This window comes from Rhinichthys klamathensis, unplaced genomic scaffold (assembly GCF_029890125.1).
Source record: "Rhinichthys klamathensis goyatoka isolate OS25496 unplaced genomic scaffold, OSU_Roscu_1.1 h1tg000561l_1, whole genome shotgun sequence".
NCBI classification, from domain to species: domain Eukaryota; kingdom Metazoa; phylum Chordata; class Actinopteri; order Cypriniformes; family Leuciscidae; genus Rhinichthys; species Rhinichthys klamathensis.
This window is the reverse complement of record NW_026607027.1, coordinates 760,915-984,899: the sequence shown is the minus strand read 5'-3', so window position 1 is coordinate 984,899 and position 223,985 is coordinate 760,915. Positions and strand designations below refer to the sequence as shown.

Genomic DNA, 223,985 nt, shown 5'->3' with positions numbered 1-223,985 from the left:
ACATTTGACGTAATTGTCAGCGTAAAGCTGTCAGCAGAGATAACGGACAAGAGGATATATTGTGAAATTGGGCGGTGATGCTTTCATGGGCTCAACATTCAGCAACATCAGCCAAGAGGTTTTACAAGCCTTGGCAAAGATCAACCGCATTATTGTCAGTGATAAGTAGCGTCCATTAGCATAACTGAGACTATCACAACTGGGTAACAACAGTGTAAAACATGCTAACTTATTCAAAGTGCAAAGACCAATGTGGTAAACCAATCTGTTTAGAAGTGCAGCATCTGTGAATTGATCATATTGAAAATATATGGCAACAAATTTAGCAACTTGTTTCATGAAAACTGAGTGCTATATGGGCCTTATTGATTCCATCCTTCACCCAGAAGGTGCCAACTTCACTGTTTTATTCATGTTTTTATCTTGTTTGGTTTTACAACTAAACCTAACACATACAGTGACAGATCAGTAGTTGGGCCAGTCTGCTGTGGATACCATGAAAATATGACCATCACTTAACAAGTGCTTTTAAATTTGCAGACATTAAAAATGTTCTATTTTCATGAAAAAGGGATCTGTAAAATCATACATAACAGATAGACTTGTGCGATTTATCATTGAAAAGGTTTCAGAATACAACAAGAATATTTATTTCAGTTAGAGACCAAACTATACGAATTAGTATTTGTATGAAAAAGCGGCGCCGGCGAAGTGTAAACAGTTAACACATTATGCTTTTGCGGCACGTTTTGGTTTGTAACTTCGCGAAACATTAGTAAACTATAGTAGATCGCAAGAATGAAAGCACTCTCACACTAGTCCACATTAATCAAACCTAGACCAGTGGTTCCCAACTGATTTTGCTATTAGTATTCGCCATATTACTTGTTTGATTAACACACAACCTTTAATCATGTTTGCAAAACTATGGTAAGTTGCATTGTATTGTTTGCATTTAGCGGAGGGTTTTTTTTCGGAAGCTGAGTAGTATTTAAATTAATACATGCACAACATAAATTGCAAGCATCCCTATAGAAATTCCCATTCACAAAAGCTAACTCCCATGCATAAAATACATTCACAAAATACATTTCTGTGAACACCAGCTCTGAATCAACATGCACCATTGCCACATTTACTATATATTGTAATCATTAGGATCACAACTTGTAATAACGTACTCGGTTACTAACGTAACCTCGGTTCTCTCTAGAGAGGGAACGAGTACTGCGTAATAGCTTTACGCTAGGGGAAAAACTCTTTTCCACGAGATATTGAAGCCAAAAATTATCCTTAATTTTTTATTAATGTAAAACGCTTTGCAGCAGCAAGCAGACATAGGCGAAACAGCTCGCGCGCCTATTGGTTGCTCTTGCGGCAAATGCAGCAGCCTATCGAGAGAGACTCTGCGTGACGTAATGACCAATGGGGGCAATTCGCGCCCATATCGTCACGTCCCGCCAGAAAGGGCGTGGTCTCACCCTATAAATATGCTCGTTAGGCTGGTACAAGCTGGTTTTTATCGCTGAAGCGAACCAGAGCGTATTCCAAGCACGGCAAGATACGCAGTACTCGTTCCCTCTCTAGAGAGAACCGAGGTTACGTTAGTAACCGAGCACGTTCTCTTACGAGAGTATCTCTCGTACTGCGTAATAGCTTTACGCTAGGGGAACACAATGCAACATGCCGTGCGTACAGGGATCCAACACCAAAGTCCCAAGGGCCGAAGCCCAGGGCTCATGTAGTGCATAATCACCATAAACTCACATAGAGTGGAGGAAGAGAGGCTGGAAGCGTCATTCCCTATAAAAAAGCACCCAGCGGGGCTATCATATGACAATAAAACGCGCAGCCAGGGTGAAAGCTTTCAGCCTGATCTGGGTTGCCATACGTGTGTCAACACTCATGGGGCTGCAGTAAACTCAGCATCTGGGCCGCACAGCGGGGCAGATAGCACTGAATTTTAGACCGCCAAAAGCTTAGCTTGTAAGGCGGGTACCTCCAGGTTATAGTATTTTATTAATGTAGACGGCGAGGCCCAGCCCGCGGCCGTACAGATATCTTGCAGGGAAACCCCGCTCGACCAAGCCCACGAAGAGGCCACGCCTCTCTTGGAGTGCGCTCTGACACCCAAGGGGCACTGTAGGCCCTTTGCAGAGTAAGCGAGCGCAATGGCATCCACTATCCATCTGGATAGGCTCTGTTTTGAGGCGGCGAGTCCCTTGGAACGCCCGCCAAACAAAACAAAAAGCTGCTCCGTCTGTCTGAAAACAGACGAGCGTGACACATAAGCTCTCAATGCCCTGACGGGGCAAAGGAGACTCGCGTCCTCCTCCTCACTGAGAACCGGAAGGGCGGACAGGGAAATTACCTGGGCCCTGAACGGTGTATTGAGGGATTTCGGGACATACCCGTGCTTAGGTTTGAGAATGACCTTCGAGTCATTAGGCCCAAACTCCATACACAACGCGCTTACTGAAAGCGCCTGCAAGTCCCCTATGCGCTTCACTGAACCGAGAGCCATGAGAAACACTGTTTTGAACGACAGGTGTTTCATGTCCACCAGCTGGATTGGCTCGAACGGGGCGCCTTTCATGGCCTCCAGGACCGTGGAAAGGTCCCACGTCGGGACTGAAGGGGGCCTGGGAGGGTTCAGCCTCCGAGCTCCCCTAAGGAAACACACGACTAAGTCGTTTTTCCCCAGCGACTGGCCAGACACCGGTTTTGCAAACGTTGCTATGGCCGCCACACATACTTTGAGCGTGGATGGGGTACTGCCCTTATCCAGTAGCTCTTGAAGGAAGGAAAGCACTTCCGAAACCCCGCATTCCACAGGTGAAAAGCTCTGGGCTTGACACCATGCAGAGAAAACAGACCATTTCGAGGAGTAGAGCCGCCTGGTAGACGAAGCTCTAGCCTGCGCGATCGTGTTTAACACTCCTTCTGGGAGGCTAGCGGGTACCCGTTGATGGCCCATGCGTGCAGGGACCACAACTCCGGGCGAGGGTGCCAAATCGAGCCCTCCGCCTGAGAGAGGAGGTCTCTCCTCAATGGTACAGGCCATGGGGCAGTGCTGGTCAGCTGCATCAGGGCAGGGAACCACGTCTGGTTTGTCCAGAGCGGAGCTACGAGCAGCACTGGGCATCCGTTCTCCCTGATTCGTTCCAACACCTGAGGCAGGAGCGAGACAGGAGGAAAAGCATATAGGGGGCAGTGGGGCCAAACATGAGCCAGCGCGTCCTTGCTTTTCGAGAAAAACTCCGGGCAATGAGCGTTTTCGTGGGACGCGAATAGGTCCACCTGTGCTCTGCCGAACGTTTTCCACAGCAGCTGGACCGTCTGCGGGTGCAGCGACCATTCCCCTGCTGGAACATTGTTCCTGGACAGTCTGTCTGGTCCCACATTCAGGTGACCAGGCACGTGCGCTGCTCTCAGTGAGAGCAGGCTGTGCTGAGCCCAGACCAGGAGGCGTTCCGTCAGCCTGTGAAGGTTTCGTGACCTGACGCCGCCCTGGCGATTTATGTATGCCACCACTGACATGTTGTCCGACCGGACCAAGACGTGGTGGCCTGTTACCTGGGGACAAAAACGCCGTAGCGCTTTGTCGACTGCTATCATCTCCAAGCAGTTTATGTGAAGGAGCTTTTCCCGTTCTGACCACAGGCCAGCTAGCGGTCTGCCCTCGAGCAGCGCTCCCCACCCCGAGGTGGAGGCGTCCGTAGACACCACCTTCACACTCGAAGCGGTCCCCAGACTCACACCTGACTGATACCAGTCGGTTATTTTCCAAGGTTCCAGAGCTGAAACACACTGTAGGTTGACCCTGAGGCGAAACAGACCCGCTGTCCATGCCCTGGGTGGAACCCGCGCTTTCAGCCACATCTGCAGTGGGCGCATGCGAAGCAAGCCCCACTGGAGTACAGAGGCCGCTGAGGCCATCAGCCCCAGCATTTTCTGAAACCTTTTGAGCGGAACTATCGAGCCGTGGCGGAAGGATTTCGCGACGCGCTGAATATTTAGTCCGGGCTCTGGTGACAGGCGTGCCGTCATGGATAGCGAGTCTAACACTGTTCCCAGAAAGGAAATTTTCTGACTGATTTTCTGGGAGACAGTGAGCTCTTCGCCCAATTGACTGTGAGGCCCAGCTCCTCGAGGTGCTCGAGTAATGCGGCCCTGTGTTCTATGAGCTCCGATCGTGATCGAGCTAGAATCAGCCAATCGTCCAAGTAGTTCAGGACTCGCATGCCCTGAAGTCTCAGGGGTGCGAGCGCCGCGTCCATGCACTTCGTGAATGTACGAGGTGCTAGGGACAGGCCGAACGGCAGGACTGTGTATTGATATGCCTGGCCCTCGAAAGCGAATCTCAAGAATCGCCTGTGATGGGACGCTATTTGTATTTGGAAATAGGCGTCTTTCAGATCTATTGACATAAACCAGTCCCCGTGGCGCACTTGCGCGAGGATTTTCCTGGTCGTAAGCATTCTGAACTGGCGCTTCACAAGCGCTCTGTTCAGCTGTCGCAGATCTAAAATGGGTCTGAGACCTCCATCTTTTTTCGGTACCAGAAAATATCTGCTGTGTAGGCCCCCTTTGCTCTGAGCTTGAGATAAAGGTTCTATAGCACCTTTGCTCAGTAGTTTCGCTATCTCGGCTCGAAGTAGATGAGATACTTCGTTTTCCACCGTCGTCTCGACGCGTGCCGTATAACGGCGGGGACGTCGAGCGAACTGTAGCGAATAGCCTCTTTTTATAGTGTTCAGCATCCATTCTGATACCCCAGGAAGCTGTGCCCACACTTTCGCGTGAATAGCTAGGGGTAGAATGAGATCTGGGCTCTGGCCGAGACATAGTGACGGCAAGAGAGCTCCGGCGTGCTGTAACGCAGACACTGTGTTTACAGTGTGTGAGGCGGGGGGCGCGCCGATCGCGGCGGGCAGCCTGGCCGCGCTCAAAACCCTTATAGCAGTTTGCTGAGGGAGAGAGAGCGGGGCGAGCCCCGTGGGGCTTAACATGTCTGTGAGTGAATGTGGGCGCAGGACAGCGGGCACATTTACTGCACTGAAAAACACCGTCGGCCTGAGCTGACTGAATGCGTGTTGGTTTCGTTTTCACAGAACCCGTGGGACATGTGGTGTGTAGTGTTTGTGGGCACTGAGACGTAGGCACATTCACATTTAGTGCACAATCGACATGAGGCGATTTTGTTTGTGCGAGCCCTGCATTTTTGCGGGCTGTGTTTGTGTGTAGAAATGAGCCCTGGGTTGTAGGCATTTTCAATACACTCATAACACCATCGGCTGTGGCCGGAATACCAGAAAATACACCATTTATGTGATTTATCTGGGTCGCCGTGGGAACAGCATTTGTGTGCAGGCAAGCGGGCATGGTACTGGCTTGCTTACTGCAAAATACACTGGAACAGTCACATTTTCTGGAACTGAACGAGCGAAAATTTCAGTGGAAGTCTGGCCACGGCGAGACTGAAACACCGTCGATTTCCTAGGAGGCTAGGAAGACTTGTGTTGGTTTCGTTTTACAGAAACCGTGGTAGTGTTTGTGGGCACTGGGTTGTGGGCACATTCACTACATTTAATGCACAATTGACATGCGTCGATTTCATTTGTGCGAGCCCTGTACCGTGGCGGACTGTGTTTGTGTGTAGAAATAAACACTGGGCTGTGAGCATTTTATTACACTTATAACACCATCCAACAATGATTACATGATTTTTCTGGGTCGCCGTGGAAACGGCCTTTTATGTGCAGGCAAGCGGGCCGTGGTACCAGCTTGTTTACTGCAAAATACACTGGAACAGTCGCATTTTCTGGAACTGAACGAGCGAAAAGTTTCGGTGGAAGTCTGGCCGCGGCGAGACTAAACTTTTATCTGCTGCGAGAGCCGGGATCGAACACGGGTTCTTTCGCGTGAAAGCTTCGGGTTCCGCCACTGGGCCACAGGGAGAACTACACTAGCGCAAGCAGATAAGAGAGCGTCATCACAGTTTTGTGTGTGTCGGCGTTTGTTTGCAGGTGTGCGTGTTATACAACAGGCTCATTGCTGCAATAATGACATTTTCAGCCGCTCAAACCAGGAGCTGAGAAATGTTTAAGAAATGGAGATTAGTCCGGCCTCGGCGGGGACTAAAACACACTCTTTTCTCATTTGCCGGTGACGCACGCCCATGGGGGGCGGGGTAGATTTCTTATAACGTAAAGAAAGCTAGCCGCGGTTTTAGGGCTCGCGGTCTTGATGCTGGCCCGTTTCCTTGACGACTCGCGGACAGAAGGCGGAGGTCCACAGAGCTCGCCTGTTGCGCGGCGGTTGCGCGGGCGCCTCCCAATCGAGGCCGATGCTTTCCACGGCCTGAGAGAGCAGACGCATCAGCTCAGTCTCAATGCCGGTTCTCTTACCAGTGGTCTGGCGGGAAACGCTAGCGGAGGGGAGGTCCACGGAGCTCGCCCAATCCTCGCTATCGGATGCCAGAAGAGAACACGCCTCGGTGGGTTCGTCGAACTCGTGGACGGACGCGGCGGCAGGCGACGGCCGTTGTCCGTCAGTGAGCGACTCGAGCGAAGCCGGCGAAGCTGGGGGGCGAACCGGCGAGCTTTGGCGGGCTGGAGAAAGCTCGGGTGCGCGCTGGGCGCGGCGCTTCTTGCGGCGGGCTGTGGTGAAGGCTCAGAGAATGATGCCAGGCGAGTCCTCAGAGTCACCATAGGCAAAAACTCGCAATGAGGGCATCAGCCGTCAGCGAGCGCGAGAGCCGCGTGATCCTCACCCAGGCAGGAAACACAGATGACGTGCCGGTCTCCGTCGCTGAGCGGGGCACGGCACGAGCCACAGGATGGCATCTTTAAAAAGACGCAGCTCTTTTGTGAAGAGAAGTGTGAGTCGCGTCAAGTAAGCGAGCAAACACTCTCAGCAGAGTAAAGATACACAGAGTATAAAAGGATATAGAAGGCCGGAAAGCGCTGCAGGTACGGCAGTTGAAGGCGGCGAGGCCAGCGACTCCAGAGCTCGTCCCGCTGAAAGGCTTGCTTCGACGGCGCGGCTTCTCACTCCGGATCCAGCGATGCGTGTGCGTCGCTGAAGAGATAAAAATCAGCTTGTACCAGCCTAACGAGCATATTTATAGGGTGAGACCACGCCCTTTCTGGCGGGACGTGACGATATGGGCGCGAATTGCCCCCATTGGTCATTACGTCACGCAGAGTCTCTCTCGATAGGCTGCTGCATTTGCCGCAAGAGCAACCAATAGGCGCGCGAGCTGTTTCGCCTATGTCTGCTTGCTGCTGCAAAGCGTTTTACATTAATAAAAAATTAAGGATAATTTTTGGCTTCAATATCTCGTGGAAAAGAGTTTTTCCCCTAGCGTAAAGCTATTACGCAGTACGAGAGATACTCTCGTAAGAGAACTGCTTTAATAAAATTATTGTTTCTGCTTAAAGATTGTGAAAAGCGCTATATAAATAAATGTATATTTGAATTGAACTGAATATCAAATGCAAAACACTATTCACAAATAAGTTCAGGCAAAGTTTTGAATGGTTTAATATCTCGAATACATTTGCTTTTGCAAATCGTATTGTGTGAATCGTCTTGTGTTTGTCTCTTGAAACTTTCCTGGCATGCTTTTTATTCACATATGATTTCGTCAAACTCTTTGGCCAATCAGATATGAGCTTATCGATCATAACCCGCTGAGCGCATTACCTGACGTATCCAATTAAGCAATGTGGACGCCCTGTGGCTGTTTACTCAGGACTCTTCAAAGAGAACATTCACAAAAACATAAATCACCTAAACACACACACACACACTTATGCTAATCAATTTGTACATTTAAAACATGTATTAATTTGTTTTTGTTTTTTTATACTATTCTGTCTGTGACCTTATCACAACAAAGCTGCAACTCCATTGTGGGTCATGACCCAGCATGTTTTCATGCAGACCTGGGTGTGGATGTTCTTAAGTACAGTATCATTCTGTTTGAACTGCAACAGACGATGAGCTACAATGACTTGCATTTGCATAAATCTTTAATTGCTCCTTTGAGCCACTGCCTTTGTCTAGTGTGACTTCTCATGTCAATAATAAATAAAGGCCTTTGCTAAGTTTTCTGTCCCTCTGTTAAACACCTGCCCTTGAGACACAGTCGTCTTGTCGTCACTTCTAGGTCTGGTTGTATACAACCAACGGGTGCTCAACTAGAGTTGAGAAAGAGAGATTAAAAAAAGACAAATGCAGGTGATTTACTGACTAAAAAGCACTTTCATACATGTCCAAAGAGTGATAGTAGGCCTATTATATCTCTGAAGAACACTGAAAGCAGTTAAGTCAGAGTTTACTATGGCGTCACTTGATTGATGTAAAGAACATTAGGTGGGGGTGTCTGCAATTTAGTTATTAACACCATAATCAATCTGGTTTGCCCCTCCATGAAAAGCTCTGTGTCAGAAAACAACCATATGCACTCTGTGTACTTGAGTGTCCAATGATTACTTCAAACTGCTCTCCATGTGGTTAACCCCCTACTGAGGTCTTTACCAGGTCTCTGAGGACATATCGTTTTGAAGATAAATGGCCAGTGAAATGGCTAAGGGACTTTTAATGGCAAAGGGACAACATAATCCACACTTGCGCTTTTCGTATGGTGCAGCGGGAGGTATTTAGCACTCCTTTCCTGTTTAGCTTAGCATAAAACCAGTTAGAAAGCTTACCAAAAACATCAATGCAATTACAATAAAGTTCATCTTTCAATCCAAAACATAGCTTTGGAGGAACAAAGAACTTTCAGAATGTTCAGTGATTCCAGTAATGTAAAATCTTTTAGTCAAACATTTATATCAAACATATTTATTCTGTCTCTTTTGGGCAAAACTGTGTGCATGAACAAAAATCAGCAGCCTACAAAAAAACAGCAGCCTAAAGAACACTAACATTTTCCTATGATTTTAATAAAAATACCACAGCAAAAACAACTGGACTAACTAATACAAATTTCAAACATTATTAAAGACAAGTAAACAGTATTACTGTAAAATAAGAACAAATTAGCAATAGCACGAATGTACAACTGATAATTATATAACTGATAATTATATAACACTGCATACATTTCTTTTTATAAATAAAATATAGATTAATCCTTATTAAAGTTACAAAAGTTATTCAGTGAGTGATTCTTTTTCTTTTGTTCTTTGATTGACGTTAATGACAGACGACAGCAGGTTTATTAGGCTGCTCTCACTTTAATGCTACGTTCACACCGGACGCGAATAGCGCGTCAGGCGCGAGTGATTTCAATGTTAAGTCAATGCAAAGACGCGTTACGCGCGTAAAAAATTCCTGCGGCGTGAATGAGGCGTAGAGCGCGGCGCGGTAGACGCGAATACGCCTCATTCGCGCGTCAAGTTCGTGCGAATGGCGCGAATTGAGCGCCTGGCGCGTTACGCGCGAATGGTGCATTTTGTGCATTCACGCGTTTGACGCGAATTCGCGTCTGCCGCCCGAGTTGAAAAATGTGAACTTCTGCGTCAATTCGCGCCGCGTTAACCAATCAGGAGCCTAGCTGCTTGCTGCTGTCACGTGGTGAAGTATCTGGATGCTTCAATAAATTATTTTGTAATTTGACGGTGGTTCTAATGTAGTTCTAATGCACAACAAAGCAAATATTTTATCACATAAAACTTGATTTCAATATAGGCCTATGAGACATGTTCATTTTGTATTGAATGCTATTTATTCCATATCTAGATTAGGCCTATATGAAATATTATTATAATGTAAAGACAACCAACATTCGTGTCTGGACAGTGATGTGTGTGAGAGAGAAAAAACTCACAGGACAGATGAATCACTTTTGGAGGCTGGCTCCATTTATCATCAAAACAAAAATAAATGACAGATTAGGTGGATGAGGGCGAGGGTGATCCTCGCTCCGATGCGGGACAACAGGTCATCAAGCTGGGCGCGGGACAGGCGGAAATACCACTGACAGCGGCCGTCATCCAGGCGCAGCTCCTGGAGCGAGCAAATGGTGAAACTCGCCACACTGGGTTCGCCTTTGAAGGGTCTGGTGGACACAAATACGGCGACGATGACCCCTACGCCGCCGTTCTGCTCTCGTATTCAGAATATATGCTATTCAGAGCAAATACAGAGCGGTGACTCTCTCGATGAATGCTCGATCAACATAAAAAAAGATGGCCGCCAACGGGTTTCGATTCAGACACGCGTAAATTTCGCTTCAAAGTTTTGTTTTTTACGCGCGTCAATTTCGCTCTTGACGCGCGAATGGATTCAAAGTGGTCAAGCGTATAACTAGACGCGGTAGGCGCGAATTTGACGCGCTATTCGCGTCCGGTGTGAACGTAGCATAAGACCTTACGCAAGATCCAATATAAAGTTTGTTACTGTATATGCGTTTCCTTTCTCAACTGTGCTCGAAAATGGTTTGAAATCACATTCAAATGTGCACACAGGAATTGATAAGCAGTATTAAAAAATATATATATTTTAGTACAAGTGTCAGATTCCTAACCTTAAGATTTTCGATTTCTAACCCTACCAGTTGGTGGTGTCAAGACTTTCAGAGTGAGTCATTGAATCATTCATTCAACTGATTCAAAAACAATGACTTTGCATACTTCCCTACGACATAGTAGGTCAAAAACATTATGAGATAAGAGTAGTATGCCCAAATTCACAGTACTAAAAGATTAAGCAAAAAGTACCCAGATGAATTAATACTTACAGTGAGATTCCGAAGTGTGCATATAATGGACACTTTACTATCCCATGAGGCCACATGAGAGAATTTATAAATGAAAGTGAAGCGACGCAACTGGCGCTGGTAGGTCACATGATAATGACAAAATGGCAAATGTAGTACGTCCAAATTTCATTCATGCTACACACATGCATACTATATAGAGCATATATATTTTAGGAGTCGCAAAGTATTGACTCATTCTACTCAAGAGATTATGCGATTTCGGCAGCAGCCAATGAATCATTTAGCAACAAAAAAGCATGGGAGTTGCTCTGAGGGCAATAACCCTTCTGAAAAAGAAGTACACTTTGTTCTGCTGTGGCTTTCTAGGAACTAAATTTTGTTGGTGAAACAAAATACACAAAGCAACTGTCAAAATTGTGTATTTACGTAATAATAACTTCTTGTTTATTGAACTGTTCTATGAACGCAATACTCACACATGTGCTGCGGTTTTGTGCAAATGGTCATGGTCAGTTAGACAACAATGGGCTGAGTCAGTACTTGGTACTATTAATAGTGTACAAAGACTGGTTTTGTTGTTTTTATTGTTTTGTATCGTCTGCTGGTACTTTTGGCGTCTGTAGAATGAGTTCTCTCGCAGCAAATACTTCCAAGTCTGTTGGAAGTGCCAAGTGTAACCTGTTCCCATTTGATGAGGGTAATTTTTGCTTTTTGAAAACAGAATAAAAGATTTTTTTTTTGTCCAGTTTGATGAAAGAAAAGCTGTCTGTGATTCACTTTCAGTATCTTAAAATTTGGTAAGCTAACAAAGACTCCATCTGTCAAGACAGCATGCAATTTTGTGTGTGTGTGTCTGTTTTTAAGAACATTCAGAGGGATACATTATTTTCCTGTTCAAATGACTCTCTAAAAAAGCTCTCTGTACAACAACGATGTTTTTAAAATGGAAAAAGTTTTCTTTTTCTTTGTACAGATGACAACATTATAAAAACGATCCCCCGTTCACACAGATTCGCGAAAACTACTAATAAGTAGTATTAACACTGTATTATGCATACCAGACAAGTAGTTGGCGATGTCACTTTGTAAAGAAAGACGCATTATTTTACTACAGTGCACTCGAGCCGAAAGCACATGCATATAGACACAAATTATTATTATTATTTTTTTTCATTCTAAGGATGTTAATATTAATAATAATACTGTATTATTACTTTGTCTTCTAGGTAAATTTCATCTTCACAAAGCCAGAAACATTCACTGTAATCCCAATTTTAGAATCTTCTCCTCTGATATAAAGTCACTTTTTACTTTAAGAAAATGTCAAAACCTTTTAACACAAAGTCTTATCATCATATATCATCCTTGAGTCTGTTATAAGGAACCTTTCATTTTTCATGATGACATTTTTTTATATTGTGTTGATTGGTGTAGTTCTTCCACTTTTAATGATGTCCATATGCCCCCCTTATTTCTTACTGTTAATATCTGTAACCTTTCATTTGGAAAAAAGAGACTAAACTATAGACTAAGCATAATAAGTGCATTACGTCACTGGTTTTACAGTTTCGCGTTTTTATAGTTTACAAGGAGATGATAAGGGCATCGTTTTCAAAAACTTGCACTTTGAAACCCATTTTCACAAGTTTGTGTTTTCAGGCCACCAAAACGCCATTGTCGTGTAAATGAACGGCCAAAACGTATAAAAAGTATTCCGTTTTTTAGTTGAAAACGGTGTCATATAAGCGGCCCCTCAGTCTAACCATTAGGATTCTTTTTCCAAACATACCACTTCAATTGAATGTGTTCAATGGGTTGTTAAATCATTATGAGATGATGTATGGAAAACTTTAGGTTAATCTCAATGAAAAGGCAAATGCCACATTTACAACGTTAGAAAGAGCAATGTTTTTGAAACACTGAAATATTTGAATATATTCAAGAGCACTTATTTAGGGTTCTTGTAATGCAAAACAATAACCCCATTTTTGGTTCTTACAGTATATAACCTTGCCTTAAAATATGCATTTAAACCAAAAAAAATGAACATACTGTGGCAAAAAAAATTGCAGGAATTGCAAACATGTGCGAACGGCCAGTGCTTCATGCCATTTCCATACACAGAGAAAAGTAGGTCTGACTACACATTGAATGGGAAAAATCAACCATAGACCATTCAAAATGCCAAACCTGTGTGGAATCACCTTTTGTAAAAACAAAGAAACCGTGGTAAGTAACACTTTATTTCGATAGTCAACTGTATACATTCTACTAACCATAAGTAACTTTGCAACTACATGTCAACTACCAATCTTTAGAATATTAGTAGACTGTCTGCTTGTACTTTATTTTGATGGTCCCCCATCAGACATTAAATGACTAAGTAACTTTGCAAGTACATGGCAACTTATTCTATAAACCCTATAACCTATAGTTAGTAGAATATCTAAAGTAGACTATCAACATAAAATGTAAAAATGTAATTCATTTGTCCAAATAATGTTCTTCGGCAAGATGCATACAGTTGTATTTTTTAGCTAGAGGGCCAAAAGTTACATATTAGTGAAGCTTTAACAGATGACAGGAAGCAGATCATTTTTTCACCTTGAAATTTCAACTTAATTTCACCTTGAAATGTTCTCATTCTGTTTGTAAACTCTCACTTACAGGGGAGAAATTTGAAAAACGGCACATTTGCATGTTGTTTTTCAGTACAAAAACCTGTAAATGAACAAATCTCGAACAGCACTCAAACTTTCTGAATCACTTAATAGCTTTAACAACAACAAACAAAAAAGCTTCACAATTTTTTTTTCCAGATAAACAATAATGGTTTACATTGTATGTTTAATCGACTCGGCTGCTACAGATTCGGGTGCGTGAGGTACTATATATTTTTGACGGTAAACAGATTTTTATTTCAAAAAGATGATTGTGTACAATTTTTACGGACATGGCAACTTTAGTGGGAGTGATTAACCTAACCCTAACCCAAGACACTACCTGATTTGCATCATTCCTTTAGTAAATCGAGTGCTAAAACAATGCAGACAGCATGCACTATCAGAAAGGGATCTCTCTGTGACATCAGAATATCTTCTCAGGAATTGTTTACGCGTTGTTGCCACTAAGGGTTTAATTTCTCCATCTCACCTCAGTGCGCTTGAGATTAAATACGCTTTACTGACAGGGTGCTAGACAGGACAGTAAACTAATGACTTATAAATCTGACCATGAGGAAAAGTCATGATTAAAAAAGTTTGCAGAAGCCTCAACGCTTCAGAATTCCAAGAAAGTGGCCTACGGGGAGCGAGGAGAAGGGGCTAAAGGCGCCTTGTGTAATTCTGCCGCTGATGAAAACTCTTAATGCCATTTCTATCTTATCAAGGTCCCCTCCTCAGCCCCGGCAATAGAGCCATCATCTGAATACTAATGCGTCAGTAAGGGCACGCTAGAGCTCCATTAAAGAGAAAAAAAATTCATCTCACACCTGAGCTGAGGCAAACTCCTCATCAATTACAGCTCTGAATAGCCAAACTCTCTTCATTTTTTTTTCTTACTTGTAGGTTGAGAGATTGACAGTAAATTGAGTGTTTGACTGCTAAGAAAGAGATATAACATAATGTAAAAACATTGAGCATTGTCAGTGTTGTCAAGGTCTTCTTTATTAGCAATCATATACAACTCTATACAGTATTTGTCACATGCAACTCAGAAGGTCTTCGCAAGCCGATAAGCATTTCCAAGTAAAACAGGGTATGGACCCTGTTAGAGTAGATGCAATATTTAAGTTGGTGAGGGATAGATGTACATCAACAATAGATTGTGCAGTCTTCAATTATTAGATCACATTTAATTTTTATAATCAATGCCTTTTTGAGTTTTTTGTCAACAATGTACAGTATGTACAAACTACACCCCATTAACCCTTAAATGCATGAATGTTTCGCCAATCATTGTTACTTATTCGGATCTTTAGCAACTCTATTCTATATTCATATATAGATCAGAAATATTCTATCTATATTCATATACAGATCAGATGGTGGACCTGAATCATAATCATACACTGTTCGTTCGTTGGCCAGAGGAGAACTGTCCCCCCGACTGAGCCTGGTTTCTCCCAAGGTTTTTTTCTGCCAGAGTAGTATAAAACTCTCTTGTTATTTTAATAACAATAACAAACTAAAAAAAATAAAGCCTATTTCGTTACCTTTTGGTTTTAAAGGATTTCATTTGAGCAGATGCTTTTTATCATCATCACTGTCATCCTCAGAGCTCATTTCCTGGTACATTCAGCATCTGGCTCATATTCACGACGTCAAGCAAATGATCAAAAATATCCTTTTCATATACTTCAAAATTCATGTATTGATCACTGACAGCTTCTTCACTACATCCACCAGCATCAAGTGACAGTGACACTAGTAATATTTGATTGCGTACAGAACGTTTTATGTTATAAGTGATCAGGAGCATGTATATGCTGATGTGTATGGTGGCGACACGTAGGCTAACTTGAGAGTATTTGGAGGTACAGAAAAAAAGTCTTTTTGCGGGTGGGAGCGGGACAAAACATAAATGTTGCGGGCGGGAGAAAGTAATATAGAAAGTAGTTGAGAACGTCAGTTATAACGACCCACGTATTAAAAAATAGTCGGGTTTAAACCGGGCTCGGGCTCATAATTGCAGTTAATGTGTCGGGCAGGGCCGGACCGGGCTCGGACACAGCGGGCTCGGGTAGGGTCTTGCTTGATTTTTTTGGGCCCGATCTAAGCTCTACCTCGGGTAAGTTATGCTAACACTTACAGGCACGAATCAGCCGTTTGTCCTTGGGGAACTTGTGGAGCCTCTCCCCCGTTTTTGATGTATTCGTACATCCCGCACAGACACAATAGTTAACCATTTTTGCTAGCTAGGTCTCCAATATAACGTAACTCCAGGCCTGGAGCAGACAGTAAAAGCTTGGAGTACCTTTTATGACGTCACGCCCAGCCTAGTGGAAGGGAGGAGGCGTGCTTAAAACCACTGTAAAACGCACCAACTTTTCATATTATATTCAGCATTTTGGGATAAAAACATTAAAAAAAACAATGGTGGGCGGTTCTTATCTTTATGTTTAGTAAGCACATTGCATTATCTTCGTGAAAAATTTTACCTGCAATTTACACTTTAAGAACAAATTCACGTGCGTACACACCTGCTGTGGGAAAAAATAAACTAATATTTTGGTAACGCCACACTTTTTAGGGAAGTGGCTTATTTATTGCTGTCTTTGCAATAGCAGAAAGTATTTTTAACAAACAAAAGTTACACTCATCAGCTTTAATATTTGATATGATAAGTGACATTGACGTCTGTGATATGGAAAATATGCATAAATCAGTCATTGGCGCGCCTCTGTATGCCAGGGGAAGATGACAGCTTCTTCACCCTATACTAGCCTCTGTTAATAATATACTTTAAGTGATAATTCTTACAAAAACATAGCAAGGCATAACAACTTCTGTGCCTTTCAAATCTTGCCTTACATCTGCCTGCATGTCAAGAAATAGCTGCCTGCTGCTACATGCTGCTCTTTTCTCTAGATTATACACTTTATTAAATCTAAAGCCTCGACCAGTCAACATCAGAGCGCAGACTATGAGGTCAAGATGGCTCTGAATTACGAACATCGATGTAGCTCACACAGTAAACATGTTTCGGGTGTAGAATATGGAATTATAACTGCATGGTGTCTTCAGCAAACTTTCCCATCTCTCACAAAAAAAAAATCAATCACACTGAATTTAAAACGGGATGAAAATCGAGAAAGTGAGGAGGAAGAGCGATTCAAGACTGCAGATGCTCGCTTTTGAAAGTCAGATCAAGGCAGCTACTTAGTGGCTTAAACACAACATTTTTTGTGGTGTAACAGGCGCTAAGGGATGTTGGAGAGAAGCTGTAACACTCTGAGCCCGCGGCACAGCGGAGGTTTCATCTCAATGGATCTCCAGATGGAGGAAAAAAGAAATAGAAAGAAGGACATTTGAAATGCAGCATCTGTCAATGGGTGGTATTGGGGTCGATATTTTTCAGTCTTAGATCAATATCCATATTTATTTTATTTGCTCTGAAATGCAAGTAAAATACAGTAAAATATATTTAGAGGGCACTTTCCATGCATGGAGTACAAAATAGGGCATGGACCCCTTTAAAAGGGTTTTTTTTTATTCACCAAACTATCTGTAAATAAGCTGCTTAACCCCAAGCCTACTGTATCATATTTGATATGCACAGTTCTGAGGCCTCTAAATTATCAGCAATTAAAATACCATTTAGTACAATTCTAAATCAGTCAACATTTCGACTTTAGACTTCAACTTTAAGAAATATTAATATTGAAATATTAAAATCAAATATTTCAAGATGAACATGTACTGGATTGAAGCAACTTCAGGAGTTTACTTAGTACTTTTAACAAATAGCATGTTAAACTGCAAGTATCAAATATGATACATCAGGATTTTGAGAAATATGTATTTGTTCATCTCTCAATCATCATTGTTTTGTATTGCATTATATATTTTGTCACCCACATTAAAAACTGCAAAGCTCTGATCATAAAACTAAGCATTTAAATATATCATCTTTAAAACACACATCATTGGGAGATATAGAGTGACACCAGGTAGGTTGTCTGCTATTGATCTCATTAGAATTTACATTACAAGCTATCAGAATTTCATTTTATTTGTGGCCTGCACCAAATTGCATAATTTTGCTCAGTTTAGGCCTCTGAATAAAATAACCTACTGCTCATAAAACATTGTCATTTAGTACTAGGCTTAAAGGGATAGTTCACTTTTGGCGCTTTTCCATTACCAGTACCAGCTCGACTCGACTCGACTCGCCTTGGCTCGCCTCGACTCGGCTCGCTTTTCGCTCCGTTTTCCATTGCAGAAAGTACCGCCACAAATAGTACCCGGTCGTCATAGCGACGCCTTTCGTTCCTCGTTGCCCCATCAAGCTCTCGCTGGATCCTCTCTTCGGCAACCAAACAAAGGAATGTCTGCACCTCCTCGTTTGACCACGGCGTATTCTTCCAAGTTGCCATAATAATAGTAGTAAGTTTAGTAACTATCTCTGGCCAAACTATTTAAAAATGGCGGGGTTATTCTGGATACTCCAACTGGCGCGTGCAATGATGACGCAGTGAATAGTGACGATTCTCTCTGACCAATCAGCAGTCGGCATTGTTTTCACGTCACATTTTAGTATCGCCTTAGCTCGCCTCAGCTCACTTAGAACCTCGCCGGAGGTGGTACGAAAAAAAGTACCCGAAAGCAGGTACAGGTACAACTTTTACACAGTGGAAAACCAAACAAAGGCGAGTCGAGTCGAGTCGAGTCGAGTCGAGCCGAGCCGAGCCGAGGCGAGCTGGTACTGTGTAGTGAAAAAGCGCCATTTGAAGTTAATTTTTGGTATGTTTTAGCTTAGCTCAAGGGCATCCAAGATGTAGGTGTCTTTGTTTCCACAGTAGTTTCAATTTTGATATTTTTAGGTCAAACCGTTCTTGTCTGTCAGTCATATAATGCAGGTCTATGGTCACCACCTCAAAGAGCATGCACAGAGAAGTCGAAAATTAAACATGATTTAATGACTCGTAAATGTAAGTACACAATGATGGCCTAAGACACGAAACGAGCGGTTTGTGTGAGAAAACAAACAGTATTTATATCGCTTTTACCTCTTGTAACCACAGCCACGTCCAAGTGATCTGAGGGCGCGGGCGCTTCAGTCTGCGCAAACGCCGGAAAGCGCCGGAAGTGATCTCTCGCGTGTGTACGTCACTCATTGTTTACACAGAGATTTACAAGTCATTAAATCATGTTTAATTTGGACTTCTCTGTGCATGCTCTTTGAGGTGGTGACCATAGACCTGCATTATATGACTGACAGACAACAACGGTTTGACCTAAAAATATCAAAATTTAAACTTCTGCGGAAACAAAGACACCTACATCTTGGATGCCCTTGAGGTAAGCTAAAACATACCAAAAATTAATTTCAAAGTGAACTATCCCTTTAATAAATATAACCAGATTATTTGGAAAGTATCTGAAATTGTTACTGTAACTATTCCCATTGATAGACACGTAAATAATTCCAGCACAGCGCTACAACAATGGATAATGAAATGACCCTTCACAATAGATACTTTTTACAATGAACTCTGTGAGAGAGATACAAAAGACAATATCTGTTCAATAAAATACCTTACTTGTTGAGTCATAAATACGCCATCTCTGCGTCCTCCTTTTAACAACATTTAAAATCTACGGTGACCTGGAGGGGACATGTTCGGTTCATGTTTTGTCATGGCCACGAGACATCTATTTGTGGGAACGTCATATTAACTCGTGGGAACGCGATTTAAAGTCGTGTCCAGGATTTCTTTATGTTGAGGGAACGACATCTACTTCTCATGGCCACGAGATAAATGCGTAAACAACCTGTTTCATATCAACGATCATATCAACCTGGAATTGTCAGAAATGGATCCTATAATATTTATTTTTAATTAAGAAATTATTATTGACATATTGCCTAATGTATTGAAACCAAATGAAGTTATCAATAAATGTTAAAAGAATAGTAGGCGTATCTATCCCATCCAACAGTCTTTTAAATCCATTCACTGATCGTTTATTTTTTTCTTTAATATTTTTTTTATTGTTATTAATATTAGTGGTTACATGTTATTCATTGTTATGTATTTGCTTTATTTTTTTTCTTTATTTATCCGTTTTACCTTTTTGTATATTACCAGTAGGCCTATATATTTTGTAAATACTGTAAATGCCCGCATTATGTCAATAAAGTTTTGACTTCATGACTGTATTTTTGTAGATAGAAATAGTCTGTATACTGTACACCAGTTGCCTGAGACGATAAGCGTCTGTTTTCATTTGTAGCCCCTCGTGCCCGTGACAGCATTCGTGTGTGTATGTACCATATGTTTTGTAAATACTGTAAATGCTGTCAGTCATGCCATTAAAGCTTTATAGCTATGACTTTATTTCTATAGGCGCACAGGAATTTTAATTTAATTTAGGTTTAATAGGCATAATAATAAAAATAATAAAGACACGGTCAGTGAATGGATTTAAAAGGCTGTGAGATGGGATGAATAAAAATGTCTTGTAGGCCTAGCCTATATTATTTTATGTTCTTGCATATTCTTTTATCATTTATTGATAATGACAAACTTCATTTGAATGCCGTCTATCACGCCCAATATAATAGCCTATAGTATAGCCTGTTAATATAATAATTAATTCCACCCTTATTTGGTCATTTCTTCAAATTAGCCTATATTACAGGCCTATCCATTTGTGATAATTGCAGGTTGCTCTGGTTTTTACGTATTTAACTCGTGGCCATGAGAAATATGTCATTCCATCAACATAAAGAAATCGTGCCCACAAGAAAAATATATTGTTACCTTAACATGGGATCTCGAGGCCACGACTTTACATCGCGTGGCCATGAAATATTACCACGTTCCAACAAGTTAATATGACGTTCCCACTAATTAATATCTCATGGCCACGACATATCACATTCCCACGGGTTAACATGTCGTCGCCACAACAAAACTAGGTGAACCGAACATGTGCCCTCCGAGTCACCGTACAAATCCCTTATTTACGGATATGACGTGACACTCACGGTCGGCGAGTGACATATGCAATTTCACGCGAGGTCTAAAATATAAACACTTATAAACACAAACATGGAAGAAGAATTGATGATGTATTGATTGATTTTGAACACAAAAAGTTATGCACCTTTAAAATGATATTTTATTCAGACTATTATTTCATGTCAGGCTTTGCAGAGTTAACCTTCAGAAAATGATTATCATCCACCTCAGGAGGTCGAACTAAATATAATGTTGTGTAAATGTTGTATTGTATATTGTATGTTTAGCAGTTTTACTTTCTGTTCGTTTTCTATAAGGATTGCTATTTTGGCAACCGTGTTAACATTTTCAGCATACATAAATACAATTTAATAAAACCATTGTCATGTATTTTCTATTGATACACATTTAAAAAACTGAAATAAGCTTTTTCATTCACACAATTTATAAAATAAAAAAACATATTTCCAGCAGAATAATCGCAAATACCTGTATATTGTGAATATTCAATATAGGCTATCTACCACGATGTGGCTTAATATCTCATATCTCAGGAGCTTTTGAATGTATTGCATATTTTTCTCATATTGCCTATATTGAAGGGTGAAAGGACAGTTTCAAAAGAGAGATTTGTTTGCATTTGAATAGATGAACATGTCTCAGATACCTCCATTATTTAAAGTGTGATTATGCAGAGATTCAGTATTGGTCAGAAGGATATTAAAAAATCTGAAATCTGTTTGCTCTCTGATAATTGGAAATATCTAGATGGCCTTTTTGACTTCGAAGGAATGTAGCAAGAAAACCTGAGCTTATGTTGCGAAGGTATGTCACAGCATCTGTGCGAGTCAGCTGAGAAGAGGAAACATCGCCCCCTAGAGGTTCATAAGCAAGCACTGATTAACAAGCATTAGCATTGTAAGTAGCATAAATGTCTCAGCATGGCAAGCTTAAAATGTCTTCTCTCCAGAGAGTGTAAAATCCACACCACTTTTTTTTTTTGTAGAAATTAATATCAAATACCCTAATATAAAATTTAATTTTCCTTGTTTTTTTCATCCTAAAAGCCTCTATTGTGTGTCTGCACTGCAACGTGACACAGGATTTGTCTGTAATGATTTCTAATGTGCTCAAATGCCTGCCCGCAGAGGAGACATTACCCGGGTGGCATGGCTGGGTGCAGTGAAGCCATTTATCGGGCGGAGGAAGAGGGAGCGGTGGAGGAGAAAACCCCACGAGCGCTCGCCACTTAAAAGTGGAACAAAAATGCATGTGCAGACATGCTACACGGACTCACAAATCATGTGAAAGGGGAACTTAGCTATTTATCATCCCAGCCTCAGATTTGCTCTGGGGGCCCTAACCAGACAAGCCCCTCCATGTGAGTCATCGGGGTATAAAGGTATATATATATATATATTTAAAAAAAGTCTTATAGGTGAACCTCTACTTGAGCAGCATCTAAAGGCATGCTAATTGCAATCTTTATAGCCTGGGATGCATTGCGTAGAGAACAGTGCATTTGCTTTAAAAGCCAATGGGGAAAAGAGAGCAAGGAAGAAGGTAGTCTTAGAGTCATTTCCGCTCTTCTTAATGTCCTTTTAGGTGATAGATCAGACTGTGAAAGTTTACTGCTGAAAGGAAGGCAAGCAGCATATAATGTATTTCACTGGCCACTCTTTCAAAGTGAAAAGCAATAAACCCATTAACTCAGTACCAAAAACCTTGTGAGCGCCGACATTTTAAGGCATCAGAGCTACACTTCCGATAGAGTGTTTTCAAGAAGAAGCAACATTATCCTGCCTTATAAGAAAATAATTGATCTAATTCTAAGACAGGATTATGTACACAAAAAAAAAAAAAAAAAAAAAATCAGTTAAATTTATATATATATATATATATATACACACACATACATACATACACAGATATTTAGATTCGAATCAAGTCACAAACCCCCTGTAGTTCCCTAGTTCAAGAAGCCCTGCCTTAGGGGGCATTTACACGACACCGTTTTCAACTTAAAATGGGAAACTTTTTATGCGTTTTGGCCGTTCATTTACATGACAATGGGCCAATGGCATTTTAGGGAACTGGCTGAAAATGTAAACAGGTTTCAAAGTGCAAGTTACAAAAATGCACATATGTGAAAACGTTGACGTCTGAATGCCAAAGTGTTTCTTTACAAAGTGACATCACCAGCTACTGGCCTGGCATGCATACAGCGGTTTTAGTCATTTTCGCAGATCTTGGTGAACAACGTTGGTTTGACAACGTCGTTGCACATTGTTGTCGTCGTCGTCGTGTAAACATACCCTTAGAAGGACGCTGCCTATATAGGCACCCATGCTAACAGGGAATGTTCTCATAATGTTGGGTAGCATTCTGGCAAAGCTCTCTCAAAGTTATGAACAAACATTCTTCCGGTAACATTAACAGAAGTTATCTGGTCTTTAATAATGTTCTCAAAACATTATTTATACATCATTCATGGAACGTTTTTTTCTTTCTTCCTTGAAACGTAGTTCTCTAAAGATTTTTTTTAAGAGTTATAATGTTCTCTGAAAATTGTGAAATGTTCCACATTTTGCAAACATTATTATGAGAACGTTTGCATTACCAAGAAAAAACATTTTTAAAAAACGGGACATTTTAAATGTTCAGAGAACGTTCAAAAATAAAAATGTTATAATTGAATGGGAACATTAGCAAAACATTCTTAGAACATATTTTTGTTAGCTATATGCATCAGACAGCAAGGCAGTTCACTAGGTTTTCAAAGACACTGAATTCACCCCTGACCTCCTCCTCTTTTAAAGATCTTCTCTTCCTCTTCTCTTTTCCAATTATATTCCCTCTCACTTCTCTGTCTGCCCACCCTAACCCATTGTTCTCTCTTTATCTCTGTGCTTACCACTTTGTCTCATGAAAAAGTCATCAGGCCTAACCTTTCTACTTACACGTGGGCAAGGGTGTCACCAACAATAGACTCTGTTTCTGTGGGTAAAAAGACCTTGCTTTGTGTCAAGACACAAATAAATGCGGGAGGGGGACTTGTCCGGCAGTAAATGCCACACTCTAATTGATAAGAAATGAATCTCAATTAGGGTCATTAATCATGAGGAGAGGGAATCTGTGACAGGCTGAGAGCTCCACATGCTGCCGCCTGCAGACGAGCCGGGCGGCGGAAATTATGAAATTACCTCAAACGTCAAACTGTGGAAGAAAATGCAACGCTGTCATCGCAGTCAATGTCAGGCGCTGAGACGATACATCCTAGCTGTAGGATCACGCAACGTTACAACAAATCTGCAGGGACTGTCGAGTTCCGCCTATGAGTTGTTTGTTTGTTAATCATCAGGGCCTTTGACGTACAGATATTTGTGCAGCGCTCGAAGAACAATGCGCTACAACTAAAGCGACATTGTGGGCACTAATTTGCATAGTTTTCTTTACAGTTTTGACTGTTCGGTGTCCGGCCATTACACTGTAAAATCGAATTAGTTCTAATTAGTAAAATCTAAAAAGTTTGAATTACTGTACTGCCTAAAAAAGGCATACCCAAAATAAATTGCATGCTGTTCTTGAACCATTTGGAGTATACGCATGGTTGTGGTCTCTTTTGAAACACTTTGAGGTTTGTTCCTAAACAGTCAGAATCACTGTAAGTATTACTGGTATTGAGTAATAGAACTTTGAACACACTGAAAAAGGGGGGAAAAAACTTTCCTCATTTTTTTTTTTTTTGTAAACAGATGCCTGCAGATAACTATAGCTGGGAGCTATTATCTGGATAACAGCATGAAGACTTAGCAAACCCAATTTAAAATTTGATAACAATACCTTAGAAAATGAGTGTTTTACACATGTTTATCTAAGTTTATGTCTTCCCAAAAAAAGGCCACTCGGAGACTCCAAATGACCCTTTGTAACCATAGACACTTAAAATGCTGCTATTCTTGAATGCTTTACTGCACAGTCATAATATTGGGCTCTAATAAAAGGTTACACTTAGTGCTATTCTATTCCTTATCCAGATTCACTGTCAATAATTGCTGACACATAGTAACTGAAGCATTAACACATTATAGCGTGTTTTTTTTTCCAATTCTTGAAACTAAAATTTGTGCAAATAACGATACAAAACAAGTGCTATGGTATTCAAATATTTTTTTTAATATTAGTCTGTTATACACTATATTTATATGTGTTTATATATCAAACTTTGTACAGATTTTATGATTATGCTTTTCTTTGGTTATTGAACCTCTCTAGATGAGGTGCTGTCATCATGTCCTTCAGTATATGGCTTTCTGCTGACTAACTCCTAGTCTTCATCCAGTTCAATGTCAGATGATTGTCTGTGATATAAAAAAAAACAAAGAAAGAAATAATTTACAAAACATTTACATATTTTATGTATTCTACTATTTTATACATGGTCACATGCATGTAAACAGAAACACATGCACACAAACAACCATGCATAATACACCATTGCGTGAGAGCACACACACACACACACACACACACACAAACCCGTGCATGAACACACACACACACACACACACACACACACACACACAAACATAAACCCGTGCATGAACACACACACACACACACACACACACTCTCACACACACACACACACACACACGTATATAAATCTGTGCATAAACACACATACAGCAAAAACACAACAGAAGTTAGCAGGAAAATCTCAAAACACAAATGCATACCTCAGTATACAAAGTAAAATATGTTATATAATATAATAAACCACTTACTTGTCGAGATTGATGTCTCCCCATCCAAAAACATCTCTCCAAGAGTTACATATGCAATGTATGTACACTTCACGCACGACGCACGGGTCATCATAAAACTTTGCGCTAGCACTTCGGCTAACTTGAAATGCTACTACTACATTCCGTGGATGTTTATTGATATTTACTTGTGTTATGGACTAAATATTTCATCGAATTGGATTGTCTGGACCCTTTACAGTGTAACTTAACCATTTTTGTTGTAATGTTATGGACCAGTGGACTAACAGGATGCTTTATAGGTGACTTCCTTCATATTTGTAGTAGATTATTTGGTTGTTGATGGTCTGAAAAAAACTATGATTGTACCTGCTGTGTTGAGTGTATTTTAAAATCGTTCAAATCACAAGAGTCTCAGCTTTCCAAAGATATGTGACATGTTTAGCTTTGCAGCTACATGTCATCTTATTCTAACCCTAACCCAGTGAACTAATACTCTACTAACACACTAATGAGAGTTAGTTGGCATGTAGGTGCAACGTTATTTATAGTCAACAGAATGTGTTAAAAGGTCCATCAAATAAAGTGAAATCAAAGTTTCACAAGTTATGATGACATAAGTGTTAGCAATAAAATTGTAAAAGATCATTATTCGATATGAAAAAAAAGACTAATGATTTAGTCAGAGGTTAGGTCACCTTTTACTTCCCTTTCTTTGAAAACAAAATAACTGTGATTTATTGTTGCATTGCTGCATCAATAGGAAGATAATTACAATATTATAAATTAAGTTCCAAGTGCCCAACCAACGGGAACACTAATCACCATAATGGCGAGTTCAAACAAAAACATTTTAGGAAAATCAACATCAATTTATGAAGTCAGCTTATGTGATGTTCTCTCAAATATTTCAGTTGTATTGACAATTCAACATTCAAGATGACTTTGGAAAATGAGTGAATGCAACTAGAAAGATAACTGCAGAAGTGGAAGAAATTAGTGAAAAGTCTATTAAGAATTGACCCGCCTCAAAAACAATTTTTTTTTTTTTTTTTTTTTTTTTTTTTTTTACAATTAAGACATTAAATAAAGTTAACTAAAAAGTGTTAGTCAGAACAACTGTTGGATTTTACAATGTAGAATAAGGACTAATGTTATGCCTGGCTATTACTATAAAAAAACATCCATATACAATTGATGAGCACTGCGTTAGTTGGCCGTGTGTGGCATTCCCAGTTGTATCTCCATGAACTGCATCCTCTGAAATCTTTCATTTATCTCTTCTCAATCATATCCTAGCTCATCATAATCCACACCACAGACATTATAAGAGTCTGCACCTGCACAATTCTGCTGAAGGCTGCAAATTTACACAGAATAGACCTTTATCACAAGGCTTTAGTAGTAGAATAAAATACAAATCTTGCTTTAGATTTTATCAACAGCAGTAAACATAAGTTATTTGAAATGTATCATTTATCACAAAGAGTTAATCTAAACAGGCCCAGTTTCCAATGATTTCCCAGGGTTGACCATAAGAAAAATGGCTTTGTGTCATTCAGCTGGATGAAGGCATGTATTTTCCAGTATCAGGGGGAAACATGCATGTAAGCAGCAATTCACAGTGTCTGGCTGTTTTCCCCTCCTGCCATTTGTTTTTTGTTTTGTTTTTTTGACAGAAATGCAACATTACAATACAAACAATAATGCATGCAGCATCATAAACAACATTGAAACAAGACATGGGCATACAAATTGGTACATTGAGGAAAGATTGTACAGAGTAAGCCATAATAATGTTAGCATTGATTTCATGTCCTTTGTATTCCTTCATGTTTGTTAAAACTCATGTTACATTGACCAAATTAAATCATTCTTCTTTCAAAAGATTCTGACAATTCAGAAACCACTGGTTTAAGTGGAACGATTGGGCAAGTTTATATTACGAATTTAAGATAAATGACGGATTTTGAGGTCTGTATGATATCAACTGATAAGATTTTTTTTTTTTTTTTTTACAAATAAAGGTTAAAATGTTTATAAATTGAGTAAAGACAGAAACGTCTCTGTCTGTAATTGAAATCCATTTGTTTTGGTGACTGAACATCCTCACTAATACTGTACTTCACCATGCCTCTATGTCCCTCACCCATAACCAGATTCTTCAAAGTCCTATACAGTAGTTATTTGTTTGCCACTTTCCACAACATAATCGTTCCAACTGCCAAAGCAGTTTCAAGAAACGTTAACTTTTAGGGCCAGATTTACTAACAGCTTACGGCAGTACAAACCCTCTTTTGGTGTTAAAAAACTATACTGTCAGTATTTACAAGACACGCAGAGAAAAACTAGCGCTGAAAAGGCATAGACACGGTTATTTTTGCGGCTGACCTTATTGCATATGCATTTGTAGGAGTTTACCTTTCAGACGAAACATTTATGGGAGGAGAGTTTTTAAATGTATCATGCAATATGATTTACTAAAGTTTGCACTAGTCAATTTACTGGTGTTTGTGCCATATCATTTAGTCATTTAGCAGACGCTTTTATCCAAAGCGACTTACATATATGCCCCCCAAAAAAACAAAAAAACATGTCTTAAACTATATGCTAATTTGCGCTGCTCTTGGTTGATTGTGTTGGTCATTGCATCTGTGTTCATCGTCAGTAGATCACGCGCAGAACTTTCCACTCCCATTCGCACTTTTTTTAAACTGTGCTTTCACGCTAATTTGCCATATACATTAAATATGGCCCTATTTCCCCAATCTGATTCTTCATACTCTCATTGAGCAGTTAAATCTGTACTAAAGTGTTTTGACTGATTCATAATTTCACCGCTCATTACAATGATGAGTCAAACAGGACTCCTGGGACACCCTATTAGTGTGTTCACACAGGAGACTCACGTGGCTGGTGAAGCCAAGGCCTCCAAACACACACCTCAGCCAAGATGCTAAATAATTCATTGACGTCAGCTGAAATCTAATCAGGAGCTTGCAAATAACGAACCCGCGCAGGGAAGCTAATCAATGAGGTTGCCTGCGTATTGATGTCTATTGTGTGTGCAACTACCAGACATAGACATTACTGACTGCACTGGTGCTCCTTTTTAGCCTGCGTGTGTGTAAGTGGGTGGGATTTGATGCATGATGTGGGAGTACGGTACGTGTGATGTCAGTACTAACGCAGTGTGGTCGTAAGGTTTGACTGAGTGTGTGTATTTGTCTATACAGTAGCTGTTTTCTCGCTTGGTATCATCCTAATTAAAGAAAACTGCTTTGAAAGACACCACAGGCGGCCGTGCTACACTGCAATTAGCCTAGCCTCACGCAGCCTGCTATTGTACGATTGCGGTTAAATACATTTTTTTAAAGAACTTTTTTCCCCCACTGAATTCTCCTCTAGGCAACACAATTACATTAAGCCTCACATTCACCGAGCAATCTCTCAGTCATTATCCCATCATAGGAGCATTTCTGAGGCTCAGGCTGTGAGGAGGTCTCTGGTTCATCAACAAGACTGTGAAATAGCTCCAATTCTCCCTGTCACCAGGACTGACATTTGCTGAATCAAATTGAATTGGTTGAATACTGAATTTCCGAAAATGACATCTGTGAATTTACAGCCTGCACACCAAAGGTGTTGCTCTGCAATTTGAGTTTTGCGTATGAAATGCAACATTGCAGGAGTAAAAATCCCATTTATTTTCTCTTTAGAAGAATTGTGATGCAAGAATGTAGAAACATTACCAAGACAGACTTCTCACCGTTAAGAAAAAATAGATGCGTCTGAAGAATTAAGTGTTACCGATATGTATATAGCCTAAATATACTTTTGCTTGGAAACACAGTTTGTAATATTTTGATTAATGGCTTAGAACTCTTATTGAAAAAGGTTTTGAAATGAAGAAAGTAAATGTGAAAAAAACCAAGCAAAACGTCACTAAAAAAAAACAGGTGGTCACTTTTGCGCTATAGTCTTGTCAACTTAAATCACCAAATCTAATTGAAAATAGATGACCTTTTGTCTCGCTACAAATGGTTGTCAGTGTGAACGCCTCTTTATAGGTTGTCTATTATGTTGCACAATTGTTTTGTTTGCTGCTGTGTCTTTCAGTTTTGGGGTAATGGAAAATGTAGCATGGCGTATGCAAATGAGATGGCTAAAGTGTTTTAAATTCTTCCTCCTGCTTTGCGTCGAATGAATGCTCATTTGGAATTTGACATCATTATCGTTCCAGCGTGCCCTGTATTTGTGGCCGATTCTACCGGCTCCAATTAGGCTGAAGTCTAATTACTTTCATTTAGTAAGGTATTAATTCAGAATTCAGTCTCTCCCCACTCTCATTAGTTCTGGCACGATCTATCAGAGAGTATAATTACAGTTGCCTGTTTGGAATAGAAAAGGGGAATACAAGAAAGAACTGATATATAGGCCTAAATGTGATTTCTGTTACTTTATAGTTCATTTCGGTAGTTTTATTTCCTTGGTTGATATTTATGTGAATTTGGCAGTTTTACATCTGGGTTAAAGGTGGGGTGGGAGTTGTTTAAGGGTTTGGTTTATTGTTACCACATATGTCTGGCCCGTTCCATCAGACCTTGAGAAACGCTGCAGGTCATCAGACATCCAGCAGCTTTACTGATGTCACACACAGATAGATGCACACGGGTGTATGGCCCTTCAGGCTGTACAAGCTATTGTCAAAGCCATCTTTCTGATATGTTTCTCTGTCTCTCTCTGAGGATTAAATGAGTCGACCACGTTCGGTTGTGCATTTTCAGTTTTTTTTTAACTATGCAATTAACTCTTTCCCCGTCAGCGTTTTTTTTTTTTTTTAAGTTGCCAGCCACCACCTAGCCTGACTACGTCAGACTTCGTACTTCCGCTCAATTTCAGTTCGCTTCTGTACTCAGTCTGAGATAGCGACCTATCTCTCAGTTTTCCTCCGGCCTGAAAACATCCGGCCAATAAACGAACAGAGGGCGGGCTAAGAGCCGTGGCGTAGACGCTAAGCGCCGAGTTTAAGATTGTGTTAAGTAAATCGAAAACGACCGCGGATATGGAGACACATATGGGATGCAATTCGCTCTGTTGTGGAGAATATTCTCGGCATTTGCAAACTGAAGCTCGAACAAGAAGAGTGTTTGTTAAATATTTCTAATGGAGGTGATGTTTAAGTTGGAGAGAGAGGTGATTGCCTTATGTGATTGGCTTACGGGTAACCAATGATTTTATACTTCAGACAAGCGAAGCCAGTATATTTTTAAATATGTTTTTAAAACAATAATATCTTAGTAAAAACCTTAAGTAATATTGACAAACTATATATCATTTGAAAGCTTACAATCTCTAGTTTCCATATTTCGTGACTGATTTTTTCGTGACAGAGGAGCCGTAATTTATCAATTTGCAATAAGAATATTTTCATACTCCTAAGGCGTGTTCAGACCTTTATTTTGAAATAGCAATAAACATGAAAAATCATTTCATGCCAAGAGTTCAAAAGATTCCATCCATTCAATTATTTTAGAAAAAAAGGTCTGAAAATGTTTTGAATATAAAGAAAAAATAATAAATTAACCATTTGTGATGTGGCAGGAAGCTATAACACAAATGCGTGTTCTTTGTATGTGTTTCTTAGAGTTCAATTCATATCAAAATCTGCCAAACTTCCCATACTACTTCTGAAAAGGATCTCTACTTCATAAATTGTATGAAAATTGTGGAAGTAATGGTTCAGATCACTCAAAACAGATATGGAAATGGAGGCGCCCTTATATGGGCAGTAATGGAGTCTGGTTGTGACCTAGTGAAAAACTGCGCCTAAACAAAATCTTACTGAAAGCTCATTTTTTGAGATATCAACCTAAAATTTTAAACACAACTTGTTCAGATTTTTGGCTTTGATTTTTCTGCAGTTTTAGAGTAGCCCAGGTTTTGAAAATATATATTTTATATAAAATATGAATAATTTTTTTTTTTTACATTGTACATTTCCATAAACTCAAACTTCTATAACTTTTTTTCTGTTTCACTTTCTTAATTTATTTCACTTCTACAAAAATCTGCCAAATGTCTTCTTTAAAACAAGACCAATCTTACGTCTATATTCCAAAGCATTCTTGAATTACAACCATTTAAGTTCGAAATGTGCATTTCCATGTCTATTCAAAAAAAGGGGGGTGACACTTAGGTTAAAAAATAAATAAAAAAACGTTTTATTCTAGCTTAATGCATTTTTGATCGACACATGAATGAGGATAAGTTTCATAAAAAAGCAGCATTTTTGGAGAAAAAACGTATTTTTGTCAAAGACCACAAACAAATGGGATTCAGAATGATAATCAAACCATAGATGGAGTAGATTGAGTCCTGGGTTGACATTTCATTCAGTAACATTAGTCAGATCTATCTGCTGTTCTCTTACGAGAGTATCTCTCGTACTGCGTAATAGCTTACGCTAGGGGAAAACCTCTTTTCCACGAGATATTGAAGCCAAAAATTATCCTTAATTTTTTTATTAATGTAAAACACTTTGCAGCAGCAAGCAGACACAGGCGAGACAGCTCGCGCGCCTATTGGTTGCTCTTGCGGCAAATGCAGCAGCCTATCGAGAGACTCTGCGTGACGTAATGACCAATGGGGGCAACCCGCGCCCATATCGTCACGTCCCGCCAGAAAGGGCGTGGTCACAAAAGAGCTGCGTCTTTTTAAAGATGCCTTCCTGTGGCTCGTGCCGCGCCCCACTCAGCGACGCAGACCGCCATGTCATCTGTGTGTCCTGCCTTGGTGAGGATCACGCGGCCATCGCGCTCGCTGACGGCGGATGCCCTCATTGCGAGCTTTTGCCTATGCTGACTCTGAGGACTCGCCTGGCATCATTCTCCGAGCCTTCACCGCAGCCCGCCGTGGTGCCGCGCCGCAAGAAGCGCCGCGCCCAGCGCGCTCCCGAGCTCTCTCCAGCCCGCCAAAGCTCGCCGGTTCACCCGCCAGCTTCGCCGGCTTCGCTCGAGTCGCTCACCGACGGACAACGGCCGCCGCCTGCCGCCGCGGCCGTCCACGAGTTCGACGAACCCACCGAGGCGTGTTCTCTGTTGGCATCCGATAGCGAGGATTGGGCGAGCTCTGTGGACCTCCCCTCCGCTATCGTTTCCCGCCAAACTACTGGTAAGAGAACCGGCATTGAGACTGAGCTGATGCGTCTGCTCTCTCAGGCCGTAGAAAGCATTGGCCTCGATTGGGAGGCGCCCGCGCAACCGCCGCGCAACAGACTGGACGGACGCTTTCTCGGGAAAGACGAAGCTCCGTCGAAGTCAAGGCCCGCCCCCTTCCTCCCTGAACTACACAAGGAAGTGACTAAGTCGTGGAACGCCCCCTTCTCCGCCAGGCTGCGTACCTCTGCCTCGGCTGCTTTCTCCACGGTGGATGGTGCGAAGGACAGAGGATACCTCTCCGTTCCCCCTGTGGAGCCAGCTGTAGCGTCTCATCTTTGCCCGCCCTCCGCTGGACGGCGCGCTCACACGACGCTCCCCTCTAAAGCCTGCCGGGTGTCAGCTATGCACGGACGCGCTTACACCGCCGCCGGGCAAGCAGTTTCAGCGCTGCACACTATGGCTATTCTGCAGATCTTCCAGGCCGACCTTCTCCTTAAAATGGACGAGGAAGGACCCGAAGCGATCTGCGTGGCGGACCTGAGAAGCGCTACAGACCTCGCTCTTCGCGCTGCTAAAGCCGCTGCACAGGCCATAGGGCGGAATATGGCCTCTCTCACCGTGGCTGAGAGACACTTATGGTTGACGCTGTCCGAGATGACGGAAGCCGAGCGCTCTGTGTTCCTCGACGCGCCCATTTCACCAGCGGGCCTCTTCGGATCTGCCGTCAAAGATTTCGCGGACAGATTCATGGAGGTGCAGAAGACTTCACAGGCTATGAAGCACTTCCTTCCGAAGCGCTCGAGCTCCACTGCAGGCCGCTCTAAACAGCCGTCTGCTCGCAGCTCTCAGCCGCAACCTGCACCACCCGCCGCCGCCGCTTCACAGCGCCGCCACGCCCGAGACCAAAGACCGCGCTCTCGCTCTGCTGGACGCCGCCCCCCTCAGCGCGGGCCCCGGCCGAGGATCGAGATCAAGCCCGAGGCCTCAAAGCCTTCCTAGCCACTCTAGGAAAGCGACAGTGTTCAGATCCCGCTGTGGCCGGTTCTCCACCAAAACTTCTCGTTCGGTCAGTTCCAAGCATCGTGACTGTTCCAGTGTATTTCGCAGTGAGCCAGCCGGTGTCTCAGCCCGTTTGCCTGCGCACAAAAGCCGTTTTTACGGCTACCCAGATAAATCCAATAAAGAGTGCATTTTCTGGTGTTCCGGCCACGGCCGATGGTGTTATGAGTGTTATAAGAATGCCCACGCCCCAGTGCCCATTCCCACACCCAGACACAGCCCGCCACGGTGCAGGGCTAGCACAAATAAAATCGACTCAGGTCGATTGTGCACACAATGTAGTGAACGCGCCCATAACACAATGCCCGCTTACACTACACGCTGCGTGTCCCTTTCCCCACACACATTCAGTCGGCCCTAACCGACAGTGTTTCCAGTGGATTAAATGTGCCCGCTGTCCCGCGCCCACATTTTCACACAAACACGCCGAATCCTACGGGATATGCCCCGCTCACTTTCTCTGCACAATCTGCCATAGAGAAGCTGAGCGCGGCCAGGCCGCCCGCTGTAATCAGCGCGCCCCCCGCCTCGAACGCTGTAAACACGGTGTTGTGTTCCCAGTATACCAGGACTCTCGAGCTGCCGTTTTGCCACGGCCAGAGCCCCGATTTCATTTTACCTCTAGCTATTCACGCAGATGCGTGGTCAAAGCTTCCCGGGGTATCAGAATGGGTGCTGAACACTATAAAGAGAGGCTACTCGCTACAATTCGCTCGACGCCCTCGCCGTTATACGGCGCGTGTCGAAACTAGGGTGAAAAACGAAGTGTCTCATCTACTTCGTGCCGAGATAGCGAAACTACTGAGCAAAGGGGCTATAGAACCTTTATCTCAGGCTCAGAGCGAAGGGGGCCTATACAGCAGATATTTTCTGGTACCGAAAAAAGATGGGGGTCTCAGACCCATTTTAGATCTGCGACAGCTGAACAGAGCGCTTGTGAAACGCCAGTTCAGAATGCTTACGACCAGGAAAATCCTCGCGCAAGTGCGCCACGGGGACTGGTTTATGTCAATAGATCTGAAAGACGCCTATTTCCAAATACAAATAGCGTCCCATCACAGGCGATTCTTGAGATTCGCTTTCGAGGGCCAGGCGTATCAATACACAGTCCTGCCGTTCGGCCTGTCCCTAGCACCCCGTACATTTACGAAGTGCATGGACGCGGCGCTCGCACCCCTGAGACTTCAGGGCATGCGAGTCCTGAACTACTTGGACGATTGGCTGATTCTAGCTCGATCACGATCGGAGCTCATAAAACACAGGGCCGCATTACTCGAGCACCTCGAGGAGCTGGGCCTCACAGTCAATTGGGCGAAAAGCTCACTGTCTCCCAGTCAGAAAATTTCCTTTCTGGGAACAGTGTTAGACTCGCTATCCATGACGGCATGCCTGTCACCGGAGCGCGGACTAAATATTCAGCGCGTCGCGAAATCCTTCCGCCACGGCTCGATAGTTCCGCTCAGAAGGTTTCAGAAAATGCTGGGGCTAATGGCCTCGGCAGCCTCTGTACTCCAGTTGGGCTTGCTTTGCATGCGCCCACTGCAGATGTGGTTGAAAGCGCGGGTTCCGCCCAGGGCATGGACAGCGGGTCTTTTTCGCCTCAAGGTCGACCTACAGTGCGTTTCAGCTCTGAAACCTTGGAAAATAACCGACTGGTATCAGTCAGGTGTAAGCCTGGGGACCGCTTCGAGTGTGAAGGTGGTGTCTACGGACGCCTCCACCTCGGGGTGTGGAGCGCTGCTCGAGGGCAGACCGCTAGCTGGCCTGTGGTCAGAACGGGAAAAGCTCCTTCACATAAACTGCTTGGAGATGATAGCAGTCGACAAAGCGCTACGGCGCTTTTGTCCCCAGGTGACAGGCCACCATGTCTTGGTCCGGTCGGACAACATGTCAGTGGTGGCATACATAAATCGCCAGGGCGGCGTCAGGTCACGAAACCTTCACAGGCTGACGGAACGCCTCCTGGTCTGGGCTCAGCGCAACCTGCTCTCACTAAGAGCAGCGCACGTGCCTGGTCACCTGAATGTGGGACCAGACAGACTGTCCAGGAACAATGTTCCAACAGGGGAGTGGTCGCTGCACCCGCAGACGGTCCAGCTGCTGTGGAGAACGTTCGGCAGAGCACAAGTGGACCTATTCGCGTCCCACGAAAACGCTCATTGCCCGAGGTTTTTCTCGAAAAGCAAGGACGCACTGGCTCATGTTTGGCCCCGCTGTCCCCTATATGCTTTTCCTCCTGTCTCGCTCCTTCCTCAAGTGTTGGAACGAATCAGGGGAAACGGATGCCCAGTGCTGCTCGTAGCTCCGCTCTGAACAAACCAGACGTGGTTTCCTGCCCTGATGCAGCTGACCAGCACTGCCCCATGGCCTGTACCATTGAGGAGAGACCTCCTCTCTCAGGCGGGGGGCTCGATTTGGCATCCTCGCCCGGAGCTGTGGTCCCTGCACGCGTGGGCCATCAACGGGTACCCGCTAGCCTCCCAGAAGGAGTGTTAAACACGATCGCGCAGGCTAGAGCTCCGTCTACCAGGCGGCTCTACTCCTCGAAATGGTCTGTTTTCTCTGCATGGTGTCAAGCCCAGAGCTTTTCACCTGTGGATTGCGGGGTTTCGGAAATGCTTTCCTTCCTTCAAGAGCTACTGGATAAGGGCAGGACCCCATCCACGCTCAAAGTATATGTGGCGGCCATAGCAACGTTTGCAAAACCGGTGTCTGGCCAGTCACTGGGGAAAAACGACTTAGTCGTGCGTTTCCTTAGGGGAGCTCGGAGGCTAAACCCTCCCAGGCCCCCTTCAGTCCCGACGTGGGACCTTTCCACGGTCCTGGAGGCCATGAAAGGCGCCCCGTTCGAGCCAATCCAGCTGGTGGACATGAAACACCTGTCGTTCAAAACAGTGTTTCTCACGGCTCTCGCTTCAGTGAAGCGCATAGGGGACTTGCAAGCGCTTTCAGTAAACGCGTCATGTATGGAGTTTGGGCCTAATGACTCGAAGGTCATCCTCAAACCTAAGCACGGGTATGTGCCGAAATCCCTCAATACACCGTTTAGGGCCCAGGTAATTTCCAGGTAATTTTAAAGTCTGCCCTTCCGGTTCTCAATGAGGAGGAGGACGCGAGTCTCCTTTGCCCCGTCAGGGCACTGAGAGCTTATGGCGGGACCCTTTCTGGCGGGACGTGACGATATAGGCGCGGGTTGCCCCCATTGGTCATTACGTCACGCAGAGTCTCTCGATAGGCTGCTGCATTTGCCGCAAGAGCAACCAATAGGCGCGCGAGCTGTCTCGCCTGTGTCTGCTTGCTGCTGCAAAGCTTTTTACATTAATAAAAAATTAAGGATAATTTTTGGCTTCAATATCTCGTGGAAAAGAGGTTTTCCCCTAGCGTAAGCTATTACGCAGTACTCGTTCCCTCTCTAGAGAGAACCGAGGTTACGTTAGTAACCGAGTACGTTTTCATTCATGATGTATATGCTGATGTTCGCGTTCTTAAGTGGGGGACACACTTGGCGACTGAAGGCCGATAATGAATGTTACTTATCATGCCCAAACGTGTTGAGTCAAAGACAGTTGCGTTCAGTCGGTGTTCACAGTCTGTGTTTACAATCTGCTCCAGTCAATGGAAACAGTCTGTAAGTGTGTTCAGTTCAGTCTTAGAATAGTCGCTAGTCGTTAAGTGTGTCCCTCGTTTCTGCTTCTTCTTCACATGTCTTTTGATCAGGAGATTTAGTAATCTTTCAGAAGATGTGTCATAGCGCCCCCTATCATAACGGTTAAAACACAGAAATCAGGAAATGTCTGTCAATGGCGGGGAAAGAGAAAAGTTCCTTATACAGACAATCATTTATTTGTCAATTTTGATTTCATGGAGTCTTTAATTTTGTCATTTCATCTGAATATCAAAATTTTTGAGATTAAGGGTACGTTTACATGGCAACGATGTACTAAAAACGGAAACGTTTTTCCTTTGAATTTTTAGTGTTCAGACGACAATGTTATCACAGCGGTCCTCGTAAACAAAGATCTGCGAAAACGACTAAAACCGCTGTATTATGCATCCCAGGCCAGTAGGTGGCGATGTCACTTTGTAAAGAAACGCTACGCACCTATAGCGTGGACACGTAATACGCATGAGTATGACGTCACCGTTTTTGTATCATTTAAAAAAATGTGCACTTTGAAACCTGTTTTCAAAAGTTTGTGTTTTCTTGCACCCAAAACGCTGTTGTCGTGTAAATGAACAGCCAAAAGCATACAAATTGTCCATTTTTAGTTAAAAACTGTGTTGTGTAAACAGGCTTTTCTTTTGTGTCTATAGAAAATAGTGATCTGTGACTTTGTGTAATGTTGATTATCAAAGGTTTTTGTGTCTGTTTATTAATGATGGATTTGTGGACACATTAATGTTTTGTTTTTTGTTTTGTTTTTTATTTGTGGACATATTATCTTTATTTTACCTGAAAAAGGTAAAGCCTGAGTGGCATGGTGTTCCTAATAATAATCTTTAATGTAATACTTTTTTTCTCATTTCAGACATCGCTATATTAAAAGCTAATTGAGTGAAATAATTGTTTATGCCTTTACATGAGTTATAGAATAACCTTTCAGATGAATTTCTTTTTCTAGGATTCTGCTTTGTTTGTCAACAGTTTACTGTTACAGTAAACATAAATTACAGTTTATAAATTATTCAACTAAATTTTCATGTATATGACACTTAGTTTTGTGCTATGATAACTAACAAATGTGTGTACAGTCTATTTATTTCCCACACCACCTTGGCTAATGCATCCTCATCCTGCACACTCTAAACATTAGGGGTGTAACAATATGTTGTGTCACAATTTATCGCAATACAAAAATGCATCAATATGTATCGTGGATAGAGACAATATTTATTGTGTATAATTCACCCAAAATGAACATTTCTGTGTGAGAAAAAATTCAAGTTTTAGTATCAGTACTACATTAAACTATTATATATAAAATTTGAATATAATGTATAATAATGCCATGGGGGGATATTTGTGGGTCCTGATAATGCCAAATTTCTACCAGTAAAAAGTGGCCAACATTATTTTAAATATACTGTATCTAGTCAGTGAAAGAGTGCAAGCATATTCGTCTAAAATAATTCTGTATTATCAGCTATACCCACAATGTAATATCAAATTTAGCATTTTAAACAACATTTTTTTTTGTTCATCTTTTATCATATGTCCTGGAGTATCGCATTCACAATAATATTGTATCGTGAGTTTAGTATCGTGATATGTATCGAATCGTGACATGAGGGTATCGTTGCACCCCTACTAAACAGGCTAGGCCTATCTAAATATGTGAAAATGTAAAAGTAAATGTAGTGTACATGGGTGTTTCTGCAACTACGGGCACTTTTGACTATCCCAATTTAAAAAAAATCAACCTCTATGAATTTCAATTTTAACCATCACAGTCTGTAATACATAAAAAAATGTACACAAAATGAAGTCGTTAAGATTTTAATCTGGAACATGTTTATTTTTTATGTTTTTCGGGTCATCTTCTTAAAAAGTGTCCTTACCGCAACTTTACAATAACGTTCATTTTATACATTTTTCTTTAGTAATTTCTATAAAAAAATTATATATTTAAATAGCTTTTTCAAATTTGATACAGTTTTGTAAATACTGATATAATAAAATTATATACAAAATAGGGAATTTCATGTTTTTTTTCTATGCCATGTAAAAAATGTACAGTAGATGTCAATTGTCTCCATACACACAAAAGATGACATATTTAACTTTTTATGACAGATGTTGCAATTTCAATGTGTTAATCATCTCAGCTTAAGTGTAAAAATATTATTTGCAAATGAAAATGTGATAAAAAAATGAAAATAGAGCAGTGCTGCGGTAATGACATCTTGTGTCGGTAAGGACACAATGTTAAACTACCACGAAATCAAAAACAGGCTAGAAAAAAAAAAGAAACATGCTACAGAAAACAAAAGCTAGGCCTATTGCATGTGTAAAAGATAGTAGCAGTTTTGGAGTAAATAACTATTTTAATTAACTCTTACTCTTTTAACTGCTTCAAAAATATTGTCTCCTAAAGTTGATGATTCATGTTTATATATATACTAATATATGCTTTAGTACTAATAATATACTGAATATTAGTAATTTAATATACAGTAAACCTTAAATTTGTCTCTACCGCAACACAAGGTCTTTACCGCAACACCTAAATTTGCTGCGGTAAAGACATGTTGCGGAAATGACATTTTTGCTAATATTTTAGCTAATTGGCAGCCAGCAAGGCCTACCACATTAGTTTTGACTCTTAGCATCTTGATATACATGAATTCAACAGTAATATACATTTATTTTTAAAATGTAGTTCAAAATACACAATTATTAAGCTGAATAGTAAGGACGCACAATAAATACTAGAGCAGAAAAGATGATGTTTACCTTATTTTTTTGGTATCTTGTGAGTGAGGTAGTGTGGTGGCCCAGTCTGTCAGCAATGTGCTCAAGTGATAATTTCTGTTTCCATAGAAACTAGACTTGTTTGGGTTCGATAAAACTTCATAATAAAAGCTTTTTTTCATTGTTGCGGTAAGGACTCAAAAGTGTGGGACAGGCACATTACATTTAGTTAAAAAAATCATACAAATGATCAGTAAATAATACAAAGAATTTTAAGGTGCTGTAAATGAATCTGTATATTAAACAATTCCATTTGAAATAATGTAAAATTGTAATTAAATTAGCTTATTTTATGTATCTCAACATTGAGACCACAGGTGTGGGACATTAACAAAAATGGTGTTTTGAGCTATAAATGCTTCATAATATTATATTTAATCACATTAATCAGTAATTCAATTTTTTGTCAAGGTGTGTAATGGCACTGTGGATTTTATGAAACATCAAATGACAAATTTGAGCATAAATCAAAAATGTCACTGCTGGGACTTAAAAGTGCCCGTAGTTGCAGAAACACCCACATATCGTATTTATCACTGAATGTTGTTGTCCTCTCTACACTGTAAGTGAAGTGAAAATAAGAAATTGTTACCTTAATAAGGAGCTACCTATACTTGTTCTGATCCTTGACATGCCTATCTTGATGGGTTTTTTTTTCTGTGACTTTTTTTTTGTGTTTAAATACCAAATAACTTTTATAAAGTATTAATGAATGTCACATTAACATAAAATGTTGATAAATAGATTGTTTACTAAAATTGTGTTGAAAGCCATTACAAATGGCGTATCTCTGGGTGCTATGTAATGTAACCAGCAGGAGTCTCATGATCTCAGGCTGACTGCAGAAGTTTGACTTGATGAAAGTTCAGAGCGCGGAAGTGAAGAGAAACTTTCGCATGAATCTCTGCAAGAGAGCGAGCGACTCTTCCCGCGTTTGACTGTGGATGATGATGATGATGGTGATGATGACACGGATCCGTTAGTGTGTCTGAGCCTGAGGAAATACTGAGTTGTTTTGTGAGGCTTTATTTCAGGTCTGATAATGGGGTTGCCGACTCTAGAGTTCAGTGACTCTTTTGTGGACAGTCCGGACTTTAGAGAGAGACTTAAATGTCACGAGATCGAGCTGGACCGAACCAACAAGTTCATCAAAGAACTGATTAAAGATGGACACCAGCTTATCTGCGCGCTCAAGAGTGAGTACAATTCAATTCAATTCACAACCGCATCTCTCTAACCGTTCATGTTGGCTGTAACTCAATTCCTAGTTTGCTGTCTACCTAGACAGCATGTGGTCACTATAGACGTGTTCTAACGCGCGCTTGTAATGCCCAACAATGCAGTCTAAGTAGGCGTCTAACTAAGTTTTGACAAATAGCCAACGTGATGAATTAAAAACATCCAAGTTTGCGTAAAAGCCAAAAATCCAGTGATAAAATTACCACAGCTAACAATTAACACAGCATGAAATGTAGCTGGTTTAAACACATCAAACAAAATGATAAATTTTAGCCTCACCTCACTGATCTTTCTCTGTTGTATCCAAGAATTCAATTCACAGACATTTTAATTATTTTAATGACCAAAACATAATATTTACCTTGTCACTGCATGGTGTTCCCTCTATTAAAAAAAGAAAAGAAACTATTACACTCAAATTGATATCATTTGGACTCTTTCTACAGCATGACATGAAGACAAGTAAATAATGTCAGTACATTTGATAAGTGTGTACACTAATTGTAGTGTTGACAGCATTTCTGAAACTATTCGACATGGCTACCAAAGATACAATTATCAAACAATTTTTTAAAGAAATTAATTACTATAATAAAAAAATAATTACTTGATTTAAGCTAAATTGCAGCATTGTTACTTACAACAATGTTACCCAGTCGGGCGTATTGTTGAATATTTAACCTAAGATTTCTTGAATGTTTATTGAAAATGAAACAGTACATCTGACAGTTAGTTCATATCATGAGTCATATCACAAGTCCTTTCACTACCTTGTTGACCATTTAAAGGGATAGTTTGAAAATTGTCATCACTTTCTCACCCTCAAGTTTTTCCAAACCTGTATGAGTTTCTTTCTTCTGTTGAACACAAAAGAAGATATTTTAAAGAATGTTTGTAATAAAACAAACCACGAGGGGTTTTGGTGAAATATACCTTTAAGAGTTTAAAGTCTTAAAAGTTTTTTCAAGGCTTTTTATAGAAAGTGACTATTAACAAGCATTATTTCATCATGAATATGCTTGTCGTTTCATAAATTCATGTAGATTCAGATAAGCCTACTTCATAAACTATTGTGTGAAATCATGTTACTTTATGTGATGAAATATAACCTAACTATAAAATTACCAAGAAATTTTTTTTTTGATGTTCAGGGTAGAGAAACAGAAAAGGAGAACATGAATTTTGAATGTCAACATTTCTATTTCAGTTCATGTTTGAATGTTTGTGTGATAGTATCTATTCAGGGGTTATCTAAAGTTCTAAATGACAAACAGTATACTGACCGAGGTCACAGATACATAGACTGTTGTAATTTCCAGTGAAGTCTTTCACTACAGGTCTTTTGTCTATTAGCGCACACTAGCTGTTTCCATCCAAAGTTGTGACTTGTGAGTTTAAAAAAATTGGAATATCGCATAAAATATTTGCGAATATAAAGCACTGTTTCCATCCTGTGTCCAAGAGAACAAAACTTCCTGAGAAATTGGTGCTAAATATATGTAATAAAAAAGAAAGTTTCTGCAATTGGGGAATCCACTGTTGCTCTTTTTTTTCCATACATTATAAATTACTTGCATCTCAGAGTGTGCAGACAAAATTCAATACACGCTGTCATGTTACTGTATCTTGCCTTCAGAGGCAGAAGCCTGATGTTTGGGAACACAATTGTGTGAGACAGTTCTGGGAGGTGAATATACCCAACCGTTTGACATGCTTTGGCTCGGCCATTTCAGACTAAACCAACATTTCAGATGCTTCCCAATGAAATTGTCAACTAGTTAGTCCACTTTATTAAATCACATAGGCCTACTCTTTTGAGACAAATGCCCCTTTCAGACAGCAATACCGGTAAATTACCGTAAAATTACCAGAATGACTTTTCTGGTAAATACACAAATGTGCTGTTCAAGAAACTGCGTTACGTCTTTTTACTGGTAAGATACCATTCACACATCAGTGCCAAAATACCGGTAAACTTTGTGTGATTGTGATTTCAATTATCCGAAATGACCTTTAAACGCTGGGCCATTTTATTCATCCACTTGAATGAAGAGAAGCACTTTAATTATCCTTATAATTTGTATTAATTTAAAACGCATTTGCTGCAGCGAGCAGACCTAGGCGAGGCAGCTCGTGCGCCTATTGGCGGCAACTGCTGCAACCTATTGAGGGACTGCTCGTGACGTAAGCACCAATAAAGGGCGCTGGCGTCCTCAGTCGTCACGTCCCGCGCGAATGGGTGTGGCTTATGCCTATATAAGCCAGAGCTCGATGCTCCTTGGTTTTCATCAACTGAAGCGAAACCAGATGGTAGCACAAGCTCGGCAGGGTTACGCAACACTCGTTCCCTCTTCTAACCGAGACGTTTTTACGGGACAACCCTAAATTTCATCGGCCGATAAACGTTATTATTCAATTTCACTAATGTATTAAACTCTGCTTTATACATTTATAATATAGTGATAACCACCATAATAATACAGGTGGTAAAAAAGAAAACCACATGATGATTCAAAGTTTATTACCATTCGTTTTCCACAATCTGAGGCACATATTAATATAAAGAAGGTGCACAGTGTCATACACACAAATACAAAACACCATCATGGTGACACGCACATGACTCCAAAATAATGCCATACACATTCATTAAACAATATACACTCACCTAAAGGATTATTAGGAACACCATACTAATACTGTGTTTGACCCCCTTTCGCCTTCAGAACTGCCTTAATTCTACGTGGCATTGATTCAACAAGGTGCTGAAAGCATTCTTTAGAAATGTTGGCCCATATTGATAGGATAGCATCTTGCAGTTGATGGAGATTTGTGGTATGCACATCCAGGGCACGAAGCTCCCATTCCACCACATCACAAAGATGCTCTATTGGGTTGAGATCTGGTGACTGTGGGGGCCATTTTAGTACAGTGAACTCATTGTCATGTTCAAGAAACCAATTTGAAATGATTCGACATGGTGCATTATCCTGCTGGAAGTAGCCATCAGAGGATGGGTACATGGTGGCCATAAAGGGATGGACATGGTCAGAAACAATGCTCCGGTAGGCCGTGGCATTTAAACGATGCCCAATTGGCACTAAGGGGGCTAAAGTGTGCCAAGAAAACATCCCCCACACCATTACACCACCACCACCAGCCTGCACAGTGGTAACAAGGCATGATGGAGCATGTTCTCATTCTGTTTACGCCAAATTCTGACTCTACCATCTGAATGTCTCAACAGAAATCGAGACATTTTTCCAGTCTTCAACTGTCCAATTTTGGTGAGCTCATGCAAATTGTAGCCTCTTTTTCCTATTTGTAGTGGAGATGAGTGGTACCCGGTGGGGTCTTCTGCTGTTGTAGCCCATCCGCCTCAAGGTTGTGTGTGTTGTGGCTTCACAAATGCTTTGCTGCATACCTCGGTTGTAACGAGTGGTTATTTCAGTCAAAGTTGCTCTTCTATCAGCTTGAATCAGTCGGCCCATTCTCCTCTGACCTCTAGCATCAACAAGGCATTTTCGCCCACAGGACTGCCGCATACTGGATGTTTTTCCCTTTTCACACCATTCTTGTAAACCCTAGAAATGGTTGTGCATGAAAATCCCAGTAACTGAGCAGAACTCAGAAACATAAATGTTTTAATGAAATAACATCAAATGTGAAGTGTCACGCAGGGAATTCTGGGAATGTCAATTTAGAGAAACAACAAGAACAGAAAAAAGAGAAGAGATGAGCAGAAACACAAGAACTACAACTGACTTCAGCCACAGCCTTAGATCAACTGAAGATAAAAGAAGACATTAAATCTCTGAAGATCTCAGCAGAGAAGGATTAAACAACTCCACAAACAGCATTACCAGCCTCACTTATTACTAACCAGACTTTATTTCTGTCATACATCTACTTTCTGTTTGAGAATTAACAGAGGTGTAGATGTTGATTTATTTATTGTTTCATTTGAAATTACCATAATGGTGATATTTTTTTGTTTAGTTGGGCTCTTGACCATTTACTTTTTAACATTAGTTTCTCTGGCTGCTGTAACTCTGTGTTTATAAGACACGGTTGCTATGGCAAGACTATCAGAGAGTAAGTGAATCAGGTGATGTTGGTTATGTATTGATGATGATATAATCATCATGAAGTGGGCTTTCACTGAGCTCATGTAGAGTCTTATCTTTGATAATAATTTTACTGATTGTTGTAGACCTATGATTCTACTAGGGGTGCACGATTCAGAAAATGTCACGATTTGATTCGATACCGATTTTTTGTCTCAAGATTCGATTCAAAATCGATTTTCGATTCAAAAACGATTCTCGATTCAAAAAACGATTTGCAGTATATAGATGTAGTTTACTTTTTCCTATGTGATTGATTGCAGTAGATATAATTTAAAAGAAAAGAAACACAACAAATTAAATGTAGTTTGATATTACTTTATATGTCTTCATACAAAAATAAAAACTTTTGCAACTAAAAAGTGCAAAGTGCCAAGCTTTGGCCAGCTTTCAAATACATTTAATTCAAGTTTAAAATAAAACTTAAATAAAAAGCTTTTACATTTAGCTTTAAAGTGCTGTAGTCAGATCAAACAAACAATTATGCTAAATGTGGTTTAAAGAGTACTTCAGCTACCAGGTTGACAGTTGAAATGTGAACTCGACTGGGCACATTGGACTTCCTAAAAATATATACTAATGTCGTAGAACCCTTGCGAAAAATATTTTAAATAGATTTTAAAAAGCCACCGCCACTGGTAACATCTATGGTTAGATTGATTTGTTTAGATCCAGTGAAGTCGTTCATAGGCGTAATTTGAGGGTATCTCCAGTTAACTAGCAGAGCATTCATTTAGTTCGCTATTAAATAAGAGATCTGTTGTTTTTGAAATCAAGCTGCGCGCTCATTGCTGCTGCTATCAGTGTCATGGACACAGTGTTCTCTGTGGCTCGCACAGTCTTCACTCGGACGCGCGCTTCAATCTATCGCCGTTGTGGAGACTCCGGTGCAATCACAAAATAAAATGCACACAAACGTGATGAACATATTCGGTTTTGATGAGAGAGAGAAAAAACTATACGAGCGCGCTTTAGAACCTCTGACACGCTTGGCAAAAGATCTACAGAACTCAAACATAAGATCTGCGGATCGATGCATTTATTTATGGTTTGAGCAGCGGGCGGCAAGAACTTGCAATGTATAACTATTTATCAGACCGGCCCTCGCAGCCTCGAAACACTACCGGACCACCGGTCAAAGTCCCGACTCAGCCGATTGCCACTCCGCCCCTGCACGCCATTAAAAAAAAAAAAAAATTAATTGATTTTTGGAATTCTATGAATCAATTCTGAATCGGTAAAGATTGAATCGCGATTCAAATGTGAATCGATTTTTTTGCACACCCCTAGATTCTACAGCATGTGATCCATCAGTGTTGTGATAATCTGAATACTTTTAAAAACATTGTGCACAATAAAGTTTTGAGCTACTGTATATTTCAGACACAAACTGACATCAGGAATCAGCATATGAATCTCAACAACGGTGATGATAAAGGTGCAGTTCATGATGGGAGCCATTAATCAAAACTCATCAATATCTCCCAGCATGCATTGCAGCATTAATAAATTATGCTAATTGCCTTTGAATTTTCTTTTATTATTATCTGCTTTTATTTTTGCTGTTGTTTTTGTTGCAACTTTTTAATAGCTTGTTTTGTGATGTTCGGAGTTTATCTGATTATTTTGTTAATTGTCACCGTTGTTGAGATTCATACGCTGATTCTTGATGTCTGTGTTGGTCTAAATTGTACAGTAGTTCAAAACCTTTTTTGAACACCATGTGTTTTTAAAGTTCTTCAGATTATCTGTTTGTTACTGCTGGCTCGCAAGTGGTGGGGTCACGGAGCTATTATACTCAAAAACATGAAATATATTAGTATTAAACATTACTCATACAATGAAAGGTAAGACTCTTTATGAGATCAGTGAATCAGGCTACTGCATGATGATTCTGTCATCATCAATAAATAACCAACAACACTTGATCACATTTTCTCTCTGATTTTCATACCATAACGGATGTGTTTCATAAACACACAGTCAAAGCAGTCAGAGACAAGCTAAGGTTAGAAAGTCAAGAGCCCAACTAAAGCAAACACTCATTTCCATAATGGTGACTAGGGTTGGGCGATGTCTACCAATTTAGCATCAGACGATGTCTACAGTGAAATATCGCGATGGACGATGACATCGGGGGAGGGAGGGAGGGAGGGAGGGAGGAAGGGGGGGGGGGGGGGGTATTTTCGTAATATTCTAATTTTCCACTAGATATTTTCCTCTAAGAGCGAATGTACAGTGTCGTGACATAACTGCCAGATTCTGCCGATACCGTCTAAACATCGTGATGTCTGTCAGCCATCACGATGGACGATGATATCGTCCATCGGCCCAACCCTAATGGTGACTACAAATTTTATTATTTTCAATAAAACATAAACGTCTAAACCTCTGGTAATTCTCATTAATAACTTTTATGACAAATTGGATTGTAATACAATATTTTTAAATTACAGGCAACCACAGCTGGCAGGTTTTTTTCTTTTTTTTTACCATAAACTGAAGTTCAATGCCATAAAAACCTAAAATATTACTACCGTATTTTTATACGGTAAAGCACTTGCAACCAGCTGCCAGTTTTTTACCGTAAACTGTAGTTCAGTGCCGTAAAACTAAAATAGTTCTACCATATTTTTTACGGTAAATTACTGGCCACCACAGCTGCCAGTGTTTTTTACCGTAATCTTTAGATCACTGCCGTAAAACCTAAAATATTACTACCATATTTTTTACGGTAAATCGCTTGCATCCAGGTGCCAGTTTTTTAACGTAAACTTTAGTTCAATGCCGTAAAAGGTATATTTTTCTACTCAGTTTTTTACCGTTACAATTACAAACATTTTTTACTGTGAGTAAATGTGATTCCACCATATTTGATGCGCATGTCTTTTTATTGGATAAAAAACTGAAGCGTGTACGTTTTTTTATGCACCTTTTTAGAATTTACGTGTCTTGGCTTTTCCATTTCAAGCTTTTTTTTTTTTTTACACGAAATGCCAAAAAAAAATAAAAAAATAGTTGGATGGAAATATAGCTGCTTTTCCTTAGAAAAAAAATCAAGGCAGATATCTTTTCTTCTTTTTTATAGGTTGATGTATGCACAATTAAAATTACATTTAAAATGTATGTATGTAGTATATGCCAATTGGTGCTTGGCTGGTATATTTCCAGTATATTTTTGTATGCATTTATGAAAGCATTCACACCGTTTCAGCTAGTATTTGACTGCCAAATGCCTTAATGTAGATGTACTGTGTGTGGAATGCTGGAATTGTGATTCTAGAGGATGTGAATAAATTGTGGGTAAATACAATATGCCCCCTGCCCCCTTCAAGGTTCCTAGATTATCTGATTCCCATGCCAAGGCCGTGCAAATGCTGCTGCTTCTTTTTGCATAATAGAGGTTTTACCTAATGATAATATTATGTGGCACCGCTGACCTTCAGACATGGAAACAAAAGATAACTTGTTTTTAGTGAATGCCACATTGGCTCAAAGATAACAATAGACAATAGGATAACTGTTTATTGTTGTTAAAGAAAGAAACAACCCAAAAATTAACACTTTCATAATTTACTCACCCATGTCATTCAAAACTTGTATGACTTTGTTTCTTTTTCCAATTCTGAAGGTTGTGCTGATATTTATTTTATGCTTTTTTATTATGTTACAATGAATATGGACTGAAGGTTTCAAAAGAGTACACACAAAAGCACAATACAAGTGTCATAAATTTGTCCCATATGACTTCAAGTCTTCTGAAGCCATGGAATTGTTGAGTCAGTGTGAATAATTTTTCAAACTGGTTTTATGAACTGGATCAACTGCTTCGTTAAATCTCACATACTCTTAATATTGTGGTAAATACAGCTAGGATTGATGTCAACATTTTCAGAGAATAATGTCTTAAATTTCAGTCTGTTCAACTGGCTTCAGAGGACATTTAGACATCAACTAAATGAAATGGGTTTATTGTACTTAATAGAAAAATAGGATGTTCATTTTACTTGATAGAAAAAAGTTACATGAACTCAATAACTGATTATGTTAAACTGAAATTAAACTGAATGAGTTGCAACAGATTTCTAGTTCCCAGCATACTTTGTGTCAGCCGGAATAAGAAGAATAAATGTTGAAATTAACTGGGTTTTTTTGGTGCACAAATATTAATATAAAGAGAGATGTGTTAGGAGAATAAATGTTGAAATTAACTGGGTTTTTTGGTACACAAATATTAATATAAAGAGAGGTGTTTAAAATTATGTTATGTTGGGATTCATATGGGTTTCTATTATGTTGCAATTTTGCAACAAAATTGTTATTGTGGTGAAGAGTAGAACCTGTGGTTAATTCGACGATGGGCTGTATGTAAATGTTTGAGGTTATATATGCTGGATGTTGCTGAACTATATGCAAGTGTATAGTGATAGTCTTTTTGCTAAATACATTAGCACATGCAAATGTGCTATTGCTTGCAAGCAGTTAACTGCAAAAAAGATTTAGAGTTAATATGATGTTTATGTAATCAAGTTATAAGAGTTAGCTTGGTCAATATTTAAATTAAATTGTCAGAAAAAGTCCACATTTTAAGTTATAATAATCTTTGAGTTTAACTTAAAAAACGTGTAACTGATTACTTAAGTTGTTTTGAGTTCTGCCAACCTATAAGAGTTTACAGTGCATATGAACTACTTTTACATCATTTTTGAAGTTTGAAAGCTATAATTGTATGGAAAAAGCGTAAAGCAGTGTTAAAAACCTGTACTTTTTTGTTCCATTGGAAAAACGAAAGTCATAAGGGTTTGGAACAGCATGAGGGTGAATAAATTATGACATAAGTTTTCATTTCATTTCTTTTTCTTTCTTTTTTTTGCAACTCTGTTCCTTTGCTTACTTCACATGGCACACAGACAAGACTACCATTCAGTCTAATACAGAAAAACTAAATACAATTCCCAAAATCGTACAGAGGACTAATTGTCCTAAAAGCTCTGTTTCAAATAGGTCTTTGATCTTCCTCTGTCCTGTCCATTTTGTGACTTTAACCTTGCTTTAAGCAGAAAACTTTTATAACTAGCATTTCTTTTTATCAACCAAATACACTTTTAATATCCTCCAGTCAAATGAACCCAAATTAATAAAACTGCGTCTTTCAGACTGATGTGTCACTGGGTGGCAGTGCAATTTTGTTCACTTCATTCAATGCTTCAGTGGGGTGCATGTTTTTGTAAAGGTCACATAATCCTGCGTTTAACAGCAGCACATAGTGACTGTCGGTTAGAATCTGGGGTGGTAATTTTCTGTGGTTTTTTCTTAATGTAATATACTACATTCATTGAGCTACTTTACCATATTTCCACCTTCTTTGCAGTGGCTTACAAAACAAAGATCTTACAATGTATGTGAATGTGCAGTTGTTACCATCTATGTGATCTGTACCCCTGTAGTCAATCATTTTATCCCTTAAAACTCATCTTTCATCACCAAAATGACATATTTGACATATTCTTCATGCCTTAAAATAGCTTGAATGTAAGCTCGAGGTAGTTTGTGACGTTAGAACACCTGCAATTTCAAACCACGTTTTTGATTCTGTCTTTGGTTCACTGCAGTTTTAAGGAGAAAATACTCAGCAATGGTGTTGATTTATGAATTTGCACATGGTTTGTCTTAAAGCATATTAAAAACACAACAAAGACAAATAAACAACATTAAAAGCTTGATTTTCACATTAAAAATGTCTTCCATTGGCATACAGCCGGTCTCATTGTTTATACATAACATTTACAGGCACAAAAGCTTCCTTTTTTACATTTGGGTATATGCTGAAACATATAATATGGATGTACTGACAGCATCTGAAACCCAAGTAGTATTATGTATTTACAGATATAGAAATTTAAGATATATTTGAATAATTTATTTCACAAAAATATATAAATAGTCATATTTTTACAGTTTAATAGATGTATTTCAGATTCCTTAACCCCATCTCCAAACCTATAACCAAACTTTAGAAAAACATAACATACAAGTTATTCACAATAAGTTATTGCAAAAATGACAAAAAACATGTAACATGTTGTAACGTGTTGCATTCGAGGTGCTCACTGGTGATGAACAGGAGTTTTGTGTGATGTACAGTGTAGAATTTGAGTTGCTAATCACTGAATAATGCTTCGTAAAGATCCACTTCGTAAAGGGATGCATATCTCATTTTAATTCATACAGTATACCTGAAACATGACGTCACAATAGTGATGAGGCACACGAAAGCCAATAAGCATTTGGTATCACTGATTGAAGACTACAATCTGGTGTATTTTATGCAAACAATTTTATTCACAGCATATTCAGCATATTTATTGTTTTTTTTTCACAACATATTTAGAAAATGAAAATTCTGTCATCATTTACTCACCCTCATGTTGTTCCAAACTTGTATGAATTTCTTTCTTTGCTTCAAAATATCTTTTGTGTTCAGCAGAAGAAAAAAAAATCATACAGGTTTTGAACAACTTGACGGTGAGTAAATGATGACAGAATTTTCATTTCTGGGTGAACTATCCCTTTAATAAATGTGATTTGAAAACAATGTATTTGATCATAAATGCAATAGAATCAACCAATTAATTTCATGAATTAAATATTCATAGTTTAAATAAGGATCCGTAAACTGTAAAGTAAGTTGTTGATAAATGATTTAATATGCTGTCAACACGTTATTCTTGTATGTTTAGTGTCTACGCAAACACAAGTAATTGTAGTAGAACGACATTTTACATAAAATACATATGGATACTTAGGAGTTGCATAGACACCATTCCTGGTTAGTTTTTGGTGTGTGTGTGTGTGTGTGTGTGTGTGTGTGTACCATTTCTAATACTTGACCGAAACATACAATACTTGTATTACTTACATTACATTATATTATTTTGCACTACTTGCATTACATTCAGTCATAATTGTGATTGCTATTTTTAGGGATTAGTCTGTACTGTAGACTCTTAAAAGATGTGTAGGGACATGCCCTTACCGTCCATACCAAAATTTACACCCTTCGGGAATAGTATCACATTCTTGTTAGATTATCGCATGGGACAGTCACAGTGATTTTGCCAAGTAAGACATGTTCCTGGATAAACACATTTTGTTGATTCTGGAACAACATTCCTGTAGTCCTATCCATACCCATAAGTTATCCCTAAAATAAGAGGGAAATGATCGGTGAATAACACTGATGTAGAAGCACCTAACCCTGGTTGTAAGCCTGAACTTGACACAAACTGTAAACTTGTCCTTCAAATCTGATTGTTTTTTTTCCAGAATGTTGTTCCAGGATCAAAAAAGAAGTTGATCCAGGAACATGCTGTACTTGGTGAAATCACATTCACCCTCATGGGACGCTGGGTATCTTCTGCACGCTATGTTTGGCCAGAGGTGTTTATTTTGGATAATATTTTTTGTAAAAATGTGTCTGTTAATTGAGACATTCCCACACAAATCACAATTTGTAAGTTACCTGACAGAACATTTTTTACCATAATTTTTGCTGAAAGTCAACATGAAATCAAAATTGCTGCTACATGTATTTACATGTTCTGCATCTAATTGTGAGTGTTTATTCAGAGCATATGTGAATCTAAACAAAACCATTTCATGTTATGAGCTATACCAAACCCATTTAGTTGAGTGGCATTGTTAACAAAGCCAATCTCTTTCTACTTCAAAGTTGCTCAATGCTCACCCGGCAATGGAAGTTCGAAATGAACCACGGCCCTTCTGAAAACATGATTAGTCCTATCTAATTTTGCAGCAGAGACTCTGTCAAGGTAATTAAGGGGAGCTTCAGCTGAAGCGACTACTTACCGCCCAAATGGTTAAGAGGTGCTGCCTGATCAAAAGACCCTTTGCCTTATGAAGGTGATTAGTGAGCTCTGAATAAGAAGGATGAAGGGGTCGGATTTCTGTCCATGTTAAAATAATGATGTCTGTGTAACTGCTACACAATCGCTCTTCAGCACTGGTTGAAATATTTAGGAAGAAGTATTGTGCATTAGAGCCCGAATTCGTAAGTAATGTACAGGTTGGCGATTTTTGTATGAATGTAATGACTAATGTAAAACGTCACCATTAAAACTTCTTAAAATCATCAAGTTTAACCTGATTACATTTACATTTATTTACATTTATTCATTTAGCTGACGCATTTATCCAAAGCGACTTACAATTGCTATATATGTCAGAGGTCGCACGCCTCTGGAGCAACTAGGGGTTAAGTGTCTTGCTCAGGGACACATTGGTGTCTTAAGCCACGTTTCCAACGCAGGAACTTTCCCCAGGAACTAGGAACTTTGGGGTGGTACTCCGTGTGTTTACACCGCAGGAACCAGGGTCTAAATGAAGTTCCGGGTAAAAATTTCCCCCCCAGAAAGTCCCTGCTGGCGAGGTAGTACTTTTTCAGAGTTCAGGAACTTTCGGGGTGGGACTTGTGCGCTGAACATGCTGATTGGTTCTTTTACCTAGTTCTCTCTGCCGGATGGCGCGCGTTCGTCCCATCCATCTCACGGTCATGTCCGCTATAGCTGATAACAAACGTTGTCTATCTAGCATTACGAGCTTTCTGAAATGAATACGCTTTGGTATTAGTGTTCGTCTCTTTTCTGCCGTTTTGTTAATTACCTCGTTAGTAAACCAATAGATCGCACACAAAAACAGCACAGCTTGAATCTCCTCAATACTTAAAACTCAAAACAAGTACGCGCAGACTGGGAGGAGCAGTCGCACGCAGTTCAACGTCACCAGACTTCTTCCCGGTACTTTAGTCCACGGTGTAAACGCAGTGAGCAACCGTTCTGGGGCAAAAAAAGTTCCTGGGACAAATAGTTCCTGGTAATTGCGGTGGAAACGTGGCTTTACAGTGGATCGAACCCGGGTCTCTCACACCAAAGGCATGTGTCTTATCCACTGCGCCATCACCACCCCATGATTAGACTTTTGAATTACAGATTTCCAATGTGACCCTACTAAACCCCTCAGTACGTGTGTGTGAATGTTGTACTTTTCACCTTATGTCATTGTGATTTGTGTGTGGAATGTGAAGGACTCTGTATACTGAGCTGAAAATCTCTAGTAATGATAGGGTGTGAACCGTCACTGGTCTCACGATTCAATCCTATTACGATTATCATGTCTTCGATTTGAAATCACAATGCATCACGATGCATTGCAATATCACTGCATAAGGCAACATTTCAAATCAATGAATACAAGCAGTCAGATATGAACTCCTTTTTTATTTTATCTGCTCCAAAACCGCACACTTCTTAAATGTATTTAAACAAAACGTAGCCTAAGCCTGAACACAGCAGACGACAGGAGCATTCGGAACTAATAAACACTAGTAAATACTAAAAACGCAGGAAACTGTCAAGGGTTAGTTCACCCAAAAATGAAACTTACCCCATGATTTACTCACCCTCAAGTCATCCTAGGTGTAAATTACATTCTTCTTTCAGACGAATACAATCGGAGTTATATTATAAAATGTCCTGGCTCTTCCAAGCTTTATAATGGCTGTATGTTTTTTAAAGTCCATCAAAGTGCATCCATCCATGATAAAAGTCCTCCACACGGCTCCGGGGGGTTAATAAAGGCCTTCTGAAGTGAAGCGATGCGTTAGTGTAAGAAAAATATCCATATTTAAAACTTTATCGACTAAAATAACTCGCTTCCGGCCGGAATGCTTTTTTGTTTGTTTTTGTTTAAAAAAGGAGAGGTTCTGTTCTTTATATATAACATGCTCAGATATTCGTGCAACAAAGTATTCTGGAGACCATGAAGATTTTGTGAAAATGATAAAAACTGCTGGCACTGGCTGGCTACTTTTTAAATAAAAACAGAAAGAGTTAAAGAACTAAGCACTCATGTTGACATGAGTAAAGATATAAACAAACAGGTTGCGTGCTTTCTGAGCTGCTGCGTTAGCTGAGCAACAGCCATTGAGACAATGCTAGTGGCTAAATGCTAATTATAGATCTTTCCAGGTATTTATAATCTTGTCTTATGTCATTTCGTAAATATTGTAAAGGTTGAATTTTGAATGTTTTTTGTTGTTTTGTAAATTTAGAAGCAGCTTTTAGCAGCAACATTGTAGACATACATCGAGCCCACATTGTGGCATTGATAAGTGACATTTGTGCTTCTCCACTCTTGCAAAGCACAAGCAGTGCATTAAATTTGAAAGCATTTCTCTTCCTCTATCTCCACATTAGTAAGGTCTCTGTTTGGATTTCACTACTCTTCTGGGAGTGTTGTGTGTTTATGTGAGTAAGTGCAATGCTCCAGGGGTTTTGCCACAGGAAATGCGCTCTAAACAATGTTGTGTAGCCTTGTCCTTTCCTCCCACTGATAACTTTCCTCACTGACAGTACTCTAAGTGTGTGTCTGACTGTGTTTGTGCTAGTTTGTATCTGTAAGACTCAGGATGCTGAGAGACTAATTAATCTGAACAAAGATTGGATTTTCGGGAGTTATTTTCACAGTGAAATGTTCTAATTCTTCAAGGCTCTAAGAAACAAGCTACACAGTTCCACTGTGTTAGAAAATGTTACACTATAGCCAATTCTATCTACAACAATGTCAGTGTGAATACGGCTCTGACCTTTACAAATTCACTCCCAAGAGCTATTGCCTGATTTTACCTGATGTCCTTGTTTAAAGAAACACTCTTCATTGACTAATACATCATTTAACATATCAAGTGTTGCTAGATGAACATAACTGTACGGTACAATTTTCTAAACCAGTGTTTCACTATTTGCTTTTGTTATGCTCTGTACAGATAATTTGATACAGTATATTAGTTTTCTGTATGGTTATCATTGGTAACTAGAACAAATACTAAATGTATAAAGAATTTTTTCGTTACTTGAAATAAAATCTATATATAAAACAGCAAACAATCTTTTTTTTTTCATCTACTTGCCAAGGGAACATTTCTCATTTTCGCTTAGATAAAATAAACTAAAAATAAATTTAAATAAACAAACTCATTTTGTTTATATAAACTAAAAATAAGTCAAACAAAAACTACATAGTCATATAAAAAAAAAAAAACTAATAAAAATGACATTTTGATTTTAACTCAAATTAAAACAGAAAATCAAATTATAATAGTGTATCAATGATACTAAAATAACACTGGTTTGCAACATAAATCCCATACCAGCCATCTTGACCAGTTCCAGAACTACATTGTTGCTTAATGGAATGTGACTTATCATTCTGTATCATACCTCCTTGCAGCAGACAAAGAAATAGACGTATGTCTCACTATTTTACACCATAAACAATGTTTAGCTGTTTGTACAGGTCCTTCTAAAAAAATTAGCATATTGTGATAAAGTTCATTATTTTCCATAATGTAATGATAAAAATTAAACTTTCATATATTTTAGATTCATTGCACACCAACTGAAATATTTCAGGTCTTTTATTGTTTTAATACTGATGATTTTGGCATACAGCTCATGAAAACCCAAAATTCCTGTCTCAAAAAATTAGCATATTTCATCCGACCAATAAAATAAGTTTTTTAATACAAAAAAAGAAGTCAAATAATAACCTTCAAATAATTATGTTCAGTTATGCACTCAATAGTCAATACTTGGTCAGGAATCCTTTTGCAGAAATGACTGCTTCAATGCGGCTTGGCATGGAGGCAATCAGCCTGTGGCACTGCTGAGGTGTTATGGAGGCCCAGGATGCTTCGATAGCGGCCTTAAGCTCATCCAGAGTGTTGGGTCTTGCGTCTCTCAACTTTCTCTTCACAATATCCCACAGATTCTCTATGGGGTTCAGGTCAGGAGAGTTGGCAGGCCAATTGAGCACAGTAATACCATGGTCAGTAAACCATTTACCAGTGGTTTTGGCACTGTGAGCAGGTGCCAGGTCGTGCTGAAAAATGAAATCTTCATTTCCATAAAGCTTTTCAGCAGATGGAAGCATGAAGTGCTCCAAAATCTCCTGAAAGCTAGCTGCATTGACCCTGCCCTTGATAAAACACAGTGGACCAACACCAGCAGCTGACATGGCACCCCAGACCATCACTGACTGTGGGTACTTGACACTGGACTTCAGGCATTTTGGCATTTCCTTCTCCCCAGTCTTCCTCCAGACTCTGGCACCTTGATTTCCGAATGACATGCAAAACTGAGCAACAGTCCAGTGCTGCTTCTCTGTAGCCCAGGTAAGGCGCTTCTGCCGCTGTTTCTGGTTCAAAAGTGGCTTGACCTGGGGAATGCGGCACCTGTAGCCCATTTCCTGCACACGCCTGTGCACGGTGGCTCTGGATGTTTCTACTCCAGACTCAGTCCACTGCTTCCGCAGGTCCCCCAAGGTCTGGAATCGGTCCTTCTCCACAATCTTCCTCAGGGTCCGGTCACCTCTTCTCATTGTGCAACGTTTTTTGCCACACTTTTTCCTTCCCACAGACTTCCCACTGAGGTGCCTTGATACAGCACTCTGGGAACAGCCTATTTGTTCAGAAATGTCTTTCTGTCTTACCCTCTTGCTTGAGGGTGTCAATGATGGCCTTCTGGACAGCAGTCAGGTCGGCAGTCTCACCCATGATTGCGGTTTTGAGTAATGAAACAGGCTGGGAGTTTTTAAAAGCCTCAGGAATCTTTTGCAGGTGTTTAGAGTTAATTAGTTGATTAAGATGATTAGGTTAATAGCTTGTTTAGAGACCCTTTTCATGATATGCTAATTTTTTGAGACAGGAATTTTGGGTTTTCATGAGCTGTATGCCAAAATCATTAGTATTAAAACAATAAAAGACCTGAAATATTTCAGTTGGTGTGCAATGAATCTAAAATATATGAAAGTTTAATTTTTATCATTACATTATGGAAAATAATGAACTTTATCACAATATGCTAATTTTTTGAGAAGGACCTGTATATTGTTTGCAGAAATATTTTCACAAAAATAGTTCACAGTACAACAGATTTTTGGCTTCCTGGTTTGACAACCTTGATCAAAGCCTGTTTTATCCTTTGAGGTTTCATAACATAAAAAAACAAAATCTAAATTGGGCCTATTTACATTTTTTTGATGCATGTTCCTAGTGTTAATTGTGCATTATTCATCAGTTGAATTTTATCAAATGTTATTACGTGCTATCCCTTTTAAACAACTTCTCAAATGACCAGGAATCACTTTTACTTTTCAATCTTTTCTCATCCAATCGCTCCATTCTGGTATACAGTACAACGGCCACAAATTGTTTGTTTTTTTTATCCTGGTTCCTTTAGAAGTATGTGACATCATGGAAGTAAACTTTCATGTACTATGTAAAGATACAGAACTGAAAACTTCCTTCTCAGGCCAAACAAGCCATTTACTGAAACTCTAAACTTTCTGAACTATGGCTTTACCAATACAATTATATTATTGATATATTATGATTTTTTTTCCTCCTAGAGCATTGTTTTCTTCAGGTCCTTCTATCAATATGTTTATTTACTGTATGCATGCGTTTCGTTTCTATCAAGCAGCACATTCATGTCTAAGTAAGTGAATGTAGTACTCCGAAACCGCTGTTTCTCAGTGCAGTCAGAGCCGTTTCTGGGTGAAGTGAATTGATTGATACTGATACTGCAGATTTACCCACTCCAGAGTTTCAATGGCGATCTTATTACGAGATTGTGATTATTGATCTGTATTGTGATGTGCATTGTATTGTGACATAGTTGGCAAAACCCGGCTATTGTATTAACCAACTGATCTTTCAACGTTAACAAGACTTTTTAGTATTCATTAATATGGTCCGCCCATTCAAAGGGAAGTAATAAGGAAGGAGAATGGATACTATTATTCCATATGGCATATAATTAACAGTAAGAGCGATATAAGAGATGCTCGCCACATGCTGTGCTGTTTCTAACTGATATTTATTGTTTTCCAAGGTCACTGATCAATAATGTTTTGTGAGACACAATTCAGGGCTCTATGATTTCCACAATGCGGAAAACGCAGACTGAATCATGTCATAAAAATGGAATTTGGCTAAATTTTATATAAAGAAATCAAAAGTAGAGTTATACAATTAATCAAATTGTGATATATTGTGACTAGTGTTTGTGAATATTAAACCGCAAAAAAATACTGCTAATCGAAATATATAAATTCGAAGTCTGCATATTTTGTGTGTCTTTGTGTGAATGGTACAGTTTCGTCTGCTACAGATATTCAAGCACGCGTCAGACCAATGGAGGCCTATTTTAACGATCTAAGCACATGGTCTAAAGCGCACGGCACAAGTGCACTTAGGGTGTGTCTGAATCCACAATGTCTAAAAGTGTTGTCCCTATTCTCTTAATGAGTAATGGGGGTGTTTTGGGCGCAACGTGCAATAAACCAATCAGTCTCATCTCCCATCCCCTTTAAAAGCGAGTTGCGCTAGCACCATGGCGGATTTGCTATTTACATGACAAAAAATATTGTGCCATTGATCAACTGAAACCTGGTCTAAAGTCAATGGCGCAATATTTTTTGTTATTTAAAGAGCGCGCTAGTAATATGAGCCGCGGTCCACAATGTGTGTACACTTTGTCCCGTAGATGGTCTGCTTGCACACTTTAACCTCGAGCAAGCGTTCAGTTTCAATGTAAACGAGAAAAGAAACGTTTAGCGTTTTTTTTTTTATATTAGACATACGAATAAGAGTAAATGTGTGTATATTTTAAAATAAAATATTATTTGCAAATTTATTAAATTCATCATAACTACAATAAGATAACTTTTTTACCACTCTTGTTTCTTTCTCTTTATTCCCTTAAAAACGCAGCCTTGATCACAAAATTCTTATGAATTCAGAAAAATTAAAACAGACAACATATCAAACATTTATGAATTAAATTGATTAGACAGGCTTTTGATCTATTAAAATTTAACTAAATCATTAAAACTCAATCCAGAAAGATTACAAAAAAAAAAAAAAAAAAAATTTGGGGGGAATTTTTTTTTACAGGATCCTAAATTCAGTGCGGAATCTTTTGTGAATCCATCAAAATGTGATGCAGATTTTACAAAGAAGCTGTTGTTGAATGATTGCTAAGTATTTTGGACCAGATAGCAAAATAACCACTGATTCTCACATAATGGAATAAACATAGAAGCCTTTAAGGCATAATGGTAAGTACAAAATAGAATTTAAAAAAAAAAGCCTTCTAAGGGTAAGTGAGAGGGTGGAAGATGGTTATGAAAAACTAAATTATATTATTTGTTGCCAGAAAAAAAATTGCCTAGTAGCATTATTAGTGGAACATGACCTGCAATATCACTGAATGGCCTGTCTTTCATGTTACACTTCTTTCTGTCTTATGTTGTGACACGTGCCAAGATCTGAAGATATACAGTACTGTATAATTGACAATTTCATTTATTATTTTTTATTAATTTATTTAATATAATGCGTATAGCAACGATCTTTAAATAATCCCTTAGTATACGTGATGTGTTGTGCTAAATGGAAACATTTCCCTTTGCTCAGCAGAAAGGAGCAGTTTGTACTAAACGATGTGCTCTTTGCTGCTAATTGAGAGTGACACTGTTTGATGGAATCTGAATGAGATGCAGTTTTTTGTTCTGCTGGATGGCTGTTTGGCTTTTGCTTATGCAATTTATTTCAGGCATTGTTTTTGCTTTTTATGCTTCTAGTGCATTAAAGCCAACAGCGAGAAAGCTGGTTTTGTCATTCCGTCTTTCTCGGTTCCGACACGTTGTTATTACAGTCTGAGATGCATATTCCACTTTGCTTTTGCTGTAAGAGGCTTGTTTGTAAGACTTGTGAGAGTGATTCTGTAACCGTGAACAAAGTTGTTCTTGATTTGTGGTTCTCATGTCTAGTATTTCCATCTGGACGAGGCCGATAAGTCTTGCAACCCATCTGATTGGGCGATATGTTTGTACATCTTATTGGCTGGGTGTGTTTGTTGTGGTACCTTGACTTCTTTTTAATGATGGAACTGTTTCATAAGTTGGTAACAGATAGTCAAAATTTGATATACTTTTTTGACAGGGTGTGTTGAAGAATTTTGTCAGCACGTTGACACATCACATCAGGTTGCCTGGAACGTCTAATTAAGCCGCCTCTGGAAATACTGACAGACTTTAGGTACTCGCTCACCCTTGAGCACAGAAAATACAACCTCAAAAGAACAAAGAATAAGACAAAATGTGAGTATGTATTAGCTTGATGTTCAGCTGGAAATTAGATAGTTTTCCCAGAATATATAGGCCAGACACTATGGCAAATGCAATATATTAGCAAAAGTTTGCCAAAAAATAATTGGCTTTGTTTGAATGACTATCAATTGAGGAAGTCACATGAAGTGCACTTAACATATTGTTAAGCTAACTACCTTATACTGTAAGCGTAAAAAATACATACTGTAAATAGTTAAATAAAACCTTTTTATCATTATTATTTTTTGTTATTGAATTTGAATAAATTAAAATCATTCTTTCAACATTTCTCTCGCTCCATCCATCATGTTGCATGTTTTTTTTCCCACTCTGCTTGTCAAAATGTATTCTAGGATTAGCCTTCTCTGTGATTGAAACATGCACTGCCTTAGGCCTATATTTTAGCCAAAAGAAGGTGTCTTAGAAGGCAGCATGTTGTCATTTAACAAAATTACACAACATTTGTACTTTGTGGTCTATCCATTTGAATGCGGCTGGGCTGAATCTGTTGAATCTTGCCCAATCGGTCAATTATGTATTCAATTAATCGGATTAAAAAGTTAACTGCAAAATGTATTTGTTGTCTATATAAAGAATAAATGTAGACGTTCACTTATTTTGACATGTAATTATGTAATATAAAAGCAGGGGCTCTGTTCTTTCTTTTGATATATTGCATGTTCAGTTCAAAATATTTTGGTGGCCATGAAAATCTTGTGAAAATTATCAAAAATGCTGGCAACTTAAAAAAAAAATGCTGGCAGGGAAAGAGTTAAATGCATGAATGTTTCACCATTCATTATTACACATTCGGGTCTTGAGCAACCCAGATCTATATCTAACACGGATGGCCCTCTAACTGCCGCAGTAGTGTACAACTCTCCTAATATTTTAATAACAATTACAAAAGAATAAAATAAAGCATATTTCGTTACCTTTTGGAATTTGGAAGGTTTCAATATGAGCAGATGTTTTATACCATCATCACTGTCATCATCAGAGCTCATTTCCCAGTACATACAGCATCTGGCTCTTATTTGCGAGTTCAACCATATTCTCAAAGCTGTCATATTCAACATCTTCAAAATCAATATTTTAATCGCTGACAGCTTCTTCACCAGATCCACCATCAAGTGACAGTAATGTATGATTGCGTACAGTAATTGCATTGAGTGAACTGAGGCGCTAATAGAGTCTCACGAATATGCATATCGTGTAGCCGTGTGCTGAAGCCCAACGGCCAAGGTCAGGATTTTTATTTATTAATACATACATTTTTGGTCGTATACCCAATCGTATACCCCCAGAACACTTGGAATATACGGCACGTGCAGATAGAATTATACTGTAATCGCCTTTTTTAAAAAGCTTGATGCTGGTCGCTATTCACTGCCATTTCAATGAACGAACACGAGCGATACATTTGAAAAAAAGAAATTCTCCTTTTGTGGCATACAGCATTAGAACAACAACAGGGTGAGTAAATTATGACTCAATTTTCATTTTACGGTGAACTATCCCTTTAAGTAGTCGTTTAGGTAGAGATACAGCAGGCCTGACTGGGGGATTGGTGTTCAGAGAAGTGCTGACTGGAGGAGTGCCAGGCCTGATTTCCTCCGGCTGACACATGGGCATCCCCGCTGAGAGGCTGATGAACGATTGTCATCGTTACCTGGAGCAAGACTCTTCCTCTTTCGATCCCCTCTGAGTGGAATCAAAGGACAGGGAACTCCTAAGGTTCGATCAGAGAACAATCCCATGCTTCTTGTTAAGCTGGAAGAGGGTCTCTTTGATGGGCCGCTCTCGTGGCAAATCAGTATGGTCTTCCTGTCAAGAGCATCTGATTGGGTATCAGAGGAATACAAGTTCTCTCTGAGACGTTCCCTAATACATTACCTGTCAGTCCTCAAAAGAACATCGTAATTTAGCAGTTCTGTTCCATGACTTTTACATGAACCTCGAACAAATGAAATGTTAACGTCCCCTTCACGTGTCTGACAGTCAGTAATGGATAAATAAATGATGTTGTATGCGGGCCTGCTGGTGTCCACATTTATGAAAATATACAGGTCTACTCCGAATGCTGTGCAGTTTGTTAGATAAATGGATACTGCAACATTTTAGACAAGGCTACACTTTTATTATCTACATTTTTATTGGTATTATTGCTTTCTTTACTTCGCAAATACTTTGACACATACTTTCAGAAAAGCTTTCCAAAGCATTTATGAATGCAACACAAATATTATTTTATGAAGGTGATCATGATAATTGTCAGAAATGCAAATATTTTTTTTTAGTTTTTAATTAATTTTGTTACATAAAATGGTTTGTATTTTTTCCATAAAATCAGTTATTATTTTAAAATATGCTACAGTTGGTGGCTGTGATAGTACAAGTAGACATTCTCATTCTACCGATCATTTTATAAAATATTGAAGATTACATTTATTTTCAAGCTCCATTTTACTGAGAGTGAAAAACCACAATGTTGTATAAACGTGTATAGGCCTATCTGCTTTCTTTTTTCTTTTTTAGGAATGCGCCAGCATACACTGTAGGTGAACATGAGAGATTGGACATGAGCTACAATTGACAAAGCTCCCATTTTTAGTGTCACTAATTTGGACAAGCAGTTTTTGAAATTTCAATGTTTCCACATTCAATCAGGTAGTAGCTGTACTTGTTCCAAAGATGGCCACAGAGTGAACTGACTTGCTTTAATAGGGACTTTGGTTAAATTAAATTTGAATACATTGTTTTCTATGAGTGTACACACACTGGTTGCACCACTCTGCATTTGTTCAACTGTGACTCTGGAGGCTGTTCATCAATCCTGCCATGCCATAGACCAACATTTACATAGTTTTCCATTAAATTATAACAACAATTTGGGATGTACAGTATATACGAATGTACTGACTTCAGTACATACATATACAACTTGTATCTGCACAAAAGGACGAAAATGCAAGTGAACTTGAACTAAGTTACATGCTAGCCAGAAAGTGTTACTCCCATGGATACGCTCTTCCCATCAGAGCGCGCTGAAACACTGGCAACTAAAGCACAAAGAGTTCACAACATTCTATAGACCTAGTGTTCGCATTATAATGTTATGTATATGGCTGACGGGCGCTGCAAATCTTGCACTTAAATGTACGCAAAATATTTTGCGAGAGAATGCAAAATCATTTCACGATGTAAGTGTTTCCAGGCATCACTGAGTGTTTTTTAAATCCATAGTTTCACTTCCTTTCACCTATCTGGATTCTGCATGCTGTCCTATGCTAACCAATCAGACCTCAGGTACCACCCAAAATGGCGCAATAAGCAATACAAAAAGGGAAATATATTTTTTAAAAGTCAAAGCAATCATCATTTTCGTCCGAGTACTAAAAAATGTGTAGCCAAATTGGCTGGTGAATGAAAAAGTTAATTTCAAACTGATTACAGAAGTAAAATGGGATTTGATTGTCATTTTATGTTGACTTCTAAGCATTCTTTACACTGTCACTGATGATTAAATTTAGGGGCTATTTCACGACACCGTTTTCAACTAAAAACGTAAAACTTTTTACCGTTTTGGCCGTTCGTTTACATGACAACGGCGTTTTGGGTGCCTGAATACGCGAACTTTTGAAAACGGGTTTCAAAGTGCAAGTTTTTGAAAACGGTCTCCGTGTAAACAACAAAAACGCAAATGTCTGAAAATGATGACGTCATGCACTTGCGTATTACATGTTCAATCTGTAGTGTTTCATCGCCATCTAATGGCCTGGCAGCAGAATACAGGGTTTTTAGTTGTTTTCGTGGATCGGTGTGAATGGGGATCTTTCTGACAATAGTGTCGTCTGTACGTCAGAGACTTGCGTGTTAGATGGTATTGTTAACAAAAATAAAAAGGTATAAAAGGTGTCATTTGCCACATTGACTAACTGATGAAACATTTTGGAATGTAAAGACAGGACTGAAATTCCTTTTCGCTACACACCCACACTTATATATATATATAAAAAAAAAATCAATCAATAAAAAAAAACAGATACACGCAGCCACCCACTATCTGCAGTACACATTTAGACACAAGCACAGTCACTCTCTCTTTGGCTTGTCATTTGTAGCAGGGCCTGGAGGAAATGTCCTTTCCCTAACAGGCAGTGAGCTATGAAGGCACTCTTCCATGGCAGGCTGTGTGGAGGTGTGACATCAGATAAAACCTGTGATAAAAGCAGGCTGGAAGCCCTTCATATGTGCACACTGCCTCTGCCAGGTTCCACAGCATGCCCTGTAATTACACTCGCAGCAAAATTACCCAGCAGATGCATCGTGCTTGTTAATGTCATAACAGGAATGTTGATAAGTGCCGACATGCATGTTCTGTGCACATTGGATCGTGTTTAAAGGGGTAGTTCAGCCAAAAATAGAAATTCTGTCATTGTTTACTCACCCTCATGTCAGTACAAACATAAATTCAGTTTTTTTTTTGTAGAATACAAAAGATTTCCCACATGCCAGTTTAGAGTGACCAGTCTATCAAGCTCCAAAAAAGACAGAAAAGCATCATAAAGTAGTCCATAATCCTATTTTCCAAGTCTTCTGTGTGAGGCCATATGGTGGTCTCGCGTCACAACCATGATATATTTTTGTGACAATCACTAAATGAAAAGAAAAATAAGTAAATAAATCTAGGAAGGTCCGAGAGGCAGCAGGGGTGATGTATGTGACCTTTTGAGAACATGCTCATGTTCTGCTATCATGGTTTTGCCCTTTGAGATCTTATTGTCTTGTAAGAGGGTGTTTTTCTTTTCTACCCCTGAAACTGGGTAGGTAATGACACATACTGTCTTTTAGTGTGTGTGTGTGTGTATTGGGATTGGTTCCAGGTGGTTTTATGTTCACTTGCAGCTTTTGTAAGTCAGTTTGAGTGTGAAATGCTTTGTGACAGCTCACACTGCTCTGTCATCTTTTTTGAATCCAGTATTCCATCTTATTCTCACTCATTAATTATTAAAACCCAGCGTGAGCATATGCAAATATGCAAAATCATAATACTCATTCTTACTGGTGTATGTCCTATCATGCAGTGGTGTGAACAACTAGTGTTACTCATTACTCATTGTTCATTAAACCAACTGTCTGAATCAAGAGCTGTAAAACTACTGAGATGCCTTCCTTCCTAGGCAACATCTTTAGGCATCATAGCAGGTGTGCTTCTGATGCACAGGCTGTGGCCTTAAAACATATAGTCTGGCCCAAAATCTCTCTTTGAGAGAATGCAATCCCAGACTGCAGTGCAGAAATGTTGATTATGAATATGTATTTTATTTATTACCAGAAAGCATCTATAAAAATTGCTCTCTCTAATAATTGTGTTTTGAAGTTATCTTAGCCACATGTTAATGTCAGATTATTGGAATCAGCAGTTACATTTCGATTGCTAACTAAAGATTATACTCTTAAAAAAATTCAGTTGAGTATTGTCAGTCTCAAAATGCGAATGCTTTTGCTGCAACATTTTAATGTAGCTGTTTGTTGACCAATGACGATTTCAGAGAGGCTGCCTTTTTGTTTCATGAATTCTGATTCACTGTATTGCTGCATGGTTTCAAACGTATCTGAATCTTTCCACACCCTCAAATCTGATCTTAAATTTGGATCCTTCACATGTTCAGTCAGAGGTTTGTCTAGTACTTTGAGTCTCTTCTGTGGGTCGCAAATAAAACAGTAAATGCATCTTTTATTGTTTAATTAGAGTCTATCTTGAATGACATGTTTTCAAATTAATCCTATTTTAGATTGCTGACAGCTCTATATTTTTAGTGTTTTACAGTGAGAAGCACGTCTGCAGCACATGACATTGTCACCCGATACATTTTTAAACGTGTTTATTGTGTAATGTATCCCCCCCCCCATGAATTTCTGTTATGCTACGCAAAAGTTGTACTGAACGGTATTGCAATAACTCGCAGAGTAGGCTAATTAATTAATTTCCACAGAGCTGTATGTGGATGCCAATTAGTAGTATATAGTAAATGACTTTTTTAATGAGTGTGTCATGCATACAGTGGCCATTCTTTCGGTGCATCAAACAGGTGAATAGGTGAATAGCAGCATTATATGACTAATGAGCATAAGCAACAGAGAGAAAATTAAACGCAACACTTCTTAACACATTGTAAACGTTAAAGGTCCCCTGACATGGGGTTATTTTATTATTGTATAATGTTTCCTGGGTTGCCCTTATAATGTTAGTATGTTTTTTAGATCAAAAATAGTCATAATTTAGAAATAAAAGGCAATTTTCCTAGCCTGATTTTAGCCTCTGATTTGAACGCTCTGTTTGAAGGGGCGTGTCTGCTGTGGGATTCAGTGTAGCCAGCCACTGCTGTGATTGGCTGACATGCTTGCATATGAAATAGCTATGTATTACATGCGAAACTTTCTCGAATACTTTTACTACAGCTATTATACGTTTTTACTATTACAGCTATCGAGATTAACGAATCGTGAGAAGTTTTTTAAGTATTTAGATCTATTCCCATCACATAAAATGTTGCCGTGATGAGCATTGAGCAAGCAGATGACAGTCTGTTGATGGCGAGAATGAAGATCTTATCATTGCAACTCAGTTTCTGCTCTCTAATGCTTTCCCCAATGCAAACACGATGATGTAAATACCTAATACAGTAAAAGCTTCGTTGTGCAGTGTAACGTGCGTCCTTGATTTCATAACTAGTTGTCCAGATAAACTCGCGCTGTGTGGAAAGATTGTTCTTTGATCGCTTTCTGTATAATTTGTTCAGAATTTAAATAAGATTATTTTCATCCTACTAAAAGAAACGGTGTGAAGTTGATATTTTAGTCACTGGCTTGACTTACTGATGCATAAACAGTATTGAACGATTTTGAGAGAAAGATTAACTTACCTGTCTAAACTTGAACTATTAGGCTACACATCAGAAATTGTTACTTGGTAGCTCGATCGATTTATTTTTTAGACGTTCATCGAGTTGAGGAAACAGTCGTCGGTGAAATGTTTGGACCATACACAACTTGTCGGCGCATTTCCAGAGAAAATAAAATTAACCCATTGTTTCTTCAGAGGCTCGGATGAAGGAACTAAAAAATACTTTTGTGTTCATTTGTACATCCGAACACTGATCAACTGCCATGCTTCGCTCGTTTGCAAGCCATGATATCTCTCGAGGATAAACTCAAATCTCAAAGCTATTTCTCTAGGAAAAACTAAAATCGCGCCGGCGCGTTCGTACTTCCTGTTCCTAGCTCGTTTTCTCATGGGTGAGCCAAATTCTCTGGGCGGGCAAAGCAGAGAAGGGGGAGGTAACCTTTCCCCTATATGACGTCATATAGGGGAGGTTCAAGATCAGCCCGTCTGAGATCTAATTTTCTCACAGGCAGAGAAAGATAGCCAAAACTCGGTTTACACCGACTGAAATTTCTAGACACGAGGGGACCAAATACTAGCCTGGCTCCGCCATCCTACACACATCCGCTTAATTTTATTTTCCTTCAGTACTACGTCTGGGATTGTGCTGTAGACTTTGGTTTCCAGAAATAATTTTTTTACCGGTCCAATCAGCGAACAGAGGGAGTGGCTGAGAACGATGACATTGATGTAGCGCGTCAGTTTGAGTTGGAGTTCAGTAATGGCAGCGGAGAAAGACGTGAGAAAATCTATTCGGTCCGTTGTTGCAAAACTGCCGAATATCCAGAAGTTAAAGCCGGAGCAAGATCAATGTTTGCTAAGTGTTGTTGGTGGCCATGATGTTGTGGCCCTCCTCCCCACGGGGTTTGGGAAAAGTTTAATTTTCCAGCTCACTCCGCTAGTGGTGAATGAGTTAGCTAAGGCGAACGATAGGATGCAAAGCCGATAGTTGTTGTCGTCTCCTCTTGTTGCACTAATGGAGGACCAAGTGAGGGAGGCAGAAAGGTTAGGAGTTGGTGCTGGGCAGCTCGGCGTGCACGATGATCACTGTACAGCATTTGCGGCAGATCCGAAACGACCGCAGCGGCGTATTGTTAATGATTACACCCAGCTTCGACAGTTGACTGAATACATTACTGTCCTTAGTGTCAAATATACATTTAGAATTTAGAATTGTTCCTTGAACTCTTAAATTCGATGAACAAAACATGCAGCTCTCGTTGACAGACATCTTATTCTAAACATAATCCTCTGATCATTCGGACTTGTTTTTTTTTATTGCTTAAAACAATACACAAGTAATAACAGAAAACATAATACAAAAACAAACAAAAAATAATAATAAAAACAAAACAAAAATAAAACAGTAGGGGGATAATATAAAATAAACATGAACAAGTTAAGAGAATTACATGACACTGAAAAAAGGAAAATAATTACAAACAGATAATGTTTTTAAGGCTTTTTTTGTTCTCAGACAACTTAATTGAAAAGAGGTATTTTTAAAATTATTTCACAAATATAAGAAAGAGAGGTTTAGCATTTAGATATTTAGATTTATGAATATGGAATTCGGACTTGTTGTTTCCAGCAGGTTTCGGCGCATGACATACGTCACGACCACACGTTAGCGATTGGCTATGGCAGATCCTGAGTGACGCTGGGCAGATCCAATAGTTTTGAACTTTAACAGAGAACCCTCCTACAAGGAAGTAAACGTTTCTCAATGGAGCGAGGCCAGACTCTCTGTACAAATGAAATGTACGAGAGTCTGGTAGAACCAGGCTAACCAAATACAGGCTAGGGGAACTAATATTAATGTTAAAAAATTTCATGTCAGGGGACCTTTAACAACTTATTTTTCTAACCCGTAGCCTAACATCTATCCCTAACATAACAATACTAATACTGTTGAGAGTTAGGGGTTGTTAACACGACACCATTTTCGACTAAAAACGTACAACTTTTTGTACATTATATAATTATTTACACGACAACGACGTTTTGGGGCCTGAAAACGCAAACGAGTTTGTCTCTGTTTCTTAGCATCAAGCTTAAACTACATCTCTCATTTGAACATGAATGTCTGTTACGTTGAATAAAGTTTATCGTTTTATCCATGATCTGATAGTATAAAGACAATATCCCCCCTAAAAAAAACGTAAATATTGGGAAAAATATTAGTAAAACAGATTATCTGTATATCTTTACAAATGTGTGACTATTAATGAAGTTGCTTCCTAAGAAGGTAATTTCAATTCAATCACTTACAATATTGATACTCTTAGATGGCAACTGCTTATAGACAGTAGGCAGTGAGGAAGCTCACTAGGGTATGAAACAGAGCCAAGAACTCACCATTTACAATCCTGACTCAGCGATTCCCTAAAGGCATGAAGGCAGAATTTCGTGATGGGCAGCATGTTCTAAACTTAATAGGTGAGGGGAAGAAACGAAAGCAGCACAAAGTGACAGCTCTGTGGAGACATACAGCAGATCTACAAGCTATTACCTATAGAGATAAAGAGACCGTTTGGAGAGCTGAAGTAATGCAGGAAGGAATGGCCACTAGGGAGATTTTCCACGGCTTTGGGGGCAGTTGTGGCCTAATGGTTCGAGTCTGTTTGGTAACCCGAAGGTTGCTGGTTCTATTCTCAATAACGGCAGGAAATGACAGAGGTGCACTCAAGCAAATCACCTAACCCCCAATCGCTCCCCGGGTGGCACAGCAAAACAAAAATGGCTGTCCACTGTTCCTGGTGTGTGTGTCCACGGTTTGCAGTATGTGTGTGTGTGTGTTCACTACTCTTAATGTGTGTGCACTAACTTGGATGGGTTAAAAGCAGAGGACAAATTCTGATTATTGGTTACCATACTTGGCCTTCACGTGTGCACTTTCACTTTTTTTTTCTTTCTTTTGAATCTGAAAGCTGATTGGACAGCAGCATGTGTCCCCCTCATTCTCCCCTCAAGACACCCACTTTCATTTGAACAACCTCTGATCTTGGAAAAAGCCCGGCCTGTTATACGTTAATGCTCTCACGGAAGGCTTGTGGAAAGTACTGTAGTTGTGGATCAGCGCTGCAGTGGTGGTGCTGTCTGGCGGTACGAGAGGTGAAGGGCACTGCATTATTGATGGGGCTCATTCAGCTTGACTGAGCAGACTCACATCTCAAACAGATTATTGACCAGCACCCTGGAGTCTCGGAGCTGGTGCATGCCATGAGATGATATACATGCTCACTCAACACATCAGTGGATAACCTTGTTATGCGCTCTCAGTGCAGTGGGTGACGCATAAGGCCACAGATGAAACCTGATCCTGGAGTAAATTCCTGTGTTTATCTCAGTGAGAAGCCACGACTAGACTCACGCCTTTTCTTTCAGGAAGCAAGACATTTGCAAATAGAAATCTAAGTTAGTTTTAGTCATTTCTTTGAATTTGAATTTTATTTCTTTACATTCAAATTTGAATTGCAATGATACATTCTATTTGCAACCTCAACTCAAATTCATTTCAATTCAAGGATTGATTTAGCATTTAATATTCGTTATTAATCACTTCTAAAGACCAAGAATGGTCTTTACCTTAACTACCCTAAAGGTAATTATAACAATAACTATATTATCGTCCACATCAAAGGATGATAACCCTGTTTATTATAAGCTTGCATTGTTATGTTGTCTGCTGCTTTAAAATTCTTGTGGTTTCTGATTGCCTATCAAAAACTCGTCCTGAAAGTGATCCCAACGATATCATTCCACTGTGTCGTTATCGTTATAGCTGTGGTGTGGACTTTTTTGAATCTGATAATAGATTATTAAAACAGTATAGTTATATTTATCTGCCTTGATGTGAACAGCCCTTAAATGGGGCACAACCCCATTCTGGGTTTTCTGGGCTCTATTTGGGATGTTGCTACTGTGTTTGGGGTGGTGTTAGTGTGTTGTTATGCAGTTTTATGTTCAGTATATTCAGCAGTAATCAGTTTGGTGCATTTTTACTCATTTCCATGCATTTCCAATAATAAGCTAGCCAATCGTATTAAACTTAAAGGAGAACTCCGGCGCAAAATGAACCTTTGGTCTAATAACACATTGGTACCTAGTCAACCGTTCTCTGAGATTTGTTTTCATGATAATCGAATCGACAGTTTAATAAGAAGATATTTTATAAAGACAGTCCACTTCGCATATACAGGCAGGAGCCATCTTTGGAAAACAGTCTCGACAAGTCGAACCACGAATGCTGTGCCAAGTGAGCTGAACTGTATGAAGTTCAGCGAACTTCTGAACTGTATGAACAGCATTCGTGGTTCGACTTGTCGAGACTGTTTTCCAAAGATGGCTTCTGCCTGTATACGCGAAGTGGACTGTCTTTATAAAATATCTTCTTATTAAACTGTCTGTACACTTCTAAAGTTCTCAATGCTTCGGTTTGCATGTAGGGACCCTCATTATGCTACCGTGTTAGTGTGGGGCTATTTTGAGCCTTGTTCGTGGTATTAACTAGCGATCTTTATTTTTCATTACTCTATGCCCTATATACTAGCGTTATACGCTAAACAGTTTTTAGAGATAAAACTCTTTACATTCGATTATCATGAAAACAAATCTCAGAGAACGGTTGACTAGGTACCAATGTGTTATTAGACCAAAGTAGTGTTGTCAAAATATTCGGTACTTCGGTACCAAGTCGGTACTAAAAAAATTTAAACGTCACGGTACCAAGTCCCGGTGGTACCGAATACCCGGTCAAACCCGGTTCTGGACGCGCATGCATGCACGAAGGGCGTGAAGTTGCATCCTCTTCATGAAAGCGCTGAGACATGGCGACCGACGGTGCTGCTGATGTGGTGTCTGTGTATATTAAACCGCAAATAAATAATATGAACCCTGCATGTTCTGCTTGTCTCTGTGTGAATGAACGGTTCAGACGCGCGGTTTCATTTAACGTTACCTCACACACACACACACACACACACTGAAGCACGAGTGACGCTCGCGCTGTTTTCAGTCTCTGCTGCCTCACGATATGATGACATGATTCATGATTCCATTCATCTCCGAGAATCACTTCATGAGCATTTTACCGTTTCATTTGAGAAAAACTATCGTCATATCATACACACACAGAAACTCAAAGTCTTCACGGCAACCCGTCAAAATAATTAAAAATACTACTACTAATAATAATAATCTGTGGTAGAAGGTTGCTTATTTTTCACTTGATTTTTTTATAAGCAATATTTCTCATTATCATCAATATTTTCGTTTAAACAGCATGTAGCCTTCAATGCTTTCATAAATTTACCATCATAAATAATAAAGTGATTGAATTGAATTTAATATATATATTTTTTTTAAATAGTTAAATAAAATAGTTCAAACTGATTTTGCGGTGGTACCGAAATTGGTACCGAGAACCGTGACATTTTAATGGTATCGGTACCGACTACTGGAATTTTGGTACCGTGACATCCCTAGACCAAAGGTTCATTTTGCGCCGGAGTTCTCCTTTAATTTGCATATATGCAACCCCATTTCCAGAAAAGTTGAGAATTTGTGTTAAACATCATAAAAACAAAAATCTGTGATTTTGTTAATTCTCTTTCACCTTTATTATATTTTTGTGAAGATAAACAAATGTTTATTTTGATGGCTGCAATACACTCCAAAAATGTTGGGACAGAGGCATGTTCACCACTGTGTCACATTACCTTTCCTTTTATTTCAACTTTTTAATCATTTGTGAATTGAGGATACTAATTGTTGCAGTTTGCAAGAAGAATTTTTTCCCAATCTCTCCTGATGCTGCTCAAGGGTTCATGGTAATCGTCTGATTCACCTTTTCATGATGGGCTATACATTTTCAATAAAAGACAGATCTGGACTGCAGGCAGACCAGTCAAGCACATCCACTCTACAGTGTAGAGTGTCTAAGAAACCACTCTGTTGAAGAAGATGCAGAATGAGGCCTGACATTGTCTTGCTTCCCAGGAAAGATGTCATCTTGATGGAAGTATATACTGTATGTCTCTGTACAATCCCAATATACACTTCCACATCAATGGTACCCTCACACATTTTCAAGTCACCCATGCCGTTTGCACTGGTGCACCCCATACCATTACAGATGTTTGCTTTTGCACCTGTTGCTGATGAAAATCTGGATGGTCCCTTTCGGCTTTGGGACTGGGAAATTGATTCTGTTTTTCCCCCAAAACTATCTGAAACATGGACTCCTCATGGACTGACCACAGCACACATTTCCACTGTCTTTTGGACCGTCGGAGATGAACTCAGGCCCAGAGAACTCAGCTGCATCTCTACAAAGAATTGATTTATAGCTTTCTCCTTGCAAAAACAGAGATTTAAGTTGCATGATGCAGAGGCAGACTGTTAAGTGACAACGTTTTTTTTTTTTTAAACAGAGTAGCTTGACAGTTTCTTATTCAGTGCCATCTGAGGGCTCAAAGGTCATGCACATTCAACAGAGGTATCCTGCCTTCACCTACACAGGCTGAGATTTATCTTAATTCCCTGAATCTTTTCACAATATTATGTATGGTAGATGGGGAAAGATCTACATTCTTTGCAATCTTGCATAGAGAAAATTTTGAATTGTTAGACAATTCTTTCATGAAATTTGGCACAAAGTGGTGAGCCGTGATGACCCATCTTTGCTTGCAAAGACTGAGCCTTTAAAGGATGCTCATTTATACCCAATCACAATACCATGTTACCAGTTCACCTGTTCATTGTAGACTGTTTCAAAATGTTTAACTTGGATATTCTATATTCTCTCTATATATTTTTTTCGCTTTTATTTTGCCTCTGTCCCAACTTATTTGGAGTGTGCTGCATCAAAATCAAAATTTGTTTATATACAAAATACACTTATGTTGGCCAGTAAAAACATTGGAAATCGTTTCTTCATAGTTTAGTCAGTTAAATAAAGGTGCAAGAGAATAACAAACCACGGATTATACTACAAAATGTGGGGTTAGAAAGGTAGCAGATATAGTACAGCCTTGTTAATTCTTTAGGCCAGATAAAGGAAAGAAAACGGTCATAAAAATCTATATTTCAGTGTATATTTCACTGTAGATTTCTAACCTTTATGACAAACATTGACTAACTATTGTAAGTGAAACTTTAAAGGAGTCATGTTCTACACTTCTGTTGCATTTTTCCCTATAGTTACACGGTTCATGTTATAAGATCTTAGCCTGTAACATTGTACTCTGATGTTGTTTGTATGGAGTGTGGGAAAAATCACATCACATCCTGTTGTCCTTTGCTGCACTGTTTTCTTTAGTTAGGAATCATGGCTAATTTATTCATATATAATCTGTAACCTTTGGAATTGAACTCTGGAAGTGGAATGTTCCAGTGTTTACTAAATGTGGGATCGCAGTGTTCTCTGTGTCCTCCCTATAGTGACCTCTGTATGATCTAAACTGCATTATGTATGTTTGATACGTGAGACTCAAAGAGCCAGACATTACAGAAATGTTATTTCTGTCTACTCTTGACCTTCATGTAAGGTCAAAAATTGGGCAGAAAATGAACAAATTACACTTTGCTGAAACTGTATGATGCACACACAAAAAAGAAAATTATTCAGATAAAAACTAAGCAAATCACAAGGAAAAATGGCCACAAATACAACCTTATGTTCACTTTTCTATCCTCTCAGCTTTTTAAGTGTTCAGTGTCAAATGCTATGGATATATTTTATAAGTGAACAATAATGCCCCAAATTACACTTGCATTGAACCTAAAAGCAAAGTACCCACAGGACTGCGAATTATATGGAATGAACTTTCTGATCTTTCTGGAATTACAAGCCTCCGTTGCAGCAGATCAGTGTCAGTCTGTGTCACGATGTGGGTTTGTGTCTTGTCATGTTTAGTGATTCCCTGTCTTGTCCATTAGTTATCCCAGGTGTTTCTTGTTAACCACGCCCCCTTGTTATCCTGTCTAGCTCGTTTGTCCCGGATTATTTAAGCCCTGTGTTTTTGCCCTGTCCTGGTAAGTTGTTGAATGTTTGAAGTTAACGTTAGTTATTCCTGTTTCTGAGTCCTTGTATCCTGTTCCTGTCTGAGTTCGGCACCTATTTAATAAAGCCACACTGCATTTGGATCCAGCCTCTTCTCAGCTTCATCGCATCCCGTTACAGAACAACTCACCACAATATGGATCCAGTCATTGTCAGCAACCAGGCCCTCAGAAGTTTCCTTGCCTCGATATTTCAGGAAGGCCAGTCCATCGAGAGGTACGTGAGGGACTTTATGTCGTGCTGTCGTCTGGGGGCTTTAGACGACCTCGAGCTCATGGACTTGTTTTGGAGCGGGTTGGACGAGGACGTTGCCCAGTTAATGCCGGATGACTGTACCAGCTGGACCCTGGAGGGGTATGTCAACCTGGCCCTCTTCTGGAGCGGTTCATCATTTACTGTGGGCGTGGAGGAGAAGAAGCGGCGAGAGCCTGCAATTCACGTCTGCCCAGCTGAGACCGCGCTCCTCAAGCCCGCGCCTCACGTCTGCTCAGCCGAACCCGCGCTGCACGTCTGCTCCGCCAAACCCACTCTTCGTGTCGGACCCCTCGAGCCCGTATTCCGCACTGGTTCTGTTGAATTTGCTAATCCAGAGACCGCGGCGGAGGTTTCGCCGGCCGAACCGGAGTTTGAACGCGTGCCAGCCGGCGCGAACGAGTCAAGTGCCGCCGAGTCAAGGGAGTCAAGTGCCGAGTCAAGGGAGTCAAGTCCTGAGTCAAGTCCCGAGTCAAGTCCCGAGTCAAGTGCCGAGCCGAATGAATCAAGTGAGTCAAGTGCCAAGTCAAGTGAGTCAAGTCCCGAGTCAAGTGAATCTAGCCCCGAATCAAGTCCCGAGTCAAGTGCCGAGCCGAATGAATCAAGTGAGTCAAGTGCCAAGTCAAGTGAATCAAGTGCCGTGTCAAGTGAATCGAGTGAGTCAAGTGCCAAGTCAAGTGAGTCAAGAGCCGAGTCAAGTGAGTCCAGTGCCGAGACAAGTGAGTCAAGTGCCGAATCTAACCAAGTGAGTGAATCCAGCCAAGTGAAAGATTCAAGCCCAGTGAAGCGCCGTCGCAGAAGGAAGAGGAGGACTCGTTTGGCTCGCCAGGCTCCGGAGGGCGTTCCCAGATGCCTCGCCCTGCCGGCCCCGCCTCTGCGCCTCGCCCTGCCGGCCCCGCCTCTGCGCCTCGCCCTGCCTGCGCCCTTCAAGCTCCGGGAGGGCTTTCCTGAACCCGTGGATTTCCCCAAGTATTTTTTTGGGGGGGGGCAAGGGTCCGGTGAGGAGACCATGAAGGCTGCGCCGCCATGGTCGTCTGCAGGGGCTTCACCTCCATGGCCGCCATCACGTCCTGCTTCGCCCTGCCCGCCATCGCGTCCTGCTCCGCCCTGGTCACCCTCGCTCTGCGGCCCAGGCCCGTCGTGGCTATGTCCTGGTCCCGTTCCCCTGCACGGGCCTGGCCCTCCATCCCTCCCCCAGGATCGCCTTCGCTTTACCTCCCACCTGGATCGTCTTTTGAGCGTCTGGAAGCCGCTCCTTAAGGGGGGGGGGGGGGGGTTATGTCACGATGTGGGTTTGTGTCTTGTCATGTTTAGTGGTTCCTTGTCTTGTCCATTAGTTATCCCAGGTGTTTCTTGTTAACCACGCCCCCTTGTTATCCTGTCTAGCTCGTTTGTCCCGGATTATTTAAGCCCTGTGTTTTTGCCCTGTCCTGGTGAGTTGTTAAATGTTTGAAGTTAACGTTAGTTATTCCTGTTTCTGAGTCCTTGTATCCTGTTCCTGTCTGAGTTCGTCACCTGTTTAATAAAGCCACACTGCATTTGGATCCAGCCTCTTCTCAGCTTCATCGCATCCCGTTACAGTCTGCGTATTAGCGCTGGTCTATGTAATGAGCCTTGCAATGCATCCTTGTGGCCTCTCTTGATAGATGTCAATGAATAATTTATCAAACCAACAGTCAAAAGTGCAAAGTTAGTATTCCTCCCCGCCCCGTTGTGAATCCCTACGTATTGCTCTTTTGGCAAATCTTATGCTCTTAAGCTTGAAAGAGCCATTTTCCAACCCTACGTTCTTCCAAAAATAAGATTTAAGGAGAAAGTAATGAGAAACCCTTTTCAGAGTTTTCTTCGTCAGATAGCTTTTGTTGGTATTTGGTGGAGCAGTCGGGTCTATCACCTCTTTAAGCCATGATGAAATGGCTTTTCTCTGCAGTCTCATTACCTTTTTTGATTGAGTTGCTTAGCGTTTCCTGATCAAGTCCTTTCCGCCCACTCTTCATGACTGAGATGTGCGTTTAGCACGCCAAATGAGAGCTCATTTACTCTCAGCAGGGAGTGAAGATTTTTTTTTTTTTTTTTTTTTTACAGGCTCATAGCTTCATGTTGGATAGAGGATACACCTTTGACTAAAGTGGATCGATTTTAGTTTGATTTAAGCTCAAAGTTAGCTTTTGTGTGTTTTTAAAGTCTTTGAATGTCATGAATTTTTTTTATGCACCATGATAGTTCTGTCAGGGCTGGTTTTACACAGAATGGGTTTTGCTGTTAAAAACGTGAGATGCAGGTCAGTGGAATGAAAAAAGGGCAATGTCTAGAAACGTGTTTTTTAAAAGTCGCACTTCTTTTAACTTGAGCGCTACAAAAGATGCAAGACGCAAGTCAACAGCTAAAGACGTCTTTCTAGCGTGTTTACATCATAAAACAATGGTAGCATTGGATGGAAAAACATATTTTGTGTGAATGGCCCCTTAAAGGGTTAGTTCACCCAAAAATGAAAATTCTGTCAGTAATTACTCAACCTCATGTTGTTCCAACCCCGTAAGACTTTCATTCATCTTCGGAACACAAATTAATGGTTAGGGTTAGGTTTTTGATTATTTTGATTATTTTTTATTAAATCTGAGAGCTGTCTCACTCCTCCATAGGCTTCTATTGTAATTGAAACCTGCCGGCCAAAAAAGTTAGTAAAAACATCGTTAAAATAGTCCAAGTGATTACAGTGGCTCAAACTTAAGTTTATCAAGCAACGAGAATACTTTTTGTGTGCAAAAAACAAACAAAAATAACGACTTTATTCAACCATTCATCTTCTTCTTTGTGGGCCTCGAGTCAGTTCACGTAGAGTAAAGCGCAGCGCTACGTCAGAACATAGGCTCACTATTGGCTGATGCAGGTCATGAGTGTGATGCTGGCCAATAGTGAGCCTATGTTCTGACGTAGCGCTGCGCTTTTACTCTATGTGAACTCACTCTGAGGCCCACAAAGAAGAAGATGAATGGTTGAATAAAGTCGTTATTTTTGTTAGTTTTTTTGCGCACAAAAAGTATTCTCGTCGCTTGATAAACTTAAGGTTGAGCCACTGTAGTGAGATATGAACACTGTTGAGAGATGCACAGACTAAGTTTAGGTAATTCACATATCTTTCTCTCTCTTTAATAATTGCATTAATAACTCCACTTCGCGTCGTGGCCGCATTACCACCGCGGGTGTGCATTATTTTCTAACAATTCAACGGCCCGTCGACAATTATTCCTTACTTCGTTACACTTGCGGAACATTCATGGTAAATAAATCTCTCTTCCTCTGTTTCAGACCTCTCAGCAGCCGTGCAGAAGTTCTCCCAGTCTTTACAGGAGTTCCAGTTTGAGTGCATTGGTGATGCAGAAACGGATGATGAGGTGAACATTGGTAAGTGTGAGGTCAACTGCTGTTTTGAGGTCTGCTACTGCTGATACAGTTTCAATCTTGTAGATGCATGTAGGAATGACAAGGGATATCTCAGCTATTGGATAAAATGCAGAGCAAGTCTCCTGCTTGGGTTCCCCAGACAACCCTCAACGCACACATTGGCAATAGAATCACCATTTTATTACTCGCCAGCCTATATATATATATATATATATATATATATATATATATATATATTTAGACTATACAAACTTAGAGCTCTTTTTTTTTCATTTGTATGTTTGTTTTATTGTATTTGTCCTATTGTTTGTAATTTGCCTATTTGTTATTATTTTTAACTGCTGATGCGGAGAAAAAACAAACTAATCATCAACCCCTAGTTTCAGGTGTTATTGTTTACCTGGATGTTCTTGATGTCAAGTTCTAGGTTGATACAACTATATATTACCAAGTTGAGCAAAGAGCTGTTGGTATTTAATATTGGTATTAGGTTTATTTTTCTTCGTTTACATTGATGTTCATATTACATTGTCAAATTTGAGACATTACTTTTTATGTAATGCTAAAACACTGCTGTTCCTTTCAGAATTTCAGAATACTTTCTTTTCCCAGAAAAAAATGTGAAACGCATACAGTATATTAGTTATATGATCAGACCAGATGCGTTTTTAAATATGTTTAAATACTATTTAAATAGATTTTACACACTTAAGGCATTATTATATCGCATCTGGAATATCGCATTTAACAAGTTATCACATATTGCATTTATATTGCAAATTAAATCAGTTTATCTCTAGCATAACAGCTAAACAAACGGCAATCTAGCATATTTTTTATAATAGAAGTTCTTTAGTAATTATAACTAAAATGTGGCAACCATGCAAGGAAATGTATAAATACATATGTGTTATATTAAATTGAACGTAAATCATAACCGAAAAGTCCATTAACTCGCCTAAGCTATGAACTCAACATCTGAGCGATAAAATGTTCTTCCAGACCCATTAAAGACAATCTGCTTAACCATTCTGAGATCATTTTAATGGAAAGTTCCCCATATGCTCTGAGGAATAGTTTCCTTCCCAATTCCCAAATGTCCTGCACACTGTCCCAGATGGATGGGATTGTCATCTTAATCAAGACCTATCCCTGGAAATTTCATATGGGTTCATTGGAGCATAAAGGGATTTCAATGCTTTTTTTTCCTTCACTCCGGCCTCTTTTACTTTCGGCTATTGAACACAAACTTTTTAAAGTCTTAAACGTGTGAGCAGTCACTGAAGAACTTAGAATTCATCGTTTTGATTAGTAAATGTATTCTTGTATGAAAGCAAGCGTTGGGCATGCTTGAAATCCTGTCCCAATCCAGATTTAGCTCAAGGCAGGTCTTGGTAAGATTGCCTGCCCAGCATGCATAATGTATTGTATTGATTTGCTTACATTCTAGACGAAAAGCTCTCAGCTCAGCCCTTTAAAAGATCAGAGTAACTAATTGTGATTTGTGTCAGAGATTAAGGAGAATGCAGACCGCTCACCCCACGGTGGGCACTGAGCAGATGTGCTGAGAGTTCGTACACCCTGATGGGTTGATCACTCATTCTGTTCTGTCTCTTTTAGCATCCATTCATCTCTTCCTATGCTTTTCTCGTTCCAGCTTTCTCTCCTTATGTGTCATTACTTTGTTTATTATCTTCCTGCACTGCTCTGTGCATTGTGTGCTGGCTTGACACTCAGACCATCTGCATCTAACAGTTGGCTTCCAGTCTTTCCGTACTCTCGATCTCACAAAGCAACCTGTCATTTAGCCTACTACCTTTTCCCCTTCTTTTCCCAGGGAATCTGATGGGAGAAAAGCTAATTAAATGTGTTGAGGTGGGGCAAATCAAGCCTATAGTGGCGTTCATTTTGGCCCCGTCTGGTCGTCAGATAGGAATGTGGTGAATTTTTGCCATTTTCCCCCTATTTGACTGGTTAAAAAGGATGTTGGGCAAGCTGACCATATTGGGAATGTTTTGTAAGGTACCAACACAAAGACATCTTTATGGCTGTTTAGCTAATGAACAGCTTTAATGGACAGAAACATTGATAGGTAGGAAATAATAGGGCTACAGCTATTGATTTACACTTGTAATGTGGCAGAATGATTTTGGTTTACATTCCATGGACAAGTGAATGTGGACAAATCCTGTGACTGCATGTTAATGCAATCTCTTTGACACGAATCTAGCATTTTGTTCACAGTCCATTCAGTGACACTCTGATGAATGCAATACACAGAAATAGCAGGCCAGGCACTTTGCAATATTGCAAGATCCGATCGAATGTTTTTATGCAACTTCCAGGTGTGAAGCTGTGGATGTTTGCTTAACACTGACACAAAACCAGGCTTCATTCGCCCCAAAGGAAAGTATATTTACACTGTGTGAATTGTTCAGACCCTCTTCAGGTAGAGTTGCACCAGCCATTCCAAGTTCTTTCTTAAATTGGAATGTAAAGTCCACACTAGAGGCTTAGTAACAACCATCTATATTATAACTAACTCTCTACTTTATTCGGTTGCACCATTTTTTTGAAGGCAGAACGTACAGTAGCTAGTAGGTCATAAGCTCTCCATAAAGTAAAGCATAGTCACATAATGTGACGTTTACCCTTAATGTGGCCTTCAAATACGTGAGCAGAAGTTGTGTTGAAATGCCTTAAATTTCAGTTTATCCTTTTTTGCCTCACGTAACTACCGGTTTCCATTAAATACGATGTTATTTAATCATGAATAGCATAAATGTTTTTATATCTAAATAACATTCAGAAACTGAATTTGAAACTAAATTAATAAGGATCAATGTAACAAGGTTACTTGTTCAGAAAAGGAGGAGGCGGGAACAGTTGAACGTTCAACATACTTTAATGATAAATAAACAAACACAAAACGAAAGTAACACTCATTAACACTCGCGCCACCGGCCTCGTTCCGTTCCCATGGCTCTCGGCCTCGCACTGCTTGCCACATTACCCTCAAGACTGCGCTCTAACCCCCACCCTTCCGGGCGGCCAGTCACGGCGGCCACAGTACCTGGGGGTAAGGACAAACGAGGCGAGAGAAAAGGAGATGAAAGGCTTAGGAGAAACCGAGATTAGAGTGGGGAGAGAGGAAAAGAAAAAACATCTCGGGCCGGTTCCCAAAACGCACTACCATTTATCCTCCACCAGCTGGGCGACCTCCTCTGTGATGCCTGGCGGTGGTGCTGGATAGCCTCTTACTCCTCCGACTGATTATAATTAATTCTGTCAATCGGTTAAAAAAATAACTCAATTAATCACACATTTTTTCTGCGATTAATCGCAATTAAACACTTATGTTTTTATAGGTTTATATTTAGTTTATATATTTTATAATGTAATAATTTTACAGTTAATCTCCAAATTAATGTAGAGACAACATAAAGACAGAATATTGTAAATACTTGTTTAATGTCATCTGTATAAAGATCTGATACTAATACAGCTATTGATGTCTGGATAAAAATGATCCCCCCTCCAATTGTAAACATTAATTATAGCCATTCAATATTACAGTGTTTTGAAATCTATCAAGTTTTTTACATTTATTAGACTACAAAAAAATAACAACTTTTAATTTAAGTGAACTTCAAATAATCCTCACATAAATCCATGATAAATGTCATATTAAACTGTACCCTTCCTGTCTAACAGGTAGGACATATACAGAAATTGAATAAAGTTATCAAACAGTCTGCACTGCATAAATTATAAATTAAATATAGACTAATCCTTATTAAAGCTACAAAAGTTATTTAGTCAAGAGTAGTGAGTGATTTTCTCTATTCCCCTTGTTCTATGATTAACTTTACTGACAGAAAGCTTTATTGGCTGCTGTCCCTTTGAAACCAGCAGCTGCTGACTGAGACGTGGATCTCACACGCGCCTCATTCTCTCACAACACTTTACGTTCATTTAAGACTTTATTTAACTCATTTAACCCTTTGATGCGCAAGCTATGGATACCCCTTCTAATGCACAACATGGGTCTAAAAAGACCCGTATTCATTTCCTATGTTATTTCATGTATGGCTCGGCATTTTTTTGTTTCACCTTTTGAAATCACTTTATTTGAGCATTATATATTTCATGATCTATGATTTATGAATATTCAAAATATCTTGTTTTCAATTATCACAAATTCATATTTTAATATTTCCTAGGTTTTGAGCAAATACATCAAGTTTATACACATGGGTCTAAAATGACCCATCTATGCAAGCGTGATAAAACAAAAGAATAAATAACTTTTTGTTAAAATAACCATTGTCACAGTTGTTTAGATCAACACATTTACTGTAACACTTGAAATATGTTTATTGGCCACTTTGTCACGTATAACACACATATAACCGATAACACTGAAATTGAACTGTAGTGTAGTGCAACTGTAGGGGGGGATCTCCCCACCACCAATGTGCAGCATCCACCCGGATGATGCGACAGCAGCCATAGTGCACCAGAACGCCACCACACGGGACGGCTTATGTGACCGATAGCATTGATTTATGACCACAAATAAAAATTAATATGGATGTACTGCCCGGGGTAGGTTTCTGCCCAACAGCGCCAATATATATATATATATATATAACTTTCTATTGCAACTTTTATTTTGTTGACCTATCTAACATTAGATAAAATAAAATATGTCGACTGCAAGCTAGCTAATAGTATTGGACATGTTTCTCTTTTGCACTAGTAATGGATTTCAAGGTCAAGGTAACCTTAGCCTAAACGTTCAAATTTTAGGCTATATCTAGATGTCTTTCACAAAATATCAAATATTTTCTGTGACAAAAAATGTATTAAATAAAACTTACATGCATGAAATATACAAAAGCAGCCGTGTTGAATTGTGAAATGTGTGGCAGGTGAATAGTTTTCTGCAGTAAATATATTTATACTATTTATAAATATCAAAGGTTCCTATATGGGTCATTTTTGACCCATGTGTGTAAAACTGATGTAGAAATACAAAAACCGTGTTTGTTTATAAAGTAAGAAAGGGAAAATAAAAATAATGATTTGTGGAAATCAAAAACAAGATATTTAATGAATACCTGGATTAATAAATGATCAAATATATTTATTTCAAATATTCAGCAAAGAAACATGAATACGGGTCTTTTTAGACCCATGTTGCGCATTAGAAGGGTAGTGAAACAAAAACGATTTTTATTCGAAATGTAAGAAAGGAAAAATTTTAATTAGGATTTGTAATGATCTAAAACAAGTTAATTGAGGAATACCTGGAATACTGAATGATGAAATTAATTTCTTGCAAAGATATAGAAAATGAAAACTCAGTCGGGTCTATTTAGACCCATGTTGTGCATCAAAGGGTTAAGACTGCTCTTACAGTATGTTATAAGGATACTCAAAAAAACTGACATTTTGGCATAATTGTGTGTGTTATTGTTTGTTCAAGCGCGAAAGAGAACTGTATTCTGGCGCGCTGTCTGTGCGCACGATACTGGCACACGTTTTTCTGTGTCGTGTGTGCGTCGGGACATTCACAGACATCGCGGTCTCTTTTGTCTTGTCGTGCTTGAATGGTTTAAAATCATTTGCAGGAATATTAGAGTGGGATTATATAATGTAACGCTAGCCAAAGGATGACAAAATTAACGGATGCTGCGTTCATTGCGTTAAATATTTTAACGCGTTAAACTGGACAAAAATTAAACGCATGCGTTAACGTTGACAGCCATAATTATAACCCATTATAATCCGTGATGCTGTCTACACTAGATGCGGCACTATGCGACATGACAAATTCCCGACATAAAACTGATGCCCCGTTTTATTTATAACATACTTCAAGCACTCGCACTCCTTCTGACTGGATTTGCAATGATCGCTTTGCCGCTGTGTAGACAGCCTCAAACTGTTGCAGAGCAACGCGACAGCCGTCACGTCCGGTGTTGACATGGTGTAACATGAAGCATTTCATTCAACCAAGTTTTGAAGCAAGAATTCCACTTTCACAGTATTCTTTTTTTTAAAGATCATACCCAGTAATATAGCAGACTTTTAGCAGCCATCCGCTATGGCATCGATCATTGAAGACCCCATATCAGTTGACCACTAGAAAGTTCTCATCTATCACTCTTCATGGAAAGTTTTCAAAGTGTCTTGTATTTCTGTTGTGATCCCATAGTGTCCCATCCCTAAAAGGGTAAGATTACTCTTACTGAAGAAAAATGTAATTGTCTTGTGGAATCAATCTGGTCATCGATGAAAGTGAGCTTATGGAGTGACTTGACCGGACCCCTCGTGTGCTGTGGGACCAGAATCTTGATGTAGCTGAGCTGCAATCTACTTTGAAGCTCCAACCAGTCTGCGTTGCATCAGCAGTCTGTCTGGGAGTACAGACAGGGTCACCTGACCTCCTATCGATTTCATTCCATGACTTCCTGCTGTGACATTCACAATCCACACCAGTTATCCTGAAATCAATCTCACTGAAAGATTGATGTAGCTATAGAAATATTAATTGTCCTAAAAGTACAAGACTTTTTCACTTCAACCGCGATGAGCTGATGACTTTTGCCGGCCATACTTTCTTTCTTTCTTTTTTACTTTCCTCTTTTTTATCTTTGATTCTCTCTCTTTCCCATTGTCTCGCATAACAGAGCTGTTAAGCTGTTAAGTAGTGATGTCAATTTGTAGACCAACCCAGAAGGAGATCTAAACCTTTAATAGTGCAACCATCAAGTAGAAATTTTTATTTTTTGAATCATTATTTTTTTTCAACAATGTTTTGAAACATATTTTTCAAGATATGTGTTTTTTTTTTTTTTTTTTTTTTTTTTTTTTTTACAAATTCACAAATATCAATATTAAGCTTTTGGGGAGCCGCACATCACAATGATATTGTATAACCTGAACTAACCATGTCATAAAGTATGCTGTGTGTGTATGTATGTATGTATGTATGTATATATAAATATATATATACTCTCTAAAAAAATGCTGGGTTGTTTTAACCCAATTTTGGGTCAAATATGGACAAACTCAAACATTGGGTTAAAAATGTAACCCAATGGCTGGGTTTGTCCATATTTGACCCAAAATTGGGTTAAAACAACCCACCATTTTTTAGAGTGTATATAGACACAGTCAGATTAGATTGACATCAAACATTTTGATGACTCATCTTGTACTACACAGATTTTTGTCCAATCAAATGCTCTCTGGATTAATGCCCTGCCCCCATTTTCCCCTGACTAGCAAGTAGCCTAGCTTAAAAAAAAAACTAAAAAACAAAACTAAAAATTATATATATATATATATATATATATATATATATATATATATATATATATATATATATATATATATATATCGTTTCGATAGGTCCTGCCTAAACTTCCTGTTTCATAGGAAATATTGCAATAAAGAACAATATCAAGGACTTTTAAAACTTTCTTTTTTTTTAAGCAGTGTGGTGTGCGACTGGTCTTAATTTATGGATAATGCATTTGGGGTTTCTAAATGAGAGGGCGATTCCATGTCTGCCTCTCTCATCAGTCCTTCTCAAATGAATGTATGTCAGATCTCTTTTGTCCTGAGCCAAAAGCCCATTTCACAGAATGACTCATCACTTTTGTCATTCTCCCCATTAACCTGTGAATGATACATATGCTCTAACCCCTTTTAGCTGCTATATTCTGCCTTAAGTACCTCATATAGTTCAATAGAGACATTTATCCACAGCCTCTCCCCTTACCTTCCACATCAAATCTTTCTCACTCTCTCCCACTCATTTTCTGTTCTCTTCTTCCTATCTTTTCACATTCAGTTTCTTACTCTCTCTACTTCTGATAAATAAATGCACAGTCACTTTCGTTTTGCTAAAATGTCTAACATGCACATTTGGTTTTATTTACAGCTAATTATACAACAAATTTATTTGACAAATTGTATGTTTATATAACTTTTTACACTTATTTATTAATCATTAAATCATCCATATATCATCTAATCATCAGTTCATATGTATATAAATATGCACTGATCTATCGGCCAAAAATTGCATGATTATATCCTGTCAATCAAAAGGGGGCAGAAAAACGTGTTCAGGCTGCAACTCATACTGTGTTAAGTTTAGGGCTAGTTGAGTTGAGTTTAACGCGACAATAACACATTCCCCCAGTTTCACAGACAAGGCTTAAGCCTAGCCCCAGGCTAAATGCCATGTTTGAACTGTTTTATCTGAAGGCAACTTGTTTTGTCTCAAGATGCACCCCAGTAATGTTTGTTTTTCTAAGGCATGGTTATAAAAGCTACTTAAATCTCCTAATTAGACTAAGGCCTAATCCTGGCTTAATCTAAGCCTTGTCTGTGAAACCAGGCCATTAATTAACATTAACGGGCAATTAAATAGTGACGTTAAAGCGAGCTTTATTTAACATGATGAATCACCCGTTGTTCAAGCAAGAGTTACCAGGTTTGCAGTTTTTCCCTATACATCAAACATTATTTGCTCGCCTCCCATCCAATAATCGCAAAGAGCTTTTCAAATTACGTACACAATGCACTCAATGAGATCCAAACCCCATCTCTGCCATAATAATTAATAAAGGCTGGTTTCTAAAGTACTTCTTCCTGCATTAATGTTCATGGGTAGCCTAAATGGGTTCCATTCAGACCTTAACATTAAGTCTTTTACTGTTATATGTCAACAAAATTCTACAAGACATTTTCACCTGCTATATACCCAATGTTTAGATCTGTTTGGGTATTTATGCAAATTAGCACATATGTAATTAGATTATGCACCATTTGTCTATGTTAACAAACAATTGCAAAAAAACTTGTAATACATTTTTTGTTTGTCTTGATGCAAGTAATCAACTCAGTGATTTTCATGATGATATCTAAAGGTTAAAATTTTTACCCTTTTTGACGTGAGAAAAAGAATGAATAGGCGTATGAATGGGATATATTTAAGTCTTTTTCTAAACTTTCCCCTACTGGGATTCTTCGGGGCTTTTTTTTCCTTACTCAGGACATATTTAGGCTACAAAATCAGTTGAGTTTGCTTCTGTTGCAATTTGTTCAAGGTTGACCCCCATTATGGTATAAAATGACTGGACTATAACGTTAACCAACTATTTGGCCGGCTCGCAAGGCCAAACAAGTGTGCTTGTTGCCTGTTGTTTTGTTTCCGGTCTAGCTAGATCCACTTGCGCTTTCAAAACGTCCTCGCGTGGCGCAAGCCATTGAAATGAATTGATTTAATAGCGCTGCGCATGGCGCATCCTGTTGCAAAAGCAGGTGAAAAAAAATACAAAGTTTGCTAGGCCAAAAAGACCGTTAATCGCACGATAAAAAAAATGAACGCCGTTAATAACGCGTTTAACTGACAGCCCTAATATATATATATATATATATATATATATATATATATATATACTATTGACCTATATATTGAATTTTAAAAAAAAAACTAGATATACAGTAGCTAGAAAAATTATATTGCCCAGCCCTAATATTGAGTGTGTTGTGTGCATGGCTGGCAGTAATGTGTGTTTTTTTTAGTCTTTTGGGAGATGGTAGTCTTTCGTTCAGCTGTGGCTGCTAAAAGCCAGGAAGCGTGAATGGAAACAAATAGAGTGGACAGGCTATCTGGGCCGATGGTTTGATAATTGTGTTTATAGAGTTGGCAGGCTGAAGTTGACCAAGTGTCCAAGCACAAACGGAGGTAAAATCCATCCAGGGGAGACAGCAGCTGTCTCTCATCCACATCTTGTTTAAATGAAACGATGGAGCCATCAGTGGCACGCAAACGCTGTTCTGAGAATTCACAAGCTGCCGTTGTGCCACAGCAAGAGGCCGAGGGTAGTGCCAACTCTGGATGAGGTGGCGGGTATTATTTTGAAGGATGCGTATGTCTTAGTGAAGCACTACATGCAATGGTCTTGGAATTCAAGCTCAAAAACAGTTCACAAAAAAATACATTTCTATCATATATATTCTCAAGGGGTCAATGTTTTGGCTGTTTATGACGCTACCGGAACAGAAAGCACCATAAAAGGGCTACAACTAATGATTATTTGAATAATTTAAGCATTTAAGATATAGTATAATTATAATATAATATAAAAAAATATTATTTACAAAATTGTTGTTGTATGAATGTATTGAATGTATCTATGTTGGCTATGTGCAATGATGTGCAAAAACGGGTCCTTTTCTATTATGCTTCGTCTGTTTGATGCGCATGCGTGTCACATTCACTGAAGTCAGAACATTGCTGTCAATATGAGCTTTTATTCAAAATGGAAATACTCACTTGACCTTGTAACATTTACAAATGTAAGCTATTCACTAGTGGTCGTTTTTCTCTTTGGCTGATGTGTTGGAAGCAGGATTTTTATTTTGACAGCTCTGAGAACGCCAGCGCCTGACCACACAGGTTCTCCATCTTCATTAGTCTCTGTTTAACACGTTATTAGATAGAACTTTTAAACAAAGTAAGTTGTATACGAAAAATTATTAATTTGTTTACTACTAGTAATACTATAATTAGTAATAGGCAAACACTATAATACTTTCTCATTTACTGTCATTTATAAACTAATTTAGGAATATCTAATAAACACAAACTTTAAACCCATGATTTCAATTTCTGCATATTCAGTTGCCCACTAGTCATATTCATGCCATTTTCACCGTGTGTTGTATGTAAAATTAGTTTCACCTTTGTCTTTATTTAAAAAAATATGATTCCCAGCACACACAAACTTAACAGATTACTGAGTGCACTGTTGGTAGCAGTGTTTACTTCCTCTTTATTCATATATTATTTGATAATTTCAAACAGATAAGGGCTGAGGCAAAGAGAGAAATCCGAGGGGACAGGCAGAGAATCCAGAAAACCAGGATACAAACACACTCAGTCATTCCCTGCGAAGTCTTGTATGTGTCTCACTGCATTTCTGAGCGTGTTTGTATCCTGTTTCACTCGTCTCCTGGTCTTCTTGATTCTCTGCCTGTCCCCTCGGATTTCTCTCTTTGCCTCAGCCCTTATCTGTTATTGTTTGGATTGTTTGTTTGTGTTATGACCCTTGCCTGGATTTGGATTACGATTGTGGATAACCCTTTAAATAAATACTGCATTTGGATCCTCAACCTTTGTGTCTCAGAGCAGTTCTTGATCATTTATAAGCCACATAAATCCTAATGAGCCTTTAATTGCCTATATATAACACACAGCCTAATCAGCGCTCAAGCGTGCGCATTAAGATTGCTGCAGCGCACCGGCAAAAGTAATGATTATGAATGTTTCGTGAAAAAACAGCAAGGAGACTGTCTGAACTTTTTAATGATGTATTAGCTTGATATAAGACCAAAAATGATGGAGTATTTTAAGTTAAAGGGTTAGTTCACCCAAAAATGAAAATTAAGTCATTAATTACTCACCCCCATGCTGTACCAACCCCGTAAGACCTTCGTTCGTCTTCGGAACACAAATGAAGATATTTATGATTAAATCTGAGAGGTTTATCACTGCTACATGGGCTCCCTAAGGGAACGAAACTTGACGGCCCAGAAAGTCATTAAAGAAAATGTTTAAATATTCCATGTCGCAACAGTGGCTCAACTATAAGTTTATCAGGTGACGAGAATACTTTTTGTGCGAAAAAACAAACAAAAATAACGACTTTATTCGACTATTCCTTTTCTTCCTTGTAGGCCTGAAACGAGACTTCAAGAGATTTCCACGACGCTTGCGCGAGAATTGCCATCTCCTTCAACTACTTCAGTTAAGTTCTCGCGCGTGCGCGTCGTGGAAATCTCTTGAAGTCTCGTTTCAGGCCTACAAGGAAGAAAAAGGAATAGTCGAATAAAGTCGTTATTTTTTTAGGGATGCACGATATAGGATTTTGGCCGATATTCGATATGCCGATATTTTCAGACTAATTTTGCCCGATGCCGATACCGATATATTTGTGTGTGTTTTTTAAGTGCAAAAAAAGCTTATTAAAGCTTCTATTAAAGTTCTCAGTCAAGAGCAGTGAGTGATTTCCTCTTTGTGTTTTGTTGTTTTATTAACATTAACGAGATAGTTCTCCCCAAAATTTAAATTGTCATCATTTACTCTCTCAAGTTTCTTTCTTCTGTTGAAATTATAAAAGTTATTTGGAAGAATGTGGCTAACCAAACAGTTGCTGTACTTCAGTGACTTCCATAGTAGATTTAAGCACAAGAAAGAAATGAATACAGGTTTGGAACAACATTACAGTGAGTAAATAATGACAGAATTTTTATTTCTGGGTGCAGTATCTCTTTAAGGACAAGCGGCAGCATATTATTACTGTCTCTTTAAGAACTGCACGCGACGCGTCTAATATACACGCATTTGACAAGCAGATTTTCTCTGTTTGCTTTCACTTTAGACATAACCAACTTTGTTTATGTAAACCGTGTGTGTATTTGACAGTATCAGCGCAATAAGACTCGAAAGATTAGTCCAGTATGCAGACTCTGTGACAGGCTTTTAGTTCCTGTGAGCGTCGTGTGTAACGCGCTCAGAAAAGTGGATGTTAGAACAGCGCATCAGCACGTGAATGATATGTTTACCTAGCAAGACTTTGACGCACATGCAAATAATGAACTTTTGTGAATTGCGGTGTCCCGTGACCGTGAGTGTAACTCTACCTCTGCGTTTACATGTGATGTGATGTGAATGTACGTCGCGTTGTACAGTATGTTGAGATGAAGGCGCCAGAATTGAACTGATAGAATGCACGATACTATGATTTTTCTTCAAAAGCAGATCGTGGAGACATTTTAATCGTCCACGATCAAAAACCGTGAGACGCACACCCCTAGTTGGAAGTTTAAGTTGCTGGCGCTCATGCTTCGTTCGCGTCACGTGCGCATAGGAAACACGCCACCCTATCGGCAAGGCTCATCGGCAGAAATATTCATATCGGCCGATGCCGATGATGGTCATTTTAAGCTTTTATCGGCCGATACCGATGTTGTCCCGATATCATCGTGCATCCCTATTATTTTTGTTTGTTTTTTCGCACAAAAAGTATTCTCGTCGCTTGATAAACTTATAGTTGAGCCACTGTTGCGACATGGAATATTTAAACATTTTCTTTATTGACTCTCTGGGCCGTCAAGTTTCGTTCCCTTAGGGAGCCCATGTAGCAGTGATAAACCTCTCAGATCTTCATTTGTGTTCCGAAGACGAACGAAGGTCTTACGGGGTTGGTACAGCATGGGGGTGAGTAATTCATGACTTAATTTTCATTTTTGGGTGAACTAACCCTTTAAATGCAAGTGATCGCGCCGGCGCCTCCATGTCATGCAGTAAACGTGTTATATGCTACTTCAGCTTCCACACTCCACATAAAAACTTGGATAGCAGCACACATTTATCTAGGTTAGAGCGAGCAGCCATGTAAAGTTGCTACTACTTACATAGGCGAATGTTTGGATTTCTTGCCCGACATACTGTAATTACCACAAGGACCCGCCGTTAAAAATCTGTCCCTCACGACTGCGTGACGACTGTTATTACATGGCTTCGCGTCAAGGTCCTGATCACCCTGTCGGGGTTTATTCTGCGATAACAACCGGTTGGTTGTTTATACCTTCATACACTCATATCTTTTTTTCATGCTAACCAAAAATGCAAACATCCATTGGTTGAACTTTTTCATTTCACTTGAGTGTATGGTACATGTTATGTATGTGCAAATTAAGATCAAGGTTACACAGCGGCTTAGTTATCTATTTAAGAAAAAAAAAAAAAAATCATAATACACTAATTGTAGGCCCAGTATCTCTGGTATAATCTCTCACTTAATGTGGTCGGTTAAGTGCTTGCTTTGCTCAAGCACTTAGTGGGGATTGTGGGAATTAAATTAATTTCCAGGTCACAGGTCACTTCTACCTGGGATTGAACTACCTTCAATGTAGCGGCTCCCCTTGGGTCAAGGTTTTGCTTGTTAGACGCTGCTGGTAGATGCCGGACATCAAATTCTCGATTGACAGCCATTCATTGATAGCGTTATATTCTGATTGAATAAATCTTTTTGAAAGCAACATTCAAATTGTTAATATTTCAGTATATTATAGTAAATATTTTACCAGTCTGATCTTTTTTTTTCTTCTTTTTTTCTTGGAGACACTTAAAGCGTGAAATTGTCATTATGTCATTGTCCCGCAGCTCCAGATTGATTAGTCACGTGGCATTCATCGCTGATGTCAGATGACATGAAATGTAAAATTTTAATTTTAATTTCGCTTTAAGCTTTAGTACCTGAAACCTATCAGCAGCGTCTAAAAGCCTATAAGTGCTCGGTTAGTTGTGGATAAATTAATGAACACTTCTCTTTCATACCTTTTAGGTGACCAGAAGTGGAGGAAGGTCTTTTTTTTAACTGTTCCATAATGATTTAAATTCATAGTAAAATCGTCATTGTTCATTCTGCATTCTTATTAAATGCTAATTCATTTATATAGGCTAAGTAGCTGTGACAATAAACCAATGCTAACAGCATTTACTTAACTCCATTTCTATTGACTCACATGAATCAATAGAAAGTTTTTGAATCATGAAAGTTTTTATTATTATAGAAGTCTGAACTTTAACCAGCGAATGCAAATGGATTAATAACTCTGTTTTTCTCCTGCAGCTCAGTCCTTCAAAGAGTTTTCCCAGCTGCTAAACACCATGGAAGAGGAGAGAAGGCGCCTGGTAAGTAATGAGTATGCATACTATAAATACCTTTATGGTTGAAACCTACTCTCCTGCGGGACTCAACGCAACTGAGTGCAGTGCGGGACAAGAATTGATGGGCAAGTGCGGGTGCTGGCGGTAAGACTGTCGTGTGTGCAGGTTGTGGAAGCATACAATGATTTGCTTAGCCTTCCACTGCCTGCTGCTGCTTTTGATTGCTTTTAGAGGGAAAAGCTACCCATAACTACAGGTCTAGGATCAGTTGTCTCTGTAATAATAGCATAACAGGCGAAACAGATTTGGCAATCGATCCAGTGCATATCTTTGTTTGTGCTCTGGAGAATGTCAAATGTTTCTATTCACAATGTGTTTTTGCAGCGTTGAGTTGACAAAGCCTGAGTTGACAAAGTTGATATACTAACAAAACCTGATTGGGTTTGTTTGGTTTTGTCAAATTGAAAACAATCCTGTAACCCAGAGTTTGTTCATAGCTAGCTTCATGGTACATGCCCCTGGTTTGAGTGAGATCCAGAAGAGACGGTATGGTTAATTTGACGTGTGTGATCACTTGTCACATCTCGCAAGTGACATCCGACGGATATCACTTACTATTCCAGTAATATGATGTACGTTTCTGGGAATTTGAACCCTTATACAGTAGTTTGACACCAAAGGTTCAAGGTCAAGCCCTAGGGCCTTATTGACTTTCTAAATGTTGAAACACTTCCTGCAATATGCAGCCTCATTTATTTATAAAGCCTTATAACATAACCAAAAAAGACGTGAGAATAATCCAAAAGACTTAATAGCTCACTAAAATGCGACCTTAATGATGTGTGTGGTTATCACACAGTTACCAGCTGCTCTTTTAAACCTTTAAATTTTTAACTACATGGCATGAATAATACATCAGGGATGCACACAGTCTGTAACTACATTGGGTTACAGACAAATACTAAATCAAGCCATCCGTTTTTTTTTTTATTAGTCATGATGTCATGATGCCACCTCTCATTTTACACATTATGCTGCCTCTTAGGATACCTAGTTTTGACAATTCTAATGGTGCATTCACATTAGTGACATTTCAGTGGAATTTTGCAGGCAAAAATGTCCATCGTCTACTGTCAGTAGTGTAGCGATGTATGAAGCACAGCTCACACAGAAGTCACTTTCAAACCAAGCAGATTCTTTTTGGTCAATGCAGTGAATATACTGAACCCAATCGAACCAGTTGTGAAATCTGCATCCAGAAATCTTTCGTCCTCATGCAAAATTCACAGTTGTGTGGATTCCTAATGAAATTACCTATTGAAATTTAATGAATTTCACCCACAAAAATTTGCAGGACAATGCTTATGTGACCCTTAAAATTGTCATGAAAAAGAAGTTGAGATCATATTCTTTCCCTGTTGTGATGTATATGGCTTCTTGAGCAAGAATGTAGAGTTGGAGCTGATTGTGTCCATTGGGAATTGATTGGATTGTTGGATCAGTGTCATTTGCTAATTTCTGCAGTGTCATGTGAGAGGTTGCTGGAGGGGAGGCAATATTGCCCAGCCCTCGCGCCAATGCAAACAATCCCAAAATTCATCAGGATGAAAAAAAGTCAAAAAGATAGCAGAGTCGTTTATAAATATACTTTCTTTCAGTGCCAGTATAAAGTCTGACATATAGCTTAGTCTAATTTAAATTGGGCTATTTGGAGCTAACTAGAATATTACATTATCAAACTCCATTGGAATCAAGTTGTGAGTCAAGTCTACCATATGCTTCATAGTCAAAAAAATATGACTTCTTATGTGAACAGTGTTCTAATTGGTCACTTATGAGGTTAGATATCAGTTCGGATGTTTTCTTGGAAGACTGCTGTCAGTGTCAACATGGGCAGTAGACAACATGGAGGCTAACTGTGTTTATGCATTTGTGTTTGTAAGTGATCCCAACAGGGAGCATTTATGTTTGGTTCCTTTAAAATGTTTGAAGTTACAGAAGATAAAGGAAGTGTGATAAAATGACTAATGGTTTGTTTTCGCGACCCATGTTGTTGTTTTTCCAGAAGAACTGCTCCTTAACGTCTTTGTTTCGAGTGAAGCACTAAAGGTTCATTCGTATACTGCGACCCCTGCTCTCTCACTCTGATCTCATACGGGGAAAAGCAAAGTCTGTTTCATTTCTGACAGTGAGTAATGGGCTGAATAGAATAAAAAAGGACCTTTAAAATATAAAATTCCTCTTAAATGCATAACTTATGGATTTATGGCTGGAATAAACTCATTTGTGTGGTCTCACACAGTCAGACACTTTAGTTTTATTGAGAACAAAACACTTTTGAGGCTAGCTGCCTCAGTGGATTTGATTTCATTTTCCTCTCCTTCATCTTAAACATCTAATCTCTTTTTTTTTAGCAGCCGTCATGCATAGTTTGCTGCAACGACACTCTTTGCAAGAAAGAAAGGAAGATTTAGACTGAGAAGAAGACCACAGAACAGATAAAAATCTCAAATGAGATATCTTTATTATCTTTCACCTAGACAGCAATGAGGTTGAATGGAGATCAAATGGAGGTTTAAATGTACAGTTACACAAAAGCATGGGAAATTATTTTGGACCTGGCAAAAACAAATATGGGCAACATGATACAGTATGGCATGCTTTAGGGGTCCTCTTTTTAATCAAAATAAATGATCACAAATAATAATATATTAAGTTTTGAAGTTTGTATTTTGTATTGAGCCAAGAGATTTAGGACAATATTTTCTAAAAGCTATAGACCTTATGCACCAGAGAAACGAGGGCGCCGCCATCTTTAGAATATTGTCTTTGAACTTCCGTTTTTGCGGTTGCTCTGTATATTTCTATGGCATCGCTGTCCAGGAGTAATTAGCTGGTGAAGTTGATTTACTTATTGTAGAGTTAACGAAAGTTATCATGAGCATTGTAATGTTTATGATAAGCATTGTAAAGCATATGTCTTAACAAATGGACCTTGGGAATTTTTTAAACGAGCCGTTCATTCATAACTACGCAAGATCGCTGTGAAAATACAGACCGGAAGTCAAAAGACAACGAGCTCAGCGCGGAAAAGGGGCGTGGCTACATAAGGTCTATAGCACCAGCGCAAACTCTCTTTTGCCGTTAAAGAACTACTGTCAGTCAGGATTTACTTAAGACACGCAGTGAAAAATTAGCGCTGAAAAGGCGTAGACACGGTTATTTTTGCGGCTGACCTTATTGCATATGCATTTGTAGGAGTTTCCCTTTCAGACGCAAAATTTATGGGAGGAGAGTATTTAAATTAATCATGAAAGGTGATTTACTAAGGTTTGCGCTAGTCAATTTACTGGTGTTTGTGCCATTATTTACCACCCAAAAATATCATGTCTTAAACCAGATGCTAATTTGCGCAGCTCTTGGTAGATTGCGTTGGTCATTATGTAAATGAGTCAGCTGCGTCTATGTTTTTTAATTTGCGCGACGTCAGTAGATCACATGCAGAACTGCGCTCTCACGCTTATTTGCCCTGTTTAGTAAATCTGCCCCTCAGATCTTCTGTTGGTCAAATGTCTTTTTTACTTGTTTCATTTTGTGCCAAATGGTGTTAAAAATAGACTATTTTCACTAATGTTTTGTTCTTGGCTCATTATAGAGTATTATTTGAGCAAAATACTTCCTTTGAATCATTTGTGGGTTAAGTGTCCTGTGTAAACTATTTGTGAGTTGCTGCCTTGAGCATTGCAAATCAGTCATTTATGAGGTTACATTTCAGTTAGGATTACGATGTTGAAGACAGCTGTACGTAGGCGGTAGACAGACAGGCTAGGTTTTGAAATGAAGCCATTATCTTTGTTTACGTTGTGTGGCTCGCTGCTCCTGTCCATTCTCCGTTTCAGCGATTGACTTTCCACACCGCTTAATCAGACATCCACTAATCCAGGGCCAGCTTTGGTTAATGAGAAACCACATGGAATGCAGCTGCAAGTCAATGAAACTTTCCACTTTATTTAGTTTATTCACATTCTTTTTTTCATGTTGTCTTCAGCTTAGTGTTTCGTCACTTTGGCCTGTAAGATTGCCTTTTTTAATAGGATATAATGGCTGGTGTGCACTTTTTCAGAAGTGTTCTTTGTGTGATTAAAGCACAACCTGTAAGAAAAAGAGATTTGAAGGGCTCTCGTTGCTCCGTCTAGCAACACCTTGTGTCATACATTTTTGAACAAAGGAATATAAGAAAGGGAGGAAGTAGATTTTCCAAATATTTTCAGTGGTGGAGTTGCTAGTGTATTCTTGATCTCCTGAGCCCAATCAGTCATGGAACGGAACGCTCCGCTGTCAGACTGAATCCGAGGCAGCCGTATATACATGCAAGTCAGTTCTCTTCAGTCGAGTGGGATTGAAGCCGGGCCCTTGTGATGCTGTTATACTGTCAATAATGCTGACCTATTGACATGTGCCAATGAGAGCAGAATTGTGATTATCTGTCCTCGTCTTTCATTAGTATTTCTGTCTTGTGGAGATCCGAATGCTTAGTGACATTTCCGATTTTAAGCATTCTGTCTGCAACTCACAAAATCACAACTGGACCGAACGTCTAAACCTCTGACATGCACAAAGACAGCTTTCCAAACACATAATCTTTATTATTTACATTGAATTTGGGACCAGAAAATCCCTAGAAACCACCTAGCAACACCTTAACAACAACACAGAGCAGCCTAGCAACCACTGTGCAGTGCTTTAGCAACCCCATAGAACACAGTTTTAGTTCAATTAACTATTATATTACAAATGTGACAAGATAAAGGTGTTATAGCGATCACTGAAAGTGAATCAAAAGAAGAAGAAAAAACATATTAGGAGTGTGTTACCTCACTTTTCGAACACACTTTGGGAGTTGATGCTTGAAACGGGCGGTGGAGGAGGTTTAGACGTTCCAGGCTTATAATAATAATAATAATGCAAATGAACAAACAAGCGATGGCACACAAGTATATTCAAGCAAAAGCATGTCTTAGTTCTGTGAAACACAGCAAAACCAATGTTACTCATATCGAGAAGAAATAAAGCAACCTCGGCGTCTGTTTTCAGGCCTTTCCACTTCTTTAAAGGATAGTTCACCCAAAAATTGTAATTCTTTCATGAATTATTCGCCCTCATGTCATTCCAAACCTATAAGACTTTCGTTCATCTTCGGAACACAAATCAAGAACTTTTTGATGAAATCTGAGAGCTTTCTGTCTCTCTATAGACAGCTACGCAACTGACACTTTAACGCTTCAAAAAGTTCATGAAGAGAATGTAAAACTAATCTATATGCAGGGCTCGAGACTAACGGCGTCCTATCGTCCTGGGGACGATAGAAAATGTGTTTAGGACGAACAGAAATATTCTCCAGGACGCCTACAGGACGAAAGATATTTTTGTATGTGTGTTCATTTATTTCTAGCCTATGGGCTAACTTACTTAGAAAATGTCAAAATTAACCGACCAAGTGCTGACTACAACGGAGCGCGTCTTCTCATGCTATATAGCCTAACGTTACTATCACCGGCTACTCACCCAGAGACTTGTTCCGCGGTACATCTATCAAATGGCTTAATGACATCGTAAATATGTTGCGCTGGTTAAACAACAGATATTCAACGAATAAAAACTAGACAAAAATGTTAGATAGTGACGATTTGGGAAGCGATCAGTCATAACTGATGTCCTGCGTGTAGATGCGCACATTTGTACTGTAACGTGCTGATCTACCCAGCGGGACACGGGTTGACATGCGCTGCATGTTTCATAAAACGTTAAAATATGTAAACGTCTGGGAGAATGAGTAGAGCAGATATATATATATATATATATATATATATATATATATATATATATATATATATATATCTGAATAAGAGTGACGACGCAAAAAATACCTCTATTCGGTTTTCTGTGCGCACACACCCGACCGAAACGTGCAGCCATGCACATAGACGCATATACAGCGCGCGAGGACTGATTGAGCTCTCTTTCGTGTCTGAGTGGACAAATACACACAACATTATGTCTAAATGTCCGTTTTGGAGAGAATTCATGTAAACTATGTTGGTTATGTCTTAAACAGTTGTGAGAGAATCGGATGTGCATCAGTGCAATTGTATCCGCATGTCATTAGACATGATCCGACGTCTTAAAGTGACAGTGCGTAATAAACCTAATGCGGTCCGTGTCCTTAATATTGATCAAGCAACAAAAGAAAAAGAGAAAAGCATTCACTGCTCGTTAATAGCTTTAATGTTATATTTAATATAATTAGTTCATACAAATAACTGTCTGCTGCTTGAAAGAATAAAGAATTATGTATGCAAGTAGTTATAAAGAATGCATATATCATTAATTGAAAAGAAGACTGTTCTATTTTAGGAAAAGTGGTTTTATTTAATTTTAAGATATTTTAAGCAGTTAAATCTGTATCTGTATTGCATGTTCAAACTTTAAAATCATTCATATTAACAGGTTAATAGATGTTTTCTCCGGCACGAAGATCTCAGTACAAAGACTGAGATGAAAACAGAATTTCCCCCAAATTCTGTGTTCTAGGGAAGTCATATTACACTTTTTAAAGCCCTTTCTCTTATTAACACGTTTCCAGATGATCAGCTATGACACATTACCACTTTGAGATATTTAGTCACCAGTATTTATTTGTTATTGTTTAATCCAACCAACTCAACCAACTCAAAAACGTTTTGAGCTGTATGTATTTTTCTCTTATTTTTCGTAGCCTATGTAAAAAAAAATAAAAAGGAAAAAAAAACATTTTTATTCTGCATGAATACAAAAAAACGACCAACAACTATAACTATAGATCATAATAACAAAGTACAGAAACAACAGTTTTATTTTGGGACGGTTGACATTCACTTTAGGACGGTTCAAATTGGTTTTCAGGACGGTTCCAGGACGGAGGTGAAAAAAGTTAGTCTGGAGCCCTGCTATATGAATTGAGCGGTTTACTCAAAAATTTTCTAAAGAGACTCAATCGCTTTATATGATGAACCCATTGAATTTAGGCTTTTATTCACATATAATTCATCAGCTCACACATCAGTTGTGGTAAACGGAAGCTCAAGCATGTTCGCTTGACGTGCGAGAACCAATGAGGTTCATTCTCGTGTTACGCAGCAGGTTTGAGCTTCGGCAAGAGGTTTGTTCTCGCGCGTTAAGCAATTTCTTTTTAGCTTCTGTTTATGTTTGCTGATCAATGTTTATATGTGAATAAAAGCCTAAATTTAACCTGTTCATCATACAAAGCTAATTAGTCTTTTCAGAAAATTGAGTAAACTGCTCAATTCTTATGGATTAGTTTTACAATCTCTATGAACTTTCTGAAGCATCAAAGTGTCAGTTGCGTAGCTGTAAATGGAGGGACAGAAAGCTCTCAGATTTCATTAAAAAGATCTTTATTTGTATACTGAAGATGAACGAAAGTTATTATTAATTATAAATTTTTGTGGAAAACTCAGGATTCTTTGATAAATAGAAAGTTAAACATGATTAATGTCTTTACTGTCACTTGAATAAATGTAATGCATCCTTTATGAATAAAAGTATTCATTTCTTTTAAAAAATCTTACTGACCCCAAACTTTTGAACGGTAGTGTTTGTATGAAAACGGAAATGATGTGTGAATGGATGGTTGAGGGAATTAACAAATAAACTCAAAGCAAAACCAGCAGCCCGCATCAAATTTCTTCTGCGGCTTTGAAAGTGTGTGCTTTCACAGACTAGAAATTGAAACAAAACCCCCTGTCCTCCAACCCCCCGCGTCCCCTACTCACACCTGGAGTCAATCAACAACCCAAAATAGAAAAGACATTGAGCGATAAGAAGCTGCTTTTGCTCGCTCCCTCACTGGTACATGTGTCTCATAGTAGTGCCACTTCCTGTTTGAGTGGTTTATTAACTCGAATATATATTTTGGTGCCAGTACTAATTTAAGGAAGTTTCGGAATGGTTTGAATGGTGAAGTTGGGTTATTGCCACTAGACAGGCATGACGGTTTTATTACCGTCATGATGGTTTGTTTGGCTCAAAGCCACAGAAGAAATCGGTATCCGTGTGTGAGTGTGTGCCAGCCACCCAAGTGTGTTATTGCGAAGCACAGACTTATCAAATTCCACCATTTTAAAGCGAAGTCTGGTTTAATTCCCCTGGTGTGAGACAGCAGAAAGAGAGATGGAAAGCTTGTGTGTGTGTGTGTGTGTTTGAAAGAGAGAGAAACTGTTTTGTGCTCTGCATGGTTGGATATTGTTCAAGGCCGCTGAGTTCTGATGGTATTCAGGGGCCAGGGGCCTGATGTTGTGGTGCTCTTTAAAGGTGATCATATCCTTTAGGGAAATCCTCTTTAAGCTTTTCCAGAACAAATCTGTCCTTAGAGCTGATAATGTTGTGAAAGCAGTGAAATTCAGTCCCCTTTTTGTCAGTCTAGCCAGGTGTGGTTATCTTCAACCTGCACCCTGTTTAGTAATTTCCTCACTTGCTTAGCACCGTTCCTCTTAGCTTGTTTTGTGTTTTAGTCAGCTCAAAGCATGCTTTTACATCCCGTCTTACATTAAGGCTATTAGGAAGACAGGCCCTCAGCTGCTCGTTCGTGTAATCTTGAGTTACAGGGAACTCACTAACATTTATGCTTACATTGTGCCCTAAACCACTCACAGCTTATTATACCCTCATATTAAGCTTCGATTTGACATGATTTGCATTCAAAGGTGTTTTTTTTTTCATGAGCTTAGGTTTGACATGCAGTATTGAAGTTCATCTGAGTTCCTGTGAGTGCAGCCAAGTGCTAAAGCTGTGCTGGGGTAAATCTTATGAAATCCAGTGTGTGTGTGTGTATATATATACACTCACCTAAAGGATTATTAGGAACACCTGTTCAATTTCTCATTAATGCAATTATCTAATCAACCAATCACATGGCAGTTGCTTCAATGCATTTAAGGCTGTGGTCCTGGTCAAGACAATCTCCTGAACTCCAAACTGAATGTCAGAATAGGAAAGAAAGGTGATTTAAGCAATTTTGAGCGTGGCATGGTTGTAGTTGCCAGACGGGCCGGTCTGAGTATTTCACAATCTGCTCAGTTACTGGGACTTTCACGCACAACCATTTCTAGGGTTTACAAAGAATGGTGTGAAAAGGGAAAAACATCCAGTATGCGGCAGTCCTGTGGGCGAAAATGCCTTGTTGATGCTAGAGGTCAGAGGAGAATGGGCCGACTGATTCAAGCTGATAGAAGAGCAACTTTGACTGAAATAACCACTCGTTACAACCGAGGTATGCAGTAAAGCATTTGTGAAGCCACAACAGGCACAACCTTGAGGCGGATGGGCTACAACAGCAGAAGACCCCACCGGGTACCACTCATCTCTACTACAAATAGGAAAAAGAGGCTACAATTTGCAAGAGCTCACCAAAATTGGACAGTTGAAGACTGGAAAAATGTTGCCTGGTCTGATGAGTCTCGATTTCTGTTGAGACATTCAGATGGTAGAGTCAGAATTTGGCGTAAACAGAATGAGAACATGGATCCATCATGCCTTGTTACCATTGTGCAGGCTGGTGGTGGTGGTGTAATGGTGTGGGGGATGTTTTCTTGGCACACTTTAGGCCCCTTAGTGCCAATTGGGCATCGTTTAAATGCCACGGCCTACCTGAGCATTGTTTCTGACCATGTCCATCCCTTTATGGCCACCATGTACCCATCCTCTGATTGCTACTTCCTGCAGGATAATGCACCATGTCACAAAGCTCGAATCATTTCAAATTGGTTTCTTGAACATGACAATGAGTTCACTGTACAAAAATGGCCCCCACAGTCACCAGATCTCAACCCAATAGAGCATCTTTGGGATGTGGTGGAACGGGAGCTTCGTGCCCTGGTTATGCATCCCACAAATCTCCATCAACTGCAAGATGCTATCCTATCAATATGGGCCAACATTTCTAAAGAATGCTTTCAGCACCTTGTTGAATCAATGCCACGTAGAATTTAGGCAGTTCTGAAGGCGAAAGGGGGTCAAACACAGTATTAGTATGGTGTTCCTAATAATACTTTAGGTGAGTGTATATACAGTATGTGTATATACAGTATATGTGTGTGTATATATATATATATATATATATATATATATATATATATATATATATATATATATATATATATATATATAATGTGTGTATTTACTGCAGTCTATTGAAAAATATTTTTATTATTTTATTTAAATCAGTTTGAATGAAGGATTCAGACTCGCTCATATAGACTTCAGTTGTTTCATTGCTGGATGAATCAGCTTTTTTGAACAAATGTATTTAATGAATGATTCAATGACACATTTTTTAAAGGCACACTTGGCAGGAATTCCGTTTTTGTCAAACAGCAACCCCTAGAGTCGCTGTGGAGTACTTGTATTTAACGTTACTGTCGTTAATACCACTCACGCAGAGCGTGACGAGGCGTGACGTCTTACATAGTATACAATAGTACATTGTGTTTAATTTGTCGTTTAATGAGATCTAATATATGTTGTTAGTGATGAGACACCCCCTAAACATGTTTATTAGTTAGTTAGATACTATGTTTATTTGAAGCGACTTGAAAAGTGATTTTTATTCCATTTTGATCGCTACCGTAGACAACTTTAAACTTTTATCCCAGAATTTCTGTGATAATTTGAATAATTGTAAGAAAGAAAAAAATTATACTGTGTGCGGTTGAAAAAACTTTGCAAAGCTGTTTTATATCTTGTATAGGCTACATGACAACTGCTCTCTCTCTGGCTCAGCGGCAACGCAGATTTGAATGTTTCGGTGTGATTGTACAGAAGGTTTAATAGACATATAGGCCGCTGTCGGTAGCCTAAAAGAGGCCTAGAAATAGGGTTTCGTTCCACCATGTGGGGCACTACCCAATTTTTTTATATTTAACATCAGAAATATATAGAGATTCCTTAGGAAAAAGTTCTCCGCACACAACCTTGCAGTTTTTGAGAAAAATGATGCTAAAGGTTCCCATTTTGAAAAAAAGGGAAAACATAGGAAATTTTGCACTTTCAAACCTGTTTATCATATAAACCCAAAAATGCTGAATTACCACTTGAGGTACAAAATAAACCAGTTTGAAATGTGTGATATACCTGAAGTTGCTATCTAGGCACAGTAAACATGATAAGATTATCAAGAAAACTTCTACTGTAGCATTAACATCCCAATTACTTCTCATTATGTTGTTCCAATTCAAAGGTAATATTTGAGGTAAAATCTGAATAACAAATAGAATTCAGCCAAAATATAATATATAAAAAAAAACACTTTTCAAAAGAACACATTTAATGGTGAATTGTCAATTCACATACACGAGCAGTAACTGCACTGCATGTACACTGTAAAAAATATTACATGCTATCTACTTAAAAAAAATATGGTAACAATATTACACGTATTATATTTGAGTAGATTAAGGTTTTTTGTGTGTGTGTGAAATCTACCCAAATAAATTAAGTAAAATTTCCTAAATTAGTCTATGGCACATGATTAATTTAATATTATTAGTGGAATGTGCTTTTTTAATTTAAGTTGTCTCACAAATAAATCAAGCAGAATTTACTCGTTTGTATTAATGAAATTTACTTAATTATAACATTTACTGCCTTTTTCAGGTTAAGATAATAATGAATATATAATGCACTTTTTGTTATCAAACATGCTTTTATTCTGTATTTTTTGCACAAATAAAACAAATCTATAGAGGGAATGCATTAACGTCACTTCCCCGCTGGAACACGCCCCCCTCAGCGGGACTGAGTGGCAGAAGAGCTGCTGCGTGACTGGAGTTAATAGGGGAAACTGCGTTAACGCGAGTAAAACAAACTATTATCAGTTTAAACTAAAAGTTGGACTCGATATAGTGTTCCTTACAACTTATCAAAGATCCAGTGATCCATGGATATTGACATGCAGCCAGGAATCGTGTTTCCTGACATTTATATGTGCCTGATTTCGACGCCGGGGAAATAAATGAAGTAAATTTGCCTGTAAACGTTTAATATAAATACAATATAGATAGGTCTAAATCCGAGTGATCACTTACATTAATGTTATACTGTATATCATCATATCGTCCAGCCCTAAAACTTGTATAGTTTTTTGTCAGAGTTTATTTAAAAACATCCAATTATGCAGAATATAGTCTGTTCTGCAGCTTTTTGCAGTCTGTAAAAATATACAGTACCTCAGATTTCTGGTCAAATCTAGTTGTACAGTCAATCGCAAAGCTCTTTCCCGTTTTAGATGTGTTTTGTGTGATTTTCACGGCATTCACGCTGAAAACAAATGCTGCCGCTCAGTCTTTTTGCCACTTGTGGGCGTGACTGCATTCACTCCGGCCGACGGTGACGTCATGCGCATACCCTCTATATAAAATGTAAGACAGCAGTTTTAAGATATGAAAAATAAAAGCAAAAAAATGCTAACATTTTCCATGTCATTGAGAAAGATCATTTTGTTACACAAAAACATGTGCATACAAATTTCTGTTGGAAAAGTCACATTCTTGACTAAAACTTGTGAATAACTTGTAGCAAAACATATCAAATAATTTGTACTTGCTGAAAGCTTGTATGTAGAACAATATTAAACGTTCATCAATCAATGCAGTTTTTTTTCACCAGAACTTGGTCATAATGCATTGTCTCAATCTAAGTCATGTGTTTGTTTTTAAGTGTTAGTAATTTCGGGGAAAACTTGCAAACATCCAGTTCCAAGAAGAGCTTCTGAAAGGCCTCAAAAGTGTGCCTCAGATCTTTCGGGTAGGTGAGGTTTAGTGCATACATGAGTCCAAGAAGAACAGCACAGGCTCTTGCCAGATTTTCCAAGCCAGCCATGACTTGCATCCCCTCCAAGATGATGCTGAAATACTCCTGAGAATCCCTCTTGGAGATGGCAATTTTCATTATGTGCTGCAGGATATCTCCATTGTCACACTGTAAAACAAACATTAAAGAAGTATTTTTATCTCTTCTGTCTCATTATAAGTCTGTCCATAATTATAAACTTGATTTGTGTACGGTTGTAAAAATTTCTTATAACAGCTTAAAATGCTAAGACAACTACAAGTAAACCATTATAGTTTATTTTCTTTGTAATCACTGAAACATAAAAATATTATGTTTCAGTGGACCACAAAGACAAAGACTGTCACAATAACATAAGTACAGTTTCACCAATGACAGAGGGTGTATTAAGGAAGAAAAAATACAATAAATTTAAAATTACATTTGGTGACACTATTGACATTCTACTAACTGTATAGTAACTACATGTCAACTAACTCAGAGTATTAGTAGACTGGTTAGGGTTAATAGAGTAAGTTAGCATGTAGTTGCAGTTAAGTCAGTAGAATGTCTAAAGTGGACCATCAAAATAAATTGTTACCTTTTTTCATATAGTGGCTGCCAAAAATCTATTTTGTGTTAAATATTTTCACATTAGCTTTATATAATTTAATTAGAAAAAAAGATTATTGTTTAAGTTGCATTTCTATTTTTATAAATACAAACAATGTACAAATACATTTCTCAAAACACCATACTCTTGGATGAGGTCATCCTCTTTTTCACCCAGATAACAGATCAAACAACGGAGGACAACGTCTCTCATCATGTCGATGTTTTTATCGGGATTCTGATCGGGAAGTTTGTAAATTAGCATCACCCAAAAATAATGAACAAATATTGATATGTTATGAAAGTAACTTACCTGCAGTATGGGATCAATAGCTAGCTCCGTAGTGTCCGACGTTTTGAGCCATTCCTTCGCACATTGCTTGATTTGTTCCCATCGAACTTCAGTAAAGGGCTGCGGACTTTTCCCAGCATCTTTTCCGACATGAAGAATACACTTTACTGGTGTTAATTGAGCTTAATCCCCGTTGTCAGATGAAGATGCGCTGCTTACGTCCTCCTCCATGTTTACATGTGCGTAGTGATATTAACTTGATTTTGGCTGTGACCTACCTACATTTTCGATGCTGATTGGTTGAAAATCTAGCTAAACAGTTTTATATGTCTCAATACGCAGTCAATATAGTGCGCCAATAAATTACACTTTTCTCATTAACTGCAGGATAATGCGTGGATAACTTTTTGCTTGGATACCTTTTATTAACGTTGAACATATTGAGCAAAAGAAAATGTAGTGCCCCGTTCGTCGGAACGAAACTGAACGATACAGCTCACGTACAGCGGCCTAATAGCCGAATCATTATTGTTTAGGAATAAGTTTGAGTGGGTGTTTGGATGGATGGAGATATTTTAACAATTTTGTGTATATATATATTATAAATAGTGTTAACATTTTTTATTTCCTTTACCTCAGTAACATTGTAACAAATTTAACTTAACTAATTACCTACAGACAAAATAAATTTTAAAGGCATCAAAATACTTTTATAACTGTTCTTTTTTTTCTTTTTTTCTTTTTTATATATGGTAAATCATTTGTGTTAAAATATTTGTCACTACATGAAATGCAGAGATGTATGCATTTACTTTGCATATGCTAAGTAAGTGTAGCTCTTGCTTGTTTGTGGTTGGAAAATAAATGTCTCCCTTATTTTACAGTTGGAATAATATTTATTTATTTTATGTATTTGTTTTATTTTGCAGTGCATTAATGAGAAGTTGGCAAGAAAATGTCCTTAATTGTCATGAAAATGATCTTGAAAATGTTTTATGAAGCAGTACTAACACCAAATAGTTTATGCAAAAACTGTAACCTGGTTTAGGCTGGACGTGGTGAATTGTCCAATCTCCTGGAGCTTTTGTTTATCCTCGCTGTGATTGCGTTCCGCAGTGTGGGCACACTGTGTGCTGAGGCCAGTCTTATGGAATGTCACATCGAGCGTGACTACAGGGAGGGTAGACAGACAGAAAAGAAGCGATTGTTTCCAAGGTTTACTGAGTTTGTTAATGGGACTCAAGAGGGCATTTATAGTGAGACACACATGCACTAAACTATAATGTAACTCCAGGACTCGAGACGAAATCACTGCCCTACAGCTAGAACCAGACAACAGGGAAGTTTATTTGAGGCTACTGTAACTAAGACAAATGTGTCTTTGAATAAAAGACCCTGCATACCTCTCACAGCTGGAACAAAAAACAAACAGAGGCAACACAGATTGATGGATAACATATATGCTACCAGTCAAAAGTTTGGAATAATTAACATTTTTTAAATTGTTTTTAAAATATTATAACTATTTTCTATTAGAATATTTTCCTCTTATAGAAAAAGCTGAATTTTCAGCAGCCATTACTCTAGTCCTTTAAATCATTCTAATATGCTGATTTGGCGCTCAATTATTATTGGCAAATACACTCACCGGCCACCTTGCTAGGATAGGGTTGGACCAACTGCCTTAATTCTTTGTGGCACAGATTCTACAAGGTGCTGGAAACATTCCTTAGAGATTTTGCTCCATATTGACATGAGAGCATCACGCAGTTACTGCAGATTTATCAGCTGCACATCCAAGATGGGAATCTCCCGTTCCACCACATCCTAAAGGTGCTCTATTGGATTGAGGTCTGGTAATGGTGGAGGCCATTTGAGTATAGTGAACTCATTGTCATGTTGAAACATGGAACATTTTTGAGATGATTTGAGCTTTTTGACATGACCCTTTATCCTGCTGGAAGTGACTTGCAGAAGATGGTGGTCTGTGGTTATATAGTGATGGACATGGTCAGCAACAATACTCAGGTAGGCTGTGACATTTAAACGATGCTGAATCGGTACTAAGGGCCCCAAAGTGTGCCAAGAATATATCCCCCACAACATTACACCACCAGCAGTCTGGCCCGTTGATACAAGGCAGGATGGATCCATGCTTTTATGTTGTTTACGCCAAATTCTGACCCTACCATCTGAATATCGGAGCAGAAATTGAGACTCATCCGACCAGGCAACGTTTTTCCAATCTACTATTGTCCAATTTTGATGAGCATTTGCGAACTATAGCCTCAGTTTGCTGTTCTTAGCTGACGGGAGTGACACACGGTGTGTCTTCTGCTGCTGTAGCCCGTCTGCTTGAAGGTTCAATTTCAATGTTCTTTCAGAGATGGTCTTCTGCAGACCTTGGTTGTAACAAATGGTTATTTGAGTGTATGTTGCCTTTTTATCAGCTCGAACCAGTCTTGCCTTTCTCCTCTGACCTCTGACATCTGACATCAACAAGGTATTTTCACCCTCAGAACTGCAGCTCACTGGACATTTTCTCTTTTTTTGGACCATTTAACTCCGTAAACCCTAGATATGGTTGTGCTTGAAAATCCCAGATTAAACAGTTTCTGAAATACTCAGACCAGTCCATCTGGCACCACCAAATATGCCATTTTAAAAGTCACTTAAATTACCTTTCTTCCCCATTCTGATGCTCAGTTTGAACTTCAGCAGATCGTCTTGACCATGTCTATGCCTAAATGCATATGAGTTGCTGCTTGAGATTGGCTGATTAAATATTTGCAAATCAGTTAACAGAATAGATGTACCTAATAAAGTGTCAGGTGAGTGTATATTATTGGTACTATTTTTTAATAATAACCTTATCAATGTTGACAACATGCTTTTTTTGTGTGGAATCATTAGCCTGGTTAAAACCAGACCATTCTCAGTTGTAACTGAGTTATGGTCTGGCAAAGCGTCATAGACAAATCATTTCCAGAGGGGCGTCACCAACAGACGTCACGGATAGACCTAAAACCAATCAGAGCGATGAAGGAGATGACGTATGCAGAGCGGCGGAGAAACATCTCCGAGTGTTGTTCTTTGCTCGGTTTTTAACTAAAAGGAAACGTTCAAATCGCTTAAAACAGACGCGATAGCTGATTCGAACGAGTGATGTTCGACGGCGGCATCCATCTTTGTAATGTAGGCTACAAAATCTGCTTCAAAATCCCAGCGCTGTCGTCATCATGAAAAGCCCGCCCCAACGTTTCTGATTGGTGCCTCGATTTCGACGGATTGGAAATGAGTTTGAATGAGCTTTTTGCCAGACTAACTTTCAGAGCAAATCTAAATTTGCCGGAAGTTGTCTGGGTTTTCCCAGGCTAGGAATCATGACTTTTATTCAGGTTTCTTTGATGAATAGAAAGTTCAAAAGAACAGTATTTATTTTATTACTTCCTTATTTTACTTCTTTTAAAAAACATTGTAAAACAACCTTAATTCCGAACTTTCGACCAGTAGTGGATTTACCATTTAGAACCATTTTTGTGCCGTTTTTTTCTAGATCAAGTAAGAGATCCACCAGGAATTGAATGGAATACCTACATATAGGCCTATTTAGACCAGAGGGAAGCTACCTGCCACAGTTCTCTATTTTAACATCCCTATAAAATCTGATTTGGTCAAAGTAAAGCACTCTTCACCTCATCCTGCTGCCAATGAGAAGTTTGAGTGCAACTTGCATTACCTTGAATGAGGCAGCCCCACAGTCATGAGCAGAAAAAAACACCTCTTATCTGCTCATCTACTCTGTCCGCAGACTGTCGCCTCAAGCCTCGGTGCGTGAAGGATGTGAGGGTCTTTCCAGGAAGCAGGTATTAGGCTGCATCAGCACCTGGGGTGATAGAACGACTCAGTAAGATTTGTGTCCCGGTGTGAGCGCACTTAGCATAATCGCAACTTAATTGATATGTTAGAAAATGCTGTCATGGTAAATCTATACAAGTTCATCATATAAATGAGATGTCCCTTGCTGGTGAAATGCCTAATGGATAAAGCTATAGAAGCCAAATGGATTTCCCTCTTTTTAGGTTTATAGGCAGAATGTGTGCTTCAAGATCTGTTGAACGCCTGAATGAATTCAGCAGACTTTCAGCTTTCAGCTCAAAGCAAATTTTTCCAGTCAACCTCACTGACACCAATTAGAGTCGTATATAGATCACAGCAGACTGCTCTCAAATGCCAGGAATGAACCAGGTGCTTTTGTTCCTTGCGGCATTTACTTTGATCTCTTATGAAAAAGTTTTTTATGAGTAACTTGGAAGAGTTGATGAGTTTGTTATCATATGATTAAATAAAAGTTATGATTACCAACAGCTTAATATATTGTTCAGTTGTGTTGAAGTACTCGAGACCGGTCAAGACCCCAAATGCCAAACTTCCTGCTTCAAATGCAGTCAAAAACTTATTTCTAATCCGATCTCTTTTGTTACTGTTGTGTCGGCTCAGAAATTAATGGGGGAATGTGTAAAATCTTTTTTTATAATTATATTCTCCAAAGATATATTTTTAGAGAGATTTCAGTAGACAAAAAACCCCTGACAATATGAGCTGTGGAAAAGTAGAAGTAATCTGTAGCTTTATACCATGCAAATGTATGTGCTAACAAGTATATTGTTATATAGATTAATCACTTGTTGTATTCCTCAACGGTCCTTCGGATGAGACGTTAAACTGAGATCCTGACTCTCTGTGGTCATTAAAAATCCCATGATGCCTTTTGAAAAAAGAGTAGGGGTTTAACCCCGGCATCCTTGCCAAATTTGCCCAGTGGCCTCTGTCCATCATCATGGCCTCCTAATCATCCCCATACACTGATTGGCTTCATCACTCTGTCACCTCTCCACCAATAAGCTGGTGTGTGGTGGGCGTTCTGGCACAATATGGCTGCCGTCGCATAATTCAGGTGGATGCTGCACAGTGCACATTGGTGGTGGTTGAGGATATTTCCCCCTTCTATGTAAAGCGCTTTGAGTGCTGAGAAAAGTGCTATATAAATGTAATGAATTATTATTATTATTCATTTGTGAGTAGTTTTGGATAAAAGTAGTTACTAGTAGTTATAGTATGAAATAAACATGAATGAACATCAGAAGGTATGGTGAAAGAAACAGTAAAAGTTACTGAAATGTATCATCTCTCATGTAATCATTCAATCTATATATCAAACACAGAAGCAATTCAATGTCCATAGCTCATTAGTCAGCTAGTAAAAAAAAAAAAAAATCTAAAAAGGAGCATTTTTCTAAATGTATGCACTAATATGACATATTCATTTAATGTTTTTTTTATAATATAACCACTGTTTAAATGTTTATATTTTAACAACGAATTGGAGTAGAAACATATTATTATTATTATTTATATCATTAAAAATTTGTTATAAAAACTGCCTTACATGCAATTGTTATGTTTACCTAATTAATTGATTATTAAATAAACTTTATTTTCAGTTTTCACTTAAAAGAAATCTTTTATTTCTGTCTTTTTTAAAATGCATTTATACATTTTAGATACAAAAATTAGATGCATATGCACTTACGGGTTCTTTAACACTTGATAATGTATACACTGAAATAATGATGTATAGGAAAAAAGTAGGAACTGAGTTTGTTCTTGTTCTACTCACATTTGTGTGTATATCTAAAATGTATTTCTATATCTAAAATGAGTTTTACTAAAAAAACTTAGCTTTGCTGTACTTATATGTGCTGTGCTGCTATGCATGGTATTATTGTCTTTTAATTTTGTAGTTCTGTAAAGCACTTTGGTCAGTCGGTGGCTGTTATAAAACGTGCTATATAAATGAAAGGAACTTGAACTTGAACTAAAAAATTATTTTTTGTTAAAGTCCCTGTAAAGGCAATTTTAACAAAACATTCTAAACACATTCTAAAGGTTAGAAATGTATTGCTAAAACATATTACAAAGACTGTGAACTGTGAAGTACTGAATTGTGGAGTTAGACCGTTAAACAGTTTTTCACCCTGGCAATTTCACGGATTTTTTGGGCGGGTCTAAAACAGGGCTCGATGACGCACTGGAGCTCTTGGACACGCCCCTACTCGATGACGCACTGATACTGATCCCTCTAACAATATAAATAGAGCACATTCGCATCAGTTTGGCGCTCATTTGCGAGTTACTGTCAGTACTATTATCAGTTACTACAGCCTACAGTTTGCTATCTAGCCATGCCTTCGTCACGGAAATGCGTACTACTTGGATGCAATCATTTGCAAAACAGATCGGTGTCCTTGTTTAAATTTCCTAAAAACGACGACATCAAGAAGAGGTGGATTAATTTTGTGAAGAGCCACCTTGATGGAGAGCTGAGGATCACCAGCCAAACCCGCCTCTGTAGTGATCATTTTACTCGTGATAGTTTTATAAACTTTCGTCGGAGACAACTGGGATTCACAGATAATCCGTTGTTACTGGTGAAAGGTGCCGCACCGACTATCTCTCGCCTCGGCCTTCATCCTCCCGTCCCGCCGACAACTGGCGCCATCATCGGCAATGCGTGCCCACCAATGAGTGTAAGTTGCCTTGTCTAACTTTATTTGTCTAAGTTAGGTTAAGCTAGTTAACGTTTACTTACATATAACTTAGCTAACTTGCATAAAAGGGAGAGAAAAAATTTACCATTCTGTTGCAGAGCGAGGGGGACGATGTTGACTTCCTTGGTCAATGTCTTCTGAATCGGATTCAGGCTCTGGAGGCTCAAACAAATATGGCTTGGTATAACCTAATAACCTAATAAGCTGCTAGGAGCATCCATTTCGGCTGTAGCGGGTCCCGTCGAGTGCAGCTTTCCCGCGAGTGGGCGTGGTTTCAGCGCAGCCAGCGGACACGCCCCCAGCGTTTGAGAGCAGAGAAAACTGCTCATTTTTTCAAGATTTTGATAGCTTATTTTATGTACTTGCCGGCTTTTTTTATCATTCAAATTTGGCTGGGTGGCTAATAACACATTTTTCTGTGGTGTGACAAACTCAGAACACATACTTAATTTTGACTTTACGGGGACTTTAATAAAATAAGAAATTTTGTGCATAAATTTAATTATGTTTCAAAGTGCCCGTAATATGCTTTTAAAGGTTATGTTTGCCCCTAATATGTTTTAAAGGTTCCTAATTTTGTTTTGGAGTCTCCTAAAATAGATTTACATGGATCCAAGGCCTAAAAACACTTACATTTTCCTCTAATATACATTGCAGTATCACCTCAGACTATTAAAACCATTTGTTCGAAGATTCAGTCTCTCTAAACCCCTCCTTTCCGAGAGTCTACTCTGCACTGATTGGTCAGATGGCTTAGTCTGTTGCGATCTGTCTACCGCTTACAGTGTTTGTCAGAAACTAATCATGTATTATTATTTCAGCTATGGATCTTCCTCAGCGCTTGATACACAGTGATACAAACAGTAACGATGGTGTCGGTTATACCGTATCAATTCAAGTGCGAGTCCTCATCCTTTTGAAGTGCATTCGAAGTGGATTAGCATTGCTGAAAACAGCATCCTCTAGACATGTCGACAACACAAACCAAACTCATCCAGGCCTCAGCTACAACTACAGTGTTTGAGGACATGTCAAATTAGACGTCGTTCACGGGCAGCATAGGCTGGTATTATGCAAATTTAGTCTTTAAAACTTTACAGACCTTTTACATTCACAAACAGCAATATTACACACTGCGTGGAAGATAATATTCGAAAAAGCATATTAGGGGTACTTTAATATTAAATTAATTTGAACACATTTTGTCTTGAAACCAATATATTATCAGTGATGCTTTAATTTACAAATAAATAAAGAAATCTTCCACAACACCTTGCAAGTTCTACAATGGTCACATTTTCTTCAGATTACATAAAAATCTCACTGCACAATACTATGGCTTCCAGCCATAAAGTATCGCCCATCTATTTTTATACACAGATCCACTGTTTTCCTGTGCGCTTTTCCTTTAGATTTTTTTCACATACATTATATTCTTTTAGCATTATATTTAGGCCTTTGTTCATGATGTATCTTGAGACATTAAACACTTCCAATGAGTGGAATGTAAAGTCAAACCACTCCAGCTTTTTGCATGTATGTTTTACATCAACTTGCTGCATGATAAAGCAATTATTTTTAATTTAAGCCCTTTTTTGATGTCTCCAGTGACTTGATCCCTACAGGTGAGACTCTTCAAAGGCCCCGTCAAGACAGGCCATTCCAGATAAGGCTGATTACAGCAGCTCATCCCGAAATGAATTCCAAAGGTCAAGTGTCTTGAGAACTGCCTCTGCAACTACAGAGGAAAAAATGCAATGAAAACCTTCACTGTTGATATCGAGTTATTCATATTCAGATTAGTCACAGTGTCTGAGCACTGCATCGCAGGATGTTTTGGTCTACAGCCAGGGAAGTTAAGACGGTATGAAATCAGCCGTGAGGACGTTCCAGTCCAAACGGGTATTAAATTGCAGCCAAGGTGTCGATTCAGCTCATGCATTAAAATCATATAGATCTGATCCATTTCAGATCTAAGCATTATCCTGGGAAGACACACACACAAACGTAGACCTGTTTGTTCCAGACGAATTATTCAGAGTTCTGAATACACATGCTTTATTCATTGGTCATAAAATAATAATCAAGGAATGAGCTGGAAATTTGAGTATTTATTGAGTTACTTTCCAGTTAGCCACATTTATCCATTATCCTCTCCACTAGCCGCAGGGTTGATGCTCGCATCGCAGTTCTTCCCTTGCGTTGGAATATTAATCCAACCAGTAATTCCTTTGATAAAGTTATGCTTTCAAAATTCTTTGTTCAGGGCTCGGGGGGGCAGTCTTTGAATACCAATGAAGCGATGCTTCCTAAATTGAAATAAAAACAAAGGAATGAAATGAGAAACGGATAGAAATGGTGCAAGGTTTGAGGTTTGCGGCTAATCACAGAGCATTCGGATGTAGATGAGGTTTGTGTGCCTTTGTCAGGCAAAGGTTAGGGTGACCGTGTGTTTCAGGAGGTTTTCGAGACAATGAAAACAATTCTCTTGATTTATGGGTGGAGGGAGACACTCTCCAGAGATGGTGGAGGAGAAAGGTCTCTCTAAAATTAGACCAGGTATTATGTGCTGTGTTACAGCTTTATCACACACCCTCACGGCACAGAATAACTCCGTTAATCAGACCGAGTGTCATGTCACGCCACCACGGCAGGTCTGCTCCACATACGCAGATGTGCATCCTGACCTAATATGTTTGCATGTTTTTGGTAAGGAGGTTTTTAATACCTGGAGAGAGAGCTATCCGTTAGCATATCCATTTATCTCAATGACAGTTGCAATGCGCTGCAAAAAATCGACTGCCAAAAAAAATTACTTGAAGCAAGACTGTGTGAGCAATGTGTGGCATTAAAACGACTTTTTAAAATACGCAGAATATTTGCTGCTTTGAAGCAACTTATATATTCTTGTTTCCTTACCATCTTCTATGTATTTAATTAAACAGTTTAGTGTAAGCAATGGAACAGGGAACAGGTGATAACTCTTCAGAAACCATGACAACTAAGGAATGACTTGGGCTGTGTCTGAAATTGCATCATTCACTATTCCCTACGTTAGTCCAGTAATATACGTAGTTCACTTGAGGGTGTGATGGAAAACGAGTGAGCGAATTCGGACACTGAGTGTACCATAAGGGCTGCCGCTTTTGCATAGTTTGTGCTTGCCGTTTAAACATTATTTGAAACTTAGCAAACTGGCAGCTCCAGTAGTAAGATCAAAATATGTATCTTGAACTCTGTCATGGAAACTATGTATAAACCTTAATTAATCAATTAAAAAGGCATTTATACCTGAAAGATATTACACTGTAGCCATTGGACCAGTGGTTTGGAAAATGGATGGATGGACGATTCATATGATGGAATTAATTAGAGGCACAACTTTCACAGTGCATTATGGGTATTGTTTAGCCGTTGAGTTTACATCGGTTGTTATTGCGGTGGATTGTGGGATTGCATGAGTGCACTCGATAACGTCCACTATGGTTTCGGACGGCACAACAAATGGCTGTCCCTTCAAATAGTGGCCTATTTAAAGGTATGGGGGCAATTCCGGACACAGCCTAGAACTAAGGGAAAATGGAGACCATGAAAACAATGACTAAAACTAAAGACAGAGACACAGAACATAAATGTGAATATAATATAATATAATACCACTTATAGGGTTTGTTTGGATGCTGGAGCCTTCCCAATCATGTCTCAGGCTGTAGTATAATATAATATAATATAATATAATATAATATAATATAATATAATATAATATATGTGATTGATGGTGACAGACTTGAAAGAACACACAACACTGAGACACTTCATCTATAAGAAGGACCAAACCTGAATGTACTTCTTGAGAAAAGTTTTTCAAAGTATGAGGCTACACATGTTCTTTCAGTCTGTTGGCGTGCCTGCCTTGTTCCACACTGTAGTGTGCTGGGACTCTGGGAGTAACAAGATGATGAACAAGCTCATCAAGAGAGCAGGCTTTTTCTTTGGAGAAGGCCGGAACCATCTGGTGGTTGTAGAGAAGAGAATGATGTCCAAGCTGCTGGACAACATCATGGACAGCACTCCCTACCCCCTCCGTATTGCATGCTTGTAGAAATGAGGAGCATGTTTCGAAGTAGGCTGATTCAGTCCTGGTGCAACAGAGAGCACTACAGGAAGACAATCATGCCTACTACCATACGTCATATTTCATCAACTATGTGCAGGCTGAGAACCATTGATCTTTAATGAATTAGACCCTGATCTCAGTTGTTCTTGGTCGTATCATGAAAAAACTTAAAATATATCATATCACCCAAAGAACCACAGCATCCACCTAGCAACATCATATCAAAGCCTGAGTGACTACCCACACAGCACCCTAGCAATTTGCCAGCAACAACCTAGAAGATCCTATCAACTACCTGGCAGAGCCCCTGCAAATACCCAGACACCATAGCAGCATCGTAAATGTAACTGATGTAGTCACCTGTTCTCTGTGTGGCTGGAAAGAGCGTGTCAGTCTGCTGCGAGGGTCTTTTCCGGGGTACACTATGATACCCAGCAAACGCAGATATATAGAGACATATTTCAGCTTTTAAATGCATGCCTATCTGCGCACGTAAAACTCCCTCTCTGGTTGTTGATGGCCATATTTCTCTCAGCTCTGACAATACCGGTGCGTCTCATGGTGCGTTTCATGGCCCGTTTAAAACAAAAGCCATTTTATTATTTCTTTATTGCTCAAATTCACAATGTCTATACTCATTTTCCTCATTTGAATATTCTTCTCTGGAGGTCCCATTAAATGAATACTGAAGAATGAAGCTCTATCACACTAATCATTACTGTTCTTCTGAAGTGTTGGTGTGAATGTTCTCACATGCCTCTAGTGTTGTAGTACTCGAGACCGGTCTTGGTCTCGAGACCGGTCTCGAGACCACTTTTTGATGGTCTCGGTCTCGTCTCGGACTCGACCGCATTTGGTCTCGGTCTTGTCTCGGTCTCGGACACTGAGGACTCGGGATTTTTTTTCAAGACCAGACAAGACCATAACTGTGAAAATATCACTAATCTGCCAGTATATTGACTAATTTTTTTGTTAACATCCTTGCTTTTATTGTATGTAAAACGTACTGATTCAAATCCAAGCAATAACGTGACTCATTGGTCATTGCTTATGTATTTTTGTTACCGTTGCCTGTCACCCATCCCCGCCCCCTTTCACTCGCACGACGCACTCCCAAGAAAGTGATCTGTGGTTGTCTGGGAGCGGGAGAAAATGTCTGCAAAATCTTCAGTAATAAAATTCGGCTACAAAAATCGTAAAGAAAATATTTGCAAAACAACATCCAGAAGAAAGCATACAGCTTCTTGTAAATTCTGCAGTGCTTCGCTTTCAGAGACGGTGGGGACTACGTCAAACTTTTATCACTTAGAAAGGCAGCACAAAGAAAGGTAAGGTATGTGTAAGTGATGTTAGCAAAGCTGGCTAGCTAACGTTAGCAATCTGCCTCGTACCAAATAAAATTACTCCTCACACAAAGAGATTTTGTCAATATTAGCTAACGTTATACTGGTTTTCAATTCCGGTTTTCAATTCGGTTTTCAATTCCCGGTTTTCAATTCCCATCCCTGTAATATGTATAACTTATACATATTACAGGGATGGGAATTGAAAACCGGTTCCACTCGAGAACCGGTTCTAAGTTTTATGAACCATCGATATTGAATGCCCACAACGTTAACGAGTCCTCTTATGCTCCTGCTCCAAAGCGAATTTTTGTCCCGCCATAGTCTTATTTGATAGATGAGTAATGTAGACGAACTGCTGTGCGTGTGACAGGGCGCACCAGAAGAACGAGCAGAGAGAGCGCCCCGGTCGCGCGCGCGCACTCTCTCTCTCTCTGCGGAGCCAGGCGAATGTATAAAGGCTTCACCGTCTCCTAAGCGCTGTCTTGCTCTCTCTCCCTGGCACATAGTAATCAAAATAAATCGACACGATGTATGGTAAAAGGTCGGAAGACCATAGTTTCATGTGTAGCATTCGGATATTTTTTTTTTTCCTGAATTACCGCTGGGTGAATTGAGCTAAAATACCTTATCTGAAAAATCTTGTGAGTATTCACTCTAATTGCTAGTTCAGGTTTGGCTGAAGGCTGCAGTTTGTCCGGTCAGAACAATGATGTCTCACTCAGGTTATATTCCAAATCGTAGGTTTATTAAATGTGCATAGATGTGTGGTTCTGTGAATACAAAATAAAGATATAAATATATATAAATGTATATAAATCACCAACAACTTATTTGGTAAAATACTGACGAATAGCGGTGAAATATAACACAATACAATCTCTATGATGATATACTTGAAAAAGTGGGAATGGATGTGTGTGCGCTAACGCTGTACACGAGCTGTGCACGAGCTGTGCATGAGCTGTGCATGCGAGCATGGCTACTGCTACATGTGCGGTCGAACCGAGATGTAAACAACTGAGCGCATACGCGCGACCTGAGATACAACCGTGCATTGGTGATAAGGAATAAATATAACTAGAATACGTATAACATCAATATACATGGAATGGCAGTAATGTCACAGCAGTAGAATATAATTAAGTAAACAACCTTAAATGTAAACACAGCTACAGGCGGATTAGCATGCGCTGAGAACGTTCAACAATTATGTGATTACTTACAGTGTGATGCACGCACACGCACAATCGATAAATCTCCTTCGATTTGGGCTAATGCACTCTATTTCACTCTACAAACTATATACAGTATTCAGCCGATCTCCATTTCCCTTTATTATCCGTCTACTCTCTTCCCCTTCACTTCGCGAACTCCGGTGGAAAGTTTGGAACAGTCCATTTCTCGCTGAATGACAGGGGTGACTGGGAGAGTCCATGTGCCCAAGGGGAGCACTTTCTACAGCCGCCCCCAAATTCACAGTGTGAATTTGCCAACTTTAAGTGACTTTGCTACATTAAATCTAAAGCTAGTCGGGAAGAGAGGGCAGACAAATAATTTTGGCTACAGGTCGGGTGTAAGTTTTGCCGTTAACCTGTATTTCCGCAGATCTGACTCTCTTGTCCAACCCAGGAAAGACCTGAACAATTATCCCTACGGGCCAAAGAGCGCGGGGCAGTTGTTGGTCCACGATCATGACTGTGTCACCGACTTGCAGGTCAGCTTCTTCAGTCCTCCATTTCTGTCTGATTTGGAGGTTGGGTAGGTAGTGCTGAATAAAGTGCCTCCAAAAGTGGTCAGCCAAGAGCTGGCTATGTCTCCATCTCTTACGGCTCAGGAGTTCAGAGTTTTGGTATACCACTTGCGGTAATGAGGCATCTCGCCGCCCCATCAACAAGATGTTTGGAGTAACTGGATCTGGATCCGCGATGTCCGGAGAAGTGTAGCCAATGGGTTTGGAGTTGAGGATTCCTTCTATTTCTATGAAGACAGTTCTCAGCACTTCTTCTGTGACTGTCTGGCTGCCAATGGTGACGTGAAGTGCAGCCTTTAAAGAACGAATTTCTCTCTCCCAACATCCACCGAAATGGGGTGAACTGGGTGGATTAAAGATGAATCTTATTTGTTGGCTGGCGAGCTGGGCTTGAAGCTCAGGGTGAAGGGCGATGAATGACTCTTTCAGTTCCCTTTCTCCTCCTTTAAAGTTGGTGCCTTGGTCAGACAGGAGCTCAAATGGTTTACCACGCCTGGAGATGAATCGTCGTAAAGCCATCAAGAAGGAATCTGTGTCAATGCTGGTGAGTATGTCAATGTGGACTGCACGGGAAGTCATGCATTTGAAGATGATTCCCCATCTTTTCTCATTCCTGCGTCCCACCTTTATAGTGTAAGGTCCAAAGCAGTCCACACCTGTTGAATAGAAGACAGGTTGATGGATCCTCAATCTGGCAGGTGGGAGGTCCGCCATTCTTGGTGGATGTGGTTGACCCCGCCATCTCTGACACTCTGCACATTGTCGTTGATGGTTTCTGACTGCAGCCCGTCCCCGTATCACCCAGTATTTCCTCCGAAGTTCAGCAAACACCCTATCTGGTCCTGGGTGATGTAGCCGATCATCATAGTCCTTGATTACCAGTTTGGTAGTTGGATGAGACGAGTCGAGGACAATAGGATGTATTGTATCTTCCTCTAGCTGGCTGATCTGACGGAGACGACCGCCAACGCGCATGAGTTTGGTGTCCTCATCAAATTCCGGGGCTAAGCACAGCAAGCGACTATTTTTTGGCAAGGATTTACCTGCTCTGAGGAAGGACAGTTCGTCTGGAAATGAGTCAGTTTGGCTCTGATGGAGTACTGCAATTTCTGCCTCTTTGTAGTCATCTGCTGTTGGGATATCGGTGGCCGCCCCGTTGGCATGCTGGATGTAAGCCTTCAGTAACTCTGGAAGTGTATGGTATTTCTGTGGATCGGGAGTAGGTGGAGTCGAGATTGATAGGCCAATGAAGATTGGCTTTCTCAGTTCACTGTCCTGATCAATGGTCGTAAATGGTGGCAGCTCCGGCCAGTGGTCAGTTGTCTGTCTGAGGAATTTTGGCCCCTTATTCCATCTGCTTTCCTGGCCTATGTCACACAGCAGTTTTCCCTTTGTGATGTCATCGGCAGGGTTCTCCTTTGATGGCACGTATCTCCAGTTATCAGACTCCGTGAGTTCTTGGATTTCTGCCACTCTGGTGCCTACGAACACTTTAAAACGACATGAGTGTGACAGCAGCCAGGTAAGGACAGTTGTGGAGTCAGACCACAGAGTAACACTGTGGATGGGCAAAGTTAGCTCTGTCTTCAGAACTTTTGCGAGTTGTGCACCTGTGAGTGCTGCACATAACTCCAACCGTGGAATGGTTTGCTGCTTTTTTGGGGCTACCCGAGATCTACTGGTTACAAAGGCTACTTCCACTCTACCTTCCAGGTTTTCAGTTCGTAAGTAGGCCACGGAACCGTAGGCTCGCTCTGAGGCGTCACAGAAAATGTGGATCTGCCTCATGCTGGTAAGCTGATCCAGTTCTTTACTGCAGTAAGCCCTCGGCAAAACAACGTGCTGTAAGCCATCCAGCTCACTCTCCCATGCTTTCCACAAGTTCAACAGATTCTCAGGCAGACGGGGATCGTCCCACTCTCTTTTCTTGTCCCATAAATTCTGTACGATCACCTTGGCCCGTGTTGTGAATGGCACAATATAGCCTATGGGGTCATACTGGCTAGCGAGGATATGATATATGCTCCGCATAGTTGGAAGTGGGTGGTCTGTCCGCCGCTGCTTATAGGAGAGTGTGTCTGATGAGCAATGCCAGTGTAACCCAAGAGTTGACTCTTGTGCATCTTGGTGACCTTCGCTGAGCCACTGGATGCTGCTTTGAGATCGAGCCTCAACTGGCAGGTGGCTGATGACCGATGGATCATTGCTCGCCCACTGTCTTAGGTCAAAGCCTCCGGAAGATAAGAGACTGCGGAGTCTGTCTACAAGACCTTTCGCTGTCTCACTTGAGGTGAAGCTCTGAAGGCAGTTGTCAACGTAGAAAGATTTCTCTACTGAGAACTGTGTGTCTTCAGACTCACTGTGATCCAGGACGTGCTTCTGTAACGCGTATGTTGCGCAGCAAGGACTGCACGTTGTTCCGAATGGAAGTACTTGCCATTCATACACGTCTGGGGCCTTGTCTCTCTGAAGATTTCTCCAAATAAATCTCAGTAGTGGTTTGTCCTCAGGCAAAAGGCGCACCTGGTGGAACATCCCACGAATGTCACTACTAATGGCGATGGAATGTTCTCTGAATCGCAGAAGAACTGACAGAAGAGAAGGACTGAGTGGTGGACCAGGGAGCAAGTACTCGTTCAGGTTGTGGCCTTGGTAAGCAAACGAACAGTTGAAGACAACCCTTTTCTTTCCATTATGCTCCACCAAATGATGTGGAATGTACCAGCTCTCTTTGGAACAGTCCACCTGCTCAGGAGTGAGTTTTGTAATGTAGCCAGCTTGCTGTAACCTGACTATCTCCTCTTGGTAGGCCGCCGCTTGATCAGGATTCTTGTTCAGCCGATTCTCTATTCCCCTTAATTGTGGCAGGACAGCTTCTTTGGGTGCATGTAGACATGGCATATCTTTGGCACGTAGAAGAGGGGTCGCATAGCGCTGGATTCTGTTAACATCCACCCTCACGGTTTTGTCCTGGAGAAGTTGGATGGACTCTTTGTCTTGTCTAGACCTTGTCAGTACCTTCTCATTTTGATATGGAAGAATGTCCATTTTCCACAGTTTCTCCACATTCGCATAAAGGTCGTTAGTGGGCCGTAAGCTGGTGAAAAGACATTGCTGTGGGGAAAGTCTGCTGGTTAGTTCTTGTGCTGGTCCCTGTAGTGTCCATCCTAGGCGTGTTCTCACAGCAGCAGGGCCACCAGGTGGACCCAGTCTGACTGGTTCTATGGGTGTGATGAGGTGAGGGCAGTCAGAACCGATGAGAACTACTGGTTTCACTTTGTGAAGGTGCTGTAGTGGCAGGCCTGCAAGATGCTTGTACTTCTTCTGGAGTACCTTGACGGGATGCGTGTGCTCTGCTAAACCCAGGCTGTTGGCTGTGAATGCGCTCCGTATCATGAAAGCCTTACGAGGATTAGCCACTGAAGACACAGTAAAGGTCACAGCCGCCCCGTGAAGGGTCTGTGTATCTTGCCTGACTGTACGGAGAACTAAGTCCTCTGGCTGACCCTTCAGATTCAACTTCTGCACAGCTTCATGTAGGATGATGGTCCGCTCTGACCCATCATCGAGGATTGCATATGCCTCCATTGATTTGTTGCCGTTTCGGAGCAGAACTTTAGCCACCTTCAGCAGAATTTTATTGTCACAGGTTGGACGATCCACATACAAGACTGCACTGGCTGGAACCGATTCTTCTGTGGCTCTGCTCTGGTCATTTACATCATGTAAGGCCAGCAAGTGCTTTCTGTTACAAGATGGACAGAGGGCTTTAAGTGTGCAATTGGCAGCATGATGACCACGCCCACAGCGCCAGCATCTATTTTGGCCTTTAATCCAATTCACCTTCTGCTCTTTGTTGAGTAACTTAAAGTTCTCACAGCTGCTCAGGAAATGTCTGTTGTTGTCGCAGTATGGACAGTAAACATTCACCCCCTCTCTCTTAGCAGCAATTGGTTTGGGTGGATAAACTGGTGATGCTGGGCTGGCCTTTGGTTTCTCTGTACCAAGGAGGATGGTAGTGGGTTTGCGGGGCTGTCTAGAGTCTCTCCTCATCTCCCTCCTCGGCACTGTCGAAACTCTAGACTGACTGGTATAGTCAGTGTGGTCATCCTGAACTTGTAGCTCGTACTCAAGCCAGTCCGCAAAGTCCAATAATGTGGGGATAGTGACATGAAGAGGATGAGTGTACCTCTTGAAACTGGACCTGAGATCATGTGGCAGTTTGCTCATCAGTCTGGACACATGTGATCCACACTCCAACTCGACATTGCCTTTCTGACCCAGCTGTTCCAACATACTGACCAGGGAACGCACTTGGAGTCCGAACATGCGAAACGTTTTCACATCTCCACTTCGAATGTTTGGTCCATCCATCAGTTCTGCAATGCGTTGTAAGGCTAGCTGATGTGGCTGGCCATACATTTTATTGAGGGCTCTCATGGTGTTTGTGAAAGGAAAGTTTGAGTTACTGTATGAGTCTGCCACAAGTAGGGCTTCCTCCAACTTAAGATGGTCAGTGAGGATCTGATATTTGAATCGCTCTGTTGCATCCTCAGGCAAAATGTTCTCCAATGCTATTCTCAGTCGAGAGAACTCCCTAGAATCAGGGGATGTTAGGAAGGGAATGGTTGGAGCAGGGCCTCGGTACATTTTCTCCTGCATTGATGAAGGCTGATAAAACTCTTGTCTGTGGCCTGGATGCGGAGGTGGTATACTGTTATATGCTGTGGTCTTGAACTCTGACTGATAAGCTGGAATGTGTTGGGAGGAACGAGCGTACCTGGGTTGAGGTGGGTCGCTGTAACGCACTTGTGATGGTACTCTATCAGGTATTGAGGAGGAAATGTCCATGTTTCTGAAATCCTCAGCTAATCCAAGGCGCTCATCTATTGTAGCTGGGCACAGCTCCCTAATGGCCGTAGGCGGCGTTGGGGGGGTTTTCCGTGGGGCTGGAGTAGGACGGAACCGTTGTGGAGTCTCAGGGCTCACCACAGGAGGAAAGGGACCTGGAGATAGCACTGGTAAAGTCACTGGCCTGGAGGGGGCTCCCCTTTCTGCCTTAAGACTTTGAAGTTCGTGATGTAACATGGCATTCTGTTGTCGCATCTCCTGTAATGCTGAAATAATCTCCGGAAGCTGGCTGGTTTGTAGCCGCAAGTCAGCGTTCTCGCGTTTCATCACCTTCAGCATGGCTGTAAGCTCTACTTCCTCTTCTCCTCGCCCATCGGATCTTTCACTTTGCCATTCATCTCTCAGTGTCCACTTATCCTGATCTAACTCTTGACTGACGGGAGAAGACGATCGGGTCTGTGCTACCATACTTGGTGACTGGAATCTGCTATGGCTGAAGTCTGGGAATGGCTGTCGATGTGGCAATGGCTCACCAAGCTCATAATCCACTAAATGAGTCGGTGGGTTGATCTGTCTTCGTGGACGCACGACAGGCGCTTCTCTCTCGGGTTGAGACATCTCTGTAGCAATTCACCAATCCGGCTCGAAGGACCATGAAAAATCTTGTGAGTATTCACTCTAATTGCTAGTTCAGGTTTGGCTGAAGGCTGCAGTTTGTCCGGTCAGAACAATGATGTCTCACTCAGGTTATATTCCAAATCGTAGGTTTATTAAATGTGCATAGATGTGTGGTTCTGTGAATACAAAATAAAGATATAAATATATATAAATGTATATAAATCACCAACAACTTATTTGGTAAAATACTGACGAATAGCGGTGAAATATAACACAATACAATCTCTATGATGATATACTTGAAAAAGTGGGAATGGATGTGTGTGCGCTAACGCTGTACACGAGCTGTGCACGAGCTGTGCATGAGCTGTGCATGCGAGCATGGCTACTGCTACATGTGCGGTCGAACCGAGATGTAAACAACTGAGCGCATACGCGCGACCTGAGATACAACCGTGCATTGGTGATAAGGAATAAATATAACTAGAATACGTATAACATCAATATACATGGAATGGCAGTAATGTCACAGCAGTAGAATATAATTAAGTAAACAACCTTAAATGTAAACACAGCTACAGGCGGATTAGCATGCGCTGAGAACGTTCAACAATTATGTGATTACTTACAGTGTGATGCACGCACACGCACAATCGATAAATCTCCTTCGATTTGGGCTAATGCACTCTATTTCACTCTACAAACTATATACAGTATTCAGCCGATCTCCATTTCCCTTTATTATCCGTCTACTCTCTTCCCCTTCACTTCGCGAACTCCGGTGGAAAGTTTGGAACAGTCCATTTCTCGCTGAATGACAGGGGTGACTGGGAGAGTCCATGTGCCCAAGGGGAGCACTTTCTACATTATCTTCTCTGAAAAGCGTTCCGCACATTCAGCTGACATAAACCACACTTTAAATAAACGAAAAAAAAAACCTATCCAGTGATTAAATGTTTTCTGTGTTGACACAAATCTTGTGGGATGTCACGAGACACAAAGTTGAGTAGCTAATTTTAAGTAAGAAAAGTGAAGACTTGTTTTACATTCTGTACTAAATGATGGAAGTCACCCAGGAGTATTGAATAAAGATGGTTACGTTTATTTCAGCTTTGAGTGTTAAATATCAGTTTTTAATGGGAATGTGGATCTTTCAGATCAATTTGAGAAGCTCTTTTGATCATGTTTCACATTTTATTGTGTCATGTAGTGTGGGGCGCTGGTCTTGGTCTTGACTCGGTCTCGCCCTCCCTCGGTCTTGGTCTTGTCTTGGTCTCGGCCCCTAAAAGTCTTGGTCTTGTCTCGGTCTCGATACACTCTGGTCTTGGTCTTGTCTTGGTCTCGGGTTAGGTGGTCTTGACTACAACACTACATGCCTCCTGTAGAAATGTAAACTCACACCACAAATTTGCTCATAATAGTGAGATTTTTCAAATTCTCAGCCTTCCGCGTTAATGCTGGATGAACCTTCTAACTTTAATTAAAGGGGTCATTGGGTGCAAAAAATCACTTTTATATGGTGTTTGCATATAAATGTGGCTTTGCAGTGTGTGGACACAACCACCGTTCACTCGTTTTTTTAATCCTCAAAGAGTCTAAACACTCAATTATCAGGCCGTTTGGATTTTCTGAGCACTATGATATCATAATGCTCATGCTCTGCCCACGACCACTGACGGACTGTCCTGTATTAGCATATTTCTGCCCTCAGCCATTCAACACCCCCCATGGAAGAGAGGGGTGGGGTGAGCAGTTGCTCATTATCATTTAAAGAGACATGCACCGAAACAGGTCTCTGTGAATAAAGCTGTTTTTGAGAAGGTAAAAAGGGCGTTGTTTTACACAACCATTGAGGAATTTTAACCAAAGTATATCACAAACTTTACATGAACACCCTAATGAATCATATCAACTTGTGAAAAAAATGGGCATCCGATGACCCCTTTAAAGCTGTGAACTTCACTGAAGTTAATATAGTTTAATGAAGAGTGTTTTCTCATGGAATACCTTATATCTAATATCTATGCTTGATTGATTGCAGATACAGAATGCCGACGATGTTCTGATCACACCCTTGGAGAGATTCCGGAAGGAGCAGATTGGAGCAGCCAAAGTAAGTCATCCTATATCCCTTTAGACACTAACCAAAAATACCTTGGTATTTGGACCAACATGGCTAAAATATGCAACGGAGTCATGCTTGTATGTGTGTGTGCATTTGTAAACGCATTCGTATTTCGACTGTGGACAAATCTTGTTTGCAATATTCTGCTATAATCTCCCACTGTGTTATTTATGACTTAAATTATTCCTTATAAGGCTTTTTTGCTGTTAGCATGATTTGATGGATATATTATATACCTGAAGATAGTGATATTTTATGAATGTTTAGCCATTACGAGAGTGCCTTCATACCACTAACTAAAAAAAAAAAAATGTAAAAGTGCCAAAGGTATGACCATGTTTGCCCTGCCGTGTATTTTTTAAAATATGTTGGAATACCAAGTAAATACCATAGTATATTATGAATATGGTAATAATTTAGTATCTATGTGTATATCAAACTACTGTGTTATGTATGGTTGAAATTAGCATGATTTGATGGATTCATTAAATATCTGAAGATAGTAATATTTTATTAAAGTTAAGCTATTATACCAACGAAAAAAAGAAGTTGAAAAACGTACCTTAGTTTTACAGTGGACTTTGGCCAGTTTTTTAGAACCGTAGTATTATACGAAATACCTTTGAATAGCATCAAATATAAAAATTGCAATCATTCAGTATAGCCTACTGTATATTGAGAGCCATGATAACACCATCATTATACCATAGTACGGTCAGAGTACCTCCCAAAAGTGGTATGAACAGCTGCTCTTGTTTATCTGTAGCTGTAATTATGATGGTATTATTATTTTAATGAGATTGAAATTGAGGCTCATAGTCCTTTCAATGTGTCGTATTGTGTAGGGCATCAGGTCACTTATTTTTACAAGTTTTTTGGGTCACAATTTTTGATGGTCTACTTCAGACATTCTACTATAAGTAAATTTGCAACCACATGTCAACTAGCAGTCAATAGAGTTTTAGTTGACAGTCTGCTGAATATCTGCTAACACTTTATTGTGATGCTCCCCAACAGACATTCTACTGACAATAAGTAACTTTGCAAGTACATGTCAACTAATTCTACTAACCCAAACCCTAACACAGTCTATTATAGTCGACTAATACTCTAACGACTGGTACTTGACATGTAGTTGCAAAGTTACTTATAGTTAGTAGAATGTCTAAAGTGGACCATTGCAGTCTTTCAAATAGTGGTTAAGCAAGATATTCTGTGCTGCAAAGCATAAATAAACCATCCTTTCCAAAACTTTTTTATTATTATTTTATATATATATATACACACCTGCAGGTTCCCTACAAAAAGTACTGTGACGGTAATGAAATCAGATATAAAAAATACCATGATGCTACTATGTACACTTAGATACTGAATTATTACCATATTCATATAATATGGTATTTACTTGCTATTCTAAGATATTTAAAAGAATACACGGCAGGGCAAACATGGTCATACCATTGGCATTTTTAGGTATACTTTTTAGTTAGTGGTATGAAGGCACTTTCGTAATGGCCAAACATTCATAAAATATTACTACCTTCAGGTATTTAATAGGTTTATCAAATCATGTTAACAGCAAAAACCTTATAAGGAATCATTAAAATCTTAAATAACACAGTAGCAGACTTTGGCCAAACAAACACGTTTCCAAATACAGACATACACATTTGGCTGCATTGCTGTACATTAAAATAAGCAACATCAAAATATCCAGCAGTTTGACCCCGTTGGGCATCTAAAAGATCATACACACATATTCAGTCACACATACAACTACAGTCACTCCTACATAAATATACCTATACTCACTCAAACACACATGCTGAGTGTCTTTTCAAGGCGAGTGTTAGGTTCAGCCATCTGTACATAACCCAAACCCTCTGATTTATGTTCCTACCTCAAAGCCACTTTTGATTTATTTTGCATGAAAAGGGTTTGTGCTTGTGGCTTGCTCTTTGTGGAAGGTTCACTTGCAGGACCTGAGGACCAGTATTCTCTCTGCTTTTGAGCGGATGGGTGGACACAGTGTAACCAGGGACCGATTCTCATAAATCGAGATCAACCGCTGTGGCATTATGTTTGATTTTCAGTAAAATATTTGCAAAACAGTGCATTTAAAGGGGTAGTTTACACCAAAATAACAATTCTCTCATTATTTGCTTTCATTTCCTTTCTTCTGTGGAAAACAGAATGAAACATTTAGCAAAATGATGCCTTTCCAAAAACCAAGCTTGTATAGTTTTTTTATCATTATTATGGTATAGTTTCAGAAGACTAAATAGAATATAGACTTAATATGCACAAGTCGTATGGAGTTTGCTTTGTTGGATGTTTTTCATTTATGCCTTTTTATTGTCCTGATGTATTTCTACTGTTTCTTTTTATTGTTTCTTTTGTTTTTTTATTATGATTGATTGTATCATGCGTTGTAGCCTGTACATCTCAGTCTTTTATTGTAACGACTCTGCAGAAAGAGCACTTATTAAAGTCGGGATGAAACGGAAGTTGCGATAATATTTTCTTCCGTTGTGACGTATATCAATCTTTTCTCATAAATCGTGAAATATCGAATATAATCGTGTTACATGTTATGTGTTTCCTCATATGTGATATTTCTGTGCTATGGAAGAAGGAAATGTGCTATGTGAAGAAGTGCTATGTGAAAATGATTATCCCGTTGGGACAATAAAGACTCTATCTATCTATCTCTATCTATATAAACTCGTAATTGCAAGTTATAAAGTCCAATTCTGAGGGAAAAAATACTTTTTTATTTATTTTTTTTAAAGACAGAATTGTGAGTTTATATCACGCATAGGGTTGGGTATCGGTTGGGTTTTATCCGATACCAGTACCTACTCTGTATTATTTAAATGGTTCCGGTGCTTAAACGGTTCTTGAAACGGTACTTAACACGAAAACGAAAAGTTATCTGACTAGTTACGCAGCGCTTAGCTTGGCAAGTTTGGTATTTCGTTCCCACTGCGTCTTAGCTACGCAGCTTTGAGTAAACTTATGAAAGAGATCGTCTCTGGTTACTGGTGTAACCCATGTTCTCTGAATAGGGAACGAGACGCTGCGTTCACTGCCAAACTCCTCGCGCTGCCGACAAGCTTCCTTTTTCGGCAGAGAAATCTGAGGAGCAGATGATGCGCGCGCTAATATAATACGATGACGTGAGCGTCAAGGCGGCGCCCGCGCCATCAGCCAATGGATTGGAGTGAATCGTGATTCTATATGGGCTTCAGACAATCGTTCTGATGCGTAATTTTACACGTGAAATGCAGCCAAACCTTGGAGCATTTTGTCTTCGGCATCTTCAATAATCCCCTCGCTATCAGCAGACGTTCCGGGAGTCTCCCGCATATTGATAACGGCTCCCTGATGCCCGCAAATTAGTTAAAATCTCCCGGAACGCTTGAGCGAGCGAGCAAAAGCGCGCATGTGAGACAGAACAGACAGTGCTCCAATAAACCGTATAGTGCGTGCACAGCGGAGAGAGAGAGGGAGAGAGCGAGAGACTTTGCGTGTGTGCGCCTGCCAAAGAGACTCAGGCACCGAAATTTTCGTTCTTATTCGGTCTGGTTACTAACGTTTACGTCAGAACCGGTTCCCTATTGGCACCGCGTTTCGGTACCCAACCCTAATCACGCAATATCACGAGAAAAAAACATATATAAACTCGCAATTGACCCTTCGCAGGGAGTTTAATTTGACAGGCGATCTGACCAATCATTATCCGCCATCTTCCGAATCCTCCATTTTTGTCCGACAAAGCAGTCAGGAGAGTTAGTAGATTAACGTTGGAGGATTTTTTACTTGAAAAACGGAGTGTACTGATGCCTTTCCGCGGTTAAGGGAGAAGTCACACGCTTCGAAATATATATCTTTGGCTGAAACAGACTTCCATATATTCTTGTAAAATGGCTTTATCAGGAATTGATTGGATGGTTGTGGTTTGCTATTGGTCGAGCTCATGTGAGTGACAGGTTGTCCCGCCCTCGTGCCAGTAAACACATCATCACAGAAGAGAAGGGATGTCTCTGTAAGAAAGAGGGGAAGTTATTTTGATTAAAGATTACAGGTGAATTAAATAATAATAATAATGATGATGATGTGCACAGATAATTAATTTATAATAAATACTGCAATATTCCATAAAAACAAGATTGCATGGTGACTTTAAAAATCATCACCCTTCTTTCACCCCTAATCTCCTTTTTAACCACTTGCTTATAATAGCTTATCCCTTTTTCCTCTACTATAAACACACTCTAAATATGGAGAATGGATTGAACACTAGCCATGGAGTCAGGAGACTTACTAAAGGATTATGGGAATGTGGGGAATCGGCCGGCTGCCAGACCTCCCCCTCACTCAAATTTAGTGTTCAGAGGGTTGCTGGGAGGTATAGACGTCCTTATTAGGGAATTACAGCCTCGCTGCAGCTCCAGCTGGTTAACGGAGTGAGGTCAGTGGCCGATGAAAGGGCCGCTCAAGCCCAAGCCCGAATAATTTATTTCCTGTTGGCCAAGCAACCCTACCCGCCACCTCACAGGTACAAGGCTTTTACTACTAGAGAGCACTTACGTATGGGTCATCAGAGCTCAGAATCACAAGCTGTGCAACTTTAAAGGAACACAAGGATTTTTAAAGAATCGGACTCTTCTTCATGGAGATACAATTAATAAATCTTTTTTTTTAATCAAGTAAAAACTTACAGTATTGGTATTTAGTGTTGTTTTTCACATTTGTCCTGGAGATTGATTTTATTTTTATTAATGATTTGGAATTAATTCACTTTTGCCTTTTGCCTCTGCAAATGTCACTGGCACAAATCTACCCCAGAACAGAAGTTAATGATCTCAACTAATGGCGTGTGTAATTCTATGTGAGACACTTCTCATAAAACTGCCCCCAGTAGGTCATCAAATCAGCATATCAGATCCAAAACTTATAAATAAATAAAGCTACACCCTCAAACTGGACCACAAACGTAACATATGCCGATACATTTATTACCAACAGTAACAGTATTATCTAGTTCATTAAACTAAAAACCACAGCATGCACTTCTTACCTTGGCCTTGAAAATAGGTTTGCATTGAAGCCAGCTGGGTAATTCTACAAAACGGGTGCCATTTGTGTCCCTCATATACACAACTTTAACAATGAATAGCTGGTTCCAGCTTGTACAGTGTGGTGATGCATGCCAACTAATGTGTTATTATGTGCCATTTTTCTACAATTGATGTTTTTAAAGAAGCATCACGTGTAAATTCTCATGCTATGAAGCACCTTTTAGTTGCATGACCTCAAGCCCAAGGGTCCTATTTTAACGATCTAAGCGCATGGTCTAAAGCGCACTCGCCAGTGCACTTAGGGCGTGTCCCAATCCACTTTTGCTAGTTTAACGACGGGAAAAATGGTCGGCACCCGGCGCATGGTCTAAAAGGGTTGTCCCTATTCTCTAAATGAGTAATGGGTGAGTTTTGGGGTGTAATGTGCAATAAACCAATCAGAGTCTCATCTCCCATTCTCTTTAAAAGCCAGTTGCACTCGCGCCATGGTGGATTGCTATTTACATGGCGGAATTTGCAACGGAAAGACTGAATGCTTCTCAAGCGAGAAAACGGATCTGCTTGTGCGCGCGCAAGCAGACCATCTACGGGAAAAGCCAGATTCCACTATATCTTTATATGTACACAATGATAATCTTTTACATTGTAATTCTTTTATTTTTAATATTTGGCATGTTTGTGTGCTGCTGGGCGTCCCTGTGTGTGTAATAAGCAGAGTGTACGTGAGTTGTGGACCCGTCTATAGGCGCACATTACTAATGCGCTCTTTAAATAAAAAATAAAAAATTGCGCCATTGACTTTAGACCAGGTTTCAGTTGGTCAATGGGGCAGTCTATTTCAGTTGCCTCAAAATAGCAATGTGCCAACAATGTGCCTGAACACACCTCGTTTCAGACCAGGACGCCCATGGGCGCACAAATGGGTGCAAATGCATTTGCTATTTAACCCTCTGGGGTCCAAGGTGTTTTTGGGGTCCTTGAGATGTTTTGACATACTCTGACATTTGTGCTTTTTTCAGTTGCTTATAAACATATTACTGGCAAAGGTGTAATTACACTCTATTACACTCTATTTAGCATTTATCAACATGTATGTACATTTTTGTATTTTTGAGAGAATATTGTTTATGCGTGGTTATTGAAAAAACTAAAACTTAAAGTTTCTGAAATAAGGCCACAAAACACATACTAAATATGTGTCCACAAGACTTTTGACTAATGGATGTTGTCGCCTAGAGTTTTTTCTTCAAAATGATCTGAAAATCATCTTGCCTTATCATTCACATAAAACAATAGATTGGTTTAAATTTAAAAATGACACTTTTTGTTTGGAAAGACAATATGCGCAGGGGTGTGACCTGCTGTGATTCACACCTGAGAAGACAATGGGCCCACATAATGAGCGCATAATGGGGCTGCATACTAATGACCCTTTCATTCAGGTGTGTCACTGAGCCACAAGAATGCAATGACAAAATATATATATATATATATATATATATATATATAATATATATGCCTATATAATACAAAATTGGTTCACAGTTCCAATTATTTATTTATTTTTCAAATTGTGCTTGCAAATTGTATAATATCAAATGTAAAAATTTCTAGTAATTGTGCAGTTAATTATCATACTGTTTTTACATAAAGTTTGGGAATATATCCCAAATGTGTCACTAATAAAACACAATTTTTTGTGTTTTAATTAAACGATTAATTAGTTTGAATATAGCCTACAATCGAACAAACACTATAATAACATCTTAGCAAACAAGCTTATTTGATGTGGCAGTATTTTACAGTAAAAACGACATCTTGTCTTTCATATGTAACATCGTTTTTATGATTAGGACATATAAATGTTAATTTGCAGTTTAATACGTTGCTTATACAAAAATATTTTATTTCAACATATTTCAGTCGATTTTTACTCATCTCAGTATTGGAATATAGTTAGGTAAAATCTGTTCATTCATTCACACACAAAAACGCGATTCAAACAGTCTTTTTGTTTACAGACACTATTCCATATCGCGATTAGAACAAAGCACTTGAAAATAAAGAATGTAGGCCTACCTATTCCTCGGCTGGATCCGTTGCTCCTCCAAATGAAACTACCTGTACTTCTGAGGTAATTTTTTCCAGGATTATTATTAAGATAGTATTATTCCTCACAGCGTCGTAAATCTGAGTCTCTTTCGGTGCGTTATCCAGCTGATGTGGGCGTGGATCGCCTCAGAGCATTTGTGTTTGAATAGAGCGCGCGCTCCGTGGGCGTGGTCAAATTAACTTTAATGAGCTGAGACGAGAACGACTATCATCTCTCTCTTTTCGTACAGATTACATAAAATGAGAAAATTTGTTTTTTATATAAATTACTTCATTTAAAAGAAGATAATTCAGGCTTCATGCCTGTGTGCCTGTATAACTGTTTGACTGAGTATTTGCAGAGTTACAGTTCATTTTTCGGACGCGTTTCAGAATGGACTTCACTGACAGAGAGAACGCAGAACGCGCATCATGTTTATTTTTCTTTATTAGGCGAAAAGCACAACACTTTGTTTTTATTATGAGGTTCCACAAAAAAAAATACAAACTTAACAGGATCGAATGATGTACAACACTTATATGTAAGATCAAAATCAACAGAGTAATTTGAGTCTCTTTTGCACTGATAAGGAAAAAAGTGAGCTGGTATCGCCGGCGAGACCGCCGACCCCAGAGGGTTAAACAACGTGGCGCAGGACGTGAAAATGATAACTGTGTCGGGCTGAAACTAGCAAAAAACACTTGCGTCGCGCCTGGTGCTGCATTGTGCCAGGTGTATGATAGGGCCCTAAATCTTGTAAAGTCAAATAAAAACATAAATGTCTCCACCTTTTTACCTTACTGAAGGCGTATTTATACCCCAACAAGAATTAAAATTAGGGGTGTAACGATACACGTATTCGTATTGAACCATTCGGTACGAGGCTTTCGGTTTGGTTTTCGGTACGCATTTTTAAACCGAACGGTTCGTTGGACCATTTTTCCTGCCTACCAACATTACGTTATTTCAAATGTAGGCGCGTGGCAAGTGCGCTCATAATTTAAGAGACGCTGGCGTGACCACAACATTGCCCAACATCAAATGGCAAATGTAATGTAATCGGAATCTGAGCTACTTGTTAATGTGTGGTTGACGGACCGTTTATCAGTTTGGACCAATGCAGATCTTAATCAAGCAGCACTGTTACTACACAGCGAAATCCAGTAAAGAAAAAAATGTAACTCGCCAGTGAAGTAATAACATCGCTGCGAGATCTAGTGAGAAACATTCACATTTCTCCGTTATTAACGGATCAAACAGCGCTGACATGGAAACCAGGAAGAAACATTGTGCCATGAATGAACTATCCAGTGTCCACAGATCAGCAACATTCACCATGGATTTACTGTAGTGACACTATTAACTTTAACCATGGAAGTTTGGCAGGAATAGTTGGCTATAATGCTTTCAAGTAACATTACGTCAGTTTTATTTTGACATTATGAATACAATTGGTGCCCTCAAATGTTAATCTGAACTAAAATAAACCTTTGTCTATAACTACTACAATATTACATTTCATTTTGTCCAAGGAGCTGTTTTGTTTTATATGCTCCTAAGAAAAGTCAAGTATAGCTCCATCATTGCTCAAAGTAAAAAAATACCATACTTTATGATGTTAGTTTTAATAAAAATATAATTAAAAAAATTAAATCAAGGACATTTCTCTGGCATTTCTTTCTTTTTGCTGTATCGAAAACGTACCGAACCGTACCGAACCGTGACACAAGTGCATCGTATCGAACCGAACCGTGAATTTTGTGAACCGTTACACCCCTAATTAAAATGTATTAATTTAGCTTGAGATGGCAGTTTTTATCTGATAGAATTTTTATATCTCATTAAAAAATTATTTTAAAAACACCTTATGACCTTTAAAAAGCATCCGTTTGCCTAGCAGCAGTTAGATCATCATGGCCTACTGAGAAATGTAGAGTAAAGATGGATGTGGGCACATGGTTTGCTGTCACAGTGACGGCTGGAGATACGAGGCACTTGTGAAGCCACCTCTGCACTGATGGTGGCTGGAGCAGGTGGCAGACGGCAGGGGGTGGATGAACATCTGCCCTGACCGAGACTCTGCTAATGAAACATGCCGTTATGAGATTGCCTAAGGTGGTTAGGCAGACAAATTGGCAGACAGAAGATCACAGATGACATACATCTTCTAAATATACTGATAAAACTGATTCTGTGGTGATACTACAGTCAATACTACAGAAAAAAACAAATGTAATTTCTGAATAAGTTAGTTCAGGCAAGTATTTAAAAAAAAAAAAAACTAAGTAAATTCTATATTAGTACTCAATTTAAAGGGTTAGTTCACCCAAAAATGAAAATTCTGTCAGTAATTACTCACCCTCATGATGTTCCAACCCCGTAAGACCTTCGTTCATCTTCGGAACACGAATTAAGATATTTTTGATGAAATCTGAGAGCTAGATCACTCCTCCATACTAGTCCATAGGCTTCTTCAGGGATTGAATTTGCCGTCCTCGAAAAGTTATTAAAGACATCAGTAAAATAGTCCAAGTGACTACAGTGGCTCAATCTTAAGTTTATCAAGCGACGAGAATACTTTTTGTGCGCAAAAACAAACAAAAATAACGACTTTATTTCAACTATTCATTTCCTTCTCTTTGGGCCTCTAGTCAGTTAACGTAGTGTGATTCCGTAGAGCTACGTCACACGTAGGCTCACTATTGGCCGACGCTGGTCATGTGCGTGATGCGTGTGACGTACAACAACAGAAGCTTACGCAATTACACTAGTGAACTGACTCGAGGCCCACAGAGAAGGAAATGAATAGTTGAAATAAAGTCGTTATTTTTGTTGTTTTTTTGCGCACAAAAAGTATTCTCGTCGCTTGATAAACTTAAGATTGAGCCACTGTAGTCACTTGGACTATTTTAACGATGTCTTTAATAACTTTTCGAGGCCGGCAAGTTCAATCCCTGAAGAAGCCTATGGACTAGTATGGAGGAGTGATCCAGCTCTCAGATTTCATCAAAAATATCTTAATTCGTGTTCCGAAGATGAACGAAGGTCTTACGGGGTTGGAACAACATGAGGGTGAGTAATTACTGACAGAATTTTCATTTTTGGGTGAACTAACCCTTTAAGCTTGTAGAAATTAAAGCGTAAATATCAATGTTCAAAAATTAAGTAAAACCTACTCAACTTTCTGTAGGTACAGTATAAGTATAAAAAAAAAAAAAAACATTTATAGTTTGTAAAATATACACTGATGTCTATGGAAGCAGCAATAATCCTTTTAAATGTAACTTGACAACGTGTTTTATTCGATATCCGATATTCTACTACACATTGTGTAGTTAACTATAAAGTGTACCCTAATCTTAGAATGTAGGTACAAAATAAACAGTGCCCCAAAATTGTTGTCTATTGGTGAATTTCTTAGTTTTGAAGCTAATATGTCACACGGCCTAGGCGATTCGTGCAGAACCATCGAGTTTCTGCATATGGGTGGTTGGGGGAATCTGTCAAAATGGCTTTTACCTATCAACCGAATTCAACGTACAGTATGCTAGATAATTGAGGACGCTAAGTTTGACGGACTTCATAGAATATCCTCTGGTTCACAAAATGCTCTCAAACGGCGATATAATCCTTGTGGTGTCACTGCTTATTAAATTCACTTGTTTCTATAAGTTACAGAATACATGAAAGACTGAATAAATGCAGTGTACTGTAGGACTTATAGGCCTAATATTCTGGAATAGCGACAGTAAATGTGTTAATAATGTTCTCACTTAGATAATTCAAAGTATAATCCGATATGATGACATTGCTGGAGTTATTACAGTAAAGGATTAAGTAAAGTTTTATTATAAATAAGAAATAAACATTTTTGGGGGTTCTTTTTTTCACATAAAGCACAAACGAAAAAAAAAAAAAAAAAATCTGTCATCAATTGTTCATCTATTGTGAAACCTAAGAGCATTTTGTCCCTCTATTGAATGTCCATTCCACCAAACCTTTGACGCTTCAAAAAGTTCATAAAGACATCATAAAAATAATCCATGTTAATGGTTTAACCCAAGTCTTCTGAAGAAAAACAAACTCTTTATGCACATAAACATTGATCAACACGCATACATAGAGCACATCAAATATGGTTAGGGTTGGGTATCGTAACAAAATTTTCGATACCGATACCTTGACTTCGATACCGGTTCCTGAACGATACTTTTTTCGATACCAATTTTAGGAAATCCATTTTAACAATATTACATTACCTAATTCTTTTTTTTTTCAGTTTGTTGACTTTTTTACACTCATATTTTGATTCTGTAAAAAAGCACCAATGCTAAATGTTTCCTAATCATTTAACAACATGTATTCTTTACTTCAATGAGCTCATTGTTTCTGCCTTAACTTAATGCATTGTTTAACAATGAAACTGAATGAAAATTAATTGAAATGCATTGCACACAGTCACCTCTGATAACAGATCAATCTAAATTGAAATTTAGACATGCATTTTCTGTAAAGCTGCTTTGAAACGATATGTTTTGTGAAAAATGCTATACAAATAAATGTGAATTGAATTAAATATAGGCTACTGGGGTGCCGCGGGATATATGCCTCACACTCAGCACACATAAAGCACTGGCGAAAGTAGCCTAATGATTATGGATGTGTCGGGATAAAATAGCAAGGAGATATTTTTATTTTTTATTAATAAACAAGTGTTTACTGAGTGTGTTGGCTGCAAAGATGAATTTGGCGATGTTGACTCGTCATTCCTGCAGTAGTGAACGCGCGCACGCCTATATGGATTACATAAACTATTTATTTCTAATTGTTTCGTTTAAAAGTAGACATATTTTAACCGTCTATAGGCCTATTTTTCATGTCTGTGAGTCAAGTATCTTATATGCTGAGTTTCGGTTCATTTGTGACGCGCTCCAGTTCTTGCAGTCGAAGATGGATAAACTTTCTACTTTCAACTGTATTCTGTGCGCTTTTAAGTGCCTTTATCAGATTTATCGTGTTGCCGGTCTTGGCAGCATTTATCTTGTCGAAAATATTGCATCGCGTGCTTTTGGCATCGAGTGTGGTACATAGGTAGGTACACTTTTGATCTTTTCCACATATTTTCTATCTATCTGGGTTGGGACGCTCACACACACTACAGCCTCACGTGCGACGAGCCACGTCTCTCTGGGCAACCGCGTAAACTAACTTAGTGTTTTTCTGCCACAGCTAATCATGCTGCCTGCTTTTTGTTTCACTGACGTTGACTAGATTAACCCCTTTGGTATCGAAATTTGCAAACAAGGTGATCCCGGAATGCATTTCAAAGAGCACAGTATTACAGTATTCGCTTCTTAGCTTAGCCACATGCTGAAGTCAGACTCTTTGAAAATCAACTATGAACATTAGGATGCCTACACACTAGAATTTATATCAGAGATGGAGGGTGCATTGTACAGATGTAGAGGGAAAGTAATGGAAGCATGAGTTCAGAAAAGGTTGATGTTTCATGAGAGTACTACACTAAAAATAGCCTGGATGCCAGCCAAACTTAGCCCCGCCCACAACATTTGAGGTCATGAAGTTCGGTCTGGACTTGATCCGTTGTGGAGCAACTATGCTCGAACCAGAGCTATTCGGACCAATCAAATTGCCACTAAAGATACACTAATATACACTAAAGAACTTTTCCTCTGCGGTCGCCCTACAGGTTGGAAGCGGAATAATCATAAATAATTTAACCTACCGCAGCCTACTGTCGCACGCACGCACGCTGTTTATCCAGGAATGAACGATGTCCACAGACAAGGTAGAGAATGTTGCATGATTTCATGAAAGTATGATGTATTGCAACATCAGAAACAAAGAAAAACTAAATGATGCTTGACGAAAAGCAAGTCAAATTTTTAGTTTTCTTACGTCTCATTCAAACTACAGAAACGCAACCCGTTCTGGCAAACTTACATTGTGTGGTTATAGCAGATATAGGACTGCAGAGCGAAGGCAGAAGTGCCTTTCACCCTGTTATGACTTGATGAACCACTGAAACGGTTTTGGAAACATTATTTTAAGGTAAAAATTCTTCTTTAGATTTGCTTTAAAAGAGGAACAGAGAACCGCGATCCACGCATTTGTCGATCGGAAAGATGAATGAAGAACATACGTCACTTAGCTACTCTGTTGCTCTGATTGGTTGTAGGTCTATCCAATTGAATGCAGAGGCATTTTCTTTCCTGGTTCGGTTGAAACACGCCCCTTAATCACAGCCCAATGGACCAGTATCAGACTCATATTCTGACTAGAATCTGAGTATGACGATGTCAGGCTACACTAAAAATATAGTAACATCTAAATTATCTAGACATCTAAAATATAATTTAACATCACTGAACCAATTTGCAACAAATGTAATTTTAGGTTATTAATAGCTCTTTAAGGTAATAATTGCACACTTTTTACAGTGAACTTGTGGTGTGAGAAACCATTGACAGAGTTGCTTGTGCATTTTAAATCATAAACTTGTGAGGTTCCTTTTCAGTTAGGATGCTATAAGGTACAAGATGAACAAAAGCGTCGCACTGACATTGAGCAGAGCCTGTGGATTCAGTTATGTCTGTATCTCTGAGACTTTGCATTCCCAGCTGGCAGGTCGAGCTAACCCAAGGCAAATACAGAGCTGAAGATTTGTTTGCATCCTTAACCACTCAGAGATCCTCAGACTAGACCTCGCTTACACAAAAACTCACACCGTCAAACTCGACACACTCCCACTTCCCTAGACCGGCGCATATCTGATGACATTCAAGGTAACCACAAAACTCTGAACATTGTGCAAACATGCAGTTACTGAAAGAAGTACATTGTGAAAGGAATAACTGGTAAACATGGGCAAGAATTGCATCATCTGTTGTTTATGTTCACAGAGTTCTTTAGCTATTGTAGACACCTGTCCTTTCATTTGTAAAATAATGGATTAATGGATGGATTTAAATAACTAGTGTGTCTTTTAAAGGCATGTCTAGCATCTACATCAGCAACAGTTTTTTTAAGTGGATAGATATGTTTTTATCCATTCTTTCCAGTTAAAATAAAAGATATTAAAGAAAATAAAGAATATGGCATACTTTATAAGCTGTTTATCTTTAATTGATATTGATAATAACTGTCCTATGGAAGCTAATATATCTTGCAATTCTGACTTTATAACTCGCAATTGCAAGTTTACATCTCACAATTCTGACTTTTTTTCAGAATTGTGAGATATAAACTTGCAGTTGCGAGTTTTATTCCATGGCGGAAACAAGCTTCCATTCCGTACCATACCAGTCAGCAATCTTGAAATGAAATTACAATAAAATAAGACTCTTTGAGTTTTTCACAATGTATTCTGGGATTGCATAATGTGTGCAAGGCTGCCTACTGTTTGTTACAGGTCTAAGGTGCCTTACAATCCTGTCTAGGTAGGCAACTTTGGAACCAAACTAATGATCTCTGTGGCCGGACAAGAGCTGCCTCTAGTATCTGTGGTGTTTCTGTCGGGCTTTCCAAGGGTTTTAAAATTCAAGATGAATTGGTTGGTGTCCAGGTCATCTGGGCAGCGTTGTTAAAGGCCCGTCTAATCTGGGGCACTTCCTGTCTGGTGTCGAGTGCAATACAGTGTATTTTTAAATAACTCTTCTCAACGGGAGGCGGACACATTCAACGATTACTGCAAACCTTCATTAGAAGGAGAGCTGTGAGAGGAGCTTGTCTCTAGAAATAGTTTCAAAATAAGGGGTGGGAAGTTGGCCTTTACCCTCATGTGCTGGGAAGGAAATAATAGTTTTCATGTCTAAAATAGATCAAACGCTGAAGGAAGAACTCTTCTCTTGTCTCTGCGTTCTGTAAAACGAGACGTGAAATGCACTGTGGTTTGTTAGTATGCAGTTCTGTGATTACAGAGCACTGATGTTTGCATAATAATGCTTAATAATAAAAAATGACAGCTTGTACTGTTTAACTGTTGTGCTAAAGGTTTTTGAACCAATCATGATCAATTATTTTAATAATGTACCTTGTAGCTTCACAAGTATTGCTTTTTTAGGGTGCAGTATTTAATTTCTGCCCAACTAGAGACACACAACAAGGTCTATCATAGCAAAAAGGAAGCCGTTAGCATTCCCATTCATCTCAATGGCAGTTGGTCAGCTATCGCTATTTCATGCTTTTAAGAGCCTTCCAAAAAATTGGGCACTGTTGAAACATCTACAATGATGTATTGAAATATTAGAGAAATATACTTTTTGTTCACAGAATGATGTATTTACCATCATCTTCCAGCAAACTGAACCAGAATAATGCTAAATAATGATTGTTTGCAACCAAGCTTCATGAACACTCCCCCTGTCTGTCATTGATCCCCAAACAGGAAGTCCCGCCCCAAAAGTAATATAGTTTGTTGAGCCAAATGTATGCATGGTGAATTAAAGCACCACACACTCTAAAAAACACTGGGTTAAAAACAACCCAAGTGCTGGGTAAATATAGGATAGAACAAATGTTGGGTTAATTTTACCCAGCAAATTGGGTTGTTTATTTAAACCAGCATAATAGGTTGATTTAACCCAGCATCATTGATTCATTTTTACTATAAAACTTTTTTTTTTTTTTTTTTTTTTTTTTTTACTGTATACATGAATTAATGTACTGACTAACTTAAATACTTAAAATATTCGATACAACCACTGGCTTGCATAATAATTACTTTATTTTCAATCATATTTTACAGTATAGAATATTTTATATCATTTTTAATACATATTGCCAACATTTAAAGGTGCTGTGTGTAACTTTTTCACTCTAATAAAACATAAAAATACCATAATATATTTGCATATATTGAGGAAACATGCTAAGTTCACATACTCGTTTCTCTGAAAAACACTTCTACAGCCAGGTATTTTACTTTGAAATGTGCGTTTCCAGGCTGGAATGTTTGTTATTGTTTTGGTCTGTGATACTGCACGTTGCCAATTTTTCATTGTCCATTGCGCTCGTTCCTGTTGCGTGTCCACAAACTGGCAACCCATGTGAGCGCCGTCCAGTCTGAGGAGCAGGTGGTGGGAGAAACGACGATCTCCGATATTTTGAATTCGACTGCAGTACCTATTTCGACCACTAGTCATTTTTACATACTGCACCTTTAAGCTCGTTTTACAAATATTAGAAGTAAAATTTAAATTTATAATTAATTCAAGTGTAATCGACCAGTCTCTCAGAACACATTTTAACATCATATGTATTCTGTATCTTTTTGAATGAAATCTTAAAATTTTATCAAAGATCGATGCGACACTCGTTTAGATGACTCACATCGCGCCCCTGTATGTTGCTTTGCATAAAATGAAACAATATACAGAAAAATAACGAATTTATTGATAACATAAAATGTTCACAAACCTGTAGCCTATTTTACAGAAGACTAAACCATTTTGATGGAGCTGCACTGCTCTCTCCTGAAGAGGTCGCAAAAAGCCTGCAATAAATAACTCAATCCCTGGTCTGTTATGTCTGACCAAAGATCTTGGTAACACAAGAAAACTATCCAAACACTGGGTTGTTACGTCTGGCCCAGAAGCTGGGTAACAAAAAACTACCCAAGTACTGAAAAAATAACCCAAAAAAATGACCCAAATGGCTCAACCCAGGATTTGGGTAGAAAAAAGAATCCAAGATTATTTAGAGAGCAGTCGTTGTTATGAAGGTGAGGTTGAAGCAGGATCCAAATGCAGCACGTTTATTTAAATACATTTAACAGTCACCGGCTCAGGAACAGACACCGGCTCAGTGGCTTGTGCAGAGTCTCTGGATCGGCAGACGTGACGTAAACAGTCTCTGGATCGGCAGACGTGACAGGAACAGTCTCTGGATCGACAGGCGTGACATGAGGCTCTGGCTCGGCAGGCGTGACGTGACTTGGGACCACCGGAACTGGGACCACCGGACTCGGGACCACCGGAACTCTAGTATTTCCTCCCCTACGTCCTCCACGAGTTCCCCTAAACTTGACCAGACGGGTTCCCCTAAAAGGCTCTGTCCCAAGTGGTTGAGGAAAACCCGAAACACTCCACACTGCTGGATTCAGTGATGGTGAGTTCTTCTGTTATGAAGGTGAGGTTGAAGCAAGGAGGAAGCAGGATCCAAATGAAGCACGTTTATTTAAATACATTTAAACTATACAAAGACTCGGGGGAACAGAACAACCTACACCGACGAACTCACAAAAACTGGACTGAAACACAGGGCTTAAATACAGGGGCAAACGATCTAGATAGGATAACAAGGGGGCGTGGTTAACGGGAAACACCTGGGATGACTAATATACAGACAGGGAACCACTAAACATGACAAGACAAACCCACATCATGACAGTCGTAGTGTTTGCAAAAGGCAAATTTATATTTGTTTCTGCACCATAAATTGAATTAGGATAAAATATTAAAACTTTGATAAATTGCACTTTACCTCTTTATTTTGAAACGTTTCTTTAAATATTTGGAATGTGGCCTTGATTATCTTGTTACATTTAAATTAGACAGGCAAACACTTGCTTTGTATGACAGGTCTTTGTATGCTGTTATAAAAGACTGATGAAAACAAGATTTGTGTTTATTGTTCACTATTCAAATCAAAAGCCACACAATTCCAGATACTACAAGTGATGATGTGTGCATAGAATATTTTAACTGAATGTACTTTTTTGAACTTTGTTTGTTTATGGAACTGTTCTGTTAGTTAATGATGTTGTATCCTTTACGAAAGTTTGTTTTTCTTTAGTTTGTATGTTGTAGTTGGAAGGTGAGAACATGCTTTGAGTATCATTAAAATATCTCATCAAGTTGAGGTGCTACTGCTTAATTATCACTGGACTCTGTGTGCAATTAGCCATGTGACAATTAGCTGTTTGTTTCAAGAGCCCTGCACTGCATCAGTAGATCTTCAGATGTTTCCAAGCGACTGCTCGGGCACATGTAACGTCACACCTGCTCGTATCAGGTAGCAGAGGAACGATTAACCCTTAATGAATGTAATTGAAGTGTTGTGTGAAGATGCTGAGGATGTCACTGCTCATTATGATCCTGAGTTCTCTAGAGAGCAGCACATGACTCATCTCTGTTCTTCTCCTTTTCTTGTCTTATGTTGTCCTCTCCTCTTCTCCCATCTCATCTTCTCATTTTGTCATCACCTCTCATCTCGTCTCATCTCAGTTTTTTTCTTTTCTAATCTTGTCTCATCTTTCAACACTTATCTTGTCTTGTATTGTCTTTTCTCTGATCTTCTTTTGTCTTGTATTGTCTCCTCTCCTCTGTTCTTGTAGTTCTCTTGTTTACGCATCTCCTCTTCTTTTCTTTTGTCTTGTTTTCTCTGTTGTTCTCTTTGTCTCATTTTGTCCTCTCTTTTCGCCTCATCTTAGTTTGTTTCTTCTCTCTTCTTATATCCTCTTTTCTCCATCTCTCATCTAGTATTGCCTCCTCTCCCCTGTTCTTGTCTTCACCTCTCCTCTCTTTTTCTCTTCTGTTCTCTTATTTTAACTCATCTTGTCTCGTCTCCTGTTCTTCTCTTCTTGTCTCATTCTTAAGTCTCTTCTCACCTTGTCTCATGTTGTCTCCTCTGTTCTCGTCTCTATTGTTTTCACTGCTCGTCTTGTCTCAGTTGACCTTTTGTCTAATCTTCTCTCATTTTGTTTTGTCTCTTTTCTTGTCTTCACCTCTTGTTTAATTTCTTCTTTTCCTCTTCTTTGTCTCTTCTTAGTTTTTTTGTCATCTCTTCTTTGCTTTTCCTCTTTCGTTGTTTTCTGTCCTTTCCCCTCAGCTTGCCTACTCTCATCTCCTCTTTTCTCACTTCTTATCTCACGTTGTCCTTGCATTTCTTCAAATCTCATCGTAGTTTGTTTCTTCTCTTCCGTTCTCTTCTATCATCTGATCTTGCCTCATCACTCTTTTCTTGTCTAATATTCTTCACTTGTCTTGTCTCAGTTTGTCTCTTCTCGTCTCTCATCTTGTTTTGTCTTGTGTTCTCCTCTCCTCTATTATTGTCTGTCCTTCTTTCTGCTCATCTAATCCCATATCTTGTCATCTCTTCCCTCATTTTGTCTCATATTCTCTCGTCTGTTCTCCTGTCTCTTAAGTCTCATCTTGTTCTCTTCTTCTCTCTTATTGTCTCCCCCTCTCATCTTATCTCAGTCAGTCTCCTGTCTTCTCTCCTCTTCTGGTTCTTAGTAAATTGATATTTATTAATTGAACTTCTGAGTGTAATAAACAGTGGCAAGACATTCCATCACAATTGTTTAGATTTGGCACCAAGCTTGGAAAATTGGAATATTGGCTAATGACTCAAATGACTAAAAGCAGAAGAGAGAATGGATAAAGAGAAAGAGCCAGTGCAGCCCTGCAGGGGATATTGGTTTGTTTCCCCTTGGAGCTGTCAGTATCTGAGGCAGTGATCACTCAAAATCTGTGCCATCAGCCTGTCTGGCCAGGTGGGTCCGCAGGCTCCAGGATTATTTGTGGGTGTGTGTGTGCTCATGCACATATGTTTGTCTGCCTGGCTTCTTTGTCCCTCTGTGGGGGATCTGAAGACTGTCTGTCATGCAGAGCCCCCTCCACGGCACAGTGGTCTTTAACCTGGCTGCAGTTCAGACTGACCCAATGAGCAGAGGTCACGTGAGGTCAGGTCAGTAGAGGATGGCAGTAAATTGTTGAAGGTCTGAAACAAAGCCCTGATGGTCAACAGAAGCCCTGCTGGGACAACAGAACAGGATCACACTGTGTAGCATAGCCCTCTATTGATTCTGTTCCAGCAGAAGCATAACATTTCCACAGATTTTTAATGTGTGCCATTCACAAAGTTCTACGTATCCACTATGTAGCTTTGGGTGCTATCACAATAGTGCTTTTGGTGTGCACCTCTTTCATTTGACATAAGAGTTTGGTCAGTTTGGATGATGTGAACAGTTTTCCGAGCTTGGAAACTGTACCAGAGTCCGCTTTAAAAAGGTGGTTTGGGGTACGGTTCATGTGAACTTTGGTATAGTTTTCTACTGATTTGCGTTTTGGTCAATCGGATCACAAGTAGACGAGAGAGACATATCCGTCTCTTTTGTCCACTTTCAACCACTTCCGTCCTGATTTTTTCGAGGGGAGGATCTATGAGCGGGAAAATGTATAGGTTTTTTCAGATCTTTCGATCTAATGGACAAAATAAGCTCACACAATTTACATATGAACGCACACGGAGATGACGGAAAAACACACGGAGAGCAGCAGCTTTCACTTCTGTGCTGATAGCCGTAAGACCACGGCGAACACGGTGAGTGTGTGTTAGAAATCAGGAATGGTGAGAGAACATTGTTCTTGGTACGTTTTTCGTCTTTAAACCAGACTTCGGTCTCCAGGCGACAAAGTTTAAATCTTGTCTGGCTAGCGCTCTTCCCATAATGTTTATGCATTAAGTCAGTAGGCGGTCTTTTGTGGTTGTCCGAACGCATTCGACTACCTCTGGAAGTGGTCGAAAGTGGACAAACTCAAAACGTTTTAGACCCCGTTTATACCTATAATTAGCGTTGTGATCCGATCTAACAAAACGCAGCTTAATATCAGGTGTAAACAGGGCCTCAGATTCGGACAAAGCATTCAAAAACAAGTGTGAAAGCACCCTTAAATTTGATCAAATGTGTCTGTGACCATTGTGTGTCAAACTAATTTTTAACCTCAGTTGGCATATGGATTAGGAAAATTCATTAGTAAAATTTGTTTTAAAGTGTGATTTAAAGTTACGTTTAAAGAAGCTTTTATTCATTACAGTTGTATTGGATTTTAGGTTGACACCTGTTGGCATTTAAGCATGAAGCATTGGGTCTCATTCACCAAACATGCGTATGCACAAATCTGTTCTTGTAATCTGCGTACAAATGTTTTAATGAACAAATCACCAAAAACTTTCATACTAAAATGTATTGTAAGTTAACAAAAACAAATAGGAAAAACTGAAACCACACTTATGTGAAAAGCACTTTCTCTGTGGGGCCTTATAATCATGTTAAGAAGTTATATTTCATCTTAACACAACTATAATTATATATTATTATATCATATTATATTATATGGTTAGTAAATAATACAAATTTAATTTCATCCTAAATATATTTCATATACAGTGAAAGTGAAAGAAAGAAAAGCTGTGTTATAGCTTCAGCTGCAAGGTTTCTCTGAATAACGCAGGGATACGAATGTAAAGCTGTCTAATGAGAGGTCTGTAATCTGGTTCTGTATAAAAGTAGTTTGAACTTGTTTTGAGAATGACACTTGACATTGCTCAAGTATCTGGCGAGAGCACGTCTGCAGAGAGCGGTGTATGCTTGACGAGAGTGACGGAAGACTGTAAAGGAAAGGTTGTGCGGAAAGCACTTATATGGAGATGGGCGTGTTTTATGCAAATGACTAACCTCGTGCTCATTTAGAATTCTCCACATTCAGGTTAAGAACAAATTCATGTGTTGAACGTGTTGTGAATTAGGCGGAGAGTTCTCCTGTGCGTACAAATGCAAAATAATCCACACAATTATTAGTGAATGAGTTTGTTACTTTTTGTCTAATTTTATTGTGTCCTTTACACAAATCAATAAAATGTAAATTCCCAACATGTTTCCTGCTAGTTTGGAGCCGTTTGCCGCAATCTTTCTCCATAACTCAGTGCAGTGTTTGTGGATGGAGCGGCTGTGTGTTGGACTACTAAGGCATTTCCTGGTGACTGTGGCTATTGTATGTTTGTGGAAGGCCCTTGAGGTCCTGACGTTTATCCTCACTCTGTGGTGTGGGATCTACGGGTCAGTGTAGTTTGTTTCTTTGCTCCAACGGGGACTGCTTGTTTGCAGAATTTATTTCCCCCCTCACACTCTAGACTGTCTGGTCAGTCAAAAACTTTTTTCAGGCCACTGATATGACTGGATTCTTTATCTCATGTGACTGCACATTATTAAAATGTTTAAAATAGGACTCATTGGCAATTTGTAAAAATATGTATTTTAAATTTGATTCCTCTGTATGGCTGTAATATATTTAACTATATTCAGTTTTGCTGACTTACTTACTCACGTTTCGGTTTGTATCACGGTTTTAGTCTTACTGTTTCGGTACTATTCTGTATGTGCTATGTTCAGGGAAAAAAGGAGTGTCAAATAAAAATAAATAAAATAACAACAAATAATCTAACTATCAACATCACAAATAAATGCAATAAAGCAAAGATACAACTGTTGTATTCCTGCTGTCTGTGTTTTTAATGTTAATCAGACAACAACTTTAAGATATAATGCACGTATCCAGTACATACTGACACACTATTGTAATGTATTGGGAAACCAGAATGTGTATCCATCGACAGAAACATGCATTAGCAGAATATTGTCTGTCTGTTGTACGTGTTGTTATTTTCCATAAACCATATTATAGATGCATCGTCAGATTTAAGATGAACCGCGGGTGGAGAATGGTACGGTTCGATTTTTTACCGAGAACCGTTACACCCCTAGTATGAACCTAGTTCTAAAGTTATTTGTGGACTTTTTGTGGAGTTCATAGTATTACAGTCTTTTTTTATTGCAGATATTCATATCAAATTAGCCATTATCATCTGAATAAAAAAAAGAAACTTGACTTTTACTGTGTGGTTATACTAAATTATGCATTGATTTAAAACTATAATGGGGCAATCTAATACATTTCAAGCTTTTCAGTTTCATTTTTCTCTGTTTCTGATTGTCTCTTGTGGAGGAGATTTTTTTTTGTGTGTTTCCTTCAGTCAGGTTATTTTGCTGTTTTCAGCTCACAAAAAAAGCCATCAAGCCCAAAGATGCAGTATATTATATTCCACTGTCATCCTCATATAAAGCAAACAAACCCGAAGGGAAATTTATTGACTGTCAACACTCTTAAATATTTATTCATTTATTTGTCTGTTTTATTATTTATTTCTTATCCCATAGGAATCTTCCAGATATAGACTCTACATTTTCCTCTGGAAAGGTTTTCTCTTTTTCTGCACACAGCAGGAAGCGTCTAAAGATGCAGTCATGAAATTATGTATTGATTATGGTAAAAAATTTGACCGTTTGAAGAATGCAGGACTGTGGTTACTAGAATTTGTGTTTTGGCACACTGTTGTTCAAGTGCAGTGTTTAGCTATGTCATATCAGTAGCCGTTATACAGAGTCAGGGGTTAATGAAGGGGCCATGGGAATGAAAATACACACGAGTTCGAGTTTCACTGGCTGTTTCCTTTCACTGCATGACTGTGTATAACTACAACTATTTTCAGTATAGCATATTATTACCATGCTGTTTTTTTTTTCAGTATGCAGTATTACTAATAGTAAGTAATACTACATTTATTTTATATAGCGTCAAATTTCTGCAAACTCAAGTTTGCTTTACAATATTATAACAAGTGTACACGACAGCAGGTGTAGAGACAATACTGATAAAATTTGAATGTGATAAGAAGTAGCCTATCTTGTATTGAATATGAAAGCGAATGGGTAGCCAGTCTATTCTGCGTAGAATAGGAGTAATGTGGGAAGATATCTTGCATATGTGAGGACCCTAGCTGCAGAGTTCTGAATACATTGAAGCTTATTTGTTGTTGGTTAAGCCATAGAAAAGGGAATTAAAGTACTCAAACCAAGAAGTAATGAAATAATGAACTAGGTTCTCAGCATCATTGATATTTAAAAACAGACGTAAACGAGCGATTATAACAGTAAAAGGTGAAAGAAAGCATTTTTGGTGAGTGGGGAAATGTGAACAAGGAAGGAGAGAGAAGAGTCAAAAAGTATACCCAGGTTTTTAACAGTGGTGGAAGGTCGAACCAGGACTCCAGCGATTATTAACATTGTCAACACAGAAACAGGATGTGATTTGAGGAGAACCAACAAGAAGTAGATCTGTTTTATCAGTGTTGGGTTTGAGAAAATTAGTTCATCCATGTATTTATGTCATCAATACAAGTCGATATGGAGTCAGTGGGGAAAGGAGCAGTGTGTTGAGAATGGATGTAAAGTTGGGTGTCATCTGCGTAGCAATTGAAGTTAAAGCCATGATGACGGATAATGTAAACCGTAAAGGCCCAAGGACAGAACCCTGGGGAACACTGTGTGCAGTATGTATACTGTGATCAGTATTAAAATTTGTCTGTATGTTTTCTTAAGAAAATGTAAAAATCTAGTACTTCTGCTTGCATTTTTGGACGTTTTTGCACATTTTTTTAATGGAAAAATTAGGGAGGTGTTCGAAAATTATTGGGATCACATGTATGAAACTCATGCGTTTGGCTAAAAAAAACCCAGCTTGTTTCTTTTGACAGTGGTCCAAACCACTCTGTCATCTCCCATGCTCCCACTCAGAACAGCACTTGAGTTGCTACAAAGAAATAGAGCACTTTAAAATTTACATATGACCTTTGAATATTGCGATAACTGTAGAATCCACGTATTGCATCGCTGCATGAAAGGCCTCGGGCAGACAACTCAGGTGTGAAAACAGACTGAGTGGAGTCAGGGCCTTTGGAGGGTTCAGTGTTGTGGATTCTCCTGTGGAAATTCATCTCCTCTCGTGAAGTTAGTTATCTTGTGATTTGTGACGGGATGGAAGGAGCAGATAGATATCCAAATTTTAAATTCAGAATTCTCCTCTTCATCATTCACATTTCTTTACTCCTCAACCTCTTTATTTTCATCTAAAGCTGGCCTATAAAATGTGCACTAGGTAAAGTTTTCCACAAAAAAAAACAGCAGTTTTATTTAGCATACGGTGGCTCTCCTCCTCATGGTGGCTGCCATGTTGAGATCACATGACCAGCTAAATACTACTCACTTTATCTCAGTCACACCATTATTATTAGACACTATTTATTATAATCATGGGTGAAAAATATGCATGTGAATATTTTTTGACTTATTTACCTGTGAGTTTCTACAATAGCAACAAAAAAAAATCTTTACATTTGTGTGATGGTGCCTCCACGCCAACAGGTGTCAGTGTAAAGTCCAAGACCACAGTTGTATGGTAAGTGAAGCGAAACAAAAATAATAATGTTTGAGCACTGAAGTGACTGCACCTGAAAGCTTAGGCAGCTGACTTGTTGCCTCGCTGCTTTATCAGGCTTTGCAGGCCGCATTTGCACAAGAAGGTACCTCACACATTTTTTCAAACAGACTTTACGGCAGCATAACGGTTTAATGATCTTCAACAAAATAGAAAGCTTTGTTGATAACTAGAGAATGTTTAATTACTAATTTCCTGCTAGAAATTACATCAAAAGTAGAAAAAGTTGGTCAAAAACGTACATTTAGGGTGTTCACTCTTGATAGGTTTGGTTCGATTAAAACAATTTCTGGTACAATTGCTCCGTTAGTGTAGTTCACTTGAATAAGTGTGAACGCTGCCATCCGAACCCTGATGCGCACCAAACAAGCGGACCGAGAACACTGAAAAGTTGAGTCTCAGCCCACTTCCCAATGAACTGCGGTTCGACTGAAATATGACGGACCAAAGACATCTAAACAAACCAGGACGTGATGTCGCAAGATGTTACCCTAAAAAGGACAGAATGCTCAAGCATTTTTTCTCGTCATAGTCGTGAAGTTGTCCAATAAAGATCAGTAAAGGCATCAGAACGGCATTATCTTGAAGCAGATCTTCGTTTGTTTGTGTAATGAAGGAATTTCTGGTGCTGTTTTGAGTCCTTTACACATGTTCAGGGAACTACACTGCGACCAAAATGGTCGCATATGCGACCTTTTGAAATGCCATTGCGACCCTAATTTTTAATGGGTCGCAAATGTATCACCGTTTGATTATTTTTGTACCTACCTAATGTTTTAGGCAATATGCTATGATTTACTATGAGCATTTATTAAAACAGAAATGTGTATTTTAAGAATAGGCCTACGTTTTATAACGCGCTCTGAGCATTCAACACATCAAGTTGGCTTCGCGGATTCGCGCTTGTTTAACTGAGAGAACGAGCAGAGAGAGTGAAAGCCCCAGTCGCGCGCGCGCTCTCTCTCCCTCCCTCGCTCAAAATAATGAATTGAGTTGACTAAATATCTTTGAGAATACACGATGGTAAAAGGTCGGAAGACCGAAGTTTTTTTTTTTCTGAACTACCACTGGTTGTGAATTGTGCTAAAATAACGTTGCCTCATCTTCTCTGAAAAGCTTTCCACACATTCAGATGGCATAAACCACTCTTTCAATAAACAAAACAAAAAATCTATCTGGTGATGAAATGTTTTCTGTGTTGAGACAAATCTTGTGCGATGTCCTAAACTGCCTGGATAATCACACAACGTGTGCCGTGGTCCGTTAATGACACGTCCGATTCGCGAACTGACTCCTTTTAACCGATTCACTTTAATGAATGGTTAAAATAACAACTGATCTGTCCAACACTGAACTCAAGAGTCATTCTAGAATGATTCATTCTTTCCAAGTAGAGCTATTCAAGTCATCTGGTGAAATTGTTTTTATATCGCAATATATATCGCAGAAAAATCAAATATCGCAATGTCATTTTTTTACCAATATCGTGCAGCCCTACTGTAAATTCTGTGGGCCTTCAATTGCAGGACTGTCCAAATTTGTAACTGCGTCAAAACAATTCAAACACGAATCATTGAAGCTTCACAATGACATATTATATTTATTTTACTTTTCCTTAAGAGTTCAGAAGTCTGCCCATCTGTGCCAACCATAGCATGGTGAAATCCAAAAGAAATTAATTTAGCACTTTATTGTGTAGGCTACTGTATTTTCTATTGCAGTAAATCTATCCCAACCATTTTTAAAGAAAACAAGAAGGCATGTGTTTTAAAAGATGGAGAGTAAAATAAAAAGCACATCTGTATGCAATACAGTTTCACTATTGGTCATTATTATCCAGAGCGGCCTACTATATAAATAATTTGTGCGACCAAATCATGTTTTGCGCTAGTAACTGAAAAAGTTAGTAGCGCAAGTGCCACCAGTGGAAAATGTTAGTGTAGTTCCCTGATGTTATAAGCCTTTTGTGAATTCTTAGCTGGTAAAAAATACCATCATATGTACGCACATACAACGAGTGCATTTATGCTGCATTATTTTCGATGCTCTGTAAGTTCCGTCATAAAATATACATCATAAAAGCTGTTTTGTTTTTTGTTGTTTTGTTTTGTACGTCAGTTCTATGGAAGCTTGTTTCCGCCACTGAATAAAAAAAATAAAAAAATAATTGCGACTTTTAATCTCACAATTGCAAGATATGAAGTCAGAATTGTGAGAAATAAAGTCGCAATTGCGAGATATAAAGTCGCAATTCTGAGATATAAAGTCGCAATTCTGAGAAATAAAGTCGCAATTGCGAGAAAAAAAAAACACATAATTGCGAGTTTACATCTCGAAATTCTGACATCTTTTCTCAGAATTGTGAAATATAAACTCGCAATTGCGAGTTATCAGGCCAATTCTAAGGGAGGAAAAAGACTTATTTCTTAAATTATTTCCCCTCAGAGTAGTTTATATCTCACAATTCTGACTTTACAACACGCAATTTCGACTTTATATCACGCAATTCTGACTTTATAACCTGCAATTGCGACTTTATTTCAATAAATTCTGACTTTATCTCGCAATTCTGACTTTATAACACGCAATTGCGATTTTATATCACGCAATTCTGACTTTATATCTCGCAATTGTGAGAAATAAAGTCAGAATTGCGAGATGTAAACTAGCAATTGTGAGAAAAAAAGTCAGAATTGTGAGATAAAAAGTCGCAATTACCTTTTTTATTTTTCATTCTGTGGCGGAAACAAGCTTCCATACAGTTCAGTGTTAAAAATGACAGTGTGAACACTAAGCAAACCAGGACTAAATGTTTCTTTTTTGATCTGGACCAAAAGAACCAAGAGAACCGAACTCCAAGTGTGAACACTCTTAGACAAAAACTGACCACCAAGCGCAACTTTCAGATGCAGTTTTTATTTTTAAGCTCAGGAATCGGACATGATTGAACACAGGATTGTGGGATATTATAGTCAGCAAAGGGTACATCTATGCAGCCTTCAAAAATCGATCAGATGAAAGTATCTCAGTAAACAAAATGTCACACTATCATTTGATTCGAATGCCTTGTTACCTTCTTACCTCCGGCAGCATTTCTTTTAGCTTTCGGACACAGCCACAGTAACTACACCATTGTGCTGCCAACACAGCATATTTGCATTGATGGCCTTTCAAAAATAGTGTTTTATGACAAAGTAACTTTTGCCATCTTGACTTTTAATACCCATGACATTGAGCCTACTTTGTGAGTTTGTGTTGCTGTAATTTGATTATTTTGGCTGAAGTTTTAGAATATTTTTTTGTTTGATTTTGAAATCTTCCACTCGTATGCTTGAGCGAACATACTCCATACTACCTGTGCCATTGAGTCAGCATTGAGACAAATGCAAACCTTTTCTGTCTGCTTGCTTCTATCAGGAAATGATAAATTATTAAAAGCTGACCCATGGACATGCGATTGTGCATATTTTCCAAATGAGATGGAAAGAATATTGTGTGATTTGATCTGTGTCTCCTGAGAACAGAAAGGAATGAATCTTGTTATCTTGGAACTATGCATGATTAAGTTTCATCTTTAAGCTTGATTTATACCATTTCATTTCAGAGCGACTATATTTATTTTCATGCAATATATCAATTATGTGCTAAACTGTTTTTTAAGCAGTTACTACACATATCAGTGGGAGACAAGAACGGGCTCTGTGTGATAAAGCATTAGAGTGCCACCTAATGGCCTGACTGGCACAACACAAGCATATGAGGGCCCCACTTTTAAAGAAAGATTTCCACGCTTAACTTTTTACAAAAGATTTGTTTGTTAGGTTTTAAATGATAAAATGATAGATATATTTTTCAAAATAAATACAAAAGTATTCAGACACTTTGTAGCTGTCAAATGTTAGTGTTACATGTTCATAATCAACTGAAGTCTTTTTTCACCTGTGGTTAATCTGTTATGACACAGAGAACTGACTTAATACACTACTAAACAACTAATGCCAGAAACAATTTGTTTTTCATAGGAGGGAAAGAAGAAATTTGACAAGGAGACGGAAAAGTACTATTCCACACTGGAAAAACATCTCAACCTGTCATCCAGGAAAAAGGAATCGGCTCTCCAAGAGGTGAATCATTCCATAAATAAGTCTAGTTTTGCACTTTCCATAGGAAATACCAGTGCTTGCAAGAAAGAATCTTAGTAGGTTTAGGTTTTAGTCTTAATTCTGATGCAGTGCTGCATTAGAAGTGCCTTACCATCATGATATCTTGCTTTCTGTCTGCTGTGCACAAGACTCACAGTAGCTATGTTTACATCCACCTATTTTAATGCACATTTTGGGATATTGCACACAAAAAAAAAAAAAAACGCTGACAATATATGGCAAGATGTGCATATATTCAAAATATGTGCATTAAAAAAACTTATGGGCTCAATTGAAGTGGATGATTTTCAATGTAAGAGAACATGGCACATAAACTACGATGGAAACACATTTACCGAATAAATCCCACGGTCCGCAACAAAAAAACTTTAAAAGTGGATGATTGGATAACTGGATTAACCAGTGGACCGATTCCATTGTACAGCATCTCAAATGTTGGATTGATCATTCTAAAATGTCTGAGCAAAGTCTGTCATCAAAATGATTTGATTTAATTCACTCCCAGAAGCATCTCACATGATATATATCCAAACGCAAAATAACATGACAGTGTTTCATCATTTATGATGTAGGATAAAAGAGCTAGAGTGGCTTCCCTGATTGCAGCAACTTCCATTTTTTTTACAGATATTTTTATGAAGGTGATATGATGCCATAAAGAATCGCATGCGCAGGGTAAGATTTGTGAAAGTGTACATAAGATTGCAAGTGTAAATTAAATTTGCATGCGCAAGAGAGGATTTATAAAGGCGTAAATCGTCTTTCAAGTGTAAGAAATAAATATTTGCAGCATTTTACTGTTATTCGTAAGTGTAATTCATGTATTGTGAAACTGCAGCTTCATGCTAACGCAAAATAAATATGATCTGTATTCTTCTGACTTCCAATTTTCCGCGCTTACACTTTTGGCACGTTTTTTTTTTTCACACAAATACGACCAAAAGCATTGCAGGCCTTACGAATAACAGTAAAATGCTGCAAATATTTTTTTTTTCTTACACTTGAAAGGCGATTTACACCTTTACAAATTTTCTCTTGCGCATGCAAATTTTATTATCGCTTGCAATCTTATGAAAACTTTCACAAATCTCACACTGCGCATGCGATTCTTTATGGCATCATATTACCTTCATATATTTTGCGCTAGTTTCTCAGTGACGATTTTGTCTTGATCACATGGGATGGAAACGGTGCTTTATTTGCAAATGTTTACTGTATGTGTGAGATGCTGCCTTCATGTGCTATCGGAATTATTGTAAATATCAGTTTCCTAGTGGGAAATAGGACATAAACGCCTAAAGTCGTATTTAGTACCGGGAGATTCCCAAGTTTCCGAGTTGGCAGACCTTGAACTTTAAACATGGCGGAGGAGAGAACGACTGCTGCTGTGACTGCTATTTATTTTTTCCACAACAGCTACACCACTTTGTCTTGTTGTTAAATTAATGCATATTTACATATATGAATAACCATTCGAAGCATTTTGTATGTTTTAAAATTCCAGAATCGTCAGCAAGTTACCACGGTGAAAGTTTATATGGTTGTCTTGTCAATGAATGGGACACTACATTTTATTCAAAATTAAATATCTTCAGTACATTTTGGCTTTAATAAGATTTCCCAAAGAAATAGCCAAGAATAAACCTGGTCTCCTCCATGATCTCTATTCTTTTCGACAACAAAGCACTTGAACGTGACAAGCTCAAAATTACAACTTCAGAAGTCGGAGGTAGGAAATTTTCAATAGCACGTGAAGGCAGCATATAGTGGTGAGTATAAATGGTTAAATATATGCAAGGAAGTCAACCGATCAAAATTCTGTATGCAAATCAATGCAAGACGATTGCAAGTCAGTATGCAAAACGACAAGTTTCATTTTCTTAAAGTGTTTACAAAATCAAATAGCAAATGTAAAACTGAAACTGTGTACACGTTGGCTTTTTTGATGACAACAGTTTTGTGATGTAATTTATTTAAATGCATAGTTAACTCTTTTTTTATAATTTACTCATCCTCATGATGTTCTAAACCTGACTTTCTTCTGTAAAACATAAAAATATTTTTTTAGTAATGTACTTTCCACACTTTCCATTCAATTACAATAAATGGGAACGTAATAACCCACAAGTCAAATGAACTTCTATAGTCCTTAGTGCTCTTTTTGAAAATTGAAAGCTTGAATTTCTCCTTTTGTGTTTCGCAGAAGAAAGTCATATGGATTTTAAACAACATATGAGTAAAAAATTATTAAATTTCCATTTTTTGGGTGACTAATCCTTCTAAAAACATCAGGGTTTACAAGCTTTAGTTCCTTTTTTTTTTTTTTTTTTTATTCCTCTTTCCTGCTGTTCAGAGATGTTCCGATGCGTTTGTTTAGCTTGTTGTTACACAAATTCTCACAAAGCTGTGCCAGAAATTCTCACATGTAACGATTAACCAAAGCCTTGGGCACATCCAAATGAGCGTACAAGCCTGGCAGTCATCGCTTTCTGTCTGTCTCTGGGGTAACAGCGCTCTTTGTTCATTTCCAGGCTGACGCTCAGATTGATAAGGAAAGGCAGCTCTTTTATGACGCCTCGCTAGAATACGTCTTCAAAATCCAGGAGGTTCAAGAGAAGAAGAAATTTGAATTTGTTGAGCCGGTAAGATCTTTGTGATGCATATTATTCCTCTTATATTTAGACTTGAAGTGTCTGTCTCACAAACTGAAGCTCACAAATACACACAAAGCCATTCTTATGCACATAAACACGAAAACGTGTAGACAAATGTAACTCCTGAAAAACAAATCAGATGCCCATCATGATGTGTAATGTAATGAGAATCAAGCCATCTGGTCACTAATGGTTTTGTAGCCAACAGGAAGTAGGTTGAGAGTTTGACCACTGAAGTCATAATCACACTCTTATCATGCCAACTTAATCAAACCTCAGCTGTCATTTCCTGTCCCACAATCACCCCTGAACTATTTAGGAGATAGTTCACCCAAAAAATGAAAATTCGATCATTTACTCACCATCCTTTCATTCCAAACCTGTGTGACTTTCTTTATCTGTAGAGCACAAGATATTTTGAAGAATGTTGGCAAACAAAGTGTTTTGGTTTCCATTGATTTCCATCTGTATGGACCAAAAAAAGAGATTAACCAAAATACCTTCTTTTATGATAGAAAGACATACAGGTTTGGAACAACATTAGGGTGAGTGAATGATGACAGAATTTTCATTTTTGGGTGAATTGCAATTTGCAACCAAAAGTCAGAAATCTCAATATAACCTCAAACATGTCTCACCAAATTTGTCCAGTACCAAATGATCTATGATGCATTCCACTTTCATTGTCAATGACATCAATGCCTAATTCTTTTCTTTTACTGGAAATACAACAATATGTTCATTTGAGTCTATTTTTATTTCTTCTAACACATTTTTGAGGGGAACCTTTGAGACAAAGTTGATCCTTCAATTATAAACCAATAATTAAAAGTTTCCTGCCCTTAAAAATAGTTTGAGAGGAAGTGCTTTTACTCTAGTTTTTGAGGTTCTTTTCATGTTTGCCATCTAAATCTCCACTCAGCAAATAGATCGCATAAAATACACAACAGCTGAACCTCACATATTACAACAGTGGACAGAATTTGCATGACTCATTCCTGCATTAAGCATATTTATATGCATAAGTGTGAGCAGTAAAGTGAGTCAGACAATGCGCTGTATAGATTTAGAGGGGCATCCACTGTTTATCACCAGGCATGGGGAAAACAACGCTGTTAATCTACCAGAAGCACCGCAGTCTGTTCTGCTCTTGAGACATCAGCATCTTTGAAGTCTTGTGCTAAAGTCCCTATCAGAAAGTCAAATTGTTCCAGTGGCCAGATGGGATAACTGTAATGCTCAATAGATGTATAACTTAATACACAATGCACTTACCATAACCACATCAGGTCTGTGCATTAACAATTCAGTCAGTGTTTTAAGTGAGTTAAGTAAGTGTCTTCCCTAAAAAATTTGAAGTTGTAATTTTACAATAAATAATTTCTCCCCTTCTCTAAGCCTCACTTGTACTGACACCTAGTAGTGTGGATGCAGAAATATGCAAAAGAAAAAGTTTTCAGTTACCAATGCCATTGTAGAAATGCACTATTTGCTGACAACCATCATTAAATGATTTTTGTCAGTGAAACTTCCAATAACAGGAAGATTTAGTATTCGGCTGGTCAATGTGATTTCAACATGGCCGCCCCCATGAGGCGTCCTGCTTCATATAAAATTAAACACTTTGTTAGGCTACTGGTATGACTACAGTCTCCATCTAATGTGTGTTCATTGTTTTTAAAGTCCCCCTGTGGTGAAAATCCTGCTTTTAATGTTGTTTATATGTCTATGTGGTGTTTTTAATATGCTTTAAGACAAACCATGTGCAAATTCATAAGTCAACACCATTGCTGAGTATTTTCTCCTTAAAACTGTAGTGAACCAAAGACAGAATCAAAAACGCGGTTTGAAATCGCTGTTGTTTCTGACGTCACAAACTACCTTATTACCAATCAGGTCAACCTGTGATCGTCAACGAGTGGATCTCTGAGATGGTTTGAGTGAGTGGAGGCGGGGCTAATTTGCATATTTATAGAACACGTATACTAAATGAGGCAAGGGTGTAGAGTTACATTCAAGCTATTTTAAGGCATGAAGATTTTTTTTTCAAGGAAAAAACTTTTAAATATGTAATTTTGGTGATCAAAGATGAGTTTTAAGGGATAAAATGATTGACTACAGGGGGACTTTAAACATTTTACAAAAGTACTATTAATTTCTTTGTGTAAATAAAAATAATCCTATTTTAGCACACCGTTTTGAAAGTTAGAGAATCCCTTTGAATTGTAAGTCAATCTTTTGGTTGAGCAGTTATGTGACGGCTTTAGATATTCAGAGAATTTACCAACTGACACAAAATCATTTGTAAAATTCCTGTTTGCACTGAGAAAGAGGAAGAGATACTGTACAGTAGATATGTTGTGTTACAGACATAATATAGAAACTTGTATTTACATCTTGTTTGGGTTGCAGCTCTTGGCCTTCCTACAGGGTCTGTTCACATTCTACCATGAGGGTTATGAGCTCGCCCATGAATTCGAGCCCTACAAACAACAGCTACAGTTTAACCTGCAGAATGTAAGTGCACGTCTCCAGTGAGTCATCCAGCCTCTCTTTCGCTGTTTCACTTAGCCTCCTTTTGACCAAAAAATAAGTTTTCACTTCTGAAAATATTTGTAAAGCGACATGGTGTTCAAAAAAGTCTCGCGCATATAAAAACCTTTTGCCCTCTGCTCTTTAGACTTTAACCTGCACTGTGTGTCTTTGATCAATATTTGCCCGTTATAAACCACTTCCTGCTGCTCGTCAGCATCTCTGTTTCGGGATCCATGACCTTTGACCTTTTCTTTGCATCACTGTCACAGTGAGCTCAAAGCTGATGTAGTGTCACAGATTTTCAGCACAAAAGACCTGTGCTGCTGCAGAACTATGCCAGCACTGCGGCATATATATATATATACGCTGAATTAACACTGCTGTGAAAGCATGAGACATTAGCCTTAAATGTAATTCACTACCGCAGGACAAGCACATTTAATATTGTAGGAGTGTCATTGATAATTCACATTGATGTATTTGGCTGCGATGTCAGTACTCCAGAGGACAAAAGAAGGAAATGAAGCCATTTCTTTTCCTTTCCTTCCAGCAATTGGTGTATATACACTATACAGTATATGAGGGAAAATTCATGGCTAGCTGTGCATTTAGTAAGGGATGAAGTAAATATAATAAATAAATTCGGACAGGTTGATCAGGACAGGTCTTGTGTGAAGGTTTATTTTGCAATAACATCTGGCTGAATGTTCTGTACATTATCCAGCTTATTACTCGCTACTTGCCATATAACTAAACAATTGGACACCAGATATTGAATTGTACTTGTCAAGGCCAACTCACACTGCATCGACAGACGCAAACCAACGGCGACATTCACAATGATCTGATAAAACCCCACGAAGAGTCTATTGCCGTCTGTCAGTGCGGTATGAGACATCAAATCAAGGGATAATGTACAGGCATGCCACATATTAAAATACTTTTCACAAAAATTACATATTGATTTGAGTTGAAAATGTTTTAAAATCCATTATAGTGTACGAAACAAACTTATTGTGGCAACAAGGAGAACACTATAGTATTACGGTGCTTTAAAAACTTAAGTTTACCACTATAGTACTTTTGAAAAGTCTTCTGATTATAGCTCTGTTTCATAAACCGATGAGCTGCCTAGCTAGGCAACATTTTAGGTATCAATGTGAACACTAATTCGCATGATAGGCAGTATAATTATGCTCCCAAAATTTTTTGCCAAAATCTAAGCCAGCTCTAAGGCATCTTATAACGCATCCTTCTGAAGGATTTGGTAATACTTGAGTCATTATCTTCACTTCAGAATTAATTATACTTTTTGCATTACTTTTATTAATTATGAACCTGTATATAGTAGTTGTTAGTCCTCTGGGAGGTGTAAGAAATAGTAGTTATTGATTTGCTAATAGTGAACTACCTCATTCAACTGAGCGCTATTACTTACTAATTCATTAATCAGAGATAGAATGTTAATATTGTGTTACTCATTTGTTCCTGTGTAGTTGTTCATTAATGACGGAACAGTATTCTAAAGTGTTACCAAAAAGTCTTTATTTACCGATAATATGCCTCTGTAATTATAATTTGTGTGAAAAGGAATAAAAACAATTGGAGTCTTACCGCCACTAGTGTTCATTACAGCTGGAAACTGCGGTGAATTGTGTGTATAGGTGCGTTTTTGGAGTTTTGCAAAAACGTAGTTAGAGGCCAGTATGCCTAGATTGCATGTGATTCTCATGCCTGAGTTTTACAAATCAGTCACGTACAGTGTGTGGTTTAATTTCGGTCACTTATCTTTTTGAACAGATCTTTTGGTTCTTATGCATGTTTATATACTGTAAATGTCTATTACTTATTTCAGTGCCATGTATGGTTTTAAATAAATTCACATATGTCAGATCAATTATGAAAGGCTGTTTTAAAATGGCAGTTGCATTGCTGAGATATAGTTCCCATGATCTGTTTGCATATGTGTGATTTTTGTGTGTGTGTGTGTGTGTGTGTTAAATGAAGACAAGAAACAACTTTTTGAGCACCAAGCAGGAAGTAGAAATGCTGATGAAGAGAGTACGATCTGCTGATCAAGACCAGAAGCCCCCGGGCCAGTGGACTATGGAGGGATACCTCTATGTCCAGGAGAAACGTGAGTGTCATATGGACAGTCCTCAATCTTTCAGGCAAGAGCGGTGAGCAAACAAAAGGACAGACAGCCTGTAACCTTCCATGCCAGACCCTTTTTTTTTTTCAAACATGGTGATAACAGGTCTAGAATTTTGTTTTCATGTGTCTTCATATTTATCTTTTTGGTTTCACTTTATTTTCATTGTCCCTTTAACACATTCTGTTGACTATAAGTAGCGTTGCACCTACATGTCAACTAACTCTTAATAGAGTGTTAGTAGAGTGTTAGTATACTGGGTTAGGGTTAGAATAAGTTGACATGTTGTTGCGAAGTTACTTATAGTCAGTAGAATGTCTGTTTGAGGACAGAGTTAGCAACTAAATGTCAATTAACTCTCATTAGAGTATTAGTAGAGTGTCTGCTTTATATTACTTATAGTCAACAGAATGTTCATAAGGGACCATCAAAATAAAGTGTTACCATCTTTCCTAAGTGACCTCTTTCTAGTCTTATCCTGTATTTTCCTGTTTGTTCACACTGCAAAGGAAATGCCAAAATAAAATCCACATGTAAACAGAATGATTTTGATTATCACCAGATCATTTCAGATATGACAGAGAATGACCTGTTGTAGGAAAGAAAAACATTGCCCTCTTGTGGACTGATACATCATACACAATGAAGATTTAGTGAAGAGTTGTTTGCTAAATATATTGCTAATATAAAATCTATTGCTTTTTTTATATTTTAAAATCAAAATATATAAATGTAATCCAAAAATGTATTAAATAATTTCAGTGAAAATTCAAAAATACAAATTATAAATACATATTTTGTACATAGATTTTATTTTATTTTTATTTTCTATTCTAAAAAATGAATTAAAAGATTTAGAATATCTAACATTTATTATGTTGTAGGAAATATATTTCATTGCCTGTATAGCACTTTAAATATTTTTGGGAAAAAATAATTTATAACATACATTATACTGTATATAAAAAGATTTTTTTTTAGTAGCCTTCATGTTGTCCAGAATTTTTGTGAGCTGCAAATGAACAATGTTTTCCCAAATACCTCAAAGCAAGTATATCACATTTGCACTTTTCATGTGTGTGTCGCAGGGCCTTTGGGCTGCACATGGACACGGCATTATTGCACATATGAGAAAGTTAGTAAGACCTTCAGCATGTGCAACACAGAGGCGAAGCCCACAGCTAAACAGGTACAAAGATGCTCATGTGGGATGACAGGTGCTGTTTGCTTCAGATCCTCACTGTCTGTCTCTCTCTTTTCACAGAATGGTGTCATGTCAAATCCCCCAGAGAAGTTCAGACTGAAGTCCTGTATTAGGAGGAAGACTGACTCGATTGATAAACGCTTCTGTTTTGATATCGAGGTTGTTGAAAGGTGGGTGTCTGCAGTGACAGCACAGACGTTTTAAAACTTTCAAATATTTCATCCAAAAATGATCATTTTGTCATTATTTATTCATGGCATTCTTCCATGGAACCAAAAGGACGTTTTAAAGAATGTCCAGGCCGTTTTTTACCATTTAATGAAATAGAAATTCTATATATATATATATATATATATATATATATTTGTGATGTGGCCAGGGAAAATGTTGCCAACAGAAAAAAGTCCTTATTGGTGAGCACTGACAAGTCTTCAGAATTGATTGATTGATTGATTGATTGATTGATTGATTGATTGATTGATTGATTGATTGGTTGATTGATTGACAGATACAGATAGACAACTTTAGGGAGAGTAAATGATGACCAAATTCATTTTTTTTGGGTGAATTCCTTTTCCTATAACATTTGCTATAGTTTCTTTTTCTCTGTGGGCTCAAATATGAAGCTTCCCTTCTTGTTTTAAGAGTGGCCTGCATTTCTGTTTTCTGCATGCTCCTTGTGCCTTTTTTTTCACACTAACTGTACAATGTGTCTTCTATGTAATCTAACTGTATAATCTTCTGTTTTTACTTGCATCTGCCTTCATGGCACAGTCTTACTATATTAGGTGGCAAATATGTATGCATTTATATGTGTGTTATTACACTGTGCACACTCAGTAGAACACGCATGTTCTACTAACACTCAGCCAGACCTGTATGTTGGTAAGTAGCTGCAAATGTAACTTCCTGTCTGTTCATGTTCTTTGCCACCTAGTGTAAGGTTGCACTGTTGTTTTCTGACAGTTTACCTTGTATGTGCCCATTTCCCTTGTCCCTTCTCTGTGTTTATTTCAATCTAGAAATACCATCTATCGTGGATCTCTTTTCAGACCACTGCAATTTTTCTGTAAAGCCCGGTATGTGACCAGACCTGTGCCCTACTGCTAAAAAGCATGTTGTAGCGCATGTGTGCTGCATTCCAAATCCCACGCTGATCAAAGCTCATTTCTCACCCCGGTGGTTTTAAAGGATTGCATGTTGAAAATCCAGCACCTTTCCTGCACCCATAATTGGTGGGATAACAGTTTGATTTGATTTAACTGGCTGAGTGATTCTACCAACTCATTTTTGATCTGGATATCACAAACTATCACTTTGACATCAAGGAACAAAAATCACAACATCAAATCAACATTATACACCAGGCTGAAAAACTGTTGAAACCCCAACATTTTCAATAATTTAACAACACTTTCGCAATGTTCACAAGTCTTGGATGTTGGTCGTGTCATGCCATGCCGCTAAACAAATTTATTTTTAGTAAGTGTTAAAAAATGTTTTATGTTTTTTAATTTTACACCTTATGATTTGATTTATCAATTGATTAGCTTTTCATCATCTCATGAACCCCCGTCATTCCCTCACAAACCCTTTTATGATGCATTGCGACAAGCTCTGTGAATTATCCAAAATAAGAAATGAGTATACTTATTTCAGTCAAAACTCAGAAGTATCAATAAAAATAGCTCTATTTTGCATTTTACACACTATTTACACAAAAGTGTGTTACATGCTTCTTTGCCAATAAGGATATCATGTGTTACTCTTCAAACTCTGGATTCTAATTAAATTCATGTGAGGAAGGCAGTTTGCGTGATTTGTGGATTTGCTGCCTGTGTATATTATTTTTAATCACTCACTATTAATGAAGTTCTTTAAAATACTGATGCCTATGTAGACAGCAAGGCAGCTCACTAGGTTTTGTACAGTAGTTCACTTAAAATTCCATCTCAAAATGTTCTGTTTCTGAAAAAGTTGTTGAAAGATGATTTATATTTATTATAAGCAGAAAGTTTTGACTGTAAATTTCGATTGGATGAGCCACGGTAGTCACTATAAATGACCTGATATGCATACGCTTCCTGACATACACAAATCTCCTCTAATACCATCACCTTCAAACTGCACTGCAGCGTGCTTGCTCTAACAAGCGGGATGGTGATAATCAAAGCATAACTGAGCTTATAGCTCGTTCATCCATGCACAGATATTAGTGACAGCTGTTGCACAGGCATGGAACGCGTTAATGGCTATGAGCTCGCTCTAACGTTCACCTTACAGATACGGTTCATGCAAATGCTGTCAAATCATGTGTAAAGAAGATCCATAGGCGATATTTATGGGTGAATTAATTCCTTGTGATTCTAATCGGTGTGAAACTCCGAGCACAGATATAATATATGGTTGAATTGATGTTTATGTAAAAGAAATAGCACTAAATCGTTTTTTTCCCAAGAGTGTGTAGTGTTACTGAGCATGGGAAATGTAAATGTTTAAGTCCATCACACAACATGCTTTTTGAATAGATTACCCATCGTAGATTGACCATCATGTCATTTCAAACCCCTGTGACTTTCTTTTTTTCTTTTTTTCTTTTTACTTCTTATTGTTTTGAAGAATGTTCATGCTGCTCTTGTCCATAAAACAACATCATATAGTCCCCAGGACCTCTAAAAATTTGGGGAAAAAACTCCATAAAAGTTACCAATATGACTCTTATATAATAGGCTCTAAGTCTTCGTAAGTTATAAAATGAATGAATGAAAAGTTTTTATTTCGAACATGTAAAAAAAAAAAAAAAAAAAAAAAATACAATCATACTAACAATTAATATCAAAAAACAATTAATAACATTAAAAAAAAAAAATTTTTACTTATACATGTCCGAAAAGGAGTAGGAAGAAGCATAAGCTTATTCAATCCTACCCCATCTCCACTACTTTTAATAATTAATTAGCTAATTAAACAGTTGACCGAACATTTTGATCTATTTGTCTCTACACACCAAAAAAAAAAATAACATACATATTTACGTTTACATATATGTTTATATACATAATCAATAAAAAATTACATAAGAAAATAAAGAAAAAATTATAATAAAAGAAAAAAAGAAAAAATATTAATAAACTATCACCTAACTAATAACCTTCATCCTCTCTATACAATATAACAGTTTAGTGCAAAATTGAAGCTGTTTCTAGTTCATTGTATGGAAAAGAGCAGTTTGAACATTCTGCTAAATTTTTTCTTTTGTGTTCCATATAAGGACAAAAATCATACAGGATGGCAAAATATAATAGCATTTTTATTTTTGGGTGAACTATCCTTTTTAGTTTAGGTTGAGCAGCAATAGTTCACCCAAAAATAAAAAAGCTATCATATTTTGAGAAATGGGAGTCAATGGTAACCAAAACTGTTTCGTTCCCAGCATTCTTCAAAATATCTTTTTATGTTCCACACTAAAAAAAAACACAGTCATACTGGTTTGAAATGACATAGGGTGAGTAAATGATGACAGAATTTTGATTCTTTAGTCAATTGTCAATGATGTTGCGACATTTCGTTCGAATCCTTTCTTTTAACTACATTCCTTAGTTTAGGCATATACGAGCAAATGCTCTATACAGGAACTATAGTAAGTAGGCAGGATATTTCTAGAGCATGTCAGACATTAAAGTGCTGCGTTGTCTTCAGGCATGGCATCATCACGCTACAAGCGCTGTCGGAGTCCAACAGGAGACTCTGGCTGGAAGCTATGGATGGCAAAGAGCCGGTGAGTGCTGGAGAAACTTTCTCCCCTTTTTATACTATTTTGACTTGGTTGTCATCATTGCTTCTGTATTGATTCGAGCTTCAGAAGATCCTCAAGTTCAGGTATTTTCTTCAAAACATGTGAAAATGGATTATCAGCTATTTAATTGCTCAAGTAATTCACGGTGAAATCAATACAATAATAGAATTGTTCACTCTTTTAGATCTACAATCTCCCTGCTATTATGAGCAAGAAAGAGGAGAGTAAGTATTTAAATCTCTAAGCAGTGTATTTATGTTTATCATGTGAAGGCTTTATTTGTTTGACATATTTCATTTTATTGTGTATTATGTCTTTTCAATCAGTGTGAGCTTAATGTTTGAGTCTGACCTCACATGCTCTTATCAGATTAGCTGTGTTTAACAAACACTTATTCAGATAATGTGTTCTGTTTCCCATCACTACACCCTTTGTGTGTCTCTGCTCTCTCGTTTCCTTTTACAAGGTCGATAGCATTACATTGAGTACAACCAGAGTAAGCCGCATCCCCCTGAGTGTGACGCACGCTAAATCCATCTATTGAACATGTTGTTTCTTTTCACCTGTCTTTTATAGCATATTTAAATGAGGCTGGCTTTAATTTTGTGAGGAACTGTATACAGCTGGTGGAGATGAGAGGTGAGTTTTGTGTTTATTGCCTCTTACCTTATAGGATATTTATTGTGAATAAAGCATTCCATACTTTTTTTTATTTTTGCATCCTTATTATAATAATAATATTAATAATAATAATAGAAAAAAATAATGTTCCAACTAAATAATGTAAAATATGTTTAGTAATGTCATGTTTCAGGATGAACCCTATGAAAGAAATGTGCGTGCGCGTGTGTGTGTGTTTATTCCTTATAATACTAATTATAATGATAGTACTAGTAGTAGTACATTACAAATAAATAAATACAAATATTTTAATAGTCATGTTTTAGGAATCTCACCCTGAATGAAATACTGTGTGTGTGTGTGTGTGTATATATTTAATTGTCTTCCCTGAATATCAGTGTTGATTATTATTCTGTGTTTATCATAATTAGGCTATTATTATTATTATTATATTTGCACCACCGTTCAAATGTTTGGGGTCAGTGCGATTCTTAGTTTCATTAAGCAAGTATCCATGGAATTGGTTAAAAAATAAGTGTAATAATAAGATTTACAAAGTTTTGTTAAAAAGTATTGTTGGCAATGTTAAGGTGTCTTTCACATTTTATCTGAGATACGCTTTTGCCCCAAAAAATACAAAATCCTGTTAGTAATGTTAGTAAGTGTTGGTGTGCCTTATGAAATGGGTATGTTCTCTGTCCTTTTTTTAAAGACATTTATAATGTTAATAAACATTTCTTTTTTAAATGATTTAAAATTATTCATATTTCTAATTCCAATTCATATTTCTATTTCAATCTATCTGTCTATCAAAAATCCTAACAGTCAGAAATGTGCCTAAACTGACATTAGATTAAGAAATGTATATGTCTTTTAGTCTCCCTCTCTGGGAATCTAGAGATTAAGTGTGAATGTATGTTGTGTTTATATATTTCTATATGTTCTGTGTCTATATATTCTCCTCTCAGCAGGGCTCAACACTATGGGTTTGTACAGAGTCGGTGGAATAAACTCCAAAGTGCAGAAGCTCATGATCACAGTCTTCTGTAAGTCCCTTCACTCTACACAACTCGAGAACTAGACACAGAAATGTGTGATTCAGGCCAGGCTAGCAAAGATACATTGCTCTGGCGCAGTTCCCTCTCGTCAAATTAATTAATTTTGGAGTTTACACGTCACGTCTGGTAGCTATTCATTTTGTTCTGAAAGATGTTCCAACAAATTCCTGGAATCAGTGTGTCTATAAACCCTCAATCAAGTATAAAACCTTCACAGACCAACTTTAAGAGTCACCATGACACCAAAATTGACAATTCTTATTTTATTTATGGGATGGTGCATTGTTTATTATAAATGATTTCTCAAAGCAAACTTTCTTATTAATGTGCCCTCATATACATATTATTTTACTGTTATATTTGATATGATTTTTTTTTTTAAATGAAAGAAATAAGAGATTGTACTTTGAATAGGGGAAATGAGGCCTATTTTAGAACATTCATATTTTTGCATTGAGAAACTTTCTTGACTGGTAAGCACATTTTCACCTGTAATGAAAAAAAAAGCCCTCACTATTATTACCATAGTGATGATATAACCAAAAATAATGATACATCATTTTTTTTTTTTTTTTTTTTTACACAATGTAAAAATTGGTCCTAACAATCACCTTAATTTTCTTGCAACATTAGTTTCTTATTTTGTAAGAAAATGTTGTGAAATATGAGATTCACCCAAATTACTTTTATGTTGGATTAGCAGTTTCCATGGGTCATAAATGTTTAAAGTTTAATGTCACTACAACATCTGCACACAAACAATGTTGTACATGTGCCTTGGTTTCTCTTACAGCACCCAAAGCAGCATCAGATATGGATCTGGACCCAGACACATGGGACAACAAGACTATCACCAGCGGCCTCAAGAATTACCTCAGGTTCGTGTGTTCAGGCTGACGTCACTACTCCTAATGGAGGTTCAAGATGTTAGTGAGAATTGCCCTGAAACAATGTGTACCTTTCTTTGTTTGAGAGAGTTGAAAATAACCAATAGCATTTCTGAGAGAGGAGATAACAAGATGTCATTCTTGTGTCCGTCCACTAGGTGTCTGTCTGAGCCGCTCATGACATACAAGCTCCACTCTGACTTCCTCATGGCTGTCAGTAAGTTAAAGCAGTTGAATTAGATATTAAACATATTTGTTTAGATTTTTAACACACTCTTTTAGGAGCCTGTTATTTTATATTTGGGTTGAGTTTGTGATCATGGTGTGTTGTGTTGATACTCACTGCTGTGTGTGTGCACTTGGATGAGTGAAATGCAGAATAAGGGACACCATACTTGGCTACACACGTCACGTCACTTGATGTGTTTGGTCTGTTTTCTTTCAGAATCTGATGATCAGAACTACAGAGTGTGTGCAGTTCACGCGCTGGTGCATAAACTACCTGACAAAAACAAAGAGATGTTGGAGATATTAATCAAACACCTACTCAAGTAGGCTATGGCCCAGTCCTGAATGTAGATTTAGATTACATTTTTACTCAAAAATTAAAACCTTTCTCTCTTTAAACTCACTTTCTTCTTAGTCTCGTGTAATGCTTTGTAGATTTATTTAGAGCAAAATGTTATATAAAATGTTAGTTTAGCAGCAGTGTACAGTATGTGTTCATGGATGCTGGTGTCTTCACAAGACTTTCTTAAAGGTGCAGTATGCGATTTCTAAGAAATGCTGTTGAAATTTGAAAACTCTCCAGTGCAGGAGAGACGTTAGAATGCGGGAAGACCTGAAAATGGACGCAGAGTTTGCTTTGTTTCTGCTCGATACACGAGTAACTTTAGTTTTTGCTATGTTTCACAATGCTTTTCTATGCTGTTGTTGTAATTGTTGAATCACAGTTGATTCATCCACAGTTGCAAGAGCTGTCCGATGCGCCAGCTGTTAGTAGTTGCCTGTGTTGCATAGCGTATAATTTTTTTGGGCAGAGCAATGAAGGGGTGTTTCTTTTGGCTATGGGTTTGTTTGTTTGGGTGTCGATTTCAAATATCAACAGTGTTTCTCAGATATCGCTTACAACACCTTAAACTACCTTAACCAACAAAACTTTCGTAGTCTGTGACCTTCATCATTTAAAATTAAGTGGTAAACAGCATGCCCACTAGGTAGCACTAACAACAAGCATAACCCAGTCATTTTTGTTGGTGTAAGCGGATTTTGTGGGGTAATTATTATTTGAAGTTTGAAATAATGGTTTGAGGATTTGATTGACACGTGTCCCTGCAGTGTGTCCGCTCACAGTGAGAGTAACATGATGACGGTGTCCAATCTGGGAGTGATCTTCGGCCCTACGCTCATGCGCTCACAAGAGGAAACTGTTGCTGCCATGATGAACATCAAATTTCAAAACATTGTGGTAGAAATTCTCATCGAAAATTTTGAAAAGGCAAGTAAAATCAAAGATAATTCATAACAATCTCCTGTAAATATATATATATATATATAACTGTAAACCACTGTTCAAAAGTAAGGTCAAATCAGTAAGATGAAAAAATATATTATAATTAAGTATATTTTGCTCAGCAAGGCTGCATTTATTTGATCATTGTACAAATTTGCAATAATTAAGGGCTAAGCACCTATTCTCATCGTTGGCGTTCCTCTTCGTCTTCTTACGCTCTGGAAGATTTCCGTCCTGAAACTTTTCCCACCGTTTAGAATTTTCCGAAAAACCTACTTTTTCAAACTCCTTGTAGGCCATTACTCCGATTTTCACAAAAATGTAACCAAATAATGCTGACAAAAAGTTATGTACTTCAAGTTGATTCATCAAACCGTTCTCAAATAACGTGCAAACAAATTCAACGAAGAGCGCGCAAAAATGGATGTAATACTGTATCTCTGCAACGCTTTGGCAAATTCTGACCAGACTTGGTTTGTGTTATGACAACCATGACCTTAGACTACCTGCACCGCTTCGGTGCAGTGCCAACTAGTGGTCAGGAGACATGGAGAAAAATGTACGTTTTTGTAGCATGCCGAGTCACACGATACCAAATTTTCTCATATCAAATGCCATATGTTACGAACGCATTGGCGTATCGTCACAAAACCCTGTATGTGTCTTCGGCACCATACCCTGACAGTACTCAAAAAGTTTCAGGACAGTGCCACCTTGTGGTAAAAAGTTATAATGCAATTTCCAAAAATGCTAACAACTTTTGATTAGCCTAATGAAACTGGTCTTAATAGATTCCTTGGGTCATGCTGAGAACATAGATACCAATTTTGCCATAGTCGGCTGAATTTCCTGTCCGCCATTTTGATTTTCTTTAAAAAACTATTTTTTCGAACTCCTCCTAGATCGTTTGTCCGGTTTTCACCGAAATCAAATCGTATCATCTTCAGATTGTGTTATGGATTTCGTGTTGATAGACTGTTTTTTATATTCCGCATCAACAAAGTTAACCTGTTAAGCTTCAAGCCCATTTTTGAAAAATCCCCAGATATGGCATACCCAAACTGAAACAGATACAGTTCATGAACCCTTTGTACTAAAAGCACAAGTAAGATCTCATTTGAAAGCTGACACCTGGAAGTTTATTGTAAATGTAGAATTAATTATTGTCATAATGAAAAAAAATAGTTATAAATAGCTTCAAAGTTTTGTAAAGTTATTATACATTTATTTTTATGAAACATCTTCATGAAAATAAAATTGAAGTTGGCATTGTAGCAATCTAGAAATGCACTGCAGCTAAAGCCACATGTCTAACCATGTTATATTTAAAATCTGAAGATGATAAGTCTAAAACTCTGTATTTAGTTCAATGTTTTTCAAGATCATGTCATATGACTTTATTTTGATTAGACTGGTGTTTATTGTCATCTTATAAGCATCTATTCAGTCTATTGCCTCTATTGTTTTGTGATGCAAAAACGAGTCCCATTCAGTCTCAGGCTCCCCTGCACATATTCACACCTCTCCAGCCTGTTTATTGCTCTAAATATGCTTTTCTTTTGTCTGCATTATAATCACTAACGACTAGCAATTCACACTGTTTCAATCCCTCATTTATTTTATAAAAGTTCTCACTTCACAGTGAAACTGTATCAAATGCCCTTTTTGAAAAACGAAACATTTCAGTAAGCATTCTTATTTAGAAAAAAAATCATAAAAATTACATCGAAGTTAGGTAGCAGGTGCTCAGTACTAGCTAGCATGTTAGCTTAGCACACCATCAATACACGACAATTTATGAGAATAAAACTATGTTTGTGCTCCAACTTACTTTATAGCGCAAGTCGAGTGTTTTAAATAACTTTCTGTAATCTGATTTGGCTTCAGATAAAAAAATCAGATAGAAAATATATTATTTTATTGTATTCTGCACAATTTGAAAGTCTATCTCGATTAGCATTACATTATACATATAATCTATTATTATGAAAATACCTGACATGACTCGAAGAACACAGGTAAATCAAATATCATTGCAATCATGTTTATTGTCTTCAAAACATCTTTATCTGCACTTTACAGCGATCTCGGATAGCTTTGTTTATGTGTCAGGACTTCCTGAATGTCACATGATTATGGCTCTTCTTCATGTGATCCATATATGGACTTTACTGTGCAAACAGCGCCCCAGACTGTTAGTATTGATAACACAGTACATCAGAGTATACAGCGCTCAAAATGATTACATCGACGCATTTGGGTATAAATTCAATAAATATTATTCCTGTCTATAGAAGTCTGATGTAAACCTATGAGAATCTATCAATATTTCTCCAAATCTGCACATGTTTGAGCTAAAAGCCCTGAGGGACGTTGTTTTGTGAATCGCTGTCATGACGATCGCACGGGAGTTTTTTTCTGAATGAGAGCAGCTGACGCTCATAATTCATATTAAAGGTAACGACTCATTTTTTTATTTCATAACTCCTGACACAAATTAAGACATAACTGTCACTATAAGTTTCACAGAATACAATAGTGGTCAAATACTGAAACTTGAGTCTTATATCGTTTTAATGATGTATAGTTTGTCAAGTTAATCACATTAAATATGATAGTAACTTTGAACTATTTTAAAAAAAAAACGCTTCAGAGCGCCCACGCACTGGTGACGGTTAACAGGTTAATGGCATGGTGCCAAAACGACTCTGAGGCTGTATCTCTGTAATGCTTTGGCATATTGACACCAAAGTTTGCATGTGTCATTGTCACCTTACTCTTACCACACCACATCAAATTGGTCACAGTGCCACCTATATTAGTTGAAAGTGATAAACCATTAAATCAAATTACTATATTTATGTTTTTTCAGCCATTATTTTTGCCTAAAATGGTCTTAATATGTCTTTAATTGCTCATTGTTGCAGTTGATCATGTTTAGTGCTTGGCCCTGATAATTGCTGCTTGTAGCTATATTATTTCACAATATTGTGTTTTTACTGTTTTCTTTTTGAATATATTTTAAAATGTGATGTCAAAGCTGAATTTTCAGCATTTATTACTCATTACTCCATTACTCATCTAATATGCAGATTTGGTGCTCTAGAAACATTTCTTATTGTTACCATTATTTTCAGGAGTCTTTGATCAAAGGTCCAGCATAGAAATGTTGTTTTTAAATGTTTTTGATTTGAAATAGAAGGTCTTTACTGGCACTTACACACACACACACACACACACACACACACACACACACAAACACAAATAAATGCATATTACATGTGGATTACTTAATACTAATGCTTTTTGGAGCTTGCATCCCTAATCAAACAGAAACTTTTTTCGAATTGGTCATGTTATTTGGGTATGTCTTCACAGATATTTCATCAAGCGCCGGACACTAATGTTCCCCTGCCGCAGCCTCAGTCTCAGGCAGGGTCTCGCAGGAGCAGAGCCATCTGCCTCTCATCTGGACCTCGCAAACCCAAGAGCCTCTACACACCCTCACTGTGCCTGGCTGACCCGGACAGTGAGTCTTACACTGCCAGTAATCCTCACATTTCACATTCTCTGTTGATAGTACATCCACTCTGTACTGTTTCATGATTACGTAAGAAATGAATTTTATATTTTGACATCAGCACATTATTTAGCGCCATTAACACATTTACTTATTTTAGTGGGTTTTGCTAAGGTTTGATAAAACAGGTGGAACAAAATCCCATATACACTCACCTAAAGGATTATTAGGAACACCTGTTCGATTTCTCATTAATGCAATTATCTAATCAACCAATCACATGGCAGCTGCTTCAATGCATTTAGGGGTGTGGTCCTGGTCAAGACAATCTCCTGAACTCCAAACTGAATGTCAGAATGGGAAAGAAAGGTGATTTAAGCAATTTTGAGCGTGGCATGGTTGTTGGTGCCAGACGGGCCGGTCTGAGTATTTCACAATCTGCTCAGTTACTGGGATTTTCATGCACAACCATTTCTAGGGTTTACAAAGAATGGTGTGAAAAGGGAAAAACATCCAGTATGTGGCAGTCCTGTGGGCGAAAATGCCTTGTTGATGCTAGAGGTCAGAGGAGAATGGGCCGACTGATTCAAGCTGATAGAAGAGCAACTTTGACTGAAATAACCACTCGTTACAACCGAGGTATGCAGCAAAGCATTTGTGAAGCCACAACACGCACAACCTTGAGGCGGATGGGCTACAACAGCAGAAGACCCCACCGGGTACCACTCATCTCCACTACAAATAGGAAAAAGAGGCTACAATTTGCAAGAGCTCACCAAAATTGGACAGTTGAAGACTGGAAAAATGTTGCCTGGTCTGATGAGTCTCGATTTCTGTTGAGACATTCAGATGGTAGAGTCAGAATTTGGCGTATACAGAATGAGAACATGGATCCATCATGCCTTGTTACCACTGTGCAGGCTGGTGGTGGTGGTGTAATGGTGTGGGGGATGTTTTCTTGGCACACTTTAGGCCCCTTAGTGCCAATTGGGCATCGTTTAAATGCCATGGCCTACATGAGCATTGTTTCTGACCATTTCCATCCCTTTATGGCCACCATGTACCCATCCTCTGATGGCTACTTCCAGCAGGATAATGCACCATGTCACAAAGCCCAAATCATTTCAAATTGATTTCTTGATCATGACAATGAGTTCACTGTACTAAAATGGCCCCCACAGTTACCAGATCTCAACCCAATAGAGCATCTTTGGGATGTGGTGGAACGGGAGATTCGTGCCCTGGATGTGCATCCCACAAATCTTCATCAACTGCAAGATGCTATCCTATCAATATGGGCCAACATTTCTAAAGAATGCTTTCAGCACCTTGTTGAATCAATACCACGTAGAATTAAGGCAGTTCTGAAGGTGAAAGGGGGTCAAACACAGTATTAGTATGGTGTTCCTAATAATCCTTTAGGTGAGTGTACTTGTATTAAAGGAGGGACTGAAGTCCTTAGTGACCAGAATATTATGGAGACTTTTATCTTACTTGTGCCAGTACGTAACCGCCTTGTAATTCCGTAGCATAGGGCGAACAGTCCCAGTTTCTGGTGTCTTGTCCCCGGAAGTAGAGCTGTCCATGGAAATGACCATTTTAGAGCCCACAGATACACTCCAAAAAGCCCAACCAATATATCCTGCTGGTTAAGCTGCTTGTTAAATTAAAGTAATACTCGTTGTATGTACTATATAACAGGGCCTGAACAGGGTGTGAGATTTGCACACAATTTAAAACGTTCCAGAAAGATTCAACACGGTAATCCCCACACACACACACGTCTTATAGCACATGGGTGAAAGTACACCCTAATATGTATGAAACATACTTCTTTTTTTTTTTTTTTTACAATTAAATGTGGAGAAATTGTTTTCTAACATGCAAAATAATAAGCCTAATTAAACATAAAATAACATTTTGAAAAGTTGTAATGACTGTAAACTGTATATTCACAGGTTGTACAATATTATTTGCAATTAGAACATTTTTAAATTATTTGTTAAATTCAGTTTTTTTATCATATGTACTCTTAATTTCATAGTCATAATTTTGTTGTAATATAATAATCTTTGATTATTCTGTTATCTCTGTGTGCTATACTATTTACTGTTGTTAATTTTTGGTTCTGGTTTTAATACAGGGATCATACAAATTATGTATCATAACAAATAATAATTGTTACAAAAATGTATTGTCCCCATTTTATAATTCATAAAATGTTAAGAACATATCTGGGTCATATTTAACCCAAAATCAAAAAAAAGAAATAATAATTTATATTTACTTATATTTTATGTGGGGAAAAAATCTCATTCTTGTTATTTTTATGTGATTTTATTATTATTATTTTATTACTGTTTGTACTTTGTGTTAGCATTTATTTTACTTCCTTATTTATGCTGGTTAAAATATAAAAAAAAGGTGAGAATCTAATCGCTATGAGTAAGAATAATGGGAATTAGTAAAAAGTAAAACACCTCGGACAAATTACATTAATAAGAAATCTTTGGGGAAAATCTGCCTAATTGTCATTAAAATCACACTATGCAAAAAAAAAAAAAAAAAAAAAAAAAGATAAGAAAATAGGCTTATAGGCTCATATTTATTTATTTTATTTTCATTTTGAAGTGGACCGTGACCTGGACATTTTGACATTTTCATGTTTCACCTAGTCACTGTATAAATCAATCAGCTGTGATCAATTTAAGATATGCTGTAGTTTTCATCTGCTGTATGTCTTACTGTCCCTGCAGGCGATACGTTCAGCAGTAGTTCAGGCAGCACTCCAATCGGCAGCATGGACTCCCTCTCCTCACACTCCTCAGAGCAGAACAGCTCCTCCAAAACCTGCTCCTCTCCACAGCCCAAAGACAAGCCCCCGTTCCCCGGCCTGCGGCAGACCCCCACCTGCACCAGCAGTCCCGACTCCAGCTCCAGAGAGGACGCTGCACGTGTGGAATGGGACTCCTGTGGTGTGAACTCAGCTGCCAGATCTTCACCAGCACCAGCAAAGGCTCCTCACTCAGTAGGAATCAGATCCGCGCAGCTTAACCGCTCCAACGCCCCATCTCTAAGATCTTTACATATCACAGAAGGTAGGAGCCAAACACACACAACTTGGAATGTTTTTCGAAGTCTCTAATGCTCGTCAATAATATGTTTTCAAATGTAATTTATTCCTGTGATGGCAAAGCTGAATTTTCAGCAGCCATTACTTGAGTTTTCAGTGTCACATGATCCTTCAGAAATCATGCAAATATACTGATTTGCTGCTCAAGAAACATTCCTTATTATTATCAATGGTAAAAACAGTTTTTGTAGCTTTTTGTAGATTTTAAGAAATTAATTATTTTATTAATACTTATTTATTAATAACTTATCTATTAAATTGACATTTATAGTGTTAGTAATATTTCAATTTCAAAAATATTATTATTCTTTTACTTTCTGTTCATCAAATAATCCTGAAAAAAATTATCAGTGTTTCAAATGGTATAAAAAATATTAACCAGCCAAAACAATTTTCAACATTGATAAACCAAACTGTATTCCAACTGTGTCTTATTTTCCATGTTTTCTTTATAAAACTGTATGCAATTTCTTTATATATACAGTATAAAGTTTGTAACCCTCTGATCTAGACAAAAAAAAAATGTACTCGGTTACCTAACGTAACCTCGGTTCTATCTAGAGAGGGAACGAGTATTGCGTAAGTTTAGCTTACGCTACGGGTAAAGTTCATCTTTTCTAGAGATACTGAAGCCAAAATTATTCTTAATTTTGTAAACTTTGTCAACGCAGTGCAGCAGCTGCAGACCTAGAGCAGGCTGTCTAGCGTGCTCATTGGCTGCTCTGCGGAAACTGCAGCAGCCTACCAGTGAGCCTGGCGTGACGTCACGCCCAATGGTGACGCTTCGCGCCCACTACGCGTCACAGCCCGCTGTGGGTGTGGCTTAGCGTATAAAAGCAGGGCTCGGAGGCTGCTTCCCTGGTTTTCATCATCTGAAGCGAAAATCGCTCGTGGCGCGAGCACGGCCGGTTACGCAATACTCGTTCCCTCTCTAGAGAGAACCGAGGTTACGTTAGATAACCGAGTACGTTCTCTTACGAGAGGTTCTCTCGTATTGCGTAAGTTTAGCTTACGCTACGGGAACCCTTTGTCAACGCCGTGCATCGGTGCATTCAAGCATCCACTCTATGAGTCCCAGGGAGTCCGGGGAACACTGAAAAGTGGGAAGACATAAATGCTTAAGACATTTATAAAAATGCCTTCTGCCTTTTTGTTTTGCTTTTCACTCCATTGTACCGAAATTGTACCGAACCGTGACGTCTGAACCGAACCGTAACTTCTGTGTACCGTTCCACCCCTAATAAGCACCCATGGGGAATGCAGAGCGGCGGCGCTGGGCTGCATGTTACATATATTAACCCATATAAGTGCAGCTCAACCAGGAGAGCTAAACAGTGAAAGGAGCCTTCGCACAAGCATGTGGGCAGATCATACACATATTTAGACTGACAGAAGTCTAGCCTGCAAGGCGGGAACTTCCATGTTATAGAATCGCACAAATGTAGACGGGGAGGCCCAGCCCGCCGCCATACAGATGTCGTGAAAAGAAATTACACTGGGCCATGCCCACGACGAGGCCATGCCTCTTGTGGAATGAGCCCTGATGCCCAGAGGGCATTGCAGACCTTTTGACGCATAAGCAGCAGCAGAAGGCGTACAGCGGGCGGCTGGGCCAGAATTGGGCCAGCGCATCCTCGTTCTTTGAGAAGAACACTGGGCAATGAGCGTTGTCCTTTGACGCAAATAGGTCGACTTCCGCTCTGCCAAGAGGCGCCATAACAACTGGACTGCTTGGGGGTGTAGAGACCACTCCCCGGGGGGATATTGTCCCTGGACAGTCTGTCCGGGCCATCGTTCAGGATCCCTGGCACATGCGTCGCTCTCAGCGAGCGCTGGAAGCACTGGGCCCAAACGAAGGAGGCGTTCTGTCAGATCGCAGAGGCTCCTGGATCTGATACCGCCCTGACGGTTCACGTAGGACACAACGGACATGTTATCCGAGCGGACTAGAACGTGTTGGTCCTGTATGAACGGGAGGAAGCGCTTCAGCATGTTCTCGACCGCCAGCATCTCCAGACAGTTTATGTGAAGGCGTTTCTCTCGGTCTGACCACAGGCCAAAGACCGGTCTGCCCTCGAAAAGGCCGCCCCAACCTGAGTTGGAGGTGTCTGTCGAGATGACCTTTCGGTGCGAAATCACTCCCACCGTCACCCCCTGCTGGTACCAATCGGCCGCTAACCAGGGCTGCAGGGCTGAAACGCAGCTCTGAGACACTCTGATCCGCCTGTAGCCACGCGTCCATGCTTGGTGAGGTACGCAGGCGTTCAACCAGCGTTGTAGTGGGCGCATGCGCAGTAAGCCCAGCCGAAGCACTGCTGCAGCTGAGGCCATACAGCCCAGCATCCTCTGAAACATTTTCAGGGAGGCGGTTTTGCCCTTCTGGAAAGATGCGGCTAGGTGTCGAACACGGCGCGTGCGCTCTGTCGACAGGTGAGCCTTCATAGCCACAGAGTCCAGTTCCATTCCTAGAAAGGAGATTGACGGTAATGAGCTTTTGGTCCAGTTGATCGTGAGACCCAAGCTTTCCAAATGACTGAGTAGCATAATTCTGTGAGATACGAGTTCCATCTCTGACTGTGCTAAAAACAGCCAATCGTCCAAATAGTTCAGAATTCGCACACCCTGACTTCTCAGGGGGTCGAGCGCCGTGTCCATGCACTTCGTGAATGTACTGGGTGCCAGGGACAGGCTGAACGGGTGGACGGTGTACTGATATACCTGGCCGTCGAAGGCGAATCGCAAGAATGGCCTGTGACGGGGTATAATCTGTATCTGAAAATAAGCGTCTTTCAGATCGAGAGATATAAGTCCCTCAGGCGAATTTGCGCGAGAATCTGTCTGGTTGTAATCATTTTGAACCGTCTTTTCATGAGAGTTTAGGGGATTGGTCTCAGACCTCCGTCCTTCTTTGGTACGAGAAAATACCGGCTGTAAAAGCCTGACTCGCTCAGAGAAGGTGGTACCGGTTATAGCCCCTTTGCACAGCAGTTTGGCTATTTCTGCGTGGAGTAGATGTGCTACTTTCGCGTTCCCTGTCGACTCGGTCCGTGCGTGGAAACGCGGGGGACGGCGAGCGAACTGTAATGCATAGCCCTGTCTTATTGTGCTCAGCACCCACTCTGAAACCCCGGAATCGCTTACCATGCTTTTGCATGTGTGGCCAGGGGGAGAATGGCCTCTGGGTCCCGATCGCCGCACACTGTGGGCTTTGGGAACTGGACCGGAGATGTGGGCGCGGCGCACGCGCCCTCGGTGCTTGAACAAAGCGGCTCGCTGACAGCCGCTTTCGGCTGATTCGTATGTAACGACCCGATTACACTGAATGGGGAGCGTTTTATGATGGCTTTTTGAAGCACGAGCGGTGCTTGAGGCGGAGCGATTGACAGTTAGTGCGAGCGCTCGTGAGCGAGCTCGCGACATACATTCGCAGCCTGACCGGTATGAGTGCTCGAATACGGCAGCTCGCCAACAGCAATGGCATGCTGTTTCATATATGACGCCCCAGTTACCTTGAACCGGGAACGTTTTCTGAGAGCTTTGTAGCGAGTGAGTGGCGCCGGAGGCAAGGCGTTCATTAGTAAGCGTGAGCGCGCTGGGGCGGGCACATAACCTACATTCAAAGCAACTCACTTATATGACTGTTCATATGCGGCGGCTCGCTGACAGCGACAGCTGGCTGTTTTAAGTGAGACGACCCGGTTACTGTAAACAGGGAGCGTTTTATGAATATTCTGTGATGCGCAAGCAGCGCCGGGGACACTTAAAACACCAACGATGTGAGCCGGATAACCAGCAGTGGCTAGCTGTTTCATATATGACGACCCGATTGCTTTGAATGGGGAACGTCGAGTGAGCACTTTGTAGTGTGCGAGCGGCGCCAGAGGCGGTGTGTCTGTTAGTAAGCGTGAGTGCTCGTGAGCGGGCATGTGACTTACATTCATAGCCTGACAGATATGAGCGCCTGGACACGGCGGCTCGCTGACAGCAGCAGCCGGCTGTATCACGTGAGTTGGGGGGGGGGGGGGGGGGCGGAGAAGGAGAGAGAAATGCTCGAGGGAGTCGTTCCGGCTTACGTTTGAGTGCCACATCAGGCTCTGCCAGTCTCTGTGCACGGCGCTTCTTCTTGCAGATGGCGGAGTGACAGCTTTGCCGTTAAGAGGTCTAGACGAGCCCGCAGGGTCGACATAGATATAGCTCCTCACAGTGGACGCAGCCTCCCGACGAAGTGCGAGGGCTGCGTGGTCTGGGCCCAGGCAGAGAGCGCAAATCACATGGCTGTCTCCGACGCTGAGCGGGGCTCGGCACGAGCCACAGGAAATGCGAGGCATTCTGAAAAGAACGCTCGCGCTCTTTTAGAGAGATGTGTGTGTCTCTGCGGTGAGCACACACACACACAGCAAAATGCAATAAGCAGAAAAGGATATGTCGCCGGATAGCGTTGCTGGCACGGAAGGCTTGAAGGCGGCGAGAAGTCGACCAGCTTCCTCAGGCGCTTTCCTCTGCTTGCAGTCGCTGATTTCAACGGCGGCGGCTTCTCTCTAGATCCAGCGGTGCGAAGAGCTTCTTCGATGAAAATCAGATGAAAAGATGAAAAACAGGGAAGCAGCCTCCGAGCCCTGCTTTTATACGCTAAGCCACACCCACTTGAGCGGGCTGTGACCCGTAGTGGGCGTGAAGCGTCACCATTGGGCGTGACGTCACGCCAGGCTCACTGGTAGGCTGCTGCAGTTGCCGCAGAGCAGCCAATGAGCGCGCTAGACAGCCTGCTCTAGGTCTGCAGCTGCTGCACTGCGTTGACAAAGTTTACAAAATTAAGGATAATTTTGGCTTCAGTATCTCGAGAAAAGATTAACTTTACCCGTAGCGTAAGCTAAACTTATGCAATACGAGAGAACCTCTCGTAAGAGAACTAACATTTAGTAATTTTGTACTTTTCTGTTTTGGGCTCTCTGGAGGTCATAAGAGCTATGTGGGGTCTGTACAGAGTCTAGTGTGTTTGGATCATAAAGACGGTGCCAGATCCGCCACATACCTCGATCTGCCTCCTAAAACAATCCTACGGCGAAAGCTGGACAACAGCAGCTCTACGAACGGCTATCAGAGACCAGGATCAGTGTAAGTGAAACTCTTTACCAGTATCTAACCCACTGATGCTAAACCTCACCCTGTGAGCGAATCAAAAGATTATGGATCCGCGATAGGCATCATTTGAGGATAAAGATGATGAATAAAATTTTTTTGAAAATGAATTAGAAAAAAAAAACATAACTTTGAAATGGATGTATTCTTTCTATTTATGTTGTCAAACATGTCATATGTTGTTGTTTTTTGTAGTGAGTGTCCTGATCCTCATCCATATTTTTTAAATGTTAAAGATTTTATATATATATATATATTATTAGTTTTTTTTTTTAGTTAGTTAATGCATTAAAGGTAGGGTATAGGTCGTTTTTGGTCTAAAAAACTTTTTCCCAAATTTGTTTAAATTGTCTTTATATACCAATACATAATTAAAATGTAAGTACTCTGGAAAAGAGAGTATAAAAATCGAGTGTCTGTAGTCCTCTCAGGGCTGTAATAAACACAGCTACTTATCTCCATTCACTCCCACCCCCTCCATTCTGGGCTCCTTCCAAAACCACGCCTCCAAAACACATGAACGCGCGCTGCCGACCGCTCACAGCTGGAGGACGCGCTTACCAGCGCCGAGCAGAGAGGAGCGCAGTGCATGTAGTGACATCATGTCAGATTCACATGTAATAAAATTCCTAACTTTATCATTATGAATATAAACAATTAACATGGCTGTTAGTACTCACTATCAAGCTAGCATATCGATACTGGTAAAGTTTAAAATATATTGAGTTTGATTCGTTAACGAGCTAGTAACATAAAGCAAAGCTAAAAACAGGTTGCATTGATATACGTTTTCCCATTACAATCAGTTACACTGTGATGAAGGTGAATTTCGTGTAAGATTCATAACATATACGCCGTGTTTTGCATGTAATTGTGTCTCTTACTAGCCTCTTACCCTCCTTGAGTCAAACGAGTGCGCGCATTTGGGCAGCCCATGTAGCAGCAGGGATGTTGCAATGGCAGCGAGAGAGAGTGACAGTCGCCCAAACCAATCATTTGTTTTCGTCTCGAATGGAAATAATGAGCTGTGTTTATTGCAGATTAAAACGTCTAGTCACTCGATTTTTATACTCTCTTTTTCAGAGCACTTACATTTGAATTATGTATTGGTATATAAAGACAGTTTAAACAAATTTGAAAAAAGGAATTCCTACCTACCCCACCTTTAACTAACCTTAACAATAAGCAGTATTTTTTTTACAGTATTTATTTATCTTTATGTACATTTGTTAATAAAAAATACAACTGTTCATTGTTAGCTCAGGTCCATTATAATATTAACAGATACAAAAGTTTCATTGTTAGTTCTTGTTAACTAATGGTAACAAATGTTACCTTGTTGTAAAGTGTGACCCAAAATGCCTTTCTGCATGTTGATTACACCACACTGATTTGGAAGAAATTGATTTGGCATGCAAATGTAAAAAAAAAAAAAAAAAAAATAGTAATAGTAATAATTTAAAACAAAATAACATTTCTGTTAATCATTATTTAAAAAAAAGATGGCACACTACTTAAGGCTATTTTTCAAGAATTAACCTTTTTTCATTACGTTCTCATTGCAGTTGATTTATTGTTAGGAAACCGTAGAATTGATCATGTAAGTTGTATATTGAACTTATTGTTGTATGTGAATTGCATTTTTAATGTGTTTAAAATTAAATTAAAAAAAATATACGGATCACATTAAAGGGATGGTTCACCTGAAAAAATTATATAATTTACTCACCCTCATGGTTCCAAATCTGAATGACTTTCTGTGAACACAGCAGAAGTAGATATTTGAGAAATGTTGGTGACCAAGACCATGGAGAAAAAAAATTCATGTTTCACAGATGAAAGAAAGTCATACAGGTTAAGAATTACATGACGATGAGTAAATAATGACAGAATTTTCATTTTTGTGTGAAAATCTCTTCCATTACTTCATTGACAACTTTTATATGCTTCTGTCAGGTTGTAGAAAAACACTACGTCATGAGTAATATAAAAACATTTATTGAAAGTAGTGAGGAAAGTTTGTGAGGTATTATATAGTGTAGTTGCTGGCAGCGATGGAAGCTGCTGAATGGAGATTGATTGCAGTAGTTTTTTGTTGGCACTAGTTTAAATTACACTGCTGAAAGGGTTGGTGTGACCCAGCACTGGTTTTTAAATCTTCTCTGGAGGGAAGGATGTATAATTTCGTTTGAGTTATCATCACAGGAAGAACAGAAACATCACGTCACTTAACATCACGTGGACTCCATTTGTACAACTTTAAGTGTTAGCAACATGTTGATTTGAAAAATGTTTGCCCTGAGATTGTGTAAGTTACTTTAACAGTTATATAAATTGTACATGAATCACTGCTTATAGAGGTGATTCTCACATGTGCAAATATAAATATTCCCAACCCCAATTCCAGAAAAGTTGGGACATTTTGTAAACTGCAATAAAATCAAGAATCTGTGATTTGTTAATTCTCTTTAACAGACAAAGTACAAAGAATATATTTTACAATGTTTTCACTGACAAACTTAATTGTATTTTGTAAATATAAACAATTTTTGATTTTGATGGCTGCAACACACTCCAAAAAAAGTTGGAACAGAGGCATGTGACTGTGTCACATCACCTTTCCTTTTAATTACAGTTTGTAATCATTTGGGAATTGCGGACATTATTAGTTGCAGCTTTGCAAATGGAATTTTTGCTCAATCTCGCCTGATTTAAGACAGCTGCTCAACAGTCTGAGGTCGTTGTTGTCTGATTCTCCTTTTCGTGATGGGTCATACATTTTCAATAAGAGAGATCTGGACTGCAGACAGGCACATCCACTCTATGGTACAGAGTGTCTAGAAACCACTCAGTTCTAGCATGTGCAGAATGAGGCCTGGCATTGTTTTGCTTTCCAGTAAAGATGTCATCTTGATGGCAGTTTATGTCTCTGTACAATCCAAATATATATATATATTTTTTTTATAGGGACAATGCTCATTGATCAACAAACAAGTTACTTGCTGTAAACAAGCCAGAGTTAGGTACAAGTGCTAGTTTCCATCTGTTGTCCCTTGCCAGATCTTAACAGGCACCCCTAAAATACAAAAGTCAATAAAAATACACTATAAATTTAATAAATACAGTAGAAATGTAATAAATACAGCAGGAATTTTAAAACAATATGAGCCTACCCTCAAACAGACAATACATTGCTCACCTCACCCTCAACATAATTACATTATAAAGTGAATACAGTATAATAAAAAAAAAGCAAAGTATGTTCATGGACTATATATATATATATATATATATATATATATATAGTTTTAACGAGAGTAGATGTTAAAACGTCAGCATGACGTTTTAACATCTACTCTCGTGTAATGGAAATCATTTATATATATATATGAAGAGTTCAGAAACAAAAGCCTCTAAGTGCCATCTGAAATTTTCTTGTAGAATGATAATTTTTATCAAGCTCGTATATTTAAGGTCAGTAATTACAATGACATAACTTAAATGACAATGAAAAGTATCTATTAATTGTCATTTAAGTGAAATTATTTAACTTAAATATACTAGCTTGATAAAAATGATCATTCTAGAAGAAAATTTCAGATGGCACTTAGAGGCGTTTGCATCTGAACTCTTCATATATATATATATATATAGAGAGAGAGAGAGAGAGAGAGAGAGAGAGAGAGAGAGAGAGAGAGAGAGAGAGAGAGAAGAAGAGAGAGAGAGAGAGAGAGAGAGAGAGAGAGAAGAAGAGAGAGAGAGAGAAAGAAGAAGAGAGAGAGAGAGAGAAAGAGAGAGAATAGTTAGTGTTAGTATTAATGGGTTAAGTGTTGACAAAAAAGTGTTGTTCTTATTCTTCTTTTGAGTTGAACTCCAAATCTAGCAGTGTCGACCGCAGTCACATAAAGACCGAAGGCTGCAATGTCTATGTACTGAATGTAGAATGTTGGCTCTCACCAACATTTATTTTTTATGCATTTCAAACTGCTGCCACCTGCTTGGTTAAAATGGTTTGTTCAGCCAGCCTAATTCTTGTGCGGTGAAATAATGGCGTCAATTATCATCCTGACGTCTTTGCATGGTTGTATGTTTCAGGGTGGCTGCCAGAGCACTGCTTTTTGAGAACCCATCAGCCGGAAAACCTCCCCTCTTGGGAAGGTAAAAATAGGCACACTACATAAAAACAACTGTTTAATATATATTTCATGGCAAACATCTTTATAAAACCAACAAACGGTCTTTTAAAACATCCTTGAATTGTATCATTTCATGATCTGAATCCATAGAGATGCCAAAGCCATATATTCCTGTGAAGCCGAACACAGCAATGAGCTGAGTTTCCCACAGGGGGCTCACTTTTCCAACGGTGAGTCTATCTATTTATCTATCTGCCTGTCTATCTATCTATCTGTCTGTTTATATATCAATTTGTCTGTTTATTCATCTGTCTGTCTGTCTATCTATCGACCGTTCTATCATTCATTCGTTCTATCTATAGATCGTTTTAGAGTTGTCAAAAAGTACCGACTTCGGTACCAAGTCGGTACTGAAATTGAAAAATTGTGATGCTTTGAGCGCTGTTGAGCAGAATCGTAAACACCTCTGATTGGCCATTGTGTTCACGCACTTATTGGATATGTCTGTGATTGGCTACAATGATCAACGCTCAGGAGCAAGTGCATTCCTAGTCTTCCATACATAATAGCCTCTGTGACATTTAGTCACTTATCAGTTCAAAATCACAGTGCATGTAAAAAAAAAGATTTGTCCACTTTTGCGTGGGTAGATACACTATCATAAAAACAATTGAGCAAAATGGCGCCAGCAAACAAGAAAAACTGTAGACAGTATTCCATTGAATACCTTAATTATGGTTTCATACCTTCTCCCACCAATGCACAGTTTCCAATGTGTTTACTATGTGAACAAGTTTTTTCAAATGAAGCCATGAAACCTTCACGTCTGAAGGAGCACCTTATGAAGATCCACCCAGACAAGGCAGATAAGGACCGTCCGTTCTTCCAGGCCTTAAAAGAGCAACACGTTAGGAGAACCATCAGCAGTCTCTTCACTAAGAATACCAGCCAAAATGATAGTGGGCTAATAGCGTCATATAAAATCTCCCTGCTGATCGCCAAATGTGGACAGCCGTTCACAATTGGAGAAAAGTTGGCTCTTCCTGCCATCAAAGAGGTAATCTCTACCGTGATGGAGCGCGATCCCACACAGGGGCTGAAATCCATCCCTCTCAGCAATGACACCGTGGCACGCAGGATAAATAAAATGGGTGCAGATACAGAGGATACAGCCTCTGTTCAGACTTCAGCTGGACGAGACAACCACCGCTGACAACAACGCTCTGCTGATGGCCTATGTCCGTTATAGGGCCTCAAACAGTCACAAGATGGCAGATGAATTTTTGTTTGCTTAATATCTGGAAACCGACACCAAGGGCCAGACCATTTTAAACACGCTTTCTGCTTATCTACAGGAGAAGTCAATTCCCATCTCTAGCATCCATCCACTGATGGTGCCCCCGCTATGGTTGGCAGGTACCGTGGGTTCACTGCTCTGCTGAAGGAGCAGGTGCCGCATATCCTCACAGTCCACTGTTTTGCACCGCCACAACCTTGTGGCCAAATGCAACAATCCAGTTATCCATGAGTCTCTCCATGTTGCAGTCAAAGCAATAAACAAAATAAAAGCCCATGCACTGAATGACAGACTGTTCCGACAGCTGTGTCAGGAAAACGATGAGACTTTTGAGTGGCTTCTTCGCCATACTGATGTCCGCTGGCTCTCAAAGGGAAACTGCCTTGCTCGTTTTTTGTGAGCTGTTGAACAGCATCGTTGAGTTCCTGGAGGAGGTTGATGGAGCTCTCAGGGAAAAGGTGCAACATCATGTACCTCGTGGAGACTTTTTGGAGAAAATGAATGAAGTCATGTTAAAGCTCCAAGGAAATGACATCACTCTGGTCAAATCCAAGGCGGTTATCCAAAGTCTCACCTCCAGGCTAGATCTCTACAGTATGGAAGCTTGTTTCCGCCACAGAATGAAAAATAAAAAAGTTAATTGCGACTTTTTATCTCACAATTCTGACTTTTTTTCTCACAATTGCGAGATATAAAGTCAGAATTGCGTGATATAAGTCGCAATTGCGTGTTATAAAGTCAGAATTGCGTGAAATAAAGTCGCAATTACGTATAATAAAGTCAGAATTGTGTGTTGTAAAGTCAGAATTGTGAGATATAAACTATTCTGAGAGGAAAAAAGTAAAGTCTTTTATTTTTCCTTAGAATTGGCCTGATAACTCGCAATTGCGAGTTTATATCTCACAATTCTGAGAAAAGATGTCAGAATTTAGAGACATAAACTCGCAATTATGTGTTATAAAGTCAGAATTGTGAGATAAAAAGTCAAAATTTTGTCTTTTTTTCTCACAATTGCGACTTTATTTCTCAGAATTGCGACTTTATAGCTCGCAATTGCGACTTTATTTCTCAGAATTGCGACTTTATATCTCGCAATTGCGACTATTTCTCAGAATTGCGACTTTATATCTCGCAATTGCGACTTTATTTCTCAGAATTGCGACTTTATATCTCGCAATTGCGACTTTATTTCTCACAATTCTTACTTCATATCGTAATTGTGAGATAAAAAGTCTTGTTATTTATTATTTTTTTTATTCAGTGGCGGAAACAAGCTTCCATACTACAGGCAGAGTATAGGCAGGAGGCAGGCAGTTTGCTCATTTCCCACCGCTGGCCAAGGTGATCTTTTTTTCAGAAACAACACTAAATAGATACAACAGGCCCACTATTAGTATAATTAGCCTAATATATTTTATTTTCATGAATACCATTGTAATGTTTATTTTTTTGAGTGATTATACTGAGTCTGAAAATACAGACCTATAACACACATGACCTTATAAATATAAATAAACATTTTAGTAGAATAATAAGCAATAAAACAACTAATTCAAATTCAGATAGTCTAAAAATATTCATGGAGATAAGAGAACAATTGAACTAAAATAATACTCATTACAGGTGTCTGAGGCTCTTACCGATGACCTCCTCCTAGTTTACACTGACCACCTGAGGATGTTTAAGGCCGACATGGAGATCCGCTTCAGGGACCTCCTTAACCTTGATGTTCCCATTTGGTTTGTGCAGCCCTTTCAAACGGATGTGATCGAATGCGAACCCGCTATTCAGGAGCATCTTGTCGACATCCAGTGCGAAGACGAAGCCCAAGCTATTTTCCGTCCCTCTGGCTGGTGCAGCATGTGGGTCAAATATGCCCAGCGTTATCCGGCTCTCTGCCAAAAGATCAAGCTGCTGATTCTTGCTTTTCCAACAACATACTGTATCTCGTTGAGCAGGGATTCAGCCAGGGGACCTGGATAATGGATAGGCCCAAAAAAGGTCGAGAACCACTGATTTAGCAGATGCTTTTATCCAAAGCGACTTACAAATGAGGAGAAGCAGTCAAGCCAACAATCGGGCAACAATATGCTAGTGCTGTGACTAGTCCCAGTTAGTCTAGAACAATACACATTAGTTATCAGTTATGAGTTATCAGGTTATATATATATATTATAGCAAGGTTATATCATCCTTTCGTTCTCTCATTCCATCGTTCTATCTTTATCTCATCCCATCAATCTATCGTTCTCTCATTCCATCGTCCTTTCGTTCTCTCAATCCATCGTTCTATCATTCCACCATTCTATTGTTCTCATTCTATTGTTCTCTCATTCCATCATTTTATTGTTCTCTCATTCCATTGTTTTATCTGTTGATTTCAGCCAGCGCTTGTCATTTCTATGTGTAACAAATGGTTAGTAAATGGTATTGGTGGTCAGTGGTCAGGTTGTCTCAGGCTCACACAATTCATCAAGTGATCAGTTCAACTTCAACATCAACTTCAGTTCTTAAGTGACTTTTTATGAACTGCGACTGAAATATCCACCAAGAAACATGCAGCAATGCTGGCCATGAATCATATATCAACTAGTGTATTGGGAATGTGGTTTGGTGGATGTTAAAATATGTACGTCTTTTGTGACGTGCAGTGACGGTTACAAAAATCCAAGAAAATGAACTATGATTGAAGTACTGATGCACTTTTGCTGCATACACACCAGGGCATTAATATTGATAGAAAAGAATGTGTTCCTGTGTCTGTTCTGTGGAACAACCATCGGTTGTTGTTCCTCATACACGTCAGGAATAGAATTTTATTGCTGGATGTATTTTCCGCACTTGGCCGGGCACCAGGGCTTTGAAACCGGTCACAGTAACCTGGTGAAGGCAAGTCTTCCTCTCTCTAAAGCTCAGCAAACACTTAGCACAACATAAACCTCCTCTTACCCATCAACCCGAGTTCTCACTGTTGACATTTGAGAGTTCTGCTTATATAATTCACTCTTTATTTTGCAATCCCATCTGCCTTATGCTTTAGTGTAAACAGATGCTTTGATAGTTCAGAGAATGTTGATATGAGTCATTACTGGGCAATTCATTTGTGAGGTCCTTTTGAAAGCTTTATGAGGATCATTTCACGATGCAAAGTGACCCAACTTTGTGATTTACTACCTGCAGATGTGGTTCACTTGTGCCGCCATTTTATGAGGATACTATTGCTTTGTGAACATAATGGTCAAACAAATCACTTTATGAACGGTCAACTTAACTTAATGCTGAAGAAACGAAACTAGATAAAAGTGAGACTTTAGAAGTATTTGCTTATTTTTGGTCTTTAGTCATTTTACCCACCAAGTAAAAAATTGTACATCTGATAACTTAAAAATATATAAATAATAGCACACCTCAGTAAATCACATGATTTGAGGTAACACGTTTCAAAAATGCAGGATGACTTTCATGCCAAATTTGATGCTTAGGGTTGGAGGGTTTGCAGGGCTCAACAATAAGGATAGTTCAGACTTTGGCTTGCCTTGACCAAATATATATACACACACAGTAGTGGTCAAAACTAAGTGAAAAGTTGTTTTATTTGTGATAACACAATGAAACATGCCAAATTGAGCGGACATACTTTTTTGGCCTGTCATACAAAGAAAACTTTTTAGTAATAGCTGTACATTTTTTACAGACAATATTTTACTGGAATTTGCGACTATATTACTGATTGATTTATCATTTTTAACCCACACTATTAGAAGAAAAGTTTCTGTCAGGTCATTTATTTGAATTCATTTTGTATTGTTCGGTTTTATGAATTAAACAGTTAATACACATTCTTTATCACTAGAAAAAAATGAAATAACCTCTTAAGCATGAAAGTATTATGCAATCATTTAAGACATTTATCTTTATATAGAGCCTTTTGGGCGTCAAGCGTTCTTTAAAACTGAGTCAAGAACCCCGCTGAAGTCATTATTTTTGATGATGTTAGATTGGTAACATAAAAAAATCTGCAAAGAACATACAATGTAATGTTGAATAATTAATTTAAATTTGCAAAACAAGGCATAATACAAGAAGCTGCATTGACCCAATGATGGTTTTGTCATTTGTCCCAAAACTCTCGCTGGTTTCGGGTCTCGTATCTATTGTTGTGCCCCAGTTTATTCAACCCCCTAAGTATGAGCAATAATACTATAGACCTTTTTTCATATTATAAAAGACTTCTCCACAGCTTAACCCTTCTCCGTTTCTTCTTTGCAGTGTATTCTTCAGTGGAACCAGGCTGGCTCCAGGCAACGTTTGAGGGCAAAACAGGACTCATTCCTGAAAACTATGTGGTGTTCCTCTGACAGCATCCAACCAGGAGAGAGAGGCCAAGCATTTCATGGTATCCATGGTAACATGAATTTTAGTGCAAGAGCTTAAAGTATATATCAAGCATTAAATGATTTGTAAGTGAACTGTATGGATATGACATTATATGACACTGAATAGTAAGAGATAATGTATGGTACACAAACCTCAATGATACAGCACAAGGCCTGAATCGCAGCTGTAATTCTAGATAAAGCTTTTGCTGACATGATGTGCTTCTGCTGGAAGCCGAACTGAAAACATTGAGTTTAGATGCACAAATTTAGATACACTGAGGTCAGGAGGTGCAATGTACCGCACTAAATGATCCTTTCAGGCCTACTGTGCGGTGGAATACTGCAATTCTGTCATGAAAGACCAGCTTATAGGTCTAAGAGACAGGCTTTCTTTTATTTTAGCTCAATTCTTATTATTTTGAAATGAAGGGAAAGAAGGTTAAACCTGTGTGTGTGTGTGTGTGTGTGTGTGTGTGTGTGTGTGTGTGTGTGTGTGTGTGTGTGTGTGTGTGTGTGTGTGTGTGTGTGTGTGTGTGTGTGTGTGTGTGTGTGTGTGTGTGTGTGTGTGTGTGTGTGTGGTTTCTCATTATAAAATGACTTACTGTTACTGTCATAAATGTTCAAAAGTCTGAGACCACACTTTTAGGATTTTGAACATTTTTAACAGAGAAACTAGAACAAAATGACCACAAAATATCTCAGATTCTGCATTATTTCTAGCTGACAAATCAATTAAGTAAATGTGGTCAAATTTTCAGCTTAACAATGAGGCTCAAGATTTTATTTTGAACATTTTCAAATCATGCCCGATAATGTGATCAGGTTTTATGTAGTTTATTCATATTCATTTATCACATTATGCTGTTCATATAATTTTTGCAAATAAAAAGGAATAATAACAAAAAAAGCTAAACATTTTTACTAGTGGTCTCAGACTTTTGGACCCCATTGTGTTATTGACTAATAGAATTCTACATGCAGTACTGAAATCAGCCATTCTAGCACAAATTCTCAGAAAAGTAAAATGTTCCAATTCTGTGCTGAATTATCAGCATCCTTGGATCACTGCTTATTTTATCACATTAGAGCAATGGAACTAAGTGTTCTAGTTATTTATAATTGAAATGTATCATATTTTCTGATACACACAAAATTATTCCTATTCCTGAAACGTTTGGAAACCACTGGCTTGGGATAGTAGTGGATGATGTCTAATTTTGGCATCCAGGTCTTTACAAATACTAATGAAACAAGTCCAACTGTAATAACTTCATTGTACCAGATGTTCTGGACGCATAATTCCTTCTGAAGTTTAAAATGACACCCACTGTCAGTGTCAACAACACCAACATGATACATTCCAGCCATCTTATTGAAACTTGTATTATGATGATAACTGATTAAAAACTAAAAAACTAAATGATAGATATGTATATATGGATGATTCTTTTGCAAATCATATATTTGTCGTCTTAATTCATTTTGGTTCCGTCAATAAATTTGTTTACAAAATGAGACCCACTTCTTGTCTAAAGATTTGTAGCACAAGCTAAATCATCAGAAGTAAGTCCCAGACGAAGAGAAACGGCGTCAGAAGTCTTTGGAAAGCGGCCGATTGCCAAGATCTCAGTGTTCTTTCCCAATTAAATACATGAGAATGCTCTGTGGCCTTGACTGCTGATGCTGGACTGATACTCCCTTCAGATAGGCCATCAAGGTCAGAGGGAGGAAATTATAGGAGCACCAAGAAATGTTTTTCAAATTTATGCTCTTGCCTTCCAGTAAAACGCTACTGACGAGAACACAGACGCAGCCAGATCATTTCCATAATGACAGATTAGCTTCTGGTTTAAGACATGATTTTTTTTAGGGGTGGTAAATAATGGCACAAACACCAGTAAATTGACTATTGCAAACCTTAGTAAATCACGTTGCGTGATTCATTTAAATACTCTCCTCCCATAATTTTTGCTTCTGAAAGGGAAACTCCTACAAATGCATATGCAATAAGGTCAGCCGCAAAAATAACCGTCTACGCCTTTTCACCACTAATTGTAAATCCTGACAGTAGTTTAACGCCGAAAGAGGGTTTGCGCTGGAGTAAGCTGTTTGTAAATCTGGCCCTTAAAGGTGCATTGCGCAACTTTTCATGTTAAAAATACCTGTTTTTCTATCCTATACATGCTTAAAGAACTGCCTGATGGGCTGAATGAGCCCTTCTCTGCGCACTGAGATTGCCTCTGTAATCCTGTACAGTAAAATATATAAGAGGGATTCGGGCACGAATTTGAGACTGGGAGTGACGTCATGCGCGTTCACGCTCACCAGGCTATGTCTCGCAGGTTTGTGTATTCGCCGGCGCCGCCATTCTTAGCATCAGCGAAGACAACTCGTGCGTCAAAGGCAGAAGATGGATTCAAAGAGACCGGCTTGTAGTCCATTCCAAACCCCAACGCAAACTCCACGTAAAGTAAAGAAAAGAAAAATTTTGTCTAGTGCCACCAAAAGGTCCAAATTGGAGTCAGACAGGCGTCAGAATAAGACGAGAGTCAACCTCGGGAAATGGAGAGATCTCCGGTCTGCTCTTGGTCTCAAACGGTATCCTCAGTTGGCTTTTTTCTTGATAAAACGGTAAGATATAGCCCAGTCTCTAATGTTTGATACGGCCAATCTATGTATGACAACAAATGACGATACGTAAAATGTGTAATGCTTTAGCGTAAGCTAGATACATGTACAATCAGAATTGGTTTTACTACCATTGTTAGTGAACAGTTTCATAAACTAGGAATTGTGTTCGGAAGAATAGTACAACATGAAACATAAAACATATCCAATAAAAGATGCGTGTGGCCCATGAGCGTGCACAACTCTGGTTGCAGTTTCGCTTGTCGCCAGAGGGGGCGTAGTTCTGCAAAAACTCAGAGACTTGCGTTTTGCACCTTTAATATTCTGCTTAAAAAAAATATTTATTTTTAAACAGGCTGGATCAAATTGTTGAGTGTTCCTTTAAATATACACTGTGATCTCTCAGCCAATGTACAATTTAGCTCTTTGTCTTTCAAGCATTGTTGTTATGTGCAATCAATGTTTTTTTATTAGATAGGCTACTTCACATGTACTTTTCATTTGACGTGAAGTGAGCGGTTACTGCGTAAATGCAAGTACAATCCATGGTGGCTGGCATTGGGAGTTTGTAAGATCTGACCATGAAAAATGTCCTTTTGACGCTTTCAGCTTATCAAGTGTTTCCTTTTCATCACATGTTTAGGATTTGAAATGAAAATAAAACTGGGAGGAAAAGTATAATTTTACCATAAATTACAGTCGAATTGGCTTAAAAAAATATCTGGAAATTTTAGTAACAGTCAAGAATTACATGGAAAAAGAAATGACTTCACATAACATTTTTGCACAGTTATGTGCTCACACTTGTAGTTTACTTCTCTTGGTTCTTTTGGTCCAGACCAAAACAGAAAATTATACATTTAGTCTTGTTTCACTTAGCGTTCACTCTGTCATTTTTAACACAGAACCTAAAGATACAAAAAAACACAGCTTTTATGACGTATATTTTGCGATGAAACTTACTGAACAATGAAAACAATGCTGTGTGCTGGGCTAAATGTGCTATAGGATGGCACCAGCTGAGAACTCAGGAAGAGTTTAAAAAATGTGTAAAGGAGTCAAAACAGCACAGGGAATTCCTCTGTTTGCACACAAACGAAGATCTGCTGCAAGAAGACTGGACTGTAATGGGCAACATCTGAGCATTCTGTCCTTTTTAGGGTCATGTCTTGTGACGTCACGACCTGTTTTTGCTTCGTTTAGGTGTCTTTGGTCCGTGTTGCGTTCATATTTCAGTTGAACTGGACCAGAGTTTATTTGGAAGTGGCTCTGAAAAGACGGCCCGCTTGTTTGTTGCGCACCAGGGTTGGGATGGCAGCGTTCACACTGAACTGCACTAACAGAGCAATCACACCAGAGTTAATTTTAATCAAACCAAACCTGCCAAATGCAAACACAGTCTGTCTTAAGTTATCACAAAAATGCTCAAAGATTGCCATGTTTTGTAGAATTCGATAGCAGGGTTTAATGAAATAGCAGATTATATTCTCTCTTTATGATTGGACTGTGAATTATTATTATTAGTTTTACTCCTATTGAAAAATTGTGTATTTTCAACTAACACATCAGGTCAGAACTTGTGACTATTAAAAGGGGAGGAATTGTGTATGGAAAGATGCGTGTCTACATTAACTAGATGTGGCGCACGTACACCAGAGACACGATGAGTCCCAGACCCAAGCATACTGTCTGGATCACATGGCTTCACTTGTTGTGAAACAGGAGGGGTCTGACCATCCCCGCAAGCACTTTCGGCAGCTGTGACGCAATGACCTCTGACATCATCTCCGGAAACTCCACCTTCATGGCGTCCGCCTGGATGTATGTGCTCAGACAGTAGAGATTGACCTTCTTTACAATCTACACAAAGATAAAGTCAACGTCACTCTTCAAGCTCTCCTATCGTGTTTTACACATTCTGATATACGTATAACAAGTGATGGCGTGAATAAAGCTGTTATGCGACCTATTTCATATCGTGTTTTACACATTTGTGCGATGAAATATTCATTTGATGTATTTTACACTGACTTCACACAGCTTATCACTGTGTGTTCTGAAAAAACATGGCCTTTAAATTATGAAAACATGATTGAAACTGCTCTGAAAAATCTGTTGTACACAATCTATTACATTCCTTCTGTCGTCTGATTGATAGATTATCATTTTTTAGCAAGTAAAAAGCCTTTTAATATCATTCTAAAAATGTCCCCCTTCAGATCTTGGTACATCTGCCTTTTTGCTGTGGTTTTTAAAAAGTAAACATAAGAATTGCTGGTAAAATGTTGGTAAAATTTCATGATGAACACTTACTAGACTGAAGAAACTTGGTTTTACTTGATTATCCATACATAATTTCTTAAAAAAATGTTAAAATCAGGCATCTCTCAATCGTCATTGTACAAATCTTTGATCATAAATTAAGCATTTAAATATCAACTTACTATTATTATTACTGTCTATTATTCTGAGATAAAGAGGGGAAAAATTTATTTATGTGCAATTTACATCAGTACAAGGTATCAGATCTTACTTTTTGGCCATGTAAATTTCAGCAACTCCACCAAATTGCATTTGTGCCTCTGAATAAAACTTCAAAAATGATTTTGTTTTGTTTTTATATTCTCCTAATACACTATGTGAGCCATAAAAGCCTGATGTATAAAATATGTGCAACAAAAAAAAACATGTTTTTGTCTAAAGGTTCAATAAACGGTAGCATAGAAAAAAGATTTTGTAGACTATTTTTTCATGTCAGGCTTTAAAGGGATATGTTTCTGAGAACAGGAAAATAGGATTTTGTGAGATGACTCAGCAGCTACCTATGGAAGCTTGTTTCCACCACTGAATAAAAAATATATAAAGGTTATTAAAGACTTTTTATCTTGCAATTTTGACTTTATTTTTCTCTCAGAATTGCGTGATAACTCGCAATTCCAACGCTATCTCACAACCAATTTGTACAATTTGTCCAAACCCCAGTGATGGGTAGGGTAAGGGGCGGGGTCAGGGGTAGGTCATTCGTATTGGGCAACTCGTAAAATATGTACGATTTAGCAAAAATTCAAGTGAGGTCGTATGAATTCGTACGAATTATCCGCCATCATAAAATACGTAAGAAATGATCGGGTTGGCAATTCTGACTTTTTTTTCTCAGAATTGCGAGTTATAAAGTCAGTGGCAGAAACAAGCTTCCATGTCTACCTTTTCAAATGATTATTTATGTATTTATTCATTTTTAAATCCTGAAACTGTCAAGCATTTCTGAGAATGACCCATGTATATTTAGCCTATAGCTCCTGCTGTGTACCTCGTGCATGCCGTCCATGAGTTTGGTCAGGTGGTAGAATCTCTGTGAGCTGGCCACCACTCCTTTCTCCTTCAGCTGGATGGCTTTCGTCAACTCACAGATGTAGTTCTGTCTCATTTCATCAAACTGCGTCTGACTCTTCAGGCCCTCCAGAGGAACTGCCACAAACACATCAATGTTGAAACATCACCAGTAGCATATACACACAATCTGCCAAGGGTCATGTTATAATTGACTAGTTTCACAGTGTTCTATCAATATAGTCATGTTGTAGTCAGCACAATTGTAAGGCTTCTTTGGCATTAATGTTGATCTAATTTGAAAAATGTTAGCTTGGAATTGGAACTTAGTTTGGATTTTCAAGGTCTCGCAGTCTGCCAAACACGTATCTCTTGTCTATCCCTGCGTACTGGCATGAAGCCATTGGTTTAAAATGGTCCAGATTGTTAATATTCCATTCTGGAAGACCGATCTGACCTGTACAGGGTCAGACAGTGAGAGTTTTATGTGTCATAGAGAAAACCCAGAGGATTTATCACCAGTGTTGAGGAGTATCAAAGCCTTCATGCACAGAAACTCTTCCCTGGACACTTGCAAGTTGGCGAATTCCTGTGGAACAAACTGCATCCCCAAGCACAAGTCGTAGATCGGAGACCTCCTCAGTTGATCACTAAAATATAAAGAGCTTGACTGAGTATATATGCATATATCAATGTCTGTCAGTACCTGTTTATTGAATGTAGCTATTAAGATCTACGCTCACCTAAAGGATTATTAGGAACACCTGTTCAATTTCTCATTAATGCAATTATCTAATCAACCAATCACATGGCAGTTGCTTCAATGCATTTAGGGTTGTGGTCCTGGTCAAGACAATCCCCTGATCTCCAAACTGAATGTCAGAATGGGAAAGAAGATGCTATCCTATTAATATGGGTCAACATTTCTAAAGAATGCTTTCAGCACCTTGTTGAATCAATGCCACGTAGAATTAAGGCAGTTCTGAAGGCGAAAGGGGGTCAAACAGTATTAGTATGGTGTTCCTAATAATCCTTTAGGTGAGTGTACATGGCAGGCCACAATTAGTGTATGAAATAGTTCTCTCTCTTTTTTATCAGTGAAAAAAGGTACAATACCATCAGAAAATGGTGTGTGTTGTTATATGTAAAGTTAGGTAATAAAGCCCCTGATATACTAGAAATGAAGTTCTTTATTGTTCTTGCTTCAAGGCTTCAAGTTTGAAATACCTGAGCAGTGGTATAATTTTAGCAAACATCATATATATATATATATATATATATATATATATAGAAATGTATACATACACTGTCCGCTATCCTCTTAATTAAACAACAAAATGGCAGCGGTGAAAAAAACAGTTAAGGAAGCATTTTAGCGATGTGGAGCTCAGTGGTTCGGCACTCCAGTCACGTCACGTTTATTTATATAGATTTACAGTATTAAACATGAAAAAACAGTCACGCTGTCACTTTCAATTACAATTACGACTTCAGCTTAAACTATAAAGCAGCTCTTCAGTGTATTCATGTTTTGTCATCTGACCTTGACGGACTGAACAGAAGAAATGAACCGGAGAATATTTCTACATCTAAGAAGGCGGAGCCTTATAGAGACACACCTACCTATTACGTAATCGCTAAGGACCAATGCTCAACCTGTTTTGAACTCTTGAATGAACATTGTTTTGGCCTGATTTTGTTCGAAATGACGTCACTCCAGTTCATTCTTCAATTTTGCTTAAAGTGTATCAGGGCCTTTTGAATTAATTGATTTTACTGTTACTTACTGGCTCAAGACCAGATCGGGTGCAAAGTACAGGTAATCAGTTGTGACATTCTGGAAACTTCTCCAACCCAGGGAGAACAACATTAAACCCATCCAGGAATACTGGATTAGCGTCATCTGGTCGTTGATGTGCAAATTGCGAAAACCTGTTGAAAACACAGATGACCAAGAAAAATCTTTAGTAAAGCCTTAGAACTCACAGCATGGTACGATTATGAAGAGCTCCATTGTCTGTGCTTTGGTTTGATCTCAAAGTCATTCAGATGGTGATGAACCATGAACGCTAGTCTCTAAAATGCTTGTTAGGCTGATTGTAAAGGTGTTACCCGGAAGAGACTTGGACCATCTGACGATCCAGAGCAGCTGCCTCTCACAGAGCCTGTTGAGACTGTTGAGGAGAAGGTGGGGAAGCTCTGGTTGCGAGCTGTCGTAGCCAGAGTAGACCACCTGTGGCTCAATGCTCTCCAGGATGCTGATTATCTGCGGGGTCAGCTGCAGCTCACGCATGGCTGGCATACAGGGCAGGGAGGACACCGTTTGACCGTCAGCCATCAGGGAGAACGGACCCTGGAACCTCAACAATGGACTCATCCCCATGAGCTTCAGATTCGCAAACCGCTTCATCTTACGGCCTGAAACACGCAAATGCAGGCTTATCTTGATCATCTCGTCCATCTTATTGAACTTCCATATGCTACTGAACATTATAATATTAATTACTTTAGGGTGGAAGCTTAAGGATCTTTATGATGCTCATAATTTCAATTTAGTTCTCTTCAAATTAAGGAAAAGTATACCCAAACGTATCCTTACTCTTCCTCATGTTGGTTAAAACTTTATGTTTATGTTGTTGTCATTATTGTTTTATGTTTTAGTTCAATTTAGCACAATGTCCAGGCTGCTGTTTACGAACAATTAAAGTGAATGAGGACTGGGGCTCAACAAGCATCAACGAAATTTGAGATTTCAGTCTGTTCCTCACAGAAAAATGACACGTAGTGCAAATATCCCGCCTTGTTTGCAGAGGCTATTTACACTAACTCCGTCTACCGTTTTCTGACTAAGCAGACAAAATTACTAAAGAAATCGATGTGATAACAGGATTTGTGGCGTGGAGAGTAAGGTCGGTAGTGTTAGATTTTGACACAACCGACCCGAGTTCGAATCCGCTTTTTCCAAACTCATTCCTCTCTCTTTTTCTAATACCATTTATGTTAAAAGAAATTAAGAAAACATACGAAAAGTGGAAATAAATCGCCTAATGGGTGTTTAATAGTGGGGGGAAAGTGTTTAGTGGGTAAGATTAAGGATAGCATGTAACAACAATTTACACTTAAAATACTTTTTGTTGCTTTTTACAGTGTATTTAGCATATATCGCTATCTATTTGCTATTTTGCACTGCCAAAAAAATTATATGACTTCAGAAGTTTTATACGGAGCCCCTAAAGGGACATGGTGAAGGGAAAAAATATATAAGATGGGGGAAAAAATATTTGTCAATGCTTTTGCGTCCTCTCGCAAATGTTCTGTTCCCCCAAGAAACTTTAGCCCTAGTCCTTATTGACTTTCACTGTACATAAATAAGCAGCTTGCTAAACATCTCTGTTTATGTTTCACTGAAGAAAGAAAGTCATTTAGGGTTTAGAACAACATGAGGGTTAATAAATGAAGAATTAAAAAGAGTTAACAACTATACTTAAGATTGGACTTTGGAAAATATTCAACATTTCAACATATATATAAAACATATAACATTTGAACTGCCCATTAATGTCTATTAAGTCTAAGAAGCTTGACAAATTATATATAGTTAATGTATAAATACAAAGCATAATATAAAGAAACAGTGATACCTCCAAGCATCATCCCTGCCTGATAGCACTTTCTAAGACGACATGCGGGACAATTCTTTCTCCTGATTTTATCAACAATGCAGTCATTTCGTCCCGCACACAGGTAGTTATGGTGACCTAGACAAGAGGGAAAACATAATTAAACTTATGAATGACTGTCAGGTTTTTTTTTTTTTTTAAAGGAAGGCGATTTGGAGAGTACAGCGGAAAAGGCACAGAGCGAATTGGTTTGAAGCAAGGCTGACAGGGCATAGTGACATGGCCATGGTCAGACATAGTGGCTCTTACATATCTGTCCTCAGTGATAAGAATAAAAAGAAAGAACACTGTGAACATTGGTCCAAATGATAATTACCATCTTCTGGGACACTGCCATGGCTGACGCTCTTTGAAACAGGAAATAAAACTCCTGTTTGCAACAACACTTTACAAAGCACTGAAAATATTAAAACCCCCATGTTTACCGTTTATGTCAAGTTCAGCCTTACAGCCAGGGTTAGGTGCTTCTACGTCAGTGTTACTCACCGATAGTTTCCCTCAAATTTTAGGGATAGGTTATGGCTAGGGTCAGGGATTTGCAGACAGGAATGTTGCTCCAGGATCAACAAAATATGTTTTACTTGGCAAAATCACGGTGATCGTGCCTTAAAGTTGCCAAAACTGACATTTAGAACATGTGCACATGTAAAATGTTCAGTCTTGCAATTCAAGACTGAGATTGTCCTGGTCCCGATACGATCTGCTTTCAATTGGCAAGTAGCAAATTGTGCTCATGGCTGTGACATAACTAAAGCCTATTGGCTGGTCCTAGATACTGTATGTCCCGCCCAAACTTCCTGTTTAGAAAGTTTCCTGTTCACGAGATACATCACCACAGGAGAGAAACTGCAGTCTGCAGACTTCATTGGGTCTTCAATATACTCTAGATAATACTATTTTGACTAAATGATTACAATGTTGCTCACCCTCAACAGCTCTCTTGAAAAACACCTTGCAGCTTCCACAGGTAAGAACTCCATAGTGACAACCCGAAGCCTCGTCTCCACATATAACACACACTCTTTGAGATGGAACCCTAAATAGAAGCAAGACACAATGTTATCTTGATGATATAACCCAAACAAATCCTAAATGACAGTGGATTAAAAATGTATTTGGACCAAATAGTATAAAATAATAACCACATTTCCACAAGTGGTCCATATATACTAAGAAGGGCAAGTTCAGTATGTTCTAACCTTTGACCATCTGATTAATGATAATGGTTCGCTCATTCAGTGCTAAACTAGATGTGCTCAGTATTGCTTCTGAAAACAAAAACCAATTTGGTTCGGGGTCACACACAAAGTGGATCCCAAAACCTTAATGTGCTGGTTCTGATATGATGTAAAATGTGCAAGAGGAATGTAGTTTTTAGAAGCAGAATTAAGCTCCCTTGATTTAGATGCCTGATTTGAGGATAACTAAAATATGATTCTATATTTTTTAGCCCAGGCTCATTAGAAAAACGTACCTGTCGCAACATTTTAGCAAAACGCAAAATACGTTGCTTCCTGCACGTTTAGCGACAGTTTCAAATAGAAATGTCCAGTGAGCTAAAAGCGTGTTTAGTTTTTTCGTGAAAAGATGAACGTGAATATAGCAAGGTTTTTTTGGGGGTTTTTTTTTTACCTTGAAGTTTGTAGCCTACTTTTCACCGCAGTTCCAACCCGATCTTGGCAGTTCTGGATTGAAATGTCCGGTGAGTGCCGCTATAAAAACCTTAGTGCTCCATTTTAAAATAACGTACACCTACACTAAACTCTAAACTTACCAGACAGTGTTAACAAAAGCACAAATGTGACATAAAACACAATCGTAACAATGGCATTATAGTTTGTTTTTGAACTCTTGACTTTGAGCTCTTTTATGTGACTCGTCTTTCACGGGATTCGTACCCGAGCTCACCGCATCACAAGTAGGCCTATACAATTCTGTACCAGCTGAACTAGTACCGAGCAAGCTTGGTGTGTCAATAAAACCGAACATATGGAGCTAATTATGCAAACTCCAAAATATGTTCCTTTTCAAATCATACACTATAAAAGGTGTTTTGAGGTCATAACATAATTGTGCAAGGGTGCCGCAAGTTATTAATCCATAAACTGCCCCTGTAATCATAATTGTGTGTGAAAACGATTAAAAGGGCTTGTTTTACTGACTCTATAGTGTTAATTTCTGTTGGAAACGGCAGATATTCATATATTGGTAGTATGTATTTTGCGTTTTGCAAAAATGTTGGCACGTACAGTACAGGTATAGCTACGTTTCTCCAATGAGCCTGTGTTGATATTTTTTAGTGATCCCCGTTCAATTCATAAGAGGAATTCAAAGTAAACTTTTTTATTATTATTATTATTTTTTATTTTTTTTACAAAAACAGATGACTTTTTAAATCTTCTGTCTCCATCTTGTAAACCTTCTTCATAGTCGACTCCATTTGAAAGACTTTGGGGTAAAGTAGAGCACTCTGGGACATGTTGTTCCATCATGTGCCATAAAATTAATAAAGTGAATTTATTAAATATAACGAAATATAAATAAATGGAAATTTCTATAGGTGACATTGCAGAAAAAAAATTATTATTATTACCCCAATTTTTGTGTGTAATTTTTTCTTATCACTTATTGTTTTTTAATTATAAACTTAAAACTACACGCACCATTTCAATTCTGCTTCTTTTAATTCATGCAGTTATGCGTCATGTTGCTTAAACTCAATTCAGAATAGCGCACAGCGTACATGGCGTCGTTCTTACCCTGGGAAAGCAGAGTAGACAGTACGTGAGCGCGGGATGAAGGCATCTGGTGAAGAATATCCAGCGTGCTCTTCATTCACACTAGTGGACTGATACCAGAACGGAGAGTCCGTGGCGGACACCCATTTAGAAAAGTCCGTTTTGGACATCATGGGAGCTGCGCTCGTTCCATCGAAATTCAACACACCCCTGCCTAGAGAAGGCGATACTCTTCTCTGAGGTGGCAAAACCAATGTAGGTTGATTCATGTTCAACTGAAAGTTAGAGGAACTCTCCACAACTACCTGTTGGGCAGCTTGAGATGAGAGCCTCAAAGCTGAAGACTCCTCAATAAACCCACACTGCTGTTTCCTTAGGGTAGAGTCGTAGCAGCTTTCCAAGGCGCTGATGTTTAAGCCGACGTCGAAATCAGTGTTGGGTGGCTCCATAATGAGAGACTGTTCTTTCTCATCTTTGATAAACGCACTACCCAGAACATCTGTCTCCTTGGGCAGAAGCGCTTTTGCGCTCCACTGTCCGGTTTCAACTTTCAGAAATTCATCCATGTGGTCAGTGTACGTTTTGGTACCGAGAGGCAAGTCAAGCAGAGATAGTTGATCCAGAGCCTCACTGCTTGATCCAGCCGCGCTGCTGCGTAAAGAACCCGCGTGTCCTAAATTACGCACGGAGACCCTGCCCTGCCCAAAACTCCCGTCCGTATATTTCTCTATTAAATTACTAACTTCCGTCATCATATCTGTAGAATCAACGAGAGAAGTGTTCTCAGTGTCCATTCTACTGTTAGGTTTGGTTTCCATAATCACAAATCTGGCCGGCGAGATGCGTCCTCTCTGTTTGGTTGGAAGTTGTGATCTGTGGCGTATAACCGTCTCTATGTTTTCCTCCTTGTGGTGAGAGGCTGTACAAAACTGTTCCAGCGACTTATTCCTAAATATAAAAACAACACTCAGTCTGAAATAAATGCTTTATTAATTATAAGGTTTATTTTATGATATCTATAATATTAAATAAATGCTTTTCTTGATTTAGAAATCATACTATATTTAATTAAACTATATTGCCTATATGTTCACTAAATGCCCTTGAACTGTGCTGCCTTTTATTTATTAATCATTTTTGAGAGACAGTCTATATTAAATCGAATCTGAAGTTAATTACTTACCTTACAAGTCAATGACATAAAATTGAATAGTCTCAGGTGAAAGTTTGATGGGCGAAGTCACCGAAATATCATGGTAGGGACCTGGTAGTCATGGATGAGGTAATGAAACAAAGTGCTGTAATATTATCTAACATGCTCCAGATATATGCTCCACAGAATGTGTTCAGCACGAATGGGAAGAAAGACGATGTCCTTCTAATTTATCTACACAGATGTTACACATTGTTGACAAGCAATTTGTTTCCAGACTGAATATGAAAATATGTACTAAAGTATCTGTCTGCTTCATAATTCAACTGAAACTGTCTGTGATGTCTGAACTTAAGAAGCAAAAAAAAAAAAAAACCTGACTAAGAAAATAGACTGGTTTTATATTGTAAATCATCTTTGTTTGAGGTCACTCATTAATGTGATGTGAACATCCTGTACTTGTGTGCCTGGTTGCAGAAGGCCGGTTAAGAGCTCTCTTTGAAGCTCATTTCCACACAACAAAGCACACTTTTTCACACCAAGTGATTTTCCACTCAAGCATTATGTAGTCCAGGAGTCTAATGTTGCGAGGAGTCAAGTTTAATTATCTTTTCAAAGAGTCATTTGGGTAATATTCGGGGGGTTTTTTATGTTTGGCTGATAAAAGCAATGTTCTGGTTTTCGATGTACTTGATTAAGTCACCGTCCAAAACAAAACAATAGTAAAAACCTTAAGTAATATTGACAAACTATATATCATTGAAAGCTTACAATCTGTAGTTTCCATATTTGGTGACTGATTTTCAAAATAAATTACAGAGGAGCCGTAATTTATCAATTTGCAACAAGAATATTTTCATACTCCTAAGGCGTGTTCAGGCCTTTATTTTGAAATAGCAATGAACATGAAAAATCATGAAAAAATGGTAGAAACCTCAGTTTGTTTTCATGCCAAGAGTTCAAAAGATAGCATCCATTCAATTATTTTAGGAAAAACGGTCTGAAAATGTTTTAAATATAAAGAAAAAAATAATAAATTCACCATTTGTGGTGTGGCAGCGAGCTAGCTAACGCACATGCGTGTTCTTTGTATGTGTTTCTAAGAGGTTGAATTCATATCAAAATCTGACAAACTTCCCATACTACTTCTGAATAGGAGGTCTACTTCATACATTTTATGAAAATTGTGGAAATAATGGTTCAGATCACTCAAAACACATATGGAAATGGAGGCGCCCTTATATGGGCAGTAATGGAGTCTGGTTGTGACATAGTGAAAAAGTTTGGTACTGCGCCCAAACATAATCTTACTGAAAGCTCATTTTTTGAGATATCAATCTAAAATTTTAAACACAACTTATTCAGTTTTTTTGGCTTTGATTTTTCTGCAGTTTTAGAGTATCCCAGGTTTTGAAAATATATATTTTATATAAAATATGAATAATATTTTTTTTTACATTGTACATTTCCATAAACTCAAACTTCTATAACTTTCACTTTCTTAATTTATTTCACTTCTACAAAAATCTGCCCAATGTCTTCTTTAAAACAAGACCAATCAAAAAGTCTATATTCCAAAGCATTCTTGAATTACAAGTTCGAAATAACAGGTAAACAAGTGTCAAACGCATCAAATTTTGTTCAGATCCTTAACCTTAAAGGGTTAGTTCGCCCATTTAAGACATGAAGTTGTATGCAATCCTTACCAGCACTATAGGTCATACACACTGACCCACTCTGTTGTCACCTCCCTGGTCAGAGTTCTGGCCGCTGGAAGTTTTTCAATAAAGTACTCCCGGTTATTTTCCGGGGCCACAAAACTGTGCGTTTTTACGTGAAAAAATGATTTGCGTTTCAAAGCTTGATTAATTTACCACACAAAAAACACGCCGGTCAAAATTCATACCTCAGTTTTAATCGGCACTATTTTCTATCCATTTCTATCAATCCGCGCTGCTGCTGTCAACGTCAACAGTGCGCACGTTCCGATCAGCTGTTGATAGCGCGACTCACTGACAACATGTCTGACTGCGAAACTTCTGATGATGAAACCAATTTTAGCACAATGTCAGACGGATCAGATGATGAAAGTAATTTTAGCACAACGACAATGTTATTGATTGAACACACACACAATTGAGGTTTTGTGTTGCAATCAAATAGTTTTCTCAGCAAATTGTACCAATATCCCTATAGGCTATACTGTTTTTATATTAGACATCTTTTCACGTGTTTTATAATGGAGTCTAAACATCAGCTTGTTTACCGTACAGTTTAGACATGGGATCATAAAGTTAGTAAATAGAGCTTACCCGTGATACTGGTACAGCAAAACTCCTTAATTTCCTTTTCCTCCTTGGTTGGGGATGTAATCGTCTTCGCTGAAGTGCACTACACACACGAAAATCCTTTATTCTGGATATTTTAGCTCCCGCAGAGTAGCCGATGGCAACCAGCCAACAACACGCGCTTGCACCCCCTGCTGGTGAGGTCGACTAACAGCAGTTGGAGATTATGCTCGGTAGCTCTCTCTAGTTATATTCGAAACAGGAAAACTATGGAATCTGAACTTTGATCCCGGCACATCCTTGTGGTTACAGCCTGGGAATTTACAAGTTCGCACTTTAAATTGCTAATTTAATACTTTTTACGTCGTTGTCAATCGATTGTGTAAACACTATGGAACAGCTGATCGGAACGTGCGCACTGTTGACGTTGACAGCAGCAGCGCGGATTGATAGAAATGGATAGAAAATAGTGCCGATTAAAACTGAGGTATGAATTTTGACCGGCGTGTTTTTTGTGTGGTAAATTAATCAAGCTGTGAAACGCAAATCATTTTTTCACGTAAAAACGCACAGTTTTGTGGCCCCGGAAAATAACCGGGAGTACTTTATTGAAAAACTTCCTGCGGCCAGAACTCTGACCAGGGAGGTGACAACAGAGTGGGTCAGTGTGTATGACCTATAGTGCTGGTAAGGATTGCATACAACTTCATGTCTTAAATGGGCGAACTAACCCTTTAAAGTTACCATGAAATCAAAACTGGCTATTCTTATTTATTTTTATGGAATATTGCAGTATTTATTATAAATTATTCATCCGTGCACATCATTACTTTTATTAATTAATGCACGCTAATAATCTTTAATCAAAATAACCCTCTTGCAGCAAAATCTCTTCTCTTCTCTGATAACATTTTACTGGCATGAGGGCGGGGCACCCTTTCACTCACAGGAGATTGACCAATAGCAAACCACAACCATCCAATCATTTCCCAATGGACAAAATCATGTCCCGCCCTACTTTTTTTTTTTTCTTGTTCGAGAAACCATTTCACTCGGATACACGTCACAACTTTTTCATGCCGACTTTAAGTATAAGCAATAGTGATGATTGCTTTTCCAAACCACTATAATCATGTTCCATAAGTTTTGAACAGATTTTTCAACTGATAACAGTTGCATAGCCTTGGCTGTATGATATCACCCACGTCACAAGTGAAGCACAATCATATAGCTGTCAGACACAATAAATGAAACTTTCAGCAGATTTCTAATAGGAACGGCCCAATCTAGATAAAAATGTTCTCAGAATTGTACTCAAAGCCCTTTCCTCACACACTTCTTATATCAAGAGTTCTCGGTTGATAGGGTCAGAGTGACCAAGCTGATTCTATTCTTCCCTTTCCTGCATCTTCTAGGCATTATGTTTGATCACCTTGGCAACCATGCTTCAGTGAGCTGTGACAGTCCTTTGATTACGCAAACTCACCCTTAAAAACATCCAAATTTGATCTTGTGATACCATAATTAGAATAGTTAGAGTATAATAATGTATTACATGTATCTCTGGAATACTTCATTCTGATTAGTATAATGATTGGCTTATATTTATGCATAATGACTGTCAAATAGTTGTCCCTGGCTATCATTCTACTATTGATATGCTAATTATGTTGTTTTTCTTACAAAATAATATTCATTCAAAATCAGAATTTCTTTTTTTCTGGTCATTACACACAAATATTTTATTGCTCAATGCTGTGATTGGCCGAGCGAAATCAAATATTCCAGAATATTCATACGTTACTGGAATATTTCAAGAATTTGGTTTTAACTGTGATCAACCTTTTTGCATAATGATAATGAAATAATTGTCCCTGGCTATATAGATATGCTAATTTTATGGGTATTATAAGTCAAATCAACATTTCATGTCCTTTTATTTACTTATTTGGTCATTATACAAAAATATTTGTCTATTCAATGCTGTGATTTGTCATTCAAAACGTCCTGGTTGCGTATGCAACCCACCGTTCCTTGAAAGAGGGAACGGAGGACGTAGTCGACGTCGACTGAATGGGGATCACGCAAGGGAGCCAATAGTCCTCGAGTACTATTGAACAAGCCAATGGATTTGGCGTGCGTGATAACATCACACAGTCCGCCCCCGCAGCGCGGGTATAAATAAGGAAGGAGATGCATGCACTAGTTGCTTTTTTTGCTGAGGAACTCGGAGTCAGCGGTGGTCCAGCGGTAGTGGCAAGGGGACTACGTCCTCCGTTCCCTCCTTCAGGGAACGGTGGGTTGCATACGCAACCAGGACGTTCCCTTTCAGTCGAGAACGTCAGAAGTAGTCGACGTCGACTGAATGAGGATCAACCATTGAACACGCCACTAAAGCTGCCACCTTCCAGTGCCTAGACAAAAGCCTCCTGATCCCCCCGTCAAGTAATAACAGAGGCACATCACTTTGAGGGAGGAGGAAAACAGCCTACTCCAACCCATCTTGCAGGAAAGAGAGCACTGAAATGACCGAACGCTCTCAGGATCTCCTCAATGGAGAGAAGACTCACTCAACGAATAGGTTCCACTTCTATTTGGGCATAAGCACAACTTCCTCTTTTCAGGGAGCGCTCGCCGACATGTGCGCACAAGACAGGAGCACTGCTCAACACTACATGTGAAGATCACTGAGCTTCAGGAGCATCTCTGCTCAACACCTAAGTGTGATAATTCACTGAGCTTCAGGAGCATTTCTGCTCAGCACCTGAGTGTGATGAAATTCACTGAGCTTCAGGAGTATTTCTGCTCAATACGTGAGTGTGACGAAAATCACTGAACTTGAGCCTGTGCACAGCGATAATGAACCGCATAGCCGCTTTCTTAGAAGGCTCACTGGGGAACGCATTTCTGCTGGGCCCCAGGGTCAGCTGGGAGAAGCGACCTCAGAAGCTTCTGACTCCAAGGAGAAGGTGACGGGTGAGTTGTGACATGCGAAGGAAGCTTAGCGCTAAACTCGCGATGTTGTCTTTTCAGACTAGAACCAGCTCGCTGAGCAGCTGGTTGCTCAAAGCGAGGTGAACTGCAACAACTCAAGGCACGAATGCCCATGAAGTCGGAGGTCGCCCAGGCCTCCGTTAAAGCAAGCCCTTTATACATGGCCCCTCAATCGGTGAGGGTTTGGCAGCAGGCCGGGGTGAACTGCTGTCACACAGGGCATGCTGCTCTGCCACGGTCACCTCGGGACTCGATCGTGAAGCTAGTGCTGAAGCAGTCTTCATATGGAGGAAGCCAAGCTGCTGCGTCTGCCATATGCCCCAGGAGCCTCTGAAAGTACTTTCAGTGGGACCCTTTCTCACTTCTAAATAGCACCAGCCAACACACTCTCCCTTTGAAGAGACGTGTTGGACCGAGTCCTTCTCCAAACTGAAAAAGAGATACTCAGCCTGTGGGCGAGATTGCTCTCTCCCAGTTGACCTGAGGACCCAACAGGCTATGGAGCACTCGAAGGGTAGGACTTTGTAGCAAAGCTTTGTAGCTTTGTAGCTAACTTGGGCTAAGATGGTCACGACCCACCACATACTGGGTACCATGAAGGACGAGTTTAAACAACTGGCCTTCATATCGGCTGGAGAGAATGGCTATAGCAAGTCCTTCGCCAGTAGGACATAGATATGCACGCACAAGACAGGAGCACTGCTCAACACTAGGTGGGGGGGGGGGGGGTGGGTGGAGGCAACAGCGTGCCACCGGGGCAGGATGTGTCGGAAGGCCTCCGTCTGCGCCTGGGCGGCGGAGAGCTGTTGGGTGCAGCTCTCCACCACGTCGCCAAACAACCCAACCTGGGAAATTGGGGAGTCCAGGATCCGAACCTTGTCCGCATCCGCCATATCAACCAGGCTGAGCCAACAATGGCGCTCCTGGACCCCTAATGTGGACATTGCTAGACCGACCGCGCACGCTGCGACACTCGTGCCCCGGAGGGCGAGGTTGGTAGCAGTGCGGAGCTCACTCATGAGCGCATGGTCTAGACTACCCTCATGTATGTACATGAGTGTTTTGGCCTGATAGGCCTGCAACAACGCCATGGTATGCAAAGGCTTGCCCGCAGGCCTTGTAAGCTCTGACTGCCAAACCTGACGCGAGCTTACAGGCCTGCGAGGGGAGACAAGAAACCCCCAGATGCAGCGGCCGTCGGGCACAGGTGCACCTGTGCCGCGACAGACCGCTCTACTGGAGGGACAGCCTCATAACCCTTCACCGCTCCTCCCTCAAGGGTAGCGAGGGGGAAAAGCTATTCAGGCAGTTTCTGGCAGAGAAAGGTGCCGTCCACAACCTGGTAAGCTCTCCATGCACTTCGGGAAAGAAAGGCACTGGGGTGGCGAGATACCAATCCTCCAACCGAGACTGAACGGGACACGGTGGAGGGTTCCACTCGAGGCCGGCAGCCTCGGCGGCCCATTTCAGCATAGCTGACATTTCTGGATCTGGCTCGGGCAATGTTACGCTCCCAGAGGGAGATAACACAGCCGAGTCATCATCTCCAGAGGCCAGCTCACCCTCCGATGCTGCTATCGACATCTTATCCTCTGTGGGAACCCCAATTGAAACGGCTGATCGGACCATTACAGAGGGATCAGCACGTTCAAGAGGAATTCCATCGGCTGCGGTGTGATGGAGGAGTGAGGAGCCCATAGGGAATGGTTACCGGGCGAGACATCCATCACTATCCTCCGATCACCCATACCACACGGCACCCGGGGGTGGGGCATGGTAATGGGGACTCGCGCTTCGCGGACGAAGGCGAGTCTCGATCTCAACACCGCGACAGTCATATTCCCGCAATGGGAACATGAACCGTCCACAAAAGCTGCTTCAGTGTGCTGTAAGCCCAAACACGTGATGCAACAATTGTGACCGTCAGAGAGGAAAAGGGAACGACCACATCCAGAAACGCACGGGTGGAATGACATCTTGAAAAAGACGCAAACGCACCCGTGTTGCTCTTTCAGGAAATAGGACCCATCACCAGTGCCGGAGCACACAGGGGAATGACCGCGGCAACACTGAACAGTGAACTGAAAAAGTGAAGCACTCACTTTTCCGCCCTCTAACCAGCCGTCAACACACACAAACATTTAGAAATTTGTTGCTGTTAAAACAGCAGTTGAGAGCTCAAAGCTAGCGATCACTGCAGCACTCGCGCTATAGAAACCACCAACAGCAACAACAGCACTCTTCAGAGACATCAAACGATCGGCTCCGAAGCGAAATGCAACTAATGCGTGCATCCACTTCCTTATTTATACCCGGGCTGCGGGGGCGGAGTGTGTGATATCATCACGCACGCCACTTCCATTGGCTCGTTCAATAGTACTCGAAGACGATTGGCTCCCTAGCGAAATCCCCATTCAGTCGACGTCGACTACGTCTGACGTTCTCGACTGAAAGGGAACCAAGTATTCCAGAATGATATGCAATAACTGGCGGTACACTTGATTCTGATTGGTAAATAATTGGTAACACTTTATTTCAATGGTCCACTTTAGACATTCTACTAGCTATAAGTAACTTTGCAACTACAACTAGCAGTCATTAAAATATTGTCTGCTTATACTAACACTTTATTTTAATGGTTCTCAACAGACATTTTTCTGACTATAAGTAGCTTTTCAAGTACATGTCTACTTATTCTACTAACCCTAACCTAACAGTCACCTAATACTCTAAGGAGAGTTAGTTGACATTTAGTTGCAATAAAATGTGAGAGTTTGTTGACATGTAGTTGTAAAGTTACTTTAAGTCTAAAGTGGATTATCGAAATAAAGTGTAACCAAATAATTGAATAAAAAATGTCAAATCCAATCAATATTTCCATATATTTATGTTTGGGTTAAGTAGCAGTGTAATAATAAGCTGGATAATGTATAATGAGATTGTCTGTAATGGAAAAACAACTCAATAGCATTAAAAAATATATGCAAAACCCCTACGCTCCATGTTAGGATATGGTTTAATGGATCTAGCTAAACAGGCTGTTACTGAGGTCAGAGCAGTGGTAGTCAAGTCAACCAATGCTGAAAAAAGCTTTTCACCTCAGCTCTCTATTTCTGACTCATTTCCAGGCAGAGTAGCACCTGGTATATTAAATCTGTATGGGCTGCACTCTGCCGCAGGTGGTGGGAAGAAAAGTGTCTCCTGAGAGGTCAGGTTGAACTACGGAAGAAACATCCCCGCCTGTTACTGTGAGACCCGAGTTTAATGTCATGTTAGATGTCTGTTACAGACACCTTTAGGATGAATATAGAATTTTTTTGTGTGGAAACTATACCTGCGCCTCTGAACTGAACAGGAAAGACCACACTCTGAAAATATACTGGGTTGTTACAACTCAACTTTGGGTCAAATATGGACAAACCCAGCCATTGGGTTATTTTTTTTACGAAGTTTATAGTTAATACGCGACCAGCGATACACTGTTTCATTCCGCCGCCGCCCAGCGTTTAGATGAATATGTAAATATGTGCTGCGCGCTTTTCTCTCAATAACAAAATAAACACAACAAAATTGATAAAACAGCAAGCATTTTAATAAAACATAAGAAAAGCATCTGATCATAGCAACGTGAATATGTTTGCACGAGCTCTGCAATTCGGCACTCCAGTAAAGTCACGTCACATTTATATAGCACTTTATACAATAGATTGCTTAAAATCAAGCAGCTTTACCGTATTAAACATGAAAAACAGTGTCAGTGTCTCGTTTCTTCAGTTTCTACTATAAAGAAGCTCTCCAGTGTGTTCATTTTTTCACTGGCGGAAGTCTGACCTCGACGGACTGAACAGGAGAAATGAAGCGGAAAAGATTTCCCCGTAAAAGAAGGCGGAGCCTCAGAGCCACACCTGCCTATTATGTAATCACAACGGACCAATGGTAGTACAAAGGTGTTTACCTGCCGAAGCAAACTTTTCCAGAAAGTTCGCTTTGTCAAGCTTTTTCAAACTCCTAAAACGAACTCCGAACGAACTTTGTTTTCGCCTTATTTTGTTCGAAATTACGTCACAGCAGTTCATTCTTCCATTTTGCTTTAAGTACACTCACCTAAAGGATTATTAGGAACACCATACTAATACTGTGTTTGACCCCCTTTCGCCTTCAGAACTGCCTTAATTCTACATGGCATTGATTCAACAAGGTGCTGAAAGCATTCTTTAGAAATGTTGGCCCATATTGATAGGATAGCATCTTGCAGTTGATGGAGATTTGTGGGATGCACATCCAGGGCACGAAGCTCCCGTTCCACCACATCCCAAAGATGCTCTATTGGGTTGAGATCTGGTGACTGTGGGAGCCATTTTAGTACAGTGAACTCATTGTCATGTTCAAGAAACCAATTTGAAATGATTCGAGCTTTGTGACATGGTGCATTATCCTGCTGGAAGTAGCCATCAGAGGATGGGTACATGGTGGCCATAAAGGGATGGACATAATCAGAAACAATGCTCAGGAAGGCCGTGGCATTTAAACGATGCCCAATTGGCACTAAGGGGCCTAAAGTGTGCCAAGAAAACAAACATCCCCCACACCATTACACCACCACCACCAGCCTGCACAGTGGTAACAAGGCATGATGGATCCATGTTCTCATTCTGTTTACGCCAAATTCTGACTCTACCATCTGAATGTCTCAACAGAAATCGAGACTCATCAGACCAGGCAACATTTTTCCAGTCTTCAATTGTCCAATTTTGGTGAGCTCTTACAAATTGTAGCCTCTTTTTCCTATTTGTAGTGGAGATGAGTGGTACCCGGTGGGGTCTTCTGCTGTTGTAGCCCATCCGCCTCAAGGTTGTGCGTGTTGTGGCTTCACAAATGCTTTGCTGCATACCTCGGTTGTAACGAGTGGTTATTTCAGTCAAAGTTGCTCTTCTATCAGCTTGAATCAGTCGGCCCATTCTCCTCTGACCTCTAGCATCAACAAGGCATTTTCGCCCACAGGACTGCCGCATACTGGATGTTTTTCCCTTTTCACACCATTCTTTGTAAACCCTAGAAATGGTTGTGCGTGAAAATCCCAGTAACTGAACAGATTGTGAAATACTCAGACCGGCCCGTCTGGCACCAACAACCATGCCATGCTTAAAATTGCTTAAATCACCTTTCTTTCCCATTCTGACATTCAGTTTGGAGTTCAGGGGATTGTCTTGACCAGGACTACACCCCTAAATGCATTGAAGCAACTGCCATGTGATTGGTTGATTAGATAATTGCATTCATGAGAAATTGAACAGGTGTTCCTAATAATCCTTTAGGTGAGTGTATATCGGTGCGCCTGTAAAGCCTGACAAAAGAAAAAAAAGTTACTTTTTATTAAAGAACAGTTTATTGAAACTTTAGACAAAATATTTTTAAAATCTAATAAAAAAGTTTGCATAGGCTATGTGTCACGATGTGGGTTTGTGTCCTGTCATGTTCTTTGGTTCCCTGTCTTGTTCATTAGTTTTCCCAGGTGTTTCTGATTTTCCCACGCCCCCTTGTTATCCTGTTAGCTCGTTTGTCCCTGATTATTTAAGCCCTGTGTTTCTGCCCTGTCTTTGTGAGTTGTTATATGTTTCAGGATTAACGTGAGTGTGGGTTTCCCAGTGTTAAGATTCTTGTTCCTCTGTTTGAATTATAGTTTGTTTAAATAAAGCGTGTAAACTGCGTTTGGATCCAGCCTCCTATCTGCCTTCACCGCACCACGTTACAGAACAACTCACCACATCGTGATCCAGCAGCCATGCCTGTCTGGAGTCCAGACGTCCAGATTCTCCGTCTCCGTCAAGAGAATCGCGCCATCGAGGAATATGTCGCAGAATTCCTTGAACGGAATATGTCGCAGAATTCCCTGCCGGCCCCGCCTCTGCGCCTCGCCCTGCTGGCCCCGCCTCTGCGCCTCGCCCTGCCGGCCCCACCTCTGCGCCTCGCCCTGCCGGCCCCGCCTCTGCGCCTCGCCCTGCCGGCTCCGCCTCTGCGCCTCGCCCTGCCTGCGCCCTTCAAGCTCCGGGGGGGCTTTCCTGAACCCGTGGATTTCCCCAAGTATTTTTTGGGGGGGGGGCCAAGGGTCCGGTGAGGAGACCATGAGGGCTGCGCCGCCATGGTCGTCTGCAGGGGCTTCACCTCCATGGCCGCCATCACGTCCTGCTCCGCCCTGGCCGCCTTCGCCTCGTCCTGCTCCGCCCTGGCCTTCGCCTCGTCCTGCTCCGCCCTGGCCTTCGCCTCGTCCTGCTCCGCCCTGGCCTTCGCCTCGTCCTGCTCCGCCCTGGCCTTCGGCCCAGTCTGGTCCGCCCACGCTCTGCGGCCCAGGCCCGCCTTGCCTAGGTCCAGGTCCCGTTCCCCTGCATGGGCCTGGCCCCCCATCCCTCCCCCAAGACCGCCCTCCTGGACTTTTGTTTGTTTTATTGGGCTTCAGGAGCCGCCCTTAAGGGGGGGGTTATGTCACGATGTGGGTTTGTGTCCTGTCATGTTCTTTGGTTCCCTGTCTTGTTCATTAGTTTTCCCAGGTGTTTCTGATTTTCCCACGCCCCCTTGTTATCCTGTTAGCTCGTTTGTCCCTGATTATTTAAGCCCTGTGTTTCTGCCCTGTCTTTGTGAGTTGTTATACAGTATGTTTCAGGATTAACGTGAGTGTGGGTTTCCCAGTGTTAAGATTCTTGTTCCACGTTCTGAGTCTCTGTTTGAATTATAGTTTGTTTAAATAAAGTGTGTAAACTGCGTTTGGATCCAGCCTCCTATCTGCCTTCACCGCACCACGTTACACTATGTATACATCAGGTTTTTATAATTAATGTAGTATGATATGAGAATATGGAGCTCATTTTTATTCAAAGTCCCAAACTGAGTAAATACACAATTTGATGCAGTTGCTGATATGATGTGGCCAAAATCAGTATTTCATAGCAAAAAGGCACGTGCATTATTCAGGTCAATTCACATTTATTTGTAAAGCACTTTTCACAATACATATTTCAAAGCAGCTTTACAAAAAATGCCTGTGTCTACATTACAATTTAGAGGGATCTGTTATCAGAGGTGACTGAGTTCTTGTATGTATTTCAGAAATGTACATGTAGGCTATATTAATTTTAGGCAGAAACAATGAGCTCATTGAAGTAATTATTACAAGTTGTGAACATAATGATTACAATATATAGAAAATTTAGCATTAGTGCATCATGTGCATGTTGATTCAGAGTGTGCGTCATCTGAAGTCCTCGCAGGAGTTGGAGTCACTGTGACCTAAAAGGGGGACGTTTTTAGAATTACGCTAAAAGGCCTTTTACTTGCTAAAAAATATAAATCGGATTACAGAAGGAATGTTAAAGATTGTGTACAAAAGGTTTTTTTTTTTTACTAAAGCTTTGATCATGTTAATCATTTAGAGACCTTAGAAATCTGTGTATCAAATATGATACAGTACAAGTTTAAAACAAGATTTCAAACCAAAGTGGTATTATATGGACTTACTTATCAAACAAAACATTTCACAT

The 223,985-nt window shown here is 39.2% G+C and overlaps 2 protein-coding genes across 8 annotated transcripts; one reads left to right on the top strand and one right to left on the bottom strand.

Moving 5' to 3' along the window:
- The first annotated feature begins 40,748 nt into the window (after positions 1–40,748).
- Positions 40,749–197,732, top strand: LOC130073768 (rho GTPase-activating protein 42). 6 transcript variants are annotated; one of them, XM_056239368.1, is made up of 25 exons: positions 40,749–41,079; positions 80,076–80,171; positions 94,898–94,959; positions 130,056–130,127; positions 159,478–159,579; positions 162,150–162,260; positions 164,685–164,789; positions 166,815–166,944; positions 168,048–168,148; positions 168,224–168,333; positions 169,186–169,242; positions 171,863–171,941; positions 172,144–172,183; positions 172,536–172,598; positions 173,552–173,626; positions 174,432–174,516; positions 174,684–174,742; positions 174,971–175,076; positions 175,864–176,023; positions 179,417–179,585; positions 182,315–182,656; positions 187,647–187,806; positions 191,926–191,988; positions 192,117–192,196; positions 197,533–197,732. In XM_056239368.1, exons 1-25 carry the CDS (start codon positions 40,926–40,928, stop codon positions 197,619–197,621), a joined length of 2,670 nt encoding a protein of 889 aa, XP_056095343.1. In that variant the 5' UTR covers positions 40,749–40,925; the 3' UTR covers positions 197,622–197,732. The 6 variants fall into 6 exon arrangements, with proteins under 6 accessions (XP_056095343.1, XP_056095342.1, XP_056095345.1 ...); XM_056239367.1 differs by having other exon boundaries at positions 173,549–173,626; XM_056239370.1 differs by having other exon boundaries at positions 40,750–41,079; positions 179,417–179,567.
- A 3,871-nt stretch (positions 197,733–201,603) lies between these two features.
- Positions 201,604–211,465, bottom strand: pgr (progesterone receptor). 2 transcript variants are annotated; one of them, XM_056239380.1, is made up of 9 exons: positions 211,202–211,465; positions 210,040–210,966; positions 208,207–208,316; positions 207,242–207,358; positions 205,713–206,018; positions 205,388–205,532; positions 204,120–204,250; positions 203,581–203,738; positions 201,604–202,130 (listed from the first exon to the last, which is right to left on the bottom strand). In XM_056239380.1, exons 2-9 carry the CDS (start codon positions 210,834–210,836, stop codon positions 201,975–201,977), a joined length of 1,920 nt encoding a protein of 639 aa, XP_056095355.1. In that variant the 5' UTR covers positions 210,837–210,966; positions 211,202–211,465; the 3' UTR covers positions 201,604–201,974. The 2 variants fall into 2 exon arrangements, with proteins under 2 accessions (XP_056095355.1, XP_056095356.1); XM_056239381.1 differs by lacking the exons at positions 201,604–202,130; positions 203,581–203,738 and adding an exon at positions 203,770–204,057.
- Positions 211,466–223,985: the final 12,520 nt, after the last annotated feature.

Excerpts from the sequence above, each read along its gene's own strand:
- LOC130073768 (XM_056239367.1), top strand. The coding sequence starts at position 40,926 with ATGGGGTTGCCGACTCTAGAGTTCAGTGACTCTTTTGTGGACAGTCCG. Across the intron at positions 173,627-174,431 it reads GCTCATGATCACAGTCTTCT|CACCCAAAGCAGCATCAGAT; the intron begins GTAAGTCCCTTC and ends TTTCTCTTACAG. Across the intron at positions 175,077-175,863 it reads TTAATCAAACACCTACTCAA|TGTGTCCGCTCACAGTGAGA; the intron begins GTAGGCTATGGC and ends GTGTCCCTGCAG.
- pgr (XM_056239380.1), bottom strand. The coding sequence starts at position 210,836 with ATGGAAACCAAACCTAACAGTAGAATGGACACTGAGAACACTTCTCTC. Across the intron at positions 206,019-207,241 it reads GGCAGGGATGATGCTTGGAG|GCCGTAAGATGAAGCGGTTT; the intron begins GTATCACTGTTT and ends TGCGTGTTTCAG. Across the intron at positions 204,251-205,387 it reads CCCGATCTGGTCTTGAGCCA|TGATCAACTGAGGAGGTCTC; the intron begins GTAAGTAACAGT and ends TTTATATTTTAG.